This window comes from Panthera leo, chromosome D2 (assembly GCF_018350215.1).
Source record: "Panthera leo isolate Ple1 chromosome D2, P.leo_Ple1_pat1.1, whole genome shotgun sequence".
NCBI lineage: Eukaryota > Metazoa > Chordata > Mammalia > Carnivora > Felidae > Panthera > Panthera leo.
Window position 1 is genome coordinate 52236892 of NC_056689.1, and position 214091 is coordinate 52450982.

Genomic DNA, 214091 nt, shown 5'->3' on the forward strand with positions numbered 1-214091 from the left:
TAACCAGGAAATCACACACATATTCAGCACAAGGATCATGGATCAAAGTTTGAAAACACCTTCAACATCCTACAAAGAGGATTTAATAAACTACAGTACAGGACACCAAACACTCAACAAAAAAACCAAGATCACATTTTTCCCTCAGGAGTATCTATGTGGAACAATTTCATTATAGACTATTGAAGGAAAAAGCTGTGACACTGAATATATGACCCCCTCCTCTACGCACAGAAAAAAGACTGCAAAAAATGATCTAAATGTGGTGGGGCCACAGGTGAACTTGACTACTACTCTTCACACCCCTTTTCTGAATTTCTTGAAGAATTCCAGATACTCTCATCACTCCAGGGACACCAGGAGAGCCTGAAATGATTTCAGGGTTTAGCAGGCCAGGGGGCATGGGTCTGGATCAACCCTGATAGGTAGACCCTGCAGGCAGTAGTTAATATTGGCCACAAGGTGGCCCAGCAGAGTGGAAACCATGGTGGACTGGACTGGGGCCTCAACTGTGAGGTCTGGTCTCAGTCTCTCCAAAACAGGCAAAGGTTGGGATAGTAAGAATGTGCATGTGAAAATGGTGAAGTTTCATACAAATGCAAAAGCCAATGCCCTTAAAAAAAAAAAAAAAAAAAAAAGCAAATGCCTTTGTACTCTGTCCCACAGTATGTTAATGGACTTGGTAGCTGTTATTATAGGAAATGGAACAATGAGGTCTAGAGTTTAAAGATCAGAGTGGAGATTTGAATCTGTGTTTCCTGAATGGTCCTGGGCCAACTGTTTGGCCTTTCTGAGTCTACTATACCCATCTCTGAAAACCTGGGATGACGAAGATAATTTTAATCACTGTCCTTCTGTGTCAAAAGATTATTGTGGAAGATGTCTGTCAGGATGGTCTGAAATCTGTAAAGTGCTTTATAAGGTTAATGTTCATTTAGGGCATGAGTGGTCCAAAATGCTGTAATATCTCTGAAGGGCTGGATGCGGGTGGGAACAGAAATAATTCAGGACTACCAACAGGCACTGCCACAAGAAACCTTGGGGTGTATGATGTTCAGGTTGACAAGGACAATTAAGTTCATTTGGTAGACAGCACAGAATAACGGGGGTCCAGGAGCAGACCGGTCTGAAGCCCTGCCAGGGAAGGATTAGGAGGGCAGGAACCACCCTTACAACGGGGATGAGAGTGAGAATCCTTGGTTTTCACCATAAATCTAAACATTCTGCGAAGCTATGTTAGAGTATATGGTGAGGAGCTCAGATGACTCCCCTGTGCACTGTGAGCGAGGGGAGAACTGCCCCATGCCATAAAAGCGGGTGCTGCTCTGGGCCTCTCATTAGGGCCACTGTGTCATCCCCAAGCACAATGCTGCCTGTGTGGGCTGCGCCAAGGTCCTAGGCTGCAAACTGAGGAAAGAGCACATTTCCTCTTGAAATGCCTATCTGGGCCAGCTGGCAACCACATTAGTAGAAAGATTATCTTAACAGGGTGTCAGGGGCCAGGGGTTGGACAAGATAACTGGCTAGCCTGCTGCTGGAGATGTGGCAAGAAGACGAAACACTAGCTGTAGAGGAAATATTTTGTTTTTCTACCCTTTTTTACTCTTTTCCCTGTAAAGCAAAGGACAAATCTTTCTGGGTTTGGGGTCAGTGACAATATGCACAGCAATGAACTCAGCCTCTTACACCAAGATTTCTTTGACAAAAGCGATCCACTCTTATGAGTGTGAAATTGACCCATTTATTTGACTAAATCAATGTCACCCAGATGCACTCAAAAGATTTTTTTTCAAAAAACCAATTCATTGCTTTCTGCCTTAGGAATAACGAAAGCAAGAAATGTTGTCAAATCAGGATGCTGAGAGGTAGGCTAGACACTAAAATTGTAAAAATAACACAAATGCAAACTCCAGAGGTTCAATTCAGGCAATTTATTGTAAACAGGATTACCCTAGCACTCCACCATACTGGCTGTGTCACATGCTCTCTCTTCCACATCAACTAGTTGAAAAGAAGACTTTTTTTTTTTTTTTTAAAGTCACAAGTAACTAATAACTCAGTTTGTTTTCCACAAATCTCATTTGCTAAGCACTGAGAAAAATGCAGTATCCGGGGTAGTCTGTTACTGCTCATGGATTGCAGCCTGGACCCATTTCATGAATCCATTAGTATGCCTGAGTGATCCAACAGTAGCTCTAGATCCAATTTGGACACCAGACAATGCTGGAACACACTGAACCCCAATCATAGGTTCCTGGAAGACTACATGAGATTCTGTTCAGATTTCTTCATGTGACTTTCTCATAAAAATGACAGTTACATTTCACCCATTTTTTAAAAAAGAGCTAAAAATTACTCAATAGCACATAATTTCCCACAGAGAAGGTAGGTGGCTTATTTACTCTTTCAGTGGTGGATTTAAACACTCAGGGCTTGTAGATCCCTCTTGTTTATTTTTGCAGTTTGATGAAAAGCTGCATAGTCTACAAATGCATAAAACCAGAAGGAAGCGATGACTCACGCACCTTCTGATGGACAAAGACAGGCTTCATCACAAGGAAGCTCCTGAAGGTAGGGATAAAAAGACAGTTACAGCACCACATTTATCTGACAGTAGAAATGGAGCCCTGCTTTTGAAAGCAGCCTCCACAGTTGTGATTATATCATTCTTGCCCCAAATGTAGATTATTTGGAAAATGGCAAAAGTGAAAACTTAAGATGTTGTAAGACATGACTCTACAGAAAAAAGTCCTGGCAAATCAACTCCTAGCGAGGTAAAATGTCATTTGAAAATGCCATTCTTTACTTTGCCTGAGTTAGTGAACAGGGCCACTTACTGGTACCAGTGCCTGTATGTGGAAGTATATTCACAATTTCTCTTGAAGCAACTTTTAACAACAGTAAATATTTCAAAACAGCTGTTAAATCTACAGTAACAATTTCATCTAAAATAGTATCTCATGAAAAAAATATTTTTTAAAAGTCCACTCCAGTCGTTATCTGTGTTTGTTATGTTTATATTTATATATTCAAAAAATAACTTAACACTTAAGGCAATATTAGACTGGTAGCAAAAAGGGATTTGAGAGTCTTCTGGAGATCACACTATTTAAGAATCAAGGCTTTATTTTTAATACCTTCAAAAAGGTGGCTTGGTACTTGTCTTTTAAATTCATAATGGGGCAAATATTTTGGTTCATATACTGATTGCAATATCATGGTAGTAAAAAGTTACAAGTGTTTAGAGTAGCTGATGTTGGAAAAGCATGTCACACACTCAGTGGGATCTGAAGTTGACCCTATGTATTAAATAAATACAACAAATGTTGTTGAGGGGAAAAGGTAGAACTGAGGGAACACTGCAAACCGACTATGAACAAGAATGTCAATATAATTCAATCAGAAAGAAACAAATCACAGTAATCCTGAGAAATTCCGTTTGGGACAAAACTGATGTAGGGTAAGTCTATTTCTAGCATTGTAAATAAGTAGGGCGTTCTAGGGTTTTCCAGCATTTTACTAGTTTGAATAAAAAACATGTTCAAATTTTATAAAAAGATTAAAACCATGCCTTATATAATCAGCAATTTCACTAATAAAAGAAAATCATTTTGCTTTTTTCATTATCTGCCAAATGTTAATGTTCTCCATTGATTTACATGAAACCACCAAGTAGAAAGCAAATTTGAGAATCAGTTTTTAAAAAGGTATTACCTTTCTAAAGGTTTTAAAGCCTTTTCTGTCAACCTAGGAGGCTTTTAGAAAAACAAAACCAAAAACTAACATATTTTCTTCTGACAAGTGACTATTTTACAGAATATGGAAGGAAGATTCTATAGGAATACCATTCATCATTTTAAGTACTGTTATATAAGGGAAATTTCTCTCAGTAATGAAAAGAAAAATTTTAAAATATTTAAGAGGCATGTATTTAAAAAATATTCTACATCTATAAGATTCTGTAATTTAATTACTTTGGATTTTTAATATTCTACATAATGACATTTGACAACATCTTTTTTTTCTGTTTGTCTGTCTGATAGTGAACCAGAAACTATGAAAGTGGCCGAGGTTCTTTCCCTGGCCCCAGGAAGACCCAGCGATGCATCCACTTGCACTCTCCCACCCTTGGGGAATCTTCAGAGTTTTGCAGCCATGAAGTTAATATGTGGTTTCACAAGGGGAAACAGTGGCAAACCACGCTTGAACTCGGTCATGTTCTGAATCACTTCAGGCTGCAAAGAAGAAAAAGGTTTCTCTCAGTGTTTATGGCCTAAAAAAGCAGACGGAATAAGACATCAACTTTTTTTTTTTTTACATACACACTCGTTTCTACCCCACATATTATGATCTGATCTTCCTGGATCCTCAGGGCCAGAGGGTCTATGCAAACCTATGGGGAGTGTCCCCAGTGGGACCCAGGACCAGAAAGAAGACCCCTGGCTCTTCTCTGGGCACACCAAGGGCTGGGACGCCAGAGCTGGCACATACCAAGACCTCAGCAGAACGGCAGAGGCTGACGTGCCCACTCAGCAAGGGCCTGGTCACACTGCCAGTAAATGCCAACCTCTCCAGAGGATTAAAGACATGCAGGCACTGGGGAAAGGGCAAGGTACAGGCGTGGCTGGAGAGGACTCGCTGCAGAGTAACATAACTGCTCAAACTAGAAGCAAAAGCAAACCAGGTCAGAGGCTGAGTCTTTCCGTAGATGACAAAGGCGTGACCCTCCCCCCCCCCCCCCCCTCCCCTGGGAGCTGTCAGCTGGCGACCTCACATTTAGGGAGGAATATAAAGTAGAGGCTCAAACACGTGGTGACCTAATACTTCTAGTCTTACGTGTCCTGCTGAACAAGCTCCTTCTATGTGGGAAGTCCTCTAACCATGCAATCTAAAATGACATTTGCATGTCTTACTTGTGGCAAGGCTGGTGCTTGTGACAAATTTATATCATTTTGACATGGGAACTCTCCAACGACAGGACCTGTAAGAAAATGAAAGGTTTACTTCTTACCTAATAAATACTGGCATACAAGAGCAATTGAAAAACAACAACAACAACAACAACAACAACAACAACAACAACAACAACAAACTGAAACCGGACTCGGCTCATTAAGAAACTGTACCAGGCCCATGTCCTCCCAGGCTGCCTGCTCCCCAAGACCCTGACTGCTGCCTCTATGTCTTATCCAGACTCTCCCCAACGATGGCTCATCACGTTACCGTGGCTATGAAGCCTCGCCCACAGCAACTTTAGTGCCCACGTCTGCACTCACTGGTCTCTGAGGCTCTGACCACCAGGAAGGATCCAGTAAAACAACCCAGAAGGCCAGGTGAGATATGACTGTGGAGTAAACCTTGGCCATTCAGAGACAGAAGATGGAAAGACTGAGCGAATGAACTATTTGCTCTTCCTCCTCACATGCAGTGGTTCCACACAGCTTCTGTGAAGATGTCCTACCAGCAACTAGCTGTGTTTTCTTGTAAAGCCAGGGCCAGGATGGCACTGTGCCACCTAATGCTGGCTGTTTCCTTCACTGCCTCATTTCCCTTTTCCCCATATTTTTGCTTTGATAGAGTAGACCCTGTCTCCAGTTGCTCCCCTTCTCTACCTATTTACTTTCTGGTGCTCTTTAAGGGATGTGTCTATGGCAAGGGACAGCCATCGTGTGCCCAAAAACATACTTTACAAAAAGTCCATATTCAATACTTACAGGAATCCATTTCCCTGGCAAGAACATGGACGGATACTTTATGTCTCCTTGGGGCATCTACTGCCAACATTTCCTAGGAAGAAAGAACAGCCAGGTCACCCTTCTGGCCCACTAAGGAACCTAAAATGAAGTACTCTTTTACCACTATGAAGAATCAGCTCTCACATAGCCGGAAACAGAAAAGATGTTTCCCCTCACTTAGAGTGTTTCATTTAAACTCTACGAAAATTAGGTTAGGTAGGCAAGAATTACTATTAACCCCATTTTGCAAATGATAAAATGGAGTCCAAGGATATTATGTGATGCATTCAAACTCCTACAGTTAAGAGGTAGCTGGGCTGGGATTAAAAACCTAGCCTAATACTCATCGGGCTGTGATGCAGGGCCACATCCAGTGATCGCTAATGACTACAGAGGCAAAGGCCTGAGCTCAGTCAAGGGACGAGCACAATGCCTGCTCCTCTAGAACCTTCTTAGATTCTTTTTTTTTTTTATTAAAAAAATTTTTATTTTTTTTATGTTTGAGAGACAGAGCATACGTGCAAGCAGGAGAGGGGCAGAGAGATGGGAGTCAGAATCTGAAGCAGGCTCCAGGCTCTGAGCTGTGAATACAGAGCCCAGCGAGGGGCTCAAACTCATGAGCAGTGAGATCATGACCTGAGCCACAGTCAGACGCCTAACAGACTGAGCCACCGAGGTGTCCCACACCTTCTTAGATTCTGCACCAGGGCAATTCCATGGATTCTCATCTAACAGAAGAGAAAGGAAGCTAACATTTATTGAGTCCTGTCTTGCGTCAGGCACTCTCCTGTGTTAGCTCACTTGACCCTCTATAAGCTAAGTGTTGTGAGGATGCTGTTTTAGAGATACGGAACTCTGAGACACAGGGAAGTATGATGACTTGCTCAAGTCACGTAGTTCACAGTGATGGCATCAGAAAGCAAGGCCTGCTTTTTCTCTCTCTGCTCCAGCAGGCTGCTCTGAAGGAGTTCCCTAGGTCATACCATGAATATCAGGAGTGGTGAGTTGGCAGATCCCATGGAAAAGTGTCTCTCGACCTATTCCTTAATGCTAGACCATTATCTGTCTTTTCCAAAGGGAAAACACAAGGTGTGATGAAACTTCCCCTGGTCATACCCTCAGAGGGAGAGATCATTAGCAAAGCCAAATCAGGTCAATAATGGTTTATGGAGCAGTTATTACAAGCCTGTTCCTGTGCAGCCTCGATGGAAATCCTGATGAGGTTGGACAACAAACCTGACCATGGCTCCCTCCAGCTGGCAGGACAGCCCAGATTCTCCCACAGGCCTGCCCTGGCCTCTCCAGCCCCTTTCAGGAGCTCGGCACAGATCCGCCTCCAGTAATATATAGCAGCTCATCTGAGATTGTCTGTCTTACTGAGTAAAAAGTTTGCTTCCAAAGGTCTATTCAGGATCCCTTTTCACCCAAGCCTTCATTGCCCTCTTATCAACCTTTATCAGAAGAGTATAACACCCTCTTCAGTTTCAGACTACTCTCAATTTCCTGAACAATTCTGGACAATCTCCATCTTTCTAAACACCAACCAACCAATAAGCAAACTGCATTTTTCTTGCAAGCTATATTCTAAGGAACACTGGAGTCCCAGGAAATACTTAACAGGTATTCTGTGGTGGAAAAACAAACAGGTCCATGATGAATCTCTTTAGGGAGTTTTGTTAATCAAAATTAAATGCTGGGCTAAAGAAATTTTTAGTACGGGGCTTCTTAGAACTTTTAGACGTTAACATGCTCTGTAATTCTCCAAAAACAGGAATAAAGAGTGTAGTCTTTCCCAGACTTACATAGTCATGAAACCCTTTTTTGTATGTGTCCCTACTAATATCTTGTAGAAAACTAGTGTACCATGGAATACAGCAAGGGAAATGATGTTCTAGACTTAGTTTAAGCTTGGTAACAAAACTCTCATTTTTAAGACAAAACCAACTCAGTCTTATAACTATTCTTACAAATTCAATAATCAGGTACTACTTGTAATTCAAATGAATAATAGACGTTGTGGAGGGAAAGAAAAAATCTTCACTGCTTCTGGAAACCCTAGAGTAAGTTATATCAGGACATCACTCTTTTTAAACACCCACAACTAAGAATGCCTTAAAATGAATCCCTCAGAAACCAAAAAGAGCTAATATGATCACCCTTTCTTGCAAGCAACTGAGAACAGATACCTAACCTCACAAAGCAAATAGTCTTAAGCAATAAATAAACACAACTAAAACTTATAATATCAATGAGGAAAACATTAAAGTATTCTGATTAAAACATGTAAAAACTGAGGCTGAGAACTACTAATGAAGAGACCACAGTAATGGAGACCATTTATTAAATTCTGCTAAGTGCTAATCACTTTATGCACCTCATTTCAATTAATACTCCTACTAATCTCTATTTTGTAAGTGAGGAAACTGAGACTTAGAAGCTTAAGCCCCCTGGCTGAGGTCACAGGGCTATCTCACCAGCGATGAGCCCTGGGTCTGCATTCAGAAGCCACACATGCTCCCACTGCTGCCTCACATGTAAAAGAACCTTTGGAGAAGGTGACCTAAGGCTGCAGCTCTAAGCAAGGCACTAAGTTCAAAGCAGTAACAAACCACACAGCATATATAATATTTGCTTATGAGTCAAAATCTAAACATACAAATTCGACTTACCTTGTAGAATTTGATGATATCTTCCTTGGTAAGTGTCTTTAAATATGCAACTTCTATGTTATCTGAAAAAGCAATCAAACAATAATTTACTAATATTTCCATCTTAAGTAGCCCAGAATACTACATTAAATGACAATACGTTTCACTCCAATGTTCTTAGGTCTCTGTATTTTTAAGTGATCATCTGCTCCTGCAAGTAGTCAGGGAATAAATATCAAGTAAGGAGTAAGAAGATAGCCTGGCTCTCTACTTCTGAACTACTGGATCTTTAGGCTAGTTGTGTCAATTTTTCTGAGCCTCTGTTTCCTCCTCCGGAAATTGGGGATAATAACTACTTAATGGGTCTGTAGTGAGAACTAAGGAAAATGATGAATGACAGTAACATGATGCTGCACTTACGGCAAATGTTCAATAGATGGTCAGTACAATTACCATTAACAGTGACTCCAACTGCTAAAAAAAATTACAGGTAAGGAAACCGAGGCCCTCAAAAAGGTGTCTTGGCCAAAGATCTTCAGGCTATTGGTGTCAGAATGAGAACACAACCCAACCCGCCCCCCCCCCCCCCCACCTCCAGCTTAGCGCTCTGCATTGTTAATTTCTGCTCTAGAAGAAATGCCAAGGAAGTCAGTAAGCAGGAGACTTCAGGAAGCACAGCTGTCCCCAGTGTAAAAGCCCCGACACATTTTTGGTGATCCCTACGGGCATCTGTTTGAAGCCCTGTGCCTCCAGGGCAGCACTTATCTCTGCAAATTTTCCTTTTTCTTTTTTTGGTGTTATGGGAAATAGATAACTGCATGCCTGTGCTCAGAGCCTCAGGGGCATACTGACTGAACACAAAAAGTGAAATTAGATTAATTCTTACTGTATTATTATGAGATACAGGAAGATCCAGCTCCAATTTTGGAGAAGAAAAAAAGACAAAGTTTCTAATAAAAACTGCTCTTATGTTAAAGCGATGGTTCTTTAGAAGTATGACACTCCACACCACCAAATTAGTAACCGGAACATCACCTACAAAACAACCACCGTTTTGTAGAATAGCCTTGGTGACCTCAAATGTTACACTTATATGCCATAAATGTTGGGGCCCTAATTGTGCCTTACCTCTGTCGAAATTGTATTGCTGGGAGATGATTTCCCCCCAATATTTAGCACACTCTGCGGACAGTTTCTTTGGTTTGTCTAGTCGACGAATTGCTAATGCTTGAATGTGTTTTTGAAAAGCCTCTTCTGTCATGTCCTCTATGGACTTCTCCATGGTGATTAAGAAAGCTTCCACTCGGCTTTCTAGGTAGTGAGGAGGCTTTTCTGACTGGATGATGAATCGTAAGCCCTGTATGCCGTTGGCTCGACGAGGCCCGCTGAAGACGATATAGCCTGAAACATAAACACCGGCCAGTCAGGACCCTGGCGTTTGAGACCCCGGTCACTTTTAATCCTTCAAAACTTATCCTGTCAGAGCAATAAAATCTACTTTTGAGCTTTATGTTATTCACCTCTGAAGAAACATAAACAATTAGGATATCATAAGTTCCTAAGGGTAGAGCAAAAGGGCTCTCTGAAGAATAGTTAGAAAGTTGGGAGAGAATTCTTTCTCTTGGGGGGGGGGGGTGGGAATGAAAAAATCTTATTCATTACTCAATCTCCCATCCCATAACTCCTCACTGTCTGCTGGTTAATCATCTTCTCTCTGTGTGAAAGTTATTCCCATCCCTAGTATATAATGAACTCATTTTCATCCTCTAACCATTGTTCCAGCTCTGTTTCCTTTCACATCCAAGTTCCTTATGTGAATTCATTCCTGGACCAACTGCATTCAGACTAAAAACCTCTGAAGACCAACAGAAGGTCACGTTTCCATTGTCATCTTGTGAGCTCACGCATTACCACCCTTTGACATCTTTCCTAAACTGAGCTCGTGGCTTGCCTCCTTCAGCTGCTCTGTCCTGAACCACATCCTCAGACCTGTGGAGCCTTGGGGTCCCACCCCACTTCTGAGGAAGTCACTATCTTCGGCATGACCTTTAGAATCTGAAGACTCTCAGTAATATTTGCCACACTGCACTGTAACTATTCCTTTATAGGTCTGCCCTCCTGATTAGACTGTGAGCTCCTTGAAGGGAAGGACCATCTGTAACTTATCCATTTCCATGTCCAGCATCTACCATGCTGGTTACTTAAAAAATGAAAATACTTGGAACTCACCCAAATCCTTTTTCATTGGTTCCTCCCAGTCATTGCTGGGGTTTCTTTATTTTCTCATTGATTAAACCTGCCAGGATCTCGAGGACTTTTAACAGTGCCTAAAACTGTGCCAGAAACACTTTCTCAACAAACACTTACTGAGTACCTTCTATGGGACCAGGCTTGGGATACAAAGATGATTAAGAGATAATACCTGCCCTCTGGGAACCCAAAGTTTCCCAAATCTAAGTTTCTCTGGATGGCTTGCTTCCCATCTTGCCACCCCTAATAAATAGTCTGCCCTAAGCATCTTCCCTTACCCAAAATGTCTTCTTTATGACATGTACATTCTGTAAACACACTGTCTTCGCCTTAAGAACTGCTTTAATGTCCATGACATGTTAAGTGCTTATCTTTTAGGAGTGGATTCCCCACAAACAAGGTTTTCACAAGCCTCTGTCAATACAGCAAGCCTGGGGGCGCCTGGGTGGCTTAGTCGGTTGAACGGCCGACTTCGGCTCAGGTCATGATCTCAAGGTCCGTGAGTTCAAGCCCCGCGTCGGGCTCTGTGCTGACAGCTCAGAGCCTGGAGCCTGTTTCAGATTCTGTGTCTCCCTCTCTCTGACACTCCCCCGTTCATGCTCTGTCTCTCTCTGTCTCAAAAATAAATAAACGTTAAAAAAAAAAAATTAAAAAAAAAAAAAAATACAGCAAGCCTGCACCACCATGCAAGAGGACTATCCACGTGGAGCATATTTTCTGAGGACAATGGTTGCTCAAGGTCTATGGTACTGGGCCAGTCCCCACCTCCCTCTCACCCAGCTGCTCCTTGGTGCGCAGGGTGTTGAAGCAAGGCTCAGAGATGATCTGACAGAAGAGCTCTAGAAACATATTCTCTGAGGTGCTCTGCATGTCTGTCTGATAGTATATCTCGATGCCACAGTTATTGTGAACTTCATTCCTCTGCTGATACACAAACCATCCTCCTAGGAAGTTTCAAAAAGAGAAAAAAACTTATTTAGGGTTTAACAAAGTCAATGTTTTATCTGGCTTTTTAAAGCTGTCCAATTTAGTTAGTGTTTTTCAGCAATTCCAAACTGCAATTAAATTATTAAGAATGCGAAATTCTGTTAACTTACCTAAGGGAATCCTAATGCAGCAATCTAAACTTGGCAGGCCCTCAATAAACATTCACTGAATTTAAAGGGCAAAGAACTTACAAAAGACCCATTTTATAGCTAAGTATTAATGCTAAGATCCACAGTTAATACAATGTACAAATTAGTGTATATACTACATCAGAACCAGCTAATACATATAAGAACCTTAATGGCACCACCACTTATGTTTCAATACCACACAAAACCGTTTTTTAAATTACTAGTTGTGTCTTTATTATCTTGCATTTTCATTTAGCATTTTATTCTGAACACCGTTTACCAACATCCACACTAAAGGTCATTTCACAAATTTACACACATGTGTTCAACACTTAGAGGTAACTTAGTCTAACACCTCACTTTAGAGATGAGGAAGCTAAGCACCTAAGAAGGGGGTGACTTGTCTAAGGACACCAAATTGGAATGGTGAAGACCCAAGACTAAAACTCAGATGTGTTGATCAAATATCTCATCAGAGTTACGACCAGATGATCATGCTTTATGATTTGATAACTTCACTTCATGAGGAATAAATGTGACCAAGCATATATTGTGTTTAGTATTTAGTGTAAGACTCACAAATAAGGGTTTCTCAGAATAATAATGATGTGTTTGTTCACCCTCATAGATGATAATTTAGACATCAACCGCGAAGGGAGGTAGACAAGTCTGGAGTCGTATTTCACCTACATTATTTTTCTGAGGAGATAAATCTGACCAACAGTCAAACTTTCTAATCATATACTGGCAGCACTACGTTATTTCTTATCAGAAGAGGAAGGGGAATACGGTCTATAAAGCTACTGCAACCGCCCCCTCCCAACTTCTGGCTTTTTCATGTCTATCCCCAACTGTCTCCTTCACAATGCCTAAACATTGTCTTTTTAAACTGTAAATATTGTCTCATGGAGAGTTAAGTGAAGGACTGTGTGAGACATTCACATCTGGCTTAGAATGATTTCCTAACACCTAACATTTGGAGAATGGGATGTGAACGGAGGTTTTTTTTCTTTTTTTAATTTTTACTTAATTTATTTTTTAAAATTCACATCCAAGTTAGTTAGCATATAGCGTAACAATGATTTCAGGAGTAGATTCCTTAATGCCCCTTACCCATTTAGCCCGTCCCCCTTCCCACAACCCCTCCAGTAACCCTCTGTTTGTTTTCCAGATTTAAAGAGTCTCTTGTTGAACAGAGTTATTTTTGAGCACGGGACAATTTGTGAGGGCACTTGGAAGGCAAAAGAGGTAAGGCCCTAAGAGAGGAGAGAGGAAGCAGGAAGTGTAATAAAAAGAGGTGTGAAAGGCGCCTGGGTGGCGCATCAGTCAAGCATCCTACTCCTGATTTCGGCTCAGGTCATGACCTCACAGTTGGTGAGTTCGAGCCCTGCAGAGGGCTCTGTACTGACAGTGCAGAGCCTGCCTGAGATTCTCATTCATTCATTCATTCATTCTCTCTCTCTCTCTCTCTCTCTCTCTCTCTCTCCCTCCCTCCCTCCCTCCCTCCTTCTGTCCCTCCCCTGCTCATGCTCTCTCTCTCTCAAAATGAATTGAAAAAAAAAGACCAGGGGCGCCTGGGTGGCTCAGTCGGTTAAGCGTCCGACTTCGGCTCAGGTCACGATCTCGCGGTCCGTGAGTTCGAGCCCCGCGTCGGGCTCTGGGCTGATGGCTCAGAGCCTGGAGCCTGCTTCTGATTCTGTGTCTCCCTCTCTCTCTGCCTCTCCCCCCTTCATGCTCTGTCTCTCTCTGTCTCAAAAATAATAAAATAAACATTAAAAAACAAAAACAAAAACAAAAACTTAAAAAAAAAAAAAGTAGGAAAGACAGATTTCACTTTGAAATTCTGTCTCTGGACTGGCCTCACTTTGCCCAACGCCCAAGTGCTATGGTTTCTGAATGGCAGATTCTGACTGTGCTTCTCTTCCATGCTGTGGTGAGAGAGGAACAAACTAGCAGAAGTTTGAAATGAAACGTTACCAGGTCTCTGATGACTGGCTGTGAAGAAGAGAGCTGCGCTCAAGGTATGTTTGAGCATTCAACAACAATATTCTGAGGTAACACCATGCTCAAGCACCTTTAACAGGTTCTCAAAGGAACCAGACACAGCCCCAACCTTAACAAATGTACAGTCTAACAATGGAGATGGAGGGGGATAGACGTCCATAAGGGAGAGAGTGAAGGAAAGGGAGCACTATTTCAGGAGGATACATAGTGGTAGTGGGGGCACAGACCACGCATGTGTGGGGAACAGCCAGCAATCAAGTTTAGCTACAAACAAAACCAAAAGAACACACACAAAAAAACCAATGCTTTTTATCCCAAGTCTAATTTACTACCCACTACATAATTTTGAACAAAAACTGAAAACAATGCTTAATCAAAAGAAACCATGGTTAATACAAAGGCAATCCAACACTGCAAACTCCAATATATTAATTATTATCCATTATTTTATGCTAATTCCTTATAAAATATGCATGTCACAAATACATGCTGTTATTTGCACCTGTGAGTTTCCTAAAACTATTTCTGCCAAAGACTCCTATGGACTTCCCATCAGTATTATGATTCTAGTTTCCAATTTTCATAAACAGATTTTATTTCATGCTTCAGAGTCAACATCTCTTTAGCTTTGTAATTTTTCTTACCTCCTAACTCTTCTACATCCAATTACCAGTCAATTCTAATGTCATTCTCATCAAAATAATCACCTACCTCCAATTTCACCTTTTTGACCTTCCTACAGAAAAATCTTTGGCAGAATTACCTACCTTTAACCATACTTATATAAACAGTAAAGGATCCCAGTAGATCTTTACTGTAAAATTGTGTTCTCATCCAGGTGACTTCAACCCATCTATAATCACCCATAACATTATGTCAAAGTAGTCCATTACCAAAGTTACAACATTCCAACTTACTGTCAGGAAGCTGAACTTCTCTATACCGAACCAGCTGACTTGGAAGGAGAGGTTTCGTATGAGCATGTTCAATAAGGGTGTCTTCAACCATCTGCATGATTCCTAGTGCAGCCTGTGGAAAAGGACACGGAATAGCACCATACAAAACCACAAATGTATCTTGTTTGTGAAAATAAAAATAGCATATTGGATGGTGGCCAATGCAGTGTGAAAACAACACACTTGTGAAATAAGCTAGTTTATCGTAAAAATGGATTCTTAAACCCTAAACACATTTGATCTTATTCAAATGGAAAAAACTGAATTCGTCAATTGGCAATACACTCGGTATGGGAGAGGTGGAGAAAGAGAGACCAGGACCAGCATCAACAATGATCTTGATGCTGTGGGAAAAGGTACTGCCAAAGCTGGAGAGGCACTGGGGATGGAAAGTTGGTCCCAAGTAACTGACCCTGACCACAGATACTTGGGGTTGTAGCAAAGCAAAAGAAGTGAGTATAGGCTTTTTAATAAATAAAACTGACTTTAGTGAAAAATCTTGTCTTTGCCAGTTACTAGCATCTGACCTTGGGCATACTGTTTTGGAGGCAGGATAGCAGAGTAGCAGAGAAGTGTGGGGTCTTGAGAGAGGCTGCCAGAGTTCCAGAATGGGAATTCTAGAGAGTCTTCTATGGGCTACACATTTGGCATGCACCATTTCATTTCATCTTTAAACTCTAATGTACAGATAAGGAAACTGAGTACTGAGAGGTTAACACCTTTTCAGAAGAATAAGCAGCTAGTTTGTGGCAGAGTCAGGATTTAAACCCAGGCTGATTCTACACCACGTGCTCTTATCCACTTCACAGTCCTGCTGTCCTGCACAGAGTAGGGATAATTATTTCCATTTCCTCCTGTGACTGCACAAGGCAGGCGAGAGCATAGCAGGCAATTGTGAAAATAGGTCCATAGTTAACCACCATCGTTCTCTTCCCTTATACCCTCTCCTGTTTTCCTCCACAGGGCAGAGAAGGTTGAGTCAACACTAATGTGCTTATAATCACACTGCGGTGGTGAATACTCTGAAGCCAGGGTAAAAAAAAATCTCTTACACTGCTCCATAAAAGACCACTAAACCCTCAACCACCCACCTGCTTTGTTATGTTTCCATGGAGAAGGGCTTCAATGTGCAGCCGTGACAGGAGCTGAGGTATGAAGGCCTTAAGGCGAGGAAGGGTGACATCTGTAGAGGTGTAAAAAATAGTGAGCTCTCCCTATGAGGCTAAAACAAACAACACTCTGAGCTAATTTAATACTTCCAGAACAGTTAGAAAAACAGTACAGAGAGTTCCGATATACCTTTTTACCGTTTCCCTTAATGTTAGTATCTCTCATAACCACCATATAGTGATCAAAACTAAGAAATTAGCACTGCTTTAATACTATTAACTAATGCGTCTTTATTTGATTTCAGTTTCTCCTAATACTCTTTTTCTGTTCCACGATATAATCCATGATTCCACCTTGCATTTAGTTATGTGTCCTCAGTGCCTATGTTTCCTCTAGTCTGTGACAGTTCCTGTCTTTCCTTATCTTTTAAGATCTTAAGATTTCAAAAACAACATTTTTAAATTTTATTTATTTTTATTTTTGAGAGACAGAAAGAGAGGGAGCATGAGCAGAGGAGGTGTGGTGGGGCGGGGGTGGGGGTGGGGGTGGGGGGTGGACAAAGGATCTGAAGCAGGCTCTGCACAGACAGCACAGAACCCATTGCAGGGCTTGAACTCACAAACCATGAGATCATGACCTGAGCTGAGTGCCCCTATAATCTTAAGATTTTTGAAGAATACTGTTCAATTACTTTACAGAGTGCCATTTGAGTTTTTCCATGATTAAACTGAGCTTACCTACTCAACTACTAGGAAGAATACCACAGAGGTAATGTGCCCTTATCAATGCATCACATCAGCAGTACATGATGTTGATATGCTGTCATACTAGTGAACACTAATCATGTGGTTAAGGTGGTCTGCCAGATGTGTTTACTGTAAAAGGACTATTTTCATCTTTCAGTTATAATAGAGTAACTCATGTATGTTCTACAAGCAATTAGGTAATGCCACTTGCCCATCAATGCCTATTTTCCCCACGGTAATTAATAAATATTTATTTTCAGGGAAATATACTTTGAGACTATACACATATCCTGTTTTCCTTACTCATTAATTTTAGCATCCAACAGTGCACATTGCCTGTATCAATTATGGTATCACAATACTGATTTTCTATTCCCCTCATTCCTTTTACAAGTATTGATTCAATTCTTTAATAAGAAAGAGCTGTTCCTTCTCCATTAGGACATCATACTAATAACTGCTGCAATGGCTGCTAAAAATAGAGACTGAAATTCAAAGAGAGACACAGGAAGGGAATTAACAAGTGGTTACTCTGGGTGTATCATTTCATACATGTTATCTTATAAAGTATGTACTACTTATCCCTGTTTTAAAGGTGAGAAAACTGAAGTGAAGAACATTGAAATTTCTTGCCCAAAGGCATCATGCTAGTACGTTGTACAGCTGCATTTGACCAGTGGTCTAATTCTAAAGTGCATACTTGTTCTCCAGACCCCTTGACCACTCTCTGCAGACCTCGGACACAACACTTACTCTCTCTGCCTACACTGAAATGAGCTGAACACATTTATGCTTTGTCACTAGACTGTAACTCCTTGATCCAAGAAACCCCATCTAATTGATCATTTTTTATCTCAAGCCCCTGAAGTCTAGGGCCTGGTGTGTAGCAGGCAGTCAGTAAAAGCTGCTGGACCCACTGAACTCTGAGGTTCCTGCTACTCTGGCACCTGGAGAGTTGACGGAGTGTCAACGAATGTCTCCACATTAAGCCACATTGGGGGTACTGAATCACCGTAAGAGTATACATGTTCCAAAACAGAATGATGGCTTATTTGAGCAGAGACTGTCAACCAAAACAGTGCTTTCTCTTTATATAAAAAAAATTTTTAATGTCTTATTTTATCTTTGAGACAGAGAGAGACAGAGCATGAATGGGGGAGGGGCAGAGAGAGAGGGAGACACAGAATCCGAAGCAGGCTCCAGGCTCTGAGCTGTCAGCACAGAGCCCGACGCAGGGCTCGAACTCACAGACCATGAGATCATGACCTGAGCCAAAGTCGGATGCTTAACCGATTGAGCCACCCAGGGGTCCCAGTGCTTTCTCTTTATAAAACGTATCTTAGGTTTCACATACCTAGGATACATTTTAGAGCTTATTCTGCTTACAATTTACCTACTATCTGACCCACAATCTGACAAAGGGGGGAAAAAACTAAGAACTTTTGCTTTTTGATTATGCTAAATGCAGGTTCAGGTTTTTTTAAAACAGATTTTAAACCAATTATGTGGGCTTTTTTTTTTTTTTTAAGGTAAAATTCTCCCCATTAACTAGACATGACTCAAACATTTTGCAAAGAAAAGCATATTAACTGTCCAGATTAAAAATGCATCAGTTCTAGTTAATGAATTTTATAACCTATATGCCTATCCAATACCTGAGGCAACCAATAAAGTAACGATTGTCAATACTTTGCTCTTGATTTGTCACTGAAGAAATCCAAAGTATTATACTTACATAGTAAGTATGAGTAAGAACTTGTCATAAAAGGTCATTAAAAATTCAACAGTATTCTTTTCTCTTATTGTTGAGTATTTGGGAAAAAAGATTAGTTGGAAAGTAATGCTGAGAAGTGAAAAAGATAAAACAATAAAGGGTACTATCAGTCTATATTCTTTCTAATAAAACAATCCTGAAGTAATTTCATTCCATTCAATAGGCATTCATTAGACACCTGTTGAGGACATAGTATTGCACTAGATATTAAATAAAGAGGATAAAAAGAAGGCATAACCATGCCTTCAAGGAATTTAGGGCATTGAAACAAAGCCTCTGAAAACTAGATTTACGATTTTAGAAAAAAAAGGCAACAAAGGATGATTCTTTAGGCTTCACACATTTTCCAGGTTTTTTTATTTTTTTTAATGTTTGTTTATTTTTGAGAGAGACAGAGCATGAGACGGGGAGGGGCAGAGAGAGAGGGAGACACATAATCCCAAGCAGGCTCCAGGCTCTAGGCTCTGAGCTGTCAGCACAGAGCCTGATGAGGGGCTTGAAGCCACAAACCGTCAGATCATGACCTGAGCCGAAGTCGGACACTTAACCCACTTAGCCACCCAGGCGCCCCACATTTTCCAGTTTTTAACTGAATAGATCTAAAGATGCCTGAGTACTCTTCCTGTGTGACAAGACTTGCAAGCTCGGCCCTTTTTTCTTCTTCTGAAAACTTCAATATTAACAAGGTAAGTGTTCTGGTCAAAACCTTCAGTCATCTGCAGAAATCTATGAACAGTAATAACTAACTGCTATGGGTCCAGGCTGAAAGCAGCAAATGTGGCTTAACAGCCTGAACACGAAAGCCACTTCAAAGGCCACCACTGTTTTCGTTTCGATAAAAAGGATGCACAGTTGGCTTTAATAAAACTACAAGTTATTAGAAATATTAGAAAGCATAAACACTAGATATCGAGATAGATCAAAATGATTTTAGGAAAAAATGTACAGGGTTATAAGTACAAAAATAGTCTCACCATCCAGGGCTTCTTTTAATTCATCTTTAGTCCAGGCCACTTCAGTCATCAGCAAGCGGAGGTAGTACATGGCATGCTGGTGAGGCTGCTCAGCTCGGAAATTGTTAAGAGATCGCATGTACTAGTAAAGAGAGACACGGGTCCATTCATTTTAGAAGTCCTTTTACAATCATTTAAAAAGATCAACTATAATCAAACTTCATTTTGATAAATCATGTGTTACTGGGATGCACGAGTATCTGCTGCTTTCTCCTTTTGAAGTGAGGTAATTTATTTTTTATTTTTTAATATTTACTTTTGAAAGAGAGTGAGAGAGCAGGGGAGGGGCAGAGAGAGGGAGAGGATCCGAAGCAGGCTCCACGCTGACAGCACAGAGCCCCATGCGGAGCTCGAACCCATGACCTGCCAGATCATGACCTGAGCCGAAGACACCCAACCAACCGAGCCACCCAGGCTCCCCTTGAAGTGAGGTAATTTAGAATGGGGCTTACTCCTCTCTGATCCTTAAATTAAAGGGCATGTTTTCCTTTCTCCAGGCTGCTGCTTTATCCCCAGCATCTGACTTGTGTCCTAAGTGTCTTCACTATGGGACATTTTTTCTCTCTCAGAGAGTCATCCCTAGTATTCAGGGCTTCCAGCTTTTGGTATCCTTTAATTCTGTACCATAAGGCCATTCCAAAAGTCTCCATAAGCAAGCAACATGTCCACTTACATACATAAAATATTGGATCTTCATCCGAAAACTACATTTGAAAACGTTAATTTTTTGGAGGATGTACAATTAAAGTCACAGTTTGGCTTTTAAAATAGCTACCCATCCCTTATTTCCATTATCAGGCTTACTGTGAGTTGAGTTTAAGTGGAAGACACATCAAGCCTAAACAGTCTGCCCTAATGTGACAAGGTTCTCATGGTAGGCAGACCTTAGCCAGCAGAACCATGTATTCTTCTAAAGTAAAGGCTGGATGAAACTTTCAAGGGTCCTTCACAGCCCTCAGGCTTCTCTCTGAAAGTCAGTGCTGCAACCTCCCCAGCTCTTGGGGGTCAGGTGTCCCTGAGTCTCCCAGGCTTTCTTTCTGGATAGAGCACAGGCTTTAACAAAGACAGGGTGAGAGGACTGGCACACGGTTAATAAGGCTTTTCCTCCTCTTTTCTTTTTTTTTAGAGGAAGAGAGCACACTCAAGTAGGGGAGAGGGGCAGATGGAGAGGGGGGGAGAGGTAGGGAGGGAAAGAGGGGGAGAGAGAGAGAGGGGGAAAGAAAGAGAGACAGAGAGAATCTTAAGCAGGCTCCATGCTCAGTGCAGAGCTTGACACGGGGCTTGATCCCACAACCCTGGGATCATGACCTGAGTTGAAATCAAGAGTCTGACACTCAGCCTACTAAACCACCCAGCCATCCCCTCATTTTTCTTAAAATGTTATGTGGCAAAATTACAAAAATGAGTTCAGAACACTTACCGCCTCTTTGATAATTTCAAATCTTTTTTCATCAATCTCAAAGGTAGCCATTTTCTCAATAATCTTCTTTAGCAAAATCGGCTGCTTGTCATTGTAACCTTTCACCGAGAGCTACAAAAAGAGTTCGGGGTATTAGAAGTCTAAAAACATCACCAAAAAAACTTCCAAATAAACACCATAAGCTTGATTTTTAAACATTTAGAAAACCCCAAAGCCCAGCATATTAAAATAAAAATGAAATAAAGTCGACTAATTGATCTTCTCAAATAGTTTAACACTTAGGAAGAGAACATTAACCATCTTTATTTACTAATAATCTAAAAGCCTAATTTTGCTGTTCCTGACCAAAGTCAACAGTAGGAAAACTCACCTGATGCCAAACTAACACAGAACATATCACATCATTGACATTCAAGCTCCCATTAAATCAAAATTAATTACAGAATGTGTTTCAAGTTTAATCTTCAAAAATAATTTCTAAGGAATAGCAGGCTTAAGGTTTTTGTATGTGATAAGAAGGTTAAAAACCACAGGTAGTATTATCTAGCCAACTGTCAGGTATGTCCCCAAATTGTTTATATTAAAATATTTTAAAAATCATTTCTGGAGAAATCAGGCAGCCCTAATTTTGTGCATGTGTATATATTCTTGTGGCATTTTGCCATTTTTGTCATTCAATGTTGCCCAAACAGGATCCATACAGATGCTTGTTTGATGAATTCTGCTGATGTGTCAAAAGCCAATGATGCACAGTGAGGACACACTGTACTATCAGGATTTTACTGTGGGATAATATACTCTAATGATCTCCAAAAGCACTGCATTCGAAAAGCAGGGGAGGCCTATTATTTTATTTCCACATGGTGGCATCCACAGCAATAGAGAGCGCACTGCATGTGGAAGGTCTATGAAAGCCTCTACCTTATACAGAATGACAGGCAAGAACCTCAGCAGGAGAAAAGGTCATCACGGCCATGGTGAGCACATCACGTACCATGGGAAATAGACTGACAACTAGTAGAAAGCTCATTTTGTCATAAATTAAAAATTATTTATTTTAATGGTAATATGCTACTAAAGGTCAAGAGCAAAAAATAAACAGATTATTACTTTTCTATTTGGAGTTTATTTTGATCTCTGAGCTTCAAATTTCCCTAGACTCTGAAAATGGTTACATACACTCTTATACGTTAAATAAAAGCCACCAGAAAATTTACTTGTGTAAAGAAAGAAAAGCACTGCAAAATACAATTTTAAAACCCTAAAACCTTTTGTATGAGAATTTATAAAGAGGAGTACACAGCACATGCTCTCACTGCAGTTGTTACTAAAACATACAGTATTTTTTCAAGAAAAGTGAAGATGAATGTGTGCCATACAAGGGATGTTAATTTGAAAATGAGATAAAGGTTTGGAAACACATCAGAAATAGTTTCAGGAGCAAGGATCTAGTTATTTCTTGGGATTTTTTTAATAATGCTTATTTTAAAACACACTTAAAAGTAGTTAATGGTGCATGCTACAAAATAAACTAAATGAAAACATCAAATGTACTTGGACACAGGAGCTTTCTACTGCTGTCAGCAAAAATAAAGGAAGCTTATATTTGAGTAAAATTCAAGCACCACAACAATAACTACAGATATTTTTCACTTACAGATGTTAATACACTCAAGCACATGGAAAGGACAACATGCTTTCAGAATTAATAGGTTAAACATTTCAAGCAGAGGAACATGCAAATAAATGTAGCACACATACATGTTCACAAGTTGCACTAAACGCTACTAAGTCATTCATTAGTGAAAGCAATACTAATTTCAGTTCTTCAATCACTAAAAAGGTGCAAGGAAAAAACCATCAACCTTCTTGTTTAAAAATGCAGAAGTTAATAGTTTTCCCAAGCTCAACATAATGCTTAAATGGTGTGGTGCCTTTTCTTTGGTTTTCATTTTACTTACAAGTATTGCATTCATTCCTGATGCAATGCCATAGCTCAAACCTGAGAGGCGTGCTGCATATGTATACTCTTTTAAATCATCCTTCAATAACCTGATAAACAGGTATGTCATGTTGCAATGGAGAGGATCAGCATAAATGTAGCGACTAACAAAAAGAAAAACAAAAGAAATGCTTTGATACCTCAAGCAGTGGCATGGTAATGAAGAAACATGACCGAAGAGTATGGATATGCAGCCTCATGATCTGAATTTCTAGGGAAACAGAATAGGCCAACCTTATGTTTTAACAATGGCAGGAAGACTTCATTCTGTTGTCAAAGACCAAGATTTCACATAGAGAATGGATGAGATCTAAATCTAAGTCAGGGTCCAATTTTGTTTGAGGAGAAAAATGTGACAATCTGATGAAAGATGTTAAAAAAAAAAAACAACAAAAAAACAGAACAGAAATCAAGGAGAATTTGCATAATGTGAATGTAATGCTGAATACTTAGAATAAGAGTGAACTTAAAAATTAAATGAGAAAATATGATTAGCCATAAATATTTTTAAAAAGAAATTAAACTCATACCCTCAATCAAAAATGCTTCCATCAAATCAATATAAAAAAATGTTGATGAGTGGAAGGCTCTAAGACGTGGGTACTTACATACATCCCATAGATGGTATTTTGGAGGTCATAGCTCAAGCCTGCTAGCTCTGCTGCATATGCATACTCGTTGAGGGAGTCTTTGAGGAGCTCAAGGTACAAATAGGCCATGTTACAGTGCAAGGGGTCCACATAAGCAAATGGGCTGGAAGAAAATGTTGACAGTAAAATAGCTGATTTATTACTTCCCAATGTGATGTGGCCTTCCAAGATGGATCAAGAAACTGAATTATCGGTTAATATAATTTCCTGAAGATATGGTTTGAATTCTTGAGTCTGTTCTTCTCAGGAGGGGGGAAAAAACAAGATGTCTGAAAAAGAAGCCTGAAATATGCCAAGTGTGCTGGTGGTGGTGAGGAGGGAGAAGCAACTGTTGACCCCAGATGGTGTGGCCAGACTGATGAGTCAGAAATGCAGGGCAGGTAAGGAGTGGGAACAGGCCACGAGGCATGCCTGTGTTGAGGCTCATAGAAGGAGGCATGGTGGGGCCCCTGGCTGGCTCAGCTGGTGGAACATGCGACTCATGAACATGGGGTTGTGAGGTCAAGCCTCACGCTGGGCCAAGAGGTTACTTAAAATGAATAAATAAAAATAAAAAGAAGGAAGGCATGGCCGGACAGAGCTCATCTGGCATTTTCATGTCCTCCTCCAAGAAAGCCATACCCTTGGTGGACAGGAGTATGAGACTGAGAAGTTTGTATGCTGTGAAGTTTCTGAACTTTAAAGAGAAAGTTTATGGACACCTGTGAAATGTTAGCTTATCTGAGTTTCTACCAAAACCAATAAAGCTAGAGCACTGTCAGTAAAATAATTGATAATTCCCACTATATAACTGCAGCCCGAGCTAGGAAAAAATATTAAAATTAAAAAAAAAAAACAAAAAAACAAAAAAAACCCAACTTAGGTGAAGAAGAACAACCAGAAAGAGGAAACAATAAGAGAGTGCAAGAGCTAAACAGGGCCACAGAGATCCACCTAACTTAAATCATTTCCCAAATAAGAAACAGTTTTCCTTATTTGTCACCTGGGCTGGTAGTGGCAGAATTAGGATTCAAATCCAAGTCAAGTGATCTACTCATTTGATTATAGGACACTGCTCACCTTTATGACAAGCAAGCAAGAGTCATTCACTCAACAAATATGTATCACACACTTACTATTATAATACATATAAGCACGTATAGATCAGAAGAGCCCAGTGCTAGGCTCTTCTCTAGGTACTGAGAATAAAGAAGAAACAAATCAGGCAAAGTCTCTGACCTCACAGAGTTTAACAGTCTAATTGGAGGAGAGAATAAATTTTAATATGTCAAGTGGGGATAGTGCTGTGAAGAAAAATTAAGCAGAGTAAGAGGAATAGGAATGAAGGGTGATGATGGTAGGATAGGAAGATTGCTAATTTACATACGATAGTTAATCAATGCCTCTCTCATAAGGGGACATGTGGGCCTAGACCTGAAGAAAGCAAAGGAGCGAGCTCTGGGGACATCTGGGTGGGCAAGTTGAGAAAACAGCCAGTGCAAAGGACCTGAGGCCAGGTGCCTGCTTGGCTTGTTTGGCGGCAAATTAGTTTCACTCTATCTGTAGCACAGTAAATATAACCAATGTACTGCTAGCAAAGCCAATAATTTTATCAAAGCTGATAATAAAGCAAAAATAGGAGAAAGAGGCTTAGCCGCTTAGAAAATTAAAAACCAAAGAGATGGGTGCCTGGGTGGCTCAGTCAGTTAAGTGTCTGACTTGGCTCAGGACATAATCTCATAGTTCATGGGTTTGAGCCCTGCATCTGGCTCTATGCTGACAGTTTGGAGCCTGGAGCCTGCTTTGGATTCCGTATCTCCCTCTCTCTGCCCCTCCTCCACTCACACTCTGTCTCTCTGTCTCTCTCTCTCAAAGATAAATAAACACTAGAAAAAATTATCTTAAAAATCAAAGAGAAAACTCTGTAACTATATAAACTTTCTCCATCTGGGAAATCTAAATGGATGTCCTGTCACTGAACTTTTTTAAGTACTGTATTCTATATGATGACACACTTCCTTCTTTAGGCAAACAGCAGCTCAGAAACGCACAGCACAACTCTGAAAAGCAAAATTATCAAATAAAAGGGACTCTAGAAAGGGCTTAGGCCCACAGGCACCTATATGGCAATCTTAGGTAGAAGTGAAAAACCAGAAAAAGCCAAATCTGGGAGCTCAAAGCCATATGGCTCAAGCTCTGAATGTAATTCCAAGACATATCCTAAAATGCTACGCGCGCAGCAGCTGTGCTGGTGAGGTGTAAAAGAGACCATAATTCAGCTGCAACGCTTAAATTCTGGTTCATTTGTTCATTTAAAAAATATTGTTTTGGGGGCACCTGGGTGGCTCAGTCAGTTAAGCGTCCGACTTCAGCTCAGGTCATGATCTTACGGTTTGTGGGTTCGAGCCCTGTATCAAGCTCTGTGCTGACAGCTCAGAGCCTGGAGCCTGCTTCGAATTTTGTGTCTCCCTCTCTATCTGTCCCTCCCCCTCTCACACTCCATCAAAAATAAACAAACATTAAAAAAATTTTTTAATAAATATTATATTGTATTGAGGTGCTATATGCTTAAATATGGATCAGAGTTTTTAAAACTGTAACTAAGTACGCATAACATAATCCAATTTCTGAAAAGATTAAAAAGTACACACACATAGAAAATGTCAAGAAACCTAGCAGTGTGACCTCTAGGAAGACCAGAACACAGAGAGAGGGTCTTTTGGGAAGCAGACATTTTTAATTCTAACAACAGTATGGGCCAGTTAGAGAATGCAAAAATATCAAATAGTTTCTCAAAATGTACCGTAAAGAAATTCATAATCACAGAAGTCAAATGGCACAGTGGCGACAAGCTGCTTGGGATGTTACAAACATCACTATGAATATCAAAAAATAAACGAGCTTTACCAACAATAAGCCATAGCTGGACAGTTCATGTTCAGTATAAAAAATTAACAATCTCAGTGCAGCTCCAGACAAGTCTACAAATCTCCAGCTTCTTCAATGTTTACATCCCTGCAATCTCAGCAGTTCATGCTGGCAAAATACCAACTTTCTATTCAGAGATTCTCGCCCCCTTTTCCAAAACATTTAAAACGCATTGTGTTTTAATTTCATGTCAAGTCTTCCAAATAAAATTTAGTGAACATTATTACATGATGATAGGTTTCAAAAATGAACTATTGGGACTTCATCAAAATAAAAAGCCTCTGCACGGCAAAGGAAACAATCAGCAAAACTAAAAGGCAACCGATGGAATGGGAGAAGATATTGGTAAACGACGTATCAGATAAAGGGTTAGTATCTAAAATCTATAAAGAACTTAACAAACTCAACACCCAAAAAACAAATAATCCAGTGAAGAAATGGACATGATGATAGGTTTATTTCATAAACACACACCACTGAATTTTAAATAAAAAATTATGAAGTGTAAACTCACAAAGTAAAATTTGAACTGGGTGATACACTTTACAAATAAATAAAAGGAGACAGAGATGAACTCCAGATTTATACTGAGAAATCATTCCAACAGTAGTATTCATAAATGTTACTAAACATTTTTTTAATGTTTAGTAAAAAACATTCCTTTTTAATTAAATTGTTTTTAAGTAACAAAGCCAGGAATAGAGAAAGCAGTATCTAAGGGCTTCTGACGTTTAAAGGGCTGGAAAAGACTCCAAGTCATTTAGGAACTACTACCTCTTCCTCTGGGGAAATTTCAGGAATACAAAACCAAAACTACAACAGAACACACCCAAATGTGAAATTTCTCAACGAAATTTCTGGGTGAGTCTACAGCCTCCCCAGGGTCCAAAGTCCTGAAAGTTAGGAAGGCCCTCCTAGTGGCTAGCATAAATCATGTCAGTTAAAGGGTGTGTTCATCAATGCAAAGGAAGAATTGACAACCTTGGCTTTCACGATATCCCTTACCAGCAGCAGCCTTCCCTGGCCCCAGCCACAGAACTCTAGTTTCTTTTACTTCTATACATGGGTCCGTTGACATGAAGAAAACTTTTAGGAATGCGACTGTTGATTTTTATAAGAAACTCTGTAGCTAGATTCATTTTACATACCTGAAAAATTCAAAGTTGAGACAAGCCTTTGGCAAGAAAAACTTATCATCTTGTTTGAACCAGAGTTTGCTCATAGCTGTATCCTGTGATGGAGAAACAATTTGGTTAGGGAAATACAGGCACATTCTGCAAAAAGCTCAATCAAATCATACTTCAAGAGGAGTAGGACAGAGGCACTGCTGAGGCTGTTCTGCAGAGGCTGCTGTCTTATGGCCTTGAAACAAACTCAGAGGGTCACCAGGTGGGAAGGTGAAAAGAGAAAACTGCTGATCCTGGTAGCAGAGAGAAATCACCCTTCTGTCTCCCCGGGTGCGGGGGCTGGGGGGATGGGGACACAGTAGAGGAAGGGATAGGCTGGAGAAGCCAATTCCAACTGTCCTGTCCCTGTATTTTTGAACATTGGGAGGCAGACGCAGGGGTCCTTAGGGGGGTATAGCAGCCAGCCTCCAAGGTGAGCTACAGCAATCCTTGCCTGCTGGCATTTACATCTTGTATAGTCCTCTCTCCCACAATGAACCAGGATTGGTCTACGTGACCAACAGACTATGACAGAAGTGATGGCAGGGTAGCTCTGAGATTAGATCCTAAAAGACATTGTAGTTTCCATCTTGATCACCCACTTTCTCTCTTGAATCACTCACTTTGGAGGAAGCCAGCTTCCAAGTCAAACAACTCTATGGAGAGGCCCATGTGAAGAACTAAGGCCTTCCAACAACCACACAACTGAATTTAGAAGAAAATCCTTCAGCCCTAATTGAGCCATCAGATGACTGAAGCCTCACTCAACAGCTGGACTATAACCTAATGAGAGACCCTGAGCCAGAACCACCCAACTAAGCCACTTCCAGATTTCTGATCCTCAGAAATTGCACGCAGATAAAAATAAACATTAAGTTGCTAAAATTTGGAGGAATTTGTTATGATGCAGTAGTGGATAACTAACACAGTCAAGAATGAACAAATAACCCACTACCTTAACTCTCTACTTCACTCATACGGTATTAAAAACTCCTGAAACTCTGATGAGAGATGTAAAGGTTCTCCGTAGTTTACTCTGAGAAGACCTATTTAAAACAAAGCGCCTGGGTGGCTCAGCCGGTTAAGTGTCCAACTTTGGCTCAGGTCATGATCTCATAGTTCGTGAGTTCAAGCTCCACATCGGGCTCAGAGCCTGGAGCCTGCTTCAGATTCTGTGTCTCTGTCTCTCTCTGCCCCTCCCCCACTCACACTCTGTTTCTGTCTCTCAAAAAATAAATGTTAAAAAAAATTTTTTAAGAAAAAATAAAACAACAAATAATAGGAGAGGTAAAAAAGCTTTCTCTTTGAATAACCCAACCTATAACTCATTCAAACGTCATTTTTAAAGAAAAATGGTTGTCTAGTTAATAATCTAGTTGCATGAGATAAATTAAATTTCAAGTTTCTAAACACTCTTGTCTCATTGAGTTCATCTAAATGTTAGGTCCTTTGAAGAAAATAAGAAGAAAGATGTGTGTCTACGGTGGTGAGTTTAGAAAGAGAATTTAGGAAAGAGGATGTGTATTAATAATTTGATCCATTTTTCTACACAACTTGCTCAAGGTGTGAAATAATGACACAAAAAGAACATTCTGAAAAAGGGGGAAAAAAAGCGCCCCATTTCTCAATTACCCTTTTCACTGGCTTATTAACTTCCTATATTCCTTGTTCTCATCAATTTCCTAGAGCCATTTTACCAAAATGAGAATTATTTTCAAGGGCAGGAAATCCAACAGCTACCCTTGGATATGCTCTCCTCCAGGATTTAGAGATTTTCTTTATCTCTAACTTTCACAATGCAGTTCTCTAACTTCCACTTCCTACTGGGTCTTCAGTGACTATGGAAAGGAGGCTGATAACTTTCAGTAGATTTGTGGTTGTAGCCTAGATTTATCTTTTTTTTTCTGCAAAGAAAACAATACCCCTAGATTCTAAATTCTTTAGTAGTTTGTTTGCTTTAACATTTCTAGCCTTTTAATATTTCTTAACAGTTATTCTCTACAACTTTCTGTGAGCTCTTAGGATGTGAGCCCCCCAAAACAACCTAGTACCAAATGCAAGAAATCATCTCTCTATCCCTTCCGTGTAATAGGTGCATCTCCTAAATTTAAAAATCACTGATTCTAAGGGTGTTTGGGTGGCTTAGTCGATTAAGCATCCAATTCTTGGTTTCGGCTCAGATCATGATCTCACGGTTCATGAGTTTAAGCACTGGATTGGGCTCTGCAGTGACAGTGCAGAGCATGCTTGGAATTCTCTCTCTCTACCTCTCTCTGCCCCTCTCCTACACTCTCTTTCTACGACCCCTTCTCTCAAAATAAATAAGCATTAAAAAAAAAAAAAATCACCAGTTCTAACATGTTACCTTAATAAGAGAAGGGTATGGTGTTGCTTCTTTTTCTAATGATAAAATCTCAAAATTCGTAGGAATAAATTCATTCTTCGTTGGAAGTTTAAATTTTCCATTCAGGTCAGCATTTTGCCATTTCTGGATGAATAATGAAAAAACACACACACACACAAAAGCAATTAGAGTTGCACTGAAGAGTGTAAAATAGTCCCTTTGCTTAATGTCTAGGCAAATATTAAGGGGATACGTCACACAGCTTTCCTTTTCCACTTCCAAATCCACTGATGGCTTTTCATGAAACTTGAGTTGGTCTCTCTTTTACTAGTCAAGATTTTACACTTACCTATCTTTCCTCTTTACATATTTCCAAAATGACTAGCTGAGATTAAGGGGCAATCTGAGACTTCAGAATCAGAGACTACCTGGTCCATATGAAGATCACGTTTGCTCTAGCTCCCTAAAGAATGGAGAATAATCTGGAAAAGGATATATTCTTGCAATTGATAGGTAATAGGTCATTTATAAAAGAATTAAACTTTCAGCTGCACTAAGTTACTTGCATGTATGGCTTGAAAACTAGATTAAAGGGTTTCTTTCAGAGCCTAAATGTCCATCAACTGATGAATGGATAAAAAATTGTGGTTTATATACACAATGGAGTACTACGTGCAAATGAGAAAGAATGAAATATGGCCCTTTGTAGCAACGTGGATGGAACTGGAGAGTGTTATGCTAAGTGAAATAAGCCATACAGAGAAAGACAGATACCATATGTTTTCACTCTTATGTGGATCCTGAGAAACTTAACAGAAAGCCATGGGGGAGGCGGGGGGGGGGGGGGGGGGGGAGAAAAAAAAAAGAGGTTAGAGTGGGAGAGAGAGCCAAAGCATAAGAGACTCTTAAAAACTGAGAACTGAGGGTTGATGGGGGGTGGGAGGGAGGGGAGAGGAGGTGATGGGTATTAAAGAGGGCATCTTTTGGAATGAGCACTGGGTGTTATATGGAAACTAATTTGACAATAAATTTCATATAATAAAAAATAAATGAATCAATAAATCTAATGAGCAAATATTAAATTAAAAAAAAAGGGTTTCTTTCACTTTAGTACTGCTTCCTAAGGTCTGCTCCACCACTCTCCCAAGGATCATGTGAACTTCTAAGTGAACCAGTAATTCACACACAAAGTTAAGGACAAAGTGGATACTTAAGTCTGGATTGTAGGACAGGGTTGATACAACATGTTGGTTGTGCTCCATGGGCTAGTTCCAAAAGCTAAGTGGGACAGATCACAGGTCAATGATTGCTGGACTCTAATTTATAAGACTTCTCATTATGTTAAAAAAAAAAAAAAAAAAAAAAAAAAATGGCCACCACTGCCAGTGATGCTGGGTTCAGTAATTTGGTCTTCAGATGATCCAGCACAGCCTTGCAGCTTCTGCAATTCTATTCTATTTTGGTTTCTACATTTATGTTTTTTGGCACTGGAATGGTGGGAATGTTGGCCGTATTATGAGTAGCAAGTTTCCCGAATGGCTGAAGAGTAGGGGCTGGGAAACACATAGTAAATAATTTCACTGCTAAACTCCCAGATAAATTTGGGTTGTTTTGGGTTTTGTTGTTGTTGTTTTTCCTTCTGTTTTTAATTGAGTAAGCTCTACACCCAAGGTGGGGCTTGAACTCACAACTCTGGGATCAAGAGTTGCATGCTCTACCAACTGAGCCAGCCAGATGTCTCCCAGATAAATTTATTTTAAAAAATTCCCATTTGGGGCAGGTTTGTTATGAACAGAGCTTGCTGAATAGGGGTTCTCTTTTGCTTTACAATTAATTCATGGGAGATCAGCATTCCTCAGTTTAGCTAGATGGATATTTTCATATACTAAGGGGCTCCAGTGATTTCCTTCTGTATTGTGAATAAGTCAGAGCAATGGTTTTCTTAAACTATCCTTTTTTTCTGTATTGTCATTATACAAGTACATTTAAGAAATGTCCATTATTCAAGTTTAACTAGAACCTAGTCAGAGCAAGGCTTTCTGGTGTTTTCCCACAAATAAAGGACAATATCAAAGCTACAGTAACAATGAAAACTAAAAAGTACTAGACAAGTAGGTTAAGACTCATAAACAAAAGCTTCACTACTTATGAATGGGGTAACAAACTACCTAAACACAGCTGTTTTGAAAATTCTAAACAAATTCTAATTCCCTTACATTGACAAAAAGAGCAATGACATAATATGAGGCACACAATATGGCACCTCCTAAAGTGAAGACTGTGCGAATCCCAGAGACTATTCCCAGCTGTACACCCAGCACGACAGTGAACCCTCTGGAGCCCTTGTATCTGTCTTTCGTGCTACTTCCATCTCTTCTTGCCTGTTTTGGTGCCTTTGCTTCTCTGTGTACTTTGGACTTCAATGATCTTTGACTGCATGAGGCTGAGGGTCTGCTTTCAGCCCTGATGGTCTAACAGACACATGAGAAGGTGGCCATAGTGCCATTTCTTCACACAAAAACCTAAGCTCTAGCTCTCCGTCTCCTTGTCCACACTGCTCAGGGCAGCACAGACAGCTGTGGGCCGTCACTCTCCACACTGGCCCATGAGTTGATCTAGGGAGCTCATATTCTTGGGTGCCCCTCACAATGCCAAGTTTATTCACAGATGACTGAACCCTACCTTAATGACTTCGTCTGGTACAGCTTCTTGCTTGTACTGGGTTCCATACCACTCTTCCGTGCGATCAGTTTTTCCTTCAAAAGACTTGGAAACTATCGCAACCCTAAAGATAAATGGAAAAAAACAAATAAAAAAACCTTATAAACTCATGTTGTATATAAGCATTTCTAGAGCCTGACTCCTGAAAATGTTTTTTTAATTTTTATCTTAGAGAGAGAGAGAGAGAGAGAGAGAGAGCAAGAGCACCTAAGTGGGAGAGAGGGGCACAGGGAGAGAATCTTAAGCAGGCTTCAAGCTCATTGTGGAACCTGACACAGGGCTTGATCCCACAACCCTGGGATCATGACCTGAGCCAAAATCAAGAGTCAGACATTCAACTGACTGAACCACCCAAGTGCCATGAAAATGTAAACAATATCCAAGAATATGGTGGGCCTCTAAGACCCAGTAAGTCCTATACTGTTTAGTCAAAACAAGGAATGAAGTATAGAGGTTTCTGGCCATAGTCTCTGTTATCCTTTGGTTAGAGCCCATCATTTTTAATGTGAAAAACTGTGTGCAGGAGTCTTGTGGGTATGCTACCAACTAAAATTTTAAAAGAAGAGTAGCTAGGGAAAAATACTGAACAAACTCAGTTGGAAAATAGTCTTAAAAAAAGCAAAACAAAGTATTCCTTCCCAGGAACAGCTGAGGCCCAGTGTTAACAAAAATGGCAAAAATGGCAAAAAACAACAAAAAAAACCAACAAAAAAAACGGAAAAAAAACCCCACCAAACCAAACCCAAAAACCCACAAACAAAAAAAAAAACCCAAAAAAAACCCTTGTTGGCTCATCCAGATATCCAAAAAACCAAAAACACGCTCATATTATTATTTGCTAAGTTTGTGCTCTATGTTTTTTCCCTACCACATACTACCATCATATGCATTTAATACATATACATTGCCCTTCCTATTGCTAGAGGTGAAGGAAACGAGACCAAGAAACACCTCTCTATCTTCTGATTTGTTAAAAGCTTTCATTGATGGGAAAATAGAAACAGCCCAGAAGTCAGAAGGGAAAAAAAAAAAGTTCAGGGAAAAAAGGTAGAGCTAAGTCAGTCCTGTTACTGGTCCCACTTCTCCTTTACGACCCAATTTCAATAACAAGGTCTAGGTATGCTCCTACTTGTTCTCACCCATCCTCTCAGAGGTCTGGTTCCAGCCTCTGAATGTCTGCCTCACAGCTGAAAGCCCAGTACTTGCAATGAAAACTCCTCTCTACCGAATACCCAACCATCTTCCAAATCTTTGTGTTCCTGTCCCTCATTACACCTTCCCAACTTCAATGCCTGACTGTCTGAATTACTGTCAACTTCTTATTTATTCTAGATGAAATACTCTACCTGGCTAGCTAGACTTGGTCTTTAACACCTGCTTTAGGGTAGATATCATAACCAATCCGACTAACCTGTTAGTATGACTGACTAATCTACCAGCTGAAGGTATTCAAGCTGCCATTGACCACTGCCAGTTCTAGAAAACATGCTAAATAAGAATATATTCCACAGAAACAAGTGAGAAATCATAGGGTTTAATGGATGAAAGAGTTCTGTTATCATGTCCAGAAGAAATGATCCATGTTTGGCAGTTTGAGAATTCCTCTTGCAGGATATATGTAGAGTGTATATAGAACTCACAAGGCCACAATTAGCAACTACGTGGATGGAACTGGAAGGTATCTGAGTGAAATTAGAAGAAATTAAAAACTAGAAGGTATCTAAGCAAAATTAGCCTGTAAGAGAAAGACAAATACCATATGACTTCACTCATATGAGGAATTTAAGATACAAAACAGATGAACCTAAGGGAAGGGAAGCAAAAATAATATAAAAACAGGGAGGGGGACAAAACATAAGAGGCTCTTAAATACAGAGAACAAACAGGGTTGCTGGAGGGGTTATAGGTGGGGGGATGGTCTAAATGGGTAAGGGGCATTAAGGAGGACAATTGTTGGGGTGTCATACATAGGGGATGAATCACTGGAATCTACTCCTGAAATCATTATAGCACTATACGCTACCTAATTTGGATGTAAATTTAAAAATAAATTTAAAAAAAGGAAAAAAATGCAGGCAGAAACCATTAAAAGAAGAAGAAGAAGAGGAGGAGGAGGAGGAGGAGGAGGACGACGACGACGACGACGAGGAGGAGGAGGAAGAAGAAGAAGAAGAACAACAACAACAACAACAACAACAACTCACAGGGCCACATGAAGGGTATGTAATGTTTCTTAAGGACATTCATTCAACACATGACAGGGTCTGCTAAGACTCAGTCCTAGAAAATGCTTCCACTCTTGCTCACTTCCTAGAGAATGAATGGACTGATTCTAAAGGAGACTTCTGAAAATTGTGTTAGGAAGTTAAATAACCTGGTAGCGAGGTGGTGTTACCATCTTCTCTTCCATGAGATGCTTGATTTTGGAAAAGCTTGTTACATAGATGGCTTTGGTTTCCCTGAATGACAGCCCATGCATCAGAATAATGAAGTAACTGATTATAACTTGTGAACACTGAAGCATTCATTTGGTAGTGGACATGCCCCCTGAAACAAGAAAACTGTAAACTCTGTTCTGAGAGAGAAAGTGAAAAGGTTCAGGTAAAGCTGCCATATGCTTTGGAGGATGACTATGTGACATAGAGAGCAGCAGAGGCTGGACACTGCTTAGCAACAGGCAAGTTAAAAGGGGGGAGAAGAAGGGAGATTGGTCAGCTGCAATCCTAAGGGACTGAGACAGCTGCATACCCAGGTAAAGCGTATGGGTAACATTTGAAGTGTTACAAGGAAGCAAATATGAAATAGATAAACACAGTTCCCCAAACAAGGCAAACTTCAAATACTGGCCTGATAGAGATACCTTTGCAAAACAAGAATTGGTGTACCACTGAGGAATTTAAAACTGAAATATACAGTGAAAGGCTATGTATCTAAAAATAAATTATAAGAGGTAGGCAAGGGGAATGATAGCAGAGACAGAGTACATACACATCACATCTACTTAGAAATGCAGTGTGGAAGCACAAGAACACTTGAGTTATGGGAAAAAGAGAGAAGTTACAATAATCTAAGAATGCCACGGACAGCTGCAATATATTTAACTGCAGACAATTCAGAAAAACTAGCACAGATACTATAGCATCCTTAGACTATCTGCTGGAAATCTAATTATACTAAAAAATAGTCTTGAGTTGTTTTTTTTTTTTTTTAATTTTTTTTTAACATTTATTTATTTTTGAGACAGAGAGAGACAGAGCATGAACGGGGGAGGGTCAGAGAGAGGGAGACACAGAATCCGAAACAGGCTCCAGGCTCCGAGCTGTCAGCACAGAGCCCGACGCGGGGCTCGAACTCACGGACCGCGAGATCGTGACCTGAGCCGAAGTCGGCTGCTCAACCGACTGAGCCACCCAGGTGCCCCTAGTCTTGAGTTTTTTAAGTGTGTGTCTGTGGTGGTGGGAGCAATGCTATTCTTTAACTCTATCCACCGAGAGCTGGTTGCTGATATGGTATTGACATGGTCCTTAGAAATAGGAGAGAAATGAACTTTTCTTTTCACACTGAAACTTACAACAGTGAGAAGGAAAGAGTGGCCTAGAATGAATGCTCACCACTGACTTCAAGTCAGCCATTTAGAAATGTTGAGAGGAAATGAATAGCTATTGAAGCTGGACAGTGCCCATTCAGAAACAGTAAGTATCCTGACCATAGACATTAAAAGGCAATATGGTTCCCAGGGTATGAATTCTCATGATACTTTTGCAAATAATCCCTGAGAGAGAAGTGGAATGACATCCAAGAACGAGGAGAAGCTTCACAGGCAGTTGTGATGACTTCAAACAGAATTAGTAGAGAGGGCACAGATCTGGCCATCAGAAACTTGGAATCTGGCTGATACTCTGACTCACTTTCTTTGAGATCTTGCCAAAATCACAGTTAAGATCTAAATTAGGCAAGTCTCTGGGCTTCAGTTCCATTACCTTTTAAATAAGGATTCTAAATAGATGAACTCTATCCTTCCACCAGAATTGTACAATATCGTGATATCAAATCATATTTTCAAAAAATACACCCCAAAGAAGAAAGACAGTACCAAAAAAAATCCATTGATGAAACTCAAAGTCAAACTTAAAGAATAGTGTCAGGAAGTAAATAAAAATAAAACTTAAAAAAAAGGTGGGGGGGGGGGGCGCCTGGTGGCTCAGTTAGTTAAGTGTCTGACCCTTGATTTCAGCTCAGGTTATGATTTCAACAGTTCGTGAGTTCAAGCCCGGCATCAAGCTCTGTGCTGACAGATTCTGTCCGGCTCTGTTTGGGATTCTGTCTCCTCTCACTGCCCCTCCCCCATCTGCTCTTGGTATCTTTCTCAAAAATATTTATCTTTCTCAAAAACAAATAAAAATAAAAGTTAAAAAAAAAAAAACCAAAAGAATAGCGACAGGAAGGCCAAAGTGCTGAAGAAATTGAGGTTCATGAAAAATGCTAAAAGACACTTTTTAAAAGGGTTTCTTAAGAAAGAAGGAATCAAAGAAAGTTTAGGCTAAATGCTTAGAGAATTCAACCTTTATTGAGCCCTGACAGCCTGAATCCGAGAAAAACAGGTTTTTTAAAAAAATGTTTATTTATTTTTTAGACAGAGAGAGAGCGAGAGAGCGAGAGAGCGAGAGAGCGAGAGCGAGAGAGAGCGAGAGAGTCCACGCGTGTGTGCTACCGGGAGAGGGGCAAAGAGACACAGAGTACGAAGCAGGCTTCAGGCTGAGCTGTTAGCACGGAGCCTGACACAGGGCTGGAACTCATGAACCCCGAGACTATGACCTGAGCTGAAGTTGGATGCTTACCCGACTGAGCCACCCAGGCACTCCAAGAAAAACACAGTTTTTACCTGGGAAGAACTCATAAAGCAAAATGACCTAAAGCAAAATGTGATACACTGGTCTCAGGATAGCAGATGACAAGACTACTGAATTAGAATTTGAATACTGATTTAGAATTTATGGGTCTTTAAACTGTAAAGGTGGACCAATCCCCTGGCTGAAACCCAGACCAGGGTTAGTGAGTGAATCAGCCAAAGTGGCTCAAGTGAATTCACATCTCCAATGCAGATCATACTCTCTGATGCTTAGGCAACTAATAAATCCCAGTAGGATCAATGCCCAACACCCTTTAGAAATACTGGAGGACAGGAGAAAAGGCAGAAAAGATGGAGATGGATAAATGCTCTGACTTTCAGAAAGGGAAAGGAGTGGAGCCTAAAAGAAGCCTAGGCCAGTGGTTTAGATTCTAGTCAGCTGTCAGTCTACCAAACATTTAGACAAGAAGACAGTTATCACTAGGACCTGCATACATTCAGAAAGAACAACTCCTCCCAAAGGCTTATTTATGACTTAAGCAAGGCATGTGGCAAAGACTATAGCTTTATTTGTAGGTTTAATATGGCAAAGTGGAAATCCCATCTCACACTACCACATAGATGAACCTTAGTCATTTTGCTAAGTGAAATAAAGATATGTTGTATGATTCCACTTATTCTAGGTATGTTAGCAGTCAAATTCATTGAAACAGAAAGTGGAACGGGGGTTACCAGGGGATGGTAGGAGGGAGAAAAGAGGAGTTGTTTAATGGGTACAGTTTCAGTTTTACAAGGTAAAAAAGTTCTGGAAATCTCTTTTACCACAATATGAATATACTACTGAATTGGACACTTAAAAATGGTTAAGACTATAAATTTTATGTTATGTGTTTTTTACCATAATAAAAAAGATGTCCACTGAACATATATGTGTGGTTCTATTTCTGGACTCTGTTTTATTCTAATGATTTCTCTTGGATCCTTAGGCCAATGCACAATGTCTTAACTAATGTAGCTTTAGTTAGTCTTCAAATCTGGTAGTTCAAGTCCTCCAACTTTTGTTTTTATGTTCAAGAGTATTATAGCTAATCTAGGTCCTTTGTATACCCATATGTATTTTGAAATCAGCTTACCAATTTCTAAAAGAAAAAAAAGGCTATTAGGACTTTAATTGTGATTACATGCAGTCTATGTTATTTTATTTTTTTAAATGTTTATCTCTGAGAGAGAGAGAGAGAGAGAGGCAGACAGCAAGGGTGACACAGAATCTGAAGCAGGATCCAGGTTCCAAGCTATCAGAACACAGCATGACTCAGGGCTCACACTCGTGAACCTCGAGATCGTAACCTGAGCCAAAGTCGGAAGCGTAACCAACTGAGCCACCCAGGTGCCCCAGACAGGAAAAAATTTAATAGCAAGTCTCCTAATCTACAAACAAGGTCTTTAATTTCTTTTGGCACTGTTTTGTAGTTTTATATATGGATGTGTTGCTTATCTTTAAACTCATTCCTAATTATTTTATATTTTTGTTGTTATTGTAAATATTTTTTATTTTGAAATAATTACAAATCCATAGAAAAATGCAAAAATAGTATAGGGAGATCCCACGTACTCTTCACCCAGATCCTTCAGTGGTTATATCTTAATTATAGTACAGTATCCAAATAAGGAAGTTGATATTGATAGAATGTGTGTGTACTGTTAGTTCTATATCATTTTATCACATTTATCAAACTGTGTAACTAGCAGTAATATTTTTAATTTTCTCATCATTTGCTGTTAGCACATATCAGAAAAGTGCAAACAATGGTAACTAGAAAAGACTGATGGAATAGTTCTGTCAGAAGGATTTTTCTTCTTCAAAAAGTTCTACCAGATTGTTGATTTTATTAATAAAATGACTGTTGCAAAAAACATACTCAATCTCCAGATCTTCAGAATTTTAGAAATATGTGCTTGACACCAGGGAAAAATTAAAAATGCAAAATATGTGTCAGTTAAGTATATTCTTTGTATTATTTGACTTTGGAAAACACGGGTGAAATTCAATTTTGAGGCAGAAATATCATGGGATAGTTCATAAGCTCTTTAGGGCTGAACCTCCTCTAGAAAGAGTATCTTTGTTACTGTAAAAGCTCCTCCAATTTTTTATCTCCTGGTTAATCACTGGTCAGTGAGAGGATTCTGAGATTGTAATGCTTCCCTCCACTTAAAAAAGAGGGTGTCCTAGCCTGGGTGGCTCAGTTGGTTCAGCGGCTGACTTCAGCTCAGGTCATGATCTCATGGTTTGTGAGTTCGAGCCCTGTGTTGGACTCTGTGCTGACAGCCTGGACCCTTGAGCCTGCTTCGGATTCTGTGTCTCCCTCTCTCTCTGCCCCTCCCCCATTCATGCTCTGTCTCTCTCTGTCTCTCTCTCTCTCAAAAATAAACAAACATTAAAAATTAAAAAAAAAAAAAAAAAAAGGAAGGTGTACTCATTTGTTTATGAAGCCAGACATGTAAGCTGATACTTTGGGCATCTGAGTTAGGATGAAACCAGGTTAAGATGATCTATTATTATATTTCATTCATGATAACGACATTATGACTACATTTTTTTTTTTTAAAGGTCTTCATGTTGGGGCGCCTGGGCGGCTCAGTTGGTTGAACATCTGACTTTGGCTCAGGTCATGATCTCGCGGTTCGTGGCTTTGAGCCCTGTGTCAGGTTCTGTGCTGGCAGCTTGGAGCCTGGAGCCTGCTTCAGATTCTGTGTCTCCTTCTCTCTCTGCCTCTCCCTGACTTGCATTCTGTCTCGTTGGTCATGTAGTGACTCGTAGTGACTCGCTCAAGTTTAGTATTGCTTCAATGTACTATTCTTTTTTTTTTTTTTTTTTAACATTTACTCATTTTTGAGAGACAGAGAGAGAGATAGTGTGTGAGCAGGGGAGGAAGAGGGAGAGAGGGAGGGAGGGAAACACAGAATCCAAAGCAGGCTCCAGGCTCTGAGCTGTCAGCACAGAGCTCAAAGCAAGACTTGAAATCATGAACCATTAGATTATGACCTGAGCCGAAGTCGGATGCCCAACTGACTGAGCCACTCAAGCGCCCCTTCATTGTACTATTCTTTCTACTCTAATCATGCTTCATAAAAAGTTTAAAATCATTTTATTCACAATTCCAAATTTTCAGGTTCTAAGGATTATTGACAACTTAGTATGCAACAGTAAAATATGTACAGTGACTCACCGGACATTTTCTGGTCTGAGCTTATCAAGAACCATCTCTATTAAGTCAGGTCTAAATTCTTCCAGTAAATATTCAGCTGTAAGCACTTCTTCTAGGGGATAATACTTATGAAAAGGAAAACAAACAGGTAAGTTAAATGTGCAAGGCAACTATAGAGTCTAATTTATTAAAGCAAACAAATCTCTAACACATTAAATCCACTATTTTATACCCCTCACATCCTCCTCTAATTAAATTTTACTCCACTAGAAACATTTTTCTCTTACCACACCTGAAGCAGTTTCCTGTTGTAGGATAATTTTGTAGTTAATCCCCAAATAGATTTACATTATAGAGAGCAAAATCACATTTTTTTTCCAGGGAGAAATGTAGTATTTCTGGCTAAAAATTGAATACTTGTTAATGAAGAAAATTTGACAGTGAAATGCTGACATCTATAAGATTCTTAATATAAAGTACATTTCTATAAACAGAATTTCCTCTCAAATTTCTATGAATGAAATCAGAAAAACATTTAGAAAGTTTTTGTGGGGGGGAAATGGCTTATACTTTCGGCTTGTGAAGAAAAATAATGTAGAAGATGCTTTTTTTAGTAAGAGCAACTTCCAATATACTGAGACAGCCTGTTTCATTCATTCAACAAGTATTTAACAAACATCTACTCTGTGCCAGGTAAGACAGATGATGTCCCTGTTCCCTAAGGAGTTTATATTCTTTTTTTTTTTTTTTTTGCATACAATAATAAGTTCAATAATAACAATAATAATTCATCTGGGGATTAAGACTCAAGTTTGAACTAAAATACAAAACAACAATTAACATGTAAGTCAGGAGAGGGAGTGATCAGAGTTTTAAAGTTTTGTTTTGTTTTAATTTTTTTTTTTAACGTTTATTTATTTTTGAGACAGAGAGAGACAGAGCATGAACAGGGGAGGGGCAGAGAGAGAGGGAGACACAGAATCTGAAACAGGCTCCAGGCTCTGAGCAGTCAGCACAGAGCCCGACACGGGGCTCGAACTCACGGACCGCGAGATCATGACCTGAGCCAAAGTCAGACGCTTAACCGACCGAGCCACCCAGGCGCCCCTAAAGTTTTGTTTTTTAATTCCAGTATGGTTAACATACAGTGTTCTATTAGTTTCAGGTGGACAATGTAATGATTCAACAATTCTGTATATTTCTCAGTGCTCATCAAGATAAGTGCACTCTTAATCTCCTTCACCTATTTTAGACAAGGAGCTTATATTCTGATTGGGAGGGAGAAAGACAATAAACGAATACTATCATTATAGTGATAGGGACTATGAATAAGAAAGGGGCAGAGCCATGACTGGGAGGTCAGGGAAGGTCTCTGTGAGGAAGAGACACCTACCCAAATGATAAGAACCCAGCCCTGCAAAGACAAGAGACAAGAGTGTTCCAGGTAGAGAAAATGGCAAATACACAAGACCCCAAAAGGGAATAATAAACTGAATGCTTGAAGATTAGGCAGGAAGGCAGGCAGCCAGTACAGCCAGAGAGGATTGTGAATGGGGAAAGGTGGGTTGGGGAGTGATACAGAATATGGTCGGAGAGACAGGCTGGGGCCAAATCACCTTGTAGGCCAAGGTGACATTTTAGATTTTATTCCAATTCTGATGGGAAACTACTGAAGGACTTGACACAGAGAGGTGAAGCAATCTGATTTTGGTTTTCAAAAGATTATTGGGACTGGAAAAATAAACTATAGCAGGGGACAAGCGGGAAAACAGAGATAGGGATCCTAGGTAAGAGACCATGATACAGTCAAGGCCAAGACATGACGGTAGCTCAGACTAGGTGGTAGCAATGGAAATGGAGAAAAGCAGATGATCTATACAACTTTCACATAATTAGCAACTGACACACTGTAGAACTGAAAAATATTTAAATCCAATAAGCAGAATGCCTATGCAATGAAAAATACTATAGATAATTTTTAGGATGATGAAAATCATGATTTTAAGCATGTTTTGACATCAAAGTTTGCCTGGTTGCTACAAAGTCTAAAGTTTTATCCTGCAGCTTCAATTTTTATCATTCACGTAGTACTGAAGATAATATATGCAGGATCACAAAAATACTCTACATACCAATGTATATGTAAAATAACAAACTTACATGCAATATTCCTGCAATCTTAGAGGTATAGCCCCGTGGCCTCTCTTTATCTTTAAACCGGAATGCAACAGCATTCAAGTCCTAAAAAGAAAAATTAACCCAATTACACATAAGTCACCCATTATTTAGAAATACTTTCTTAAAAAAAAAAAATTCTTTAGTGTTTAGTTTGCACTATAGACTTTCTACTCCATATTTAACTTTATCATAGTTTCTGAAAAATTGGCTATGCTTGATTTAGAAATGTATAGAATATGAATGAAAATAAGCAATATAGAGGTGTCTGGGTGGCTCAACAGTTGAGCGTCCAACCGCAGCTCAGGTCATGCTCCCACAGTTTGTGGGTTCAAGCTCTGCATTGGGCTCACTGCTGTCAGCACAAAGACTGCTTAGGATCCTGTTCTACCTCCCGCTCTGCCCTCCCCCACTGGTGTGCACACATGCACTCTCTCTCTCAAAAATAAACCAACATTAAAAAAAGGAGGGGGGGCACCTGGGTGGCTCAGTTGGTTAAGTGTCCGGCTCGTGATTTCATCTCAGGTTATGACCTCATGGTTTGTGGGTTCAAGCCCCACATCAGGCTTTAGGCTGACAGCACTTGGAGCCTGCTTGGAATTCTCTCTCCTCTCTCTCTGCCCCTCCTCCCGCTTGCACATGCGCTTTCTTTCTTTCAAAATAAACTTAAAAAAATTTTTTTTAAATAAATAAAAAATAAAAAAGTAATTTAAAAATAACTAATACAGACTATGATTTCTTTAACCTAAATTGTTAAACTATTAGAGAATTAGGAAAACTGTGGAAGAACCTTGCAAGATCAACAGTTGCACAGATGATGATTTTGTTGATCCATTCAGAGAAATGCATCCAGGTTAGAAGTTACTGTCCAAGCAGCAAGTATTCCTTTAAACTTTTATCTAAGTAAAAAGGATTTCTCTTATCCTAAAATACATTTCAGAATCTCAATAGGTCTTAAATATAAAGTACATATTTTTAAAAATAAATAAAAGACAGCGAGGCCTTTCCATACATACAACAATAAAATCACTTTTAAGAACACAATTACACAGGGTCACCTGGGTGGCCCACTTCGTATCATGTGTCCCCCTCTCTCTGCCCCTCCCCTGCTTATGCGCTCTCAAAAATAAACAAAAAAAAAAAAGAACATAATCATATATAAAACAATTCACTATTTCCTTTTTAAGTTTATATATTTTGAGAAAGAGAGAAGGGGGATGGAAGGTAGAGAGAGGGAGAGGGAGGGAGAGAGAGACAGGAAGGGGGAAGAGGAAGGGGGAAGAGGAAGGGGGAAGGGGAAGGGGGAGGGGAGAGGAAGAGAATCCCAAGCTGACTCCATGCTCAGCAGGGAGCCCAATGTGGGGCTTGATCTGGTAACCCTGGGATCATGACCTGAGCTGAAATTGAAAGTTGGACGCTTAAATCACTGAGCCAACCATCCAGGCACCCACAATTCACTATTTGTTTGAAAGTATGCTAGAGATTTTTGTCACCAGATCTGAAAACAACAGAGGCTCATGAAGCTTCAGGCAAACAGTAATGTAAGCCCTGACAGATACAAGCTCAAGAAACGGCTGGCTTTCTTCTGAGGGATAGAAAAGCAGTTTCTTTTCTCCTGCAAAGAAAGGTTATGTGATGCCTTAGCCCTTAATTGTGCCCCAGGTAGCCAATCAGAGTAGTATAAGCGTTAACTAAAGCTACTATGCACTGCCAGATTTTTTAGAGTTTAAATAACAACAAAACCCCAAAAAACTTTACAAGTTTCACTAGGCTTTAAACTTAATTCACATATCTATGTTTTCTGAAGTTTTTCCTTAAGAAAAATTTTGGTGAAACAAAATTACCTTGCACTCTTGGAAAACCCATTCTTGAGGTCCTTCTGCACGTAACTTCTGAATGTATTGAAACATGTGCAAAATTATATCTTCAACATGTACTGAAAAAAAGGGGCACACTTAAAAATCATTCAGTCCTTGAATGCTTCAAAGTACTGAGCTCATTCCTAAGGTACAGTCAGGTAAGTAGAAATGGAATCCTCACTTCCCTGAGACTGATTTTAGGGTGCCAGACACATGGCCCTTCAGACTCCAGGGTATATGACAGAAGGGACTTTGGGGAAGTTAATGAGCCAATGAAAAGCCAAGTACACATTTCACAAGTGCAACATAATGATCAGTTGTTAAGGAGGAAAAATCATCCATGAAATGAAGGCCAAGTTGCACATGAAAAATACAAAGGATGAATTGCACGAATTAAAGGTTTCATGGCTTTACAACATAAAACAGATCCACAGCATATAGAAGTTAAAAAATATATATATAATAAGTCAATTTTCATTCAAAATCAAAAAGGTCAATACTTACATAATCCTTCCTCAGTCAAGTCCACATTAATGATAAAAAACATAAAACCTCGGGCTCCTTCCTTTTGCCCACCAACAAGAGTATTTACCCAGCCTGTAACATTCAAAGGAAATCAAAACAGGATTGTATGTGTGGGTTCTTTTAAGGCAAAGAATGTTATTTTTAGTCCATACTATATGTCTGCAAGATATCAGAATGGACCACTTACAGAAAAGATCAGAAAAACTTACTTTAGAAAACCCGTTTCAGGCACTGTAAAGACTCAAGGGATTTTTTGGGTTGGGAGCTTTCCTCAGGACTCTTCAAATCAGTTCTCCAGGCAAGAGTAGACTATTGTGCTTAAGTGTTATGTAAAATCAGAGCCTGAGTTGAGAGGGGTCTTGGAAATCATCTAATGACTAAATTTCAGTACACCCTCTGGTGTGATGGATAAGAGCAGGCAAGTAAATAATGTGTACTGTCACTTCACATAGATGGTAAAGAATATCCAAACTGAGCTTTTACTTTTTAACCTCTCTGTTCTTTAAAACATGTACCACAATATCTTTTCAAATATCTAACTTTCACTGCTCAATACTGAAGGGTAAAACAAATTCAGCGGTGGGGGGACAAACCCCAGGAGTGCCTGGGTGGCTCTGTCGGTTAAGCATCTGACTCCTGATTTCGGCTCAGGTGATGATCTCACGGTGCTGAGATTGAGCCCAGCATTGGACTCTGCGCTGGCACGGAATCTGCTTAAGATTCCCCCTCTCCTAGGGGCGGCTGGGTGGCTCAGTCGGTTGAGCGTCCGACTTCGGCTCAGGTCATGATCTCACAGCTCGTGAGTTCGAGCCCCGCGTCAGGCTCTGTGCTGACAGCTCGGAGCCTGGAGCCTGCTTCAGATTCTGTGCCTCCCTCTCTCTCTGCCCCAACCCACTTGCATTCTGTCTCTGTCTCTCTCAAAAATAAATAAACATTTAAAAATTATAAAAAAAAAAAAAAAGATTCCCGCTCTCCTTCTCTCTCTGCCCCACCTCCACTTGCGTGCATGCACACACGTGCGCTCTCTCAAAACTAAAAATAAGTTAAAAAATAAAAACAAAAGCAAAAAAACAAAAGCACACTAACAACCACCATCTCACTCTCCCATAAACCCAAAATAGTCTCATCCAAAAACGTTCTTTCACACAAAAATATTTAAGAGAAAATGAGAGCCATAGTAAAAAGATGTGGAGCAGTACACCAGTGGCCAAAGACTTACCCTTTGATTTAAGTTCTGATAACAGACTTCCAGGACCTTCATGCCCAATGAGATGACCAAGATAATGGCCAGGATTTGACTTGTAGTATTTCTGAAGGTCAGGTATGGGAAATGTCACATAAAGATTCCTAATATCCTTAATGGGTACTATTTTGTAAAGTTGCTAGAAAAAAAAGACCACAAAAGATTAGCTATACACAACTCCCACTGAATAAAATATTTACAAACTATGAAGAATACAGATTTTCATGGAAGAATCCCAAATCCAAAGGAGAATCAATTGCCAGAGTAAACTGTATTGTCCACAAAGAAATAAATGGCCTGGGCCCCTTCTTCTTCTTTTTTTAATATAAATTTTAATTTTTAAAATTTATTTATTTATTTTGAGAGAGAGAGAGAGAGAGAGGAGGAGAGACAGAGGGGAAGAGAGAGACTCCCACATAGGCTCCGCGCTGTCAGTGAAGAGCTTGATGTAGGGCTCGAACTCACAAACCATGAGATCATGACCTGAGCCAAAACCAAGAGTCGGATGCTTAACGACTGAGCCACCCAGGCACCCCTGGCCTAGGTTCCTTCTAAGTGGAATTTCATTACAGTTGGTGTGCAGCCCACGTCCAGTCCCCTACACCATGCAGCTCAATATGCTTGCCTTCTGACCGTGGATAACAGTTTCTACAGTTTGTCAAAGCTATAACTACCAAAATTACTTTTAGCATGCAAAGATCAGATATATATTGGTATCTTTTTGGTGATTCATATCCCTGTAAATGTGAAATTGATTTGATTATCCAAACAGATGTTAAATAAACTATATAAATAAAACTTTCAAAATTATTCATCTACTGTTTGGTAAACTAGGCATATATTATGTCCATAAAGTAAAACTATATATATATACATATATATATATATATATACATACCTACATATATATATATATGTATGTATATATATACATATATATATATATGTAGGTATGTATATATGTGTGTGTGTGTATATATATATATATATATATATCAGAAATACATTCATTTATATATATATATATATATATATATATATATATATATATACATATCAGAATATATATATTCTCTCTCTCTATATATATATATATCAGAATATATATATTCTATATATATATCACAAATACATTCTGATACATTCATATATATATATCAGAAATACATTCACTTACTTTAAGATGTTCTTCTTGGAAAGGGTGTTCAGGAAATTCTGGCAATGGGACATTTTTGTTCTCTACTTCAGAAAATAACTTTACCACCAGATTAGTCAGGTCATCTAAAGATTCTATAAGAAAACAGACAATGAAAATAGAACTTCAACTAATCATAACTTGACAGGTAGTATTTAAAACCTTAAGATCATATATACATACATAAAATCACTACAACAAAATACTTTAAACTTACACAATGTTATATGTCAATTACATCTCAATGAACCTGGGGGGAGAAACAGAACAAAACCCTAAGACCTCCTGAAAAATCTTTAGGACTATTAAGAAGAAAACCTACATTTTTTTTTAAAACTTCATCTGATAAAGTTAAAGCACTCTGTTAAATCTTGCCAGAGCCTATATAACTTCTAAAGCTAAGTAATATGGATAATAGTTCACACATGTCTAATAGCTCTTTACAGTTTAAAAAAGCTGCTTCACAAATGTTATCTTGCAATAAATTTTAAACAAGTATTAAAAACGATAATAATTGGTTACATTTGGAAAACTATTTGATCTACAATTGCCAAAAGGCACATACTAAACCATCAGCTGATAAGATTATAACATTTACTTCATAAACAGACACAATCTAAGCCCATTGTTAACAGTCAAATGTAAGTGATTTTGTGGGGAAAGAGTATAAAATGGTGAAAAGAACCCTGGGTGGGGAGATTAGAGGACTTGGATCCTGACCCCAGCTTCACCAACCATGTCAACAAACTACTCGGACAAACTGGTTAACTATTTCAGGTTCTGTAAAATGAGAACACTGGGTAAGAGGATCACAAGTCTCTTCCAAGGTCTAACATTACATGATTCTGTATCATAATGTGCCAAATTCACTCAAAGACTTGTTAACTGTCGGTAGAATTCAATGGCTACTTAAGTTATTCTTTATCAGCTACCTATATTCTTTTATAAAGAGTCATGACTGAAAGGCTTATAAAGCTGTATGTACAATATGTTCACTGCAGCACTGTTTATAACGAAAACTGGAAATGACCTAAACATCCCTGAGCATGTGAATGTTATGACATGTCTATACATTAGAATTTTATGGGATCATTAATAAGAGAGAGAAGTCTATGCACTCATATGAAAATATCTCAAAGCTCTATTAAGTGAAAACTGCAGGCAATCTCGTTATTTTTTTTTTTTTAAGATTTTATCTTTAAGTAATCTCTCTACCCAACGTGGGGCTCAAGCTCACAACCCTGAGATCAAGAGTCACATGCTCTTGGGGCGCCTGGGTGGCTCAGTCGGTTGAGCGTCCGACTTCAGCTCAGGTCACGATCTCGCGTTCCGTGAGTTCGAGCCCCGCGTCGGGCTCTGGGCTGATGGCTCAGAGCCTGGAGCCTGCTTCCGATTCTGTGTCTCCCTCTCTCTCTGCCCCTCCCCTGTTCATGCTCTGTCTCTCTCTGTCTCAAAAATAAAGAAACGTAAAAAAAAAAAAAAAAAAAAAATTAAAAAAAAAAAAAAGAGTCACATGCTCTACCAACTGAGTGAGCCAGGCGGCCCTCAGTTATTTTTTTAACAGGCATATATATATATATATATATGTAAGTATACTAACAAAATTCCACTTTTGAAAGTATAACAAGAAATGACTTAAGGTGAGATCTTTAAGGAGAGGATATTGTCATCACAGGACGGGAGGGAAAAAAAAACCCTGATTTCCATTTTATACCCATGTGGGATAAAATTTTTCCCCTGTACACATATTTCTATTATTCAGAAAATTAAAGGGCACCTGACTGGCTCAGTCCATTGAATAAGAGGCTCTTGATCTCAGGGTTGTGAGTTTGAGCCCCACGTTGGCTATAAAGATAAAATCTTTAAAAAAAAAAAAATCAAAACGTGAAAAAAGGTTATCTTTTTATAAACAAGATAACCAACTACTCACCTTGATTCTGTCTCCTCAAGAATAGGTTATTTATAAATAGTATAAACATTCATCACTTGTTACTGTCAAGAAGCATTTGGATCAAGTAAGAAATTTCCCTTGATATTCTATGACCCATTTTGAACTTTTCCATGAACTCTTTAGAGAGCACTTAACCACTATTTGAGATTTGCCTTTCTATAGTACAAAATTCTCTTTTAAACTTATGAATGCGGGCATTTGCACTTTATTTATAAAATGTACATATTTTTGCTTCAAAATTTTTGACATGTATGCAGGACCTCGAAATGTCCAGAGCCAAATAAAAGGCAGACCAGTGGCTGCTTGTTACTTGACATGTGAAGTCAGGAATGGAATGCATATATTTAGGGCAAGAGATGTAAGAGATCTCTTTATCCACAGATGGAACATGGGACTTGAAACAAGGTGGGCAGTAAGCAAAGGTTTATCAACCTGAAGTGCTGAGAACAGCAAGGCCCTTTACAACAAGGTCCTACCAGGTGTGCCCCTGAAGTATTTCTATCCTAAAAGCATAAGTTCACAATGTAGCTTTATAAAGGTAAAGCAGCCATACAATACTGCAGTCTGTCTTCTCCACTAAGCAGTGAGCTACCAGACAGGGAATAGAGTCCCTTTGTCTTTACATCATGGGGACTTGGCAATCCCAGTGTTTGTACTTGATAGTTACCTATTTGCCAAGTTTCCAGGTAATTAGTGCTGCCACAACTAGAGGGATGGTCCCATGGGAGAACAGAGAAAAACTTTTTTGTCCCTTTGTGACAGAGATCCTTCCACATGGTTACTCTTTCTCTCCCCTCATCCTAGAAGAAGGAGCGGATTTTCTATTAATCCTCTGAGAGATCCTGTTTCCTCCTCAAACCTTTTACACTGCAAGGACACTTCTCCCAGGGCCCCTAATCAAGTCCACTGAACTGAGCACAAGTCAGTCACTCTAGGAGAGTGACGTGTGTGCAATCGAGGAACTGAAATGTCTGTTTCTCTTAGACACTCTCACTTCCACTAAACAGAGAACACTGAAGGCAGGCTTCCCGCCTGAATCATCTGTTGTCATTATTACTTGTCCAATTAAGTGCTTACTGAAATCAAGTGCTTTTTGTCTCAATACAACATAGACAAAAATACTCCCAGGACTAGGCTCTAAATACCAAGTGATATTTAATACTCTAGACCTAGTTACCTTTAGCAAGCACACAGAATTAAAGATATACTTTTTTTTTTTAATTGGCTTTACTTCTTGGACCCATTTTATAGCTTGGTTCTTGTTACCAACTTAAAATGTATTTGGTTGTTTATTTCCTACCTACAAAAAGTCACATTTGCCAAAAGTAGAAAACTTACCACAAATACAAAAAGAAAACAAAAGTCGCTCATAATCTCATGATTATGGGAAGCTAAAAATAGCTACCATTTATGGAGCATTTGCTGTGCCAAGCATTATGCTAAACACTTTTTCTGCATTATCTTGATTAAACCTCACAACAGGTATGAGGTAGCACAACTCCATTTTAAAAAAGCAAAAACTAAAGGTCGGAGATCTGAAGTAACTTTGTTAGCTCACAGCCACATGGCTAAGTAGGTGGTATATCTGGAATTCAAACCCAAGTTGTCAGAGTCTAGAGTGTCAGTTCTAAACTGCGATATCACATTAAATTTCTAGTATATGTTTTTCTATTTTGTCTTATGTATATACCACATATGTCTATTAAAAATAATTTTTTATAAATCCCCAAATGGGATCATACAGCACATAGTTTTTATAGAGTGTTTTCGTTTTCTACTGGACATACATATTTACCATGTGCATGTGATGTGTCGAACACTAACTCAGGCACTGGTGGCAAAGAGTGAACAAAACAGTTTCTATTCTCAAGTAAATTACTTTCTAGTGCAGTGGGCAATGAAAATGAATAGTATTTCAGGTGGTAATAAATGTTGTAAAGAAAAATAAAGCAGGTAGGAGAAGAGAAAGTGGGAAAAGAGATGCTATTTTCTATAAGATGACCTATTACATAGCTATAACATCATTATTTAACCTATCTTCAATTAATGAACAATCAGATTGTTTCTAACTTTTTGCTAATAAACACTATACTGACAGAAACATTCTAGTGCATCACCTTTTTGGACAACTCTAGTTATTTCCTCAGATTGCATTTCTAGAAGTAAAAATAAACTTTTTAAGGATGATGCATCTTGTTAAACTGTCCTCCAGAAAGTCTAGAGGAACTGCATAAATTGTATACACTACCACCAATACAAAAGGGCACTGCTCCTCCATAATGAGTATTACTTGAAAACAAAAACAAAATTAAGGTAATTTAACAGAAAGAAACACTTTATTATCTTTAGTTAATCTGCATTAAAATTTTTTTAATGTTTATTTATTTTTGAGAGAGAGGGAGACAGAGTGTGAATGGGGGAGTGTCAGAGAGAGAGGGAGACACAGAATTCAAGGCAGGCTCCAGGCTCAGCTGTCAGCACAGAGCTTTACGCAGGGCTCAAACTCACAAACTGTGAGATCATAACCTGAGCTGAAGTCAGATGCTCAACTGAATGAGCCACCCAGGCACCCCTAGTTAATCTGCATTTAAAAAGTCAAATCTTTGGGGTGCCTGAGTGACTCAGTCAGTTAAGTGTCCAACTTTAGCTCAGGTCATGATCTCGCGGTTTGTGAGTTCGAGTCCGCGTTGGACTCTGTGCTGACAGCTCAGAGCCTAAAACCTGCTTTGGATTCTGTATATCCTTCTCTCTCTGCCCCTCCCCACTCATGTTGTCTTTCTCTCTCTCATTCAAAAATAAATAAAAACATAAAAAAATTTAAAAAAAATGTCAAACCTTTATATGGACGCAGCCCAAGTGTCCATCGACAGATGAACAGATAAAGAAGATACAGTACAAATCTACAACGGATTACTCAGCCATAAAAGAGAGTGAAATCTTGCAATTTGCAACATGGGTTGAGCTAGAGAGTATTATGCTAAGTGAAATAAGTCAGTCAGAGAAAGACAAATGCCGTATGATTTCACTCATGTAGAATTTAAGAAATAAAACAAACAAGTAAAGGGGGGGGGGGAGAAAAAGGCAGAGAGACAGACACAAATCAAGAAAAAGACTTTTAACTATAGAGACCACACTGATGGAGCTAGGGAGGTGGGGGTGGGGGGGGGCGAGAAATGGGTGAAACAGGTGATAGGGATTAAGGAGTGTACTTTTGTTGTGATGAACACCATGTGATATATGGAACTGTTAAGTCACTGTATTGTACACCTGAAATTAATATAATACTATATATTAACCAACTTGAATTAAAATAAAAACTTAAAAAAAAAAAACTTTAGGGGCGCCCAGGTGGCTCAGTCGGTTAAGCGTCCAACTTCGGCTCGGTCACAATCTCACAGTTCGTGGGTTCGAGCCCCGCGTTGGGCTCTATGCCCATGGCTCAGAGCCTGGAGCCTGTTTCAGATTCTGTGTCTCCCTCTCTCTCTGCCCCTCCCCTGTTCATGCTCTGTCTCTGTCTCAAAAATAAATAAACATTAAGAAAAAAATTTTTAATAAGTAAATAACTTTAAAAAATAAAATTAAAAAATAATTACGTAAATATAAAGTCAAACCTTTGTTGTATATATTTCAAATTGTTTTCCCAGTGTACCATCATCTGCCTCTTTTTTTTCCCATCTGGCTTTTAATCTCGTTTCTAGTTTTCTGAATTGTTATAAGATCAAATCTGTTCATCTTTTCCTTTATACTACCTTTCTTTGCTTTTATATCTGATTTATATTTCCCTCAGGTCTCCATTTTAAATCATCTGTACTTCTTCTTAGAATATAGAGTTAAAAACAAAATTCCTCTCCACATATTCTCCAACAAGGAGATCATTTTCTAAAGCCTCTCAGCAGATAAAAGGCTGTATCTTATATCCTTTCAAAGTATATTCTTATATACAAATGGAAAACTTAGATTATCCAATTCTATGAAAAATTTCAAGGATTCTTACCTCGACCTAACACACAAATTGCCATCAAGTTTGATGAATAATAAGTAGAATGGAATTTCAGTAGTTCTTGCCTTACATCAATGCCTTCTTGGTTTGGTCTAGTCTCCAAAGTATATTTGTTTCCTGAAAAGGAAGAAAAACATTTCTTAGAAAAGGAAAAATACATGGACTTTAAAGTTATATTACTCACATTGCTGTAAAGTAAACTTAAAAAACAAGAGTTCAAACTAACAGATATAATGATTAGTTAATATGCCTGAAAGTAAGCTGGATAAACAGGATAGAATAGTACAAATTAGTAACATTTTAAACTATAGAGAGTTTTCCCTCAGGAACTTAAAGTGCTTTATGAAAATTATACACCTTAAAATCCCTATGAGATAGTAGATATTATGAGCACTCATAAGACAAAATGAGATCTACATGGCCTCCATTCACACTTACTTTAATTTTCAATTCCCTATGTACTCCATAATTAATTGAGGAGAGTCCTTGAGGGATCTTTTCGGAACTTACCAAGTTACTTGTGGAAAGAAATGTACTATTCTTGGCTGAAGCATTAAATTTGTGATGCGAATTCTCATGGATTTGATCTAGACTGGTAAAAATAGGATGCAATGCTATTTTTGTAAGTCTCAAGCAATGTATATAGTGTACCACTATGAGATCTCATGAAATTTAATAACTCAATTAGGGTGAAGCATGCAAGTCAAAAGCAAATGGTCACAATCTGTAAGCACTACCTTTCTAACAAAAATCTTGCAATTTAGGGACAGAGAGAGAGAATTCTAATGACTGCTGTCTCCCCCAAAATGGCACCTTGACTAGAAATATCCTCAAATCCTAAAATATCCTAAAAATCCTAAATAGCTTTTATTTATTTTCATCTGCAGAGATGAAACTATGGCAGAACACATTCTTTATATGTCCCCTCCCCCCAACTGGGTCATTAGAATGGCTGCTGAATTGGCATCTGAAGAGTCCCTCTCCTCCTGAATCTGGGTATCTAGAGAGAGCCACCAGATGGCGTTCCTAAATCCATTGTTTAGCACTGTACAGCTGCATAGTCCTGAGCCAAGATTCACGCCTGAATGCTTGAATCAACAGATCTAGTGGAGAGTGTGTGCAAACAACAGCCTAGCAAGAGCTCATTAACCTTTTTCTAGTCACAAAAGGATCAGATATGCTCATATTCACTAGCAGTAGCTTGCTAGTCAAGTTTTCAGGTTCTTTTTTTTTTTTTTTTTTTAACATTTATTCATTTTTGAGAGACAGAGAGAGACAGAGCACGAATGGGGAAGGGGCAGAGAGAGGGAGACACAGGATCAGAAGCAGGCTCCAGGCCCCGAGCCATCAGCCCAGAGCCCGACGCGGGGCTCGAACTCACAAACTGTGAGATCATGACCTGAGCTGAAGTCGGCCGCTTAACCGACTGAGCCACCCAGGCGCCCCAAGTTTTCAGGTTCTTAACAAATCCTCTCAAGTTCACACTAAAGATGTGTTCTACTTGGGGTCCTGAGACATCCCTTCACTTTACCTGAGGGACTCGGGTGTTTTTAAAAGTATTCAGAAGAAAAAGCACTTTTTCCTGGGTAATGGTTTGAAGTTCTCTCATATTAAGATAAAACTAGATGGTGCCTTTCTTTTATACTAATAGAAGATTCCAACAGCCTCAATTCCAGAGGGACTACTCCATACAGCTTCTTTAGTCATTTACTCTGCCAAGCTCAGATTCCTACAATATGTGAACTAAGAATGACAAACTGAGAGACTCAAATCTGGAGAAATTTAGTTTTATTTTAACAGGCTATAAATGTGATAGTGTGAGACCAAAACCAGATTTTTGTCTAAATGTGATCTGATTTGCCTATTCACAATCAGGTCCATATTCTGGGTTAAAAACAAAACAAAACAAAACAAAAAACCCTCAAATCAAAGCTTATGAAGACCAAGATCATGGCCCCATTTAGAACTGAAAAGTTCCTTCAGGTTGACCAGCTCTAACACATTCTGCTTGGATTTTAATGTATCTGAATATCCTACCATTCTAGTTCCTATCCTTTATCTTTAGACCCACTTTAAAAATAGAGGTAAAGTAGGAACATACCCCAAACATAATAAAACACAGATCATGGCAAAACACTGGCAATGCTATATTCAAACGAGCCAAAGAACCCGACAGAATACTAGACAGCAAAGAGAATGAACAACCTACTGTTTATACACAACAGTATGGATTAAGTTCACAACCTTAAGGTTGAATGAAAGAAGCCAGACACAAAGAGGATACACTTTTTCATTTCATTTATACAAAGCAAAAAAACAGACAAAACTAATCTGGGTTATGAGAAGCCAGACAGAGGTTACCCTTAAGGGATGGACAGTGACTACAAAGAGGCAGAAAGACGGCCAGTGAGGTGCAGTTAATGTTCTGTTTCTTCACTGTCTGCTGGTTCCATATTGTGCTGTTTTTGAAAATTCAAGGGTTCATACATAAGTAATAGCAGTACATTAATTTAACTGATTCTTCAAATAGCAGCAAAGGTAAAAACAGCAATAATTTATCAGAACCACACACACTTTCCTGCAAATTTACTTCAACAAAAAGTTAAAAGAAAAAAAAAGAGCCAAAGAAGCCATTATCAACAACAGTCTAGCTCACCTGAGGTCCAAAATCTTAATGATACAGGATCTCTGACCAAACTGCTAAACAGAAGCTCAATCACATTTGCTCAATCTATTTGCTATAAAGAGATACCATTCTATGAATCTACATACTCATTTCTTTGCTGCCTACACGTTTTCAGTTTTTCTAATATGTGATGACAGTAGGAAATTATGGTCCATTTGGGAACACAGCCCAGATGGCTGTTTCATATCCTTAGAGGTACCTGAATTAGAAAGAGGAAGAGGTTCTCCACTATGACTCTCTTGGGATCAGGATAATCAGCTCTCAATCCATTGACAGAGAAACATGGATACCAGGTACAAATGAGCCAACCAAAAAATTTTCTTAATAATTTTTAAGAATAAATACATACATACAAAGCATTTTATTTGGCAAGTGGCTGAAGAAGATGTCAAAGATTCAAAGCATAAGAAAGAACTGACTGGCATACCATCACTGGCTTGAAGAGAAAGGGGACTACATAGCAGGGAATGCAGGTGATATTTAGGAGCTTGGAGCAGCTGAGCATGGAAATGGTAAAAAGGAACTGAATTTTGCCAATGGTTAAGAATGATGTTGAAAGATGTTTTTCCCCAGAGCCTTCAGAAGGAAACTTTATGTGGTCAGTATCTTGATTACAGCCTTGTGATGCCCTGAGCAGGGAATCCCATGCCATGTCAGACTTCTGACCTACAAAACTGTGAGCTAATAAATGGGCGCTGTTTAAACACACACACACACACACACCTCAAAAACAAATGGGGCAAAGACTCCATCTTGCTATTAAGTTTATTAACCCTTTTATAACAAATCCTTTAAAAGAGTTAACTAAAAACAGGAAGGCTAGCTGGTAGAATTTCTCAAGACATAGACAACGAAATGAAAGGAAAAGCAGGGCATAATGTACAGAACTTCAGAATCAGTCCTTGAATCACCAGGTGAACTCTGTCGGTGTTGGGGCCATGACCCTTAGGTAGGGAGGAACAGGCACTGGCTTTGGTGTTCACAGAGCTCTCATCTAATCCAGCTTCAGCCATCTTCTGGTTGCATGACCTTAAACAAGTCACTTTACTTCTCTTAGGTTCAGTATCAATTCTTACATTGGTAGGTTTACACCAAATTAGAAAAAAAAAAACAAAAAACGCATGTAGACAAGCTTAAGAGTAATATTTCACATTCAATAAATAGCAAAAATATGAAAGCCTGATGATGTCAAGTGCTGTTTAGGGATGTGGAGAAATGAGAACTCAGCCACTACAAGATAAAGTGTATTTTAAATCAACCACTATAAGCAACAACTTGACAATATTTATTGAATGTGAAGATGTACATATCCTACTACACAGTAATTCCACTGCTGGACACGTGTACCCTAAAGAACTGTGTGCAAGGACATATGTACAAGAATGCTTATAGCAGCACTATTCCATTAACAGGAAGATAGATAAAAGAGTGATATATTCAGTGAATTTTTCAAATAGCAGCAATAAAAATTTAAAAACTTAACCAGAGGCACATTCACCAATATGGAGAACTCTTACAAATATAATGGTGAATAAAAAAATACAAGTGGCAGAGATTACTCACAATAAAATGCCATTTTTGTAAAACTAAAAACTATACAACATATTGCTTAGAGATAAATACATGACTAGAGATATTAAAAAAACAAACAAACATGGTAATAGTAGTCACCAAACAAACTTAAGACAGTAGTTACCTCCCAGAAGCAGGGGGGAAACGGCAAATGAAGAAGGGCACATCAGATGCCCAAACTGTATTTGTAACACTCTGCGTCTTTAAGTAATATGTAGGAATGATCTGGTAAATGGTTTTGAACCTACCTCTTTTATGACAGTTAATGAATCTGTAAAAAGTTTAAAGTACTTAATACTTCATGTATAACAAAATAAACACACGATAAACAACAGCTACTGCTGTTACGATGTGAATTGTAGGAGAGACTCCTGGCTTCTGAGAATATCACAGAAATGGTGGCACTGAAGTAGAGAAGAAAGCTCAGTAAATGGTCTAGATAACTTTCTTCTACCTAAGAATCCATGGTGGAGAACACTGTGAATATGGCTGGGAAAACAAATACCAGTTCAGTCTCTAGACACATACTGTCCTAATTTAGTGCTAACTCAGCTAGGTCATTTGTATCAACTGAAATGCTGCTACCAAAATCCTGAATCTTACCTTTCTGGCTCTGTTACCATTACAGTGAGCTCCAGCAGTGGACTGAGGATATCAGGATTGCTGACTGGAACCCTTCTACTCTGGGCCTGCTGGAGAGAGCACTGGCTTGGCAGCTGGAAGATTCAGGGTTTCTTGTCCTGACTCCATCACATATCAATTAAACGACCTTGGAAAAGTCTCCCAACATCTCCAAGGGGTCATTTATTTGGTCGGCAAAATAGGACCAACATGGATACAGGCCCAGTTGTTAAGAGCTAGGGCTCAACACCCACCCCCCCCCCCCCCCACCGCAGCCTCCATTTCCTAGCTGTGAGATACAGGCAAGTTTCTCAACCTTGCTAGGCCCCAGTTTTCTTATTTGTAACATAGAATAATAAAAGCACCAACCTCAGAGGATTGCTAGGAGTATTATTTGAATAATAAAGGCTCAGCATAGCGCCTGTCAGACAATAATTATTTAATATTAACTTGGGTTGTTATGAAGCTTATGAAAAGTGATAATGGATATGAAAAAGGTTGTATAAATTATAAAGCTCAGTAAATGCTAGCCTACATTTTCATTGCAACAACTACTTTAAATACTATTAAAAAGAAAAAAGCTTACAAACTCAGTACTAATGTATACAAATACCAAATTTCAAGAAAAAGAATTTATTTTCCTGGAAAATTCTGAAGCCAAGCATATATATCTTATCATGTACGAAAGACTGAGTTTGAAGTTTTAGAAATCTGTTTTAGAAACTAGAGCCGTCTTGGAGCACCTGGGTGGCTCAGTCAGTTGAGCGTCTGACTTCGGCTCAGGTCATGATCTCACAGCTCATCAGTTCTAGCCCCGCGTCAGACTCTGTGCTGACAGCTCGGAGCCTGGATCCTGCTTCAGATCTGTGTCTCCCTTTCTCTCTGCCCCTAACCCACTCATATTCTGTCTCTGTCTCTCTCAAAGTAAATAAACATTAAAAAAATTTTTTAAGTAGAAACTAGAGCCATCTCCAACTGTATGTGTAATAAGGCTCTCATGGAAGGTCAACTTGCTAGTTAAAACGATGAAAATCTTAAGTGTTTTCTGAAATCCCAAGATTCTAAAAGTCATGTTAATATATCTATAGCTAATTACTTGGAAGTACAGTTGACCCTTGAACAACATGGGTTTGAATTCATGGATCCACTCACCTGTGGATTTTTTCCAATAAATACAGTACTTGTATAAATAAATACAATTCAGTAAAGACTATAAATGTATTTTCTCTTATGATTTTAACATTTTCTTTTCTCTAGCTTACTTTATTGTAAGAATACAGTATACAATACATATAACATACAAAATATGGGTTGTTTACATTATTGGTAAGGCTTCTGGTCAACATAAGCTGTTAGTAGTAAAGTTTTGTGGGGATTCAAGTTATACATGGGGGGGCGCCTGGCTGGCTCAGTCATGGGAATGTGTAATTCTTGATCTCAGGGTCATGAGTTTAAGTCCTATGTTGGGTGTACAGATTACTTAAAAATAAATAAACTTAGAGAAAAAAAGTTACACATGGATTTTCAGCTATGGGAAGAGTCAGCACTCTTAACTCCCACACTATTCAAGGGTCAATTGTATTATACATTTTTAAAAAAAAAAAAAAAGCTCTTTCTTGGGGCTCCTGGTTGCCTTAGTCAGTTAAGTGTCTGACTCTTGATTTCTGCTCAAGTCATGATCTCAAGTTCGTGAGATGGAGCCCCACGCTATCAGCACAAGCCTGCTTGGGATTCTCTCTCTGTCTCGGTCTCTCTCTCTCTCAATAAGTAAAAATAAATAAATAAAAATTAGGGACACCTGGGTGACTCCATCGGTTGCGTGTCCGACTTTGGCTCAGGTCATGATCTCGCAGTTTGTGGATTCAAGCTCCACATTGGGCTCTGCACTTAGAGTTCAGAGTCTGGAGCCTGCTTCGGATTCTGTCTCCCTCTCTCTATCCCCTATCCCCCAACTCACACACTGTCTTTCTCTCTCCCAAAAATAAACAAACACAAAAAAATTAAAAATAAACAAAAATTAAAAAGCTCTTTGTTCCTGCTACGGCATTCTTCTAAAAATTCTGGAAGGGACTAAAGCCTTTTGAGACATACAAATTTTCCCATAAAATTCTAAAGGGCAATTCTCCTGCACCTGGGTTAGGACATGCAAGGATAAGATGTAAGTTATGAGATGGGACTAGAAATGAAAACCTCATAAATGCCTTAATAAAGCACCTGTATACTTGGTTAATCCAGTTCTAGGTTTCTGTAAATTTCTAATTTTCCATAGACACATACGCTAGCAAGGAAAAAAAAAGACAATAACAATGAAAAACAGTATCCGTGGAAAAACTTAGGGAATATTAAATGAGTAAGTGGGCTGAAACAATTCAAATATTTGTATAACCAAACAAATGAGTCATCATTCAAGGATGCTAGGGAACCAATTCATTATTTTGAAAACTGTAAATGAAGGGAACGAATCAAGCATTTGTCTTGCTTTTCCTATAACAACTGTACCACTGGGTGGTCAAATAGTAGGAGAAATAAGAGAATTAGAATTAGGGAAGTGACACACTGAGGATGAATGGTTGCAACACTAGACATTATATGACCCTGACAGAAGACCACATCACCACCTAGGAAGTCTTGTCCAAAAACCCCATGAATCTGATCAAGCCTCTATACTCAGCTGCCAATTTGTGGAAATACAGAGGTCAGAGATAGGAATATGCTAAAATATATTGTTGGGGATGCAAGCAGGAAAATCTAGGCTATGAAAAGCTCTATGCAGCAACCAACCTCATCCTTCAATAAATTAATTTCAGGGTGGGGAGGGGAGGGAGATAAGGATGAACCTATACCTACAGAGTAAAAGATATTTAAGGACCTATCACTCACTAACATTTGAACATTATGTGGACCCTAATCCAAATAAACTTTTAAAATTACAGGTTTTTATGAGACAACTAGAAATATGAAAACTAGATTGGCTATTAGTGATAATATTGTTTTTAAAAGAGTCCTCATCTTTGAGAGGTATATACTGAAATCTTTGTGAGTGAAGGGATATGCTATCTAGGATCTCTTCAAAACAATACAAGGGGGTGAATGGGAATGTGGATCAGTCTGGACGGGCCAGAAGCAGGGCAATGCATACACGAGATTCATTACAGTATTTGCTTATTTTTGTATGTTTTAAATTCTTCATTTAAGAAGGAGGGAGAGGGGCACCTGGGTGGCTCAGTCGGTTAAGCATCCAACTTTGGCTCAGGTCATGACCTCATGGCTTGTGAGTTCAAGCCACAAGTCAGGCTCTGTGCTGACAGCTCAGAGCCTGGAGCCTGCTTCAGATTTTGGGTCTCCCTCTTGCTCTCCGCCCTGCCCCCACTCATGCTCTATCTCTAAAAAATAAACATTAAAAAAATTTTTAAAAAAAATAAAAGGAGGGAGACAAAGAGAAGGAGGTAAGGGAGGAAAAGTAAATGATTAACTTTTATCAGGATCTGATTTTGTATCATTACCATCATCTCAAGATCAGGAGTCCTTCAGTTATCTTGTTTGCATTTCCTATTTTTCATTTCCAGTCCATTTTCCTGCTCTGTTCCTTCCTTTTCCTATGCAAAGTGTTCTTTGTTACAACTATTCTAACTTGTTTTCTCCAAAAGACACTGGGCTCACTCCTTGGTCCTTTCTTTTTGTCATAGTTCTGGGGGCCAACCTAACATTATGGTAAAGAACACCGGCTTTGAGTTCAGACTGACGTGATATCAAATCCCCGAACCCACAAAGAAAGTTCCACCACCACCCCACCTCCCTCTCCCTGCATGCCCCTCAAGGCCATTCTCTCTCAATACTCATTTCGACATCTGTCACAGGGCATGATGAAATTTCAGTACTGTGGTAAACATTAAGTGAAATCATATTAGGTAGAATACCTACTCAGTGTGTGGCATTTAATACTCATACAATAAATATTAGTTGCTTTTCCTCTTAAACGGCTCTTCCTTTCTTCTGCTTAAGAAAATCCTACCTACCCTTCAGGAGAATTCAGTTTGCATATCCTCTGAGGTCCTGGAGAATTCAATTCCAGGCAACCCTAAGCAGGCAGAATAGAATAGTGATTAAAAGTAACAGATCTGGGTTTAGAGCATGCCCCAGCACTTAAAGCTGAGTGATCACAAGCAATTTATCTTCTCTCAAGTCTTAGTTTACTCATCTATAAAATGGAAATAATAAGGGTATATACCTACTGGGAATACTGTAAGAATTAAATTAAACAATCCAGGTAAATTACTTAGCACAGCAGTCAATAAAAATTAGTGAGGAGGAGGACAAAGAAGAGATAATGATCCCAGAAAACTAAACCCAAGGTTATACTCCAGTGAAATCCTGGGTGTGTCTTAACTTTCCAACACAACTATAAGCACTTTGAATGTAAAGATACTGGTTACATTTCTTTGCATATTCTAATGTACTTTACATGTAGGGGGTTAAAAGAAGAATTACTTGTCAACTAAGAGAGAAAGACTCATCTGGGCCAACTTGTAAGACCCTGCTTAAATTCTTATCCTATAGTACAAACTACAAAACATAGTAAATAACTAAGTAACAAACCCCCCTTCTTCCACACGCCCTTCCACTTCACCTTTCATTCCACTTATAAAGGAGTGCCTGTTGTTTCCCCTACCTACTTGACTTCCTTCTTTTATTTTCTTTCCAGCTGCTCCCATCATGTCTGTGGTGTTAGGTTAGAGAAACAGATCACTAAAAAATGACCAGAACTAAGATTTTCTCTTTTCTTTTTCCTTTTCCAAAGTATTTTTTAAAATCCAACTTATTGGGGCGCCTGGGTGGCTCGGTCGGTTGAGCGTCCGACTTCGGCTCGGGTCATGATCTCGCGGTCTGTGAGTTCGAGCCCCGCGTCGGGCTCTGTGCTGACAGCTCAGAGCCTGGAGCCTGTTTCAGATTCTGTATCTCCCTCTCTCTGACCCTCCCCCATTCATGCTCTGTCTCTCTCTGTCTCAAAAATAAAAGGTTAAAAAAAAAAAAAAAAAATTAAAAAAAAAATAAAATAAAATAAAATAAAATCCAACTTATTAAACATTATTATAGACCCCAGACTTTTCTCCAACCACTTCACACGGACAACCTCACTTAATTCTCATGTCAACCTGATATGGGAGGAAACTGAGGCCTACAGAAGTTAAGCAACGTGCCCAGTGTCCCTGAGCTAGCCAGTGGTAGAGCAAATATTTAAATAGAGTGCTGCCCAACTTCGGAGGCCAAACTTTAAATCACCTAGAATATGCTAGTTAGAGGTGGGATTCCTGGCTGAAGTTTGAGGGTAGGAGAGCCATAAAGGGATTCAATGAAGACATGTGTGGAGACAGATTTAACACACAATATCTAGGAAAGCAACTTTCAAACAGAGTAACTAACTTGAAACAGAAAAATACTTGCCAGATGTCAGTTTGAGAATGTGAGAACTCTCAGCATGGGAACGAAGATACAAGAAAAAGAATAGTAATTTAAGGGCTTGTCCCACTTGGTTAGACAAAGGTTTGCAAAACCAAAAGCTTACCAGAATAAGACAGGTAACCTGCAGCTATCTTTTGACACAGATGTGCTTATGTAGTAAACATACAAACAGTCCCCACACACAAAAGGAGGCCTTCTTCTGCTCATCCTGAAAAGTGTCACCCTCTCAGCCTTTCGTTTTTCCATTTGTGATAAATGGGTAAAAGAAATATTTCACATTTATCCTTAAATTTTAAAACTGTGGAATATTTATAAATGTTTAAACATACAGACTTACACCATGTACACCTATGTACTCACCACCCAGTTTTACCACTCTTCACATTTTGCCACATTTTGTTACAAATCTTTCTCCTCCTAGAGATACAGTCTCTCCTGCCTGTCTGTCTCCCCACTCGCAGACATACTAAAGGGAAGTTGGTGTTTAAGCATTCTCATGCACATTTTATACTAGATCATATACATATACAGACATTACGAGATGCAGTATTGGTTTGCCTGTCTTCAAATTTTATAGAAAGCTATCACCCAAAACACATTCTGCAACTTGCATTTTGCTCAAAATATTTTGCTCTTTACCTGGTTTCATACATGAGTTCTAGCTCACTCATTTTAGCTTTTATAGAATACTCTACTGTATGCATAGACCAAAATGTATTAATTTATTCAACTGTTGCTGGACATTTAAGTCATTTCCTACTTTTCACTAATTCAAAAAATGCTTCATGAGAATTCTTGTGTATGTTCCCTGTGCGCAATAACTAAAGTTGTTTCTCTCTAGAGTACTTGTGAAGAAATGAATTCCTTGGGTCAAAGGGAGTAGGCATCACTTTATTAGACATTGCCAAATTGTTTTACAAGGTGGATGAACCAATTTATTTTCCCATCAACAGCATCTGAGTTTCTGTTTTCCTGCATCCTCACCATAATCCTCAGTTCCGCCTGACTTTGTTGTTGCCAACCTGATAGGTGTCAAATGGTATCTCAGTGTTTTTATTTTTTAATTATTTATTTTAATTTCCCCCTGATTTTAATGATTTGAGCATCTTTTTTATGTTTACCCAAATACCCTCTTCTGTAAACTCCATATTCATATCCTTTGCCTATTTTTTCTAACGAGCTGTTTTATCTTTTACTTATTTACTTATACAACTTTTTATGTTACATGCTTTGCAAATACCTTCAATGAGTGTATGGATTATCTTTTGCTTTTATGTCTATTGAACAGAAATTTTAAATTTTGATGAAATCAAATTTATCTTTAAACCTATGATTTATCTTTATCTCTAAAAGATACGGTTTGTGATATTAGTATCAGATGTACAATCCAGTGACTCAACAATTCTATACTCTACTCAGTGTTCGTGTAAGTGTACTCTTAATCCCCTTCACCTATTTCACCCATCCCTCTACCCACCTCTCTTTTGGTGACCATCAGTGTCAGTTTGTCCTCTATAGTTAAGAGTCTGTTTTTTAGTTTATCTCTTTTTTTCTTTTAAGAATGCTTTCCTTAAGATGAAAAAAATCTGTATTTTCTTCTACAAGTTGTAAAGTTTCCTTCCCATAATTAGGTCTAATTGACCTGGAATTTATTTTTATGCATGGTATGACATAAGCATCTAATTTTACTTATTTCTACACAGATAACTAGTTTCTCCTCTCTTCATCTATTTGTAATGTACCTCTGTCTTAGGTCAAATTTCTATGTGTGCTATGTTTCTAGGGTCCATAATCTCTTATCTTCCTGTATTCTTGCAATAGTTCCGCTACTGTAACAACTAGAACAGTAAGTCTTGGTATCTGGGAGAATTAGTCCCTTCTTTGTTGTTCTTAGTATCTTAGTTATTCTTGGCCCTTTACTCTTTCTTATTAATTTTATAATCAGATTATCAGGCTCTTCAAACAAACAAAACAAAACTAGGGCTTTCAATTGGCACTGCATTGAATTTGGATAAATTTGGGGTGAACTTACCTTTGTGTGATACTGAGGTTACCCATTCATGAACATGGTTTATCTCCCCATTTACTCAGGTATTCTTTTATATCCACTATATATTTCTCACACCTCTTATTAGATTCATTTCTAAACACCTTAAAGCTACTTTTATACTGTAAATGAAATTATTTTTCCTGTAATGTTTTTCTAAATTAATTACTATGGATACAAAAATACAATTTTGGTGTTTCTTGTCTTTAGGCAACCTGGGTGAATTATCTCAGTGTTCAGGAATAAGTTTTCCTTCCTTTTCTACCTCTTTTTCTTTTTTTTCTTTTGCTTCCTTTCTACCTCTTACATAGCACATTGTCTTCTCTTGTTTTACTGCAATGATACAGCTGAATAAAAAAGTTATTACAGGGTATTCCTGTTTTGTTTTCACCTTTCAATGGAAATCCTTTTGAAACCTCATCAATAATTTTCATGTTTGATGCAGGCTTTTATCAGCTCCAGAGTTTTTTGTTGTTTTTGTTCATGAACGAGTGCTGAGCTTTATCAAATGTCTTTTCTGAGCCTACTAAAATGACTGCCTAACACTATGGACTATTTACACTGTGGGTTGGAACCCATTTGATTGTAATGAAATAAATTTAATGTATTGACAGACCAGAATTTTTTTTTTTTTTTTTTTTTTTTTAAAGAAACAGAATATAACAAGGTATACCAAGATATTAGGCAGATACTGTTTGGTAAAAATTTTTGTTTTATCTGCTTACACAAACACACGTATATGTGCTCTGAGTTGCTAAGTAAAACGTGCTTCTTACAGTGGGTTGTATACAAAAGAGTTTGAAAGCAACTGATCTATACTATTTTGAAGCATGAAAAACCCACTAGAAAGGACAAACATCTTATCGCAAGGTTTTCTTAAAAATAAATAATGCTTGGGGGCACCTGGGTGGCTCAGTCTGTTGAGCGTCCCAACTTTGGCTCAGGTCATGATCTCAGGGTTCGTGAGTTCAAGCCCCACATCAGGCTCTGTGCTGACAGCTCAGAGCCTGGAGCCTGCTTCAGATCTGTGTCCCTCTCTCTCTCTCTGCTCCTCCCCTGCTCACGTTCTGTCTCTCTCTCTCTCTCTCAAAAATAAATAAATGTTTAAAAAAAAAAAATAAATAAATAAATAAATAAATAAATAAATAATGCTTGGCTTTTGTTCATTTAAAAATAGCCAGCTTGGGCGCCTGGCTGGCTCAGTCAGTTAAGAAATCCGACTTTGGCTCAGGTCATGATCTCACAGTTTGTGGGTTCGAGGCCTGCCTTGGGCTCTGTGCTGACAGCTCAGAGCCTGGAGCCTGCTTCAGATTCTGTGTCTCCCTTTCTCTCTGCCCCTCCCCAGCTCACATTCTGTCTCTCTCTCAAAAAAAATAAATAAATAAAAACATTAAAAAAAATAAAAATAGGGGCACCTGGGTGGCTTAGTTGGTTAAGCATCCGACTTTGGCTCAGGTCATGATCTTGCGGTTTCTGAGTTCGAGCCCCAATTCAGGCTCTGTGCTGACAGCTCAGAGCCTGGAGCCTGCTTCAGATTCTGTGTCTTCCTCTCTCTCTGCCCCTTCCCTGCTCGTGCTCTCTCTCTCAAAAATAAATAAACATCAAAAAATAATAAAATAATAAATAAAATAAATAAAAATACCCAGCTTTTCCTGATACTTTTATTTTAAAAATGTTTTAAATATATTTTTGATATTTTAAATATTATTATTATTAACATGTCATACTCTCTTGATGGAGAAAATGACCCACATTCACAGAAACATCTTAAGTCACTCAAAAGTAACAGAAGTAAATTAAGTATGAATTTTTGACAAGGATTCTTCTTCAAGGATCATTTCTGTAAAATGTTATATGTATAATTTCCAGCGTGAGGGTATACAGCTTCCATCATATTTTCAAACATATCTGTGACCTTAAAAACAGACAGAACCTCTCCTCCAAAAAGTTTAAAGTTAGTTTATACTTCTAAAATCAGAAGGTAACCTGGCATTTGCACATTTTCTATACTTTTCTATGGAGTCTGGCTCAGTCATCTTTTAGCTGTTTATATTACCTCATACTTTGCTGACTAACTGGTTGGCCTTGTCAGTGGGTTATAAAAACAAGCCTGCCCTCAGAATCCATCCATACATATATGACCATTCAATGTTTCTCTTTGCCCATCCCTCCCAAAACCTTCCTCTAGAACACTTTAAGGCTGTTCCTTGTTTGTGACCAGAAGTAATATTACCCACCTTATTCACTGTATTTATTTTTGGAAGATCTGTGGCTGCTTCCTGATTATGCTGATTACAATTTGTCACCAGTGAGGCTGTTTCAAAGAAAGCAACTCCCAAAGAGGAGCTCCAACACGTTCTACACAATAGCAGCATTGTTGGTGTAAGTAATCTAACCTACCAGAGGGACTACTTAAAGGACAACTACCATTTGGATGTAATGATTTTGAAATTTGTTTTTTTTAAACTCACATCCCCTTCTTAGGGTGCCTGGGTGGCTCAGTGGGTGTTAAGAGTCTGACTCATGGTTTCCACCCAGGTCATGATCTCACGGTTTGTGGGTTCACGCCCTGCGTAGGGCTCCACGCTAACAGTGTGGGGCCTGCTTGGGATTCTCTCTCTTTTCACCCCCCCCCCCAAAGTAAATAAATAAACTTTAAAAAATAAATCTCACCTCCCCTTTTTGACATGCCATGCATGCTGATGTTCTCCACAAAGGCTACCTTTCAAACAACTCAGCATTACATAGACATTTTAGGGACCACAGGATTCATCTTAACAATGACATCGATATTGAGTGCCAAGTGCTAGAAGTCTAAAGAATATCATTGTTTCCGGGGCGCCTGGGTGGCGCAGTCGGTTAAGCGTCCGACTTCAGCCAGGTCACGATCTCGCGGTCCGTGAGTTCGAGCCCCGCGTCAGGCTCTGGGCTGATGGCTCGGAGCCTGGAGCCTGTTTCCGATTCTGTGTCTCCCTCTCTCTCTGCCCCTCCCCCGTTCATGCTCTGTCTCTCTCTGTCCCAAAAATAAATAAAAAACGTTGAAAAAAAAAATTTAAAAAAAAAAAAAAAAAAGAATATCATTGTTTCCAATCACAATGTATAAAAACTCCTAATTTGGGGCATCTGGCTGGCCCAGTCGGAAGAGCATGTGACCCTTTATATTGGGGTCATGAGTCTGAGCCCCACATAGGGTGCAGAGACTAGTAAAAAAAAAAGAAAGAAAGAAAGAAAGAAAGAAAGAAAGAAAGAAAGAAAAAAGATAAATAAACTGAAAAAAAGAAACAAAAACAAAAACAAAAAACTCCTTTTAATTCTGCAATGCTATGCTAATTTCCTGGCTGCTGTTGGATATATTGGAATGGTATCCAAACTGAAAGAAAGCTGTCTTTATAGTCTTAAAAAACGTTCTCCAAATTAAGTTATATAATATGCATAAATTTGTAAGTACACTAAGCAATCTATTATTTTTATGCCATTTTATAATCCCCAAAGCAGTATTTTAATCATAGCAACCTGTTAACAACGATTACATCTGGTGAGTGGGATTGGCAGGAGATGAGGAAAAGAGAGAGTTTTTGTGTTTGCTTCTTGAATACTTTTGCACTATTTAAATATTTAAATTAAACATGTACTTCTTTCCTAATGTTTATTTATTTATTTTGAGAGAGAGAGTGTGTGTATGTGTGTGGGGGGGAGGGACAGAGAGAGAAGGAGAGAGGATCCCAAGCAGGCTCCACACTGTCAGCACAGAGCCTGCCACTGGACTCGAACCCATGAACGGTGAGATCATGACCTGAGCCAAAAACCTGGAGTTGGACACTTAACCAACTGAGCCACCCAGACACCCCTAAATATGTATTTTTTAATGAACATCTGAATAACGAAAAAGGGTACAATTATGAAGTCAAGAATCTCCACATTTATTTTATTCTACTCCCTGTCATCCCACCCCTAGTCTCCTTCCAGGAGACTATAGCACTCTATGTAGAACTCTTCTACAACTTTCCAGCTCCCACACAGCCAGCCCCAAGAAGGACAGTAGGCATGTGTAGGGAGTACAAGCGGAGGTCATGGGAGCCAGAGGATTCAAGGAGCCTAGAAATGAGCACTTAAAAAGCACTTCTCTTTGGAAGGTAGATTTCAGAATACAAGGATCTATTCTCTTCTCTCTTTGAAATGCTAGTTAACATCTATTCACACCTTTAACAGCTCTATTCCTTAAACATTTAGGCCTCTGTTTAAATGAGGGCCGGGGCACCTGGGTGGTTCAATCCCTTAAGCGACCAACTTCAGCTTAGGTCATGGTCTCACAGCTTGTGAGTTCAAGCCCCGCATCAGGTTCTGTGCTGACAGCTCAGAGCCTGGAGCTGCTTCGTATTCTGTCTCCCTTTCTCTCTGCCCCTCCCCCACTTGCACTCTGTCTCTTGTCTCTCTCTCAAAAGTAAATAAACATTAAAAAATAATTTTTTTTAAATGAGGGCCAGAGTAACCCCTCAGGAGGGCTAAATAATTGCTTAGGTCACTACTACTACAATTTTAAGAATATCATCCCAAGTTTTATGTATGAAGTCCACTGTCAAGAGCCTATTTGCATCTTTTTGAACTACTAGCCAAAATGCTAGTCACCTGTTAAAGGGATTATAACCACTTCATTCTTACGGTTTCTGAACTCTGAATTCCATCCTATACCTTATTATCCAACAAACTTGCTTCATATTTGATCACTCTTCTTAATAACCCATCACTTTTTCCATGAAACTCACATACCTAAGCTTCAGCCTCATCTCAGATCACAAGTCACAAATATAAATGCTGACACAGAGACCAAGCAGACGACCTAAGTGTAGTGGTATGGTAAGAAATAACAGGGAGTAGCAATGATGTAACAACCTTTCCTCAGGACTGGGAGTTTATAAAGAACAGCACAGATAGGAATGGGAGTTCCAAAATCCTCTAACCTGAACTATAAAATACAATACTGTAAAAAGAGGCCAGGGGTTTAAATGAGGTCAGAGAGAACTAATGCATGAAAGCCGCTGTTGACAAACCTGTCCCAAATTTGCTGAAGGGGTGTTTGGGATTCCCCGTAGCTTTTTCCAACTGAAAGAGTCTCCAGGCATCATTCATCACATTCTTCTCATGTTCTGAATCAACTGCATTCACCTCTCTGTCTTTGCAACTCTCATCAAACAAGGGGCACAGGAAAAACTGTGCAAACCTAAGGGTAGGAAACACAATTAACAATTTGAAAGCTATTATTTTAAAAGAGTAGCCTTTAAAAATATATTTGAAACTCAACAGATAGGAAGTATGAATTCTACAGAACCAAAAACACTACCATTGCAACCAAGAAAAAGAAATGCAAAATAAGTTTTAAAAAGTAACAAAAGAAAAATATTGGACATGTATAAATTCAGAGAAGTCGATCTACCCCAGAGATATTAGTGAAAATATACTCAGATCTACCAGACTGCCCCCGACCCCAACACACACTTCAGAGGCTGGACTTGGGCTTCTAAGTGGCTACAGATCAGAGGTTCCCATCACCTCCTCTGGTTCAATAAATTTGCTACAACAGCTCACCTGACTCACAGAAACATTTTACTCACTAGATCACCAGTTTATTATAAAAGGAAATAATTCAGGAAGGGCCAAATAGAAAGGATGCACAGGGATGTACATGGGAAGAGGCATGGAAGCTACTCTCCCCAAACCTCCATGCTTTCACCAACCTGGAAGTTGTACAAATCCTGTCCTTTTGGGTTTTTATGAACACTTCATTACATAAGCATGATTGATTAAATCATAAGCTACTGGTAACTGAACTCAATCTCCAGCCCCACTTGGAAGGTCTGGGATTTGGAGAGAAAGTTCCAACCTTTCTATAGCAGGGCTGGTTGCCCTGGAAACAAACTGTCAGGTTACCTAGGGGATTCCCCAAAGTCACCTTATTAACATGCCAAAAGACACCTTTAATACTCTCATCACTTAGGAAATTCCATGGGTTTTAGGAGCTATGGGCCAGGAACAGGAAGAAAAACCAAATATAGATTTCTTATTATAAATCAAAATATCACAACAGCAAAAAGTCAAGGCAGACTTATGAAGACAGTAGCAATCTATTTAAGATTTGCAATTTGGCAAGTCATGAAAATCCCTGTTATATATCGCTAATTCTCCAAAAAAGGAAAAGGCAGGTGACAGTTCTTGGGCAAAAAAATCTTAAACTTTTACAGTCTGAGGTGCAACTGCACTTAAGACTCAGACATTTTAGGACAAACTAAGTGACCTACTTTTTAAAGGCTCTATTTGAATGTTTTTTCTTCCTCTAGAGAAAAACAAACAAACTTTATTAGTGGGGAAAAAATGATGGAATAAAAAAACCTATGACACAGTAGTTTGACTAAGACACAATTATGAGCTTTTATAAAATATTAAAAGAATTTTAAAATTTTAATAAGCAGTGATTCAACAAATAACATGTCATGTAACTCTGGCGTAAGTAACCAAACGCTTTTCTTGAGGTTATTCTTTAGTAGTAGTAGTACTAAAGTTTAACTAAAATGACTTTAGTTATAAGTTAACTCTCCTATATCAGGTTACAATTTAAAGTATGATTTCATGTAATAAATCTTAAACTTTAGATTCCATTTTATAAAAATTAAGATCCAGAATTCAGATGAAGCCACAAGCAGAGTCTGAATGGGGCCTTAAGAGACTCCTGAGTCTATGGACATCTCAGCAACTGTATTTCACAGTTCAGCTGTCAAAGAGACTGTTATCACTACCTGATATTTATTTTATGCACACAGTAAATACGATACTGTGCTAAGCACTTCACACAAACCAATCCAAAGGGAAACTCCACCTCTCTATACGCGGGAACAGCTATTTATGGATAGGTAACCTCTTTTACCTATCTCAATACATTTAAGCTGGTAAAAGCGCCTAATAGCTACATACCACAGCTGGATAGGTCCACGTAAAGGGTCACGATAATGACACAGTAGAATCAATATTTTAAAAACATGCTCTTATGTAAGAGGTTTTTTTTTCCCCCTCTGAGTCAAGTAACAGACATCCTCCATCATACAGAGATTATATGAACATCTGCTGTAGCATTTGTAAAGCAGGAAATTAAATTCAGTGTATGATCCCAGGGAACTCATTAATGGTAGTCTTCTGGGAATACATATAAAAGATGATTACACTTCAAAGCTGCTGCCTAAAGACTGAAACATAATCTAGAATAAGTAAGAAACAGACCACTATGACCTAGCCATGTATCCTGAACCCATGCCTCTGCCTTGTTAATGTTCTTTGCACTAAGGAATAAATTCAAACTATTAGGTTTTCAAAAAATATGTAATGACTATTATCAATATAAGCAAATAAAGCTATCACTAAAATGGCTAAGTCAACGTTAATTATAGACCCATAAAAAAGCTGCAGAATTACACCTTCTTGGCAATATAGAAAACTGTAAAAAGTTACCAAGGAAAAATTACTTTGGATAATTAATCAAAACACTAATATGACAAAAAATTAGAAATTGTTAGCTGTGTAGAAAACTAAGAAATTAAATTGACCTAATGGAGCTTGCTCCAGGAAATACTTTCACAAAATGTCCCCAGGGTTGAAAACAGCAGGTCAAAACATTTTGTGTCACCACAATGAGACATCACCTCACACCAGTCAGAATGGCTATTATCAAAAAGGCAAGAAATAACAAGTGTTGACCAAGGATGTGGAGAGAAGGGAGCCCTTGTGTCGGTGGGAATGTAAACTAGTGTAGCCACTGTGGAAAACAGTATGGAGGCTTCTCAAAAAGTTAATAGAATGACCATGTGATTCAGCAATTCCACTTCTGGGTATTTACCCCCAAAAAAACAAGAAACAAAAAACACTAATTTGAAAAGATTTATGCATCCTTATGTTCACTGTGGCATTATTTATAATAGCCAAGATATGGAAACAACCTAAATGTCCATGGATGGATAAATGGATAAAGAAGATATAGTGTATATATATGCAATGGAATACTACTCAGTCATTAAAAAAAAAAAAATGAAATGTTACCATTTACAACAAGATGGATGGACCTAGGGGCTATTATACTAAGTGAAATAAGTCAGAGAAAGACAAATACCATATGATCTCACATATATGTGGAATGTAAGAAACAAAAGTCACAGACACAGAGAACAGACTGATGGTTGTCAGAAGAAAGGAGGTTTGGGGGTTCGGTGAAAGGAGTCAAAAGATACACACTTCCAGTTATAAAATATTAAGTCACAGGAATATAATGTACACCATGGTAACTACAGCGAATAATATTGTATTGCATACTCAAAAGTTACAACAGAGTAAATGTTAAGTTTTCATAGTAAGAGAAAAAAATTTTTGTAACTTTGTATGATGACATATGGTAACTAGACTTACACAGTAGGGATCATTTTGCAATGTACACAAATACTGAATCATCATGGTGTACATCTGAAACTGATATAATGTCAATTATACTTCAATTAAAAAAAATTCTATATCCACTAAGCATAGACTAGAGTAACTAAAGGAGAACAGAATGTTTAAGTTCTACATTCTGGAATAGGAGCATATTTGAAAAGAAATCCATGACACTGTAACAGTTTATTCTTCATCACGTGCTTCAGATATAATACCAATTAGAATGGGAAGGGCTGGGGAGAATTTTATAAGTCCATAAAATACTGTGTAGGGCCGAAGACTGGTTTAAAGTCATGCCATTATTTTTCCTCTACCACAAAATAAATAGACAGTATCACTCATTTTCTTTTTTTTTTTTTTATAAAACGCATGGAAAAATACTGGTTAAAATATTTTTTGTTAAGCTACAAAGCTGTGAAGACATCTTTGTAAAAATAATAATTATTACTACTATTAGTGTAATAAAGTGCACAAAGTTGAATAATCTATAAGATATCAGCATTACCTGTCTAGGGCACCTTCTAGGTGTTCATGGGAAACATCAAAATAGTAATTGGTATGTTCTCCACTAGTAAAGGCATTTGAACTTCCTGCATGCTCACTAAGAAACTGGCTGTATTCATTTTCTTTAGGGTATTTCTTTGTTCCCAAAAATAGCATATGTTCACAAAAATGACTTAAGCCAGCAATATTTGGAGGATCTGACAATGAACCTGAAAGACAAGAGAAAAACACATACAACAAAAGTTTTTTTTGTTTTTGTTTTTTGTTTTGCAGATGATCTGCAAGTTCTGTTAACATGACAACTCCAACCACACAATGAGAGAAAGTTAAGCACAGGCTGCTCTAAAATGGTACTGTTTAGGTTACAGCCTCAGCTCATGATATTAATTAGTTAGCAACTTTGGGCAGATTACTTAGCCTCTCTGGACATTACCTTTCTCACACATCACAATGGAGGGAAGGTAAGACTTGAATTCATTGTTTTATAAGAGCAAGAGCTCCTAGTTCTTACATTTTATTGCAGGAGATAATACAATGTAGTGGTAAGAACATAGATTTAGGGTTACCAGCTCTGCTGACTGTGAAATTCTGAGCGCAATACTTTATCTTGACTCACTTTATATATATATATATATATACACATACGTATATATGATCTAGGGAGTTGTGTGAACACAAATTAGATGATATTTGCAAACCACACTACGTTGTACTTGGCAATAATTATTTGTTCAACACTCGATGGTTATTACCTTATTTCCTCAATTTTAAAATGTCATTGAGTTAAAGTTTTTCAGAGAGGAAAATAAGAAAAATACTTATGTACGTATAGACAAGAATCTACTTGATTAAGGCCACATTAAACATGGAGGAAATATCCACACAAGAATCTAGAAAATATGGTATTTCCTAGTATACCAAAAGTGTACAAAAGTAAAAGCATTATCACTGTTACTGTAAAGGATGGGAATTAATTTGCCTGCTGCTAAGTCACCTTAGCTGAGAACCTAACAAAATGACTTGGTAAATAAATGTAAGATTATTTGATTTTGACAAATGTAGATTGCTAATTGGACTATTGTACAAGGTAATGTACATCAAACTGATAATCATGAGGTCTTTATTTGCACACACATGGCAAGTTGTAATAAATGTCAACATTAGATCAAGAAAACAGAACAAAGCTTAATTCACAATTTTAAATTGTACCTATGTGTACATCAAGTGCTGCCGATGACTTATCCGTGGTCGGATCACTGATAAGAAGTACTTTGATACCATTGGCCAGCTCTAATCCACGGTATTCTCGCTTGTCTTCAGGAGATTTGATAATGTGATTTCCTAGTCTCTTGATAGCTGGATTATTCATCTTGCTGTAAGTCTTTTCTTGGAAGCTGAAAATAAAAACATTAGTAATTGTTGCATTGTAGCTTTTTCTTTTTTTAAGAATAAAGAATAGGGGCACCTGGGTGGCTCAGTTGGTTTAAGCATCCCATTCTTGATTTTGGCTAAGGTCATGATCTCACGGTTCATGGGATCAACCCCCACAACAGGCTCTGTGCTTCATAGCATGGAGCCTGCCTGGGATTCTCTCTTTCTCTCTGCCCCTTCCCCAGTTGCATGTGCACGCATGCACTCTCAAAATAATAAACATTTTTTAAAAAAGGTTAAAAAAAAGAATACAGAATAATATCAAGCAAACCCATATAATACATCATCAGATAAAAAAATATATCTGGAGGAAACTTTTTTTATAGCTTATCTACAGGGGATAATCATTCCTCTCCTCCCTTTTACCCCTCATTGTTTTGTTAGAGAAATACTAACAATATTGTTTTTGTGGAGTCATATTTGATCTAGGAGAGCACTTGGATGGGGTTTTGAGACAGGATAGGTTGGGTGATGAGCTGGTCAGTATGCTGACCTAGAACAGAGTTTTAATTACCAATAACTGCTTTCCCACATGTTTTGGAAATATTTACTAAAGTAAGATGAGAGGTTGTGTAAGGATTATTACTGGATCAACCAAAAACATTGCTCAACCTAATGACATTCAAAGATAGGGCAGATCTAGAATTCATGGGTCTGATATGCACATGCTCAGAACACAGGGGGCAATCCCCAATGAGAAAAAAAAGTCCTGTAAAGTCCTATACAAAATAAGAGATCTGGGCTTCACTATGAAGATGGCAAAAAAGGGGCACCCGGGTGGCTCAGTTGGTTAAGCATCCGACTTCAGCTCAGGTCATGATCTTGTGGTTTTTGAGTCAGAGCTCCGCATCAGGCTCTGTGCTGACAGCTTAGAGCCTGGAGCCCGCTTCGGATTCTGGATCTCCCTCTCTCTCTGTCCCTCCCCCACTGGCAGCGCATGCTCTAAGATAAACAATAAAAAATGTTTTTAAAAAAAGAAAGCAAAAGAAAAAACAAAACTACAAACAAAAAGTGGGAAGGACCCAAGTAATTTTTATAATATGGTGAAGAATTGAATGCCAGAGCAACAACAGTCCAGTGATCTTAACAAGAATGCAAGATAAGTTCTCTTACAAAGGACTTCCCATCCTCTGATAGTCCTCTCCTTCCCTCTCTAGGAAAGCTGAGTTACAGGATGTGCTATTAGCACACAGAATTCCGTGGGAGTGTTTGGTATTAGTGTAGAAGGGATTTTCCAGAATCTGAAATATGCATGTTTTTGAGACTAAGAGTAGATGCTATTTGTGTCTATGTTGGGGATCATTTAAGAGACAAAAATCAGCCTGTTATTATCGGTAGGCCAATAAAACTAATCAGGTAAAGCCCCAAACATCCGAGACTACAGAGGAAAAATGACCCTATGCTAGCATATTTTCTTTTTACCTGGAAGACAAAAGTAGTAGATCTGACTGCTTCTTAAAGACAGATAGACATCCAGATTTAAAGGTAAATCAGAAGGGGCATAAGTAGGCATTCAATTATTTTCAAGAATTTTTTTGCGCATTAAAATATCTGGAAACTAAGGAAGGGAAAAATCCAGTTTGCTTTTACCAGAATACCTTCCTCTCTGAAATTATCTAACTATTCTTCTGGGTAACAATTGATAAACCAAAGAGGTTTGTTCCTATTAATATTGTCCCCTAGATCTCCCTTTAAGAAGACTATTTGAAATTTTAAAAATCAATACTATAGGTTAAAAATCACATAGTGCTTGGGTACTATGGCTGGCTCAGAAGAGCATACCAACTTTTTTTTTTAATTTTAATTTTTTTTTAACATTTATTTACTTTTGACAGAGAGAGAGAGAGAGAGAGAGCGCGCGAGCATGAGTGGGGAGGGGCAGAGAGAGAGGGAGACACAAAATCCAAAGCAGGCTCCAGGCTCCAAGCTGTCAGCACACAGCCCGATGCGGGGCTCGAACCCATGGATCGCAAGATCATGACCCAAGCCGACGTCGGACGCTCAACCGACTGAGCCACCCAGGCACCCCTACCAACCCTTGATTTCAGGGTTGTAAGTCTGAGCCCCACGTTGGGTGTAGAGATTACTTTAAAAAATAATAATAATAATCACATAGTACTTTACACAGATAGTGCTAACAGTCTTGCTTTATTTACAGTAAAAAAAAAAGTTCTTGAAAAACAAAGCATAAAAATAATACTAACATTTTTGGGGATATAAGGTCACTAACTGGAAATTTTAAGAGTAATCTGGACACTATAAAGTATTATTAACTACTCTTTTCTACTTCATTAGCCATAAGCCACTTATGTCAAAGACAGATGAAAATATCTGAGTGCTAAGTATTAAAAAAGGTGTTTTATGGTTAAAAGAATCTCAGGGTAACAGAAAATGTTCCACCTAAGCCTTCAAAGAGGGACACGAGAATAATAATCCTGGTTAAGGTACTTCCCAAAGGACAATATGTTTGAACTGCAACAAACGTCTTAGTACAGAGCTGATTTCGAAGACTTTAATTTGGGTTAAGATTAAATAAGGCATGAGACAGCCTCCATTAAGACTCCCAAGAAGGGCAGCAGACAGTAAGAAAGCTTAGTTAGTGTGCACCACAGAGAATAGCCTCTGCTCCCTCCCGTAAGGCTCTATCTACTAGAGGGAGGGAGGGTTTGGGATTTCACTAAGTGGGAGCAAAACCCAAAGGCTACTTATTGATTCCATTGCCATTGTGTTCACCTAGCTTCCCCTCCAGTGCTCGCCCCAGTTAGTCTGACCTAGGGGAAGCTAGGGCCACATATGACTAAAATGTGATGATGATGATGATGGAGCTCTAAAAAGTCTGTCCAACCCACAGCTGTGATGGGGAGATGAAATACATCTCACTTTGGTAGGACAAGTTGTCTTTTTCTGTGGGAGGTGAAAAATCCATCAGAAGTAAGATAACCACCCTCGACTACAGGCTACATTCTGTACCTTTTTTCAGGGCTCAATTTCCCTTGTCCAGATTTCCTTTTTTTTTTTTTTTTTTTTTTTGAGGAAAAAAGTATGTACCATCGAGTTCCTCACAGGCATGTACAGAAGTTATCTAGATACTGAAGCCATGCCTGATTGATATCCCTAGTATGGTTGAGAGCAAAGAGATGGATTTATTCTCTAGGTCAAATATAAAAATTACTCCAACTACTTTTAGACATTTGAACAAGAGATCAAAGACAACTATAAATTTCTATGCTGGCACTGTTACCCAATCAAATATCATGACTTTTTGAGGAAGTAAAAGCCAAAAGAAACAGTAGCAACATTTTCAAACAAGATCCATCCCCAGCAACCCATATTCAGTAGGCATAGTCTGGACTCCTACAGCATATCTATCAGCACGTCCCACAACAATTTGATTCTCACCTTCTGGAGAACTGAAGGAAATGATCGGGAACTCCTCTGATGATGAATTCATCAACAGCTTGCCTGTCTCTGTATTTATACTCATGAGATCACATCCCAGCTCCCTCATTAGCATAAAGCCTTCACGAGTAATTCTGACTTTCAGATGACAGGCTAGTGCTAACTCAAATGCTTTCCCAGACACTTGATATTTTTAACCTAAGTCAAAATCTTAGGAGCAATAAAATTACTTTCAATTTTACTGACATTATCATACATTGGAAACTTCATAAGGCACAACATTGTCAGTGTGCAGCATTCTAATAAACTGGAGAGAGATTTAATAACTACAGCATCTTTTGTAATTTTGCTCAGAATTTAAAACAATGACTAAAATCACAATAGGTAAAAGCTGGAAGAACCATTACATGTTATCTAGTCCTTTGTAGTTCATGGCCTAGCAGCACTGGTTCTTCCTGAGAGCTTGTTAATGCAAAACATCAGAAACCACCAGAGACCCACTGAGCCAGAATCGGCATTTGAACAAGATCCCTAGGTGGACCAGTCCCCTCATCTTACTTAAAAGGAAACTGAAGCTGAGGGAACTTAAATCACTTGTCCAAGATCATACAGCAAAAAGTTACAATTAAAATTCAACTCTTCCAGTCCTGTGTCCACCCCAGCTCCCCCACAGCCACACGAACATTTAAGGAGGTCTATTTAGGTGCAGACACTACATCATGTATGTTAGCTCTAACAACCAGTACCCCAAAGCCCAAGGGCTTTCTGAAGGAACCCAGACTAGTGATAAGAAAACAGGTCAACAGCTTTAAAGTGTGGTGACAAGGTTGTTCCTGGGGTACTATGGGAGCCAAGAAATGGGCACCCAAGTCTATCTAGGAGGGGAGAAGGGAAAAGAGAGGAGGTAAGTGGAAGCATGCCAAATAAAAGGACACACCTGAGCAAAGGATGCATAGTGAGAAAAAAACAGGCACAGAGCAGAAAAACAAGCAGTTGGTATTAAAGAACTACAACCAGAACTTCCCCTGAAAGAGTATGGATTTTTATCTAGCCGTGTAAAGACCTAAACTGCATGTTTGCCAAATCAAATTCCCAAACAGGTCATTTCCAAATTCCCATACCAAGAAGAAATTTTTAATGCAAATAATCTTCTACTCCAATGACCTTTTGCAGTCTTTTTTCTCATATCTCTTTAAGGGTTTCACAGCCTATTTAACAGGAGATTGAAAATGTTTACTGTGCCTTTTGCTCTCTACCCACTTGCACAGCCCCAGACATATTTAAAGTTAGACCTCATCTATTTCTAATTTCTAAACGGATGACCTATAAAACCAAACAGGTGAGTGACCAGGCTAATAGCAAAATTATGAATCAAAACCTCCCTTCTGTGGAATCCATCCACCCACTCCTAAAATCATAAGCAGAAGTGGAGCTTGCCTATGGTGTTTCTCAATGGGAAGAAGGCACCCAGAGAGAAAATGCCTGAAATCAAAACTATACCATAAACATCCTTTCTTCCCTGAGAAGGGCAGAGGTAAGACAGAATATCAAAGTAATGATGGTATGAGCCCTAGGATGCTTCCATATAAGACCACATATTCTCAAATACTATTCATGATACTTGACCTAAAAAATCACAACATATCTCAGGGAAGCATGTACCTATGGCTCTCCAGTTATAGAGACCAGTATACCTAAATCATATACCAGCTAGATCATAAAGGTGGGTATAAACTAAAACCCTGTCAATTAAATCTTATTTTCCTGTGATGAGACGCTTTGCCTTTGTTCCAAGCAGAATGTCATCTGTTCTAACTCTGTGCCCTCTGGAAAGAAGTTTGCTATGAAGAAATAAACCCTTAAATGGATTAAGGGTGGTTGCAATTGAAAGGAATCCTACAGCAGCATCATTTTAGAGATAAGTCTTTTGCAAATTTTTAGTTTTGATGCATCCATATCAATAGCTGTTCATTTTAAAAGTGACAAACTTGGAGCACCTTGGTGGCTCAGTTGGTTAAGCATCCGACTTCGGCTCAGGTCATGATCTCACGGTTCGTGGGTTTGAGCCCTGCGTCGGGCTCTGTGCTGATAGCTCAGAGCCTGGAGCCTGCTTGGGGTATTGTGTCTCCCTCTCTCTCCACCTCTCCCCAGCTTGCACTCTGTCTCTCTCTCTCAAAAATAAATAAACATTGGGGTGCCTGGGTGGCTCAGTCGGTTGAGCATCCGACTTCAGCTCAGGTCATGATCTCATGGTCTGTGAGTTCGAGCCCCGCATCGGGCTCTGTGCTGACCGCTCAGAGCCTGGAGCCTGCTTCGGATTCTGTGTCCCTCTCTCGCTCTGCTCCTCCCCCGCTCATGCTCTGTCTCTCTCTCTCTCTCAAGAATAAATAAAACATTAAAAAAAAAAATTAAAAAAAAAAATAAATAAATAAACATTAAGAAAATTTTTTTTTAAAAGTCACAAGCTTAACATGGAACACTTTATAGAGGCTTTATGGAGGTTGAAGCAAATGAACAAAACCTCCATTTTATACCTCTTACCATAGCTACTTAACTACAGGTTTCTTACAGTTGTAGTATGGGGACTAGGGTGTCTCACACCTTCTTCCTTCTTCCATAGGTAGCCTTTAGGCTGTCAAAAAATTTAAGATGCCACAGTACAAAACCCAAACTAGCAATTACTCTCATTTTTTAAAGTGGCATATGCTTAATAAACTGGTCATTTAATTTTCCCAGTCTCCCTAAGTGACAGGCCACAGCGCTGTTGATGGTCATCCTCCTCAACCTCAGAAGAGGAAACAAAAGCTCAGTGATTAAGTGACTTGCCCAAGGGCATTTACATAATTGATTTGTGGCACAGCTGGAACTATAGAAAGAGGAAGCGTGGGACGGAGGAGCTGAAGGTGGTACTTAAGGAAACATATATCTGGCTTTCTTCCTCAGTTCCCAATTACCACCCCCACAGCCCTGCCCTGACCCCATTCCCCTCCCTTACAATCCCAAATAACAAAAACAAGGAAACAAAAATTAAAATAGGTCAAAATAAATGCTCCCAGGAGAGTCTTCAGTTCTTTTACTTTTTTCTCCCCATAGAAAACAGAGATAGATAGTGGAAGGAGCCTGGAAGAATGCTTCTAATCTGCCAAAGGAGTCCCTGTACTGAGAACCATATTACCTCATGATACTTTGGTAATAAAAAATAAATAGGAAAAGGTATGGCAGGATTAAATGTATAGCAGGTTTAAAGAGAAAGAAGAGTGTGTATAATTGTCTCAAGCATGAAAGGAGATATGATAATAGTTACTACAGTAGATACGGTGGGGTTAAAGCTAATTTATTTTTCAGAAGCATACATTAAGCCACGGGAATGGAAAAAAGGAGAAAAATCATAATCATCTTGGTAGATGCAGAAAAAGCATTTAACAAAATTCAACAACGTGTCTTTTTTAAAAAGTCTGCAAAATGGGGTACCTAGGTGGCTCAGTTGGTTGTGTATCCAACTCTTGATTTCAGCTCAGGTCATGATCCCAAGGCCGTGGGATGAAGTCCCTGCTTAGGATTCTCTCTCTCTCCCTCTGCCCCTCTCCCTGCTTGCACACACTCTCTCTCTAAAATAAATTTAAAAATTAAAACTAAAAAAAGTCTGCAAACTAGAAATAGGAGGGAGAAAATTCCCTCATCTGAAAAAATATCCACAAAAACTACAGCAATTATCATACTCAGTGGTAACATAATGCAGATACCCCCAACCCCCTTCCTCACAAACAGGAGGTCACTATCCTCTTCTATTCAACAATGGACTACCAATTCTGACCAGTCCAATAATGCAAGAAAAAGAAAACACATAAAGATGATAAAGGGGAAAAACAACATTATTCATAGATGACACGACTATGTATGAAGGGGTTCAGAGCAAGTCTCCCCAAAATGTGCCACTTTGGCATGTGGACTATTTTGAGCTGAAGGCTCAAGAGAAACTTTGGCCCCTCATGTACCTACAAGAATCTAAATTGGAGTTCCTTCCCAGAAGTAGAGTTATTATCAGAGATAAATTTTATCTGAGTGACTCATGTATATAGGGGGCAAACATCTAATTATCAAATATCTGTTCTTTCTCCTGTCCTGTGAACTTCCCTCCTCCTCTTTAAGGCCCCAGACCCTATTCCATTCCCTAGCTCAGGATGGCATATATACCTCATTTTACCTTTCTGTCTTTGAACCTCTCATCCATGCAGGATGCAGAACTCACAAAATTAAACTGGATTTTCTCATGTCAATTTAATTCTTAGACCAGCCAAAAGAACCTTTGATGGTAGAGGAAAACTTTTCCTCCCTAACTATGTCAATAGAAAACCCCAAGAATATACTAACAGCTTCCATTTTTGGATAGGATAATAACAGGTCATAACCAGATTCACCTTCAATAAATAGAAAAAGCCATGATAAATTAGAAAATCGTATTTTCAAAGATGTTGGAGAGTTGTGGAAGAAATGAGAATTGGATGAAGTACAAATCCCAGATGGGAGAGCCCTCTGAGATGAGCTGATGATCATCACCTGTCTTCTTCTCTGGGGCTATTTGCCAATTCTGAATGTAGACTGAAGATCACACTAGGCCCAAGCAGAAGAACTCTACTCAGAGAAGATAAATAGAGGCTTTGGGGGATGCACGAGTTTGGTGTGACAGATTAAAGGCCCAAGATGCCCCAAATCCACAGCTGATTTTTGCATTTTGCACAGGACATTTTCTGAGCTATCACTACATACCCACCAGAATGGCTAAAATGAAAACGATGGAAAACACCAAGTGATAGAGAAGTTATAGGGTAACCCAAACTCTCATACACTGGTAGTGAGAATGCAAACTGGTAAAACCATTTTTTAAAAACTGGCAGTCTATATTAAAGCAGACAGTATGACATAACAATTCATACATTAGATATATATCTGAAACGAATGCATTTATATGTTCATAGCAATACTATTCATAATAGCCCAAACTAGAAATGATCAAATGTCAATTAACAGTGAAAAGATAGACTGTGATATATTCACGCAATGGGAATAGTATGCAACAGTGAAAATGAAAAGCCTAGAACAAGGCACAAGGAGGATAAATCTCACTAACATAAGGCAGAATGAAAGAAGCTGTATGCAAATACTGTATACTTCCATTTACATAAAGTGCAAGAACAGGTAAAATCAAGCTAACAAGACTTTTATCAAGATACTGGTTACCCCTGGGGGCAGGGAGCAATCATCAGAAGGAAGTATGAGGGAGGCTTCTAGGATGCTGGTCACACGCCGATTATAGAGATATACTCAGTTTGTGAAAAGTCATCAACCTGAACACTTATGATATATTTTAAGTTCTTTAATAGAATTTTTGAAAATACCACAAATCAGTAAAATAAAGGAGGAAGGGGATACATGAATTACTCAAGGCTATAATTATCATGCACAAAAAAGTCATCTTGGAAATGGTACCACAAAGATCCTGAGAAGTAGCTGTCCAAATCTAACAAGTGCTAAACCAGGAAGGCTACGAAACAATAGTCCAATTAACATGATTATCTAACCCTTCTCAGGTGTGTCCTGAGACAATTATTTCTGTTGATGTCATCTTAGCCACAAGAAATAGGAGGCCCATATAAGTACAGCATGAGTCAATTTAACCAAGTCAATAATAAATTATGATGTTAAATATTTTAACTCAAGTCTTTACTTATTATGTATGATTTGAAAACCAGTTTTGAGTAATTATTTTTATTTATTTTTTTTTTGAGTAATTACTTTAAACCTCAGAATTTAAAAATAAAACACTCCAAAAAATAAATAAATAAAAATAAATAAAAATAAAAATAAAACACTCCCAGGGGCACCTGGGTGGCTCAGTCAGTTAGTGTCCAACTTAGGCTCAGGTCATGATCTCACAGTTGGTGGGTTTAAGCCCCATGTTGGGCCCTGTGCTGACAGCTCAGAGCCTGGAGCCTGCTTCGGATTCGGTGTCTCCCTCTCTCTCTGCCCCTCCCCCACTCGTGTTCCATCTCTCTCTCTCAAATATATATATATATATAATAAAAAATAAAGCACAGCAACCAAGAATGACAACAATAAATGCAACCCAAATAAAAGCAAAATGATCAAACTTTAAATTCTCCCCTCAACAATTTTCAACATTTACATCAAACAGCTTTTTTATTTTTGAGAGAGAGCATGAGCAGGGGAGGTACAGACAGAGGGACAGAGGATCCAAATCAGGCTCTGTGCTGAGCAGCAAGCCTGGTGTGGGGCTTAAACTCACGAACCACAAGATCATGACCTGAGCCACGCCAACAGAGCCACCCAAGCGCCCCTACATCAAACAACTTCTAACCCAGGATTTGAATTAGGTTCTTTATTTTAATCCTTTTTAATGTTTATTTATTTTGAGAGAGAGCACACGCGCGCGCGTGTGTGAGACAGAGAGACAGAGAGAGAGACAGAGACAGAGGGAGAGTACCCCAAGTAGGCCCTCCTGTACTATTAGCACAGAGCCCGATGAGGGGCTTGAACTCACGAATCATGAGATAACAACCTGAGCCAAAATCAAGAATCAGACATTCAACCGAGCCACCCAGGCAGAGGGGTCTCATCTAGTCTTGCCAATCAAGAGTCATGTGCAGTGTTCATATGAGTCTGTTAAACTGACAGAGGTAACAAAAATTTCATCAGACTTGAACAGCCTTTACAGCATTTCTCCTCTAAAATAGATATAAAAAAAAATCAAGAAAAAAAAAACTTCATCAAGGCACAGTGTCTGGTACATAGTAGGCACCCACAAATGTAACCTTATATTATAATCATCATTACTACGGTCCCACAGGGATGAGATGCAAATAGAACCAGCTCAACAACCACCATATTATTACTAGCGTTCTTATCACATACTCATGCAAATTCCAGCTGTATGTTGTCACCTCTAGAGGTCAAAAACATTCACTGGACAGGCTGGTAATAGCATGGTACTTTATAAGATTATCAGAAAAACAGGTATATAATTATCCCTTTATAGATGCCATACGCAAGCCACTGTTTTTGTCAGTGGTTCTCAACAGGTGACAATTTTGTGGGACCTTTGACAATGTGTCACAATTGAATTGCTGCAACTAAAAGGTCAAACTGGTAACCAGGGAGTAGAGGCCAGGGATGCTGCTAAGCATGTTACAATGCACAGAACAGTCCCTACCACACAACAAAGAATTATCTGGTCCAAAATGTCAGTAGGGTAAAAGGTAGAAGACCCTAGTTTATAGTTCTAACATTGTCATCCAAAAATAATGGATGAGAATCACTGAGACCAATTTAATCCACTTAAAATAAAACCAGGAGAGGGGCGCCTGGGTGGTCGGTTGAGCGTCCGACTTCAGCTCAGGTCACGATCTCGCGGTCCGTGAGTTCGAGCCCTGCGTTGGACTCTGGGCTGATGGCTCGGAGCCTGGAGTCTGCTTCCGATTCTGTGTCTCCCTCTCTCTCTGCCCCTCCCCCGTTCATGCTCTGTCTCTGTTTCAAAAATAAATAAACGTAAAAAAAAAAAAAATTAAAAAAAAAATTAAACCAGGAGATAGCCTCATCAAAACAAAGAAAGCTATCTGTATTAAACTCCCATCTACTGGTTTATTTTAAAAATCTAAACCAGGGGCCACCTGGGTGGCTGTCAGTTGAGCACCCGACTTTGGCTCAGGTCATGATCTCACAGTTCATGGGTTCAAGCCCTGCATCAGGCTCTGTGCTGATAGCTTGGAGTCTGGAGCCTACTTTGGATTCTGTGTCTCCTTCTCTCTGCCCCTTCCCTGCTCGCGCAGTCTCTCTCAAAAAATAAGCATTAAGAAAAAATTTTTAAATAAAAAAATAAAAATCTAAACCAGAAAAGGATTAAAGACAGGGAAAAACTGATAAGGAAGGAGAGAGAGGAAAGGTTTGCAGAAACCCTCTGAGTAAGCAATCTTGTGCATAAATAAAGGGATCTGCCTCAAAAAAGGAGCATAGCGGGGCGCCTGGGTGGCTCAGTCAGTTGAGTGTCCGACTTCGGCTCAGGTCATGATCTCACAGTCTGTGAGTTCGAGCCCCGCGTCGGGCTCTGTGCTGACAGCTCAGAGCCTGGAGCCTGCTTCAGATTCTGTGTCTCCCTCTCTCTCTCCCCCTCCCCTGCTCATGCTCCATCTCTCTCTGTCTCAAAAATAAATAAAAACATTAAAAAAATTAAAAAAAAAAAAAAAAAGGAGCATAGCAAGGGCACAGAGACAGATCCTTACTAAATGCTCAGTTAGCATTTTACACAGCACACGCTCTTTATAGGGATTATACTCTCAATGAACCCGATATCTCAGAGGTTATCTCAGGATCTATCATCCTATGCCCATTTTTCCTGAAGGGGGAAATTAAACCTCATAAAAGTAATTTGGTTAGGGCCACACAGGCATCAAAGAACTAGAATTCAAACCCAAGTCTTTAGACACCAAGGCACCATGCTCTTTACTTCTACCAAATTAAAAAATGTATCTTCTGTACCGAGATTACACTCTGAAAGGATACTCACAGAATTGTTGAGTACGGTTAGCTATAGATAGTAGACTATTAGCTGATCTTTATTATTTGTACTTTTCAGAACAGTACAGGAAGGATCCTTGAAAAGATAAAACTTAATGATCTTGAATGTGCTAGGCTGTGTTTACTAAGTATATAACCCAAAGTGAACTTTTTGTTGTTACTTGGAACAGCTACATCACAGTATAACAGGACTAATTAATAAGGAAAAAATCTGGACCCCATATCCATTCATTGTCATTGCTGACAAATTAGTTCCCTTAAGAAACTAGTTTGTTGGCTCACAACTGGAACAATTTCCAAAAGAATTTTTAAAACGGTTTGTGATGAGAGGTGAAGGCTTTAAGCAGACAATGGAACAGAACCCACAGCCTAATTCCAGAATCTACTTTTCACTCAATTGCTGACCTAATGTGGTCTGGCCTAATGTTGCTGTCAATCTGAGGCTTCATTTTCTTTCTTTCTACACCTAGGTTAAGAATTTCAGGGAATTTAGGAAGTAACAGCCTAGACTGTCTCGTTTTTTCATTTTAATTTTTAACAAATGTTTTAAAAAGTTTTATTTATTTTGAGAGAGAGAGAGAGAGAGAGAGAGAGAGAGAGAGAGAGAATGTGTATGCATGTATGCGGGGGAGGGACAGAGAGAGAGAATCCTAAGCAGGCTCTGCTCCGGGCTTGAACTCACTACCGGTGAGATCATGACCTGAGATGAAATGAAGAGTCAGATGCTCAACTGACTGAGCTACCAAGGCACCCCACTTTTTTTTTTTAAACCACAGATGTTATTTGTTTATTTATTTCAATACAGACTTTGACTTAAGAAAACTCACCCCCCTGGGGCATGTGGGTGGTTCAGCTGGTTGAGCGTCAGAGTTCAGCTCAGGTCACGATCTCATAGTTGGTGGGTTCCAGCCTCGCGTTGGGCTGTGTGTGCTGACAGCTCGGAGCCTGGAGCCTGCTTCGGATTCTGTGTCTCCTGTTCTCTCTGCCCCTCCCCCACTCGTGCGCGCACGCGCTCTCTCTCTCTCTCTCTAAAAAGTAAATAAAATTAAAAAAAAAATTTTTTTTAATAAAAAAAATAAAAGAAAAAAACCTCACTCCCCTTCCCAAGCCCCATCTAGCTGGCTAACTTTGAAATACCTGTCCTACTGCATCCAAAAATAAATACAGAACACTTTCTTCTCCACTTTACAGCAATGGTGGTGGTGGTGGTGGCGTTTGTCCGCATTTACTGAACATGTCCCTATATGGTAGACACATGCATTTCCTCATTTAATTCTCGCCACAAGCCTGTGCAGGAGGTGCCATTACTGTCCCCATTTGCTGATGAGGAAACAGGCCTGAAGAAGGATGTAATAAGTAACAGGTCACAGAGTAAATGGCAGAGTCTAGGCACTGTGGCACCAGAATCCCAAGAGCAATGCAAACCAAAGAATAATTATCTATATCCCCATCCACCCCCAAAAGGATCTGTATCAGAACGATTCTTCCACAATACTAAGACCAAACCATAAAAGGAATGCTTAAATAGTCAAGACTTGTAGGTCTAAGAGTGAAGCCACTTTGTGTTGCCTCAGCAAGGCAAGGCTGGGTTTAATGCTGGAAGGTGGAAGGAGAGCAACTGATGCCTGAGTAGCTAACGAACAATTAGAAAAGTCTTCACTAGTTAGGTCATGTCAGAAGCACCCTACCACTGAGTATCCAAGTAGAGGCTTGGATACTATTCATGATGTGGTTTTCAAACTTTTTTTTTTTAAAGCAATGTGTGAATTTGAGACTTTTTTTTTTTAAGGTTTATTTATTTATTTTTGGGGAGAGAGAGAGAGAGAGAGAGAGAACAAGCTGAAGAGGAGCAGAAAGAGAGGGAGACACAGAATCTGAAGCAGGCTCCAGAGCCTGATGCGTGGCTTGAACTCACGAACCGTGAGAGATCATGACCTGAGCTGAAGTCAGACACTTAACCGACTGAGCCACCCCAGTGCACCTCAAACTATTTCTTTTAAAGGAAATATTTCTTTCTACCAAAATCTTATGGAAGTATAATTCATAAAACTAAACAATGCTGGTTCAAGAGGAAGTCAGAGTCCCTACTCTACCCTCTCAGGGCCCATCAGTTGCAGTGATACTGTCAAAAATTCCCAAGGTTCTGACAATAATAGTTCAAAAATTAATATAGAATCCCAATAAAAACACCAAAATGCTGTATTATGGAGTTAGACAAATTGATATTAAACTTTATTTTATTTATTTAAAGATTTTTTTAATGTTTACTTTGAGAGAAAGAGAGAAAGCACACAAGTTCAGGGAGGGGAAGAGAGAGGGAAAGAGAGAGAGAATCCCAAGTAGGCCCCCTGCTGTCAGCACAGAGCCCAACAAGGGGCTCGATCCCACAAATAATGAGATCATGACCTGAGCCGAAACCAAGAGTCTAATGCTTAACTGACTTAGCCACCCAGGCGCCCTGATAGTAAACTTTTTTAAAAAAATTTTAATGTTCATTTATTTTTTAGAGAGAGAGAGAGAATACATGTGGGAGGAGCAGAGAGAGAGAGAGACAGAGGATCCCAACCAGCTCTGTGCTGATGGCAGAGAGCATGATGCAGGACTTGAACCCACGAACTGCGAGATCATGACCTGGGCTGAAGTTGGACATTTAACCCACTGAGCCACCCAGGTGTCCCCCAACATTAAACTTTATACAGAAAACAAATATTAAGAATACCGCCTGGGTGGCTCAGTCAGGTAAGCATCCGACTTCAGCTCAGGTCGTGATCTCACGGCTGGTGGGTTCAAGCCCCCGCTGCTTCGGATTCTGTGTCTCCCTCTCTCTCTGCCCCCCCTCCCCGTTCTCTCTCTCTCTCTCTCAAAAATAAACAAACATTAAAAATAATAATAATAAGGGGCGTCTGGGTGGTTCAGTCAGTTGTGTCCCACTTCAGCTCAGATCATGACCTTGCAGTTCGTGGGTTTGAGCCCCACATCTGGCTCATGCTGACAGCTCAGAGCCTGAGCCTGCTTCAGATTCTGTCTCCCTTTCTGCCCCTCCCTGGTTCACACTCTGTCTCTCTCTCTCTCTCAAAAATAAACACTGAAGAAGAAGAAGAAGAATAGCTAGGAAAACACTGAGAAGAATAACTTTAAGTGGGATACTAGACTTCCCAGACATTAAAATATACTATAAAGTCTCTATGAAAACAGTACGGTACTGGCTCATCACAAAGACAAATTAGTAGCAAAGACTAGAAAGAACAGAAGTAGGCCCAAATATATACAGAAATTTAGTATTTGACAAAAGTAGCATTTCAAGTGGGTAAAAAAACAAACTCTTTAACAAATGGTGTTTGGAACACTGAGTAGCCTTTGGAAAAAAATAAAAGATCCATATCTAACACCACTCAAAATTAAATTGCCAAAGGATAAGGAAATTAAATACAAAAAATGAAACTGTTTAAGTACTAGGAGAAAAAACACTGGAATTCTTCTTTAACCTTGGTATAGGGAAAGGCTTTCTCTTTTTTTTTTTTTTTTGAGATAGAGAGAGCATGAGCAGGGGAGAGGCAGAGAGAGAGAGAATCCCAAACAGGTTCTGCACCAGCATTGCAGAGCCCGGAGCAGGGCTCAAACTCACAAACCCATGAGATCATGACCCGACACGAAATCAAGGGTCTAAGGTCTTACCAACTGAGCCACCCAGGCGCCCCAAGGCCTTCTAACTTTCTGATTAAAAAATTCCAAGGGTATGAATTAAAGATATAAACTACAGAGGGGTGCCTGGGTGGCTCAGTCAGTTAAGCATCTGACTTTGGCTCAGGTCATGATATCAAGGTCTGTGAGTTCAGAGCCTGGAGCCTGCTTCGGATTCGGTGTCTTCCTCCCTCTCTGCCCCTCCCCCATTCATGCTCTGTCTCTCTCTGTCTCTCAAAAATAAACATTAAAAAAAACAGATATAAACTAAAGATCTCATAGATAAAACTAAAAACTCTGAAGAGAACACAGAGCTTCACAACACTGGATCTGGCAATGATTCTTTGGATATACCAAAAGCACAGGCAATAAAAGAAAAAAATGGCCATCGGGAAAAAAAAAAAATGTACCAACCATAAGCAACAGAGCAAAAGGCAACCTGTGGATGGGAAAAAAAAAAATATTTGCAAATCATATTGATAAGAGTTAATATCCAGAATATACAAAGAACTCCTATAATGCAACAACTGGGCAAAGGTTGAGGCATCTGGCTGGCTCAGTTGGTGAATCGTGGGACTCTTGAGCTCAGTGTGGTGGGTTTGAACCCCACATTGGGTGTAGAGATTACCAAAAAATAAAATCTTAAAAGAAAGAGAGAGGTGGGGGGAGCACCTGAGTGGCTTAGTCGGTTGAGCTTCTGACTCTTGGTTTCAGCTCAGATCACAATCTCACAGTTTGTGAGTTCGAGCCCTACACAGGGCTCTGTGCTGACAGTGTGGATGCTGACAGCTTGGGATGCTCTCTCTCTCTCCCTTTGGGATTCTCTCTTTCTTCTCCCCCCCTGCCCCTCCCCCACTTGTGCTGCCTTCCTCTCTCTCTCTCTCTCTCAGAATAAATAAACTTAAAAGGGGGGGGGGGGGGCAAAAGGAGTTAAATGAACATTTCTCCAAAGAAAATATATGTAACAACATCGCTCATCATTAGAGATACGCAAATCAAAACCACAAAGAATTACCAATGGATGACTATTATCAGAATTTAAGTATTGGCAAGAATGTAGAACAAATGGGAGTGCTTGGCTGGCTGAGCCAGTAAGGTGTGCGACTCTTGATCTCAAGGTTGTGGGTGTGAGTCCCACGCTGGGCGTAGAGATTACCTAAAAGAATAATTTAAAAATATATATATTAGAAAAAGAATGTGGAAGAAATGAAACCCTTGTGCACTTTTAGAATGTAAAATGCTGCAGCAATATGGAAAACAGTATGGCAGTGCCTCAGAAAATTAAAACTACTATATAATCCAGCAACTCCACTTCTCGGTATATGCCCCGAGAAATGAAAGGACTCAAACAGATATCTGTACCATATTAACGGCAGCATTATTTACAATAGCCAAAAGACGGAAGCAGCCCAAGAATCTCTTGATGGATGAAAACAAAATGTGGTACATACAATGGAATATTATTCAGCTTTAAAAAGGAAATTCTGACACATGCTACAATATGGATTAACCATGAAGACATTACACTAAGCCAATAACAAGGGGACAAAGACTGTAAAGTCCACTTATATGTGGTACCTTAGTAGTCAGATTCAGAGACAAAGTAAAACGATAGTTGCCAGGGGCTGAGAGAGGAGACTGGGGAGTTACTGTTTGCTGGGTACAGAGTTTCAGTTTGGGAAAATAATAAAGTTCTGGAGATGGATGGTGGTGATGGCTGCCCCAAAATGTGATGTACTCAGTACCACTGAACTATACATTTAAAATCAATCAGGATGAGGAGTGTGCAAAATAAAATAAAAACACTGAGGGGGCACCTGGGTGGCTCAGTCGGTTAAGCATCGATTCTTAAGGTCGGCTCAGGTCATAATCTCATGGTCGTGAGACTGAGCCCCCATGTTGGGCTCTGTGCTGGGTGTGGAGCCTGCTTAAGATTCTCTCTCCCTCTCCCCTCTGCCCCTCTCCCCCCACTGCCTCTTTCTCTCTCAAAAACAAAAACACTAACAAACAAACCTAACTGTATTATAAACGAATATAATCATACTAAAGGAGCTAAGAAAGAAATGAACTAACCTAACTGTGGAAAATAGTATTCTGAATGGATACAGTTTCTAGGCTAAGGACAAAAAGAACTGTACATAAATGTTATAATTTAGTTATCAAAAGTGTTCCTTACAGAGGTTTAGGTTAACAATCATGAAATTAGAATTAAGTAAATAAATATGTGTATGTATGTTAGAATCAATCAAATAAATTATGGGTGATGAAATCCAGTGTACTCATGGTTAGAGAAAAAAGTTTTAAAGGAAAAAGACTCAAATAAATTTTGTAGTACCAAATTTCAATCAGCAGTATTAATACAAACTCCTGACTGTGAATATATACAGATACAGAAATATAAATATGTGTATGTGTACGAGTAGCTACACTGCCCACTAAAAGCAATGACACCTCAGTCACAGTGAGTACATCTAGGGCCCAGATCTCGGTCCCTAAACATCATTTTCCAATAAGAGGAATCAAGTGGTTGACTCTAGAGCTAGGGCAAAGAAAATACAAGTTAAGCCTGAAACACCATATAATGTCAAAAGTAAAGATATTCTCTAAAAAAGATGGGGGCTCACCCAAAGGAGCTCCTAATGACCAAAGCTAGAACACTTTGAGTGATAAAATGACAGCAATGAATTTTAATCCACAGAATAAAATAAATACTGTGAGTCCACATTGCTACAAACAAGTAAATAAACGAGACAGAAAAACTACCTCACAGAATTTCAATTAGTAATAAAGAAGGAAAGAGGGAAATAATCAGTAGGTGCAATAATAAATGCACAGACAAGATCTACCTACAAGTGGATGCTAAAAGGTTTGAGGTAAAAAAGGATTTGCATAGTCCCAAAGTATCTCCCTCAAGATATTTATTAACTACAAAGGTAAAGACACTATTTTCTTATTCTTGATAATTATACTATGATGATATATAAGGTAAGTGTATTATTTTTGCAACTTTTCTGTAAGTCTAAATTAGTTCAAAATTTAAAGTTTTTTTAAATTAATAAAAATATATCTGTATCCAGATATATCTGCACCTACCCACTCCCTCCTCAAAAAAAAACTAATGCAGAAGGATTTCTACATTACATTAGAGAAGATGTTAGAGCCAGGATTCTATGCTACTAGAAGGCCAAAGCTAGAAAAAAACTAAATGTTTATTAAAGGTTTTCCTAAGATACGGACAAATAAGCACTGGTATATGCTACAACATAGATAAACTCTGAAAACACTATACCAAGCAAAAGCAGACCAAAGAACACATACTGTATCATTATATTTATTTTTTAAATTTTTTATTAAAAAAATTTTTTTAATGTTTATTTATTTTTGAGAGAGAGACGGAGTGCAAGCTGGGGAGGGGCGGAGAGAGAGGGAGACACAGAACCTGAAGCAGGCTCCAGGCTCCAAGCTGTCAGCACAGAGCCCGACGCAGGGCTCAAACTCATGAACCACGAGATCATGACCTGAGCTGAAGCTGGACATTTAACTGACTGAGCCACCCAGACGCCCCAGTATCATTCTATTTACATGAAATATCCAGAATATGTAAATCCATAGAGACAAAAAGATGGTTGCTTGGGGCTGGAAAAAGAGGAAAATAGGGAGTCCCTGCTAAGGGATACAAGATTTCTTTCTGAGGTGATGAAAATGTTTAAAATTGTTTGTGGTGACAGCTGCACAGATCTTTGAATATAGTGAAAACCACCAAGTGGTATACTTTATTATTTTTTTTGTGTGTGTGACCCTACCACACTCCTGAATGGTGTACTTTAAGAGGATGAATTGTTCAGTATCAATAAAGCTGTTACAAATTATGTGTGTGTGTGTGTGTGTATGTATGTGTGGCATTCACATATTATATGCATATATATAAAACATTTACGTATATACACATGTGTATGTATATATATATAAAACATTACATACATTACTACAACCCCTGGCTTATTCATTACTCTAATATTCACAGAAAGATGTTTTCTATTTTGCTGAATCGTGATAATGTTAGTACTAGTTTGGCCTGCTGGTTTTAAGCACAAATATTCATTTTACCTTAAAAAAAAAAGTCTGTTTTAACCATGTATCTAACTGGCCAGATAGTCTTATCTATTCAGCTTTTAGGAATGGAATCTTCCCAGTGTGAGGGTCCCCATCTGCCTTATTTATATGACCTGACCTACAGGTAATATAAAATATATGTATATGTACATATATATACACACATACATACATATAATACATATATACATATATACACATATGTACATATATAATAAGTATATGCATATAATGCCGTCTTCTTGCTTCTCAGTCTTCCTCGCACTGTTAAACTCATCATCTTCTTGAAAGACTGTACACTAATTTTTCTCCTTTCCTGCTCTCTTCTTGTTGGGCATCTGTAGAGACACCTCAAAGGCGGCAGAAGTGACCTGCTACATCTCTTACACGTGTCCACCTAGCTCAGGCCAACAGTTTTCACTTTCCTAGAAGCAAATTTAACATGCTCTTCTATACCCACCCACTCTCATCCCATCCTCTCGCCTAGGTTCCAGACAAAGGTGAATTTGGAGGCAGCAGAGCTGTCTGAATTAAACTTCTTAAGAGCTGTGGGAATTTTTATGTCTCTGTTAACCATGTACAGTTGCTGTAAGAATCAAATAAAATGATGTGATAATTCTTTAAAAACCATAAACAAGGCAGGGGGTAGTCCTGATCACACAATCATTTCTGTATCTTCACAGCAATTTATATACATACACACACACACACACACACATATATATACATATATGTGTATATATATATATGTGTGTGTGTGTGTGTATATATATATATTTTTCCCCTCCTCATTTCCACTACAACCAAAAACCTCCAGTATGACTAAAAACTAATAAGACTGATTTCCTCCAGTCACTTTATAGCAAGAGTCACAAATTTAAATGCTTACAAGGCCAAAAAGGTAACATAAGTGAGCAAAGCAAGAGAAGTGGAATTGTGATGAGAAGGAATACTAGCCCCATCAGAAAGGAAGCAAATCTCAGCTCAGGCCAAGTGCTGCCAGGCAGCAATGTGGGCCCAAGTGTCACCAGGTCTCCTCATTTTCCCTAAAGGAACTGAACTCTCGGGATTTTTAAGTGTTGATACACATTTAAAAGACAACTGCAAAAATATGTGCATGCCACATCTCAGCCTACTGATCCAAAGACACCTGCTTTGCAGGTGAGGTGACCAGACTCTACAATAAAACAACACAAAGTGAGAAGGTATTGACATTTTAGCACAAGGAAAGAAAAGGAACTGTACACTAGTAGAAGCCAATGTTGCTCAGAAATCAAAACTTACTAGAACAGGGATTTTGAAGCTACTTAATTTGATGTCTAGTAAAAAGCCCATGCAAAGTAACCCATTCAAGATAACAAAGCCAGTCCGTGCCAAAGAGGGCTTGAACTCAAATCTTTTGACCACTAGACAGAGTGACTTTTCCACTACATCACGCTAGCTCCCAAGAGAACAGAATTATAGAGCAAATAAGACATTCTGTCACCGGATGGCAGGATGGAATACAAACTCCGAACCAGGAGTCAAGCTCACTGATCCTGACTGTCCTTCCCAGGACAGATTCTGAGCTTGTGAATGTCACCCTGGGACTCCATGATGCATGATATTCCCAACCTCTTCAGATGGTGGCTAATGATTTATACATGGCGATTTGTATTAGGCATCAGCAGAGCACACAAAAACAGAGTAGCCTAAGGGAAAAAGGGAAGATAGGAATTTTCACCAACTGAAGAAAGAAGGAAAAAAACAGCTAATGTTTCTCTTCATTTTCAAATAGACTTCTTCCATAAAAGCAAATCTTTAGACACAATTAAGAACAAAGGAAAGAAAGAAAAGAGAGGCCATAGGTCTTGTGTTTTTTTGTTTGTTTTGTCAAAGTCCTACAAAGAGTCCCTTTGAAAGTCTGTGGCTTTAACCATTTGCGGGATTATCTGTAAAATCATTTAATTCTCAAGCATTCAGAACCCTAGAATTCTAAAGCTGGATGGAAGATTGGAAGCCATGTAGATCATCTCTCTCAATTCTGTAGACTTATTCTACAAATGTGTAGATTCACACTAAAACTCAGATCTATACTTTTCTGTTTAGGAAATCATTATAAGATCTTTTAAAAAGTTTAAAAAGCTATCTCCTGGGGCGCCTGGGTGGCTCAGTTGGTTAAGTGTCCAACTCTTGACTTCGGCTCAGGTTATGATCTCCTGATTGATGAGTTCCAGCCCAGCACTGGGCTCTGTGCTGACAGTGCAGAGCCTGACTGGAATGCTCTCTTTCTCAAAAATATATAAAATAAACTTAAAAAGAAAAAGTTATTTCTCATGTGTTCTTTCTCAAGAAGCTACTGGAGGACATGTATCTCTTGAATGAAGGGACAAACCCAGACAGAACAAAATATGAGATCCAGGATATAGATCCAATAGAGAAGTAAAGAGAAATTCCAGGCAACCACTTTGCAGCAGACCTGGAGCAAAACAAGTCCAGACTACAGCTGGGGTGGGGAGGGCAAGTGTCCAGAAAAAATGTCTCTAAGAAAAAAATATGACACAACTATTTCGGTAAGATGGGGGAAGAAGGAAGGATAAGGAAAGAGTTACATCTTTACCTACTATAAAAGCAAGTCAACATGACAACTCCAAAAATTAAGAAATCAAGGAATAGCAGTATATTACTTGGAAATATTAAAATAAATTTCAAAATAAATAGCTTAAAGACTCAAATGTGCTTGCCTCTATGGAGCAGGAAGTAAGGATGGAGTAAGGGTAGGGAACTATTTTTTTTGCTATAAACCTTTTAGTACTATTTGACTCTTAAAACCCTCCCTGTATTACTTTGATATTAAAAATTAATTTTAGGGGCGCCTGGGTGGCTCAGTCAGTTAAGCGGCCGACTTCAGCTCAGGTCATGAGCTCGTGGTTCGTGAGCTCGAGCCCCGCGTCGGGCTCTGTGCTGACAGCTCAGAGCCTGGAGCCTGTTTCAGATTCTGTGTCTCCCTCTCTCTGACCCTCCCCCGTTCATGCTCTGTCTCTCTCTGTCTCAAAAATGAATAAATGTTAAAAATAATAATAATAATAATAAATAAATAAATAAAATAATTAATTTTAAAAATCAAGCATATATTAAATAAATTCATTTCAGTTTCCTTAAGGGGCAGCATGTTTGATTTCTAGTGAATATGTGATAAGTTATTTTTTCTTCCAAAAAAAAATTAAAGAGCACAAGTACTGAATTCAGAATCTCATTCCTTAAGAAAGTCAATTATGACTTAAGTTTGCCCCACAGCCATTTTCTTTTGCAGATAGAAGGGAAAAAAAATGATGAGTTGCAAGGTTCATTCTGTTAGTCACTGAATCGTTAGGTATTTTTTAACCAGTTATTATTGCAAGAATTTGGATCCTTGGGGCGCCTGGGTGGCTCGGTCGGTTAAGCGTCCGACTTCGGCTCAGGTCATGATCTCACGGTCCGTGAGTTCGAGCCCCGCGTCTGGCTCTGTGCTGACAGCTCAGAGCCTGGAGCCTGTTTCAGATTCTGTGTCTCCCTCTCTCTCTGCCCCTCGCCTGTTCATGCTCTGTCTCTCTCTCTGTCTCAAAAATAAATAAACGTTAAAAAAAAAATTTTTTTTTAAATAAATAAATAAAAATAAAAAAGAATTTGGATCCTTTATGACAAAAAGCTCCACAATAAGCAGTATTATCATCTTCATAAACTTATCTTGACTGAGACTGTTGTTACACTACAAAAGAAACTACACTATTTAAAAAATTAAAACTGTTAAGAGCACCAACTGACTTATAAACACTGACATGTATTAGATGAGCAATCAAAAGAATATTCTTTATTATACATCATTTCACAAAACAATTAAATGATCTCTACTGTCAGAAACTCAATTATACTAGTATCATGACCTTAACTGATTACAAGAAACTGCCTATTTTCGAAGCCACGACACAACTAAGAACAAGGTGAAATTCCTTTTGTGGTTCCAAAAGAAATTAGAGTTTTTAAAAACAAAGTCTCAGATTCATGGAGGTAGTAGAAAATTTAAAGATGATCAGGCCCAGCACCCACAACTCACAGCAAAACCAAGACTAGAATCCAAAAACAAAGGGAAGAAATAACAACCAACACCACAGAAATATAAAGGATTTAGAAAGAATTCCATGAAAAATTACATGCCAACAAATCTGACAACCTGGAAGAAACAGACAGATTCCTAAAAACATACAACCTTCCAAAACTGAATCAGAAAGAAATAGAAAATCTGAACAGACCAGTTACTAGTGATCAATCTGAACCAGTAATCAAAAGACTCCCAGCAAACAAAAGTCCAGGACCAGATGGATTCACAGGTGAATTCTACCAACCATTTAAAGAAGGGGCACCTGGGTGGCTCAGTTGGTTGAGTGACTCTTGATTTTGGCTCAGGTCATGATATCACAGTTTGTGAGATCAAGCCCTACATTGGGCTCTGCTCTGACAGCAGGGAGCCTCCTTGAGGTTCTCCCTCCGTCTCGGTCCTTCCCCCAGTCGTATATGTGCACTAAATAAACTTAAAAATAAAATAAAAAGGTTAGTACCTATTCTCCTCAAACTATTCCAAAGAATAGAAGAGAAAGAAAAGCCTCAAAATACATTCTATGAAGCCAGAGGTTACCCTGATACCAAACCCAAAGACACTACTACAAAAAAAAAAAAAAGCAACTTACAGGCCAATATCCCTGATGTATACAGATGAAAAATCTTCAACAAAATTTTAGCAAATTGCTTTCAACAATACATTAAAAGGATCATTCACCATGATCAAGTGGGATTTATTCCAGGAATGCAAGGATGGTTTGATATTTGCAAATCAATCACCATGATACACATCAACAAAGCAAAGAATAAAAACCATACAATCACCGCAATCAACAGATGCAGAAAAAGCATTTGACAAAGATCCAACACCTGTTTATGATAAAAACTCTCAACAAAGTGGGTTTAGCAGGAATATACATCAACATAATAAAGGTCATATATGAAAAACCCACAGTTAACATCATACACAATGGTGAAAAACTGAAAGCGTTTCTTCTAAGGGCAGGAACAAGACTAAGGTGTCCACTCTTGCCTCTTTTATCCAACATAGTACTGGAAGACCTAGCCACAGCAACATTAATAATGAAATAACAAAGAGAAACAATCCATCCCTATGAAAATATCAATGGTATTTTTCACAGAATCAGAACAAATAATATTAAAATTTGTATGGAAGCGCAAAAGACCCCAAACAGCCAAAGCAATCTTGAGAAAGAAGAACAAAGCTGGGGTTATCACAATTCTGGATTTTAAGATATACTACAAAGCTACTGTAATCCAAACAGCATGGTACCAGCACAAAACAGACACACAGATCAATGGAACAGAATAGAGAGCCCAGAAATAAACCCATGCTTATGTGGTCAAGTAATCTATAACAAAGGAAGCAAGAATATACAGTGGGGAAAAGACAGCCTCTACAACAAATAGTGTTCAGAAAACCGGACAGCTACATGCAAAAGAATGAAAGTGGGCTACATTCTTACACCATACACAAAAATAAACTCGAAATAGGTTAAGAACCTAAATGTGAGACCTGAAACCATAAAACTCCTACAAGAAAACGTAGGCAGTAATCTCTTGAACATCAGCCTCAGCAATATTTTTCTAGATATGTCTCCTCAAGCAAGGGACATAAAAGCAAAAATAAACTATTGGGATTATGCCAAAATAAAAAGCTTTTGCACAGCAAAGGAAACCATCAACAAAATGAAAAGGTAACCTACTGAAACTTACATTTGTAAGTGATATGTCCAATAAAGAGTTATTATCCAAAATGTATAAAGAACTTAAACAACTCAACACCCCAAAAATAATCAATTTAAAAATGGGCAGAGACCTAAACAGACATTTTTCCAAAGGAGACGTATAGATGAAAAGATACTCAACATTATTAACCATGAGGGAAATGCAAATCCAAACTACACTGAGATAGGACCTCACACCTGTCAGAATGGCTAGAATCAAACAGAAATAAGTGTTGGCAAAGATGTGGAGAAAAAGGAACCCTCATGCACTGTTGGTGGGAATGTAAACTGGTGCAGCCACTGTGGAAAACAATGTGGAAGTTCCTCAAAAAATTAAAAATAGAGGGGCGCCTGGGTGGCTCAGTCAGTTAAGTGTCCAACTTCAACTCAGGTCATGATCTCATGGTACATGAGTTCCAGCCAGTATCAGGCTCTCTGCTGTCAGCACTGAGTCCACTTCAGATCCTCTACCCCCACCCTCTGTCCTTCCCCCATTCATGCGTGTGATCTCTCTCAAAAATAAATAAACATTAAAAAAAAAAAAAAATAGAAATACTATATGATCCAGTAATTCCACTACTGGGTAGTTACCCAAAGAAAATGGTAAGTACCCCCCCCCAAAAAAAAGATATACACACCCGATGCTCACTGCAGCATTATTTATAATATCTAAGATACAGAAATGACCAAAATATCCACTGATAGATGAATGGATAAAGAAGACGTGGTGTGTATATACACGTGGAATATAACAGAATATTACTTGGCCATAGAAAAGAATGAGATCTTGCCATATGCAACAACATGGATTGACCTAGAGGATATTATGCTAAGTGAAATAAGTAGAGAAAGACAAATACCACATGATTTCATTTATATGTGGAATCCAAAAAAAAAAAAAAAAAAAAACCCACAAAGAAACGAACAGCAGAATCAGACCCATAAATACACAGAACTGATGCGTGCCAGAAGGGAAGCATGCTGGGGGATGGGCAAAATGGGTGAAGGAGAGCAGGGAATACAGACTTCGAGCTGTGGAATGATTCTTTTGATTCAAGGGAATGAAAGGTACAGCATAGGGAGTATACTCAATGGTATAGCGTTGCATGGTGACAGATGGTAGCTACACTTGTGGTCAGCACAGCATAAAGTATAGATCTGTCCAATCACTATGTTGCACAACTGAAACTAATGTAACATTGTATGTCAACTATACCTAAAAAAACAGATGTGAATAATCAAATGTTAAATTATGCTTATTATACTCTGTAAAAACATCGATAACAAATTTCAAAAGTTTACCTCAAACATTTAAAAAATGTAGAACATACAACGAATAACTTTTACAGGACAAGGTCTCACTTATGTGAAATGCTTTATTTCTTTATAATGGCAGGCATAAGCTTCTGTTTTACTCTAGAGCTGACTAGATTCTTCAATTCTATAAAATTAACCATCAGGATTTTAAATGCACTCAATTCCAAGTGGCTTTAAGACAAATAAACATTTGCTTTACTTATCTGATCATCTGTCTTCCCCACTAGAAGGATGGGTATTTTTGTCTCTATTGCTTATTGTTATATCCACAACACCTAAAATAATTCTGGCACATACTGGTTATACTAATTTTTACTTTTGATTTATAATTCATGAAAAATAAAGGAGGATTAAAAGCAGATCTTGTGGGGCGCCTGGGTGGCTCGGTGGGTTAAGCGTCCGACTTCAGCTCAGGTCACGATCTCGCAGTCCGTGGGTTTGTGCCCCGCGTCGGGCTCTGGGCTGATGGCTCAGAGCCTGGAGCCTGCTTCCGATTCTGTGTCTCCCTCTCTCTCTGCCCCTCCCCCGTTCATGCTCTGTCTCTCTCTGTCTCAAAAATAAATAAACGTTAAAAAAAAAAAAAAAAATTAAAAGCAGATCTTGTAACACCAACCTGCAAAACTGGTATTAACCCCACAACACCTTTACTATTTAAGCCTCTTTCCTCTAGCCTTTCACTGGGACCAAACTTCCTCAATTAAAAATCTATTCCTAATAAAACACAAATAAAATGATAACTAATGCTAATAGAACAGTAATAGAACTAACCATGGTGGAATTTCTAAAACATTAAATAAAAACGATTCATCTCTGCGAAAACAAAAACAAGTCTAGAATCCAGTGGACTTCAGCCTTTGTGTGTAGAGTTATTTTCCACAGCACTGTCCTGTCCCTTACGTCCTATGCCTTTTCAAACCACCTTAGTTCCTATGAATAACTCAGAAACACAAGAAATCTTGGAAATACACTCCAACCTCTAATTTCTTTATAATAAGAAAACACACAAATACTATTTACTGGCTACACTGACATTTAGAATAAGGAAATGGCAAACTAAGCAAAAACTAAATCGAGTTTATGATTAGGGATCCCCACTTCCAGGAGCCCATGTCCCTGGACAAATTCATCCAACAAACACTAAACTCGTACTATATGCCAGACACTGTCCCAAGTGCCAGGGATACCATTATAGGGAATCTTTGCTTCTTCAGAGCTCCTGGCTCCAAATATAACTCTACATATCCTAAAATAGCCTGTAAAGTTGGGCAAAGGATCACCATGTTAACTGAACTGGAACCCATTCTCCCTACTAGACCCTGGGAGCATTCCTAAAAATCCAGACATTTTTTTAGCTGCTGGTGTTAACAGCATAGAGAAAAATGGCAAGGGTTAGAAATAGAAGGATTCTTTCTTCAAATAAGGAAACTGAGGCCCAGAAGTGTAAAGATCACCTACCTTTTAAAATTCTTTATAAGCAACTACCCTTTTAAATCAAGACCTCCTTGAACAAATCTTTATTTTTCCAATGTTACCCTCTTCACCTGTATCTGCACTTTTTCCACCCCTCCCTTAGGCATTATTCTCCTACACAAGCTTCTTCTCTCAGCCACCAATACCAATTCCCTATTTCTGCTACCACACTTCTGTTCAAGTCTGCTCTTCCCAACTACTATCTAAATTCTCCAAATTCAATATGTTTTTTCCAAAGTCACCCTGTAGGGTCCCATGAAACTTGGCTTCTAGTCCCTCCCCTTTATTTGCAGGTTACCAGTGAAATGGTCTGGTGTTTTCCCAAGGCCCTAGTCTGCTTAAAACCTCTTTGGCTGGACACTTCTAACCATTCTGCTTCTGGTATCTTCTGCCTCTGTAACCTCCAGCCTCTCCAACTGTTTCCTCATCCCTAAACGTCAGCATTCCTTAGGATGTAGCTTGGGCCCTCTGTATCTCTACACAGATCTTTCCTATATACCCATCTGTGTCAGTGTCTTCAACCATCATCTCTACAAAGGACTATCAGATGTAGGAAATCAGCTCAGACCTTCTTAGGAAGGTCAGCTCAGACCTTCTTAGGAAGGTCCAATCATATTTCAAATATTTCAAACCTCTCCTTCACTATTCAGCAATAGCTCCGGACTCAATATCTGCCAACTCACCATATACCATGTTTATCCCTTCCAAAACCATCTCCTTGTCCTGACTCCCCCATCTCTACTACAGGTACCAAGCTACCTCTAGGGAGGGAGATAATGTAATAGCCAACCCTGTGATTCTTGACTGAGCCCATCTGGCTTCTGGCTAGGCCACTTATTAGCAGTGTATCCTTGAGCAAGTTAACCTCTTTGAGCCTCAACATCCGTATTTGAAAAAAAGAAAAGAACCACAATACCTCTCTCACAGAACTACTGTGGCCATTAAACATATGGGAAGCTCCAAATAGAAGGCGAAACACATAAGAGGCACTCAATAAATATTAGCTACTAAATCTTCCATGGTTCACATTAACAGCAGCATTGAGAGTTTCACAACTAAGCCTACTTAGCTTCCACCGCAGCTTAGTCTTGTTCTAGGCTCTGGACCTATTTCTTATCCTTAAACAGGAAATTTAAGTCACTCCAGTTCAGGACTTATCAACCTGGTTCTGATCTTCAAACTGAACTCTTTCCTTAACTACCAATATACAACCTAGATCACCATTTTGGTCCTGGGTATTTAAGGACTACTCAGTCTTGTCCACTGTCCTGAGGGGCTCTGAGTCACCTAACTCCCTGATGATTAACAGCTAGCTCTGAAATGCTAGCCCCACCACTGCAGCTGAACAACCTGTCCTCTTGGCATGCCTTTAGAACACCAGCCACCCACCATGCAGTATCAACATTTCACCTAACTGGACTTCTTCCCACTGCCTGGAGGTGAATGTCTCCTGCAAGAGCTTCCCTCCCCTGGTGGCCCCTCCTACTCAAGCCTCATCTCAGCACTAATCTCAAAGTCATTCAGGCCCAACACCTTAGGCCTCTTGGGTTCCTCCGTTTCCCCCATACCCAATCAAAGCTGCTAAAATCTTTCACACAATCCTCTGCACTCTCCTTTCCTTGTTTGGACATCTTTATCCTTTATCAGTCTCTGACTGCATTTCAACTGTGCTTCCAAAAAACAGCCAGATTAATCATCAGAAAAACATAGCTTTCATATGTGACTGCACTTCTTAAAAGCATTTGAGACTCTCCACTTCCTATAGGATAAAATCTACTGTCCTTTGATTATATTGTGAATTTTCCTACTTCTAAGCTTTTACTAACACTATTCCTTCTAAAATATCCTCTCTTCCCCTTCTCTGTTCACCCAAATTTTATTATTTCCTTCAAAGACATTTACCCAAACCCTATGTTCTCTGTGAAACCCTTTGTGATATCCCTTTGTGAGCAGAGGGGAAGCAGTGCAAATAATCTAAGACCAAGTCAAGTAAACAGACCAGTGTGACTTGGAATGGGGCGAGAGTGATTATTTTGGAAACAAGATCAGAGAAGTGATGGGAGGCCAGGTCCCATGGGGCCTTCTTGGCTATTATAAGGATGTTTTCTTTAAATATGAGCAAAATTGGGGTGCCTGGGCGGCTCAGTCGGTTAAGTATTTGTCTTTGGCTCAGGTCATGAACTTGTGGTTCATGAGTTCGAGCCCTGCATCAGGCTCTGTGATGACAGCTCAGAGCCTGGAACCTGCATCAGATTCTGTGTCTTCCTCTCTCTCTCTGCCCCTCTCCCCCTCATGCTCTTTCTCTCAAAAATAAATTTAAATTTTTTTTAATTAAAAATATATATATAAGCAAAATGGAGATCAACTGCAAGGTTTTAAGCATTTACTAGCAAAGATATAGAACTTGGATTTCAAAAAGATCATGCTACCTGTGGCGAAAAGAACAAGCCATACATAGACAGGAAAGTGAAGAAGCAAGGAAACTGATTAAGAGGCTATTATAGTGTCTGGGTAAAAGAGTGTGATTAGAACCAGGGTGGTGGCAATCAGAAGTGGTCTGAATCCAGATGTATATGCTGACTGATGAGGGATATGAAAACAAGAAAGGAGTTAAGGATGACTCCAAGTTGTTAGCCTAAACAAGTGGAAGAACAGAGGTGTTACTGATATGAGGGAGAAGATGGTGGGAGGAGCAGGTTTTGAAGGTGGTAAGTTTAAGACATATATTGGCCATTGAACGGAAATGTTGAATTGGAAGATTATTACCTAAATCTGAAATTCAGGGGAAAGAAATACATTTGGGAACTCTCAGAATACAGATCAGGCGGGTTTCACAAAATATCTGTGATGTTAATCGTTCTGTAACTGCTCTGCCCCATACAGTAGCCAAGAGCCACATACGATTTGAAATGCAGCTAGGATGACTGAAAAACTGAATTGTTAATTTTCATTGATTTGCATTTAAAAGCACATGTGGCTCATGGCTGCACAGTGAACAAAGCATATATAAATAATATTTAAAACAAAGTGACTGAATGAGAACCCTAATTGAGTAGGTAGAGATGTCCAAAGATTGGGTACTGGGCACACCAACGACACGGATTATTTGTGATAGAAAAAAATAAATAGATCAAAACAACCCAAATCTCCATAAACAGAACAGAAAAATAATTAGTGGCAGAGTCACATAAGACTGCCATTCAGCAATGAATGTATACATCTACATGGATCTCGAAACAATGTTAAATAAAAAAAAAACTCAGAGAAGAAAATTTTCTATTAAGGTCAAATGCAGAAAAAACTAAAAAGTATACTGTTTAAGACTATATTCAGATTAATAAAGTATAAAGAAAATCAAGGGTATTATTATCTAAATACAGGATAACATCACCTCTCCAAGGGAGGGAAAAGGTTGCAACCAGGGAGGTGAGCACAGAGAACTTCAAAGTTACTGGAAATGTTCTATTTCCTAAACTAGATGGTAGGTACACAGATGTTTATTTTGTTATTCTTCTTTATCCTATGTGGGGAATAAGCTTACCAATACCCTGAGCCTGCACTGATGGATTAACAAGACACAAAGAATCAGAAAGCCATAGGATGTTCACACCCAAGTTTGGGTAAACAAGATCAGGTAAATAGGTATAGGTAAGGCGAGGCAAAGGCCCCAGTATAGAACAAAGGTATATGAGATAAACAAGATTACGTATTCAAGGCAGAAATGCCCCCCAACTTAGTACTATAGCAGAAAGCTTTCACAGGAAGGAAGGACCAAATTAGGTAAACAGGTAAACAGGGCTATAGACCACTGTGGAGAAGTTGCCCAGAGTGGAGCTAATTAGCAAAAGAAAAGTGCCTTGTTTACCCTGAGGGAGCATGCTCTTTCTTGTCCCCTAGACCAGTTCAGGTAAACAGAGGTGGTGCCTCACATCTGCTGTAAACAACCTTCCCCCTGGCTGCCCGCTACCCAGCGCCAAGATTTTGTTTTGTATTAACCCAAACCCCTAACACCACATATCTTCAAAACCTCCTTTCCCTCACGCCCATGAATTAATGTTCACAGTTTCATTGTCTCTTTGTGCACATTCATCACCGTGTTTGTAAGCCTTCTGATCCTAATAAAAACGGAGCAAGGACCCTTAATCGGATTGTCTTCCCCCCAACATTGGCCATCTCTCGCATTTTTAATCCTGTGTACTGCTTTCCTGCGGGACAAAAAATAATTCCAGACCCAGAGTCTACAACAATCCTATATACTCTTCCATGTATGATATTAATTAAAAGTAAAAAAATATATATAAGGTAGTATATGGTTAAGTGTCAAATAAATGTTTCAAAATCTTGAATAAATCATTAAGTTTAGAAAAAGGAAAGACAATGGTGTGACCTTAATAAGGTCTAAAAAAGAATGACGGAAAAGAAAGAAAAGAGAGGGGCGCGTGGGTGGCTCAGTTGGTTAAGTGTCCAGCTCTTGACAGTTGCAAAGCCTATTTGGAATATTCTCTCTCTCTCTTTCTCTCTCTCTCCACCACCCCCCCCAGTCTACCCCTCCCCCATGCACTGTCTCTCTCAAAATATATTAAAAAAAGAGAGAGAAAGAGAGAGAGAAGGCCATTCTAGAATTGAGAATGAACACCTCATGTACAAGACACAGTAAATTGGTGGGTCTGACTAGAGAAGAGGAAATTTAGGTTGAAAAGTTAGGCTAGGGCCTACCTATGAGATGCTTAAATGCTGGGTCAAGAAGTTTGGACTTGATCTTGAAATAGCGCAGAACGACTGGTGGTGTCCAAGCAAGACAATGGCATGGGGAAAGTGGTAGGTTAGAATGAATCAGATAAGGATCAACTGGTAGGGAGACAGGAGCCTGGAAAAAATCAGTTACAGAGCTATATGCACCCCTATGTTTATTTATTGCAGCAGTGATTACAACAGTCAAGATATGGAAGCAACCCAAGTATCCATCCACAGATGAAAGGATTAAGAAGACACACACACACACACACACACACACACACACACACAATGTACATACAATGGAATATTACTCAGCCATAAAAAAAAAGAATGAAATCCTGCCATATGCAAAAACAGATGGATCTAGAGGGTATAACGCTAAATGAAATAAGAGAAAGACAAATACCATATGATTTCACTCATATGTGGAATTTAAGAAAACAAAGGAAAAAAAGGACCAAAAACCCGACTCTTAAATATAGAGAACGGGTGGTTGCCAGAGGGGAGGTAGAAGAGGTGAAATAGGTGAAGGGGATTAAGAGTACATTTATCATGATGAGCTCTGACTAATGTATAGAATTGTTGAATCACTATACTGTACAACTGAAATATAACCCTGTATGTTAACTATACTGGAATTAAAAAAATACGTATCTAGAATTTGTAGATGTGAGATGTCACGGAAGATAGTCATGGCCTTAACTAGCATGGTGGTTGGAAGATTAAGTGTACTCCAAGAAACTTGAGGATGAAAGACTCAAAAGAGTTTGGTCTTCAGAACAGACAGTGAGAGAAAAATAGATGCAAAGACTACTCCAATTTTCAAGCTAAACTAAGAAAATGATTAACATCAGGGTGCCTGGGTGACTAAGTTGAGCAGTCAACTCTCAATTTTGGCTCGGGTCACAATCCCAGGGTCCTGAGATCCAGCCCCAAGTCGGGCTCCACGCTGAGTGTGAGACTGCTTAGGATTCTCATTCATTCTCTTTCTCTCTCTCTCTCTCTCTCTCTCTCTCTCTCTCTCTCTCTCCCCCACCCCCCCCCCCCGCCCCGACTCATGATCTCTCTCTAAAAAGAAATTAAAAAAAAAAAGTTTTTAAATGATTAACCTCAATATTTGCAAAACTAGGGAAATCAACAGAGAAAACTGGTTTTCAAAAAAGACCATTCATTCATTCATATAATAAATATGTCAAGCAAAGTATGATACCTTCCCCTCAGGGAGCAGCTTGTGAGTGCCATTTTTTTTTTTTTTTTTTTTAACAGTTACACACTTTTTAATGGGCAAAGAGAAACTATACAGTTCTTTGGGAGTCATAAAAGCTTTTATAGCTTTTAATGGTACAAGAGTTTCTTAAGTCCCACTTTTATTTATTTTTTTTTTGAGAGAAAGAGAGAGTGCACACAGGAGAGAGGAAGAGGAGGAGGGGAAGGGGAGAGGGGGAGAGGGGGAGAGGGGGAGAGGGGGAGAGGGGGAGAGGGGGAGAGGGAGAGAGGGAGAGAGGGAGAGAGGGAGGGGGAGGGGGAGAGGGAGAGAGGGAGGGGGAGAGACAGAGAATATCTTAAGCAGGCTCCACACTCCTCACAGAGTCCAACTCGGGGCTCGATTCCACAACGCTGGGATCATGACCCCAACAGAAATTGAGAGACAGAGGCCCAACTGACTAAGCCACCCTGATGCCTCTCTAAGTCCCACTTTTAAAAGAAAGAGTACTGTAATAAAAATAGAGCTGCTTTTCAAAATGAATTGAAAGAGGCAATAGAAAACAAGAGTGGACATGTATAGTAAAAGGTCATAAGAAGTGGAATTATTTGACTGAAAGTTTCTTGAGGACAGAATTTATCACTGACTTGCTTTGCAAACCACCACCACCACCCCACCCCCCCCACCCAGTGCTGAGCACACTGTAGTGAATGATCACTACAAAATAGATACTCAAATAATGCTAAAGGAAAAGAGAAGAGTGAGGGCTGACTCAAGAAAAACTTAGTAATGCCTACCAAGCCTCCAGAACCCAGCATACCTGAAGGATCTACCCCTTAAGGTATCTACCCCTGTAAAAGGAAAATGCTTTAGCCTTGTCACCCTGATTGAAAGGTAGGTTGATTATCTAGGGACCTCTTTAGGAGATCTAAAATACCAATATAAAAGTAGAAAGGAAAGGACGCCCAGGTGGCTCAGTCAAGCATCCGACTTTGGCTCGGGTCATGATCTCACTGCTCATGATCCTGCGGTTCGTGAGTTCGAGCCCCGCATCGGGGCTCTGTGCTGACAGCTCAAAGCCTGGAGCTTGCTTCAGATTGTCTCCATCTCTCTGCCCCTCCCCTGTTCGCACTCTGTCTCTCTCTCAAATATTAAAATAAAACGTTAAAAAAATTTTTTAAAGAAAAATAGAAAGGAAATCAATTGTTTTAAAAAACATATGTTGAATTTCTGCTCCCCACACTACTTACTCCCTGGTAAGATTATCCCTAACCTTAAAGGCAGATAGACAGAATGTAACATTTTACTGTCTACGGTTTGGGCTAATGCTAATTAAAGATACTCAAAGGCATTTTTTCCTTTTAGACCATTAAAAAACATTTTTTCTGGTTAAAAGTAAAATAAAAGCCTGGGGGCACTTGGCTGGCTCAGACAGAAGAGCCTTCAACTCTTGATCTCAGAGTTCTGAGTTCAAGCCTCATGGTGGGTGGAGAGCTAGTTTGCTTGCTTACATACATACACACACACACACACAGTGGTTGTACCACTTAAAAAAAAAAAAAAAAGTAAAAGCCAGGATCTTAATAGCTAGTCCCATATGACACACTGTTACCTATGCCCACAGAACAGAGAAATGCAAAGTAGAGCAGCCTGCAAAGTGAGATGACCAATGTACAGGTGTTTCAAGTAGCTGCCAGGCACTGGCCTATTACCTCCAGGTTCCCCGAGATAATCACAACTCCAAGTTATCCAATATGGCTAAACAGGGGACAATGAGACTGCTTTTTAAATGAATTGATCTTATACAAATGCTTTCAGACCATCTCTTTCTCAAGAGGTTAGAACAGGGAATGAATGCCTCAACACTGGCAAAGGCAGTATAACATAACAGTTAAGAACTCAGGCTCTGGCACCAGACAGACATGGGTTAAATCCCATGTCTCTTGCAGTAAACAGCCCTGTAAACATCTCTGTTAATACATCTCCCTACTATGTACAGAATCGATTACCTTAAGATTTTGAATATGTGGCAGCTTCAGATGTTAGTACTTTCCTTCTTATAACTACATCCCAGTCCCTTTGATTTTCCTGTATTTTCCTTACTAGTCTCAACTGCTAATTTTTACTGTAGAGCTATCTAGATGTTGATCTCATTCATTATCTTTGAATCTCCTGAATTTCCTTCTCTGAGAACAACCTTATCTTGAAGCTCTGGCAATTCAACCCATGCCCTGAATTTCATCAATGAAACTGAAGAGCAGTCGGAGAAAACCACAAAGAAAACTGGATTGTAAATAGAACATACAAACCTCTTTGTTGTATAAAACTTCAAATTGATGATTTCTTTAAAATCCCAAATTCTGGGTGCCTGGCTGGCTCAGTCGGTAGAGCATGTGACCCCTGACTCAGGTTTGTGAGTTCAAGACCCACTGCTGGGTGTACAGATTAGTTTAAAATAAATCTTTAAGGGGCACTTGGGTGGCTCAGTCGGTTGAACATCTGACTCTTGATTTCTGCTCAGGTCATGATCCCAAGGTTGTGGGACTGAGCTCCACGTCGGGCTCTGTGTGCTGAGCATGGAGCTTGCTTAAGATTCTCTCTCCTCCCCGCCCCCCCTCCCCGGCTTACTCTCTAAAAAACAAAATACTTGGGGCGCCTGGGTGGCTCAGTTGGTTGGGCAGCCAACTTCGGCTCAGGTCATGATCTTGCGGTCCATGAGTTCGAGCCCCGCATCAGGCTCTGTGCTGACAGCTCAGAGCCTGGAGTCTGCTTCAGATTCTCTGCCCCCCACTCTCTCTCTGCCCCTCCCCCACTTGTGCTCTGTCTCACTCTCTCAAAAATAAATATTAAAAAAAAATTAAAAATAAAAATAAAGACAGGAACGCATCAAAAATGAATTCATTAAAAAATAATAATAAATAATAAAATACTTAAAAAAAATTTTTTTTAATCCCAAATTCTGTACACTGGAGAATATGGAGCTAAACATAGCCTATTAGCAACAAATTAGATACCGAAAAAAATCCTGACCTGAAGAAAGCCTGTGGAAGTACTCTGCCTCTGCTCACCACTCCCACTTCTTTCTCTAAACTCAGGGATCTAATTTATGCTTGTTGTAGTGGATTTTGCAAATAGTGGGGGAAAAGAGGAGGGAAAACAGGTTTCACAGATTTTTCATTTGCATCAGGCACCATTACTACCATCCTACTTCAGTAGGGAAAGACTAAGTCCCAACCAGTTTCTCTGCTTCAGGTCTCTCCACTCACTTACAGCCTGCACACAGCCACCAAACTAATTTCCTAAATTAGCAGTTTCATTAGATCACTCCCCACCTCAAAAACTCTTAGCGGCTCCCTAAACTATGCACTGAAAAAGCCCAACTAAAATTCAAAGCCCAGGCTAGCATTATCCCACTTTTATAATACAAGACTTGTCTCCTAATTGCCCCACAGAAATTCTCTAAGGCTCCAACTAGCCTAATCTGCTCACTGTCCATCCCCCACCCCCAACCCCTGCACGCCTAGGCTGATTACACCCACCACCGTCCACCCTCCACACTTTCTGCTTTTCCTTCAAAGGCCAGACCCCCTCCTCTATCTCTGCCCTGCACTATGCTCCCAAAGCACGCACTGTCGTACTGCTCATCTTCTGACCCTAGCCAAACACATGCTTTTTAGCTGGCTATATATTCTCTTGGCATCTCAATCTGCTCAAACGAAGTCAAAGTTCCTTGGAAAGCAGACTACATACTTACACGGGTCTATCACAGTGCCTCGCACTTAGTAGGTCCTAGATATTTAAAAAAAAACAGAGGAGCTCAAATGATACATCTAAGTAGGGCAAGACAATACTGCCCATCTTTGCCGATTCCCCTCTGTTCACAGTAAAAGGGATTCAGCGTTCGCGACAGGGCAATCAATGTATTTCTAGTATACACGGAGCAGCGAAGTGGAGAGAGCACGCCACCGGATGGCAAAAAAACACCCGCGTCCCCATCCTGGTTTTTGCCACAAGCCCTGCAATTGGGAAATCACACAATCTCTCTGGGCCTCGGTTGTCTCAGGTGTAAAACAATGGAGCTGTTTTGATGGATCCCTAGGTATCCTTCGGCTCCCGAATTCCCCGGGACTGGAAATCCAACACCCATCTACTCACTAAGGCGCAGGCAGGCAAACTTTTACGGTGCCCGACGCAGGCATTTCCATATAGTAGTGGAAACTCCGTTCTCATGGAAAAAAAGCAGGGCTGAGAGGAGGGTAAGAAGCGGTCTCCCTGGACTGGGATTCCTTTACCCCATAGCCAGGGGCAGTTGGACTCGGCTTCCTGCCTCTCACAGGCAGACTCCCCGGAGAGTGGCGCGGCACCGCACGGCTCCGGGAGCGGGCCGGGGTGACTCCGTCCGCGCCCCGCGCCCCCAGCACTTGTGACACACGCCCCGTGACCCCGGGTCACAGCCCCCGTCCGCCCTCACCCGCCCCAGTGGCGCCCTCCTCTCCCGGCAAGGCCCCTCGCTCCCGCCCGGCCGGCCGCCCTTCCGGGCCCCGGAGCGGCCTCTGCGCGGGCGTCCGGGCCCCAGGCCGGCGGGACTGGCGGCGTGAGGGGCGGCGGCGGCGGCTTTAAGTGCTGAATCACCACTTTGCAACCCGAGCTCCAAACCACCGTGACCCGCGGGCCCCGGGGGCCCGGTCGCTCCGCTCCGCTTACCCACAGAGGCGCTCCGGGGGCGGCAGGCGGGCGCCGACGACGGAGCGGAAGGTGCTGGGCCGCGCGGAGTGCAGCAGCCACGCTAACCGGTACCGCATACCCCAGCGCAGCCGCCGGGAGCACCGCGGACGCTTCCTTCTGGCGCCGGGAGCCGGCCCTGCCCACTGCGCATGCTCAGTCCGCCGCGCCGCGCCGCGCCGCGCCGCGCCGCTTCCCGGGAGCAGCCGAGCGACCGGCGCTCCGGGTTTTGCCTGGAACCCGGCAGGGCGGGGGCGGCGGCGGGGACAGCAGGCGTCCCCGGCCCGAGCCTGCGGGCCGGACGGAGTCTGGGCGGGGAGCTGCGGGAGCCCGGCAACCAGGCTTTCCCAGGCCGGGGTGTCCCGGCTGGGTCACACAGGGACGAGATGGGAGGGCGGCGAGGTGTATCTGGCTTAAGTGTTTGTAAGGGGCAGGGTCTCACGAATACCGTAGGAGCACAACGAGCCATGTTTGCGGAGTCGCCCCCATTGGCTTTCGCCCTGGGCAGTGCAGGTGTTAGAAAGAAGCCCGCGGACCAGGCGGCGCGCGGCCCGCGGGCTCCCTCTAGAGCGCGATGCGGACCCTGAGGGGGAGTTAGCAGCTCCTCCAAGAGCCAGGGGGAGATGGGATCCGCAACAGCGAAAAAAAGGTTTCCGTGGCCTTTCAAATCCGGAGTAGAAACTCCTACTCTGCATTACTGCTGTATTAACACAACACTACACGTATGTATAGTAGTACTACCATTGCCAGTGTACTTTAGTCATTATTTATAACACAAGACTTTTTTCCCTGATGGCTTTACGGAGCTGTGCGTCCAAGAACAATCTAATAGTTGTTATGGATCTGACTTTCCATTACATTTCCATTTTACAAGGGTCTTTAAGGCAGAGTGCAATTAGGGATAGTGACTCCCAAGCTTAAGTACCTTTAGGTCTCTGATGTGGCAGATGGAAGTCTGCTGCCAAAAACAGTGCTTTCAATCCTATTATTGTTTCAAATGGGAATTCGGGAGGAGGTTCCCTTAATTAAGCGGATGCTTCGTTAAGGAGGTACAGGGATCTTTTTTAATCGTTTCAGCTAAAGGCAAACGTTGGATGGATGCAAACTGAGGTATCAGAGATGAGGAAGTGCAAAATAGGGTAAAATTCCACAATATTACATTCTAGCCTCACCCCACCTGTATTAGTGTCCTGTGGCTGAGATAACAAATTATCACAAAGTTAGTGGCTTAAAACAACAGAAATGTATTCTCTCACAGTCTGCAGGCCAGAAGTCCAAAATCAAGATATTGTCAGGACTGCACTCCCTACAAAGGATATTAGGGGAGAATCCATTCTTTGCCTCTTCCAGTTTCTTGTGGATGCCAGTTTCCTTGACTTATGGCCACATCACTTTAATCTCTGCCTCCATCTTCACATTGCTTTATCCTCTGTGTGTCTTTTCTTCTGTCTTTTATAAGGACACTTGTCTTTGGATTTAGGGCACAATCACATAATCCAGGATTATCTCATCTCATCCCTAACCTGATTACATCTGCAAAGATACTTTTTTTCCATATAATGTAACACAGGTTCCTGGGATGAGGACATGGACACATATTTTGGGGGCCACCACTCAACTGAGTACCCCACCTTTCCAGCTTCTACCCCCGCCCTCTACTAACTGCAATTCACACAGCTATCACAGCTAATTAATGCTTACAACAATACTAACTTGTCAGTTGTCTAGCAGCTTCCAAGCCCAGTTGAAATAGTGTTGCCTTTACAAAACTTTCCCTCATTTCCATTCCTCACATACCCTAATTGAAAGTAATCACTCTGATCTGAGCTGCCACAGTAGATCACCTTTCTCTAAAGGCACTTATTTGAATTTTAACTTTCCACGCTTGTAAGAAGTAGACTTGGAATGATGTCTTAGACATTTTTGTATCTCACCTGGCAGCCAGCATAGTGCTTAGTTAACACTCGTCAATTGCATGTTTCCTGAATCTGATTAAGCCTCTAGATATAACTACCTTTCATAGGAAATACAGGGAATAGACATGTTAAATCACACCATAAGGATACTATCAGCAAAATTTAGAATGTTTGGAACACTACAGGAAAAATGACCTGAATTGCAAAATAAGAGAGAAAGGAGAAACCTATGAATTAAAGGGGACTTAGAATTGACAAGTTATGGGGGCGCCTGGGTGGCGCAGTCAGTTAAGCGTCCGACTTCAGCCAGGTCACGATCTCGCGGTCCGTGGGTTCGAGCCCGGCGTCGGGCTCTGGGCTGATGGCTCGGAGCCTGGAGCCTGTTTCCGATTCTGTGTCTCCCTCTCTCTCTGCCCCTCCCCCGTTCATGCTCTGTCTTTCTCTGTCCCAAAAATAAATAAAAAATGTTGAAAAAAAAATTTAAAAAAAAAAAAAAAGAATTGACAAGTTATGATAAGCTGTTTATTAACTTTTATATGAAAATGAAAAGGGTCGGGAAGACCCAATGGAAGAAGAATCTGGAACACTTACAGTAGCAAGTATTAAGAGTTATTATTAAGCTATAGTAATTGACATGACAATGGCATGAGGGCAAATAGGCCATGGAAAACTATTTGGTAGTATCTATTAAAGCTGCATATATGCATATGCTATGATCTAGCAATTCAACTTCTAGCTATATAGGCAACAGAAATGTGAACATGCATCCATAAAAATACATGTTCTAGAATGTTCACAGTAGCACAATCAATAATAGTCCCAAACTGGAAACAGTCCAAATGCCCATCAACAGTAAAATGCACAGGAAAAATAAATTGGGGAATAATCACACAATGGAATACTATACAGCAATGAAAGTGAACAAACAAAAACTAAAAATATGGCTGAATCTCACAAACATGGTGAAAGAAGACAGATCCAAAAGAGTATTTACTATATAAGTCCATTTATATAAAATTGAAAATCAGGCAAAACTAATCCACAGTATAGTACTAGAAGTCAGGCTAGTGGTTAGGGAGAATAAAGGGGGCTTCTCAAGTATGTTTCTAAGTGGGTGTATTCAGTTTTTGAAAATAAATTGAGCTGTATACTTACGATTTATTCACTTTTCTGTTTGTAGCACTTCAAAAAAAACTTCAAAAGATAATACTTAAATGTTTTTATTTTTATGTTTTTTATTGTTTGAATTTTTAAAATATAATTTATTGTCAAATTGGCTAACATGCAGTGTGTACAGTGTGCTCTTGGTTTTGGGGTAGATTCCCATGGTTCATCACTTACATACAACACCCAGTGCTCATCCCAACAAGTGCCCTCCTCAATGCCCATCATATTTAAATGTTTTTAATGTTCATTTTTGAGAGAGAGAGAAAGAGAGAGAGAAAGCACAAGTGGGGGAGGGGCAGAGAGAGAGACACACACACAGAATCCAAAGCAGGCTCCAGGCTCTGAGCTGTCAGTACAGAGCCTGACATAGGGCTCGAACCCACGAACTGTGAGATCATGACCTGAGCCAAAGTCAGACACGTAACTGACTGAGCCACCCAGATGTCCCTCAAAAGATAATATTTAGAGGCACCTGAATGGCTCAGTCGGTTAAGCCTCCAGCTCTTGGTTTCAGCTTGGGCCCTGATCTCACAGTTTGTGAGATCAAGCCCTAAGTCAGGCTCTGGGCTGACAGTGTGAAGCCTTCTTGGAAAACTCTCTCTCTCTCTCTTTGCCTCCTCCCCACTCGGCTCCCTCTGTCTTTCTCTCTCAAACAAATAAATAAACATTTCTAAAATGGGCTAACATAGGGGGGCCTGGGTGCCTCAGTCGGTTAAGCGTCCTACTTCAGCTCAGGTCATGACCTCGCGGTCCGTGAGTTCAAGCCCCACATCGGGCTCGGTGCTGACAGCTCAGAGCCTGGAGCCTGTTTCGGATTCTGTGTCTCCCTCTCTCTCTGACCCTGCCCCGTTCATGCTGTGTCTCTCTCTGTCTCAAAAATAAATAAATGTTAAAAACAATTTTTTTTTAAATAAATAAAATGGACTAACATAATTAAAAAATGTTTATTTATGTTTGAGAGAGAGAGAAAGTACAAGTAGGGGAGGGACAGAGAGAGAGAAGGACACACAGAATCCAAAGCAGGCTCCAGGCTCTGAGCTGTCAGCACAGAGCCCAAATCCAGGCTCGAACTCCTGAACCACAAGATCGTGACCTGTGCTGAAGTTGGATGCTTAACCAGGTACCCAGGTACTCCAACAAATATTTTAAAATATATACATAATATTTAAAAATGCAAAACAAAAAAAAAAGACATATTAACCAAATGATATATGTGGTTTTTATTTGACTCCTGAACAAACCTATTATGAAAAAGAAACATTTATGAGACAATCAGTAAAAGTAAGAATAGTGTGTAGATATTTGATATTAAATGATTATGTTACTTCTGGTGGTATGTTAATGGCTGTGGGGTTTTTTTTTTTTTTTTTTTTTTTGGTTTGTTTGTTTGTTTTTAGAGTTGAGATATATACTGAAATAATACAATGCCTGGGAGTCAGTTCAGATAATTCAGTAAACAATGAGGGAGAGAGGAAACAATAGATTCAACAATATTATTGGCCATGAACTGATGATTATTGAAGTTGGATAATGAAAGCTGGGTTGGGAAGGTTATTATGCTATTCTATTTGCTTTTGTGTATGTTTGAAGTTTTCTATGATAAAAAGTTTTAGGGGCTCCTGCCTGGCTCAGTCAGTGACTCTTAATCTCAGGGTTGTGGGTTCAAACCCCACATTGGGCATGGAGCCTACTTAAAAAAAAAAGTTTTATAATGTATGTTAGTTTTAAATAAAGGACTATGGTAATAAAACACCTAAAAGCAACATGAATTTTTTGTAACGTTTATTTATTTAGGGGCATCTAGGTGGCTCAGTTGATTAAGTGTCCGACTCTTGATTTAGGCTCAGGTCATGATCTCATGGTTTGTCTGTCTGAGCCCTGCGTCGGGCTCTGCACTGACAGCATACAGCCTGCTTGGGATTCTCTTTCTCCCTCTCTCTCTTCCCCTACCCCCCCTCGCACGCAGGAGCATGCAGGCACATACAATTTCTCACTTTCAAAATAAATAAATAAAATTTAAAAAATTTAAATGTTTGTTTATTTATTTTGAGAGACAGAGCACAAGCAGGGGAGGGGCAGAGAGAGAAGGAGACAGAATCCCAAGCAGGCTCTGCACTGTCAGCACAGAGCGGCATTCAGGGCTTGAATTCACAAACCCTGAGATCATGATCTGAGCCAAAATCAAGACTTAACTGACTAAGCCACCCAGCCACCCCCAACATGAATTTTTTAAATAAAATGTTTATATATAAGTGATTTACCTTTTTTTTTTACATTTATTTATTTTTGAGAGACAGAGACAGAACACAAGTGGGGGAGGGGCAGAGAGAGAGGGAGACACAGAATCTGAAGCAGGCTCCAGGCTCCGAGCTGTCAGCACAGAGCCCGACGCGGGGCTCGAACTCACAAACCATGAGATCACGACCTAAGCCGAAGCCGGACGCTTAACCTACTGAGCCACCCAGGCGCCCCCATACCTTGATTTATATTTTTTAAGTTTACTTATTTATTTTAAGAGAGAAAGAGAGAGAAAATGCTCGCAAGTGGGGGAAGGGCAGAGAGAGAGAGAGACAGAGGATCCCAAGCAGGCTCTGCATTGTCAGCACAAAGTCCGACATGGGGTTCGATCCCACGAACTGTGAGATCATGACCTGAGCAGAAATAAAGAGTAGGATGCTTAACTGACTGAGCCCCCAGGCACCCCCCCTCACCTTGCTTTATATGTTAAAGATACATGAGGAAAGAGCAACCAAGTTTCTAGTGGAGTTTACATTACAGTGAGAGAAAGAAACAAGTAAACTAATACTTATATAAAATAATTACACAATATGATTAAAATAAAATGAGGGTAACCAGAGTGGGTTTTCCTGCTGTCTAGCTGTACCCAAGTAATAGTTCTGGGACTTTTCCTCCATCATCACTACTGCCCATGGTTGGGGGGAGGTGGCAAAGATCTCACCAGCTGTATTAAGGGGGTTAATTCGTGTCCCGAGCTGTTGACAATAGGAGTGTGCACATGGGACAGTTTAGGTGGGAGATCGGCAAAAACTCAGAGCGTAGGGTTTGGTGTTTGGGCTGCATAGGCAGCTGTCAATAAAGAGACAGCTTCTGTGGCCCTTCTCATGGCCTAACTCTCCACCAGAACCTCTCCTAGAATTTCCTATCTCTCTCTCTCTCTCTCTCTCTCTCTCTCCCCTAACCTCCATCAGCTCCTTCCTAATTCCCTTTAATGTTCCAGCCAGGAGTTTCTCAACTAGAATTTGAAAGTCATGAAGGGGCAGTCATCTCTTCTCGTTATGTCATTGTCTTGCTTCAGACTCTTCTCATGGCTTTCCCTTAAAAGCCTAGTTTGAAAGTTACAAACACTGAATATTCCCTTTTCTCTTTGCTTTCCTGCTGTAAGAACACTAATTCTCCTGGACGTCTTTGGTCTCTAGGGAAGGGTTCTGAGGTTCAGCCAAGAAATAGTAAAACCTGGAGAGTAAAATGTCAACATCTTCTTTTGTTATGTGCGGAAAGAAAGAAATTGAGTTTTATGAAAGAGTTTGGGGGGCTACCTCAGATAGAGTGGTTGGGGAAAGGGGATATTTCCTCTGAGGAAGTGACATTTAAGTTGTAACTTGAAAGGTAAGAGGGAGCAAGTTATAGGAACAGGTGAGGGAAAAGACTCCACACAGTGGAAATATCAGTTGCAAAGGGTTGAGAGGAGAGTCTGGTGTTATCTGAGATCTACCAGAAGGCCAGAGAACTGGAACCCTCTTCTTTCCTGTTGTCTTGTAACTAACCTTTGCTACTGAGACTCTACTGTTAGAACACTACAGCAAACCAAATTTGGATTTGGGGAACTCTGTACCTAAACGTTTTGGGATTTTTTAAATGGGCTTATGAGCAGCTCACGGACTGTGTTTTCCCCCTCAGTTTATAAGGACATGCAGATACACCATTTGTTCTCTCTGGCATTCATAACCACAGCCGGATCCTAACATGATTCTGGCAACTATGAAAAAGATAGCTAAAGTAAAGTGCTCCTCAACTGTTTAGCAAAGATTTGATAGATGTTGTTCCAGAGCCTTAAAATATCACACAAATAAAAATGTGTATGGGGGGCTTGGAATAACGCTTAGGTTAAATAAAAATTCAGGGCGCAAAATTATACATTGAATTATGATCTCAATGATTAAAAATATGCTTGTATATAATTGGAAAGAAGTACATCAAAACATTAATAGTGGTAATGATTAGGTTGTGGAAATCTATTATCCACACACAGGAATTCCAGAAAGGAAGAACAGAGACAACAAGTAGAAATGTTCAATGAGTAATTTAAAAATACTTCCCACAACTGAAGGAAAGGAATGGCAAGATTGAAAGAATTCATCAAATGCTCAGCCCAATAGGTGAAAATAGACATACACCAAGGCATGTCACTGCAGAATTTCAGCACACTGAAGGGAAAGAGGAGATTGCTTAAGGTTCCAGAAAGAAAAAAAAAAAAAAGAGGCCACATACAAATGATCAGGAATCGGAATGGCTTTGGACTTCTCAGCAGCAGAAACTAGAAAACACCGTTTTTAAAAACTCTGGGGCATGGGGTGCCTGGGTGGCTCAGTCAGTTAAGCATCTGATGCTTGATTTCGGCCCAGGTCATGATCAATGGGTTCGAGCCCCCCAGTCATGTTCTGCGCTGACACCAAGGAGCTTGCTTGGGATTCTTTCTCTCTGCCCCTCCCCTCCCTGCTCATGTTCTCACTCTCTCTCTCTCTCTCTCTTTCAAAATAAATACGTAAACATATAAACATTAAAAAAAATTCTGGGACAGAAATGCCCTCGCCCTAATGGTGGCACAGAGGCTACAGAGCTCCCGGTCTTCAGGGAATACTTATAGCTGTACACAAATTGGCAGCTCAAAAGTAACCTGTATAAATCAAAGCCTGGAAGGTTCTCCCCACACGTTTTTCTCTGTGTGAAACCTTTGGACCCCTTTATATCCCAGAGTGTGAATGTATGAAGGATTGGCAATGGTAATCAAGACTGAAGCTTCCAGGTGGAAGAACTCAGAGTCATATTTAATATGTTTTATTTCTTATACAAACCACCCATGTTTTTGGTTGCAAAATCACATCTGCTATAATAATTATTAGGGTAAGTTTTAAAGATATAAAATTTTAGTAATAATCATACATATAAACTAATACTTTTGAAAATAGAAATGCTATGGAGCTGGTGGGTTATATAAAACACTAATTTCTCCAGATTACTAATATTTACCAAAAGGCTTCAAATAGAAAGTCCGGCAGTAATCCTTCAATTATTCAAAAACGCCTACCTACCTGCTTGGAAGGAAATACAGGGAGAACAAAACACAAATTTACATTTCAATAAAATACAGTTCTGCACTAAGAGAGTAGGATGCTCATTAAAAATGCTTTTCTTTGTTATCAAAGTAAGAATAAAGCTCTGTGAGGGGCGCCTGGGTGGCTCAGTAGGTTGAGCGTCCAACTTCGGCTCAGATCATGATCTCGCAGTCTGTGAGTTCCAGCCCCGTATCGGGCTCTGTGCTGACAGCTCAGAGCCTGGAGCCTTCTTTGGATTCTGTGTTTCCCTCTCTCTCTGCCCCTCCTCCACTCATGCTCTGTCTCTCTCTCTCTCTCTCTCTGTCAAAAATAAATAAACATTTTTAAAAAATTAAAAAAAAAGAATAAAGCTCTGTGAAATAATTAGAATAATTTTCCCCAAGGGTTTATTTATATTTATTTTTAATTTTTTATAAAGATTTTATTTTTTTAATATTTATGTATTTATTTTGAGAGAGAGAGAGTAGGAGTGGGGAGGGGCAGAGAGAGGGAGAGAGAGAATCCCAAGCAGGCTTCATGCTGTCAGCACAGAGCCTGACATGGGGCTCAGTCTCACGAACTGAGAGATCATGACCTGAACCGAAGTTAAGAGGCAGCCCCTTAACCCACTGAGCCACCCATGCGCCCCTATAAAGATTTTATTTATTTAAATGTTTTATTTATTTTTGAGATAGAATGTACACACGCAGTGGGGATGGGCAGAGAGAGAAACGGGGACAGATGATCCAAAGAGGGCTCTGTGCTAACACTAGTGAGCCCAAGGTGGGGCTCGAACTCACAAACCGTGAGATCATGACCTGAGCCAAAGGCGGATGCTCAACCGACTGAGCCACCCAGAGGCACCTGCATATACTCCTGCTACCACACATGCATACCCTCCCAAAATTATCAATATTCCCCCACCATCAATTTATTACAATTGATGAACCTACATTGAACCTACATCATTATTACCCAAGTTGTTAGTTTACATTAGGGCTCACTCTTGGTAGTGTACATTCTATGGGTTTGGACAAATGTATAATGACATATATCCACCATTATACTATAGTACACAGTATTTTCACTGCCCTAAAAATCCTCTGTGCTCTGCCTATTCATACCTCCTTCCCCCAACCCCTGGCAGCCACCGATCTTTTTTACTGTCTCCATAATTTTGCTTTTTCCAGAATATCATATAGTTAGTATCATATAGTATATAGCCTTTTCAGATCGGATTCTTTCATTTAATAATATGCATTTCAGTTTCTTCCATGTCTTTTCACAGCCTAATTGTTCATTTATTGTTAGTGCTGATAAATATTCTATTGTTTGGAGGTACCACACATTATTTATTCCTTCACCTGCTGAAGGATATAGTGGTAGCTTCCATAATTTTGGCAATTATGAAAAAAGCTGCTCAACATTGTGTGCAGGTTTTTGTGTGAACATAAAATTTCAACTCCTTTGGGTAAATACCAGGGAGCATAATTGCTGGATTGTATGGTAAGAATATCTTTAGTTTTGTAGGAAACAACCAAAGTGGTTGTATAATTTTGCATTCCCACCAGCAATGAATGAAAATTCCTATTGCTCCACATTCTTACTAGCATTTGGTGTTGTCAGTGTTTTGGATTTTGGTCATTCTAATAGGTGTGTAGAGTATCTCATTGTTGTTTCAATTTGCATTTACCTGATGACGTGATGTTGAACATCTTTTCACATGCTTATTTGCCATCTGTATATCTTCTTTGGTCAGGTCTCTGTTAAGGTCTTTGACCCATTTGTACCCCCACCCCAGATTTATTGAGGTATAATTGACAAATAAAATTAGAATATAGTGAAAGTGTATAATGGGGGGACACCTGGCTGGCTCAGTCAGTGGAGCAGGTGACTCTTGATCTCAGGGTTGTGAGTTTAAGCCCCACATTGGGTGTAGATTACTTAAAAAGACAATCTTTATAAAAAAGTGTGCAATGTGATGATTTGATATCTGTATACATTGTGAAAAGAGTCCTATTGGTGTGGGCCCATTTTATAATCAGGTTGTTTTCTTATTTTTGAGTTTTAAATGTTCTTTGCATCTTTTGTATAATAGCCCAAAAATGTCTTTTGCTAATATTTTCTCCCAATCTGTGGCTTATCTTTTCATTATCTTGACAGTGTCTTTCACAGAGCAGATAATTTTAGTTTTAATGAAGTCCAGCTTACTGATTATTTCTTTCATTGATTGTGCCTTTGGTGTTGTATCTAAAAAGTCATCACCAAATCTAGAGTCATCTAGATTTTTTCCTGTGTAGCCTTCTAGGAGTTTTGTAGTTTTATGTTTTACCTTTACATCTACAGTCCATTTTGAGTTAATTTTTGTGAAGGGTTTGTGTCTATATTAATTTTTTTTTTTGCCAAAAGCACTGAAATGCATATTATTAAATGAAAGAAGCCAATCTGAAAAGGGTAGTATCTCCACATCAAGATTTTAGCGGTATTTTTGGAATGATTACTGATTATAGATCAAATTATAGATTGTAGAATAAATATTAATTGTGGAATGAATAATGATTAATCAGTAAAAGTTTTTCAAAGCTCAAAATTCAGTGATTTCTGAAGTGATTAATAAGTGCAATTAATGAATAATCACTATCTCCTACTCTAGTTTTGTTTTATGACTTCCCACAAGTATCTAAACAATTATATAACCCTGACAATTATACAAATATTGGACGATTGTATTTCTGATGGATAAAAACAGGATCTGCGATAAAACCACTGACAGCTAGACATGGCAGCACATGGTGCTAGAATGACAGCACACAGGAAGAAAAATCTTCACTTTTGATAGAGAACAAAATATAGCTACATTTAGTCTTACTTGGGGTTTTTGCTTTAGTTTTTTTTTTTTTTTAATGTTTATTTATTTTTGAGAGAGAGAGAGAAACAGAGTTGAGCAAGGGAGGGGCAGAAAGAGGGAGACACAGAATCTGAAGCAGGCTCCAGGCTCTGAGCTGTCAGCACAGAGCCTGATGTGGGGCTCGAATCCACGAACCATGAGATCATGGTCTGAGCTGAAGTCGGATGCTTAACCGACTGAGCCACCTAGGCGCCCCTTGCTTTAGTTTTTTTAATCGCTAATGAAAGCTCTTTTTTAATCCACTAGAATATAAATAAATCCAGCGTCTTTACCAGCACAAAGACACTTAACAGCACAGCGTCAGAATAAATATTTTTATGACCTCTTTCCTGTAGTAGGTTGAATGACTCCCTAAAAGACATCGCTTCCTAATCCTTGTGAATGTTACCTTATACAGCAAAAAGGGACTTTGCAAATGTGATTAAGAATCTTGATGTGGGAAGACTATCCCTGATTACCCAGGTAAGCCCTAAATGTAATCACATGTATTCTTACAAGAGAGAGTCAGAAGGAGATTTGACACAGAAGAGAAAAAAGGCACTGAGGCAGAGATTGGAGTGATATGCCATAAGTCAAGGAACGCTAGCAGCCACCAGAAGCTGGAAGGCACAAGGAACAGATTCTCCTCTAGAACTTCCAGAAGAGCTGGCCTTGCAGACACTTGATTTTGACCCCGTGAATTTGACTTCAGACTTCTGGCCTCCAGAACTGTGAAAGAATGGACATTTGGGTTGTATCTATTTTTTGGCTATTATGAATAATACTGCGATTGAACGTTTGTGTACCAATTTTTATGTAGATTTTTTTTTCATTTCTACTGAGTATATATGCCTTGGAGCAGAATTGCTGGGTCACGTGGTAAGTCTAGGAACTGCCAGACTGTTTTGTGGGTGATTTTAGACTTCTGGCCTCTAGAACTGTGAAAGAATAAATTTCTGTTGTTTTAAACCACCAAGTTTGCAGTGATTTATTATATCAGCCATAGGAAACCAATATACCCCCTGAAATAAATCTGAAATAAAAATGCTTAGATTCTGGGGGCCCCTGGGTAGCTCAGCCAGTTAAGTGTCCAACTTCAGCTCAGGTTAGGATCTCGTAGTTTGTAAGTTCAAGCCCTGCAAGGGGCTATCTGCTATTAGCATGCAGCCCACTTTTGAACCTCTGTCTCCCTCTCTCTCTGCCCCTCCCCTGCTCGCTCACTCTCTCTCTCAAAAATAAATAAACATAAAAAAATACTTAGATTCTGGAATTCTACATATAATGTGCCTACAATCAAATGTCAGGGTAGAATAAAAACAAAGTTTCAAGCAATTTACTTCCTCTGCACTCTTTTTTAGGATGTGCTCCACCTAAATAATGAAGTAAACCAAGAAAAAGTATACAAATGAGATCCAGAAAACATATCCAACCCAAGAAATAGGCAAAGGCAATTCCTGGGATAAAAAAGGAGGAAACACTGGGATGGCAGCTGGACTGCAGGTCTAAAGAGTAAGCAGTTCAATTAGAAACAACTTGAAACTGATAGATTTTTGATGTGTTGAGATGGGGGAAAACTTTACCGATAGGCTACTGAGTGCTGAAGAAGAATTTGGAAAAGTACAAGGAAAAGTAAGCAAACAGAACCAGGCAGTTATTAACTTTAGGGCAGACAGAAAGAGAACACAATCTCACTAGACTGAAATGCTCAGCTATGAATAGGCATAACAACCTAAATATATTTTGATTTAACAAATATTATAATATTGAATGTATGGGGGAGAGAAAGCAGAGGGGATCCTAACATTTCATAACTAAATCCTTATCTTCCATAACAGGAAGTCAATAAATAAAGTCTGAAGTTGAGTAATCAAACGATAACATTAGATACAAATTCCTTACAAAAATGGAAATGTGTAAGTGCTAGAAAAAATAGCTAAAACAAATTGAAAGTGGTTGCTTCTGGAGTAGAGGTTTGGAGGGACAGGGGCAGGGAAATACCTTTTTGTTATAAGCCACTTATGACTACTTAACTCTCAAAACAATGTCTCTGTTTTATTTTAAGACAAATAAAAATCAATGAACTTATATAAGAAGTACACACTATTGAAAGGGAAATGCCAGACCAAACACATGGGCAGTGATGTTGCATTGGTAGAATCCAGGTTAACTATTATTAGAGTATTAAAAATAAGTTCTAATCATAGACAGACTTTCAAAAGAGAAGTACTGATTAGTCTGAGAGGTTTGGGCTCTATTGGGGCAGTGCAAAATAACATACCAGAAAGAGTCACCTGCCTGATGTAACTTACAAATGTCCGTAAGACCCTGGCTGTCTCCATTAGACTTAGTCTTGAGGACAGGCACTATAATATGGCCTATCTTTTCACCACCTGGACCAGAGTTAAGTACCCAAGAAGGGTGAGATGAAAGTGGATGCATGTGCACTGAGAACAAGAGATAGGTGGGGGAGATGACAGTTAATAATCTGTGATTTGGAATCAGAAATAATTCCCAGTTCTTTCTCTGTCACTCATTAGCTGGATGAGTACAGACAATACACTTATTTGTCCTGAAAATAGTGAGAAATAATAGTCCCTACTTCAGAGAATTGTTCTGAGGATTAAATGAGATAACGCATACAAAACCTTTCATAGAATCTGACACATTGTAGCTCTAGATAAATGGAAGCTGTAACTATTACCAAATGGAGACCCTTGAATTTCTTGCATCAACCCAAATAACCGTTAATGTAAATATTTAGATATTTCCTGAGAAAAAAAGAAGAGATTAACTTTTTTTTTGTCTACTATGTGCCAGACACTTTATACATATATTATTTTAATCCTTAAAATAATAGTAATCATTGGGGCGCCTGGGTGGCTCAGTCAGTTGAGCATACAGCTTCAGCTCAGGTCATGATCTCATGGTTTGTGAGTTGGAGCCCCGCGTAGGACTATGTGCTGACAGCTCAGAGCCTGGAGCCTGCTTCAGGTTCTGGGTCTCCCTCTCTCTCTGCCCCTCTCTGTTCACATTTTCTCTGTCTGTCTTAAAAATAAACATTTAAGGGGCACCTGGGTGGCTCAGTCGGTTAAGCGGCCGACTTCGGCTCAGGTCATGATCTCGCGGTCCGTGAGTTCGAGCCCTGCGTCGGGCTCTGTGCTGACCGCTCAGAGCCTGGAGCCTGTTTCCGATTCTGTGTCTCCCTCTCTCTGACCCTCTCCTGTTCATGCTCTGTCTCTCCCTGTCTCAAAAATAAATAAAATGTTAAAAAAATATATTAAAAAAAAATAAACATTTAAAAATTAAAAAAAAAAACAGTAATCATTATTGTCTCCATTTTACAGATAAGGAAACCAAGGTTGAGAAAAGATTAAGTAATTTCCTTCCAGTACTTATTTATTTTTTAACGTTTATTTATTTTTGAGAGACAGAGAGTGCGAGTGAGGAAGGGGTAGAGAGACACAAACAGAATCCAGAGCAGGCTCCAGGCTCTGAGCTGTCAGCACAGCGCTGAATGTACGACTCGAAATCATGAACTGTGAGATCATGACCTGAGCTGAAGTAGGATGCTTAGTGGACTGAGCCACCCAGGAGCCCCTACATATATACATATACATATACACATATATACATATTATACACACACACACATATATATACATATATATGTATGTCAGCTGTCAGCACATAGTCCTAAGCGGGGCTCCAACTTATGTATATATGCATATATATGTATGTATATATATACATATATACATATACATATATATATATACATACATATATATGTATATTATACATATATATGTATGTATATATAAACGTTTATTTTGAGAGGGAGACAGCATGCAATGGGGGGGGCGGCGTCAGAGAGAGACAGAGGGAGAGACAGAATCCCAAGCAGGCTCTGCAGTGTCAGCGCAAAACCCCACGCGGGGCTTGATCTCACCAACTGTGAGATCATGAGCAGAGCAGAAATCAAGAGTGGGGCACTTAACCAACTGAGCCACCCAGACGCCCCTAGTACTCATGTATCTATTGAGTGACTACTTTGTGTAAGGCTCTGTTCAAGAACATTAAGAAAACAACATTGAATAAGACAATCCATAGTCCCTGATGAAATCTATATTCCAGCAGGGTAGAGAGATAATACCCTGACAATGTAATCACAGACTGCAATACGTGTTATGAAGGAAATAAGTAAGGTCTTGAAATGAGGCCTATGCTTTAGATAGGGTGGCCAGGAAAAGCCTTTTAAAAGAGAAAGTGGAGCTTAGATCTGAAGAATAAGAATGAGTCAATCATGCAAAGAACCAAACTAAAAGGCAGAGTGTACAGCAAATGCAAAGGCCTGGAGACGAGAAAGCTTAGAAGCTCTGGAGCATGGTAGTGAGCTATGTGATTAGTAGCTGGAGTTGATGTTGGTATAGAAAATGTATCATGAAGGCCTCACAGGATGTGGTGAGGAGTTTGGATTTTATTGTAAGTTCATTGAGAAACTATTGTAAGATTTTTTTTTTTAATTTTTTTTAACATTTATTTATTTTTGAGACAGGGAGAGACAGCATGAACGGGGGAGGGTCAGAGAGAGAGGGAGACACAGAATCTGAAACAGGCTCCAGGCTCTGAGCTGTCAGCACAGAGCCTGACGCGGGGCTCGAACTCACGGACCGCGAGATCATGACCTGAGCCGAAGTCGGACGCCCAACCGACTGAGCCACTCAGGCGCCCCTATTGTAAGATTTAAGAGTAAATGAAGGGCGTGATCTGGTTTTGTTTTTCGTTTTTTTTTTTTTTTTTTGGAGAGAGGGAGAGAGATGGGGGAGGGGCAGAGAGAGAGAGAGAGAAGGGAGAGAGAGAATCCCAAGTAGCCTCTGCACTGCCAGCGCAGAGCCCCACATGGGGCTGGGTTCCCCCACTCTGAGATCATGACCTGAGCTAAAATCAACAGTCAGACGCCCGACTGAGCCACCCAGGCACCCTGATCGAATTATTTTAAAGGATCCTTCCCGTTGCTGACTGAATGCAGTGGGTAGAGGAGAAAACAGCAGAAGTAGGGAGACGTGTCAAGGGCAGCGGTTCAGATTAGAGATAAAAGAGACTTGGCCTGGCGTGGTGGCGGAGGTGATAAAACTAACAGAAGTCCACCAGACAAGGTAGAATATGAAGGAATCAAAGATCTGGTTAGTGCCATGGGTCCAGATGAGAAAGATTAGGGTGGCTTTAAGGAGCATAACGAGTTCTGTTTTCAGCAGGTCCATTTTGAGATGCTGAGCTATGCATAAAGGTGACCAGAGATCCGAGCTGTATATATAATTGTCTCCTTGGGGGAACGCAGGAGGTTAATAAGTGGAGGAACACAAAGGCGCCTGAGAGTTTTCCATCTGGCCCTTACTTAAAAAGCTAAAACGATACCCAGTTTCCTGTGGGCTAAGTGTGGCCCACAAGCGCAGCTCCTTAAGCCGACTATAGCACAGGCCCACGACAGTTTTTCCCAGGCCTGGATGCCACACCTGAAGCGGTCGAGTCTCCTCAAGCACAGCAAGGACGCTTGTAGGACGCCTACCGAAAGTCACAGGTTTACCGATCGGGGGCGGGGCCCGGCGAGCGCGGCCTGCTGGGATTTGTAGGCTGACCGCGGCGGGCGCCTCCTTGAGCCGCTCGCGGACTGCGGCACCACGTAGAGGGAAGCGCGCCCTGAGCCTGCGTCAGTCCTTCCGGAAGGGTTGTCTGAAAGGGCGAGTACGGTACTGCCTTTTGCTTGGAATCACTTAACAATGACATTTCTCATCAGTTAAAGGATACATTCAGAGTTCTGAAAATGACACTTAACGCCCTTTTCATCGCAATTTGGTTACCCATGTAGCCTTATTTCTTAACACTTCCTAATTATTCAAGGCTACTCTAGACGCTGCCTCCGAGAAAAGGGCTCGCATTTGACCTCCGCCCTGTGCTTCCACAGCACTGTCTTACCATCCGCTAATAATAATTATAATCGTGGCCAGCTTTCCTGATACTACATGTTCTAGTCTAAGGGATTTGCCCGCACTAATTAATTAATTCTCACACTACCTTCTAAGGTGGTCGCTATTGCTTCCATTTTGAAGATTTGGAAATCTTGGTTTATAGAGACGTTATGTAACTTGGGCAAGGTCGCGTTGAAGGGTCACACTGTTTACTTGTGCGTCTCTCCCTCCGGACCACGAATTCCAGAAGGGCACGGACAGACCAGCTTTTTACTTTCCCGCGGGCCACGCCCCAAGGGCGGGGCTCTGGTGACGACACCCCGTCCCATGGTGCCTTGCGCGCCCGCGCTGCTATTGGTTCGGCTTCTCGGCTCCTTTTTCAAATTGAGGCGCCGAGTCGTTGCCTGGTTTCCTGGGCTTCGGGCGGAGACGACATCGCTGTTTCCGAGGCTCCCGCTAGTGCTAGTGCGGGACAGACGCCTCCGCGAGTCAGAGCTCCTGGTGGAGAGCGGGGACGCCGAGCTACTTGCGTGGGTTCCCCGGGCCACGCCAGTACCCGGCGGGGGAGGTGGGCATCTGGCCCGCGCCGGTCGCAGGACCCTCCCGCGCCCCCACGGCGCTCGAGTACGCGACCAGGTCTTGACTTTCCCGCGGTGATCGTCATGGCGTCCCAGCCGAATTCCTCCGCGAAGAAGAAAGAGGAAAAGGGGAAGAACATCCAGGTGGTGGTGAGATGCAGGTAGGGCGAACCCGGCAGGATTCGGAGTGCCGGGCTTTGCTGCTGGGCTCCCTTCTGTGCTGTCTGGAGAGTGGAATTTTGATTGTAGTTTCTGGGCGGTGCAGACCTGCCTGTCTCATAGTTCCTCTAAATGCTGTTCCATAAAATGACACCAGATTGCTGTGAGGAGTAAATTAGTGTCTGTTTCCGAAGAAAGGATATTCGTATTGGAGGTTATAGTTTGATTTGCAATTCAGGAGAATTTGATCGCCGTTCTTCATGGAAAAGTATGTTGTTTTTAAAAAACTAATGACAGCAGAGATTTAGGTGTCACTTTTATATTCCACTTCTTGTAGTTTGTCAGTTTGGAAATAAGACTGTATACCTACTTTGCAGATGGTCCTGATGTTGAGATTACCGGCCTCTCCATCATCTCTCAAAACATAACCGATCACTTGTTCTCTTTATTTTTGATGCAGTATTTTCTTCATCCCTACTAAATAAGGAAACACCACTGTATTTAAAATTTAAAGGTTGTTATAGAGTGAGTTTCTGTTTTTAAAAGGAGACAGCTTAAGCCAGTATAGCTTTCTGATTGTACTGCAGCTTGGTCTTCCCTAAACCAAAGAAGACAGTTTTTTCAGGGTGAGCGGGTGGAGGTGTTCAACTCTCCCCAGATTGATTTCCAAATAACTTCCCAATTTTGAAATTAGCCAGTAGAGAGAGAACATGCTTGTTATATAAACTGTTGCTTAGAGATTGATTTATTCAGCTTTTTAGAAGCCGTCCACAGTTTACTGTTGTATGTGTGTGTTTTGTGTGTCTGTTTTTGTTGCTGTTTTTAAAATTCTACTGTCTGCAACTTTTCTGTAAATCCAAAAGTATTCTAAATCTTTTTTTTTAAGGTGATTTTTTTAAATGTATGCAACAAACTTTCTTAAGTTATTGCCTTCTCAACTTTGGTGACTTGAATTGTAGAAGTCAACCGTAATAGCTGGCTTTCTAAACTAGGTGTCAGAGAGGAAATTCGGTGGTAACCTTAAGTCCGGCCAATTACCAGCTGTACTTGAGAGCTTCTCTTAATAGTTACTTGTTTTGTAGATTTGAAAAAAAAAAAATTAACAGCCCATAATAGAAACGCAGGTTTTTAGATTATGTTGATCGTTTATTAAGGCCCGACAGTAATGCTTTCTCTGCGTGGCTTTATTTTCTTTAATTTTCTTTTTTATTGTTAGTTACCAAACATGTCAGACCTATAAAAGTTATGGAGAATAAAGTAACAAACATCTGTGTATCCATCACCCATATTAGAAACAGACCAATCATTACAGTTTGAGCCCCATTGTTTCCCTTTCCAGCCCCCTTCCTCAGTCCAAAGAATTAAACATTATTTATTATCCCCATTCATTTCAAGTCTTACCAAAAAGAGGTTTCTTTTACTTTATCACTAATGAAAAGTGCTTTGATTGTGACTATTTACAATAATTTTTGTATGAGGATGTTTTTCTTTTCATGCTTTCTTTTTCAAATATCTTTCCTAGTGCGGATATGTCCTTAAGCTTTAGTAAACAATTTACGAGGCCCTTGTCGTTGTTAAACCTTTTCTGTAAAGGGCTCAGATAGTGAATATTTTAGGCTTTGCAAACCACATGTAGTCTCTGGTCACATATTCTTCCCTGATTTTTTTGTTTTGTTTTGTTTTTCAGTTTTACATTTTTAATTGGCACAGTTTATTGTAACCTAAGAGGTCAGCGAGATTTCAAGAGGTGGCTTATTACTTTATTACAATGAATATAACCTTTTATGATCTTTACTTGCTTTTTAAAAATTTTTTAATGTTTATTTTTGAGAGAGGGCTCACACGTGCATGTGCTCTTGTGTAAGGGGGGAGGGGTAGAGAGAGGGGACAGAGGATCCCAAGCAGGCTCTGTGCTGACAGCAGAGAGCCCAATGTGGGGGCTTGAACTCACCTGAGCCAAACGAATTCAGACACTTAACCCACTGAGCCACCCAGGCTCCCCAGTGATGTTCTTTACTTGTATTATAACTTTAGGAAGAAAATTTTTTAGTCTACCTGTACACAGCTCAAGAGAAAGTTATAATTTCTGGAGTTGAGGAACTGATGGTTCATATATAGAGAAATTTTAATAAGGAAATAGGCTTTGATATATGTATACACAAAGACACACAACACACATGCAAAACATTCTTTCCCCTTGTATAAGTGTACAGGTTAGCATAAATTCTATTAAGAACATAATAGAGGGGACCCGGGTGGCTCAGTCAGTTAAGCGTCTGACTTGATTTTGGCTGAGGTCATGATCTCACAGTCGTGGGATTGAGCCCCCAAGGTGGGCTCTGCACTGACAGCGAGGAGGCTGCTTGGCATCCTCTCTCTCCCCATCTCTCTCTGCCTCTCCCCCGGCTCACACTCTCGTCTCTCTCAAAATAAACTTAAAAAAAAAAAAAAAAAAAAAAAGACTGTCATATAAAGGTTTTACGATTTAAGTCAGTCTTGCATTTTAATCTAGACAAATGCTTTAGTAATTTAGATCTGAACCATATGAATCATTCATATATATAAAAATGTTTTTTTTTTTAAAGTTTATTTATCTTGAGAGAGAGCGAGAGCATGCACAAGCAGGGGAGGGGCAGAGAGAGAGGGAGAAAGAGAGAATCCCAAGCAGGCTTCACCCTATCAGTGTGGAGCCCGACATGGGACTCATCCCACAAACCGTGAGATCATGACCTAAGTCAAAATCAAAAGTCACATACTCAACCAACAGAGCCACCCAAGGTGCCCCCCCATCTCTACATTTTTAAAATAACATCTGTCCACCAAGCTCTACCTCAGGGACTTTGCAATTTCACTCTGCCTAGAAAGCTTTCCCATCAAAATAGCTGTAAGACTCCCTCACTTTCTAGATTCTGCTTAAGTATCATTAAATATCAGAGAAGCCTTCCCTGACCATCCAAAAATAGTAATAGCAACTGCCTATTTCCCCCCATCATCACTTCCAATCCCATTTAGTCTGGTTTATTTACTTTCATTTCTAATTTATCAGTATCTAAATTATCTATGTATAACACTAAGATAAAAGCTCCCTGAGAATAAGAACTTGAGTGTTTTGGGTTTTTTTGAAACTTGGTTTTGTTCACTTCTCTATCCTCAGTTTTATCATATAGTAAGTAGTTGATAAGTATTTATAGAATGAACAAATAAATGTAATATAACTGTAGTGAGGCCAACAAATCGATGGGTTTGTTAGCATCACCAGCAGGGACCTAGCAATTTCTAGTTAGAGACGTTTGGTTAGGAATATGGTGGCTTGGCAGTACTATTTATCATAGTACAAATAGTCCCTAAAGCTGCTCGGAGTTTTGATAACTTTTACGAATGTGTGATATGTGTGAATATCTACTGCTCGGTTGTGACATCTCAATGGTATTCATTTGGTTAACTTAATTACACATCCAGGCAAAGAAATTAGTTGAGAGATGCTAGGAATGGTAGACATTGAAAGAGCTTTAACCACAAGAGAGCAATTCATTCTAGTTGTTACTCTTGGCCTACCAGAAAGTTGGTTTTGACCAAGTTTTGTTGAACTGTTAATAATCCTGCATGCCATGGGTTATGTGCATTGTGTAGGTTTCATTACATTTGACAGTTGATAGCATCACTATATATTATCTGGGAGTTGCTGAGTTAAATTTCCCAGGATCACAAATTTGATCTTATGACCATCAAAAAATGCTAGGGATGGGGCATGCCAAAGGGTGTTGAGATATCCTTTTTAAAATAAATAGCAACGTAGTTTGTCTAGTGATGAAGGGAAAGATAATTTCCTATTTGGCATTTCCTTTCATAATATGTGATACTGAATGGGAAAAATGACTCAGGTTAAGAGTGCATCTCTCTCTTTGGTCCAGATGTGTGTTAAGTATATAAATATCTGATGGATGCCTCTGTATGTATTATGGTTCTTTTCAGCTCTTCCATTATTCCCCTTAGGGTGACATTTATTAAGCTGTGTGGTTTAACAGATATTAGGATGCTGGCTATGTACCAAGCATTGTGGTAGCCACTGGGAAATGGTAAACTAAACAGGATTTATTTTCCTGCGCAGTGAGTTTGGTACTATTACTCAGCCCCATTTTTCAAATGGGAAATTTGTATACACTGTATACAAATCAAGATCAAGAATCCTTACTCTAAATGGATAAAGAAGATGTGGTATATATATATATACACATACATACATACATACATACATACATACATACATACATACAGTGGAGTATTACTCAGCAATCAAAAAGAATGAAATCTTGCCATTTGCAAGTACGTGGATGGAACTAGAGGGTATTATACTAAGTGAAATTAGTCAGAGAAAGACAAATATATGACGTCACTCATATGAGGACTTTAAGACACAGAACAGGTGACCATAAGGGAAGGGAAGCAAAAAATTATATAAAAACAGGGAGGGGGACAGGGGCACCTGGGTAGCTCTGTCGGTTGAGCGTCCCACTTTGGCTCAGGTCATGATCTTGCGGTCCGTGAGTTCGAGCCCAGCATCGGGCTCTGCCTGGAGCCTGCTTCAGATTCTGTCTCCCTCTCTCTGCCCCTCCCCTACTCATGCGCGCGTGCGCACGTTCTCTCTCTCTCTCTCTCTCTCTCTCTGTCAAAATAAATAAGCTTTAAAAAAAAACGGGACAAAACATAAGAGACTCTTAAATATGGAGAACAAACAGAGGGTTACTGGAGGGGTTGTGGGATGGGGGATGGGCTCAATGGGTAAAGGGCATTAAGGAATCTACACCTGAAATCATTGTTGCGCTATATGCTAACTAATTTGGATTTAAATTAAAAAAAAATAATAATAATGTAAAAAAAAAAAGAATCCTTACTCTATTGAAAGCCCAAGGAGGAATTTTACTTAGATTTCTTCCTCTGGGGGTCTTTCCTATCACTTATGTATGATTCCCCTACCCCTCCCTGTCCCAGTCAAGACACTAAATTTTTGCTTTGTGTTCTGACAGCACCCTTTACATATTCTTTCGAAACATTACCTCTTTTATAACCATTTGTTTTGTTACTATTCCCCCCTTGACCTCACAGTGTTGTGAGGACAAACTGAGTTAACACATGTGAAGCATTTAGAATAGTGAGTACCAAGGCACCTGGGTGGCTCTGTTGGTTAAGCATCTGACTTAAGCATCTCTGCCCCTCCCCTGCTCATGCTTGCTCACTCGCTCTCTCTCTCTCTCTCTCAAAAATAAACATTAAAAAAACACAGAATAGTGAGTATCTGGCACATAGTAACTACTCAATGTATTAGTCATTATTATATTTTTTAAATTTTTTAATGTTTTTTATCACTGAGAGACAGAGAGAGACAGATTGTGAGCAGGGGAGGGGCAGAGAGAGAGGGAGACACAGAATCTGAAGCAGGCTCCAGGCTTTGAGCTGTCAGCACAGAGCCTGACGTGGGGCTCAAACTCATACCCCGAGATCATGACCTGAACCGAAGTCGGATGCTTAACTGACTGAGCCACCCAGGCACCCCAGTCATTATTTTTATCTACTTTTTATCTTATGCCAGTTGTTCACTCTCAGGTTAGTATTTCAAACACAAATGTGGTTAGTAATTTGAACACAAATCTCTCTACTACATTATAACCTAACTTTCTCAGATTCTAAGAATAGTAGAAATACAATTCTAAAAAATAAGTTTGGCATTTTTGACAAGTTAATTCTGTTAGCATCTACTCCAAAAACTGTCAGGATTATAACGTTTTACATAACTTTGAAAATTAAAAAAAACGATTTTTTATTTCTGGGGGTTAAGACTTAAAATTCTGCCGTCTGCTTTAGCAGTATCATTCAGTAGTACCCCATGTAATCCCTGTTACCAACAGTGTAGTCAGAAAACTTCAATTTGGGGGCGCCTGGGTGGCTCAGTCGGTTAGGCGGCCGACTTCGGCTCAGGTCATGATCTCGCGGTCTGTGAGTTCGAGCCCCGCGTCGGGCTCTGTGCTGACAGCTCAGAGCCTGGAGCCTGTTTCAGATTCTGTGTCTCCCTCTCTCTGACCCTCCCCTGTTCATGCTCTGTCTCTCCCTGTCTCCAAAATAAATAAAACGTTAAAAAAAAAATAAAAAACAAAAAAAAACTTCACTTTGTTGTTGTCTAAGGTATTAATGACAATGTCATTTGTAACCTGAAAACTAAGAGTTTTTTCAGTAACTTTGTATATTTCTTTTTATAGACCATTTAATTTGGCAGAGCGGAAAGCTAGCGCCCATTCTGTAGTGGAATGTGATCACGTACGAAAAGAAGTTAGTGTACGAACTGGAGGATTGGCCGACAAGAGCTCAAGGAAAACATATACTTTTGATATGGTACCTACTTCTTTAAATGCTGTAACTCCTGTATTTACAATGTAAAATTATCCTCGTATACTATTTCCTCTCGGTTCTAGTGTCAATTCCAAGTTTCAGTTACTCTTTGAGCTGTCAAATGGTTTCTAGTGGGCTGAATGAGTTAATCTATTAAAAACAAAATTCTTAAAGTGAGTAATTTTGACATATTTTTTTCCCTGAAGATTGCTCTGATTTTTTTTTTTTTTTTTTTTTTTTTGGGATAGGTTTTTGGAGCGTCTACTAAACAAATTGATGTTTACCGAAGTGTTGTTTGTCCAATTCTGGATGAAGTTATTATGGGTTACAATTGCACTATTTTTGCGTGAGTGAAACACTATTTTTCAAATTGATGAAAAAGTTTAGATGCATGTATTTGTTTTTTGTGTTTTTTTTTTTAACACTTTTAAAATTTTTGACAGATACGGCCAAACTGGCACTGGAAAAACCTTTACAATGGAAGGTGAGAGGTCACCTAATGAAGAGTACACTTGGGAGGAGGTATTTACTGTTTATACCAGGTTTCTATCTCTAAAATGGCTGAAATATAACTTAATATAACATGATTGAAGACCTCTTTCTTGAAATAGAGAAGATCAGCGTACGATGTCAAACATGAATGTAGGATAAACTATATGGTATGGTTCTTATTTAAGAAACATAGTCTCATTGGGAGAGAAAGAATCAATACATATGGCACAGTTAAGTGACAAGACAGAATAGTTGGAGCAGAATATTGTGGAGGGGCGCCTGGGTGGCTCAGTTGGTTGAGCATCCAACTTCAGCTTGGGTCATCATCTCACAGCTTGTGAGTTCAAGCCCTGCATCAGGCTCTGTGCTGACAGCTCAAAGCCTGGATCCTGCTTTGGATTCTGTGACTCCCTCTCTGCCCTTCCCCTGCTCGTGTTGTGTCTCTCTCTCAAAACTAAATAAACATTAAAGAAAATTTTTTTTTAAATAAAGAATATTGTGGAAAAGCGGCATGTGAGTAGGGCTTGCAAGGGAAGACTTTGCAGTGTGGGAATGAGTCTCATCAAGATAGCATAGCACGGGGCAGCATGGTACTTTAACAATGATGACCTTGAGTGTTCAAGAAATTAAGATCACTGTATTCTTGGATACTGTAAAAAGCACATAGTACATTTCACAAAGATATCCATCAAGTGTGTTTAAGTGAGGTTTTTTTTAATGTTTACTTATTTTTGAGAGAGAGCGAGAGAGCAGGGAAGGGGCAGAGGTAGAGAGGGACAGAGGATCCAAAGCAGGCTCCATGCTGACAGCAGAGAACCCAACATGGGCCTTGAGCTCACAAACTGTGAGACCATGACCTAAGCTGAAGTTGGATGCTTAACCGACTAAACCACCCAGGCGCCCTTGTTTAAGTGCGTTTAATGACTAAGTTAAGTTTCCAAATTACTAACATTTAGGTTGATCCTTTTTTCTAGTGGTTACACTGTTGAGGCATTAACTTGGAGCATGGATAATGAAGTTATGGAATTGTAACCATAGGAAATAAGGAATAGGCTTAAAGTACAGTTTCAAAATTTAGAGATTCATAATAGTTTTATAAAAGATGCTTAAATATTTTAAAAACGTGTTTATGTTAGAGTTAGGGAATACACTGTTACACGGGCCACTTTTCTGTTAAGATGGTAGTATTATGTTCTCATGAGAAAAGTTAGAATTACTAAACTTGGTTTTATAAGTAGCTTAGTTTGGTTGGTTTCTATGGCATGAAGTGGCTGATAGGTAGGACAGATTTGTGGAAGGTATGAAGAAGAATAGCTACTGTTGAATAAATTCTTATAAATGACTTTGCTTCTCTAATACTCAGTTCGTTTCTTTTTTAAACTTGTTTTAGTGGAATTTAGATTATACAACTAATGAACAATTTATACAATTTATAATAAGGTTTGATGAAAAGGGATTGACATAAAAATATAAATAAATAAACTGGTTTTAGCATATTTGTGTTCAAATATATCATGAAGGAGGCCCTTACCATATGTGTTTTAACCGCCATAGTAAATGGATGGCATTCTTCCCTTATTTTAATCCTTATTAATATTATGGTTTCAGGATCCCTTGGCTGGCATAATTCCACGTACTCTGCATCAAATTTTTGAGAAACTTACTGATAATGGTACTGAATTTTCAGTCAAAGTGTCTCTGTTGGAAATCTATAATGAAGAACTTTTTGATCTCCTTAATCCATCTTCTGATGTTTCTGAGAGACTGCAGATGTTTGATGATCCCCGTAACAAGGTAACTCAGTCTTTGAGAATGGAATGTATCCAGATTTTAATGTGTGATGCTTTGAGAAGCCAGAATATATATATATTTTACCAATCTGATGGATGCTCTTTTCATTTTTGGTCAGAGGGGGGTGATAATCAAAGGTTTAGAAGAAATTACAGTGCACAACAAGGATGAAGTCTATCAAATTTTGGAGAAGGGGGCAGCAAAAAGGACAACTGCAGCAACTTTGATGAATGCATACTCTAGGTAAGAAAACCATTGTCTTCTCCCCACTGCTCCGTTTTCTTTTTCACGGGGGAAGTCAAATTGGGGTGAGTCATGGTATGTGAGTCACACAGCTAGATTATATGCTAGATTTCATGCTTTAGTAGTTGACTTGAGATTTATAGGGGAACACCAGTATTGGAAGAATGTTGAAAGGAGAACAAAGAGAAGTTGATATTAGAGCAGAAGTTTTAAACTTTTTAGATTATTTTTTCTCGAATGAAATCGTACATGGAAGCCTTGATTAACTGCTGATAATGTGGCTGCTGTAGTTGATGTGGGGGTGGGATGCTTAGAGGCTTACCTCCTTAGCCTCATGAAGGTTTTCCCTGAGCACTTTTCTGGGGCCCCAATGGATACCTAGAACAAAGTTTGAAAGCACCTGTTTTTTTTGTTGTTGTTTGTTTGTTTGTGATTTTTGAATGTTTCTTTATTCTTGAGAGAGAGAGAAAGAGCATAAGCCAGGGGAGGGGCAGAGAGAGAGGGAGACACAGAGTCTGAAGCAGGCTCCAGGCTCTCTCTGAGCTGTCAGAACAGAGCCTGACATGGGGCTTGAACTCACAAACCATGAGCTCATGACCTGAGTTGAAGTTGGACGCTTACCCAGCTGAGCCACCCAAGTGCCCCATGAAAGCACTTGGTTTAAATAAGGATTAGAAGAAAGATAATTTCATTTAATTTTTCCCCAGCTTTATTGCAGTATGATTGATAAAAATTATATATATTTAGATTGTGCAACATGATTTAAACTTTTTTCAGATGACTTCATTTTAATGTAGGAATATATGATCACTAACGCTGGCTTTCTGGGGTACAAAGGGGCATATTGATAGCACCCCTTATAGGATAAATCCCAAATTCTAGAAAAGCAGTTTACTGAGTCAGGTGATTTCTTTTTCTGCTGGTCTTTGAAGGAAGCATCAGAGTGTAATTACAGGAGCTATGGATTGGAAGTTAGATATTTGTGTTTAGGTCTAGTTCTGCAGTTAACCAAACATGTGACTTCAGGTAAATAAGTGAACTTATCTATCACTTTCCCTGACCTACAAAATGATTATTAGAACTAGATCTCAGGGCACTTGGCTGGCTTAGTCAGGAGAATGTGCTGTGCTTGATCTTAGAGTCATGAGTTCGAGCCCCACGTTGGGTATAAAGATTAAATAAATAAAACTTAAAAAAAACCCAAAAAACTAGATCTCTTATTTCTTTGCTCCCTTGTAATTAGAAATTTCTACAACTCTTAAAAAAATGTACTTATTAGGGGCGCCTGGGTGGCGCAGTTGGTTGAGTTTTTGTCTTTGGCTCAGGTCACGATCTCATGGTTCGAGTTTCAGCCCTCCTCGCAACTGAACTCTCTCAAAAAAAAAAGAAAAAAAAATGTTTAAGTAATCTCTACCACACATGGGGCTCGAATTTACAGCCCCGAGATCAAGAGTCGCATGCTCTACTGACTGAGCCAGCCAGGTGTCCCTGATTTTATAATTTTAATTAAGTTTTCCTATAACAACTTTCCATTTAAAAAAATTATATAGAATTTAGAGGAATGAGTTTAAGACTAGGTAATATTTCTTTTCTCTAAATACCTTTCTTTGATATAAATTCCTATTTTTCATAAATTTGTGTAATTTAGGACTCCTTTTTATGTATGTAGACTGGAGTAAAAATTTCTTTTAAAAAAAATTTTTTTTTTTTAACATATTTATTTTTGAGACAGAGACAGAGCATGAACGGGGGAGGGTCAGAGAGAGGGAGACACAGAATCTGAAACAGGCTCCAGGCTCTGAGCTGTCAGCACAGAGCCGGATGCGGGGCTCGAACTCACGGACCGCAAGATCATGACCTGAGCCGAAGTCGGCCGCCCAACCGACTGAGCCACCCAGGCGCCCCTAAAGTAAAAATTTCTTTATGAATGTATGTGGTAAAGTGAAGGAAAACAATTCAGTTATCTAGAATCAGAGTTGACTTCTATGCTTAATTGCATTAATTCCATACTCTTGGATTAGGAATGGGTAAATAATAGTAGAAAAATGTGAAATGTATATTGTAATTCAGATCTATAGTTTGCTTATATTTTTTCCATGTCCTTCCCCTTTTCTGTAATTTTAAATAATAAAATATGATACTTAAAAATTTTCCGAGTAGCATGCAAAGTACAAATAAGAAAATTGAAAATTACCATATTCCCTACCACCCATCAGTGACATAAACAAACATAATGATGTTCACCAAGTGGCATTGATACAAGAAGGAAAGATGTCTAGGTTGTCTATATAACTTTTGTATCCTTCAGATATAAGCTGAATGTGAGTACACAGCATAAGATAGACATTGGAACAGTTTATGGTCTGATGATTATCTTGTAGTGTTTTGGTAATCACTGCTATTTACCATTTCTGCTTCTCAAGAGAGGGTGTTAACCATTTCTGATGGCAGTCTCAAAGCAGAACAATGTATTTTTACAACAGGCAAGTAATTTAAAGCAAGTAATCTATGGCTTGTGTGGTGGTGTTTGAATTTATGGTAATGACATATTTCAAGAGGTTCTTATAAATAGGAAGATTAATTGCAAGCCTTTTCCTCTGACGTCCCAGGCAAATATCTCAATCCTACTCCATATCCAGCTTTTAGAGGTCTGAGGATTCTAGTTCCCGAGTCTATTAGGGTGTTTACAAGTAGTCTCTTATTGGCGTCTCCTTTGCAGACAGCAGGTACAAGAAGGCAAAAACCTAAGCATTGTTTTATCTCCCCTCCATCTTCCAAAACCTTATTAATGTCTCCTGTCTGATACTATCTTTCTCTATCTTGTGGATTTTGGTCTTTCTTTGCTGTTTTCAGTATTTTATAGAAAGCAAATAATATTTTACATTATAATGATTGGGCAACCTGATCTTGTTTTCTAGTCGTTCCCACTCAGTTTTCTCTGTTACAATACATATGAAAGAAACTACAATTGATGGAGAGGAGCTTGTTAAAATTGGAAAGTTGAACTTGGTAAGCATCTACCTTAATACCACTGCTGTTTCTTTCTTTTCTTTTTTTTTCTCCAGCTTTGTTGAGGAATAGTTGACAAATAAGATTATATATTTAAGTATACAATGTGATGATTTGATATATGTATGCTTTGTGAAATGATTACCATAATCAGGTTAATTATCATATCCTTCACCTCACATACTTTTTTTTTTTTTGGTGGTGAGAATGCTTAGGTCTACTCTCTTAGTAAATTTCAATATAGTATTATTATATTTAAATTGTATTTTAATGTTTATTTATTTTTGAGAGAGAGGGAGTGCAAGTGGGGGAGGGCAGAGAGAGAGGGAGACACAGAATCCAAAGCAGGCTCCAGGCTCTGAGCTGTCTGCACAGAGCCTAATGTGGGGCTCGAACTCAAGAACTGGGAGATCATGACGTTAGCCAAAGTCGGATGCCTAATTGACTGAGCCACCCAGGTGCCCCAGTATAGTGTTATTAACTGTAGTGATCGTAGTGTACATCATATCCCCAGAACTTGAATTCATCTTATGACTTAAGGCTTGTACCCTTTGACCAGCATCTCCTTCTCCCCCACTTTCCTGCTCTGGTAACCATCATTCTACTCTCTGTTTCAGTGAACTTTCTTTTTTTTCTCCCGGATTCTACATATAAATACGATCATGCAGTCTTTGTCCTTCCCTGGCTTATTTCACTTTGTATTATGTTCTCTAGGTTAATCCATGTTGTTGCACATGTTGCACATGTTGCACAGTCTTTCTCATGACTGAATAATATATTCCATTGTGTGTGTGTATATATATGTACACCATATCTTCTCTATTCATTCATCAATGAACGCTGATTATTTTCCTATCTTGACTATTGTGAATAATGCATTGAACATGGGAGTGCAGATATCTCTTTGAGATACTGATTTCATTTCCTTTGGATAATATACATAGTAATGGCATTGCTGGATCATATGGTAGTTTTTTTCAACTGTTTCATTTTTGACTACCTCATAGAGCAGCTTGAAATTTTATATTTCTAGATAATATATTTGTAGTCACCAGGTTATTAGTTTTGTAGTGGGTTGTTAATTATAGAAAAATTATTTTGTTGGCTATTTAATATATATAAGAATGAAAGTCTTTGTGTCCAAATCCAGTGGAACTGACAACTTACTTTTATTTTTGAAATTCAAGGTTGATCTTGCGGGAAGTGAGAACATTGGCCGTTCTGGAGCAGTTGACAAGAGAGCTCGGGAAGCTGGAAATATCAATCAGTCCCTGTTGACTTTGGGAAGGGTTATTACTGCTCTTGTAGAAAGAACACCTCATGTTCCTTATCGAGAATCTAAATTAACTAGAATCCTCCAGGATTCCCTTGGGGGGCGTACAAGAACATCTATAATTGCAACGATTTCTCCTGCATCCCTCAATCTTGAGGTAAGCCCTTTGAAAGGTATCTGTAAGTGTAGTAAGTGTAATTCTTATTTAGCTATCACATAGTTTAAAAGTTCATTAATTGGCTTCATTCATTCTATGCGAGAGTAAAAAGAATCTGGGTATCACACACGTGCACATAGAGGAGGATGCCACTGAAAAAACTGTCTTCCTCTTTTCTGGCATAGTTTCTTTTCTTTTTAATTTTTTTTTTTTTATGTTTATTTATTTTTGAGAGATAGAGAGATCACACGGAGGGGAGGGGCAGAGAGAAAGGGAGACACACAATCTGAAGCAGGCTCTAGGCTCTGAACTGTCAGCACAGAGCCCAATACAGGGCTCAAACTCACGAACTGCGAGATCATGACCTAAGCCAAAGTCAGACACTTAACTGACTGAGCCACCCAGGTGCCCCTCCTGGCAGAGTTTTTAATCTTAAAAAAGAAAACAATTACTTAATGGCTTTTCTCACACAGTCTTCAAAGAAATTGCTATGGTCATTAGCAGTAGATGGGTTATATGGGATATGGAGATTGAACTGAGGACTTAAAAGTGTGTTAAGTGAATGCTAGTGTTGTAGAAGCTACTTAAGAGGGCAGCAAAGATGGGGTTGGATGTGTGGGAATAGGTGGTAAAACCAAGAGAAGCAACAAAGATGGTGAAATCTTTTATTTTATATTGTGGCCACTTCCTTTGAATGGAGTTAGAAAAGCTTTTAGAGGTCTCTAACTCCCCTTTCATTTTATTTATTTTTTATTTATTTATCTTAATATTGATTTACTTTTGAGAAAGAGGGCACAGAGAGAGGAGACAGAGGATCTGAAGCAGGCTCTGCGATGATGGCAGAGAGCCCGATGCAGTGCTTGAACCCACAAACTGTGAGATCATGACCTGAGCGGAAGTCAGACACTCAACTGACTGAGCCACCCAGGTGCCCCTCCCTTTTCATTTAAAAATAAACCTCTTTACTGAGATAAAATTCACATACCATACAATTCACTCATTAAAAGTATATAGTTCAGTGACTTTAATATGTTTATGGAACCCTGCAGTCATCACCACATTCCAATTTTAGAACATTTTTATTACCCCAGAAAGAAATCCATTTGTAATCCATTAGTAATCACTTCCCATTTGCTCTCACTCCCAGCCCTACCTCAGTACTAACCTTTTTTAATCTATAGATTTGCCTAGTCTGGACATTTCATTCCATTTAGGAATCCTGCAATAAGTTTTCTTTTGTGACTGGCTTCTTATACTTAGCATAATGTTTTCAGTGTTCATCCATGTTGGTAGCATGTATCAATGCTTCATTCCTTTTTGTAGATGAGTAATATTCCATTGTATGGATATAGGACATTTTGTTTATTCATCAGATGATGGAATTCATTGAGTGTGAAAACTAACATAAAAAATGAATAGGTCAGGGGTGCCTGGGTGGCTCTGTCAGTTAAGCTTCCAACTTCAGCTCAGGTCATGATCTCACAGTTTGTGAGTTCAAGCCCCGCATTGGGTTCTGTGCTGACAGCTCAAAGCCTGGAACCTGCTTCAGATTCTGTGTCTCCCTCTCTCTCTGTCCCTCTCCTGCTCACACTCTGTCTCTCTCAAAAATAAATAAACATTAAAAAAAAATTAAAAAAATTATTAGGTCAAATTATTTTAAAGTTGAAGACCCTGAAAATTGGAAAAAAGGGGAAAAAGGGTGTTTTGAACAACTTCTTTGTAAAGATTGGGTATAGTGGTTCTAGTGGATAGATGTTTAGATTAGATATACCCATAAATTATTTCTTGTAAGTTATTTTATAGTACATTTTAGATAACAGAACTACATTATTCTCATAATATCTTTAGTAGTTGGTACTTTCTTTTCTTCACAGGAAACTCTGAGTACATTGGAATATGCTCATAGAGCAAAGAACATACTAAATAAGCCTGAAGTTAACCAGAAACTCACCAAAAGAGCTCTTATTAAGGTAATTGTGATTTTTGTGGAGTAAGTAATCTTATTTGGCAAATGTGAAAATAAGGACTTGAAATAGATGATTGTTAAAAGATTTGTTAAATTGCCTATGGTAAGGCTTTTCATCTAATGATTTTAATGAACTACCTAATATGTTTTTTCTAATGCTAATATATTGACTTTTCCACCTCTATCAAGTCAGCAAAATTTGCAATTATGTACATTTATGAAATTTATTTATTTATAGCTTTAGGGTATAATCACCATACATTAATGTGATATAATTACCAGATATTAGGGTATAATTTCCATAGTACTCCTCCATTGTAAGCCTACAATTCAGTGATTTTTAGTACATTTATAGAGTTGTGCAACATCACTACAATCTAGTTTTAGGAAATTTCTATCACTATAAAGTTCCCCTTTGCCCCTTTGCAAACAGTCAACCACTGATCTACTTTTTGTCTATAGATTTGCTCTTTCCAGACATTTTTCTAAATGGAATCATACAATATTTGGTCTTTTGTATCTGGCTTCTTTCACTTGCCATAACATTTGGGCTTTATCTGTGTTGTAGCGTGTGTCAGTAGAGTCTTTCTACTGCTGAATAGCATTCCATTAAGTGGATAACAACACATTTTGTTTATCCATTCACCAGCCAGTGGACATTTGGATTATTTCCAGTAATGCTGCTATGAACGTTAGTGTACAAGTCTTTGTGTTGATGTGTTTTCAGTCCTCTTAAGTAGATACCTAGCAGTTTAATTTCTGTGTTGCACAGTAAATTTATTTTTAACTCTTCAAGAAACTGTTTTCCAAAGTGGCTGTACCACTTTCAATATCCCCAGCAGCCAATCTATGAGGGTTGCAGTTTCTCCACATCCTCTCCAACACTTTGTTATAGTCCATCTTCTTAATGTTAGCCATTCTAATAACTGTATAATTGTACCTCAGTGTGGTTTTGATTAGCATTTCCCTAATGAATAATGATAATGAGTATCTTTTCACAACTTTATTATCCATTTGTATATCTTTTTTTATGAAAAGTCTATCCATATTCTTTGCCCAATTTTTAGTTGGTGTTCTTCTCATTAAGTGGTAAAGAGTAGTTCATATCTTTTAGATACAAGCCCTTTTTGAGATGATTTTTAAATATTTCCTCCCACTTTGGCTTGTGTTCCTTTTCCTGGTAGTATGTACGTATGTATTTGTTTATTATTTTTAAGTTTACTTCTTTATTTTTGAGGGGGAAAGGGGCGGAGAAAGAGAATCCCAAGCAGGCTCTGTGCTGTCACTGCAGAGCCCCACCTAGGGGCTCGAATTCCCAAATGGTGAGATCATGACCAAAATCAAGAGCTGGACACTTAATTGAGCCACCCAAGCGATCCAGTAGTGGTTTTTTTTTTTTTTTTTTTTATTGAAGTTTTTATTGAGATAATTGAGAGAAATAATACAGAAAGAATAAATAATAAATAAACATTTAAAAAGGAACATAAAAGGGCTAATTTCATGTTTTATTTGTATATATATAAATAAAACATGAAATACACATATATATATCCTCCCCAAACTGAATGAGAAAAGAGTTATATGCTAAATTGACACCTACAACATTCTTCTTGTGTAGGAATATACGGAAGAGATAGAGCGTCTGAAACGAGATCTTGCTGCAGCCCGTGAGAAAAATGGGGTATACATTTCTGAAGAAAATTTTAGGTAAGGCCTTGGCTATAGAAATTAATTTCCAAGAGTAATAATTTTCTGGTAACAATGTGTTTGAAGTAAAATTCACTTATGGGACGTTAACTAAAATCTTTAAATCTAGTGCCTCCTGTAAATGCTTCTTTTTCTATTGACATTAACAAGTAGTTACCAGATAAGTTTAAACATTTTTTATGTAACTTTAATTTTTAAATAATTATAGATTCACATGAAGTGGTAAGAAAAATACAGAGAGGTCCCATATATTTTTCACTGCGTTTCCCCCATTCAGTACCTCTTGCTTAACTTTAGTAAAATGTCAAAACTGGGAAATTGACATTGGTGCAAAGTACGTGTTTAATTCAATGCCATCTTGTCTCACTTGTGGATTCATGTAGTTCTACAATTAAGATACGGCGTATCCCACCATTATAAAGATCTCCCTCTTGCTGCCTCTTTGTAGTCGTACCCATCTTTTTTCCCCAGTAGTCCCTAACCTCTGGCAACCACTAATCTGTTCAGTTTTTAAAGCCCTGGAATAGTTCAAAGGAAATCTACTGAAACTTTATTTGGAAACAATAACAACAACAGGTTAAACAAGGAGCAGAAGGCAAGTGGGATGCTAAGAATTTTAAGTTGAAAATTCCTGATAGCTTATATCCTTGAAGGTGTTAAGGAGGGTGATTTTCACAGGGCATTGTTTTTTTTAAAGCTTTTTTTAATGTTTATTTATTTGAGAGAGAGAGAGAGAGAGAGAGAAACAAGCAGGGGAGGGGATAGAGAGAGGGAGACACAGAATCTGAAGCAGGCTCCAGGCTGTGAGCTGTCAGCTCAGAGCCTGACGTGGGGCTCGAGTTTGTGAACCACAAGATCATGACTTGAGCAGAAGTTGGACGATTAACCAACTGAGCCACCCAGGTGCCTCTCACAGGGCATTTTTCAAAAATTAATGATAAAAGGTATTTAGGGCTAATTGATAATAATGCAAAGCATCTTGGTATAATCTTTTACACAACTTTTTTTTTCACGTAATACATGTATGGTTACATTATGTGATCATTGTGATAGCATATAAATCATTTAATTAAACTCATTTTCTTCCATAGTATTCTTAGTTGTCATAATGCACTATGTCTTCTTGATTGGCTCATACATTACGAATACTCAAATTTGCATTGTATGGATATCACAGGCTATTAAACGGTATTCTTTTATTCTTTCTATGTTACCTTAGTTTTGTGTAGTTCTTTTTTTATTTTTAATTTTTAATTAAAAAACATTTTTTTAATGTTTATTTGTTGAGAGAGAGCGTACGTGCATGAGCCATGGAGGAGCAAAGAGAGAGGGAGACACAGAATCCAAAGCAGGCTCTATGCTTTGAGCTGTCAGCACAGACCCTGATGCAGAGCTTGTATTCATGAGCCATGAGATCATGACCTGAGCCGAAGTCGGATGCTTAACTGACTGAGCCACCCAGATGCCCCATATTTGGTTCTTTCATATCCTATACCTACTTGGCAAAACATTTTTCCAAAAATCTTTTGCAAATTTACACTTAGTTCTTAAACTTGTTATTTTTTATTCTTTTTTTTCCTGTTTATCTGGTTTTCAGGTATACTTCTCTATTGTACATACTATAGTATTTTATTTTTCAATTGTTTACTTTATGGGTGTCTCTATTTCTACCACTTTGTATTTTTTACATATTAGTTCTTATTCAGTAACCACTTTTTATATTTTAAAGTTGGCATCACAGTGCTTTTGGTTAGAAAGCCCAGCTTAAACTGTCTTAAAACAGCAAGGGGTAGAATGAGCTTCAAGGTTATTTAATCCAGTAGCTCAAGGATCCTTTCTGTCTGTCCTCACTCCTGTCCTAAGTGGTGGCTTTCTCCTAAGCCTGGCTCTTCATCAAGGATGATGGTCAGCAGAGCGGCTGCTGCTCTCATTCAGGTCTTGTGTGGGTGACAGGCTACCTGGCCTATAACCATCAAAACTGGAGGAACATCACTTATTGGTTAGATTAGTTCTGAGTTGTATCCATATCTGAACCAACAGCTGTCAAAGGAGTTGAATTTCCCCGATTGTCTTGAGCCAGTCAGGCTTAGTCCTTGGATCTGGGAATGGAGTCACATTCCCTCCACACAGCTTGGGTGCTGCACAGTCAAGAGAGGGTCCTTTCCCAAAGGAAACGTGGATGCTAGAGATGGGTGCTTAGTAGGCAACCAGTGAATAAGTGGTTTTGTCATGATTTGCTCATGTAGGATCTTCTGCTGTTAGTGGTCAAACACTGGACATTATAGACTGTCTAATTTGCTTACCTTCTGTTGACCATCACTTTGATGTATTTTAGATTAAGAAATAACTTTAGTTATAAAATTATAAATAATAAATAAACTTTTAGTTTGTCAGTCCCATGATTAAAAAGATAGTATTTGCTCTCAATAAACATGAGGCATAATCTGAAACAATATTCCTTCTGAAAATGCTTTTGGAATTACTACACTGTAAGTCAGAGGAGGATTATGAAAGCTGAAGCCAACATTTAAAATAGGATAATGCTTTATTTAATGGATCTTTTAACACTATGTCAAAACTATATCATCCATGAAATAATGTTGCATTACCTCATGTACATTCAGTATAAGGAAAGCATTTCAAATATCTCATTCACATTAAAGAGCTATTTCCAATAAAGAACTAACATAGTTAATGGAAAGACTGTCAGAATTAACTCTCCTCTTATATATCAGTTCTAGCCTTTTCTTTAATCACCAATATCGTTAGCTAATAATGTGAGGAAATTCACATTCACAAAAGTATCTTTGTCACTTAAGCACAGTGTGGAATAGAAAATTGTTGGTAGTTATGAAGGAACGAGGCTACAAAAGATAGCATTCACTTCTGAAACTTGCTAATGCTGAAGAAATCAGAGACCCATTAAAGTGAACCAGAATCATCTGATTCAAAATGTCAATAGTGCTGAGGCGGGGGAACTGTGTTCTAGAGGATAACCCTTCCATCTCATGAAGATTTATGTGGTGGTGTGATGGTGGTGGGTGTTGGGGTGTATACTGGGGTTTGTGTGCAAGAGGCAAAAGGTATAATTGTTCTGTACATATACTTTAATTCACTTCTCCAGTTTTTGCCCCTTATCTCATCCCTTCCTCCGGTGACACCTGATGCCTTCAAGCCCCAAGCCTTTCTTGGATTCTGTGGGTCCTATTTATACGCCATATTCCTGATAGCAGCCACTTATGTTGTATCCCCCTGCCCCCACCTGTACTTTATGTGAGTTATAGTCCTTTGTCAGCTTTGTAGCATCTCAAATTTTATATACACACATGCTTTTTTCCCTCATAGGTAGGGATTCTCATTTTCAAAATGGAGATCACAAGAAGAACAGCCCTTTTATGAAACAAGGACAAGGAATCCATTTGTGTTTTGTAATTCATATTTATTGCTTATTGACACTTAGGCATCGTTATCATAATGATAAATGGTAGAGATGATGTAGAACTGCCACAATTGTGTTAAAATACATTTTAAAGGGATTAAGAAAAAATATTAATTGCTAAACTTATATTAAACTTTATTTTAGAGCCATGAGTGGAAAACTAACTGTTCAAGAAGAACAGATTGTAGAATTGATTGAAAAAATTGGTGCCGTTGAGGAGGAGCTAAGTAGGGTAAGCATTTAAAACGGTATTGAATGTTACATGGGAAGCACATATTAAAATTTCAGAATGTGAAGGACCTGATATTTTTACTTTTTTCTTTCTTTTTTTAAGATTTTTTTTTGAAAGAGTACATGTGTGCACAAGTAGGGGAGGGACAGAGGGAGAGGGAGAAAGAGAGGATCTCAAGCAGGCTCCATGCCCAGCGCAGAGCCCAATGGGGGCTCAATCCCATGACCCTGGGATCGTGACCTGAGCCAAGATCAAGAGTCAGGAAAGAGTCAGATGTTCACCTGACTGAGCTATCCAGGTGCCCCAAGATTTTTTATTTTTACTTTTTTAGTGTTTACTTATTTATTTTTGAGTGAGAGAGTGCACGTGAGCGGAGGAGGGGCAGAGAGAGGGAGACAGAGAATCCCAAGTGGACTTCGTCCTGCTGAGGGGCTCAAACCCATGAACCATGAGACCATGACCTGAGCCAAAATCAAGAGGCAGATGCTTAACTGACTGAGACCCCCCCCCCCCCCCCCCGCCAAGGTTTTTTGTCTTTAAGTAATCTCTTCACCCAATGTGGGGCTTGAACTTAACAACCCTGAAACCCCAAGATCAAGAGTCACATGCTTTACTGACAGAGCCAGCCAGATGCCCACTCCCCTTTTTTTCTTTACATTCTTTTAATTTGTACTGTGTTTGAAATCCTTTGTGTGCTTCATCTGTATATCTCAGTTGAGACAAGCCACATTTTTTCTTTCTTTTTTTTCTTTAACTAGTTAATTATTTTGAGAGAGAGAGAAAGAGAGAGAGAGAGAGAGAGAGAGAGGAGATGTGTACGCAGTGGAGGGGCAGAGAGAAGGAGAGAGAGAATCCCAAACAGGCTCCACACTAAGTGATGTGGGCTTGGTCCCATGACTGTGAGATTCATGACCTGAGCCAAAATCAGGAGTTGGATGCCCAACCAACAGCTACCCAGGTGCCCTCTTTCTTTTTTTTTAAAGTAGGCTACATGCCCAGTGTTGGGCTTGACCTCATGACCCTGAGATCAAGAGTCACATACCCTACCTGCTGAGCCAGCCAGGTACCCCCTTGTCTTTATTCTTTAAGATATTTTTTTTTCTTGCTGACTCTTTGTCAGTTGTATCATCATTTTACTGTCATCAATGATGAAGAAGCTGTTTGCCCCTTATGTTAATGCAGCATTATAAGAAATTAACTGAATTGTGAGGTTTTATTATAAGAGGTAAATAGTGAAGACGGAGACATTTTCATTACTGTGTTTATCAGATGAGGGATGCAGATACTAGAAGAAACTAGATGTTGAATAACTAAGGTGGACAGACCTGACCATTCTGTGCCACCCCTCACACTGTCAGTGCTGGAAGGAACCTGAAGAACTAACACCACTACTCTAGACCTATTATTTCATCTCATGGTTTTTAATGAATTTACAGGCAGAAACAAGATATCTTATAAAATGTGTTAACCTACCTGTTAGCTTGTTACAACTTGTCACAACTTTGCATGGAAATAATTTGTTTAGTTCTTCTTACATTATATTACGAACTAGCCAGGTATCTCACCAACCAGTTAAGCATTGTGTAATTCTTAAAAAAATGTTTAATATGTTCTATTTAGGTTACAGAGTTGTTTATGGATAATAAAAATGAACTTGACCAGTGTAAATCTGACCTGCAAAATAAGACACAGGAACTTGAAACCACTCAAAAACATTTACAAGAAACGAAATTACAACTTGTTGAAGAAGAGTATATTACATCAGCTTTGGAAAGTACTGAGGAGAAACTTCATGATGCTGCCAGCAGGGTTTGTCCTTTGTTTTGATTTATACTTGTGTTCAAGAAATTAGAGAATGGGTAGAAGTGACTTTGTTTGCTTAAGCATTAATTATGCTATTTATTCACTATTTATTCACTCCAAATGACATTTCTGTCAATTTAAAGAACACTGTTTTATTATTTCATCTGAATTTTCCTCACTAGAGTTGCTGACTTAACAAAAAAACATTCCTGAAGTTTTGCAAATAGAGAATGATTTTAATATACTTTGAAGACATTTAGAATAATGAGGTGATACTTTTCCCTTTGGTCATGATTGAAACTAATCAGTCATAAAGAATTTAGCACCTTCTAATGATGGGAGATGTTGAAAGTATTTAATTTTTTATTAGGTGCACGTTAGAGGAAATAGTAACACATAATAGAAAAAAAATTGTGAGGGAGCATAATTACTGTATTAGGTTGGCAAAATCCCTTTTCCTTGCCTAGGTTGCTAGGTGAGGGGAAATTCTTGGGCAACTGGATAAATTAGTGTGAATTGAAAATGTATTCTGATACAAATGTCTAAAACTTACTGAGTTCTTTTTTTTTTTTTTTTTTTTTTTTTTTTTAAGTTTATTTATTTTGAGAGAGAGAGAGTACCAGCTGGGGAAGGGCAGAGAGAAAGAGAGAGAGAGAGAGAGAGAAAGAGAGAATCCCAAGCAGGCTCTTTGCTGTCAGTGTGGAGCCCGACACAGGTCTCGTTCCCACTAACCGTGGGATCATGACCTGAGCTGAAATCAAGAGTTGGATGCTTAACTGACTGAGCCACCCATACGCCTCAAAATTTACTAGTTCTTGTCAGGAGAAATCTGTATGTAGCACAGATATTTTCAGTAGTCTGCTTTTGTGATACCCATCTTAATCAACATTTATTTTTAAAAATCGTATGTAGTTGCTTACCACAGTTGAAGAAACTACAAAAGATGTATCTGGTCTCCATTCAAAACTGGATCGTAAGAAGGCAATTGATCAGCACAATGCAGAAGCTCAGGATGTTTTTGGCAAAAACCTGAATGGTCTGTTTAACAGAATGGAAGAATTAATTAAGGATAGCAGCTCAAAACAAAAGGTCATGCTAGAAGTTCACAAGACTTTGTTTGGTAAGTTTAAGCATTTTTTTTTTTAATGTTTTAAAAAAATGTTTATTTACTTTTGAGAGAGGGAGAGAGAGAGACAGACAGAGTGTGAGCAGGGGGCGGGACAGAGAGAGAGGGAGACACAGAATTAGAAGCAGGCTCCAGGCTTCGTGCTGTCAGCACAGAGCCCGATGCGGGGCTCAAACTCAGAAACTGCAAGATCATGTCCTGAGCTGAAGTAGGACGCTTAACTGACGGAGCCACCCAGGCACCCCAGGTTCAAGCATTTCTGATTATTCTAGTCTTTGTGTGATTAGCGTGAAACTAATTTCAAAACTGATCATTTACTATCATAAGAAACTGGGGTGACCATGTCAGTAGTCCCTCCAGTGCACACACTGGCTGCTCAAACTAGGGAACAGTGCTTTTCCCGCCTTGGAATTAAAACAAGTCTTAGTTGTTGTTTTTGTCTGCTTTTTATAAAGTAAGTTTTAACCATACCCATTGTTGCTATCTTCATTTAGGAAAAAACTCCTAAGTATTAGTTTATTTTATATGAAAATATTATCTTCACTATAGAAAATTCATGAGATACAGAAATGTAAAAATTTGTAAGTCACTTACAGTCTAGTCACTCTAAGCCAACCACTCTAAGTTTGGCTTACCGATTTGTAGTTTCTCTTTTATAACCTCTTCCACTTACTGTAGTACTATGATTACCTATAGCTAGAGATCAGAATAATTCTTGGCTTACTGTGAACTATAGTGATGGCTCTGCTACACTGACAAGCATATCGAGTGCTTGCAGAGTACAGTGGAACATATATAATTTCTATTTGATTAGATTTCCTAGCTTAGGTAGTGAACCATTTATTTTAAGCTTATTTGTTACTACAAATTTCCACAGCAAGTATGTAAGTTTAGAAACCTCTTTGAAGTGGTTCTAACTGTATAAATATATTTATGTCAAAGTTTGTATCTTTTTTCTTTTTGGTGTAGGTAACCTGCTGTCTTCCAGTGTCTCTGCATTAGACACAATTACTACAACAGCACTGGGATCGCTCACATCTGTTCCAGAAAATGTGTCTACACATGTTTCTCAGATTTCTAATATGATATTAAAAGAACAATCATTAGCAGCAGAAAGTAAAACTGTACTTCAAACATTGATTGTTAGTAAATCTCTTAAATTATTTTTGAAGGGTTACTTCGCAAAGTCTTCAAAAACAATGCTAACTGCTCTTTCATTTTAAGCTTTATCAGAAATGGTGATAAACATAGCACTTTAAGAGTAGGTTTATATTTTTAAAGACAATATAAAGACCGTTTTTTTTTTTTTTTTTCTCCCAGAAAGATTAATTTCCAAATGCATATAACCAACCTTTAAGACTTTTTTCACTTATATCTTGTAACATTAAGAGCAGGAGTTAATATGCCCAGTAACTAGAGAGGGCAGGTTTAGCACCAGATGAATTCAAGGGACCCATGGGTTGTTAGTTGGCTCAGAAATTGGTAAGTCATCCTTTCCTCAAGGGTTCTGCAGTGGTCGTGCTGATGTTACAACTGACCCAACCAGAGGGGATAGAAGATGGTTAATTTAAAACTACACTAATACAGAAAAGTGCAAGAAAAACAACCCCTAGAATTCTAGGAACATATATGACAACTTATGGGATCAGATCTGTGTGATCAAGCCTTTCTGGGCCTTAACTGTAAGATTCTTTTTTGTAGTTCTATAGAAGCCACTCATCTAATTACACTTAGTATTACCTCTTTCATAGCTGATTTGAATAATACTCTTTATTTTGTAATTGTATGATTTACGTATGAAGTTCTTGGCCATATCACTTACTTGGTTTTCTTCTTGGTGCAGGCTCTCTGCCTCCCTTTTAGAGTCTAACCTTATTATTATTATTATTATTATTATTATTATTATTATTATTTTAAATCAGAGGAAATGCTTTAATCAACATCTTCCAAATTTAACCAGTACTAAAAAGATTAAAGAAACATAAACGAAATTAAAATATGATATTCAAAAGGAAACCAGAATTAATCTACTCTTGACATTCTCCTTTTATTTCAGATGTGGGATGGAGAATGCAATTAATCTGCATTTCCAATTGCTGCCAATTAGTGAATTTCCTAGGTGTTTAAGCTACTAAATAAATCACCTAAGACTTATTATATAATTTACAGTGTAGTGATAATAGCTTTCTCTTCATTATTAATTTATTAAATGGAGTCTAACCATATTTGTTGAACATTTTCCAAGTAAATAATTACAAATGTTAGCTGACACTCTGCCTAGATTCAGTGCTTATATGACACTATTTGATATATTTCTTCATTCACCCAATTTGACAAAGTTAATAGATGCTCAGTTGGTACTAACTTTTGGGAAATTGATTCATGAACTAAATGCTAAGACTGTGTATTGATGTCTTCCTACCACGTTATATATGACTTTGTAAGCATTGCTTGAGTCAACAGAGATGACGGCTGCTCCTGCAGAATGAGTTGGAATGAGTGTGATAGCTTTTCTTTCCAAAAAAATACCAGTAGCCTTTTTTTTTTTTTTTTTTTAAGTATTCACTAATTATTTCTATTATAGCTCCTCACCCTGCCCAAGTGAAGGGAACTTAGGTTCCTTTTTGTAAAAGGGGATTTTTTTTCCTTTTTGTAAAAATCCTCAGTCTATGGTATATTCTCAACTTTCCATATACCTTGACAAGAACAAGAACTTTAATGAGTTCTTCAGATATGATAGCATGTAAGTCACCAAGTCTTCAAAGTTAATTAAATACCTCCAGCTGAAAGCCTGCCTTTGAAGGCTATTTGGTCTCTGCTTTTTTGACTAGTAACCTAAGCTTATTTGAAATTTATTTTGTTAAAATGTATTTGCTTTTTTAAATTTTTTTTTATTTAAAAAAAAATTTTTTTTTTAACGTTTATTTATTTTTGAGACAGAGAGAGACAGAGCATGAACGGGGGAGGGTCAGAGAGAGGGAGACACAGAATCTGAAACAGGCTCCAGGCTCTGAGCTGTCAGCACTGAGCCCGACGCGGGGCTCGAACTCACGGACTGCAAGATCATGACCTGAGCCGAAGTCGGCCGCTTAACCGACTGAGCCACCCAGGCGCCCTGTATTTGCTTTTTTAAAAAAAAAAAATTCTTTATTTGCAATGCTGAAATCCTTAGAAAAGGATGGTCATTTTCCCCTCTTTTGAATTCTTTGGACCTCTATTGTGTTAGACTGTTAAGAATCTATTGTATGCTACATGACTATTTTCTTAATTACTATAGGTAGGAATAAGTAACTTACGGTGAATATAAACTCTAGAAACAAATAGGCTCTATAGGCTATAAAGATTAGACAATGGAAAGTTAGAATTTTATTCTGCATGTGTTAACAAAGTATTTAAGATACTATCATTAACCACTCAGGTTTATGAAAGTGAAAATATTTTTTTAAAAGACTTGTTTATTTTTAAAACCAGGATGTACTTAAGACTGACCTTCTAAGTTCACTGGAAACAACTTTATCCCCCACTGTGGTGTCTATACTGAAAATCAACAGTCAACTGAAGCATATTTTCAAGACTTCATTGACAGTGGCTAGTAAGGTAGCAAATGTTATGTTCTTAATTTCTCAAAATCAAATTGTTGTTTAAGAAAGAAATTCCATGTGTCTGTGGCCACACTTGTCTACAATGCAAAAGCCATGGGTTGTGAGTTGGAATCTGGAGGAGAGAAGAGATAGGATGCTCGCTGCCATTGATGTGATCACATCACATGGCTAAAAAAAAAAAAGAGAATGATCTTCAGGATAAATATTTGTTTACATAGTAGCATGTATAGCATGCTATCATGGGTGGGTAAAGAAGACATGCATATTCATGTATACATGCCTATGTATACACATCTGCCTAAATATGGATAAAATATCGCTGAAAGTGTTTAGCAGTCATCTCTTGGAGGTAAGAGTGGCATTGAGGTTCCAGGGGCTAGAGAGGAAAGACTTCTCTCTGCATACTGTTTTCTACCTTTTCTATTTCGTATGTGTTCCAAAAAAGACAAACTAAAACAAAAAAAATTTTAACTAAAAGAAACTAACTTTTTCCTTCAAAGATAGAAGATCAGAAAAAGGAAATGGATGGCTTTCTCAGTATGCTGTGTAACAGTCTACATGAACTACAAGAAAATACGATTTCATCCTTGGCTGAATCACAGAAGCTATGTGAAAACTTAACTGAAGACCTGAAGACAATAAAAAAAATCCATTCACAGGTATCTCATTTAGGTGATTTGGGGAGCATAAAAAGGAAGTTTTATAATCTTTAACTTGATAATCCTTGTTATGTAATCTGAATGCTGTAGAACTAATTTAAGAAATCTGAAAATACCATAGCCGCTCTTGCTTATAACAATAGTTAATACAAAATAATTAAGAATACTTTTCTTGATCAGTTAGTATTTCAGGATTTGCTACATTTAGAACCCTATACGAAAGCATAGTAGAACAAATAAGACAATCCCTTTATCACACCAAGATGAAAGATGAAACTATAGAAACATACATTTGGGGGTACAATTAGAAGGAAATGGTTATAATATTTGCAGTGAACATGTATCTGTAGCAAACCTGATAAATTGTTTTTTTCTATGGTAACATGGATGGTTATTCTTTTTCATAAGTTATGCTGTGCTGTATCTTGCTATTTCTGTCTCATTGATGTCAGACATTTGAATTGTAAATACAGTTCTTTTTATTGATTAATTATAAATATAATTCATGACTTAACCTTCTTCCATGTAAACTGTTCTTCAGTGCATGAGGTTTTAAACCAAAAGCAAACCTCCAAACCAAGGAAGTCATAATCTCTGAAGATGAGATACATGGAAAACAACTCCTGATATTCCTGAGGCCCGAGTAATGAGTGTGGAAAGTTTTATTAAATGAGGCCAGTTATTACAAGACAGAACTCTTTGGTCAATAAAACTATTGATATGACTTAGTGAGTAGTAATGGTTTCCTTTTCTTTGGAAAGTGAGGGAGAGGAAATTCATATCCATGTCATCCAAAAGGAGAAAAGAAACACATCCAAGATTTTTAGGCAAGAGTTAAAGCAACTTCAAAGTAAGATTATTCGTTTCCCTGATTGATAAACATGAAACTTTTTGGAGAAAGGATTAATGTCAGAAATTAGTGAAAGTAATAGTTAACATTTATTGAGCCACTCACTATGTGTTTATTCAGTACAGATACAGGTTCTGTTATTAGCCTAGTTTTCTAATGAGGAAACCGAGGGCTTGAAAGCATGTAAAGTATTTAGGTCCTCTGATAGTGGTAGTGGTGATTGTAGTACCTGAAAGGCATCTACCTTTTTTTTTTTTTTTCTTTTTTAAGTTTATTTATTTTGACAGAACGTGAGTGGGTAGGGATGGAGAGAGAGTGGGAGAGAGAATCCCAAGCAGGCTCCACGCTGTCAGAGCAGAACCCAACACCAGGCTCAAACCCATGAACCTGATCATGACCTGAGCCAAAATCAAGAGTCAGCTGCTTAACCAACTGAGCCACCCAGGTGCCCCTGAAAGGCATCCACTTTTGAGTGGCTCTTCTGTGTGTTTCTAGAACACAGTCTTGCAATTTGAAATTGCAGCAGTTTCTCATTATCTCTGCATCAACTTGTCTAACTTTTTAGGCTTATGTTCTAAGGTACATCAGCTTTTTATATATTAGCTGTTTTGAAATGTTTAAAATTAATATGCAATGGTTTAAACAGAAACAAAATACCTATGATCCGAAAAGTATTTTAGCATGAATGGTTTGACTTCTCTGGCTTTAAGGAAGTTAAGTTTACTAAGTGAGCTATTTCTCAGGTATTCTAGAACTTGAGGTTAGCACTAACAACAATTATGTAAAACTCTGAACACCTATTTACATGCAGATAATTCTGATATATCTGCATTTTCCTCTACTTTGAGACTAATACAAATACTGACAGACTTCATTCATAATCAGTATTGGGTATGTGCTGTCAGCTGATGTGTTATTTAGAGATGTTGGCCAACTAATGGACCGAACAGTGAATAAGATTGCTGGGCGCATGTTCAGCTCTTTCTGGGTCTTTAGTGTAGCTTCTTCATATTGTATATTTCAGTCCCTGTCATGTTGTGTGCCTTATAAGAGCTCGCTTTTAAAGATGCCAGGTATGAGAAAAGGTAAAATTACACTTTATGAATATGATCCGGCCAGATTCTGTAAAATATTTCAGCTTCAGTAATTAACACTATTTTTGGACTGCTTGACCCATTAGATGATCAGCATTACTTTTCCCTTCTAGTAGTGTTATCAGTTTAGAAGCAACTGGGTACTGTATATCTGTCAAAGTGCTTCTCATAACATAATGTGACATCTTGGTGTGTTTGCTTAGTTCTGAGGTACACTGAAGGTAACTTGCTACGAATTAATAGTTAAAATAGCAAAGTTTGCTGATTATTTACTTTTTGAAAAATCCCTTTAATAGTATCCTTTTAATATCACTTCTGCTGCTTTCCTCTATGGGTGAGAGATGGAATTAAAGATCTCTTGTCAGGAATTTGTATAATTCTCACCTATGGGAAAAATACTTCCATGTAGTATGGAAGAAAAGTTCAGGTGTCGTAACTTCAACCTCTTCCTCTCCCACACCTTTCTTACAGGAACTTGACGAGCTAATCAGTCTTTGGGCAGAGAGATTCTGTGCCTTGGAGGAAAAGTGTGAAAACATCCAGAAACCACTTAGTAGTGTCCAAGAAAATACAGAACAGTAAGCAGTTTTTAATTCTCTTTATCTCTTCTCTGCCTAAAATTATTTCAGAATAGAAGGCTTCAAACAGTACAGATCTTATCAACCCAGTTTCTCATTTCTAACATTTTATTGTTTGCTTTCTCATTCTCATTCCCTCTCTCTCTTCCCCACCTCCCTCTGATATTGTATATAGAGAGATCTTTTCTGAACTAGCTATGCATAGTTTGCAGCCATGATGCTCACTGTCCCCTAAATACTTCAGTCTGTATTCCTAAAAATAAGGACATTCTCTTATATAACCGTAACACAATTTTCTAAAGCAGAAAATTAGTATCAGTAATTCTTATTACCTAATATACAGACCTAATTCAAATTCTGCCAATTGTCTCACTGATGTTCTTTGTAGGAAAAGAAAAAGATTTTCCTTCTGCTCCAGGATTTAATCTAGGATCACACATTGCATTTGATTGTCATATTTCCTTTAGTCTGAGTAGTTCCTTAGTCTTTGTCTATAACCTTTTTTCAACAGGGTAGAATATTTGTTTAGTACGGTGTCCCTCAGTTGGGATTGGCCTTCAGGACTAGTTGTAGTTGTCAAGAACAACACAGTTGTGATTTCCTCGTAGCTGTTTTCAAGATAGTTTTCCTTATCTTTAGTCTTTGGAAGTTTGATTATATATTTCTTTGAGTTTATCCTGTCTGGATTTTCTCAGCTTCTTAAATCTGTATACCCTTATGTCTTTCACCAATTGTGGAAATTTGAACATTTTCAGCTCCATATTCTTTCTCCTCTGCTTCTAGGAGTTTGGTGACACACATGTTAGATCTTTTATTATGGTCTCATAGGTCTCTGAGGCTATAGATATTTTCTTTGTTGTTCAGATTGAGTAAATTTTATGAACTGTCTTCATGTTCCTCTGTCATCTTTTTTTTTTTTTTTAATTTTTTTTTTAACATTTATTTATTTTTGAGACAGAGAGACACAGAGCATGAACGGGGGAGGGGTTAGAGAGAGAGGGAGACACAGAATCGGAAGCAGGCCCCAGGCCCCGAGCCATCAGCCCAGAGCCCGACGCGGGGCTCGAACCCACGGACTGCGAGATCGTGACCTGAGCTGAAGTCGGAGGCCCAACCGACTGAGCCACCCAGGTGCCCCTCCTCTGTCATCTTTAACCTATTGTTGAACCCATTCAGTGAGGTGTTTCATTTCAGTTATTAGAGTTTTCAGTTTTAAAATTTTCATTTGCTTCTTTTTTAATCTCTTCTTTTCTTTGCCTAGATTTTAATTCTTTTTTTTTCTCCAAAAGAGTTTTAGTTGCTCATTGAAACATTTTTGTAAGGCTGCTGTAAAATCCTTAACAGATTATTCCAACATCTGAATTATCTCATATCTCAGTGTTGGCACCTGTTGTCTTTTCTCATTCAAGTTGTGATTTTCCAGAATGGTTTTGATTGTATCTTGAACATTTTTGGTTTATGTTAGGAGATTCAGAATCCTATTTAAGCCATCTTTTTTAGCAGGCATTTACTCTGTTTAGGTTTAGTGTGAAGGTCCTGGCCCATTTTTGTGAGCTCTGGTTCCAATGACAATTTTATTTTTGATGTTCTTGCAGTGTTACTCTGATATGCTTCATTTGGTGCTACCCATATGAGAAAAATTTGTTCTGCTTTTGATGGATGAAGTGTTCTATACAGGTCAGTTAGGTCAAGTTGATTGATAGTATTTTTTGAGTCATCCGTATCCTTACTGAGTTTCTGCCTATTCTATCAATTACTAAGAGAGGGTGTTGAAATCTCTGACTACAATTTTAGATTTGTTTATTTCTCATCAGTTTTATCAGTTTTTGCTGCACATATGTGATGTTCTGTTGTTAGTTGCATACACATTTAAGGTTGATATGTCTTGGAGAATTGACCACTTTATCATTATATAATATCCCCTTTTATCCCTGGTCATCTTCCTTGTTCTGAAGTCTACTTTGTCTGGAACATATTAGTACTTAGCTTTCCTTTTATTACTATTTGCATATAATGTATCTCTAATCCCTTTACTTTTGGGCTAAGTCTTTAGATTTAAAGTGGATTTCTTGGAGATAACGCATAATTGGGTATTGCTTTTTCATCACATTTAACAATGTATCACCTTTAACTGGTGTGTTTAGGCCATTCTCATTTGAAGTATTGATATAGTTGAATTAAAATCTACCATATTGCTGGTTTCTTTTTGTTGCGTCATTTGTGCTTTGTTTCCTTTTATTCCTTTCCAAATTTAAGTTGAGGATTTTTACATTTTCATTGTATCTCTTCCATTGACTTATCATTTACACTTTTAAAATTACCTTTTTAATTAGTTTTTCTAAGATTAATGATACACATTTTTAAGTAATGTTAATCCATCTTCATGTAATTTACTGTTTCAGGTGTAATCAAAGGACCTTATAGGATACATTCCCAATTTCTCCTCATCTCATATTCATTGTTTTCATATATTTTGCTTCTGTATATGCTATATACACCCAGTACACTGTTATGCTGATTGCTTTATCTTTTTTTTTTTTTTTTTTTTAGTAGGCTATACACCCAGCATGGAGCCCAGTGCAGGGCTTGAACTCACCACCCTGAGATCAAGACCCCAGCTAAGATCAGGAGTTGGTGCTTAACCAACTGAGCCACCTAGGTGTTCCCCAGTTCCCTATTTTCTTTTTTAATGTGGCTACATTATGTTAACTTATGTGGCTCACATTATATTCTGTTGAACAGTGCTGCTCTAGAATTCTAGCTATCACCTGTTTTACTACCTAACTCCTGTCATGTGTCTTCCAGTTCTGTTGATGATCCTATTCCTTATATCATGTCCCATTCTGAATTCTTCTTTCTAGATTCTAGATCTAGAAAGTTTCCCTACTTTTAATTCCTAGTCTCTAAACTTCAGGACTTCTGGCTTCTTCCATAGCTCTGAAGGGAATACTAGAGTAGGATTGAAATGGGAAGGAAACTATGATATACTCTTTAAGGCCTATGCAAGCCATTTTTCCTGTCTTCCTGATATTTATTCAAAATGTTTTTTAAAGTGTGGTCCAGGAACCATGTAAAAGAATCAGCCAGGAGTAGGGCCCAGGAATCTAGGTGAGGTTTATGTATCCTGAAGTTTGAGACCCACTCAGTGCCTTTGGTATTTATCATGGATTATGGTCACTTATGAATAAATTTCATCTTCCTACCAGGTTGTGATTGCTTGAAGGACTAGATTTGTGTTGATGGTCTCCAGCCTCTTACTTGAATTTCGTTTCCTTTTTCAATCATTTCCATTTAACCTATAGTTGAACTTTGGTTTTCAAAATAGTTACTCCCTCATTTGGTTTCCTCACATGGTGTACCACCTAGTGGTAATAGAGGGTAACTTTCATTCACCAAAGTTTATCTCTGTAGTCCTGTAACAGGACTTTAGTTTTACACCAAGGTTATATTGCAGTGTACTTGTGTGTGCCAGGTGTATAGTTTGTCACATCCCATATAATCTTCTTAATTATTAAAAGCCTTATCGTTGACTTTGTTTGGTAACATTTATAATTTTTATGATGTATTTAATGTCATAGGCAAGGCAAAACTGCTTAAGAACAGAGTGCTAGACTGATTGTGGACACTTTAGGGATTAGACTAGAGTCTGTAGGTGATGCCCTTAGATAACATAATCTATTAGGAGGAATGAAACACATAGATAGATTTTATTTTTAGTATAGTCATCACTCTAAGAGGTACAAAGTAAAGCATTATATCTGGAGGAGAGCTGGGAAGGGTTTTATGAGAAAAGAGACATTTCCAAAGGTCACTTAATGGCAGATACATCAATCTGCTATGAAAAGACACCACCTAAAGCATCCATTTTCAATATAGAAAATTAATTAAGAACATGGGCTCTGGAGCCAGACTGCCTGGGTTCAGATATGCCATTTTTGAACTGTGTGATCTTGGGTAAGTTATATATCTTTTGAGTCTTAATTTTCCATTTTTAACAATGTTATTCTCTTTTTCTATAGGAAATCTAAGGATATAATCAGCAAAACAACCTCATATAATACACAATTTTGTGCTGATTGTGATGGCTTATCACAGGAACTCAGACATTTTAACCAAGAAGGTACAAAACTGGTTGAAGAGTCTGTGAAACACTGTGATAAACTTAATAGCAGCCTGGAACTAGTATCTCAAGAGACTGAACAGAGATGTGAGGCTCTGAACAAAAGCACACTTTCTTTTTCTGAACAGTGGGTATCTTGCTTAAATATAAGGAAAGAAGAACTTCAGAACTTACTGGAGGTAATAACTTTGTAATTGGAACTTACTTTGGAGAGAATAGTGATAATCAGGAAATTAAATACTCTTGGATAAGAATTGGATTGAAAACAGATATTTTTATTTTTTTAAGGTTTATTTTGAGAGAGGGTGTGCACGGGGGAGGGACAGAGAGGGAGAGAGAGAGAGAACCCCAAACAGTCCCTGCACCAGTAGTGCATAGCCCGATGTGGGGCTCAAACCCACAAACTGTGAGATAATGACCTGAGTCGAAACCAAGAGTTGGGTATTTAACCAACTGAGCCACCCAGGCTACCCCAGATGATATTTTAAAATAATGAATGGTTAGGGTGACTGGGTGGCTCATAAGTTAAGAATCTGACTTCGGCTCAGGTCATGATCTCACGGTTTGTGAGTTCAAGCCCCACACTGGGCTCTCTGCTGTCAGCACAGAGCCGGCTTCGAATCTTCTCTCCCCGCCCCCTCTCTCTACCCTTCCCCCCGCCTCAAAAAATAAATAAAAACATTAAAAAAAATTAAAATAATGAATTAAAATTTTAAGGATAAATAGTTGGTATGCTTATACAAGATCTAGTATCATGTCCCCCAGAGCTTGAAATTATTTAACATGTATCTGATCTGTCTTGTATCTATCCTTGGTTTTTGACTTATTGGTTCCTTCAGTTAAGGGCACTCTATTTGGATATGCAATTCAAACCTGTTATTGCTTTAAGATACTGTTTTGATTGTTCAAAGGATACTTGATAGGTTTGTGTGTTTGCTTGATCCTAATACTTACATGAGCCCTTTGTGGCTTGGTTTTTCTTTCTGTGTCATAAAAGGATTTTACTAATATTCTCAGAAACTGGGTAAAAGGATGTAAGTATTTTAAGCTTTATAAGCTATTTTTACCAAGAGGAATCAGGGCTAATGGAGAAATAGGTGAGTTCAGATTTGAAACCAGAAATATACCAGATAAGCCTAGAGATCCTGTCATACTAGAAAGTAAGAGAGCTATTCAAGATTAGTGGGGTTGTATCAAAAAGAGATAGGAGTCTACCTGATGACACTTCTTTGTTTAAAGATAGTACAGTTTGTGTATCAAAAAGAATAATTGCTATAATAGATTAAAATACATTAAATATATTAAGGCTTGTGAATTCATACAAATTTCTTGGGTCTCCTTTGGATCATGCTAGGGAAGCAGTGCATTATTTTGAAAACTGGTAAATAAAGGGAAAGAGTTGAGCATCCATCTCTCTTTCCAAAAAGAATTCTATCTTGGTTTAGCAGGGTAGTGGATGAAGAAAAGGGTTTCATAGAAGAATCCCAGCTAATAAAATGCAGAAGAAATGACATAATTGGAAAATCACCATTTTGTAATTCTAGTGAGATAACCCTTGTGGACATTAATGACTGCTTATACCTTTTGATGCAAACTGATGGAGAGGAGAACTTTATTTTTTTAATGTTTATTTTTGAGAGAGAGAGAGACAGAGCACGAGTCAGGAAGAGGCAGAGGGTGAGGGAGAGACAGAATCCAAAGCAGGCTCCAGGCTCTGAGCTGTCAGCACGGAGCCTGATGCAGAGCTTGAACCCACAAACTGCGAGATCATGACCTGAGCCGAAGTCAGACGCTTAACCGACTGAGCCACCCAGGAGCCCCAGGAGAACTTTATAATTAATAGGGTGACCACATTCAAACTCACGGATAAATCTTTTTTTTTAACCAATTAATCTTTCTTTTTATGTTTATTTATTTATTTTTGAGAGAGAGAGAGAGAGAGAGAGAGAGAGAGAACGAACAAGTAGGGGAGGGGCAGAAAGAGAGGGAGACACAGAATCTGAAGCAGGCCCCAGACTCCAAGCTGTCAGCACAGAGCCCAGTGCAGGACTCAAACCCACGAACCATGAGATCTTGACCTGAGCCAAAGTCGGATGCTTAGCCAGCTGAGCCATCAAGGCGCCCCTCGGTTAATCTTTTCTTAGAATTTATTTTTTTATTTTATTTTATTAAAAATTTTTTTTATTTTTATTTATTTATTTTTAATATTTTATTTATTTTTGAGACAGAGAGAGACAGAGCATGAGCAGGGGAGGGGCAGAGAGAGAGGGAGACACAGAATCTGAAGCAGGCTCTAGGCTCTGAGCTGTCAGCACATAGTCCGACGCGGGGCTTGAACTCGCAAACCACGAGATCATGACCTGAGCCAAAGTCAGACGCTAACCGACTGAGCCACCCAGGCGCCCCCCCCCCCCAAATATTTTTTTTTACATTTACTTATTTTTGATAGAGACAGAACACAAGTGGGGGAGGGGCAGAGAGAGAAGGAGACACAGAATCCGAAGCAGGCTCCAGGCTCCGAGCTGTCAGCACAGAGCTCGACACAGGGCTCGAACTCACAAACTGCGAGATCATGACCTGAGCCGAAGTCAGACACTTAACTGACTGAGCCACCCAGGTGCCCCTAGAATTTATTTTTTTTAAGTTAACTCTACTCCCACTGTGGGGCTTGAATTCATGACCTCGAGATCAAGAGCCACATGCTCTACTACCTAAGCCAGCCAGGTACCTCAACTGATTAATCTTCACATGAGAGACACAACTAGGCATTATGTGCTTTCAGCATCACCAACAAAATATTCTTGCCAAACAATTAAACCTGATTTACATCAAACCTTTGGATCTCACTACTTTGTAGAAAATACAGAGTATAGATAAACATATGAAAATACAGTGTAGAGATGGCAATTGACCAGATCCAGAATTTGAGATAGCAGAGCAAAGACCTAGTTTTTTGAAGAAGAAAAACTTTTCAAAGGGAAAAGTATGAAGAAAGATCTCCTATATCAAAAGAGAATTAAGACTAAAGGATCTTAAGTCCTAGTTTGCCTGGAATAGTCCTTGTTGACATCAGTTGTTTGGACGTAATTATAACTAAGAGTAGCCCTTTTCACTCTGAAGAGCATCTCAGTTTGGGTGATAAATTATATATCACCTACTTAAAGGCATATCAACCAAATCTAATGATAAATTCTGATTCAAACAAATGAATTGTGAAAATCGTTTCAGACAATTTGTGAAATTTGCACGCTGACTAGACATTTGATATAAAGAAATCAATGTTAAATTTTTTAGATATGAGAGTGGTCTTAAAAAAACTCTGAACTCTTAGAGATGTATGCTGAAGTAAATGAATGAAATCATACAGGATTTGCTTTAGAATAATTCTATGGGAAGATGAAGAGGAAGTGGTTAATCTTGTTTGAGCTATACCCCATGTATGGATAAACACTGAGATTGGGTAGTCAATACAAGGGGGTTAATTATACTATTTTCTCTACTTTTTCATGTGTTTTTAAAACTTTACTGTGGAAAGTTTCAAAGTAAGAGGAAATAATATATTGAATAAAATATTTGACAACTTCGATTTTAATAATGAAAGCTCATTTGCATCATTTACAGGTTGTAAACCAAGGTTGTGAGGCTTCAAGTTCAGAGATTACTGAAAAATTAAATGAACATAAAGCAGCTAATGAGAACCAGCGTAATATGTTTTTTGATCAGATAACTACTGATGAAGAAAAATTAATGGCACAAAGTCTAGAATTTAATGAAACCATAAAAATTGGTTTGACTAAGCTTAATTGCTTTCTACAACAGGATCTGAAATTGGATATCCCAACAGGTAATTTCAAAGGGAAATAGAATGGTTCAAATTTTTAAAGTTGAAGTCAACCTTGTACTGTGCCAGATGTTCATAAGAAGCAGGTCCTGCTGTTGCCTGATAGGCAACTCAAATGGAAAAATTGGGACCCTAAAATAGCTTTAATCAAGATTAGGTGTCACGATACAAGTGACATGTACTTGTAGAAATTTGGGCATCCCAATTCAATAAAATTTTACAAACATTTAGGGAACTGGCTTTGTTAAGAGAAGACATTTTAAAAGCAAATGAAAACCAGCAACCATCTATCTAGCACTGTTTTGTATCAGGGCATTTTAATACCAAAAATTGAGGAATGTAATTAAATAAATTTAGTTTAGTGGAAAAACCATACCACATTGTGCATTTTCTTATGTGTACCTCTTATTTTGTCATGGACTTTTGGCATTTAGGAATCACCATTTTGAGAGGTCAGATGGCAAAGATAAGTGTAGGCTATCATGATTTAGGGAAGAAAGTATAACAGACTATTTAATAGTATGAGAATTGAGTCATTATTTGCATTGCATTGAGGGTTGTGGACCCTGTCAATTTATTAATCATTGAGTAGGTTTCATGGTATGAAATTATACTTCAAAGCTATATACATAACATACTTTGGAGTATTATATACATGTATACATACACATAAACACACACACCCACGCGGCCATCCCGTGTAGGGTAGTGGCTATATCTTTGGAAGATAAGACTCATTTGGAAGTATACATTTTAGCATTAAAAAAATCTTCTTCAAATCCCACACTTCAGTTCTTTTCCCGTTTATATAATCTGCTAAAGGTACGACACCACAGAGGAAAAATTACTTATACCCATCAACCCTGGTGAGAACTGAACCACGTGAACAGCTCCTTGATCAGTTGAAAAGGAAGCAACCTGAGCTGTTAATGATGCTAAACTGTTCAGAAAACAACAAGGAAGAGATCAGTCAGGTAAAATTTAAAGCATTCCTAATATTAGATCTCTCGCATAAACTCCTTTTGTTATCAACTTCATGTGAAGAATTTTATTCTTTGCCCTTAAATCCTACCCTGTCTCATTAATGGTAGTCGTCTGACCCTTCAGTCTGTTTCTTTTAATCTGGGCATTTTAAAATTATTAAAGTTATAATAATAATAACAACCGATATTTGTGCTTATTATGTGACAGCCTGTTCTAAGCACTTTACCTAAATATATATACTCAGTTAATTCTCTAAGTAGTCCTTTGAAGTAGATGCTAGTACTATCCACATTTTATAGGTGAGGAAACTTAAGAAGTATCTTGTCCTACGTCAGTGTGGAGTTGGAATTAGAACCTACAAGAGCTCCACAATCTGTGCTCTTAACTCTAGTAATTATTGTTACTAATTTTTTTTGAGAGAGAGAGCATGCTCGTGAGTGAGCAGGGGAGGGGCAGAGGGAGAAGGAGAGAGAGAATCTTAAGCAGGCTCCGTGCTCAAGGGGTGCCTGGGTGGCTCAAGTTGGTTAAGCATCTGATTCTTGGTGTCAGCTGAGGTCATGATCTCAGGGCCCATGGGTTGGAGCCCTGCATCGGGCTCTGTGCTGAGGGTGCAGAGCCTGCTTGAGATTCTCTCTCTCTTTTCCCCCCCGTCTCTGCCTTCCCCTACTTGTACAGTCTCTCTCAAATAAATAAATAGCTTAAAAAAAAAAAAAGAGTTGGACGCTTAACCCACTGAGCCACCTAGGCACCCCTTAACTATAGTAATTATAGACAAGTTGGGAAGTCATAAAGTAACATATAAACTAAAAATTAAACTGTAATCCCATTATTCTGAGATTACTACTTTTAACACTATTATAAGCACTTCTCTGTGAGAAAACATTTGGGATTATTTTCATTATTTTTTAGACTTTCTACGAATTTTGTTGAGGTTTAACTTTTATGCAATGGATGTTGCGTTATTTTCAAAGAAGAAAACTGCATTTACTTTTGTGAAGATTTTTAAGTCCTTGGACTTAATCACTAGTCTACCTTCTTATTTTAGGACTTGGATGAAGAAAAGTCAGTTCTAGGGCACTCAATAGAAGAACCTCCAAGTCAAGAGCCATCTATAGATGCTAGCGTGGATTGTTCATCAAGTGGTGGGATTCCATTTTTCCAGGTACCTGATTATATCCTGTCAGATAATCCTTCCACATCTGATGTAAGTCAGTGGCTGTACAGTGTGAAGGAAAGTGCTACTCTTGGTGGGTGAAACGGGAAAATATTTTGTCATTCCTTTGGGATAGCTTGTTAACTTTTCTGATTTAAATTATTTACACAAATCTGATAATTGGTCAGGGGTTTTCTATGGGATAAATGGAGGCAAAGTTTGACTTCATTCCATCCCCAGATAGTACTCTTTAGCTATTGTATTTATCCCCTTTCCACTTCCTACATTCTCAGATGGATATGAAGAGCAGTCATTTCTCTCTTCCCTCCACCTTTGACATGGACGTCCTAGAGCCTATCTCTGCCCATACTCAGACTCTGAAGGCCAAGAGGTTTAAGAGACTGAGAGACTGAAGGCCTCTCACGTTATTTTAGTTCTCCTACCTGAGGCTTTTCTCTTGTTAAGGATTCCCCCATGTTTTCTGAGCCCCTCACCTGCCTTGATCTTGCTCACTTAAGTCCTGTAACCTTTCCTGACCCCTTTTCAACACTGTTGGGAGCATGGCACTATAAACTGCCCAGTACTTTTCCCTTTGTTTTGAAGACATGAGCCTAGACGCAGTCTGTAAAGGAGGGATTTTCCCACATAAGACATTGATGTCTACATTTTACAGTTGAAATGCTGCTTGTGATAAATGCATGTGCTTGTATCTAATAGACTTGCAGGGGTCTTCCCACCAAGGTCTAAAAATTCTCCATCCCCCATGTAAGCTGGTTAAAACTTCTAGCTTAGATTCTGTTCAGTTCCTCTATGTCTGCCTCAAGGTAATTTTATCCCCAAATCCTTCCTACCTTTTGCTTTACTGTTAGAGAACTCTAAATATATTTCTTTCCCCTTTTCAGCCCTCTCTTCTGTCTTATAAAGTTAAGGAAAGAAGGAAACTTAAGAAAAGAGAACCTTAGTGACTACTTAATCTCTGGTTGGAAATCCTTTCATTACTACCGTTCATGATATTTTGAAGGCGAGGCTCAGTGGTTCAGCTGTGGCAGGGAAGTCCCTACAGTACCAGAAAAGATTTGGGGTTGGATTTTAGACCTTCAGCTGAAGTCTGAAAATTATGTTTTCCCTGATAGCAGTCTCATGTGGGGAAATTTTCTGGGTTTGAAATTCTAAAGTTGATGTATGATTTGTCTCAGCATAGATGACTGGGTCTGCAATGGATGTCATTGGTCTCTTAAAGCTCTCTATGGGCAAGTATGAGAATTCCAATGAAATACAATTCCCAAGTGAGAAATATGAAATGTTTAAAAGAAAAGGTAAAATACAGCTTAAAAAAACACCTCAAGGTAGCCATATATCAGATTCTCTGCTTAAAATAGAATTGCCTGTTGTTGCATGATATCAAATCTTCATTTTCCTAGAGCAGGATTTATCAATAGCAGCTCTGTTGACATTTCGAGCTGGATAATCCTTTTGTCGTGGTGGACTGTCTTGTTATTACAGGACGTTTCACAGCATCCCTGGCTTCTCCGCACTGGAAGCCAGTAGCACCTTACAATTTTAACAACCAGAAATGTCTCCAGATATTACTAAATGTACTCTGGGGAGTAAAATTGCTCCCCGATGAGAACCACTGCCCTATAGTAAAATCTATAATTTTGTCTTGGAAAATCATGCAGAAAATTAGTATTTCTTTCACCTCACTCCTTCCATTGATGGTAAGATGAAGAAGGCATTCGCTTCTACTTGACAAACAAATTGTTCGCTCCAATTTGTGCTGAGTCTTTTCCACACTTAATTTCTTGCCTATAACCCAGAGAACTTTGAAAATAGAGTGTAACTGATATGTATTATGTTATGTAATAACATATCTGTAATATGTAAAGTAAAATGTTACTTTATTGACTTAATTTCTTCCCTTAATATTCACAGCATAAAAAATCACATGGAAAAGACAAAGAAAACAGGGGCATTAATTCAGTGGAGAGGTCTAAAGTGGAAGAAACTACAGAGCATTCTGTTACAAGGAGCAGATTACCTCTACGAGCCCAGATAAATCTTTAGTTAACTTGAGGATTGGTCATTTTATTTTGAAGAAAAATGAAAAATAAAACCTATAACTCCAGAACTTGAGCCTTATGTATAGATGAAAAACGAGAGGAAAATATCAAGGCAATACTGTAAATTTAGTTGACTTTAATATGTCTGCCCATTTTTCTGTCATTCTTGTAGTTCACTGTACATTAAGTTGGGTTTTATTTGAGACTTGCATTCAGTAAATGTGTATTTTTAGCTTTTGATATAAAATAGCCCTTTCTGGTATATCACTAGGCAGCACATATATAAAAGTTGCAGTGTTCTTCTAGGCTTGAATTTATGTAGGTGAATACCGCCAACTTGGTCTTGGGAAGGACCATCTCCGTTCTTTTCTTGATACGATGGAATTATGTCTGTATCTGCTTGCTTCCTTCCCTAGACTTTTCCAGTCTGCATTCTCAGCTCATTTTCTCCTTTTTCATTTGCGACCAAACCATCTGTAGAGCTACAAAATGGTATCTATTCTTATTATGAGATAGCCTGAATTTTATCTAGAAGTCTTTAACACTTTTCTGTGGCTCTGCCTAAAGTTACTATCAACAATGAACATAACCCTAGAAGCATTCCTTCCTTCAATATTTTTAGTCTGTTTCCCCCTAGATGAAGAAGCACTCCTTTCTTTATGAGGCCTTAACACATTAGCCCCCACAGAGTTTGTAAGAAGCCAGCTTCTCCAGAATATAGATTACTTTTATGGGAGAACTACCAAGAGCTCTGACTAATGGCTATGTGGCCTGTATCTTGGGCAGAGGTCCCAGTGATTTAAAAGGGCTTTTTGAAGCTATTAATTATGATGATAATTTCTATCCTCTTGTTTACCTTCATCTGAAACTTTGTTCTTTGTATATAATAAAATATGTATATGTATATTTTTCTTTACTGAAATCTTAACCCTTAGATGGGTCCTGACAGTTTTGATCTAGCAGCCAAATTTCTGGAAGTGGACATTTTTCAGCATGAAGAATCAGCACACTAGAAGAAGGAATATACACAAAGAAAACATTTGGTGACCACATCAACTTAAGTGCATAACTTTAGAGAGATTTGATTGTGATAGCTAAGTAAAGCCAAGCCCTATTAGAGATTAGAAAACGTGCTACTTCAAGGAACTAAATTTACCTTCAGAAGTGTTAATTATCTTAATAAAAATAATGATACAATTTCTCTGCAAAATCAGATGTCAACATAACCTATGGATAATATCTAAGAAAATAATCTGCCCTCAGTAAATCCATCAATAAATTTGGTTTCTACATTAACTTGTTTGCCCTATTATTTATTTCCTTACTTATTTCTTTCACCTCACTCCTTCCATTGACGATAAGATGAAGAAGGCATTCATTTCTACTTGACAAACAAATTGTTGGCTCCAATTTGTGCTGAGTCTTTTCCACACTTAATTTCTTGCCTATAACCCAGAGAACTTTGAAAATAGAGTGTAGCTAATATGTATTATATTTACAGAGTTCAGCAAGTTCTAAAATTCCTAAAATACACTTCCACACAGGCACCACCAAGGAAGAAGGGCCTTGGTAAACATTCCAGGCTTTCAGTTGTACTCTAAGGGATTAATGAGAAACAGAGTGGCCCTCACAGCGCCTGAAGTCCAGCTTTAAGTCATCCGTTCTCTGACATTTTAAAGTTACCTAGGAATGCTAATGCAACTGACAAGCAAAAATAAATCACTAGAGAATTTTTTTATGTTTTATTTTACATTAGAGTGCAAGTAGGGGAGGGGCAAAGAGACAGAGACAGAATCTGAGGCAGGCTCCAGGCTCTGAGGTGTCAGCACAGAGCCCGACGTGGGGCTCGAAACCAAGAACTGTGAGATCATGACCTGAACTGAAGTTGGGTGCTTAACCAACTGAGCCACCCAACGTATGACTCAACTTAAAAAATTTTTTTAAAAATTAAATTTTTTTTTTTTTTTTACTGTAAGTAGGCTCCACACCCAACATAGGGCTCTAACTCACAACCCCTGAGATCAAGAGTAACATGCTCCACTGACTGAGCTAGCCAAGTGCGCCCAGATCACCAGAGAATTTTAACATCCCAAGCCTTAAATCAGCTTTACAGGTTTTCATATACAATATCAAGCACTCAAAAAAAAAAACCTATCAGCAAAAACAGAATCGGGAGCTTCAAGGACTCATTCCTCCTGAGGCAAAACCATTCAGAAACAACTTTGTCAGAACTAGGTTTATAGCAACAAAGCAAATGCTGAATCAAGAAAAGGCAAAAAACTAGGAAATCTTTGTTATTTTACCTGCTCTTGCTCCATTCCCCTTCCCAGCTCCCTGGTGAAGACAGACGGCAAACACACATTCTCCGAGTGGGGACCCCGTTCACTGGTCCTGAAGGAGTAAAGGACCTCTTGTTCTCAAAAAATTGTTCTGCCTGGGGCAATCTGGAGGACTGAAGCAAGGCACTTGCCTTTGTTTCATCTAATTCACAACTCAGGGTGGAAAAGTGGCAGGCATTTCTCAAAAATATAAGGCCAATGAATGCCCTGCTGCTACCTGGGGCAAAAAATGACAGCTGAGGTAAATAACAGAGCACGTAAAGCCTGAGAGGGAAAAAAAGGAGAGAGTTTCTTAGGGAAATTAGGCCTTCAAAGACTACGTATACTGGGGAGTTGAGAAAGCCACTCATGTCCAGGCCAACTTACATGCTTAGAGAAGACCCTAAGCTTTCACTGCTGGCTGATCTCCAGGCTCAGCACAAGCAGATAGTGAAAACTAAGGCAGATTTTAAATGGCCTGGCTAAGCACTGAAGGTGTGTTCCAACACAGTCAATCTGTAAAGGCTCGAAGGATTTTTTTTCTTTTCCTTAATTTTTTTTTTTTTACTTCTTGTTTTATTTATTTCTTGGTTACTGGTATTCAAGGAAATCTGTCAGCTTACTATGCAAGCAAAAAGAGACCTCGGAGACTACAGAAGTCAAAGAATCGATAGTCGAGAATAGTTTAGGTAAGTAACAAACGGTTACAGCCACAGCTGTAACAACAACAAAACAAACAAACAAAACAACAACAAACAAAAACCCTGAGGCAAGAAGACTCCCATTTCCAGAGAACCACATTATAATACCAAAAAATTTTTAACAGAAAGCTAAGAAGTATGCAAAGGAACAAAGTATGGGCCATTTACAGAAGAATACAGACCATCCCTTATGAAACACAAACATTGGACTTTAAATGAACTGTCTCAATACACTCATAGAGCTAAAGGAATTCAGGAGGACAATGTCTCAACAAATACAGAATATTAGTAAAGAAACTAAAAAAAAAAGAGCCACACAAGTTTTGAGCAGAAAAGTATTAAAACTGGAATGAAAATACACATACACAAAACACTGGAGGATTCCAATAGCAGATGTGAGGAGGCAGTAGGATGAACCAGTGAACTTGAACCCAGGTTAATTGAAATTTGTCTAATCCAAAATGCAGAAAGAAAAAAGAATGAAGGAAAAACTAAATAAAGCCTAAGAGACCTGTGGAGTGCAATGAATCATACCAACATTTGCAAAAAGGGAGTGCCAGAAGGAGAGGAGGGGAATGGGCAGAAATACTTGCAATAATGCCTGAAAACTTCCCAAATTCGTTGCAACACTTGAATCTGTACATCCAGGAAGCTTAACAAATTCAAACAGGAGAAACTCAAAGAGATTCACAATGAGAGACATTATATATTCAAACTATCCAAAGCTGAATACAGAATCTTGAAAGTATCAAAGTGTATGTCATCTTCAAGGAAATGCAAATCAAAACCACAGAAAGATACCAGTTTACATCCAAAAAGATAGCTATAGTAAAAACAAAAAATAACAAGTATTGGTGAAGATGTTCAATGGGAACCTTCATATATTGCTTGTGGGAATGTAAAATGGTTCAGTCATTGTAGAAAAATGATGGTATCTAAAAAAGTTAAACATAAAATTACTGTATGACCCATAATTCCCTTTCTAGGTACCTATCCAAGAGAAAATAAAAAAATCATCCACTTAAAATACTTGTACATATATGTTCATATCACCACTATCACAATAGTCAAATGTTATAAACAACCTATGTGTCCATCAACATATGAACGGATAAACAAAATGTGGTATATACATACAATGGATTACTACTTGGCCATGGAAATGAATGAAATACTGGTACATGATACTGTGTGAATAAACCTTGAAAATATAGTGAAAGAAGTCAGATGCAGAAGTTCATATATTGTGTGATTATGATTCCTTTTCTACAAAATATGCAGAACAGGTAAGTTCATAGAAACATACTGGTGATTGCCAAGGCTGATTGAGAGGGGAAATGGGAGTGACTAATAAGTATGTAGATTTCTTTTGGGATATTGGAAATATACTGGAACTAGATAGATGTGATGGTTGTGTAATATTGTGAACATATTAAATGCTACTGAGTTATGTACTTTATTTAAAAATTTTCATTTTTTCATGAGACATAATTGGCATATAATAGTTCAATATAATTATTCAATATTTGTATGTATTGAGAAATGAGAACAGTAAGTCTTAAAATGATTCATTGTATGTGATTTTGGCCTAAAAATCCATTCAAAATAGAAGAGGTAATTGAATCATAGTGGCATTAATATTGTAGGTAGAATTAATTAGCAGATGGGAAAAAAAGTTCTTAAATGTTACAATCTATTTTAATTTTGTTTTAATTTTTTTTGTTATACAATACGTACTTTTTAAAAGTAATTTTATTTATTGTTTTTTTTTAATTTTTTTAATTTATTTTTTTTAATGTTTTCATTTATTTTTGAGAGAGAGAGAGAGCATGAGCAGGGGAGGGGCAGAGAGAGAGGGAGACACAGAATCTGAAGCAGGCTCCAGGCTCCGAGCTGTCAGCACACAGCCTGACGTGGGGCTCAAACTCACAGACTGTGAGATCATTACCTGAGCTGAAGTCAGATGCTCAACCGACTAAGCCACCAAGGTGCCCCTTATTTAATTTACATACAAGTTAGTTAGCATATGGTGCAACAATGGTTTCCGGAGTAGATTCCTTAATGCCCCTTACCCATTTAGACTATCCCTCCTCCCACAAGCCCTCCAGCAACTCTCTGTTCTCTATATTTAAGAGTCTTTTATGTTTTGTCCCCCTCCCTGTTTTTATATTATTTTTGCTTCCCTTCCCTATGCTCATCTGTTTTGTATCTTAAAAGTCCTCATATGAGTGAAGTCATGATATTTGTCTTTTGCTGACTAATTTCGCTTAACATAATACCCTCCAGTTCCATCCACATAGTTGCAAATGGCAAGATTTCATTCTTTTTGACTGCTGAATTTGTTTTAATTTTTTTAATGTTTATTTTTGAGGGAGAGACAGAACATGAGTGGGGGAGGGGCAGAGACAGAGGAAGACACAGAACCTGAAGCAGGTTCCAGGCTCAGCTGTTAGCACAGAGCCCAATGCAGGGCTTGAACTTGTGAACCACGAAATCATGACCTGAGCCAAAGTCGGAAGCTTAACTGAATAAGACACCCAGGTGCCTCTGTGATTTTTTTTAAGTTTATTTTGAGAGAGAGAGAGAGAGAGAGAGAGAGAGAGAGAGAGTGAGAGCACATGTGCATGAGTGAGGAAGGGAGGGGCAGAGAGAGGAGAGACAGAAAGAATCCCAAGCAGGCTCTGCATTGCCAGTTAGAAGCTCAGTGCGGGGCTTGAACTCATGAACCGTGAGATCATGACCTGAGCTGAAACCAAGAGTCAGATGCTTAACCAACTGAGCCACACAGGTGCCCCTAAAGGGAGTTTTTAAAAGTGGATGATGGGTTAGAAGAAAATAGCTACACTAGACATAACGAGACAAAAGCACAGAAACAAAAGAAACGGTATGGTGAAAAGATCTAACATACATGTAATTAGAGCCTCCAAAGGAAGAAGAGAGAATGACTCAGGCTCTGTAAATCTCAAGCAGGGTGAATATAAAGTCACACCTAGGTACACCATAGTCAAACAGCTAAAAGCCAACAATAAAGAAACAGTCTTGTAAGTAACTAGAAAAAAAAAAAGACATTACTAGGAAAAACAATTAGGCTGACAGCTGACTTTGCAGTAGAAAGAAAGGAAGCAGACAATGGAATGACAGCTTCAAAGTAATGAATAAAGTAAAGTCAGTGGGAATGGTAGAGTAAGGTCCTCTGAAAACAGTCCTCCATAAAAGCAAGGAGACACTGAGAAAATTTGTCAAGAGAAAAATTTTTTAGAATTCTTGTAATAAACCAAAGGCTTGGAATAATCCAAGGAGCATTTATTTTTTATTTTTTTAAAGGCTATATTTTGGTTAGAATGATGAGCTTTGTGGGACTTTAACTTGACCTATTCTCATCACTCTCCCCAGCTTCTTATTAGCCTTGAAAACCAACAGTCCCACGATCATAGTGAAAACCAGTAGCCTAGTAGCCACTGACTGGCATAGAATAGGTTTGGAGCTTTCTGAAAACACCATTCTCAAATAACTGTCATTATTTGACCTATCTGGCAATTCTCTGGAGACCCCCCCCCCCCCCCCCCCTTCACAGGACTTGTCTTTATTTGACCTGACTCTGACCTTGCTCAGTGAATATAGCCTTTTTCCTGGGGGCATTTGTTGAAAATAAGCAGCAACCATAGTTAACATTGCTCCTGTCTGAGTTAGTGATCTTCCACCTTAAGAAAGTGGGGAGCCTGATGTGGGGCTCACATCCATTACCCTGGGATCATGACCTGAACCTAAATCAAGAGTCGGATACTCCACCAACTGAGCCATGCAGATGCCCTTGGCAATCTGTCTGTTAATTAGCTTATTTAGAATGCTTACATTTAATTTTATTATTGGTCTTAAATATATAATCTTGCTGGTTGTTTTGTTTGTTTCCTCTGTTCTTTGTCCCTTTTTCCTCTTTTTCTGCCTCTTTTAGAATTAATTAAATGTTGTTATGAATCTATTTTATTGCCATTAAACTTCTGTTTAGTTGTTGTCCAAAGGTTTGCAATATACATCTTGAATTAATCAGTTTACTTTCAAAAACATTATACTGATGCAAGTATAGTTTAAGAACCAAACAACAGCATACTTTTAATTATTTCTCATCTTTTCTGGTTGTTTCCATTTTATTTTTATATTTGCAATAGAACTACAACGCATTACTACTATATTTTTTTAAATGAGTGTCATTTATCTTTTAGATAAAAAATAAGAGAAAGAATGTCTTCCTATTTATTTTCATTTTAGCCATTTCCAGAGATCACTTGTTTTTGTAAATCCATTCATTTGTTTACAATGCCATATATATTTCTCTTGCCTAAAGAAATTCCTTGAACATTTCTTATAGTACAGGACTGCTGGTGATGAATTCTGTCAGGTTTTGGTTTCTAAATAATTCTCTGTTCTGTCATTTTTGAAAGATATTTCATTGGGTATAGATTTCTGGGTTGATAGTTATTTTCTTTCAGCGCTTTAAAGATGTCACTCTTTTGTCTTCTGGTTGCAGTTTCTAACAAGAGGGCTGGTAGGTAATTCCTATTTTTGCTTTTCTGCATTTAATGTCTTCTTTCTCTGGATGCCTTCAAAATTTTCTCTAGAATTTTGGCTTTCAGTACTTGTAATGGGGGGAGGGCAGAGAGCTAAGTTGCTGGAGGGCTTTTCTCAATATTTCTGCTCTATTCTCCACTTTCAGCCTTCCCTGTGTGCCTGAGCCATGGAAGAGTCTCTAAGCACATTTTTGCCCTTCTGCCTTGGGAAGGATGCTATGCCTTGATTCCTGGGGTTTGTTGGCTGGGGTGGAGGTTGAGGAGGGTTTTCTGTTGGGCAGGTCCAGCCTTACTTCTAAGCAGGCCCTGTGTCCCATGTCTTAGGGGAGTTGGGCTTTCTCAGTGATCCCGTCCCTCCCTGGGGTCACCAAACTCTGACCATATCTTTGGCCCTTTCTTTGCAGGGAAGAGTGTCGTGCCCCACCCCTAGGAGTGGATGTTTTCTGTTTGTGTTTGTTTTCACCTTTATCTCAATCACAGTGGTCTTTACCTGTTCCCTAGGAGCCAGGATGGTGCTGCCCTTCTCCCTGTGGCTTTTGTCTGTAAGGAAGAAGGGTCTGGGCTCCATGCCTCTCGTGTAGTGAAGGCTCCTCCCTTCCCAGGGCCTGCATCATGGATGTAGGCTGTCTCTGGTCTTCTGCCCAGCCTCCAGACTCTCTTGAGCACCTGGTAAAGTCTGTGAAGACCCGGCTAGTGGGTGCAAATTCCCACTGTGTCTGCACTTCCTAGAGATTCTATACTTTCTTGTTGGCTCATATTAAGCCTTTGGCAACTTGTTTAAACTTTTAGCTGACTTCTTCTTACATGTTTACATGGTATCTGGTGTCTCCTCCTCACAGGCTTTACCACAGGTCAGCTACTGCTCATCCCTGTCTCTCCTTAGGAAGTCCTGTCTTTCCTGAGAGAACTCAGCTGCCCTGAGACCTTAGCTCTCTGATGTGCTCAAGAAAAGTTGTGTAGTTTATCTCATTTTTTCTTTGACAGATTTCTATGTCTTAGGTGGGAGCAGAATCTGTGTAATCTCGCATTGACATTGTCCAACGTGTCAGACAAATAGTGGACTGAGTTCAAGAGAGATTTCCTTTTCAAAAAAAAAATTTTTTTTAACGTTTATTTATTTTTGAGACAGAGAGAGACAGAGCACGAACGGGGGAGGGTCAGAGAGAGGGAGACACAGAATCTGAAACAGGCTCCAGGCTCTGAGCTGTCAGCACAGAGCCCGAGGGGGGGCTCGAACTCACAGACCGTGAAATCATGACCCGAGCTGAAGGCGGCCACTTAACCGACTGAGCCACCCAGGTGCCCCGAGATCTCCTTTTCAAATGTGTGCTTATTTTGTTCCTATTCTATTCTTATTAAACAAAATTGTTGTATGTTTACTTACCATTTCTTTTTGCCCCTTGGCAGCCAAAAGTCTTTTCTAGTCTTTCTGGTCGCCTTCTATGCCTTCAAGATACTTCCCCAATGTGAACCTGAAGAGACCGAGGAAAATAAGAATTTAATCTGATATCTCCTTAGGTTTAACCTGACCCCCTTATTCAAAAGCTTTTGTTTTGAAGGAAATTTAAAACCTTGTTGCCATACCTAGGCTTGGCATATTGTCTGATGAAGTAAGTGACTTTTGGTCAGCAGGAGTATCCGTAGCAGATGTCCCTTGGGACATTTTCTCCCAAAGAGGAAGAGAAAGAAGAGAAAAACATGAAAACACTTCATAGATATTCTATTAAAAATATTATTTTAAATGTCTTTTGTTGGGGCGCCTGGGTGCCTCAGTTGGTTAAGCATCCGACTTCAGCTCAGGTCATGATCTCACAGTTCATGGGTTCGAGCCCCACGTCGGGCTCTGTGCTGACAGCTCAGAGGCTGGAACCTACTTCAGATTTTGTCTCCCTCTCTGCCCCTCCCCTGTTCACACTCTGTCTCTTCTCAAGAATAAATAAACATTGGGGCGCCTGGGTGGCTCAGTCGGTTAAGCGGCCGACTTCGGCTCAGGTCGCGATCTCACGGTCCGTGAGTTCAAGCCCCGCATCGGGCTCTGTGCTGATGGCTCAGAGCCTGGAGCCTGCTTCCGATTCTGTGTCTCCCTCTCTCTCTGACCCTCCCCCGTTCATGCTCTGTCTCTCTCTGTCTCAAAAATAAATAAACGTTAAAAAAAATAAAAAAAAAAAGAATAAATAAACATTAAAGAAAAATTTTAAATGTCTTTTGTTATTTTCTCACTGAATTATATATCACTTGGTTGGATAACTCAAAACTAGGATAGTGAAAACAAAAGCTACCCTTTTAGAATCACCCTGATTTTTCTTTTTATCAATGGGAATTGAATCGATAAGCCTAATAATCTTTTCCTGAATTTTTGGTAACGACAAATAATAAGCCTATTTCCTATCCTTTATGTAAGAAGTGCCTATGACTTATTTTAAAATAAAATATTGATAATTAAACTATAATTGAAATATTTGAAATATATGGAGCTTGAAATAACAGTGCAATTATTGGGGCGCCTGGGTGGCTCAGTTGGTTAAGCATCTGATTCTTGATTTTGGCTCAGGTCATGATCTCAGAGTTCGTGAGATCGAGCTCCACGTGAGACTCAGTGCTGACAGCCCGGAGCCTGCTTGGCATTCTCTCTCCTCTCTCTTTGTCCCCCACTCAAATAAATACACTTTAAAAAAAAATAGTACTCGTATACATTACCATTGCTTATCACAGAAAATTCTTGTTTAAGAATCATATCTGAGGGGGGGCACCTGGGTGGCTCAGTCAGTTAAGTGTCTGACTTCAGCTCAGATCATGATCTCATGGTTCATCAGTTTGAGCCCCACATTGGGCTCCGAACTGATGGTGCAGAGTCTGCTTAGGATTCTCTCTCCCTCTCTCTCTGCCTCTTCAGCACTTGCTCTGTCTGTCTGTCTTTCTCTCTCAAAATAAGTAAATCAACTTAAAAAAAAAGGAAAAAAAAAGAACCGTATCTGAGGGGTGCCTAGGTGGCTCAGTCCGTTAAGCCTCCAACTCTTGATTTCACCTCAGGTCATGATCTCATGTGAGATGGAGCTCCACGTCGGGCTCTGTGCTGACAGGGCAGAGCCTGCTTGGGGTTCTCTTTCCCTCCCTCTCTGCCCCTCCCCTGCTTGTTCTCTCTCTCTATCAAAATAAATAATCATTACAAAAAAAGAATCATATCTGAGATTAAATCCTTGCTTTGTTTATTAGCTCTGTGCCTTTGTACAAATTGTTTACCTTCTCTAAGCCTACTTCTCATCTATAAAATGGAGCTATTATCTATCTGCTGGACTATCAAAATGTAGCAAAAGCGTTCTAGACTTTCAGCCTTGGAGGTATAATAAGGTAGAAAACAATGAGAGGATACTCATTTTGTGGCTGGCCTTCTATCGCCTCCACGTGAGCCACCCAGGTGCCCCCCCTCAGATATGATTCTTAAACAAGAATTTTCTGTGATAAGCAATGGTAATGTATACGAGTACTATTTTTTTTTAAAGTGTATTTATTTGAGTGGGGGACAAAGAGAGAGGAGAGAGAATGCCAAGCAGGCTCCGGGCTGTCAGCACTGAGTCTCACGTGGAGCTCGATCTCACGAGCTCAATGATTCTTTTCCACAATCATTGCTCCCAAGACCATGAAAGAGAAGGGTGCCAAACTATGGCTCAGTGCCACGAGCCACCGTGCATAGAAGATGCTGCTTTTCATTCTGACTCCTGTCATTTCACAGCTACTGCCACCACAGAAACTCCATAGCAATTGCTATGATTCCTGCTCTTATCCTCATTCCCTCTGAAAATGGTTTTTCCTTGTTTTCTATTTTTTTAATTTTTTAAAGTTTTTAATTTTAATTCCAGTATAGTTAACATACAGTGCTATATTAGTTTCAGGTGTACAATATAGTGATTCAACAATTCTATTCATTACTCTGTGCTCATCATAAGTGTACTCTTTAATCCTCATCACCTCCCCCCCCCCCCCCACCTCCCCTCTGGTAACCATCAGTTTGTTCTCTATAATTAAAAGTCTGTTTCTTGGGGCACTTTGGGTGGCTCAATCGGTTGAGCCTCTGACTCACGATTTCTGCTTAGGTCATGATCTCATGGTCATGGGATAGAGCCCCACATCGGGCTTGGCCCTGGACGTGGAGCCTGCTTAGGATTCTCTCTTCCTTTCCCTCTGCCCCTCCCCAGTTCATGCTTTCTCTCTCTCTTTTCAAAAAGTCTATTTCTTGGTTTATCTCTCTCTTTTTATTCCCCTTTGCTCATTTGTTTGGTTTCTTTTTTTTTATTAAAATTAAAAAAAATGTTTTATTTGTTTTTGAGATAGAGCTTGAGCAGGGGAGGGGCAGAGAGCGGGGGACAGAGAATCCAAAGCAGGCTCTGTGCTGACAGCAGAGAGCCCAATGTGGGGCTCAAACTCATAAACCACGAGATCATGACCTAAGCCAGAGTCAGATGCCCAACCAACTGAGCCACTCAGATGCCCCGACTTCTGCCCATTTTTAAATTGGATTACTTAGTTTTTGGGTGTTGAGTTTTATAAGTTCTTTATATATTTTGGATACTAAATCTTTACCAGATACATCATTTTACAAATACCTTCACTCAGGGGCACCTGGGTGGCTCAGTTGGTTACACACCTGACTCTTGGTTTTGGCTCAGGTCATGATCTTATGGTTTGTGACATCAAGCTCCATGTTGGGCTCTGTACTGGCAACATGGAGCTTGCTTGTGATTCTCTCTCTCCTTTTCTCTCCTCCTCCCCCTGCTCTCACACACCTGTGTGCACTCTCAAAATAAATAAATAAACATTTAAAAAACATATCTTCAGCCATTCCATAAGTTGCTTTTTAGTTTTGTTATTGCCTTTGCTGTGCAGAAGCTTTTGTAGTCCCAAAAGTTTATTTTTGTTTTTGTCTGATTGCTGTGGCTAGGACTTCCATTACTGCATTGGATAAAAGTGGTGAGAGTGAACATCTTTGTCTTGTTCCTAATCTTAGGGGAAATGCTCTCAGTTTTTCCCCATTGAGGATGATGTTAGCTGTGGGTTTTTCATATAAGGCTTTTATTATGTTGAGGTATGTTTCCTCTAAGCCTACTTTGTTGAGAATTTTTGTCATGAATGGATGTTGTTCTTTGTCAAATGCTTTTTTTACATCTATTGAAATGATCATATGATTCTTATCCTTTTTCTTTTTGAAGTGATGTATCCTGTTGATATGCGAATATTGAACCATGTTTGCAATATATTACAATAAATTGTACTTGATCATGGTGAATGATATTTTAAATGTATTGTTGAATTTGGTTTGCTGGTATTTTGTTGAGGATTTTTGCATCTATGTTCATCAGGGATGTTTGTGTCTGGCTTCTTTCACATAGCAAAGTGTTTGCAAAGAAACAAAATAAAAAATAAACAAGTAGGACTACATCAAACTAAAAAGCAAAATAAATTATTAACAAAGTGAAAGCACACTTTGTGGAATGGGAAAAGTATGTTTGCAAATCATATATCTGATTAGGGTTAATATCAAAAACATAGAAAGAATTCCTACAATTCAATAACGAAACAAATAACCCACTTTAAAAATGAGCAGAGATCCTGAAAAGACATTTCTACAAAGAAGATACATGAAAGGATAACAGTGCATGAGGGGTGCCTGGGTGGCTTAGTTGGTTAAGTGTTTGACTTTTTTTTTTTAATGTTTTTTTATTTTTGAGAGATAGAGAGACAGAGCATGAGAAGGGGAGGGGCAGAGAGAGAGGAGACAGAGTCCAAATCAGGCTCCAGGCTCTGAACTTTCAGCACAGACCCCCAACGTGGGGCTCGAGCCCATGAACCATGAGATCATCACCTGAGCTGAAGTCAGATGCTTAACCAACTGAGCCCCCCAGACACCCCAGTAAGTGTCTGACTCTTGATTTCAGCTCAGGTCATGATCTTGCAGATCATTAGTTCAAGCCCTGAGTCCAGTTCTGCTGTGACAGCCTGTAACCTGTTTGAGATTCTCTCCCTCTCTCTACCCCTCTTCCACACACTCTCTCTCTCAAAATAAATAAATAAACTTAAAAAAAAAAAACCTCAAAAACCAGTACAGGAGAAGGTGCTCAACATCATTAGTCATTAGGAGAATGCAAATTAAAACCACAGTGGGATTATCACCTCATGCCTGTTAGAATGACCATCATAAAAAAGAGAAGAGACAACAAATGTTGGCATAAATATGGAGAAAAGGGAACCCTTGTGCACTATTGGTGGGAATGCAGATTGGTGCAGCTACTATGGAAAACAGTATGAAGGATCCTTAAAAAATTTAAAATAGGGGGCGCCTGGGTGGCTCAGTCGGTTAAGCGTCCGACTTCGGCTCAGGTCACGATCTCGCGGTCAGTGAGTTCGAGCCCTGCGTCGGGCTCTGGGCTGATGGCTCAGAGCCTGGAGCCTGCTTCCGATTCTGTGTCTCCCTCTCTCTCTGACCCTCCCCCGTTCATGCTCTATCTCTCTCTGTCTCAAAAATAAATAAACTTAAAAAAAAAAATTATTAAAAAAAAAAAATTTAAAATAGAACTACCATATGATCCAGCAATTCCACTTCTGGGATATATCCAAAGATAACAAAAACCCTAACCGAAAAAGATTGTCTGCACCCTCATGATGTTCCTAGCAGCATTATTTACAATAGCCAAGACATGGAAACAACTTAAGTGTCCATCAATGGATGAATATATAAATATATGGAATATTATGCAGCTGCCAAAAAAAAAATAAGGAAATCGAGAGGCGCCTGAGTGGCTCAGTTGATTAAGCCTCCGACTTTGGCTCAGGTCATGATCTCGCAGTTCATGGGTTCGAGCCCTGCACCAGGCTCTGTGCTGACAGTTCAGAGCCTGGAGCCTGCTTCAGATTCTGTGTCTCCCTCTCTCTCTGCCCCTCCCCTGCTTGTGCTCTCTCTCTGTCTCTCAAAAATAAACAAATGTTAAAAAAAAAAAAGGAAATCGTAGTTTTGTGACAAGATGAGTGGACCTTGGAGGCATTATGCTAAGTGAAATAAGTCTGACAAGGAAAGAGAAATATTGCATGATCCCACTTACATGTTGAATCTAAACAAAAAAACCCCAAAAACAACTCTAAGAAAAAGAGATCAGACTTGTGTCTATCAGACGTAGGGGGTGGGGGGAGAGGGAATTGGAGGAAGATGTTTAAAAGGTACAAAATCCTACTTATAAGATAAATAAGTACTCGCTGGAACTAGAGTGTATAATGCTAAGAGAAATTAGTCAGAGAAAGACAAATATCATATGGCTTCACTCATATGAGGAATTTAAGATACAAAACAGATGAACATAAGGGAAGGGAAGCAAAAATAATATAAAACAAGGGAGGGGGACAAAACATAAGAGACTCTTAAATACAGAGAACAAACGGAGGATTGCTGGAGGGGTTTTCGGTGGGGGGATTAGCTCAGTGGGCGAGGGGCATTAAGGAGGGCACTTGTTGCGATGAGCAGTGGGTATTATATGTAGGGGATGAATCACTGGATTCTACTCCTGAAATCATTATTGCACTATATGCTAACCAACTTGCATGTAAATTAAAAAATAAAATAAATAGGTGCTAGGAATGCAATGTACATCATGATGACTATAGCTAACAATACTGTATGATATAGCAAGTCGTTAAGGGGGTAAATCTTAAGAGTTTTCATCACAAGGGGAATATTTTCTTCTTTTCTTTTTATTGTACCTATATGAGAAGATTGATGTTCCCTGAACCTATTGTGGTAACCATTTCACAATATATGTTTATCAAAACATCATGCTATATGTCTTAAACTTATACAATTGATGTATGTCAACCATTTCTCAATAACACTGGTAAAAATATCAGTTAATAAAGTCGCATGACAGGGAAAAGTGTTTACAAAGGTCATCCGTGTTGCAGCATGTATCCCTAGTACTTCATTCATTTTTATTGCCAAATATTATTCCATTGCTAGGATGCACCATGTTTTATTTACCCATTCGTAGGTTGATGGACATTTGGGTTGTTTCCACTTTTTGGGTATTATAATCCCGCTATGAACATTTGTGTACAAGTTTTTGTGCAGACATATATTTTCATTTCTTGGGTATGTGTCTAGGAGTGGAATCACTGGATCATACGGTAACTTTATTTTTAAACTTTTTTTTTGGGTGGCTCTTGGTTTCAGCTCAGGTTGTGATACCAGGGTCCTGGGATTGAGCATTACATGGAGCTCTGCACTGAGCATGGAGCCTGCTTAGGATTCTCCCCCTCTCTCTCTCTCTCTCTCTCACAAAAGAAGAAATAATAAAAGATTTATAAACTTTTCAGACACTGTCAGATTGTTTTCCAAAGGAGCTGCTTCATTTTACATTTCCCCTAGCAATGTCTGAGGATTCTGCATCTCCACAACCTTGCCAACATTTGCTATTTTTTGATTAAAAAAAAAATTATTATAGCTACCCTGATGGGTATGAAGTAGTACCTTATTGTGGTTTTGATTTGTATATCCCTGATAAGTACTGACATAGAATAGTTTTTCATGTGCTTATTGGCCATTTGTATATCTTCTTTGGAGAAATGTCTATTCAGATCTTTTGCATTTAAAAAAACGGGTTTATCTTTTTATTATTTTATTATTGAGTGCTTCATCACTTTTTTAACTGAGCAAATAAACAGCATAAGCTTCATCAAACCATTCTTGATCAGTACATCCACATTACAGTGCTAAGGACGGTATAATATGTGAAATATAGACATCACTGGGTCGATATCATGGTGATTACTGCCCATGTGTTCCAGAGCTCTGATCCCATCCATGATGCAGATGAGACATTTGTATCTAATCACATTAGTATTCTGCAAGTTAGTAAAGCCTTAAAACACTAAGTAATTAGATTTTGTCAAGTTTTTAGTATATGTGCTGCCGAAGCGAGCACGGTCAAGTTTTAATTAAATGTAATAATACAATGATTTGATATGTGATTTAATAAATGATTTAGTCATCCCAGCACTTGAAGGTAATAAAACTTTCAGTGTAAGTAAAAATAGAACCAAATTGTGGCTCAGTCAGTTATGCATCCGACTCTTGATTTCGGCTCAGGTCATAATCTCACAGTTTATGGGATCGAGCCCCATGGTTGGGTTCCATGCTGATAGCAGGGAATCTGCTGGAGATCCTCTCACTCCCTCTCTCTCAGTTCTTCCCCCCCACCCCCAAATAAATAAAAAAACTTAAAAAGGGGACCAAATTGCTATCATAAAATCCATAGATGCTTTCAAGCTGTAGCTAATTTGAAGTTTGACCTCTATGTGTAATAATTGAAAATAAGTTGCACTTGCTTATTTGTAAAGTTTATTTCTCTTAATTCACTTACTAAATATCTTTTAAAAACAAAAGAAGTTGGAAAAAAGAATTACCTAGGTTTTTACTAGATAAATTAGAGGTGAGACCCACCTTCCCTTCCTACAAAGTTTGGTCTCTTTTATAATAGCAGTGACTAAAATAAATGGTGCCAAATTTTTGGAGAGGGTCTTGTTTAATTCAGAATATAATTAAAATCTCATGTAGCTTTATTGGTTTTAGTATCCAGCAGAGAAAAAATATTGAAACTCCAAGAGATTTTGAATTAAATAGCTATAACAGTTTTGTTTTATTAGTTCTGACTGTGTGAAAAAAAAATTATAAGGACAACTTCGGAAAAATCTAGTTCTTTTAGAGCCCCAAATGACTTTTAAAACAATAAAACAAACTATAAAACCTACACAAGTGATATTAAAAATTATGTAGTTCAATAAATGTGACATTCACAAATGTGGTTGTAATTTTTTTTTTTTAACCATAGCAAAATGAACATGGATCTGACGACTGGATTTAGAAGAGGTAGTGTTATATAGCTTAACAGAATTAAGTGCTTCAATTTGCTGGTGAGCATTATGTAGCGGAGTTGGAATGTTATATCAATGCCTTTTAAGATCTCCATCTACCTCACAGGGTCTGTGGCTAAATCAAAGAAAGGGATGATGCTTCCTCTTCCTATAGCAGTGATTATTTTCCTAGCATGTTAGTATTTATTTTTGGAAGGTTTGTAGATTTCCATCGTTTTGGCTGGCTGCTATGTCACGCACAGAATAAACTATAAACTCATACAATTTTTGAAGATGGAGAATGACGGCTGGCTAGTGATTTACTGTAAAGGCATTGCATAAATTAGAGTAATCATCTCAATTGCTTGCTGGGTGGAAGGGGCAGGAAAAGAAAAACAAAGACAAGGGAGAAATATGTTGTGAGTAGACAATAATCAGTTACCTGGTTAGTTCTTTGGGGTCCCAATCTTTGAAGACCCAAACATAACTTTTGAAGGCACCCTTGAGCTTCAGCTAATAATTGTCCTTTCTTTGTCCCCAAATCCTGTCTCTGTCCTTGGTACACAGAAGAGCACACTTGCCTGAATTCTCCATCAAGCCATGCGGTGAGAATAATAACTGGGGGAATGGGCACAGCATCCGAACGGACCACAGAGGGACCGATGATTCTCAAACAGCCCTCCATGGATAGTTTCCAGGGGCAACTTGTATGCAGACTTAACAAACAATTTAAATAATTTTTACCTTCAAAAAATGAGACTGCTTTCATTTTTTAACATCTGAAATCATACTTTAAAAAGTTTTATATTGGAAACTTTCAAATCTACAGAGAAGCTGAAACTAGTTCAATGGACATTAGTATAAGCTTCAACTAAATTCACCAATGAAGAACTTTCTACTTTGCTTTATCACCCTGTTTATCTATACGTGTGTGTATGTGCATGTATGTTTTGGGTGTATTGAACTACTTGAAAGTTGCAGATGTCATGACCCTTCACACCTAAATACTTTAGCCTGCCCCTCCCAAGAATAAGGGTATTTTACCCACAATACCAATATCACACATAACACAATAAACATTAATTTACTAATGTCATCTAGTGTACAATTCATTTTCGCTTTTTCCCTATTGCTCCCAAAATGTCTTTTATAGCCTTTTTCCCCCTTTAATCTAGAATCCAATCAATTGGTGTGATACTCTGAGATGTAAAAATCCTCATTCTCCATGATGTTTCACTCCATGGCTCTGGTCCAAAGATATTTCTTTCTTTTAGTTTTATTTATTTACTTTGAGAGATGATACTTCTTTTTTTTTAAGTTCTGTTTATTTGAGAGAGAGCAAGCATGCACATGAGTGGGGGAGAGACAGAGAGGGAGAGAGAGAGAGTCCCAAGCAGGCGCCACACTGTCAGCACCAAGCTTAGAGCTCAAGGTGGGCTTGATCCTCAGCAACTGTGAGGTTGTGACCTGAGCTGAAATCCACAGTGGATCTAACCCACTGGGCCACCCAGGCATCCCTAAAGATGATTCTTTCTTGAATGAATGATTACATGTTTGATTTTATCAAGCTTTTTGTTTTACATTTGTTAGCTGGCATCCTTTCAGCTTTACCATTCACCATCCCTCTCTGAGTATCACTACAGAGAGTGATACTTTGAACTGTTATATTCAATGTGTTATAATCCAAAATGTGTTTTTGATGCTTAAACCACCCCAAATTTGGCCAATGGGAGACTCATCAAGGCGGTCTGTCTCCTTTCTGTGGTTTCTAGCACAAGGTGCCTTGGGCTTACCTTGTACTTTTCCTGCCCCAGACCTAGAATCAGCCATTTCTTCAAGGATCTACTTATTCTGTGAATAGGTCACACATCCACATGGTTCAGTTCTCCCAATATTCCAAGTATATAGCATGTTCTTCCTTCAAATCCACCTCTCTCTTCCTAGACAGCCGATGTTACTAGTTTTTTGTGTATTCTCCCAGAGATAGTTCACATACTAGAGCAAAGGCACAGATAAATATCCTTGCCCTCTCCTAATGTTTTAACTCAAATGATAGCATGTTACGCTCACTGGGTCTGTCTGTGCTTGTAGCTTTTGCCTGTCATCAGATTCTCAAAGTTGCCTATGACTCCACCCCCAAAAGATTAGGAGCCTTTAGGCTAAGTTCCAAATGTTTCAGAAAAGCTCAGGGAAAATGACCAAAGTTTCATTGACCACACTCACATGCTACTCCTTCAACTTGGAATATTCGTCCCTCCCTAGGTTCTTTGACAACTACTCACTTTGCAAACATCACTTCCTTGGAGAACACTCTCCTTCCCTTAACACACCCCCTCCCCCAACTAGGTGATGTCCCTCGGTTGTAAGGTTTCAGATCACTATGTACTTCTCCTTCCTAGCACACACATAAGCCATTGCATTAAAGTTTGTTTCTCGCCTCCGTCAGGACAGAAACTACATCTGTCTTGTTCACTGCTGACACACACTAATTGCTCAACAGAAATGTGCGCAGTGAAACTCGAACTCGGCTCAACCAGACGCCAATCCACTCTTCCTTCGTCTGCCACCTCGCTGTAGTCGGAAAATAGTTCCAAGATGTAAATAAAAAATCTCAACAGAAAAAGCTGGGCAATCTGCATCTCCACGATTAACGGAGGACCTTAGCAGAAACTGCTCACCGCGAGGTGTGACGACCGCAGGAGGGCGTCAATCAAGAAAATGCCCCCTTGCCCCGCAGGCGAGTGGAGCTGCACAGAGCCGAGGCCACAAGGGGTAGAGCCACGGATTCAATAGAAAACACGTGCAAAACTGGAAAGCAGTGCTGCGCGCAGCTGCGACCCCAGGACCCGGGGATAGGGGACACAGAGCAACCCCACTGGATCGGAGAAGACTGCACAAATTCTACCTGGCGCCGTAAGACCCAGGCCTTCCCTTGATTCCTCCCCGAAGCGGCTTCTGCGAGCGTCCTCACGGAAGTGGCTGAGTGCGGGGGCCCACAAATGAAAGGGGCTGGAGCCGCCACGAGCCCGGAGCCCCTGAAGTCTAGTCGTCCTTACCCCAAATAGGACGCAGCTAAGGGCTGGATTTCTGTCCTTGGGGCTGCCCCAGGAATTCAGGGCACTCTCCCAATACGTGCTCCAGAGACACCCCGGGCAACAGCCAGTGCCACCGTTACTCCAGCGAGCGCGCCGACGGGGACAGTACTCTCAGGCCTGCGAAGGCGCGGCTCTGCCAGCGGCCTCTACGCCTGCCAGGCTCGAGTCCAGCTGCTCCGTGCCTGGGACAGGCCCCTGTCACCCTGGGCCCGGTCCTGGACCAGTGCTCCCCGAGTTTCGGCAGAATTGCCTCCCGGCAGGGGCTGGGACCACTTGGGTCCGTGTGTTCCAGGCGCTATTTTCCTCGTGTCTTCCCACGACGGACATGGCCCTGGGCTTCCTTCGAGGGCTTCCCGGACCAGGGTGCCTGGAACCCCGAGCGACGGCGGCGGCCAGCCGGGCACCGGGGCGCAGGGTCCTAAAAGGCTGCAAGCGAGCGCGTCCCGGGGGGCGGGGAGCTCGGCCGGCGGGGGCGGGCCAAGGGTGGGGGCGGGAGGCGGCTCCCGGGGCTCCGCGCCATTGGCCGCAGGGCCGGGCGGCAGGAAGGGGCCAGAGAGCGCGGCCCCACCCCGTGGGCGGCAGAGCCTATCGCCGGGAGCGCGGAGCGCGGATAAATGTAGCGCCGCGGCGCGGGCCGCCAGCTCTCCGAGGGGCCGGAGCGCAGCGGAGCCATGCAGTACCCACACCCCGGGCCGGCGGCGGCGGGTGCCGTGGGGGTGCCGCTGTACGCGCCCACGCCGCTGCTGCAGCCGGCGCACCCGACGCCGTTCTACATCGAGGACATCCTGGGCCGCGGGCCCGCCGCGCCCACCCCCGCCCCCACGCTGCCGTCCCCCAACTCCTCCTTCACCAGCCTCGTGTCCTCCTACCGGACCCCGGTGTACGAGCCCACGCCGATCCACCCCGCCTTCTCGCACCACTCCGCTGCCGCGCTGGCCGCCGCCTACGGATCCAGCGGCTTCGGGGGCCCTCTGTACCCCTTCCCGCGGACGGTGAACGACTACACGCACGCCCTGTTCCGCCACGACCCCCTGGGTAAGGCGGCCCGGGTCATGGCGGGGCCGAGCCGCGGCGGCGGCGAGGAAGGCGCCACCCGGCAGGTGGCAGCGTCCAGGAGGCGGCGGGGGCGGAGTGGGAGGCAATAGAAAGTTGTGGCAAAAGCGATCGAAAAGCGGCTCTCGGGCGCGCGCGGGGACAGGAGGCGCGGGCCCCAGTGGCGCGCGGCCGGGCTGACCGCACCATGACTCAGATTGGTTTTCCTGCACCTTGCAGGCGTCGGGGCGCGCGGGCCCGGGCGAGACCTCTGGCGCTGCCACGGGGGCTTGTGGCCGAAGGCAGTCTTGGGGCGCGTGTGTCGCTCGGGGTGGGGTCCCCTTAGCTGGAGGGACCGGGAAGGGAGTGCCAAGGCGCCCCGGGCGGGCCCTATGGGGCAGGGATAGCTGCCGGGCCCGGGTGGTTACGAGGCTGGACCTGGTTCAACAAGCTTGTGCAGTGAAAGAGCCTGACCCTTTCCGTTCATACAGGAAATCTTGAGTTCTCGATAGGAGTAAATCTGGTTTCAGAAGCTGTTAAGTGTTTTCCTGGCTGCATGAAGCAGACCCTTCCCCCGGAGTAGTGCACGCTGCTGATTATTTTATCGACATCCTCAATACAGACAAATTCAGGAAACACTCGACTTCTGATAGCCGGGATCCGTTTTTCTGATATTGTTCATTTCCTCTGTGTGGGATGTGACTTTATGGCAGCTAAAATAACCAGTTGCTTCCTTTTTTTTTCCCCGAGGCTGTTTTGCACTAGTCTGAAGCCTGACGTAAGCAAAATCTGGAAAAAAAAAAAAAAAACCAAACCAACAATGCCAGCTTTCAGTGTTTGGGGGCAGGCCTGCAGACCCACGGACGGACGGACGGACGGACGGACTGACTGACAGGTCTTTGGAGTAGGAAAGGCAGTGAGGACACCTAGGGCATATGGTATTTTCGGGGCTTGTCCCCGTCAGTGCGCGGCCTAAGAAATAAGCCCACGGTGAGCCGCACTCCGGGTGGCCTTTGGCGTCTTTGGCATCTGAAGCCCAGGGGGAAATAAAGAAAGAGGGGTCCTTGCCTTGGGCCACCAGGGTTTTAAATTTACTCTCAGCTATTGGCAGCTTCTGTAGGGACCCTAGAGACAGACTAGCATTTTCATTAATTAACATTTTAATGACCTCATGTTTATGAAGCGGCATCTAGCACAGCTCTCCACCCTCCTTTCTCATCGTTAGACAGACTTGGAGGGGATTATATTTTAGTTCTTTACTTAAAAAAATATTTTACTGTATTTTTGATTCCAGCCTCGAGGGTTTGGTGCGGGCGGTGACCCCGGCGTGACTGTCTTCGCCTGCTGGGGCCAGAGCGGGACCCTCAGCCGGGCACGGCCTGGGGTGAACGTTTTCACAGAGCGCGCCCTGGGTTTCCTTGGGTTACTGCTGGGACCGCGCAGGAGGAAGCAAAGGGTTTTTCGAGATAGACCAACAGGAAACACATTGACGGAAATGTTGCCATAGCCCACGGGGTAGCTTTAACTGGCCGCCCCCGCCGCCGGGTGTGAAATCAGAGGAGGCCGCTGCGCCCTGGAGCTAGGATTGGGAGCTCCAGGAACGGCCTAGAGTGGCGCCTGGCCCGAGGGCTTCCCAAGCAGGCTCCTGCCCGCGGCCCCGGGCCGGAACGCCTTGGGTAGTGTAACAGCCCGGTTCCTTCCCAACACAGACAGACTCTGGGTATTTGGAAAGTGCGGCTCACCAAGTGAGAGGGCCTAGAAGTGAGAAGAGTTGTGTATAAATTCGAGAGCGACTCGTTCAAGAGGGTTTATTTTTAAGCCCAATTTATAGTGGGTGTTCTTTTGGGGGTCAAAAGATTTGTGCTTGAATCCAGCTATGGGTGTGATGGCCGTTTGTGTCTGTGAGTGTACAAGGGTCGTCTGCATGCATATACAGCGTATGTGTGTGTGACTTTGCGTGTTTCTGTCTCTGGGTATGTATGTGTCTTGGTGGGCACGTATTGGGTCCTTGGGTGGGTGGGCATATGTGAACATGTCTGGTTGAGTGTCCTCCTGCGTCCCCTCCTCCCCTTTGTCACTCCCAGGGCCTGGCCACTCCAGGGCTGTCACCCACTAACCCTAGGCTCTCTGGCTCTCTCGCTTCCCCTAGGCAAACCTCTGCTCTGGAGCCCTTTCTTGCAGAGGCCTCTGCATAAAAGGAAAGGTGGCCAGGTGAGGTTCTCCAACGACCAGACCATCGAGTTGGAGAAGAAGTTTGAGACCCAGAAATACCTCTCTCCGCCGGAGAGGAAGCGTCTGGCCAAGATGCTGCAGCTCAGCGAGAGACAGGTGAGCGCGCCTGTGGGCTCGGGGCCGATTCCTGGTCCGGGGGTCGCGGGCGGAAGACAGACTTCGAGCCACCTTGCGCTCTGGCGGGTCTCATCGCGCTATCTAACGCCAGGAGCGCTGATCTGCTCGACAGCCGAGGATCAGCTTCTCCATTACCCCCCCAGGCGCCTTGGGTTCGTGGCAAGTTTTCTTTCTGTCTTTCCTGTAGGTCAAAACCTGGTTCCAGAATCGTCGCGCTAAATGGAGAAGACTAAAACAGGTATCGACATGGTTGTGTTTCTATGGAAATAAATATTTTTATCATGTTATCTCAATGCGAAGCCTGTTATGGGTTGTATGCAAAAGTCATTTGAGAGACTATTTAACCTCTTCACCTTGATTAAAAAGGCAAATAGTCTTGCTGAAATTCAGGATGAGTTGCTCAGGTGGCAGTAATGCTAAAAGCACCTAATGCAGTTCCTATATCAATTATGCTGGGTTTTCACACACTGGCTAGTAAAACTCCGGGCTAATTGTTTTATAAACCCCATATGTTGTTTATCTAATTAACGCAGGAAAGATAAAGTAATTGACAGTAAATGACTTAAGCAGTTATCTTTGGGAGAAAATTGTTTCTTTTATTTACACAGCCATAATAAAACCAGGCAGAGCTCAAGGGTAAATATAAGGAAATAAACACCTTTCAGTCTTGTTTGCACTGTTTTTAGAAGAATTAAATATCAAAGAGTTTAAAATTATTTCCCACCTAATGCCAGCTCTTAAAATGAATATAAGACATGTAAGAGAATATACAAGCTGAAACTTACTAACAGTCTTTTTTCCAATGACCTTGTTACGCAATATGCGATAAAAAGTAAAGGCTAATTCAGTTTTTGAAAAACCTCTACTGACTTAAAGCTAAAGATTTGTTTTTGATGTTCTAATCTGCAGGTCTTCTCCATAGTTATCTGACAATTGCTGTATTGTTCATTTGTCAGTGTATGTACAGTTTAGAATAAATAAAATATTTTTGAAATAAGTAATACGAGTGGGGAAATTGAAAGCAGTGTGCATTTTTAAATTTAGCAGTCATAACTTTTTCATTAAAAATCAGATGGTGTCACAACACTTTGAAACAGAAAATATCCCATAATTTCATTATTCTAACATGATTTAAAAATTTGCAGATTCCCTCTCAATCTCTGACCCTGTGCATCTATTTGTTACTTAGTTGCAAGCCTGGTGAATATATTATTCTATAGTCTTGCTTAAAAAAAACCATAGCAATATATCATAATATTTCTTTGTAGTGTTTATGTCTATTTTAGACAAACAGTATTAAGAATTCACTCACTTATTTGGTTCTTGGTCAAAGATTTGACTGCAGTTTACCAGGAATTTTTAAAATAGCGGTTCCTATGTAATATGTGGGAATATATATTCCAGAAATTTTCTCCAGGTTTTAAGTAAATTGCAGTGAATTGTCTCCCTTTGCAGTTGGCAACATTCTTTCAGTTTTGCATTTTTACCTTTGCCATGATTTTGTACGTTGCTCCGTATCATTTATAAGTTTATAAATTTAGTCCAGAAAATGGAGGAAAAAGGATTCAATCTAATGATTTTGAAACTTTCTCCTGAATTCACTACATAGCATTCATAGTTTTTAAATGGCTGAAAGACCCTGTTAATTGGCAAGGTTTAAAAATACTTGAAGAATGAAGATAGTGTGTATCTGTAGTAATCTGATTTCCCTTCTCCCTTAAACTCTTAGAACCTTGAGACCATGAGTCCGGGCTGGAGCTAAGTGTTCATTTGACACAACCCATTTAGTTGTATTTGTGACTGCTTGTTCTTTTCTCACAAGAGCATGATCTTTCTCTGATGTGACAGGCACTTTTATTCTAAAGTGAGACAGAAGCACAAATAATGTGTTTTCTGAATAAAAAGATTATAGCTGAAAGCAAGAGATAAACTAAAAATTTTAAAGACGATAAAGAATGAAAACACATTCTGATCTGCGTCTCTTATGCCTCCATATTTCACGAGCCTACCAATTTCACTTTCATTCCTTTCATCCAGGAAAACCCTCAAAGCAATAAAAAAGAAGAACTGGAAAGTTTGGACAATCCTTGTGACCAAAGGCAAGACTTGACCAGTGAGCAGAATAAAGGTGTTCTAGATAGCTCTCAGTGTTCGCCCTCCCCTGCCTCCCAGGAAGACCTTGAGTCAGAGATTTCAGAGGATTCTGATCAGGAAGTGGACATTGAGGGCGATAAAGGCTATTTTAATGCTGGATGATGACCGTAGACATTGGCATGTTCGGAAAACTGGATTTGGGAATAACATTTGCTACAGAGAATCTCCATAGGCGATACTGGAAAACTCTGAGAAAGGGAATCAATTTTCTGGTATTCTGGAAACCTAAAATATTTGGTGCACTGGCTAAACAGCAAACTTACACTGAAACCTTAATTTTGACGTAAATGGTTTATATACTGATTTTAGGTTGAATGATGAAGGGACTCTTCACTGCTTAGATTCACCCCCTTTTTAAAAAGGAAATTGTTTTTTCTATTTATAAAAAGTAATTTTTGAATTTTTTGTTAAATTTTTAAGTTATAACTTTAAAGATTTTAATAAGATCTTCTTGAATGACGTTTCTACAATCTGTATCTACATCCTACTTAATGGAAAAGCAGAAGGGCATCCCAGATCCAGAGGTATGCCCTGGAAAAGGGGTCCACATTTCAGGCAGCTTTGGAATATTTTTAAAGGAAGTGTTCTTTACTTTTATATTACATTCTTATACTGCTGCCTTAAATCCAAAGTGATCTCAGAGCTTCTGTCTCTGAGATGTGTGTGTTCTTTTTGTCAAAGAGAAATAGTTGATAAGAATCTTAAATGCTTGTTTTGCACTGTCACTAAGTACCTATATGACCAAGGTGTTAAAGGAATAGTACAGTACAAATCAAGCAGACAAACTGACTCGTCGGTGACTAAAATTAATCACAGACGAACTAGAAGTAGCAAGTTGATTAACTGTAAGTAGACTGTAGATATTGTGTTTTATATCAAACAGTGTTTATAATGTGTGTATATATAATTTTTTCGCTGTAAAAAAAAAAGGCCAAAACGGTGGTGGTGGTGTTGTTGTTGTTTTTTTTAAATGAGTAACTTGTGTATAAAATAAACCCATCGGTGGGACGACTGATCTAGTCGGACCTCTCTTACTTCCAGGGAAACAAACGCAAGCGCCTCGCGGGGCTGGGCGCGGGGCTGCGCGAGGCAGCGGGTGGGTGGGCTCCTGGAAACAGATTTGGGCCTTTCCCCAAGGAAGGGGGAGGGCGGGGGGAGGGGCTCGGTGTGCGTGCGTCGCCGCAGGGGGAGGCTCCCGCCCGCGGACCCCCCGAGCGCTGCAGGTGGGAAACCCCGGCGTGCCGGTTGGCGGGAAGAGCGAGGGCCGAGGTCGGCCGCGCGGCTGAGCGCGGGGCCGCCGAACCCCATTGATTCGCCTCGGCTCCCAGCCTGGCCCGGGCCACCGTCCTTGACCCGCGTGAGTCAACACTGCGTCATCCCGAGGCGGCCGAGCCGGGGTAAGGGGGGTCCGCGGAGGGGGAGGGAGGGCCTGGCGGGCAAGAGCAGGGAGGTAGTTTGCGCCGAGACTTCGGGTCTCAAGCTTCAGCGAGCTTCAGAAGCGCCTGCAGACTTCTTGATACTCATTGCCGGCCCGTCGTTGACAGAGTTTCTAATTTGGCAGGTCTGGGTGGGAGCGGGATTTGCACTTCAACAAGGGCTCAGGTGGTGTCAAAGCTGTTGGTCGGAGTCCCTGAGTTTTGAGAACCACTGTTCCAAGGTGTAGAAGCAGGTGGGGCCCTTATACCTATACCCCCTCACTCCTTTCTCACTTGCTTCCCTTCCAGTAACTTCTGTCGGGGTGAGAGCAGAAGGTGGGGATGGCTGAGAGGGAGGAAGGAGAAAGAAGGGCCTTGTCTAGGCCGGTGGGAGCAAGAGGCTAATGGCTGAGGGGAGGCCAAAGGGCCGAGGAATGGGTACTGTGAGATGGGGGAATGGAAGCGCCCAGGTAAGGGTGGGTGTGGGGCTGAGAGGAAGGGTGGCCTGAGGTTTCTGACTAGCCCGGGGATTGCATACAGTTGCTTGCCTACCTGAGCCATCAGGTCTCTGACATTCCAGGAAAATGATGAGAGGCCTGTTGGGGGAGAGGCCCAGAAACCTCTTCCTTCTAGCCTGGGCCTTCATGGAGGCCTCTAGTTGTTTGTGGAGTTGGGTGCCTCCTGAGGGCTCCTGAAGGAATGACTCCACCCCTGGCATGGCTGACCAGGGCTCTGGTTCCCTAGACATGAGCACTCAGGTGAAGACAGAGTGAAAAGGTCATTGCTTTTAGCGAGTTGTCACATTCTCCCTCCTTAGATTTCAGGAAGGCTCCTGGAATTGCCTGTGAATTTACATTTCTGAGAAAATTAGTACCAGTTCCTTAAGCAGAGAGGTGTGAATTGGCCTGGAAATTTAATAATTTGGGTTGGAATTTTAGTTCTTGGCCTCAGTTCTCTCATCTGTGGAATGAAGATGGTCTAATTGATCCACGTGATCCTTTCCAACCCCCCAGTTACCAACTCACTTCAAGCTCTTTATTGTTCCCCCTGTTCTCTGTGTCTTCTCAATGTTGGGGTCCAAAGTTGACCTCTAATTGGAGGGTCTCCCTTCCCATCAGCTGCAGGCTCCCAACTCCCAGACCCTGCCTGACGGTTACATGTCAGGTTCAAGGATCGTAATCAGTCTCATTTGAAAAAGGGACTGTCAGTATCAGAGTTTTGGGAAATGGGAGGCTTGTGGGCCTAATATGGTATTAAAGCAATCCTGAAATCAGTTCGTGTGTGTTTCACTCCCGGAGATAACCTCTGGTTAATGTTTATTTTTGGGAATAACTGTATCATGATGATCAAGCAGAGAAATACAGGCTTATGTATTGATTGGCACTAGAAAAGTTGAAGGGTGAAATCTTGTTTTAAAGTAGACAGTTCTTGAAACCAGGGTGTTTTCCAGTTTAAAGCTATTCCCAACCCTCATCAAGTTACTCACGTTCTGAATCTAAACATATTCTTTTTAAAAAAATTCTTATTTATTTTTGAGAGAGAGAGAGAGAGAGAGAGAGAGAGAGAGAATCCCAAGCAGGCTCTGTGCTGCCAGCAGAGAGCCTGATATGGGGGCCGAACCCATGAACTGTGAGATCATGACCTGACCTAAAGTTGAATGCTTAACTGACTGAGCCACCCAGGTGCTCCTGAATCTAGACATATTCTTAAGAATCAAGAGCATGTTCACTGGGAGAAATACAGTGTTCTCAGGACACAGGTTGGCATTACGTGTTTTCAAAATGCCCCATTGTAGATTGCCAATGAATATTTACAAATTCTTCCTACAATCCAGGCATTTTTCATTTGTTTGTCTTTTGGCTATTTCATGTTGAAGCAGCATGTATGACCTTTACAGCACAACTCCTGTCTTGTTTTTAACTCTTTTTATCAGGAGATTCAACTTGAAAACGGTTATCATTTAGCAGAAAGACAAACAGAAAACCACATTTTTGTAAGCAAAACGTTAATGATTGGAAGAATTGCCCTAATTTCACCATGACAGTGTGTGATTAATCCCCTGGGTCATGTACTTATACTTTAAGTTATTCAGTTCGTCGGTCTTTGATATTCAGAACCCTTTCTAACTTAATAGGATATTGATTTTGTTGGATGATGTACTTTGACTCTTTAAACAACATCCCTTTTAGGGATGACTAGCCTGCTGTGTAGTATTTTATTTAGAGAACTATTGCATAAGGTTACTTTTTCTTACTTTTTATGGTTTTCTCAGGGTGAAAGCTGATAAAACATCTTGTGGGAAAAGAGGAAACCATCTCTGATAGTGAAAGTACCTATTCTCTTTCAACATTTCTGACAACTTTTTTTTTTTTGGTGGTGGTTTCATTGCTGTGAATATTCATTTTACTTAATGGAGACAGGGTAGAGATTCAAGAAAATGTATTCAGACTTGGGGGAAGTGCATTTTGTTGGGGACAGACTGTCTTTACCAAAATTCCCATTCCAGTTATACTGCCTTGTGGAAGATGACATGAACTCAGAAGCTCACTCTTTCGATTTTTCTTTAAAATCGAATATCAATGATCCTTTAAATCTGTGATTGGAGGTGAGGCTTTTGTGACTCCTAACACGGGACAGAAGGTGGAGAACCAAAAGTTACCCAGGATGCTTCTAAATGGTTAGGAGTTTGGTATCTTGTAAAAATAATCAGATGTTATACCAACATTTCCTTTTCGTCGCTTGGGGTTTCATGAGATTCCAGCTGGACTCTGTACTTGTCTAATCGAATTTCAGTCCCTTGAGACATTTTTTGGTATTGTTGTTGAATCCAAATGACAGGCACTTTGGAGATTCCTACCACCCACCAGAATCGATCCAAGGTCCTCCGAACAGCAGCTACCCCTTCAGATCTGGCTGTGGAGACGCCTATTGCAGAAATTATACCATGGTGGATAAGAGCAGGGCTGGAAGTATGGCTGACAGGTCTCCTACGTCTCTTGCTGGTTGGGGACCTTGGGAAATGTGAATTCTCAGCCCCAGTTCTAGAGAGGTGGGCAGCTCACCTGAGAGGGAGCGTTATACGTGGTACAGAATGGGCACTAAGTGTTAGCTAGAAAAACTAGAAAGCCCTCACTGACTCCCTTCTTTTAAGGTGGCTCTTTGATTGGCTTTCAGTCGGATGTACACAAATCTGTGCAGACAATGGAGAGGGCTGCCGGGAGGTGACCTTGGAGCTGGCAGAGGCATTTCCTGTCTGTGGAGGATCTTGACTTTGGAACATCCGGCAGTTGCCTCGAGGTTTTCGAGGTGACTGAACACTTTAACGTGTAGCTGCTCAAAAAAAAAAAAAAAAAAAAGGAAAAAAAAAAGTCACTGCCAATTTCAAACGATTTTCCAGATGAAAGCCAATGAGACAGCTTCTCGTTAAAAACAATTTTTTAAGGCATATTTTCTAACCATTAGATTTTTTTTTTCTAATTTGAAAGGGAAGTTTGGTATCATTCAAAATCTTAAATATTTAAAAATCTCATCACTTTCCAAATACAACTACAGGAAAAAGTTCACGGTACCCTGCACTCCCCAAAATACTTACAGGAAGAGAAATACCTATTGAGTTTGTCTCTGTGAAACTTGTTTATATTTTTCTTTTATAGTTTAATTATGCCCTTCATCCTTCCTTCCCTCTCTGTTTATTCCTTTCCCTTCTCCACTCCATCTACCCGCCTGCCCCCCAGGATTTTACTTCCTTATTCATTTTATTTCCCCATTAAGAATAAAAAATTCTTGTGGGCCTGGGTGGCTCAGTTGGTTGAGCATCCGACTTTGGCTCAGGTCATGATCTCTCAGATCACGGGTTCGAGCCCAGCATTGGGCTCTACTGACAGCTTAGAGCCTGGAGCCTGCTTCTGATTCTGTCTCCCTCTCTCTCTGCCCCTCCCCCGCTTGTGCTATGTATGTCTCTCACTCTCAAAATAAATTTAAAAAACATTTAAAAAAAAGAATAAAAATTCTTTATATGTCACAATTACAGCCAAGATTTTCTTCAAACATATAGAAATGCTCAGCTTTCAGGTGGAGATCCTACCTTTGAGGAAGATGTTATTGTTGGAGTCTTAATATCCTGCCCTCATCCCTCTAAGGACAGTTCTTTAGCTTTTTTTTTTTTTTTTTTTTTTTTCATTCTTGTTGGACCAGGATAAGCAATAATAGAAGAGTAATAATAGTTGTCCCTGTAGGAGTCAAGCACTTAATAGCACTGGGGTGTGATGGAGGTGACTGCTATGAGGTACAGGCACAAAGTGTCATGGCAGAGCCCTCCAGGGGCTCCTGGCCGAGAAAAGGAGATGGAATGCTGTTCCAGGGAGAGACATGGTCACGTTGGTTGATGTGGAGGTGAAAGAAGGCAGGGAATAAGTATGACTAGAATCTTCAGAGGGTTTTGTTTCCAGAATTTTGGAGAAGGGATTATGGACTGGTATTCTCTCCCTACAGTCACATAGAGCTCTTCGCTTTTAGGTTTGCAGTTTCCTCTCTCTAGAATTCTCTTCTCCCAGACAGCCATCCTCATGGCAGTCTCCCTCACCTCGCTAGGCTGGGACTTCCCTAGCCATTCTATTTAAAATCACAACCCGTCTTCCCTATTCCCCTCCCACAATTTGCTTTTCTCTATTTCACCTATTATAATTGAATGTAATCTTCTTATTTATTATTTATTTCTCCTCATTGAAATGTTAAGGCCATGAGGGTAGGAATATTTGTGTTTTGTCTACTGCTACATATATATCTCCAGCCTGACACATCATACATACTCCACAAGTAATACATTAAATGAACGAATGAACACATATTGAACATTTCCTATGTATTAACATTTTAACATTATATAAGTCCTTCACATAATTTTTATCATTTAATCCTCACAAAAATTCTGTGAGGTAGATACTGTTATTTGCCCATTTTCCAGATAAGGAAACTGTCACTAAAAAGTTAAGTCCCAAACCTCAATTACTCTACTAGTCAATGTTGTAATGTGAACTTCCTTGTTTAATCTCTTGTGCTCTTGAGAATGTGTCAAGCAGGGTATAATTCTAGCTATAAGAGGAGCATTGGGGTTTTCTGTTCATTTTATGTAATCTTTTTGCCTTAATTTAAGTCTAGCATTAAATTCGGAAGGGGTTACCATACAGTATAGGAGATAGGCAGTTTCTGTCTGTGTGGTACATTATTCTGTTACACTAGGAAACCAATAAGCTGGAGCACTATTCCAGTTTTCTGAGGAAATGAGCATTATAAAATATGCTTTATACTTTTCAAGGTGGTAAAAAAGAGGCTGCCACTGGTCCATGTTGTTTGGTGTTCCTATTATATGTAATGTTTAGTATCATTACATTTATTCTTCTCTGAGTCACTGATGAATGTTCCACAAGCTTCTGAATATATAAGCAGTGCAGTGGCTTACTATGGTGTCCGTTGCATCGAGCACTATGTTGGACATGTGGTAAGCTTTTAATAAATGTTTTACTACGGAATGAGAGCTAAAACCATGTATCATATAACTCTTGTTATATTTCCTATTCGTTGGCCACGGAAACACAGCTTTTCCTGGATGGTTCCAGGAGCACAGCAGAAAGCATAGTAGGGGCTGCAAGTGAGGAAGAGTCTGCTGGGCTTGGGTAAGGGTGGGGTGGGGGCAGGGGACAGGAGGTCTATTTAAGGCTACAAGCACTAAAAGAAGATGTTCTTCCCCTCTTCTTACTGACATGAATATTAAGAGGAAGTGCTTTTGTGGGTTTATATTGGTTCTTTTTCCCTTCAGATTTGGCAATTTTGTTCAATTTCAAATTCACACTTCTCAATTTCAATCAAGAGTTTTATTTAAAATATACCCATTTTATTGAAAAATGACACCATTTGTGGTTATTACTACTGTTTTTATTGACACCATCCACTTAGCAAATGGAAGCAGGAAAACCCAAACGTTTTCAGTGATCTCTTAAAGTATTCCTTGAATTGCAAAGAAACAATTGTAGAAGGAACATAAAATGTGTTTGCTTCACACTCTGGTTCAAAGTTTTAGCCTTCCTTAGCTGCTTATGGAATCTGCATTACTACAGACTTTCCATTCATTGTAAATTAGACCAGACTAATTCAATAAATGTTTAAAAAATGGCCCCTGAGTGCAGGTTCAGACGTCCAGAGGAAGTGGTTTCTTAGACACCTGCCTCCCATATATTGACCCGATAGTATGTAGGTGGAAGGCAGTGAGATAGTCATGATGATGTATGGTGCTGTTGATTAGTTAATTGAAGGTAAAATTTTTAGCTTCCTCAGGCAATTACCTGACATCATTAAGGTCTTTGAAATCACCCAAATGCCATTTTGCCCGAGGCAGCTGCCCCTTATTTAGATGTCATTTCAGGCATTAAGAAAAGCACAATGCTAGTGGTAACCAGGGAATTTAAGCCTGCAGTTTCTTGAATATATTGTCCCGAATCTTAGCCATTATTCAGTATTATCCGTCCTGTCGGAACATGAGACACTAAAACCTATCTACATTTGTGTGGTGTTTCCTTTTCAGAAAGTTTTTTGAAGTGTCGTGTTTATAAAATATGTATTTTTAACAAATGAAATTGTTTTTTAAAATGGTGTCATTTTATTCTTATTTTTATTTTTAAGGAAGCTTCTTGTTAAACTATAATTACATAAAACAAAGTTCACAATCATGGGTGTATGGCTCACAAAATGAATACTTCATGTAACTGGAATCCATATGATAGCATGGAACAGACCTACTGGATCTCCAGTCACTGGGTCACTGTCCCCATGGCTGCTCCAAGGAAAACCACCATGCTGATTCTTTTTTTTATTTTTTTATGTTTATTTATTTTGGGGAGAGAGAGAGAGAGAGAGAGAGAGAGAGAGAGAGAGAGAGAGACTCTGAAGTGGGCTCTGTGCTGACAGCGGTGAGCCCAACTCAGGGCTCGAACTCACAAACCGCAAGATCATGACCTGAGCTGAAGTCAGGTGCTTAACCGACTGAACCACCCAGGCGCCCCTGATTCTAAACAGCATAGATTCATTCGCTGATTTTTGAACTTTATATAAATAAAATCCTACCGTTGTGCTCTCTTCTGTCTCTGGCTTCTCTAGTTTACTTTTTTGTTGGTAAAATTCATCCATGTTATTGTGTGATGTTATTCGTTCATTCCAACTGCTGTGTCGTAGTTCATTGTATGAATTTTCATGCTACTTTAAATAATCCATCTGAACATAAAAACTGTTTTGCAAAATTTACACATTTAAAAACAATATCACTGTTCACATATTATAACCAGGCACTTACTGTTCAAAAGGCATGATCCATATGTAATTCAAAGAATTACAACTGTGCAACTCCTAGGTGCACAGAAGGAGAAAAGGCAGAAAGACCAGGGCGCATTGTCAAGAAACAAGTGACTATAGCCCATCACATATCAGGAGAACTGGGAATATTAGTAGCTAAGCTACTACCTAATTTTTACATTCAGGAAGATTAAATTAAAAAAAATTATTCTAGGGGCACCTGGGTGGCTCAGCCATGTTTAGCTTGTGTGAGTGGGGGAGGGGCAGAAGGAGAGGGCGAGAGAGAATCTTAAGCAAGCTCCACACCGCAACCCTGGGCTCCAACTCTTGACAGTGAGATCATGACCTGAGCCAAAAATCAAGAGTCTGACACTCAACCGACTCAGTCTCCTAGGCACACCTGTTCTGTATCTTTCTAAAGAACATATTAATCTCCTAAATTTCAGTGATTATGCATTTGAGGTGATGAGGGGTAGAAGGGATCTCTCATTTTGTGGGCCCTCTGGCAAATTCCTGAGCTGGGTTGCCTTTCTACTTGCCGTCAGTTCTAGGGTTGAGTCAAGGCCCAGTGTCTATTAAAGCTTGTAACAGCTCACCCCAGGGAAGTGTTCTCAGGTAAAGCATTCCTAGTAATACCCAGGCTGTCCATCCAAATAATAGAGTATTTAAATGAACTCAAATGTTGATTACAATTCTTCCATCAAATTATTAAATTAATTCAACCATTCACTCAACAAACATTTATTGAGTACCTACTATGTGCCAGGGACTGTGAGAGGCACGGGGGATATAAATTTGAATAAGACACAGCATGACTTTAAAGATAGAGTCAAAAACGTACTTTGGATTTCCAGTATTTAAAGACAAACCTAGGGGCGCCTGGGTGGCTCAGTCAGTTGAGCATCTGACTCTTACATCTGGGCTTGGGTCATGATCTCATGGTAGTGAGATCAAACCCCAGGTAGGGCTCTGTGCTGAGTATGGAGCCTGCTTGGGATTCTCTCTCTCTCTCACTCTTCTGTCCCTCCCCTGCTTGTATGCGTACTCTCTCTGTCTCAAAAATAAATAAATAAATAAATAAATAAATAAATAAATAAATAAATAAATATTTAAAAATTTTAAAAAATAAAGAGAAACCTATTTCTTTTTAAAAATTTTTTTAATGTTTTTTTTTTTTTTTTAATTTATTTTTGAGACAGAGAGAGACAGAGCATGAACAGGGGAGGGTCAGAGAGAGGGAGACACAGAATCCGAAACAGGCTCCAGGCTCTGAGCTGTCAGCACAGAGCCCGACGTGGGGCTTGAACTCACGGACCGCGAGATCATGACCTGAGCCGAAGTTGACCGCTTAACCGACTGAGCCACCCAGGCGCCCCAAGAGAAACCTATTTCTATTGCGAGTACAAGTATGATTTTTTTTTTGCTATATCATGGCTCCATTCCATTTCAGTTCCTGAGTTAGGCTTTATAAAAGCTCTTAACCAAACAGTCCACAGCAAAATATTTAATGACACATGGACATTCCAAAGTTATAAATAACCAGCTAAGGCAGCCCTGATTTTAGAATTGCCCCACCAATGAATGCTCTCTTCTTTCCTCGTTTTCATCTTTGGCCTCTTGTGCCCACTTCATCCCACAACATAGTGTGGTTAGAACAATAATCAGGGGCGCTTGGGTGGCTCAGTTGGTTAAGTGTCAGACTCTTGGTTTCAGCAGAGGTCATGATCTCACAGTTTTGTGAGTTCGAGCCCATGTCTAGCTCTGCACTGACAGCAAGGAGTCTGCTTAAGAACCTCCCTCTTCCTCCTTCTCTCTTTGCCCCTCCCCCTGTTGTGCTGTCTCTGTCTTTTTCAAAATAAAGAAATAAAAACTAAAAAAAAAAAAAAAAAAAAGAACAATAACCAAAGTGTCTGGGGGGTGCATGGGTGGCTCAGTTAAGCATCCAAGTTGGGCTCAGGTCATGATCTCACGGTTTGTGAGCTTGAGCCCCACACTGGGCTCTCCACTGTTAGCACAGGGCCTGCTTTGGGTCATCTGTCCTCCTGTCTTTACCTCTCTCTCTTTCACGTTCACTCTCTCAAAAATAAAAACATTGGGGCGCCTGGGTGGCTCAGTCGGTTAAGCGTCCGACTTCGGCTCAGGTCATGATCTCACGGTCCGTGAGTTCGAGCCCCGTGTCGGGCTCTGTGATGACAGCTCAGAGCCTGGAGCCTGCTTCAGATTCTGTGTCTCCCTCTCTCTCTGACCCTCCCCTGTTCATGCTTCATCTCTCTCTGCCTCAAAAATAAATAAAACATTAAAAATAAATAAATAAATAAATAAATAAATAAATAAATAAACATTAAAAAAAATAATGTATCCCAAGCAAATGAAGTTATCTAGCATCCCATACCCAGAGCTGCCATCTCTCTCTTTCCTAGGCTGTGCCTGTGTCCATCTCACCTGGTTTCACTTGGGTCATTCTGCCCACCTTATGCAGGTCTGTGGTTGGCCAGCTGTCTTCCTTCCTCCTCTTGCTTCTTTGACCCTGCTCTTCCTTCCTCCACTCCTTTTTCTCTTTGTTTTGTTTTATTTGGAGCTAAAAAAAGTCCTCCAAGTAAAGTTGAGTGTATGATTAGATCATTGAAAATACCTCTTAAAGGAAAAGAAAAATGATAATTCTTGAAGTGAAAATTAGGGAAGGTACCCAAAAGTGCCTTGGAATCTTCACAGACCTCTTTTACCATCATCTAAGAGTAGTGGTTATTCAATTTTGTTTTCTGTTTTCATTACTATAATTACAACAGTTTGTTTTCTATTATCTGCCTTGTAGATAAGGGCTGTTTCAGTTACCTACAGATTAAATAAGTGGACTGCACTGGGACCTGATCTTTTTGTATGAGTCTGTTTATCTATTTGTCTTGGTTATGAAAGCCGTATATCCTCAATGTGAAATATTTGAAAAATTATGTCTATAGAAGAAAACAGTAATCACCTATAATCCCACCAATATAGGGATTAAATTGTATAGAAAGTTTAGGATATTTCCTGTTTTGTTTTCTCCACATGTTTATATGTATAATAATTTTAAATTATGACTTTTTCCATCTTAAAATTATTTTTGAATAGTTATAAATAGTACAGAGGGTAATAGAGTAAAAAATATGTGTCCCTCCTATCCTTCTCTCCCTACCTCAGCCATATAGTTCACCATTAGAGGCAATCTCTTAGTGATTTCCTTGGTAGTCTTCCAGTGATGATCTACATATATGCCAGGACA

General features: G+C 39.5%; 3 protein-coding genes and 1 long non-coding RNA gene across 12 annotated transcripts; 2 read left to right on the forward strand and 2 right to left on the reverse strand.

Annotated features, from left to right (window-relative positions):
• Window positions 1–1916: 1916 nt before the first annotated feature.
• IDE (insulin degrading enzyme) lies at window positions 1917–196949 on the reverse strand. Of its 9 annotated transcripts, none has more exons than XM_042909112.1 (27): window positions 196503–196949; window positions 184943–185030; window positions 156828–156945; window positions 76133–76317; window positions 74925–75132; window positions 71002–71171; window positions 53562–53684; window positions 47599–47711; window positions 46398–46560; window positions 45158–45250; window positions 44639–44730; window positions 42780–42860; window positions 40641–40744; window positions 32526–32628; window positions 29865–29987; window positions 27482–27564; window positions 23385–23529; window positions 20775–20885; window positions 19316–19436; window positions 15803–15894; window positions 14673–14784; window positions 11410–11577; window positions 9512–9784; window positions 8405–8466; window positions 5715–5787; window positions 4914–4981; window positions 1917–4235 (listed from the first exon to the last, which is right to left on the reverse strand). In XM_042909112.1, exons 4-27 carry the CDS (start codon window positions 76290–76292, stop codon window positions 4140–4142), a joined length of 2937 nt encoding a protein of 978 aa, XP_042765046.1. In that variant the 5' UTR covers window positions 76293–76317; window positions 156828–156945; window positions 184943–185030; window positions 196503–196949; the 3' UTR covers window positions 1917–4139. The 9 variants fall into 9 exon arrangements, with proteins under 9 accessions (XP_042765046.1, XP_042765045.1, XP_042765044.1 ...); XM_042909111.1 differs by having other exon boundaries at window positions 196352–196949; XM_042909110.1 differs by lacking the exon at window positions 196503–196949 and adding an exon at window positions 185143–185268.
• LOC122202671 lies at window positions 89334–93174 on the reverse strand. Its single transcript, XR_006194787.1, has 3 exons — window positions 93039–93174; window positions 89480–89679; window positions 89334–89370 (listed from the first exon to the last, which is right to left on the reverse strand). It is a non-coding gene; the product is annotated as an uncharacterized LOC122202671 (long non-coding RNA).
• KIF11 (kinesin family member 11) lies at window positions 133077–177270 on the forward strand. Its single transcript, XM_042909106.1, has 22 exons — window positions 133077–133416; window positions 139666–139798; window positions 140044–140141; window positions 140239–140317; window positions 141896–142081; window positions 142197–142321; window positions 145240–145330; window positions 146518–146760; window positions 148635–148730; window positions 150345–150433; window positions 154017–154104; window positions 155725–155913; window positions 156820–157027; window positions 158003–158175; window positions 160505–160630; window positions 161136–161294; window positions 163710–163816; window positions 167836–168115; window positions 171558–171780; window positions 172600–172751; window positions 173807–173923; window positions 175847–177270. Exons 1-22 carry the CDS (start codon window positions 133340–133342, stop codon window positions 175976–175978), a joined length of 3171 nt encoding a protein of 1056 aa, XP_042765040.1. The 5' UTR covers window positions 133077–133339; the 3' UTR covers window positions 175979–177270.
• A 164-nt stretch (window positions 196950–197113) lies between the features above and the next one.
• HHEX (hematopoietically expressed homeobox) lies at window positions 197114–203108 on the forward strand. The gene is made up of 4 exons (XM_042908857.1): window positions 197114–197576; window positions 199723–199901; window positions 200110–200160; window positions 201960–203108. The coding sequence occupies exons 1-4, from the start codon at window positions 197213–197215 to the stop codon at window positions 202176–202178; spliced, it is 813 nt and encodes a 270-aa protein (XP_042764791.1). The 5' UTR covers window positions 197114–197212; the 3' UTR covers window positions 202179–203108.
• The last annotated feature ends 10983 nt before the right edge of the window (window positions 203109–214091 follow it).

Coding starts and splice junctions, on each gene's coding strand:
- IDE (XM_042909115.1), bottom strand. CDS start 115,488: ATGCGGTACCGGTTAGCGTGGCTGCTGCACTCCGCGCGGCCCAGCACC. Junction 8,467..9,511: donor GCAATACAATTTCGACAGAG/GTAAGGCACAAT, acceptor TTGCTTTTTCAG/ATAACATAGAAGTTGCATAT. Junction 4,236..4,913: donor AAGCACCAGCCTTGCCACAA/GTAAGACATGCA, acceptor TCTTCTTTGCAG/CCTGAAGTGATTCAGAACAT.
- KIF11 (XM_042909106.1), top strand. CDS start 133,340: ATGGCGTCCCAGCCGAATTCCTCCGCGAAGAAGAAAGAGGAAAAGGGG. Junction 161,295..163,709: donor TAAAAAAAATCCATTCACAG/GTATCTCATTTA, acceptor CCTTTCTTACAG/GAACTTGACGAGCTAATCAG. Junction 163,817..167,835: donor GTCCAAGAAAATACAGAACA/GTAAGCAGTTTT, acceptor CTTTTTCTATAG/GAAATCTAAGGATATAATCA.
- HHEX (XM_042908857.1), top strand. CDS start 197,213: ATGCAGTACCCACACCCCGGGCCGGCGGCGGCGGGTGCCGTGGGGGTG. Junction 197,577..199,722: donor GTTCCGCCACGACCCCCTGG/GTAAGGCGGCCC, acceptor CGCTTCCCCTAG/GCAAACCTCTGCTCTGGAGC. Junction 199,902..200,109: donor TGCAGCTCAGCGAGAGACAG/GTGAGCGCGCCT, acceptor TCTTTCCTGTAG/GTCAAAACCTGGTTCCAGAA.